General features: G+C 42.9%; 3 protein-coding genes across 6 annotated transcripts in view; 2 read left to right on the forward strand and 1 right to left on the reverse strand.

Annotated features, from left to right (window-relative positions):
- Nucleotides 1-49995: 49995 nt before the first annotated feature.
- Nucleotides 49996-200472, forward strand: PCNX4 (pecanex 4). Of its 3 annotated transcripts, none has more exons than XM_089676543.1 (12): nt 49996-50094; nt 78515-78567; nt 107225-107971; nt 117485-117664; nt 121210-121703; nt 164219-164319; nt 166104-166226; nt 167957-168320; nt 181333-181436; nt 184454-185499; nt 185909-186095; nt 199892-200472. In XM_089676543.1, exons 3-12 carry the CDS (start codon nt 107283-107285, stop codon nt 200141-200143), a joined length of 3540 nt encoding a protein of 1179 aa, XP_089532669.1. In that variant the 5' UTR covers nt 49996-50094; nt 78515-78567; nt 107225-107282; the 3' UTR covers nt 200144-200472. The 3 variants fall into 3 exon arrangements, with proteins under 3 accessions (XP_089532669.1, XP_089532670.1, XP_089532671.1); XM_089676544.1 differs by lacking the exon at nt 49996-50094 and adding an exon at nt 54542-54673; XM_089676545.1 differs by lacking the exons at nt 49996-50094; nt 78515-78567 and adding an exon at nt 90410-90543.
- Nucleotides 200473-204155: 3683 nt separating this feature from the next.
- DHRS7 (dehydrogenase/reductase 7) lies at nt 204156-225047 on the reverse strand. Its single transcript, XM_089676547.1, has 7 exons — nt 224804-225047; nt 220284-220436; nt 216825-216931; nt 212809-213048; nt 212559-212681; nt 208521-208736; nt 204156-204431 (listed from the first exon to the last, which is right to left on the reverse strand). Exons 1-7 carry the CDS (start codon nt 224925-224927, stop codon nt 204393-204395), a joined length of 1002 nt encoding a protein of 333 aa, XP_089532673.1. The 5' UTR covers nt 224928-225047; the 3' UTR covers nt 204156-204392.
- A 47480-nt stretch (nt 225048-272527) lies between these two features.
- The window catches only part of PPM1A (protein phosphatase, Mg2+/Mn2+ dependent 1A), a 57250-nt gene continuing 41419 nt past the window's right edge, over nt 272528-288358 (forward strand). Inside the window, exon 1 of one of the 2 annotated variants that reach the window (XM_089676549.1) lies at nt 272528-272831. The gene's annotated coding sequence lies outside the window, so the exon portion shown is untranslated. The remainder of the gene's footprint in view (nt 272832-288358) is intronic. The other variant, XM_089676548.1, reaches the window with a different exon arrangement.

Below are 288358 nucleotides of genomic sequence, written 5' to 3' on the forward strand. Positions count from 1 at the left end.
TGAGATCATTACAGAGGACAAGGGGGCACTCTTTACGTCTGGAGGAAAAGAAATTTAATCTCCAAACACAGAAAGGTTTCTTCACAGTGAGAGCTGTGAAAATGTGGAATAGACTCCCTCAAGAGTTGGTTCAGGCCAGCTCAGTGGATTGCTTTAAAAAAGGCCATGAATCTCTTAGATACACAGGATATAACTGGATACTAACATTTAAAGGTAAAGTTGATCCAGGGAATACCTGATTGCCTCTCGGGGGATCAGGAAGGAATTTTTTCCCTGCAGGAGCAGATTGGATCATGCTTTGCTGGGTTTTTTGCCTTCCTCTGGATCAACTGTGGGTATAGGATTATGACTTTTTTTATTGGTTGAACTGGATGGACTTTTGTCTTTTTTCAGCCAGACTATGTAACTATGTAACTATGCACAGCTTGGTGTCATCTGCAAAGACTGAAATGGTATTTTTGATCCCACCATTTTTGTATTTTTGTTGCACCACTGACAACCCTAGACCATCCGAGTATGAATCATTAACCACTACTCTCTGAATACAGTCTTTTAGCCAGTTTTCTATCCATTTACATATGGATTTTTCCAAGCCTGTAGAGTTTACCTTACACATTAGCCATGTATGGGGAACTGTGTCAAACGCTTTTGCAAAATCCAAGTAAACCACGTCCACCGCCACCCCTCTGTCCAAGGTTTTGCTCACCTCCTCATAAAAAGAAAACAGATTTGTTTGACAACTTCTGTCATGAATCCATGCTGTCTGTTGCTTAAAATATTTTTTTCCAGTAAGAACTCATCTATGTGGTCTTTTATTAAACTCTCCAGTATCTTCCCAACTATAGATGTTAAATGATCAGGTTTATAATTACTTGGTAAAGAATTTGATCCCTTTTTAAATATTGGCACCACATTGGCCTTACGCCAATCCAGTGGTACTATGCCAGTCATTAAAGACTCCCTAAAAATTAGAAACAATGGCTTTGAAATGACAGAGCTCAATTCTTTAACCACTTGAGCTCCAGAGGATTTACCCCCCCTTAATTACCTCTTTTTGCTACTCGGAGCTGCACTAATTCAACTGATAATTGTGCGGTCATGCAATGCTGCACCCAAATGAAATTTACGTCCTTTTTTTCACACAAATAGAGCTTTCTTTCGGTGGGATTTGATCATCTGTGCGCTTTTTATTTTTCACGCTATAAACATAAAAAGGCCAAAAATTTTGAAGAAAAACAATATTTTTTACTTTCAGCTATAAAAAATATATAGTAAACTCAAAGTTGGTTATAAATTTAGGCCAAAATGTATTCTGCTACATGTTTTTGGTAAAAAAAAATCCCAATGAGTGTATATTGATTGCTTTGTGTGGAAGTTATAGCGTTTACAAACTATGGTATAAATACTGCAACTTACGCCATTTTTCTGCTATACAGCGCTGCGCTAGTTTAACGGACAATTGCGCGGTCATGCAATATGGTACATAAATGAAATTTACATCCTTTTTTTCCCACAAATTGAGCTTTCTTTTGGTGGTATTTGATCGCCTGTGCGGTTTTTATTGTTTGCGCTATAAAAAAAAGGCTGACAATTTTGAGGGAAAAAAAACAATATTTTGGACTTTTTGCTATAAAACATGTCCAGTAAAAAAAAATGCAAAAATCAAATTTAGTCATAAATTTCTGCCAAAATGCATTCTGCGACATGTCTTTGCTAAAAAAAAAAAACCCAATACGTGTAAATTAATTGGTTTACGTGAAAGTTATAGCGTTTACAAAAGGCGGGAAAGATACTGGGATTTTTAGGTTTTTTTTTATACTAATAATGGCGGCGATCAGCGAATTATGGCGGCGATCAGTGACTTATGGCAGTGACCAGCGACTTATGGCAGGACTGCGGAGGACATTCTGACATTGGGGGGTACTGACTTGGGGTCACTGACATCCCCAAAAACACTAATACAGTGATCAGTGCAAAAAAAACAAACTGACACTGTACTAATGGCAATGGGGAGGAAGGGGTTAACGTCATTTTGCAGGGAAGGGTTATAGGAGTGAGGGGAGTGTTTTACTAGGGGGCGGGGGTGTGTGCTGGGCGGGACAAGGCTGATCGAGAAAGAGAAACTCTTCTTTCTCTTCTTTCTCGATCAGCTCATCCTCAAGCTGACAGGGAAGTGACAGACAGCACAGCTACTGCAGCTGTGCTGTCTGTCACTGTTTGCCGCCGATCGCCGGAAAATAGCCGCTAACGAGCGGCTGTGACCCGGCGACTGACATCTGCGGCGGTGATCCACAGGACAGATAGGGCAGCGGTACGCCTCGCGCGTGCCCCCTATTTGTTTACAAAACACACGTCTTAAAACGTGGTTTTGCCTGTGAGTGCCGCCCTGCCGCTGTATATGTACAGTGGCTGGGCGGCATGTAGTTAAGGACCAGTGGGTGTATACCATTCAGGCCAGGTGCTTTATTCAGTCTAAATATTTCTGGATCATATCAGTTGTGAGCCAATGCGGATCATCTGGAACTGTGTTAAATACCCTGCCCATTATGGACAAACGTTCCCCCATGCTCCTTTGTATACACAGAGCTGAAGAATATATTTCATAAATTTGCCTTCTCTTTGTCCCCAGTTATCCACTGTAGCTTATTTTGTAAAAGGGCCTACATGCTCGGACCAGACCTTTTTACTATTAATATATTTGAAGAATTTTTGGGGGTTTGTCCTGCTATCCTTTGCAATCTGTCGATCGTTCAATTTTGCGGCCTTTATTTCCTTTTTGCATACTCTGTTATATTCTTTGTAATGTTTAAACAATTATAGCTTTCCTTCATTTTTATATTTAATAAAAGCTATTTTCTTATTTATAGCTTTTTTTTTAACTTTGACCATAAGCCATATAGCCATATTCCCTCCCAATCTAAAGTCTTGGAGAGCCACTCTCAGCCTTGGAAAATTAGCTCTGTTAAAATTGAGCGGTTTTATTTTTCCCGTATGTGATTGATGTTTACAGCTAACAATAAATGAAATTATGTTATGGTCACTGCTACCCAGATGTTCTTTTATATGGACATTTGTAATAAGCTCTGCATGGTTTGAGATTACCAGGTTCAGCAGAGCAACATTCCTAGCTGGGGCCTCCATGAGCTGTACCATAAAATTGTCCTGCATTAGGTTTATTAACCTTTGCCCTTTAACTGTTCCTGCAGTACCATTACTCCAGACAATTTCCAGGCAGTTAAAATCCCTCATTGTTATCGCTGTCCCAGCCTTTGCAGCCCTTTCGATCTGTGAGTCTCCACTTCTTCATTAGTCTTTAATAAAGTAATAAGTGAAAGGTATAGATGGGGAGACAGGCCAGGAAAGTTTTAATGAGAACTCTAAGGAAAAAGAAAAACAGGAATTACATAGAAAAAATAAGAAATTCCAAGGGCGAACTAGTGCACTCAACTAAAGACATTGCTAGAGTATTTAAGGATTATTATAATAAGTTATATAACATCATACCCCAGGATATAATAAATAAAACTGAAATAGTAAATAGAGAAAAAAGAAGGTCATACTTAAAAGAGGCAGGTCTACCAAAACTAAGCGAAATACAGCTGAATTCCCTAGAAGCAGAAATTACATCAGAGGAAATAAAAATAGCGTTAAAAGGTATGGCGGAGGGGAAAAGCCCAGGTCCAGATGGATACACGGTAAAATATTATAAAAAATACAAAGAGCTATTGGTACCCAAGATGAAGATATATATGAATGCTTTAGGAAATGAGATGGATATAAGAAGAGAATCCCTACAGGCTAATATAGTTTTAATACATAAGGAAGATAAGGACCCCTCGCAGTGTGGGAGCTATAGACCAATAGCGCTGTTAAATGTAGATACTAAATTGTATGCAAAGGTCTTGGCAAATAGACTGAAAGAGTTGATGCCGGAGTGGATACATGGGGATCAGGTGGGGTTTGTCCCAGGGAGAGAGGGCAGAGACAACGGTCTGAGATCGCTGTTGCTCATACAGGAAGGAAAAAAAGGGAAAACCCCAATGATACTGATGTCAATAGATGCTGAGAAAGCATTTGATAGAGTGAGTTGGGGTTTCATGATGGACACCTTGGAGGTGTTGGGAATGGGAGATAGAATGAGAAAGTGGATTGGAGGGTTGTATAGAGGGCCTACTGCAGCCATCATGGCAAATGGAGGAAGATCAGAGCTTTTTGAGATGTCAAATGGCACACGACAGGGATGCCCACTATCCCCACTGTTATATGTCCTGTCACTTGAGCCTTTGCTGTCTGTGATTAGGAAGAACATAGATATAAAGGGAATAAGGATAGGAGATAGAGAACACAAGGTGGGGGCTTATGCGGATGATTTGATGTTTTATATCGGAAACCCTAGAATGTCACTTCCAAATTTAATGAAGATATTGAAAGAATATGGGGAATTATCAAACTTGAAGATTAATCCGGCAAAAACTGAAATCTTAAATATAAACCTTAAATATAAATCCCTGGACAAAGGGATCTAGAGTCTGACTCTTTAAAAAGCACAGTCCAGTTGGGGCTAGTCAGGTTTCCCACCCATATGACCTCTTCTCTATTCCTGTCCAAGGGGTGTAGAATTACTCACTATTCCCTCATCTGTAAGCTGCAGGTCAGTAGATGCTTTCAGGCCTTCTGCTGGGCTAGCTCCTTCCTTAGCTCCACAGCTGGTCCTCTTCTAGCGGGCCGCTGAGGTCCAGCTTTCCTTCTGTCAGCAATTCTCCTGGAGGCAGGCTCCACGCTCCAGCTCTCACATCTTCTACCTGAACTCTCCTGCTGCTGAGCAGGCTCTCGTACATTTAAAAGATGCACTGGCCCAATGCCAAGCCTCCTGCTTGGGGATTGGCCAGAGTCCTCTAAGTGTGCCAGAGACCCCTCTTCACCCACGCCCACTGCTTCTAGAATCTTCTCCAAGATTCTAGAGCAAGGGGAGGTGTCAAGGAACTGACCAGCAGAGTCTCTCTGTCCTGATCTAAAATGATCACTCTGCTTCAGCCCAGGCTGATACTCAGCCTTCATAGCTGAAAAATCCTGATCTAGCTCCCCCTAGCTACCTAGGAGGGTGCTACAAAGTATTAAAGTCCACCCAAAACCGGTGCAATAAAGTGGAGTTCCCCAATGTGATATGTCTTGAACAATTTGACAATTCCTCTTGTGAGGCCACCACCAATAGAATCTGTCTCTGCACTCACTGAATCTCAATGCCTCACTTTTTATCAAAAGGAAGCCATACACACATAGATTTGTTGTTCCAGCTGATGTCACAGATCTCCCATCTCTTGCTCCAACCTCTCTCAGGATTAGACAGGTGCCATCCACTCAATAATAAAAAGAAAGACTAACATAGTGTAGTAACTTTGGATACAATTTATTAAAAGTAGAAAAACTCACAGGATAAAAAACACTTGTCAGCATGTACGAATCAGGGCTGAAACAAGGATAGTGTCCTCACACACATCTAATGCAGCCAGCTGGCCACTCACAGCTGCTCGTTGTAATCCTAATGGACTCTGAACCTCCGGCTCCTGCTCCCTTCCTAGGTTGGCACTCCACCCACGTGTTTTGTTGCCTAAATACATATCCAGAAATGGGAAGCCTTGGGGCAGGATCACTAAATGTGGACACAGAAGCCAATTTCTCAACACCTTTGGAAACAAGTTGAAAAGGCATTGGGGAAAATTTGGCTACATAGTTAGGAATCATACCAGTGCAAAAGCACTATATATGGAAGGCCATGGGATCTTCATAACCTGGAAAGAATACAGGGGTATGCAGAAGCCCTGAAAGGAGCAAATGAGGCGAAATGAGGTTTCCAAAGAATTTTACCAAGTTCCATTGCCAGAGAGTTTGTTGCATGGAGGGATCGGTAATCCTGGGTCTCTGGTTGGGGGAGTCCAGATTAAACTGTAGATCGGGTAAGATGAGCATTCCATTATAGTGAAAAGGGTCCAAAGGCATTTCATGAGTGGCATGCAAAGATACAAAAGGGGCAATTTGGGGCACTAGGAAATAATTTAAAGGTGGGGCACTGCTAAGACTCCGGCCAGTCTACAGTGATATAGCACCAAGTCTAATAATCTTGGTCTATTGCTTCGCCAAAAGAAATGTAACAATTTATGTTGTTCAATTCCCAGAACATGCTTGCTATAAAGACTGACCTGAAAATAGTATAGGAGTTTGAGCAGGTATGTCATTTTTAGTGTATGTATCCTATCAAACCAAGAAATAGAGAGGGATTTCCAGTAGGAGAGAAGGGCAGCTAAGTCCTTAAACAAAGGGGCGAATTGACTTTGTAGAGATTAAAAAGATGGGGTCAACTGAACACCCAAGGTATGGCAGGGAAGTGGGTCAGGCAAAGCGATAGTTTTCAACCAACAAAAAAGTAAAAATAAAAAACTTTAGTGTGTCTTAGGTGCCAAGTATAATTTGAACCGATACAGTGATTATGTAAGCAATAATAAGGTGGCCCTTTTTAGAAAAAGAGGCACTAACCTATAGACAGCAGCCTTACAAGGAAACCAGCTGCAGCATATTGTGAAAAAATATTAAAAAAAACAACCTTTATTAAATACAGATCATATAAAAAATAATCACCATCAAAGGGCGAATATACTGTAAGTGAATTTTCCTAAACCACTTTTAAAATAGGAGCTGACAACGTTGTCACCTCAATATTACCCCATTTGAGCCCGGACTGTCACACACTACAGTCATACCCACATGTATATCGCTCAATATTGAATACAGTAATACCTCGGTTCACCAACTTAATTCATTCCACGACTTGGTCATGAAATGAGGCAAATTTTCCCATAGGATTCAATGTAAATCAGGCTAATCCGTTCTCACCCCTATAAACATGGTCGTGAATTGAATTTGGTCACCAACCGAATCAAATTTTCCCATAATGTTCAATGAAAATAAGGTTAATGCATTCTGAACTTTATTTTTGTTTTTGAACCACAAAAATATGAAACAAAGTACAGTACAGTATGTAGAGAGAGAATACTAGCCTTGCTTGAGGTGACTTCTAGAGTGGAGGACAGGAAGGCGGGTGGGAGGCAGTTATTGCTCAGAGGGAGAGTCCCTCTCCATAAGGACATTGGGGAGATATCCTTCACGGGTTTCCTCTCTTCTTTGTCTCTTAGCTGCAGGCTCAGTTTTGGTTAAAAATCTGTCCACTGTCACTTGTCTTTTCCTGCGCTGCATAACCTTCTGGAAATGAGAGACCACGTTATCATTCACCAGATTCAAAACTCTGTTCCTTACAGTTATGTTGGGGGTGGTGCTTCTGGTCACCTTCAGTACCACTCTGCACTCTCTTTTTAACATGCTTGCTCTGCACATTCTTGTCAACTTCATCACTGCTCCGCACTCTCTTCTTACCACCATGCTTGCTCTGAATATTCTTTGGAGCCATACTGGATGCCCGGTACAGTATGTGCAAAAAAGCACACAAAAAGGCAAAAACAGCAAGTGAGCACAGGGATGTACAGTACAGTACTGTACAGTATGTGCTAAAAAACATACCAAAAAGCTTCTCAGTACTGTAAACGTCTTCACAGTACACTTTCAGTGTCTATCTGTGACCACAATCTTGCCTACAGGAAGTCACGACCACATGCCAGAGCAGGAAAGATGGCCGCAGCTCGTGTTTGTCAACCAAAGCAGATTTTGGGAACAAAAGTAACTTTTTGCAAACTTTCTGTTCACGAACCGAGTTGTTCGTGAACAGAAGCGTTCGTGAACCGAGGTATCACTGCATTTGAATCAGCACAACTTGCTTTCAATATCACAAAATTGTACCACAGGGAACGCTCCAGTGCAAGCAGATTTATATAATTGCAATCTCATACGAGATACCAGGCACTTAGAACTTGATATTCCCTGTGGTATACTGAAAGCAAGTAAAGGCAAACAGCTAGATGCATCAAGGGAAGATACTAATCGGCAGTACTTCCTAAACTAATGGCGCAGATGGCAACAGAGATACTAATTATATGGGCAACTATCCTAATAAAATGTCCAAAAAGACAGCGGATCCAAAAAGATGAACTGCCTCATAAACGCATGTAAGTACTAATTCAAAGGCAGATCATTACTGCACCACTATGGATAGTCCCCAGCTGGATTAATCAGCATTGCACCGTGTATAGGCTGTTGTATTGAAACAATGGCCAGAGACAAATGAGGAGTAGGTTAGACAGCAGATGACATTGAATAGACCAGCGGCATGCATCTGAGTGTGGAGAACAAAGCCATAGTAATGCCTGTATTCAAATATCCCATTGGCACTTATCCTTTGCGTATAAAGTTTCTCATGACCCAATAGCATGTCAAATCTTCAGTACATGAAGACTCTCACCCATCCAGCATTTGGAGCAATGATTCTGCCTTTCAGTCTCCATCTTGTCTCTCATCGCAGGGCATCCTGCTGTGGCCAGAAGGATCCTCAGCCTGTGAGTAGTCCTGTCACTATCTGGTGCATACTTAGCGGGTGCAGCTACAAGGGGCCGCCAGCATGGACACAGCGAGAGCTCACAGACGCTATTACCATCAATGCATTTCGCTCACTGAATCGTGAGCTTTGTCAGGACACATGCCTGTCCACACCTGCAACATTTAAAGGCGGTTGTTAGACCTTAGTGCCGAATTTCACCAGCAGGGCTGCTCAACCTCTAGATATTAGTCACCACAATGAATTCATTAAACATTGAGAAAAAAAATGGTGTATTGCTTATCATTGCTTAACGGAATAGGAATAAATCACCTTTTCTTTCTAATTCCAAATACAACCGGGAAAAAACTAGGTTATATGTACATAACCAAAAGAGCTTACTGTTCCAAAAAGATTTTCAAACTCATTTCCGTATTTAACCCTTTCGGGCTCATCGTTCCTAATTTAAAAATCCAATTCTTTTCCTTTTTAAAGAGAATAGTATTGAAGTCACCGCTCCTGCTTGTCAATTTAAGGGCATAAAAACCTTTCACTTTTAACCTACTAATTTAACCACTATGGTATTGAGCAAAATGCTGAGCTATTGGGGTATCAGCCTTTGATTTTATACTGCTCAGGTTCTCTCCGATTCTGACCCTCAGCTGTCTTAGTTTTTCCCACATAAAATTGTCTACAAAGGCACTCAATGACATAGAACACCCTTTCAGTGCCACAGTTAAAAAACTGTCCAATTTCAAATTCTTTAGAATGGTCAGAATCTGTGAACACCGTTGAGCAATCCACATGACTGCAGATCTTACATTGCCCACATGGAAACATACCCTTCATTTTAGGGAGATCAGTGAGCCAATTCCTCCTAGATGTTTTAACAAATTCAGATTGAACCAACAAGTCACTCAAATTATTGGCCCTTTTAGCCAACTTATGTGGACTTTTACTCACTTTCCTTTCCATCTCAAGAGACTGTGTTAAGATGTGCCAATGTAATTTCAGGATATCATCCACCTCCTTCTATTGTGCTCCATATTGTGTTATTCTCACAGGCCCTTCAACATCTTCTCTCTTTTTGAGAATTTTTTGCAATAGGCAAGTCACTCTTATCTTTTTTAGCCACTTTTTTCTTTGCCTCCCTAAGCATCCAGTTTGGGTAACCCCTCTCTCTAAAGTGGTCATAAAGTTCTTCTGCCTCATGCCTGTAGTCACCATCCTGAGTACAGTTCCTGCGTATTCTCAGGAACTACCCAAATGTGATCCCCTTAATTAGGGATTGTGGGTGGTGACTAGACTCATGAAGCAGAGTATTGGCCACTTCCTATAAGTCATGGTCATCAAACTTTCTTTTGATACAAATTTTAAGATCCAAAAAAGGAATTTCAGTGGGATCAGCAGAGAAGATTAGTCTTATGTTATGGCTATTCCTCCCAAGTTCCACCATGAACTGATCCAATTCAGACTTTGCGCTGTACCAAAGCATCTGAACATAGTCAATCTACCTTAATCCAACATGGCCAAGGTACGTCTCTGAAGCAAACACTATTTCCTCCTTCCACCAGCCTAGGTGGAGACAAGCATAAGATGTGGCCCATGGGGTCCCCATCGAGGTTCCCCTAATTTGGTGATAGTACTGCCCAGTGAATTGAAAGCAGATATTATTTAAAGCAAACTCTAAAACTTCTACAATTAATTCATTTTGAGCCCTCATACTTGAATAGTTCTGATCCAGATAGTGAGAGACAGCTGCTATACCCCATTCATGTGGTATAGATGTATATAGAGATTCCACATCAAAACCAACTAAGAGAGCATTTTCAGCCACTCTAATCTGGTCAATTTTGCCTAATACAGCCCTAGTATCCCTAACATATGAGGGCAATGTAGCTACCATATCCTTAATTAGGAAATCTAGGTATTTACTTTTTAGAATGGCCCTTTGATCACTGATACAATCGGTCTACCAGGGGGGTTGGTGGCATCTTTATGTATTTTCGGGATAGTATACAGTGTGGGAATATTATATTGAAGCACATTCAGATAGTCCCTCTCTTTTTTAAAGATGAGGTTCACTTCATAGTCCCAATGAAGCGTTTAAGAGATGACACTAGGGAAGAAAATGGATTATATGACCGTTTGGGATAAGTAGACCGATCAGCTAATTGCCAATGTATTTCTTTTGCATATAGTTACTCTGAGAGGAGAACCACATTACCCCTTGTTACTCTTTTTAATTACTATGTTTTTTGCGTCTTTTATTTCCTGTAAAGCTAGTCTCTATGCAGAAGTGAGGTTATCAGGAGTTTTAATATCCCATTTTCCCTTGGTTAGGTCTTCCTGGACTAAGTCCAGAAAGACCCCCAACCATTTATTTTCCTTAATTTGGGGTATTATTGTAGAACGTATCTTTAGATTAGCTTTCCTCTTCCAAACATCAGAAACCTCAGTGTCATCATCATCCTCACTATACTCACCTCTCTCATCCAATAGGGCTATCAAATCACTCACTGCTTGCTGATCCTGTTCCATCTTTTTGGTCAGTTAGAGGTTTACCAGAATTTATCATACGTAAATAAACTTTCCTCAAGAACAGAGACATCTTTAAAAGGTATCAAAATGATCCATTGTATTAACTGGTGAAAAAGTAAGTCCTCTTTTCAAAAGTCTAATGTGTCTCTCCTCAAGTTGGAAATCTGAGAGGTTTATAACTTTTGTATCTCCCAGATGGCACCTAGGTGGTACAGCTGTTTTTTCAAAGCTGACTACTTCTTCTGACTTCTGGTTTTGGTGCTCTCCATTTCTGCCTTTACTTGCTTTCAGTTTCCCTCAGAGAATATCAAGTTCTAAGTACCTGATATCTAATATGAGATGGCAATTATATAAATTGGCTTGCACTGGAGTGTTCTCTGTGGTACAATTTTGTGGTATTGAAAGAAAGTTGTGCTGATTCAAATACTCAGTATTGAGTGATATGCATGTGGGTATGACTGTAGCGTGTGACAGCCCGAGCTCAAATGGGGTAATATTGAGGTGGCAATGTTGTCAGCCCCTATTTTAAAAGTGGCTTGGGAAAAATTTAGTTATATTTGTCTTTTGATGGTAACTAATTTTTTTATGTGATCTGTATTTAACAAAGGTTGTTTTTTTTAATTTTGTTCACACTATGCTGCAGTTGGTTTCCTTCTGAGGCTGCTGTTTATAGGTTAGTGCCTCTTTGGCACTACCTATATAAATTTTTGGTTGAAAGCGATAGTTTCCCCAAAAATGTGTCAGAGTTTATTGTATGGCAACCGGAAGTGACGTCGCACACCAACATTTTATTATTATATTATTATTATACAGTATTTATAAAGCGCCAATAGTTCGCTCAGCGCTGTACATTACAAAGGGAGACAGAACATGTGACAGAACAATACCAATACAATGCAAAACATGAGGGGATCAAGGGCCCTGCTCTTTCGAGCTTACAATCTAGGAGGGAGGGGGTGGTGGCACAGGAGGAGATAGCTGTGGGGGATGGAGTGGTAGGAAGAGTGGAGGAGGGAGGCAAGTTAGCAGGGGGTGGGGTAGGCTTCCCTGAAGAGATGGGTTTTCAGGGTGCGCCTAAAGGAGAGGAGAGTAGGTGATAATCTGATGGGTTGGGGCAGGGAGTTCCAGAGGATGGGTGACACCCTGGAGAAGTCCTGGAGGCGGGCATGGGAGGAGGAGACCAGGGAACTAGAGAGAAGGAGGTCTTGTGAGGAGCGGAGTGTGCGTGCTGGGCGGTACTTGGATATTAGGTCAGTGATGTAGTTCGGGGCAGTATGGTGGACAGCTTTGTACGTCAGCGTTAGGATTTTGAATTTGATCCGTTGCGCAATCGGAAGCCAGTGGAGGGATTGGCAGAGGGGGGTGGCGGAGACAGAGCGGTTGGAAAGGTGAATGAGTCTGGCAGCCGTGTTCAGGATGGACTGAAGAGGGGATAGCCATCGGCGAGGCAGGCCAGTGAGGAGGGAGTTGCAGTAGTCGAGTCGTGATATGATGAGGGAGTGGATGAGCTGTTTAGTGGTTTCTGGGGTTAGGAACGTGCGGATTTTGGCGATGTTGCGGAGGTGGAGTCTGCACGAGTTTGTTAAAGATTGGACTTGGGGCTGGAAGGATAGGTTGGAGTCCAGAATGACACCCAGTACTCTGGCCTGCAGGGCGGGTTTGATGGTAGCGTTGTTGGATGTGACGGAGAAATCAATGGGGGGTGGTGTCCGGGCTGGGGGGAAGACAAGAAACTCGGTTTTGGAGAGGTTCAATTTAAGGAAGTGGAGCGACATCCAGTCTGATATGTCGCTCAGTAGGTGTGTGATTCGGGCTGAGACCAAGGGGGTGAGGTGGGGGGTTGAGAGATAGATTTGTGTGTCGTCGGCATAGAGGTGGTAGTTGAAGCCGTGAGAGTGTATGAGTTGGCCAAGGGAGGAGGTATAGATGGAGAAGAGAAGGGGCCCGAGGACAGAGCCTTGAGGGACCCCAACAGAGAGGGGGAGTGAGGGGGAGGTGGTAGCATTATAGGTAACGCTGAAAGAGCGTTGTGACAGGTAGGATGAGATCCAGGAGAGAGCAGAATCTCTGAGGCCGAGGGAGTGTAGTTTTTTGAGGAGGAGGGGGTGGTCGACTGTGTCGAAGGCCGCAGAGAGGTCAAGGAGTAGGAGCACTGAATAGTGTCCATTAGCTTTGGCGGTTAGCAGGTCGTTGGAGAGTTTGAGTAAGGCAGTTTCGGTGGAGTGTAGGGGACGGAAGCCGGACTGTAGGGGATCGAGGAAGTTGTTGTCGTTGAGGTGAGAGCATAGGCGGGTGTAGACTAGGCGCTCGAGGAGTTTAGATGTAAATGGGAGCAGGGAGATGGGTCTGAGGTTGTTCGGGTCATTGGGGTCCAGGGAGGGCTTTTTAAGTATGGGGGTGATGTGTGCATGTTTCAGAGGGGAGGGGAAAGTGCCTGAGGAGAGGGAGAGATTGAAGATGTGGGTGAGGGAGCGTAGGATGGAGGAGGAGGAAGGTCGTAGGAGTTGTGAGGGGATAGGGTCGAGGGGGCAGGTGGTGAGGCGGGCATCAGAGAGGGTCTTGGAGACTTCCTCAATGGTAGTAAGGTCAAAGGTGTGGAGTGTTGGGGGAGCTTCAGTATGAGGAATGTAGGGTGGGGTGGAAGAGGAGGTCAGAGCAGTGGTGGGGCCGTGGGAGAGGGGTGATGAGGGGGTAGCTGAGTGAGGGTGAAGGGGGTTGGAGAGAGTTTGAGCAGCGACGAAGTCCCTGCGGGTTATGTCGAGGGGGAGGGGGGATAAGGGGGTAGCTGTGTGAGAGGGGACAGGTTGAGAGGGCGTGTGAGTTGCGGCAATGTTCTTGCGAATTGTGTCAATTCCATGTGTCAACATGGAAGTGATATGATGGCAGGGATGGAAGTGAGGCTCTGGTAAGACACCAGCAAGCCAGCTCACTGGCGGGTGGCAATTGTTGACTGGTTGCAAAACATAATCTTTGTTTTATGTATAATTTGGATGGTTCTTGATTATACTTGCTTTTGTGAGTAAGTTTTTAACAGAATATGAATAAATTTTACTTATGGTTATTACGGGATTACACTTTTGGAGCTTCTTCCTTTTGTAGCTTTTTCTTTTTCTCATATATTTATGAGAGGCATATCAGTTCGGTAAGTGAGACTGATCACTGGGAAGCACTAGATCACAAGCATGCAGTGGATTGGAGAATATTTTCACCAATTTGATTATATATGGACATTGAACATTAAACATGTTAAGAACACTGTAAATGGTGTGGTAGACTAATTTTTGGGAATTAGTTAGCCACATTGGACTATTACACATATTCACTACATTTAGGTTTTAAATATTATTGTTGAATATTGACTGCTTAGCTCCACCTTAAATCTGTTATTATGGATAATATGGGATTACGTTTTCTAGAGTGCCTGAGTTTGGTCAGATATAGACTAATGTTTAAGGGCACAGGATTTTAGTTTTGTTGACCTGTAAATTCGAGATACTATAAATGCAAAATCTGAAACTGAGAAGAGATTAGGGAGAGTAATATGGGGAAATGATATGTGCATCAAGAAGTAGTCCATAAAAAACATCAGTTTGTGATATTCATCAGTCAATTCAAGTGTGTGGACATCCAGATGTGCCGAAATGGCTGCTGCCAGGGTCTCAAGTGCCAATATAAATAGTACAGGAGAGAGGGGGCATCGCTGTCTCATGCTCCTCCCCACTGACAAAGTATCTGTGTTGAAGCCAGCTTATTTTAGCAAAATGAAGGGGTTGGGCATAAAAAGCTGAAATCCTGCAAGAATTTCTCATCAAAATCTCACTTTCTGATGGAAAACAATATAGGCCCAGGAAATGGTGTTGATGGCTTTGCACACATTAAGGAACAGCATGGAAGGAACCAAACGAGATTTACGCAGGTGGCTGAGTTGTATTGCTCTACATACATTATCACTTGCTCCTCTAAGCATTACAAAACCGGATTTGATCCTTATGAACAAGTTTCCCAAAAAAAGAATTAAGCCTGCTTGCAAGTATTTTAGCATGAATTTTCAGATCTAATAAAGATATTGATCCGTAATTGGCTCATGAATGAGGGTTGGTATCAGGTTTAGGGATCATGACTACATTGACCTTTAGGGATTCCAAGGGAAAAAGTGTGCCCCATTTTAAGATGGTTGAAAATTATCTGCAAGTGTGGAATAAGAAGGTCAGAGAGTTTCTTACAAAAAAAAAAAAAAAAGTGCACTGTAACCGTCTGGGCCTGGTCGCTTGCCCGATTCTAAGGCTTGCATAGCTAATTTAATTTCCTCCGTAATGAAATCTGCGGCAAGCAATGCCCAGCTTTGTGCTGGGATAGCAGGAAGCTGGATTGAACAAAAGAAAGCCTCTGCTTGGGCAACTGAAAAACATTCAGCATTAGAACAGAGATGAGAAAAATGGTGTATAAATTCTGCCAAGACCTCCAGAGGGTTACTAGTGAAGATATGGTGCCTAGTGCAAAGTGCAATAGGTTTGAAAGACGATGTGACAGTGCAGGAATCTAATGAACATGGAGCCTGGCTTATTACTATGGGCAAAAAAAATTCAGATTAGTTCAATGTACCTGTTTTTCAGAAGCATCTGAAAGGCAAAGGTTCAGCTCAGTCTGTATTTTCTCCAAGTGAGGTTTTGTATCAGGGATGGAGCTGGCCTTAGAGGCCTGTTCTAAGTCAGTTGCAAACAGTTGTTTGCCTTGATCTTGTAAACAGGTTGAAAGTGAGATCACTGCTGCCCCAGCCGGGAGGGAAAGTTAACCTAATTTCCTGCACTTTTTGCTGAGCTCCGCCCCTCTCCCTGTGCTGATAATAAAAGTGGGGAGGGCTCTGCCCAAACAGTCTGGATGGAATAGAATACACAGACAAGCCACAGCATGTAATCTCCAGCTGCTTATAGAGAAAAGAGAAGGGGAGTAGTTTCACCTCAGAGAGCAAGCCTTCCTGCTGCCACATCCACCATGTTGGTGGATTGCTGGGACCTGTAGTCCTCCCAAAAGAACACCAGCTCTGGAGATCTGCCACTGTGCTTTGTATGAACTCTTGCCTGTAGTGGTATGGTGGGGCAGGCAGAAGTGCCATGCCTTCAGCATATGTTTATGTCATGTCCTTTGTTAGTTTTTTTATTATGCTATGGAATGTAAGGTAAATTGTAATATCACCATCTAGTGGATCTTTTGTATAATTACAGTTTTATAGATAATTTTCTGTAGTTACATATATTGTTGCTTAAAAGCCACTGTAGTTTTCCCATCAGCCTATGGTCTTCACCATGAGACATTTCCTAGCAGCCATCTTACATTTCCTCCAGAAGACTCCACACGTATTCAGCTGCAGTTCTGTCGTCAGCCTATCAGAAACATTGCCGGTATGTTTAAAACCCTTTCCCTAGTTAGACTAGCGTGTCAGGACCATTTATTTTGTATATTGTATACACTGATTGAATGTCATTTCATTTGTAGTTTTACTCTAACTCCCCTGCAATAAAAGTGGAAAAGAGGACCTAGCGCCTGCATCAATGAGTTGTTAAGGGAGGAGAGTTAGCTGTCTGTCTAATTATACCTCAGTCACGTGTAGAGAGGGCAGAACAAGAAGCCTGGGTTAGCGATTCGTTTAGGGCAGGGGTCTGCAACCTTTAAGACATAAAGAGCCACTTGGACTCGTTTCCGAGAGGGAAAAAAAGACTGGGAGCCGCAAAACCATTGCAACATTTAAAACAAATCCGACACTGCATATATTGCAAAAAGCGCTCTGGTCATGAAGGGGGTTTAAGGGCCCAGTAAGCAAAGGGTTAATCAGGGCCACAGTGTATCCTCATAATCACAATCATAGCCTTAGGTCAGTGGTGGGCAACCTTTTTTTTCAACTGAGCCAAATCTCGCCAAAACCACGATTGAAATTTATTTTGAGAGCCACATTTTTAAAACTGAAAATACATCCCCCATATAGTAATTCATCCCCCATATAGTAATTCATCCCCCATAGTAATTCATCCCCCATAGTAATTCATCCCCCATATAGTAATTCATCCCCCATAGTAATTCATCCCCCACATAGTAATTCATCCCCCATAGTAATTCATCCCCCATAGTAATTCATCCCCCATATAGTAATTCATCCCCCATATAGTAATTCATCCCCCATAGTAATTCATCTCCCATATAGTAATTCATCCCCCATAGTAATTCATCCTCCATAGTAATTCATCCTCCATATAGTAATTCATCCCCCCTATAGTAATTCATTCCCCATATTGTGTCAATTCACTTACCTTTGCTCCGCGCATTCCTCTCGCCGTGTTCCCGCGCCGTTCCGGTCTTCAGGGCGGACTGTGAGAGGAGAGGATTTCATCACGCTGCCCCGCCTACATCCTGACAGCCAATGTTTGCCACGCTCCGCGGGCCGGATTAGAAGGTCCGCCGGGCCGTAGTTTGCCCATTGCTGGGCTAGCTGCAGAGTCCTGACTTTTGGGGCGGCCACCCGAGAGGAGGGAGGGGAGCGGGCACACATTAAAATGTTTAAATAGCCGCGGCTTGCCGACCACTGAGCTACGGCAACCCTATTGCCTGTCACCTGGTGGACAGTGTGCTCCGGAGCCGCAGCAAAGGTGAAAAAGAGCCGCATGCGGCTCTGGAGCTGCGGGTTGCCGACACCCGGTTTAGGGAAAAGACTGCACTTTGTTTTGGAACTGTTATGCGGAGAGTTTCCATTAAAGATTTTGAAACTTTGTCCTAGCCTGCTCTGAAATTACTTAAAGGGGTGCATGGTGGTAATTGCGTTTGGAAGAACAGTGTCTTTAATGCACACAGGGGGTGAAGTGGTGAAATGCCATTGCTAGGGGCAACAATTATAAGAGAAGGATGATATGACAGCCAGACAGCGGGAGAGTGGTACCAGAAGAGGTAACGGGTCTCATGTATAGTGTGGGCAGCGGTTCACAGCCAACTTCCCAAGCAGTCAGAACCCAAGCAACCGGTACCGAACCCATGTGGCAGAGACTCTAGGGACCTAGCCACATGGTATAGAAGAGAAAGAGTTAATTGTGCACATGCAGGTGGCCTCTGTCACTGGGAGAGAGGTGGCAGAGTCAAACTGGACTGGTGGAAAGGGACACTGCCCTGTGGTGTCTCCTTCAAAATGTTGCATCATGAGCAGATATATGTATCATGGGACTGGGAGGCACAGCTTCAGCTTATGATAGCTTCAGGTTATCATACAGAGAGACCAGGGTGTACCACTTGCTTCTAAGTTGGGGTGCCACCATAATGCTGATATCATATGAATGCACCCCTACCTGGTCCCGGGAATTAGCCCGTACACTGGATGGTCCGGAGGAAGGAGAAGAGTGATACAGAGCAAAAGGTTCCGTGTGCACTGAGCAAGTTGGCCCCACCCACGACCTCTTTTGAATTGCCTCTGTGACCAATCAGCTTCCAGGTTTTATTGTTAAAGCTTAAATGAACAAGCTGAAGTTAGGAGCTGACTGGTTAATATGAACAGCTGCACCAGATTCTGAGTGCACCAGTTTTAGTAAATCTCCCATGTGTGCCAGTTACTTGCAAACACTCCTTTAGCGACTTCACGCCAGTCAAAAGGCAAAGTTTGAAAGCTTTACTGAAAAGGTTCTGAACATTATAAAGTTCAAAGTAAAAAACACAGTTCTTTCCCTATGCCCCTCGTCCCTTTCTCAGGCTGTCCCAGTGTATATGAATAGGTAGAGTCCATTTTTGGCATAGTCATGGTTGGCAGATGTCAGCTGCAGGTGTCTTCAGAGCGGACTACAGATTCCAGCAGTTCCTCTACATAGTGGAAGGCTTCAGATGATAAGTAACCTCACACGTCACACTCTGGCCAAGGTGGTGACATGCAGCCCATGTGCCCCAGGAACTCTCACAGTGCAGGACTCAGAAACCCCAATGGCCCCTGGCTCCAGACCACTGTTCCCTATTATAGGCACATGACCAGTGGGTCAGACCGAAAAAAACCTGCCAAAGAAAATACAGGAAAATATTAATCCTAATCCTCCCATTCAGGGCAGTACCTATCTAGGCTACCATAAGCAACTTCCTTACAAGCTAGTGATCACACTTTTAAAAAAACCTTTAAGATCAAACACATGTTCTAAAACATTCTTCAAAAAGCTGTTATCCCCTACACCAGTGTTTTTCAACCTTTTTTGTGCAAAGGCACACTTTTTTCATGAAAAAAATCACGAGGCACACCACCATTAGAAAATGTTAAAAAAATTTACCTCTGTGCCTATATTGACTATATATAAAGTAATTCTCTTGAATAGGAATCAAAACAAAGAAATTATTTTATAATTACTTTATTATGAAATAATAAAGTATTTTATAATTGGACCCGGGGGCCGGACCAAGAGTAGATGAATGATGTGTATGTGTCATCCATAGTAAGTATAGTATTATTCCCCCCTAGTAAGCATAGTAATTAATCCCCCATATAGTAATTCATCCCCCATAGTAATTCATCCCCCAAATAGTAATTCATCCCCCATAGTAATTCATCCCCCATAGTAATTAATCCCCCATACAGTAATTCATCCCCCATAGTAATTAATCCCCCATATAGTAATTCATCCCCCATAGTAATTCATCCCCCATAGTAATTCATCCCCCATATAGTAATTCATCCCCCATATAGTAATTCATCCCCCATAGTAATTCATCCCCCATATAGTAATTCATCCCCCATAGTAATTCATCCCCCATAGTAATTCATCCCACATATAGTAATTCACCCCCCATATAGTAATTCATCCCCCCTATAGTAATTCATCCCCCATATAGTAATTCATCCCCCATAGTAATTCATCCCCCATAGTAATTCATCCCCCATATAGTAATTCATCCCCCATAGTAATTCATCCCCCATATAGTAATTCATCCCCCCTATAGTAATTCATCCCCCATAGTAATTCATCCCCCATAGTAATTCATCCCCCATATTAATTCATCCCCCATATTAAGTCCCCAAGCCCCCCCTGTGTCAATTCACTTACCTTTGCTCCGCGCGTTCCTCTCGCCGTTCCGGTGTAGCATGAAAATCTGTCTCCTATGAGGATCTGTCCCCGTCGACGTATTTGCGCATGTGCCAGTTTCAGGCATTAGCAGCCGATCGGCAATCTCCGGCACATGCGCAGATACGTCGAGGGGGACAGATCATCCTGACAGTATCATGCTCCGCGGGCCGGATTAAAAGGTCCGCCGGGCCGTAGTTTGCCCATTGCTGTTCTAATGATTGGTCTATTTGTGAGCCCACATGTTACGGATGAAATTGCAATTTTTCCCACGGCACACCAGACAATATCTCACGGCACACTAGTGTGCCGCGGCACAGTGGTTGAAAAACGCTGCCCTACACTATTCAGTTGCCATTTTTGACACTTGTGGAAATTTCAGGACACTGCAATGACAGGAGACTGTCACTATACTTGGTCTGGCTTGAAGACCCATTGATGTAAACTTTTCTCTTTTTCTAGATCTGCTCTTCTTAGTGCATAGCTATTGTAAAATAAGATATAAGCACCTATCTTAGATGTGTTTTATCTCTAAGCTACAAAGAAGTATATTAGATCTAACATCACTTTACTTTAAGGGTTGGCTGTCCTTGGCAAGCCTTGCATACAATGTAGGCTTTCTATGGGGCCGACTGTATAAGTGCTCAGATTTGTGTGCAAGCTGAATAGATTTGCGGAAACTGCTCCAGGCTTATTCATATATCTTCCTGTAGAGGGGGCTATTTCACTCATTTTAATCAGACAGCAGCAATTACTATGAAGCTTGATTAACCAAAATTCAGAGTACAGTAAAACCTTGGATTGCGAGTAACTTGGTCTGCGAGTGTTTTGCAAGACGAGCAAACACTTTTCATAAATTTTAACCTGATAAACAAGCAAGGTCTTGCAATACGAGTAATACATACGCTTTGTCTGCCGAGCGTCAGGTCACAACTGAGCCGATGGTTCTTCTCTCTCTCACTGTGGGATTGTGGGTAAGCGTCTTGTACGCTGATGTTGTACGTAAACTGCCATGTACGCCGACAGAAAACGAAGAAGGCTTCAAGGCGAGCAGGGGGTGGTTTGATAACTTTAAGAGAAGTGACATCCATAGTGTTTTGAGGCATGGAGAGGCTGCAAGTTTGGATGTTAAAGCAGCTGAGGCGTTCGCTGCCGTGTTCCAGAAGCTCTTGGTTTCCAAGTGTTACCTGCCGCAGCAAGTTTTTAACTGTGATGAGACAGGGCTTTTTTGGAAAAAGATGTCAAAAAGGACCTACACTACAGCAGAAGAGAATGCAATGCCTGGTCACAAGCCCATGAAAGACCGTCTCACTCTCTTGTTGTGTGCTAATGCAAATGGGGATTCAAAATCAAGACCCTGCTTGTGTATCATTCCGAGAAACCATGAGCCTTCAAGAAATGCAAGGTGCAACCAAGAGCCAGTTAAATGTTATGTGGAGGTCCAACAGCAAGGCTTGGATCACTCTCGTTCTGGGTATGACATCCTCCTCCTGGGGCATGCAGCGCGGCAATCGGTGGTGCACTGTGTCCATGGTAGTGTCCAATCACAGCTGATCACATGCAAATAGCTTCTAATTGGGGTGGAGTTGAATGCTCATTTGAGCATCTCCCTATAAATTCAGATCAGCTCATGGGGGGAGATCTCTGATGGGGGTGCTGCTTCTGATGGAGTGCGGCTTCGAAAGAGTGCGAAGCAGTTAAACACAGCAATCTAATTATGCCTTCTCTACTTTCACAGGTAAATGCATCTCTCCTACCTCCACTCCTAACTCAAACGCATTGACTCCTGCTGTTTTCCTTTTGGGTAAATGCATCTCTCCTACCTCCACTCCTAACTCAAACGCATTGACTCCTGCTGTTTTCCTTTTGGGTAAATGCATCTCTCCTACCTCCACTCCTAACTCAAACGCATTGACTCCTGCTGTTTTCCTTTTGGGTAAATGCATCTCTCCTACCTCCACTCCTAACTCAAAATCGCTTTCACTCCTGTTATATTCAGAACAAATGGTGTATTTATATTTGTGTGTATGTTGAGCAGTCCTCACCTCCAGTTGCACCCAGTTTACGACTGTAGCCTGGTTCCTATGAGACATCCCCCACTATTCATGTGAGCCTTATCAGCTTCTAATTGGGGTGGAGTTGAATGCTCATTTGAGCATCTCCCTATAAATTCAGATCAGCTCATGGGGGGAGATCTCTGATGGGGGGCACAGTCTCTGATGGAGTGCGGCTTCGAAAGAGTGCGAAGCAGTTAAACACAGCAGTTGAACTAAAGCAGAACCTAAGCAGCAGAAAGACACAACAACAGCAAGAAACTCTACTGCATGCTGGACGGACTGCAAGCAAACACCCTGGGAAACATCTCTTACATGCCTGAGTCCCACTCTGTGTACCTTTATATAATACACTCCTCTTCATACTACTATCCTCTGTTCCCAAATCTCATTTCTTTACCCCTCTGCTCCACCCCAAAACTTGCACATCTCCCCCTCATTGCTATCATCTCCCTACTTCTGCTCTCATCACCCCCCAAAATGCCTCTTCTACTCCTCATTTTCCTCTCCTCCATTCCCAAAATCCATTCACTATATCCCTCTGCTCCTCCTAAACATTTGTATATTGTGTCCTCACTGCTTCCTTCGCCCCTCTATGGCACCCACCACCTCCTCCTATTATTCCACTTTTCCACTGACCCGAACACCTCCACTAGGAGTTTCTCACGCTCCTGCACATCCCGTTCCCATGCCACCTTTCTCACCCTTCTCCTCCTCCTAGCCGCGGGAGACATCTCCCCGAATCCTGGCCCTCCACCACCTCCCTCACCCGCACAACACCCTCCCGCCTCCATGTCCTACCGCAACCCCCGCAACCTAGTATCTGTCCCCCTGCTCCCTAAAATCTCCCCCCCGTTTTCATGTGCACTCCTAAACGCCCGATCGGTGTGCAACAAGCTTACCGCCATCCACGACCTCTTTGTTTCCCGCTCCCTCAACCTCCTGGCGATCACGGAAACCTGGATCCAGCCCACTGACTCTACCTCCCCTGCTGCACTCTCCTATGGAGGTCTCACCTGGACCCACTCACCCAGACCTAACGGTCGCAAAGGTGGTGGGGTTGGTCTGCTCCTGTCACCGCAGAGCACCTTCCGAGTCCTCCCAAACCCCCCCTCCCTATCCTTCTCCTCCTTCGAGGCCCACTGCGTCCGACTATTCTCCCCAACCCCCCTGAAGATTGCTGTGATATACCGGCCTCCTGGATCCATACCCCGCTTCCTGGAAGACTTCTCCTCCTGGCTACCCTTCTTCCTCTCCTCTGAGCTACCCACCATCATTCTTGGGGATTTCAACATCCCTGTCAACCTTGACAACCCGGTCACAGCCCGTCTCCTCCACTTAACCTCCTCCTTTGCACTTGCACAGTGCATACAATCCACCACCCACTCCGACGGTAATATCCTTGATCTTGTCTTCTCCAACCGCTGCGCTCCCCACAACCTCACTAACACCCCCTTCCCTCTCTTTGACCACAACCTGATCACCTTCTCTATCTCCTCGTCCTCCAACGCCTACCCCTCAAAATGTCACACTACTACCAGCCGTAACCTCCGCAACCTTAACCCTGCCCCCCTCCACTCTGCAGCTGATCAACTCCACGACCGCATCCTCCCCCTGTCCTGCCCCGACTTGGCTATGACTGCCTACAACAACGCGCTGTCAGCAGCCCTTGACTCACTAGCGCCTTTAACCACACGCAACATCAGACTCCGACCGCTCCAGCCCTGGCAGACTGATCACACCAAAACCCTCAAACGATGCAGTCGTGCCCTGGAGCGACTATGGCGCAAAACAAAATCCCAACAAGCTTTCACCTGCTACAAATCTGCCTTCCGCACCTACACCTCCTCCCTCCACGCAGCCAAACAAGCCTACTTCCTGACCCTCATCAAGGCCCTCTCCTCCAATCCTCGCCGACTCTTCTCCACCTTCAACTCTCTACTCTCTCCACCCCCACCTCCACCCAGCACCTCACTCACCGCCCTTGAGATTGCCAATCACTTCAAAAACAAGATTGACACAATTCGCAAAGACATTGCCGCAACTCACACGCCCTCTCAACCCGTCCCCTCTCACACAGCTACCCCCTCATCCCCCCTCCCCCTCGACATTACCCGCAGGGACTTCGTCACTGCTCAAACCCCACCCCCCATTGACTTCTACATCACATCCAACAATGCCAATATCAAACCCGCTCTGCAGGCCAGAGTACTTGGTGTCATTCTGGACTCCAACCTATCCTTCCAGCCCCAAGTCCAATCTTTAACAAACTCGTGCAGACTCCACCTCCGCAACATCGCCAAAATCAGCACGTTCCTAACCCCAGAAACCACTAAACAGCTCATCCACTCCCTCATCATATCACGACTCGACTACTGCAACTCCCTCCTCACTGGCCTGCCTCACCGCTGGCTATCCCCGCTTCAGTCGATCCTGAATACGGCTGCCAGACTCATTCACCTTTCCAACCGCTCCATTTCCGCCACCCCCCTCTGCCAATCCCTCCACTGGCTTCCGATTGCGCAATGGATCAAATTTAAAATCCTAACACTGACGTACAAAGCTGTCCACCATACTGCCCCGAACTACATCACTGACCTAATATCCAAGTACCGCCCAGCACGCATACTCCGCTCCTCACAAGACCTCCTTCTCTCTAGTTCCCTTGTCTCCTCCTCCCATGCCCGCCTCCAGGACTTCTCCAGGGTGTCACCCATCCTCTGGAACTCCCTTCCCCAACCCATCAGATTATCACCTACTCTCCTCTCCTTTAGGCGCACCCTGAAAACCCATCTCTTCAGGGAAGCCTACCTCACCCCCTGCTAACTTGCTGACCTCCTCCACTCTTCCTACCACTCCATCCCCCACAGCTATCTCCTCCTGTACCACTATCCCATCCCTTCTAGATTGTAAGCTCGAAAGAGCAGGGCCCTCGATCCCCTCATGTTTTGCATTGTATTGGTATTGTTCTGTCACATGTTCTGTCCCCCTTTGTAATGTACAGCGCTGAGTGAACTATTGGCGCTTTATAAATACTGTATAATAATAATAATAAGGAAATGCCAGTTATCGACAGTCCTCTCCTCATGCTGACAGCTCGTGAGGAGAGCAGAAACGGTAATCGGCATTCCTCAGAGGGAACATGTACACTGATGATCAGTGTAGCCCCATCAGTGCCACCTGACAGTGCCCATCAATGCCACCTGACAGTGCCCATCAGTGCTACATCAATTCCACATATCAGTGCCTACCAGTGCATATCAATGCCACATATCAGTGCCCATCTGAGCTGCCTTTCAGTGCTGCCAATCAGTGCCACCAGTCAGCACCACCTATCAGCGCTGCCAGTCAGCGCCACCTATCAGCGCTGCCAGTCAGCGCCACCTATCAGTGCCTGGCAGTGCCACCTATCAATGCTACCAATCAGAGCCGCCTATCAGTGCTGCCTATCAGTTCCCGTCAGTATCGACTATCAGTGCCAGTCAGTGCAGCCTATCAGTGCCATATATGAGTGCTGCCTTTCAGTGCCCATCAGTGATGCCTGTCATTGCCTATCAGTGCCCATTACTGCAGCCTCATTAGCGCACATCAGTGAAGGTGCAAAAAATTACTTATTTACAAAATTTTATAACAGAAACTGCCTCAAAAAAATGATAAAAATTTCATATGAGTACAGTGTTGCATGACCGCGCAATTGTCAAAGTGCAACAGCACTGAAAGTTGAAAATTGGCCCGGGCAGGAAGGGGGTGAAAGTGCCCAGTAGGCAAGTGGTTAACAACAATGCAATATCACATATTCACCAAATCCTCAAAAGGAGGCAAAAGCAAGTGTCTTTGGATAGGTTCCCTGTTAAATTCGCACAAAAAGAAAAAGATTCCAGTGAGCCAACAGATAGCAGTGATCCCGTTCGTGATAGACGTCCTACACAATAACCCTCCTCCTCTCCTCTTCTCTCTCTCTCTTCTCCCTCACACCAGCCAACATTCTTTTCAAAGGTAAAGTGCAGGTTAATTTGTTTTATTTTTACTTTATACTGTATTTTGTATTATGATAATTATTTTTATATGAATAAATGGTTGTGGAACGAATCATTTGAGTTTCCATTATTTCTTATGGGGAAATTTGCTTTGATATACAAGTGCTTTGGATTACAAGCATGTTTCTGGAATGAATTATGTTCGCAATCCAAGGTTTTACTGTAGAGAGAAGCAGTAAAAAGATGAATAATGATAAAGCTAAATGGCAGTGTAGAGAATAAGAAATTTGAAAGGAAAAAAGTATTGAGTGTAAAGTTTGGCACTTGGGGTGAATGTGCCCCCATTCACATCTGAGGGGGGGCATTTTTTTCTTTAAATCAGTGTGTGCAAGATCAACAGTTGGGCCCCAAATCGTTGTGCGTAGTGCACTGCAGTGAAGAGTGCACATGGTTTTCATTGCACCAGGGGTGTTGCTAGGATTATAAAAGACATAGGGCACCTTTGGGTACCTAGAGTAGTAGTGCGGAGCACATAGCACTCTGCAGCGAAAAGTGGATGTTGCCAAACTGCATTAACAGTGGGAGGGGCTTAAAAGAGCATGTTGAATAAAACAAAAGCATTTTGATACACAAAAAAATGCTTAGATTGATGTGCCACAAGTCTAACAGACAAGTATAAACCTCAGCACAATCATTTTTAAAAAAATGTAACTCTTGTATGTGTAGCACTACCCCTGTAGGAGTGCAGTTTGGGTCTTTTTCCCCCAACTCACAGCATTCACAGTCAGGCACACAGCATTTTTGGCGATCTTCCTCTGGATCAAGAATCAGTCTAGGGATTTCTGTTTTTATTGGAGAATTATGAACTTGGATGGGAACCATGGGATACCCAAGAACTTTAAAACATGAACTTGAACAACTTGAGGATTACTAAATTTGTGGCTACTCTGCACAACTCTTAAAAACCTTGCACAACCTTGGCTGCACTTGTACAATGCCTCACTGTATTCCACAACTGCTTGGCTGTACTACACAACTTCTGGCTGCACTCTCCTAGCAGAATCCTATTGGATCTCGAGATGCCTCTGATCTGCACTTTACTCATAGTCCCAAGTAACTGACTGTCACCCTTGCAGCACTGGGGTTTTATACTCACCTAACCTTCTTTGGGGTATGATTGTGTATTTTTGGCCTCAATAGGCTTCAATGGAAGAACCTAAAGAACGTGCAATGTCTCCTCCTGCTAATTAGATTTCCATTGCTTAAAACAAAAACACTCAAAAAACCACCTGAAAAAACAGACAAAAATAAGCAGAAATTACACTTTGTTCCAAATTATTATGCAAATTATATTTTTCTCATTTACCTAAATAATTGATGTAAATAACAGTCAGCATAATTCTCATGTTACCAACTATTAAGAGTACAATTCAAATTTTATTCAACAAACCTCCTAATGATAACAGTATTTTTGTTAAACATAAAAAACTTACAATGCACTTTTCCAAATTATTACGCACAGTAAGTTTCAAAACGCTTTATAGGTTGTAAAGAACTGAAAATTGTCATTTGTTGTGTTTGCAGCATATTTACTGAAATCAAAAGCTATTTCAATCAAACTTTTAACAACATTTTAACTTTTTAAACATTTTAACAGGTCACGTTACATTGTAACATAGGACCCCTTATTTGATAGCAGCTTCACAAGTCTTGCATCCATTGAACATGTGAGTTTTTGGACAGTTTCTGCTTGAATTTGTTTGCAAGATGTCAGAATAGCCTCCCAGAGCTGCTGTTTGGATGTAAACTGCCTCCCACCCTCATAGATCTTTTGCTTGAGGATGCTCCAAAGGTTCTCAATAGGATTGAGGTCAGGGGAGGATGGAGGCCACACCATGACTTTCTCTCCTTTTATCCCCATAGCAGCCATTGATGCAGAGGTATTCTTTGCAGCATGAGATGGTGTATTGTCATGCATGAAGATGATTTTATTACGGAAAGCATAGTTCTTCCTTCTGTACCAGGGAAGAAAGTGGTCAGTCAAAAACTCCACATACTTTGCAGAGGTTATCTTTACACCTTCGGGGACCCTAAAGGGGCCAACCAGCTCTGTTCCCATAATTCCGGCCCAAAACTTGACTCCACCACCGCCTTGCTGACATCGCAGCCTTGTTGGAACAGGGTGGCCGTCCACCAACCATCCACTACTCTATCCATCTGGACCATCCAGGGTTGCACTGCACTCATCAGCGAACAGGACTGTTTGAAAATTAGTCTTCATGTATTTTTCTGCCCAATGCAGCCGTTTCTGCTTGTGAACATTGGTTATTGGTGGCCGAATAGAAGGTTTATGCACAGTTGCAAGACTCTGGAGGACTCCATGATGTCCGTGGGACTCCAGAGGCACCAGCAGCTTCAAATATCTGTTTGCTGCTATGTAATGGTATTCTAGCAGCTGCTCTCTTGATCCGATCCATGGATCTGGCAGAAATCTTCCTCAATGTGCCTTTATCTGCACGAACCCGTCTGTGTTCAGAATCAGCCGCAAATCTCTTAATAGTGCGATGATCACGCTTAAGTTTTTGTGAAATATCTAATGTTTTCATACCTCGTCCAAGGCATTGAACTATTTCACTCTTTTCGGCAGCAGACAGATCCTTTTTCTTCCCCATATTGCTTGAAAATGGTGCTCTGCTTAATAATGTGGAACACCCTCCTTTGGTAGTTTTTCCTTAAATTGGGCTCACTGGCCAATCTAATTATCAAAGGTGTCCGAGATTGTTTTCAGTGATCAAAAGAGCCCTGACACACAATGCCATCCATGAGTTAAACTGAAAAACAAGATATTTAATCTTTGTGACACTTAAATAGAATTTGCATAATAATTTGGAACGCGGTGTATACTACTCCAAAATCACATAAACCAGAAGGGGTAATACAGATTGCCAATATACAATGCCTAAAGAGTTTGTTGGGGATCTGGGTATGACCAGAAATGTGTGGGAACACAGGCGTAGTCAGGGCTGGAGAGGTGGAATGGTCAGGCAGGCCGTAAGGTACCGTTAGGCAACGCCCGGTGGGATCTCTAGTACCCACAGAACAGGATTCCACAGGGCGCGGAGTCTAAGCCCCAGTCTGCCTTTTCACCAGAGCCCCTGATGGTGGGGATGGACTTGGCGCAGGACTGAGACCAGGTCGCGGCCCCTGAGTGCACCCAACTGTGGTAGAGGGGTGCGCCGAGGGTATGTACCAGGGGAAAGCCTGACGTGAAGAGGCTGGCAGACCTGGTAACAGGGACCGATCCGTGCGGGATGGATGGATCGTCTGGGTAGCGTCAGGCGTAGTCAGGCAGGCCAGGTCAGCAACGTGCGGGCAGCGAGGTACCGGAGGAGCAGGCAGAGAATAGTCAGGGTCACGAGCCGGGTTCAGTAACTCACGGGCAGCGCGGTACAGATCAGGCAGAAGGATGGTCAGGCAAGCCAGGGATCAAGCAGGAGAATCAGCAGAGGTCAGGATCAGGCAGGGTCGGCAACTAGGCAGGAACACAGGATACCAGGTACAGGGGCTCATGGGAAACATACACCAAGGCCCTAACTGCAGGTCTTAAATACACTTCCTGCAATCAGCTTCAGGTGATGGCTGACTGCAGGAGTGAGCTTCTGGTTGCTGAGAGCACCCGCTGGCCAGCCCTGGTACTGCAGCCCACACGGCAGGTGAGTCCCACCACCAGTGGTGAATCCATTCCTGACAGAGTTATTTTACACTTGTTTGCTACTTGTCTTATGATTAGCGCACATCAAATTTAATATTACATAATGCGGCATCATTATTTCTGCTTGAAAAAAATTAGATTTTTTTCTACATACTTCCCTTTAAAATCCATTTCTTGAAGTAAATAACAGGACACAGAGCAGGCTATTCATGACTATGTGGGTTACAGGCCACCTATAGGTGAATGGACACTGGACGACCAATCAGAGAGGAAGTCCTCCCCTATATAACCCCTCCTACACAGGAAGTACTTCAGTTTATGTAGCAAGCAATGGAATCCCAGAAAGAAGGGAGGGACCTCTGTGTCCTGTGATGTACTCCAAGAAATTGATTTTACAGGTAAGTATGTAGAAAAAAATCCAATTTTCTTTATCGTACATCACAGGACACAGAACAGGCTATTCTAGACTATATGGAACTTCCCAAAGCAATAGAACTCTGTGGGGTGGGTGATCCCACAATAACTACCGCCATCAATCCCAAAAGTAACTATTCAGCTGTTTGCAATATGCTGTGGCCAAAGCCAGAATCCTACGTGGCTCTGACATCCACTTGGTAAAACCTTGTGAACGTATGAATTGAAGACCATGTAGCGGCCTTGCAAACCAGAGCAACTGACACCTAATGGTGGATAGCCCAAGATGCCCCTACACTCCTGATAGCGTGCTTTCAACAATAAGGGCGGGACCTCATCCTTCAAACCGTAGGCCTGAATGATTAACTGGCAGATCCAATGGAAGCCGCCTGCCCTTTCTGGGCCCTTCTGGCAGCACAAACCAGGAATCCTGGCTTGTGCCACCAAACTCTGACCATCCGGAGTACATTCAGAGTATGCAACGATCTTCCCTTGCTGACTGTGGACTAGGAAAATAAGACACTATCATGATTTAAGTGAAAACTAAAAAACACTTTTGGTGCCAATATTTAAAAAGTAATTTTTTTAATAGACCTGTTAGTTTAACTTCTATAGTTGGAAAGATACTGGAGAGTTTAATAAAAGACCACATAGATGAGTTCTTGCTGGAAAAAAATATTTTAAGCAACAGACAGCATGGATTCATGAAAGACAGAAGTTTTCCAACAAATCTGATTTCTTTTTATGAGGGGGCGAGCAAAACCTTGGACAGAGGGGTGGCGGTGGATGTGGTATACTTGGATTTTGCAAAAGCGTTTGACACAGTTCCCCACACACAGCTAATGTGTAACGTAAAGTCTACAGGCTTGGGAAAATCCTTATGTAAATGGATAGAAAACTGGCTAATTTCAGTCTTTGCAGATGACACCAAGCTGTGCAGTGGAATAACGTCCTTACAGGATGTCTTCAATTTACAAGCTGACCTCAATGCATTGTTTAATTGGGCAACTATGTGGCAAATGAGGTTTAATGTTGATAAATGTAAGGTTATGCACTTGGAGGTTATGAATATGCATGCATCATACATACTAGGGGGGGTAAAACTGGGGCAATCAATGGTGGAGAAGGATCTGGGAGTTCTGGTAGATCACAAGCTTAATAATGGCATGCAATGCCAAGCTGCGGCTTCTAAAGCAAGCAAAATCCTCTCTTGTATTAAAAGAGGTATAGACTCCAGAGAGAGAGATATCATATTACCCCGGTACAAATCATTAGTAATACCTCATCAAGAATATGCAGTTCAGTTTTGGGCACCAATTCACAAAAAGAACATTGGGGAACTGGAGAAAGTACAGAGAAGGGCAACTAAACTGATAAGAGGCATGGAGGAGCTCAGCTAAATGTATTCTCTCTTCAGAAGAGGAGATTAAGGGGGGATATGATCAACATGTATAAATACATCAGTGGTTCATATAGTGAACTCAGTGTAGAGCTATTCACCCTGAGGTCATCACAGAGGACAAGGGGGCACTCTTTATGTCTGGAGGAAAAGAAATTTAATCTCCAAACATGGAAAGGTTTCTTCACAGTGAGAGCTGTGAAAATGTGGAATAGACTCCATCAAGCGTTGGTTCTGACCAGCTCAGTGGATTGCTTCAAAAAGGCCTAGATTCTTTCTTAGATACAAAGGATATAACTGGATACTAAAATTTACAGGTAAAGTTGACCCAGGGAATATCCGATTGCCTCTCTGGGGATCAGGAAGGAAATTTTTCCCCAGCAGGTGCAAATTGGATCATGCTTTGCTGGGTTTTTTGCCTTCCTCTGGATCAACTGTGGGTATAGGATTATAACTTTTTTTTTTCCTATGGTTGAACTAACTATGTAACACTCTAGGCATGAAGATGGAGGACGCACATCACCTCACCATTTTGCAAGACCAAGAACAGCTCCTTACATAAAAGAGCCTCTAGCTCTTACACTCTTCAGTAATCAAACAACCCTTAATGTCAATTCCATTTCCCCTCCTGATAGGGAAAAAAAAAAAAATGTAATCACACGTTTCTGTGGATCCACTACCTGGCTTCACACCAGGCAAATAAGACTTACAGGTCCTGTAATGAAAGCTCCCTGAAGCCGGCTTCCTGGCGCTCAACAGTGAAGAAAAACTGAAACTATGACTTTCCGATCCTTGCAGACCTTGGCTTCAATAGCCCAGCCTTCAATCCTAGCTATCCTAAAGCAAGATACATTATTGGACCCAAGACAATAGGTCTGGGTGGACTAGAAGTGTCCAAGGAGTGTCTCCTGCCAGACACACTATGTTGGTGTACCATGCTGGGCTAGGCCGTCAGTGGGACTCCTGATCTGGACACAACCTGTCTAACTTGTAAAACCTAGAGGATTGTAGATCCATATCCAGAGTCCCCCAACGTTGGCAGATTGCCGAGAATGTCGGCAGGGACCACATTGCCGGTATCAGCTGCTGACAGCTATGGAAACCCCCTGTAAGGGACCACCAGGCGGTACCACTAGCACTCCACTGGCCAGGCGTCCCCAGCGCACGGTATCTAAGCCCCAGGGTACGTGTTCACCAGAGCCCCTGATGGTGGGGATGGACTTGAAGTACCCCGAGACCAGGTCGTGGCTACTGAGCACGCCCGTCAGTGGTAGCGGTATTCGCCAGGGGCTCCCGCAGGGAAGAGCCTGATGTGAGGAGGTCGGGTGATCCCGTCGGGATGGATGGATGGATGGCTGAGCAAGTGCGGGGTCAAACGGGCCGGGTCGGTAACAGTGGGGACGGAGCAGTACAAGGCAGCGGGCAGAGAGTAGTCGGGTCACACGCCAGGTCAGCAACGGAAGGTCAGATCCAAACAGGGACATTCAGGAGAGAGGTCAGGCAAAGCAAGGGTCTGGGCAGGAGAAGGCAACAAGGTCAGGTATAATCCGGGTCAATAACTTACTTAGAACAGGTTCGCAGATACAGGATACAAGGAAAGACCAGAAGGCACTGAATGACAGCTCAGGGCCGTTTAAATATCCCGCCCTGCGCTGCCATTGGTGCCACGCGCGCGCCCGCGGTCCCCACTGCGCATGCGCGAACTCCCTCGCCGCGGATGGCCAGGTCTCAGTGCCCGCATTCTGACACGGAGCGGTGCACTGCGCCTGCGCCGAGCTCGTCGCAGCGGGGATTCCTGACATTGCCCCCCCCCTACGGGCAACCTCTGGGTGCCCACCCGATCTCTCCACCACGGGTGATCACGAAGGAACCTCCGGACAAGTCGGGGTGCATGGACATTATGGGCTGGTTCCCATGAATTATCCTCAGGGCCATAGCCCTTCCATTTAATAAAAAATTGGGTCTGACCCCCCCTCCTTCGGCACTTCAGGATTGTTTCCACCTCAAATTCTTCTTCACCTTCGACCGTTATGGCCTCCGGAGGTCGAGATTCTCGTTCTGGGAAGGCATCGGGGACTACTGGTTTCAGCAAGGACACATGGAAGACCGGGTGTATCTTGAGTGTGTCAGGGAGGACAAGTTCATATGCCACCTCATTGACCGCCCGCTTTATGCAAAAGGGGCCTATGAACTTTGGTCCTAATTTCTTTGATGGACATAGCATTTTCAAGTTCGTTGTTGCCAACCACACTTTATCCCCGGGCTGCAGCACCAGGTCCCCTCTTCGTCTTTTGTTAAACGCCTTCTTGTAGTCCTCCTGGGCCCGAGCAATAGCCTCCTGTAGTATCTTATTGTTGGAGGAGAAGAAAGCCAGCGTGTCCTGTGTCGCCGGAACTGGGCATTCAGGGACCAAGTCAGGGAGAAAGACAGGGTGAAATCCGTAGTTAGAAAAAAACAGTGATTGCCCTGTTGCGGAATGGTTGGCGTTGTTGTACGCGAACTCCGCCAGGGGTAGGAGTGGTAGCCAATTATCCTGTAGGCAGGATGTGTAGCAACGCAGGTACTGTTCTAGGGTCTGGTTGGTCCTCTCGGTCTGTCCATTGGTCTGGGGGTGGAACGCAGAGGAGAGGGATAATTTGATATCCAAGGCCTTACACAGTGCCCTCCAAAATTTAGACGTGAATTGAACCCCTCAATCCGAGACGATGTCCTCCGGAATTCCATGTAGTCTTATAACTTCCTGGATAAAAATTTGCGCAGTCTCGGCTGCTGACGGAGTCTTCTTTAACGGTAAAAAGTGAGCCATTTTCGATAACCGATCAATGACTACGAGGATCGCGGTGTGGTCTTGAGACGGGGGGAGCTCGACTATAAAGTCCATTGCGATCCTTTGCCAAGGTCGCTCGGGGATCGGCAAGGGCCGCAGCAGCCCCCAGGCCTTGTTCCTCGATGGCTTGTTCTTCTGACAGATGGTGCAAGATTTTACGTAGAGCCTGCAATCCTTGGCCATGTTTGGCCACCAAAAGGAACGTTGGAGAAGTTCCAGGGTCTTCGCTGGGCCAAAGTGTCCCGCCATTGGATGGTCATGACACTGCCCCAAGACAAGGGTTCGGACCTCTTCGGGTACCATGATCAATCCTTCCTTCCAGAGGAGTCCCCCCTTGTTTTGGAGGGATACCCCAGCTGGGGTCACTGTGGTCGTGGATGCATCCATTAGTTTGGACCGAAGGTCAGTTTGGAGAGCCAAGAAATTCCCTGAGGACAGAATAGTATCAGGTACCGGTTCTTCTTTGGAGTCTTCGAACATGGGTGATAGCGCATCGGGTTTTGTATTTTTGGACCCTGGCCTGTAAGTGATATGGAATATGAATCTGGAGAAAAACAGTGCCCATCTTGCCTGCCGCGGACGTAACCGTTTGGCAGTCCTCAGGTACTTGAGGTTTTTATGATCAGTGAAGATCAAGATGGGGTGTGAGGCCCCTTCCAGCAAGTACCTCCATTCTTCCAGTGCCGTCTTGATGGCTAACAACTCCCAATCACCAATATCGTAGTTCTTCTCGGCTGGGGTGAGCTTCCTCGAGAAGAACGCTATGGGGTGGAGTAATTCTTTGGTGCCTTTTCTCTGGGACAGAATGGAACCCACCGCATTCTCAGATGCGTCTACCTCCAGTACGTAGGGCAGGGAAGCGTCTGGATGGCCCAAAATGGGTGCCGTGGTAAATAGTTTTTTCAAGGCCTCAAAGGCTTCCTGAGCCTCCGGCGTCCATCTGAAGCGGGTTCCAAGTTTGGTTAGCTGAGTTATGGGGGAGACCAGACCCGAGAAGTTCCTAATGAACTTCCGATAGAAATTCGCAAAGCCTATAAAGCGCTGGATGCCCTTTTTGTCTGTGGGCACAGGCCAATCCAAAATTGCAGAGACCTTCTGAGGGTCCATTGCGATTCCCGTGGTGGAGATAATCAACCCCAGAAACGCGATGCTGGACTGCTCGAAACTGCACTTATCTGCTTTGGCGTATAACCCATGCTGGCGCAATCGACCCAAAACCTTTGTCACGTGTATTCTGTGATCCTCCAGAGAGGATGAGAAGATCAGTATATCGTCTAGGTAAACTATTACAAAAACGTCAAGGTAATCCCGGAAAATGTCGTTTACAAAATGTTGGAATGTGGCTGGGGCATTGCACAGTCCAAATGGCATTACCAGATATTCGAAATGCCCAAACCGGGTACGAAATGCTGTCTTCCACTCATCCCCTTCCCTTATGCGAACCAAGTTGTAGGCCCCCCTGAGATCTAGTTTAGTAAATATTGTCGCAGCCTTCAGGCTCTGAAATAATTCGGGTACTAATGGCAGTGGGTAACGATTTTTAATCGTGACTCTGTTCAGTTCACGATAGTCAATGCAGGGTCGCAGAGATTTGTCTTTTTTTTCTACAAAGAAGATCCCCGCTCCGGCTGGTGAAGTAGAGGCACGGATGAACCCCTTCTGGAGACTGTCCTCTATGTATTCCTTCAGGGCCCCCAATTCTAGCTCAGACAGGGGAAAAATCCGTCCAAAAGGGATCTCGGAGCCGGGCAACAGATCAATTGGACAGTCATACGGGCGGTGGGGGGGCAAGGTGTCTGCCCCCCGCTTACTGAATACATCTAAGAATTCGTGGTATGCTGCGGGAATAACCTGTTTCAGGTCGGAGTCTCCCTCGGAGCACAGGAGGACCTGGGGGGCTGCAGAGCCCGCAGTGTGACAGTGTTCCTGACAATACAGGGACGGGAACAAGATAGACCCGGTTTCCCAGTCAATTTGGGGGTTATGGGCCCGCAACCAAGGAAGTCCCAAAATGACTGGAAAAAGAGGTGACGCAATGGCATCTAGGCGGAGGAATTCCTGATGCTGGTTAGCAATGGTAGTGGCGATAGGGGGAGTTTCCTGGTTAACTACTCCTGACTTTATCTGGGAGCCATCTGCCAGAAATATGTTAAAGCCCCGTTTTCTGGGCTGGAGGGGAATCCCCTGCTGATGAGCAAAATCTAAATCCAGGAAACAACTGCATGCCCCTGAATCAACTATGGCCGTCACCTCCACGGTCCTTTCTGGAAGCTGAAAGGAGAGGGGCACCACTAAGTATTGGGACGGACTGACCTTGCCAATAGCCAGAGAAGAAAAAGAGGTGCACTTACTCATTTTCTGAGGGCAGGATCGTACCATATGATCGGCTTCACCGCAGTAGAAGCAGAGGTTCAGAGAGCGTCTCCGCTGGCGTTCTTCTGGCGATAATTTAGGCCGAGCCAGGCCTAGTTGCATTGGTTCCTGCGCATCTCCTGGAAGTGGGTTCTGGATCTTTGTTCTGGTTTGTTGGCTGGGGCCTGGAATTGGACCCCATGCATTTCCGTGACCCTGACCGGACCTCTCCAACCTGCGTTCCCGCAGTCTACGGTCTATTTGAATCGTCAGGGCTATTAGGTCTTCTAGTGACTTGGGAACCCCCACTCGGGCCAGCTCATCCTTCAAGGGCTCTGACAGACCCATACGGAACTGGTGTCGCAACGCGAACTCGTTCCAGCGTGTGTCCCCCATCCAACACCTAAATTCAGAGGCGTATTCTTCTGCCGCCCGGCGGCCCTGTCGAAGCGTGGATAACATTGCTTCAGCAGAGGCTGCCCGCTGTGGATCATCATAAAGGATGGCCATAGCTTCAAAAAAACCGCTGACCGTTCCCAGGTGAGGGTCATGGTTTGCCCTTAACCGATGGGCCCAATCTTGGGGTTCACCCTGCAATAGTGAAATTAAAAATCCCACTTTCACTGATTCCGTTAGGAAGGTGCGGGGTTGCAATTCAAAAAACAGGAGGCAGGAATCCCGAAAAGACCTGAAGCGTGTTCGGTCCCCGTGAAAACGCTCAGGCAGTGGTACTCGGGGTTCAACCCTCGGTAGAGGAGCAGAGGCCCCTGAAGCTGGCCCCAGAGCTTCTTCTACCGGGGGAGCGGAAACAGTGGCCTGTGGAGCAGGGCCAGATGCAGAGCGGGTCTGGAAACGGTTTTCCAGGTGCGTGCATTTGTCCTGCAAGGTTGCCACAGCCTGTGTCAGGGCTGATAGGTGCCTGCAAATATCTCCCAGCGGGGCTGACCCTCCTCCAGGCTCAGTCATGGCCTTCTGGTACTGTAAGGGACCACCAGGCGGTACCACTAGCACTCCACTGGCCAGGCGTCCCCAGCGCACGGTATCTAAGCCCCAGGGTACGTGTTCACCAGAGCCCCTGATGGTGGGGATGGACTTGAAGTACCCCGAGACCAGGTCGTGGCTACTGAGCACGCCCGTCAGTGGTAGCGGTATTCGCCAGGGGCTCCCGCAGGGAAGAGCCTGATGTGAGGAGGTCGGGTGATCCCGTCGGGATGGATGGATGGATGGCTGAGCAAGTGCGGGGTCAAACGGGCCGGGTCGGTAACAGTGGGGACGGAGCAGTACAAGGCAGCGGGCAGAGAGTAGTCGGGTCACACGCCAGGTCAGCAACGGAAGGTCAGATCCAAACAGGGACATTTAGGAGAGAGGTCAGGCAAAGCAAGGGTCTGGGCAGGAGAAGGCAACAAGGTCAGGTATAATCCGGGTCAATAACTTACTTAGAACAGGTTCGCAGATACAGGATACAAGGAAAGACCAGAAGGCACTGAATGACAGCTCAGGGCCGTTTAAATATCCCGCCCTGCGCTGCCATTGGTGCCACGCGCGCGCCCGCGGTCCCCACTGCGCATGCGCGAACTCCCTCGCCGCGGACGGCCAGGTCTCAGTGCCCGCATTCTGACACGGAGCGGTGCACTGCGCCTGCGCCGAGCTCGTCGCAGCGGGGATTCCTGACACCCCCCTGCCAGTTTTCTATAACTGGAATATTTATTGCTGACAGAGACGGCACATGCTGTTCTGCCCCAGACAGAATGTGGTGCACCTTCTTCTGAATTGCATGACCCTTGGTGCCACCCTGGTGGTTGACATAAGCCACTGCTGTGGGATTGTCGGACGAAACGCTGACCACAACCTGTGCAACTGATTCATCCAGTAATACAGAGCAAAGTGTACTGCCCAAAGTTCCAAGGTATTGATGGGTAGTCCTCCTTTGGAGATCTAGTCCCCTGAACTGTAGCCACCTCCAAACCAGCCCCCCAATTGGAGAGACTGGCATCGGTGGCTACTATCTTTCATATCACTGGAAGGAAAATTACCCCTTCTCCAGATTCCAAGCAAAACCACCACTTCAGACTCTGTAATACCCGGAGACAAAGCTCTCTGGCAATCCAATGCTTGGACCTTCCTGATCCAGACACACAGAATGTTCCTCTACAAAAGGGTGGAGTGGAACCTCACATAGGAACCTACTTTAACCCAAATACCATTTCCTCATGCAGAGACCTATTGAAGGATACCGTTTGCTTCTTATATTTCACTTTAAAACTTGGAACCAACCACTCCCTGAGCACAGGAACATTAAGGTATTCTAAGATTGAACCCCCTCCCCCCTGACCTTAGCAAACTCAGCACCCAGCTAGGAGCTATGTGAACACTTGGGGGGCTGTGACCAGCCCAAAGAGCAGTGCCTCAAAACATAAAATGACAATTATTTACTGCAAAACACAGAACCCTTGATGGGTCTGAAAAAAAATCATCACACAGAGATATGCATCATTAAGGACATTGGACCCCCAAAATCTAACTCTTGCAAAGAGGCCACCACTAATCAGACCGATCCTATCTGAAACAGAAAGATGTCTAGACTTATGTCTAGTGCCTTGAGAATTAAAATAGAACTCATGTTCCTGTTTGATTTTAGGCCTGCAAACGCGTCGAGTGACTCAAATCCTTTCCTAGACCTTATAAAACGTATAATAGGTTTTCAGGTCCATAGCCATGTTGGTCTACAGCTACTAAATTAAGCAGGTATGCACGCCTGCAGACCTGCCAAAGTATGCAGTTCAATGCAAGCGCCAGAATGCAGTACAATGCAAGCGCCAGAATGCTGTTCATGCAAGCGCCAGCATGCAGTTCATGCAAGCGCCAGCATGCAGTTCATGCAAGCGCCAGCATGCAGTTCATGCAAGCGCCAGAATGCAATTTCATGCAAGCGCCAGAATGCAATTTCATGCAAGCGCCAGAATGCAGTTTCATGCAAGCGCCAGAATGCAGTTCATGCAAGCGCCAGAATGCAGTTCATGCAAGCGCCAGAATGCAGTTCATGCAAGCGCCAGAATGCAGTTCATGCAAGCGCCAGAATGCAATTTCATGCAAGCGCCAGAATGCAGTTCATGCATGCGCCAGAATGCAGTTCATGCAAGCGCCGCCAGAATGCAGTTCATGCAAGCACCAGAATGCAGTTCATGCAAGCGCCAGAATGCAGTTCATGCAAGCGCCAGAATGCAGTACATGCTAGAATAAAACCAACAATTATGCAGGCAGGCAGGCAGGCATGCAATAATATGCTGCATGTGCCCCGCTCCACTTTCTAGAAGCGTATAGTTTCATCAAACTGTGTGAAAATTACTTGCACTTGGGCCCCATACTAGCTTTGCAGGACTAAGTCAAGCATATATGCATCAAACCCAACCTGAAAGCAGCCTTTATGATGCTTCAGTGCAGTCTACAGTAAATGCAAGCTCCTGTAGATCAAATGCAAGCTATTTTGGAGACACAACTCCTATGATTGCACTGATACCCAAGCAGGGGTATATCAGAAAACAGCTGCACAAGCCCCCCAAAAGTATGCAGACTAATGCAGCGTATAATTGTGTCCTGTCTGGTCATGCAGCTCCCCCATAGGTAGTACTATCTCCTCATTATCCAGCCATAAACTGCTGTGAGTCCCGGCCTTCTCACAAGAGCCTTATCCTTCAGCCCTTCCTGTGTGACTTCAGTCATAAAAATTGGCCGACCTTTTACTTCCTGCCTCTATTACACAAGAGTAGGTTATACAAAACGGATCCCTGCCCTCTAGTGGCTGGAGGAGAAAACTGCAGTCCTTCTGAAATCCACAGAGCATGGCCTGGTCAAACCAAACAGCACGCTGACCCCAGTAGCCTCCAGGAGAAATGACCAGACAGTCATATTTCTACCACTTGCCCTCTAAAGGATTTACCCCCCTTCCTGACCAGGCCATTTTTTGCGATACGGTGCTGCGTTACTTTGACTATTGTGTGATCATGCAACGCTATACATAAACTAAATTTATGTCCTTTTTTCCACAAATAGAGCTTTCTTTCAGTGGTATTTGATCACCTGTGCATTTTTTATTTTTTGCAAAGACAATTTTGAAAAAAAACTAACTATTTTATACTTTCTGCTATAAAATATTTCCAATAAAAAAAATGTTAAAAATCTAATTTCTTCATAAATTTAGGCCAAAATGTATTCTGCTACATGTCTTTGCTGAAAAAAAAATCCCAATACGTGTAAATTAATTGGTTTTTGTGAAAGTTATAACATCTACAAATGGCGGTATATACTAGAATTTTTTATACTAGTTATGGTGGCGACCAGCAACTTATAGCGGTACTGCGGTATTCTGACACTGGGTGGGAACTAACTGCCATTGACATCCCCCATGACACTAATACAGTGATCAGTGCTAATAAAAAGCACTGACAATGTACTAATGACACTGGGCAGGAAGGGGTTAACATCTGGGGCAAAGGGCTAATTGTGTGCTGTTTTACTAGGGAGGCATGCTGTTTTGTATCTCTCCGCACGTCCATGCTGACAGGAGAGAGACCTGTATTGTTTACACACAGGTCTCTCCCCAGACAGCTTTCCTCCCAATGATCGCTGAGTGCCTGCCAGGACCCAGTGATTGACATCACTAGCTGCCAATAGCAGCGCAGGTTGGGCAGCACACGCATGCCCCCTACACAGAAGTGCAAATCACGTATATATACATACATGATTTTGCACAGCCCTGCTACCCTGTAGTAGTACTTCTGCTATAGGGGGGAGGGCAAGGTTCCAACCTTCACCTATCATGGTGGGCTCTGTCCCCCTTTCTGCTCCAGAGGCCATTGCCTTGGACCCATACAGCACCCTGCTGGAAAGAACCTTGGTGAGAACAAACACTGCACAGGGTTCCATTACGCAGGGTCCAGCACCATATGTCTGCATTACAGGCAAAACCCTGATGATTCTTCTCCTATCCAGCGAGGCTTGGGTATTATCCATTTTGGCTAAAAGCTTTTCGGATGGATCTGATTGAAGTCATTGATTCTCAGCAGAACCGTTCCAGACCTTCAAGTGTGCTCACAGAGCACATGCAGCACATGTTCAGTGACCATCCAACTTACAGACACTGGCAAAAGAAAAAATGAAGTACTTTCTGTGTAGGAAGGGTTATATAGGGGAGGACTTCCTCTCTGATTGGATGGCCAGTGTCCATTCACCTATAGGTGGCATATAACCCACATATTCATGAATAGCCTGCTCTGTGTCCTGTGATGTACGATAAAGAAAACATTTTAATTACAGAAAGCCTACACTTCTCCAGAGGGCTGTAAAAATAGGCAGCTGAGCTGTGTTTTTTTTCTACTGTTAGGGATACACAGAGGGTTAGCGTTAGGGATAGACTGGGACAAGGGGTGGGCAGGAGGAGCAGCTGCCCTGGGCACAGCTAAAAAGGGGGGCAGAGAACCCAGGGCAGTAAACCTATTCTACAGCATGCATTAACAGTAGGGAAGGGGGTGCAAATACGCACCCCTGCCCTGGGCATTAGACGAACCTGTCCCGGTACTAATTAGAGGTACAGAGAGAGTACATGTTAGAGATATATGAAGGCTCAGTGTGTACGTTACAGGGAGGCTTAGTATTAAAGATACAGGAAGGGTGTTAGGGTTGCAGGGAGGATTAGTGTTAGTGTTGCAGGGAGGATTAGTGTTAGGGCTGCAGAGAGGATTAGTGTTAGGGTTGCAGGGAGGATTAGTGTTAGGGCTGCAGAGAGAATTAGTGTTAGGGTTGCAGGGAGGATTAGTTTTAGGGTTGCAGGGAGGATTAGTGTTAGGGTTGCAGGGAGGATTAGTGTTAGGGTTGTAGGGAGGATTAGTGTTAGGGTTAAAGGGAGGATTAGTGTTAGGGTCGCAGGGAGGATTAGTGTTAGGATTGCAGGGAGGATTAGTGTTAGGGTTGCGGGGAGGATTAGTGTTAGTGTTGCAGGGAGGATTAGTGTTAGGGTTGCAGGGAGGATTAGTGTTAGGGTTGCAGGGAGGATTAGTGTTAGGGCTGCAGAGAGAATTAGTGTTAGGGTTGCAGGGAGGATTAGTTTTAGGGTTGCAGGGAGGATTAGTGTTAGGGTTGCAGGGAGGATTAGTGTTAGGGTTGTAGGGAGGATTAGTGTTAGGGTTAAAGGGAGGATTAGTGTTAGGGTCGCAGGGAGGATTAGTGTTAGGATTGCAGGGAGGATTAGTGTTAGGGTTGCGGGGAGGATTAGTGTTAGTGTTGCAGGGAGGATTAGTGTTAGGGTTGCAGGGAGGATTAGTGTTAGGGTTGCAGGGAGGATTAGTGTTAGGGTTACAGGGAGGATTAGTGTTAGGGTTAAAGGGAGGATTAGTGTTAGGGTCGCAGGGAGGATTAATGTTAGGATTGCAGGGAGGATTAGTGTTAGGGTTGCAGGGAGGATTAGTGTTAGTGTTGCAGGGAGGATTAGTGTTAGGGTTGCAGAGCTGCCAAAGTATGGACAGAACATGGCTTTGCAGGTTCTATGCCCCCCTGGCTAATAAATGTTAGCTGATGGTGTACAGTGTGTCATTTTTAATGCAATGTCTGTGGCAATTTAGTCACTGAACAGCTAATAAAATGAAAATATACTTTAAAGCAACCCAATTACTAACAATTCTACACAACTCAACTCCAGTTTCCCAAAAGCCCATTTCACACGGGCATTCCGTATGTCCGTTTTTCATCTGTCTATTTACGGATGAAAAACGGACACACATGTATTTCTATGGACTAGCGGATGTAAATGGATGATCATCTATTTACATCCGTTAATGTCCGCATCCGTTAACATCCATTTTTTTGAACGGAAGAAGACCCTATTTTTCTTCTGTTAAAAAACCCCAGAACGGATGAAAAATGGTAAATGGACAATGTGAACGGATTTAAATGAACAAAAATGGATGTAAACAGACAAAAACGGATGTAACTGGACAAAAAAACAGATATAAATGTACAAAAACGGATGTAAACAGATGAAAGCCGGATGAAAAATGGGTGTAAATAAGTGAAAAAAGAATGTAAACTGATGAAAAACTATTGTGAACTGATCCGTTTTTTTCTTGGAAAAAAACGTGACTAAACTGAAGAAAGAAATGGAATGTCCATGTGAAAAGGGCCTATAAAAAAAAAAAAAAAAAAAGGCCAGCCATTGCCAAAATAAAAGAATCCTCTCTCATTACAATCCTCTCCTCCCAGCACTGCTGCCTACAGACACACTGCTTTGCAATTATTTTACTGTTTGAATGACATCATCAACCCTGTGAGCTCAAGGAGTCAGGGACCCCTCCCCTGAGTGCATGTCATCAGGCTGACCGGACTCACAGAATACCACAGAGAACTGTACCACGTCATTACATGACCCCGCTCGCTGCAGCATTCAGGGCCTGCTCACAAGAGGACCCATGACGTCATGCAAATTAACAGAAGACACCAGCCAAAAGTTATGTATACAGATTTTTTTCTATTAAAGGGTAAAATATACTCACCTCCAGCTTCCAGTAATGCGGTAGTTACATCCGTTACCGGCCACTGTCATCTTCTCCCTGGGTACCACGTTTTCAGCCTCTTAATTGGCCCGGTGGGGAATGACGTCATCCCGAAGATGCGCATAAGGAGTCAGTCATTCTGACACAGCCAGAGTGTGCTGAGAATGCACCCCGAGCTGCACATGTGTATTCAATAAGAAACTGCAAACAGGCAGGTAAATGTTTATTATTGCAGAAGAAATATATCTGCTTGCTGTTTTCTAGAAGTTAGGTTTAGTTCTGCCTTCAAACGGTATTAAACCCACAATCAAAAATGTATTATATTGCAGGATAGCAATCCTTGGACTTGGTGGCTGCATTAGATTTGTTTTCATTGGCTTTTTCCCTCTGTTTTCACCTGGTGATCTGCCAGTAACACACCTCCAGTGTTAGTGAGACACCACTCTGGATGAAGGAGCACAGGAGGCTCAGCAAACAGCAGCATTGTTAGTCTGGGGATGGGGGGGGGAGTGTTTAAATGGATTAGAAAATTTAGATATACTAACAAACTGAAACCAAACTCCACGCTGTTTTATTCTCAAGTTTTCATTGCCAGCAATTCTTTTGTCTACATTCAGCTGTAAGCGGGACCTTTTATTTCTCAATAGGGACACATTGAGGTGTTTTATTTGTCAACAGTAACATATTGGGGTATTTTATTTGTTAATATGGACATATAGGGGCATTTTGTCAATAGGGACACATTGAGGTGTTTTATTTGTAAATAGGGACGAATTGGGGTGTTTTATTTGGTAATAGGGACATATAGGGGCATTTTATTTGTCAATAGGGACACAATGGGGTGTTTTATTTGTAAATAGGGACATATTTGGGGCCTTATATTTGTCAGTTGGGACACATGAGGCATACCTCCCAATACTCCCGGATTGGGTGGCACTTTCTCACATTTTCACCTTTGTCCTACAGTTCCGCATCCTTGAATCCTGCACTCTGTACATAACGCATCCCTGAATCCTGCACTCTGTACATAACGCATCCCTCAATCCTGCACTCTGTACATAACGCATTCCTGAATCCTGCACTCTGTACGTAACACGCTCCTGAATCCTGCACTCTGTACGTAACGCATCCCTGAATCCTGCACTCTGTACGTAACGCATCCCTGAATCCTGCACTCTGTACGTAACGCATCCCTGAATCCTACACTCTGTACGTAACGCATCCCTGAATCCTGCACTCTGTACGTAACGCATCCCTGAATCCTGCACTCTGTACGTAACACACTCCTGAATCCTGCACTCTGTACATAACGCATCCCTGAATCCTGCACTCTGTACATAACGCATCCCTGAATCCTGCACTCTGTACATAACGCATTCCTGAATCCTGCACTCTGTAAGTAACACGCTCCTGAATCCTGCTCTCTGTACGTAACGCATCCCTCAATCCTGCTCTCTGTACGTAACACGCTCCTGAATCCTGCTCTCTGTACGTAACGCATCCCCGAATCCTACACTCTGTACGTAACGCATCCCCGAACCCTTCACTCTGTACGTAACGCATCCCCGAATCCTGCACTCTGTACGTAACGCATCCCCGAATCCTGCACTCTGTACGTAACGCATTCCTGAATCCTGCACTCTGTACGTAACGCATTCCTGAATCCTGCACTCTATACGTAACGCATTCCTGAATCCTGCACTCTGTACGTAACGCATTCCTGAATCCTGCACTCTGTACGTAACGCATTCCTGAATCCTGCACTCTGCACGTAACGCATCCCTGAATCCTGCACTCTGTACGTAACGCATCCCTGAATCCTGCACTCTGTACGTAACGCATTCCTGAATCCTGCACTCTGTACGTAACGCATCCCTGAATCCTGCACTCTGTACGTAACGCATCCCTGAATTCTGCACTCTGTACGTAACGCATCCCTGAATCCTCCACTCTGTACGTAACGCATCCCTGAATCCTGCACTCTGTAAGTAACGCATCCCTGAATCCTGCACTCTGTACGTAACGCATCCCTGAATCCTGCACTCTGTACGTAACGCATCCCTGAATCCTGCACTCTGTACGTAATGCATCCCTGAATCCTGCACTCTGTACGTAACGCATCCCTGAATCCTACACTCTGTACGTAACGCATCCCTGAATCCTGCACTCTGTACATAACACATCCCTGAATCCTGCTCTCTGTACATAACACATCCCTGAATCCTGCTCTCTGTACATAACACATCCCTGAATCCTACACTCTGTACGTAATGCATCCCTGAATCCTACACTCTGTACGTAACACATCCCTGAATCCTGCTCTCTGTACATAACGCATCCCTGAATCCTGCACTCTGTACATAACACATCCCTGAATCCTGCACTCTGTACATAACGCATCCCTGAATCCTGCACTCTGTACATAACACACTCCTGAATCCTGCACTCTGTACATAACACATCCCTGAATCCTGCACTCTGTACGTAACGCATCCCTGAATCCTGCACTCTGTACATAACACATCCCTGAATCCTGCACTCTGTACATAACACATCCCTGAATCCTGCACTCTGTACGTAACGCATCCCTGAATCCTACACTCTGTACGTAACGCATCCCTGAATCCTGCACTCTGTACGTAACGCATCCCTGAATCCTGCACTCTGTACATAACACATCCCTGAATCCTGCACTCTGTACATAACACATTCCTGAATCCTGCACTCTGTACATAACACATCCCTGAATCCTGCACTCTGTACATAACGCATCCCTGAATCCTACACTCTGTACATAACGCATCCCTGAATCCTGCACTCTGTACCTAACGCATCCCTGAATCCTGCACTCTGTACATAACGCATCCCTGAATCCTGCACTCTGTACATAACACATCCCTGAATCCTGCACTCTGTACATAACACATCCCTGAATCCTGCACTCTGTACATAACACATCCCTGAATCCTACACTCTGTACATAACACATCCCTGAATCCTGCCACACTTTGTGTAACGCACTCTTCCACAGTTTATGCAAAAGCATTTGTAAAGGAAGTTTTATTTTTTTTCAATGATTGTGCTGGGGTTTGTGCCCGTGAGACTTTTGTTTGTGGCAGAGCAATCAAAGCATATTTTATAAGTACAAGAAAGTCCGGGTTTTGTTTAACCACGCCCCGTAGACCCCTCCCACTGGTCAGCATTTGGCCACACCCATTCTGCGACGTTGCGTTACACACGCTGCAGGTCACTTTCCTCCTCAAGTTCAAAAGTTGGGAGGTGTGCATCAGGGGCCTTTTATTTGCCAATAAGGACACATTGGGGTGTTTTGTCAATAAGGACACATTGGGGTGTTTTATTTGTCAATAGGGACACATTGGGGTGTTTTATTTGTCAACAAGGACACACTGGAGTATTTTATTTGTCAACAAGGACACACTGGGGTGTTTTATTTGTCAACAAGGACACACTGGGGTGTTTTATTGCCAATAGGGACACATCAGGGTGTTTTATTGCCAATAGGGACACATTGGGGTGTTTTATTTGTTAATGACACATTGGGGTGTTTTATTTAATAAGGACACATTGGGGCAGGGGCGGACTGACAACTCATGGGGCCCCCGGGCAATAGGGGATCATGGGGCCCTTGTGTCCTTGCCCAAACTCAAAAAACACTGCCCCTTAATGACGTCGGTGTGACAAAACCGGTTGGGCGTAGCCTATTTGATGTGGACGTTCGAGAGCCTTGCTGGTCTGTGCTGTATGGGAGAGATCTGCGGTGAGCGTTAACTGTATCTCAACCCTTTTTTGCGACTGAAGCTGGTGTCTGTTGAACACCTTGTTTTGTACTGCATGCTCTCATGGAGGTATGAGAAAGTGGAGAAGTTCATCATAAGAGCTTGGGCTGCAAAGTTTTTTGGCTGTGATTATTATCTGGAAGTATCTGAAACATCACCATATCTATTTGGACATCGGGTTCATTGCTCCCAGAGCACAAGCGCTGTTGCTGGTTTATAATCTGACCAGCCATTAGCTCTGCCGGCAATATGCGAGTGACAGACCAATCAAATCCCCCTGATGAAGCCACGTGACCAGTGGCGTAACGCGTAGGGGTGGGACTGTTAGCGTCACTCGGAGGGAGTCAGTCCGTTTGCCGGACCACGAGTACACAGCTCCGGCAGTCAGCGGCAGTTTGGGATCGGATTTGTACTACCACTATCCGTACACATGTGAGTGCCATATCCTAAAGCAAATAAAGTTAATCCTTTTAAAAACGATAAAGCACCATGTTGAGATCTTTTTTGTATGTGGAGAACCGTATGGAGATGAAAATATAGAGGAATAGCACACTCTGGAGAGGAGATTCATTCCATAGCATATGTCGTATACCATGGATATCTTAAAACAGGAGTTCCAAACAAGCAGGTTCCAAAGGAGGTGAACCGCAAGCTTATATAGCCTAATTGCAGGCTTCATATGAGGTGAGCGCACATCTTCACTTGAGGGAGGATTCACAAGCAGTCACCGATTTCATAATCATTGAAGATTTTTCAGCACAAAGTCACTTTTTTGGGACATTATTTTATTTTTACTTTTATTTTTTATATTTTATTTATTTATTTTTCATTTTATATTTGTCTGTTCACCATTTTTATTTTTTATTTTTCTATGCACATGGTTTATCTGAGTGTATTCAGAGTATAAGAATATTAGAATTTATGTTTATTCATACACATCATTCTTAATTATTGAAAAAAAAGCTTTTTGATTAAGTGATTTAAATAATAATATATTGATTGAAGGTTTGGGAGCGCAACACTATATATACTTTTATACAGGGGCGGACTGACAACTCATGGGGCCCCCGGGCAATAGGGGATCATGGGGCCCTTGTGTCCTTGCCCAAACTCAAAAAAGCCTATGAAAACGGTACCAGGAGCATCTCATGGGGCCCCCTACTGACCCCGGGCCCTCGGACAGTGCCTGAGTATCCAAATGGTCAGTCCGCCTCTGCATTGGGGTGTTTTATTTGTTAATAACACAATGGGGTGTTCTGTCAATAAGGACACATTGGGGTGTTTTATTTGTTGATAAGGACACATTGGGGTGTTTTATTTAATAACACATTGGGGTGTTTTATTTAATAACACATTGGGGTGTTTTGTTAATAAGGACACATTGGGGTGTTTTATTTGTCGATAAGGACACATTGGGGTGTTTTATTTGTCGATAAGGACACATTGGGGTGTTTTATTTGTCGATAAGGACACATTGGGGTGTTTTGTCAATAAGGACACATTGGGGTGTTTTATTTGTCGATAATGAAACATTGGGGTGTTTTGTCGATAAGGAAACATTGGGGTGTTTTATTTGTCGATAAGGAAACATTGGGGTGTTTTATTTGTCGATAAGGACACATTGGGGTGTTTTATTTGTCGATAAGGACACATTGGGGTGTTTTGTCAATAAGGACACATTGGGGTGTTTTATTTGTCAATAGGAACATATTTGGGGCCTTTTAATTGACAATCCCCCACACTGGCTCTCCTGATCCCCCACCCAGGCCTGTACACGGCTCCCTCCATTGTGTGTCATGGAGCCCGGGCACAGCTCTGCTCGTGCCCGCGGCGGGAGCGCGCCCGTGCTGAGATGGGGGATCGGGAGGAGGAAGGTGAAGAGCGGATGGATCCCGTGTGCGGTGTACCGGGCCTGAGCGGCGGAGGGGGGCGGGTGAGTGCAGCACGGGGGAGGGGAATTGGGGGGGCGGTGACCGGGCCTCCATCACTACCGTGCTTTAACCCTTCACCTGCAGCCTAGGCACCCTGGGGTGGGCACGGGGGGAGTCCAGCAATTTGTGTCAGCCCCGTCATCCTCCGCTCCCAGATACCTCCACAGGCCGGCCATGGCTCCTGAGCTGGGCCCTTTGTTTATATGAACTGCAGCTGTCCTGGATTTCCAGGGACAGTCCCACATTCTGTACAATGTCCCCCAGGGACTGCCCATTATAAAGAGACCCTGTCACCGATATTTAAAAAAACAAAACTTTACTGCAGTATGATTATAAAGCCCAAATGTAAGCTGACCCTTGCCATGAAAATGTTCAATAAAGAGTGTGTGATAGGGACGAGCTCCGACGCCGCGTGACTCCTCTCTGTCCCAACTACCACTTCACAGTGTATGGTAGAGACGAGCTCCGACGTCCCCCGACTCCTCTCCGTCCCAACTTCCACTTCACAGTGTGCGATAGAGACGAGCTCCAACATCCCTCAACTCCTCTCCGTCCCAACTTCCACTTCACAGTGTGCGATAGAGACGAGCTCCAACATCCCTCAACTCCTCTCCGTCCCAACTTCCACTTCACAGTGTGCGATAGAGACGAGCTCCAACATCCCCCGACTCCTCTCCGTCCCAACTTCCACTTCACAGTGTGCGATAGAGACGAGCTCCAACATCCCCCGACTCCTCTCCGTCCCAACTTCCACTTCACAGTGTGCGATAGAGACGAGCTCCAACATCCCCCGACTCCTCTCCGTCCCAACTTCCACTTCACAGTGTGCGATAGAGACGAGCTCCAACATCCCCCGACTCCTCTCCGTCCCAACTTCCACTTCACAGTGTACGATAGAGACTATCTCCGACGTCCCAACTTCCACTTCACAGTGTACAATAGAGACGAGCTCCGACGCCCCGTGATTCCTCTCCGTCCCAACTTCCACTTCACAGTGTGCGAAAGAGACAAGCTCCGACGCCCCGTGACTCCTCTCCGTCCCAACTTCCACTTCACAGTGTACGATAGAGACGATCTCCGACGCCCCGTGAGTCCTCTCGTCCCAACTTCCACTTCACAGTGTGCGATAGAGACGAGCTCTGACGCCCCCCGACTCCTCTCCATCCCAACTTCTGCTTTACAGTGTGCGATAGAGACGAGCTCTGACGCCCCCAACTCCTCTCCATCCCAACTTCCGCTTTACAGTGTGCGATTGAGACGAGCTCCGACGCCCCCCAACTCCTCTCCATCCCAACTTCCACTTCCCAGTGTGCAATAGAGACGAGCTCCGACGTCCCCCGACTCCTCTCCATCCCAACTTTGACTTCCCAGTGTGTGATAGAGACGAGCTCCGACGTCTCCCGACTCCTCTCCGTCCCAACTTCCACTTCACACTCTTGTTAAGGCGGTATTTAACCAAAAGCAATCCTCTATTATATCAAAGCTTAGATGTGATGGCTGCATTCGTTTTCTCTTTAGACTTTCTTTCCTTTATTTTCACCTGATGATCTGGCCAGTAAGTCCGTTGTTTTTCAACAGAGCAAGCAGGTGTCTTCCAGATGTATCAGTTACAGCAGGGGTGGGCAACTGTGGCCCTCCAGCTGCTGTTGAACTACATGTCCCATGAAGCACTGCAAGACTGACAGTTTAAATAATGACTCCCAGAGGCATAAGAATGGTGGGACTTGTAGTTCTGCAACAGTTGGAGGGCCACAGGGATGAGACAAACTATTTCCCACTGGCAGGGGTGCTTACAATGGTCAGCTTGTTTATGGAAAACCTTTATTCCAAAAGGAAAAAAGAATGTTTGCTGGAAGTGCTTAGAAAGCCGGAGTTTGGTCTCAATTTGTTAGTGTATTTAAACCTGCTAGTCCATCTAACACTCCCCCCTCCCCACAGACCGACAGTGTTGCTGTTCAATTTGTTAGTGTATTTAAACCTGCTAGTCCATCTAACACTCCCCCCTCCCCACAGACTGACAATGTTGCTGTTCAAAGGGGTCTCTGCTGCTCCGTCATCCAGAACAGAGGCACTCTAATACAGCAAGTATAGTAGAAAACTAATGCAGCCACCATATCTAATGATTGGCAAGCTGGAATATATTACATTTTTGGTTTTCAGTTGAAAGTGGTATTAAGGGTTGAGCTTTAACCAATAGCCATTTGGTGGCCGGGAAAAGGCTGTAGATTTCCGGGTGGACGCCATATTGCGTCCTCCCGCACATGCGCAGTTTTCGCGCTTGCAGAGCCGCGCAGCGGCGTGATCTGTCACCGGCCGTGTACCTCGGACACGGCCGATGACAGATCTGAGTACCGGCCCCCGTTGCCGGTACCATGTGACCTGCTGTGACCAATCACAGCAGGTCACATGACAGTTGTATACAATGGATGGCTTCATTCATGCCATCCATTGTGTACTAGTGTCTAGCTGTGAATGGTCACAGCGATCACATGCACATGTCATGTGATTATCTGTGGCCAAATCACAACAGCTAAGCACAAAAAAAACCCCTGAATGAATCGATGTCATTCAGGTAAATGCTTGCTTATAGCAAAGTAATCTCATATGGGTACAGTGTTGCGTGACGGCGCAATTGTCATTCAAAGTGCGACAACGCTGAAAGATGAAAATTGGCCTGGGCAGGAAGAGGGGGAAAGTGCCCGATAGACAAGTAGTTAAAGTGTTACTAAACCCCGGACCCTGCATTCACTATATCTGGGCTCCCACAGTACACAGAACATGGAAATGCAATTATTTTAGTAAATATAAACTGCTAAATACCTTTTCTTATCAGCAGTTGAAGCAGTCTTGTGACTTCTATCAGTGTTCAGCAGAGCACTTGTAGGAGGAGTTTTCAGTCTCCTGTAGGAGGATGCAGGACCCCTGACCTCTGTCTGTACAGTGCTGATTGGCCCTGTGCTGATCCCAAGCAAAAAAAAAAAGCTCTAGCTGTGAGCAGGCAGGTAAGTGTAACTTATTCAGCATAGGGTGACAAAGCTACAGTGTGAATTTGCTGCAGAACAAACAGTGTCGTTATCCTGGTAAAGAAGACTGACACATGTCAGGTCTACTGGCAGGATCAACAGATGATAAAAGAACATTACTGGGGAGACTAGAGAGAAAACAGAAACTGCTGTGCTAATGCTTTTGACACACTGCATCATGGATGTTGATTTTGTGCTGGTACCAATGGACCAGAAATGTGCAAGACAGAGGAGTTGGTTGTCTGCTGCTCAGAGCCTCTGTCCCTTATCTGTAGCATTAGGTATGGAGTAGTAGGGAATCAAAGGGTATGTCAGATCTATAGGGGGATTGTTACAGGTTAGTAACAGTTACAGCAGAGTGGCCAGGCAGACCTATAGTCACACTCCGATATGAGATGGTACAGGCATTAGTGATGTGCAAATCATATCACACGACGCCCGGGACATGCACTTCCAGGTGCCAAGCAGGTGGTTTTCTTTTTGCATTTAGCACTGCTGTGGCAAGCTGCCTCTTTAGCCTGGGTTCACGTAAAATGACAGCGGAGTCTGAAATAAACAGTGCGCAGAAGTCACCAACTGTCTGCAGAGTCAATAGCTAAAGACCTCCAACCTTCATGTGGCCTTCGGATTAGCACAACCGTGTGTAGCGAGCTTCATGAAATGGGTTTCCATGGCCGAGCAGTTGCATCCAAGTCTTACATCAATAAGTGCAATGCAAAGCGTCAGATGGTGTAAAGCACGCTACCACTGGACTCTAGAGCAGTGGAGAAGTGTTGTCTGGAGTGACAAATCACGCTTCTTTGTCTGGCAATCCGATGCACAGGTCTGGGTTTGGCAGTTGCCAGGAGAACAGTACTTGCCTGACTACATTATGCCAAGTGTAAAGTTTGGTGAAGGGGGGATTATGGTGTGGGGTTGTTTTTCAGGGGTTGGGCTTGGCCCCTTAGTTCCAGTGAAGGGAACTCTTAAGGAGTCAACATATCAAGACATTTTAGACAGTTTCATGCTCCCAACTTTGTGGGAACAGTTTGGGGATGGCCCCTTCCTGTTCCAACATGACTGCACACCAGTGCACAAAGCAAGGTCCATAAAGACATGGATGAGCGAGTTTGGGGTGGAGGAACTTGACTGGCCTGCACTGAGTCCTGACCTCAACCCCATAGAACACCTTCGGGATGAATTAGAGCTAAGACTGTAAGCCAGGCCTTCTCGTCCTTCTTGTCCGACATTAGTGCCTGACCTCACAAATGCACTTCTGGAAGAATGGTCAGACATTCCCATAGACACTCCTAAACCTTGTGGACAGCCTTCCCAGAAGAGCAGTAGTACTGAGCCCCCGTGTGTTTCTGTATGCGAGGGTGACCTGAAGGAATAAAGTGTTTTTGTTCTTTTTTCTCATAGGGGTCGGCGTCTTATTTACTCGCTCAGCAGATGCGCTTAGAGCCCACCACTCCCTTTTCCTGATGAGAACCCAATCAGTGCTTGTCACATACACTACAAGGTCTCTCCCCTCCCTGCTAGTCCCTGAGTGCAGTGTGAAGACAAGACAAGCAGGGAGGTGAGTAGGAGATAAACGGTGCAATGTGAAAAAAAGTGAAAGTTGAAGTCTCCATAGAGCCTCTTTTGTTTTTAAAAGGCCCAGACATTCCTAAAAGCACCTCAGATTTAAATACAGTTTTGGTAAAATTATTTTTATCAAGGCAAGTAGATTGAGCCGCCAATTTAGTCCCTTGGACAAGTAGTTTTTTAAATAAATGTTCACACCCCTGATTAGAGCAGCATCAACGTTCTGGGGGGGCCATAAGTGGGACTCTCAACATCACTAAAAGGCCACACATAAAATTCAGTAAATATTTTGTGTCATGGAAAGCAGATACACAACAGGATATAATAAAAGGTTGATGACATGACACAGTACAGGATACCATAATAGAAGGACAGAGACTGTGGATATAATGCAAGAGATGGTCAGAGAATGTGGGCATGAAACGAGATGGTCAGAGATTGCAAGGACGATACAAGAAATGATCGGAGACTGCAGGTACAGTACAAGAGATGGTCAGAGACTGCAGACAGGATACAAGAGATGTTCAGAGACTGTAGATACAATACAAGAGAAGGTCATAGACTGTGGATACAATACAAGAGATGGTCGTAGACTTTGGACTTGGTACAGGAGATGGTCTACGGACATGGTATAAGAGATGGTCATAGACTGCGGACACGATACAAGAGATGATCAGAGACTGTGGACATGATACAAGATATGATCAGAGACTGCAGACCTGATACAAGATATGATCAGATACTGGGGACATGATACAAGAGATGGTCAGAGACTGCGCACATGATACTAAAGATGGTCAGTGACTGCGGACATGATACAGGAGATGGTCAGTTACAGCATACATGCTGAAGAATGCTGTGAGAGACTGAACCTGCTATAGGAGTTGTTGGACACTGGGGACATATTACTTGAGACTGCTAGAAATCACTGCTACGACAGGGCAATAAAGAAACTCAGATTAGAATCTGCAGGGGCACCAAGGGTTGCCGACTTCACTTTGAGGAAGTCGGATATGACGAAACGTGTCAGGGCGGTACTGTGTGGCAACCAGAAGTGACGAGAACGAAACCGGAAGTGACACGATCGGCGCCATTTTGTGAGACTCGGCGGTGGTGAGAGCACTGCAGGGACCCACATAGCATTTTTGCTTGGTTTTATCTGCAGCATTTTTTAGCTTGAATTTCATTTATTGCTTGTAAGTGGCTATCTTCCAAATCAGCCAATGTGATTGTCTGGATTTTTTTTCTCATTTGGTCTCTCATAGTTGAGGTCTACCTATGATGCCAATTACAGGCCTCTCTCATCTTTTTAAGTGGGAGAACTTGCACAATTGGTGGCTGACTAAATACTTTTTTGCCCCACTGTATCATTGAATCACTAATAAATAGTAACCTAAAAGCCAGTAATAAAATCTAGTTCTATCTAAGATGAAAAAATCGGGCCTTTTATACACTATATAGCCAAGTGCTTGTGGACATCTGACCATCACACTGACTATGCGTTCAAGTGGACACCCCTCCAATATTATTACTCTGCCTTGTGGAACAATTTGGGGAAGACCCTTTTCTGTTCCATTATGACTGTGCTCCTGTGTGTATATATATACATATCCATATAAATGTTATGAGTTTGGTGGCCTTCACATGGCCCTGACTAACTTTACTGAGCACCTTTGGGATGAATTGGGATGCCGATTGTGATCCAGGTCTTATCTAACATCAGTGCTTGGTCTCACAAATACTCCTTTGGCAGCATGGGCATTCATTTCCATGGACACACTCCATCTTTTGAAAAGTCTTCCTAGAAGAGTGGAGGCTGGTGTAACTACAAATGGGGGGCCAACTCCATACTAATGTCTGTGATCTTGTAATGGTCACAATCGGCCTTCTAACAGTGCTGCTACAGTCCCTGGGAGGCCCTCTTCTGATTCTGATGGTCTGAAAGGCTCATGCATTTTGCGAGGCAGAAGGGGTTGTGTTTTCTCTCCCTAATACCCCTGGAGGGCAGGGCTGTCCACTTGCTAATTATGACAAGTGAGGTATAATGTTTCCTTCTTGTGTGTACTGCCTACCAATTATGTAAATACTGTTTGACCATGATGTGTTAGCAAGCTAATGTTCTTTTTTTTTATAATAAGTTATTACAGTGTATATAAAGGCAAACTTTTTTTTAGTTTTGCATAAAGTTAGGACACTTTAGATGCTCTGTCAAGTGTTTATTACTGTCCCTGCTGGGGAGATGTCACCACTGTCTCTCTGACTACTGTCACAGAGACAGAAATTGTGGACACATCCAAAGAGGTAAAAGGAAATCTTCTAGTGAGGACACTACTTCTGATTTCATAGAAGAGTTCCTCTTACCTTGAGAACATTTGCTCTTGCTACCTGTTGCATCTTCAGGACAGGAAGTGAAGGGAAATCCCCCCAACAGAGAACAAACATTAAATCAACCTTTTATAATTCTTCTCTGCTTTATGCAAAATGATAAACAGTTTTAGCTCTACATGCACTTTAATCAAGGGGAGTGTTAAAAAAAATTAAGAAAAGAAAGAAGGAACAAATACTGGTCTGTTGTGTAAAATGACCAATTAGATTCCCTTTCCGGATTCCCAAAGAGTAAAAGGTGGATCCTAAGTGGTCATATGGGCAGCAATTCAACATTGTTCCTTGTTTCTGTTCTCCAATTTTAGCTACCAGTGTAGTAATTTTCTTGTAATGCAGAAATACATTTGTGAATTGAACATTTCATCTCTATGCATACCTGGAACTTATTTGAAAAAAACTGTTCATTAAAGTGGTTGTAAACCTCAGACATGAAATATGAACAAAGCAAATCCCTGTACAGTGTGTACTTGTCTCAGTCCAGAGTACTAAGTGTCATTTATGTCTGCTGCTTCGTTCTTCTGATATTAGCATGGATCACTTCTGACACCAAAAATAAAATGGTGATAGGGGAGGGTGCTCCAGCAGATGGACAGCCTGAGCTCTGTTCCTGCGAGCTGTGTGGAGGGGGTGTGTCTTTTTCCTTCAATCACTAAACTGTGCAGTGTGTAACTTCAGCTCTCCATCCTCTTTTTTTCTGAGCTCTTAGACAAGCTGTGTAAGTTCTGGCCTTTGAATGAAGAGAAGTCTGCAGATAGACAGGTACAACCTATGTAGGAGGATTTTTTTTTTATCACTTGAAGTCAGTCACTTCACTGGATATATGTAAGAGTATACAACCACTTTAAGTCCTGTGTTGACAGGCTTTTGTTTGTTACAAACGGGTTTGGCATTCCCACTGTTGTGCCTTGTTATACAGAAGTCCCCCTGCCTGTCATCCGGAAGCGCGATAATTCTTGATTTTACTCAGCTATGGTACACGCATTGGATGTGGATCATGTTGAGGTTCCCAGACAATATTGGCATACTGTCTACCCTGCTGTTTCCTCTACATACTCTTGAATGGCAGACATACAAGTAATCTGTTGGAATGTGAGTGGTTTGCACAACCCTTTGAAAAGATCTATGATTATGTCTACCCTCCGCAAGTACCAATCAGCCATCTGTGGACTTAGAGAAACCCACCTCACTAAGGAGTAGCTTACTATATTCCTGGTTGGGACCTGTGTACCACTCTACTCACATGTCCTACGCCAAGGGGGTGAGTGTTTTGGTTCACAAATCTATTGAGTTTCAAGAATATGCCTCAGTTATTGATTCAGAAGGTAGATATATTTCCTTCTCTATGGTTATTCTGAGAAGTCTTCTTTCCTTTCTATTGGACAAGCCCGATGTCCCTCTAATACTTATTGGTGATTTCAATGGGTTTCTGTGTCCCTGGCTAGACAAACATCCGTCTTCACATTACAGTGGTACCACCAGGGGCAGACTGACCATTTGGAAACTCGGGCACTGCCCAAGGGCCGGGGGTCAGTAGGAGGCCCCATGAGATGCCCCTGGTACCTTTTTCATAGGCTTTTTTGAGTTTGGGCAAGGACACAGGGGCCCCATGATTCCCTATTGCCCGGGGGCCCCATGAGTTGTCAGTCTGCCCCTGGGTACCACCCTTTCGAAACGTTTGGACGTTGGGTGGATGCATGTATGGAGACATAGACACCCACAGGAGCATCAATATTCATGCTATTTTAAATCTTGCATGTCACTATTTAGAATTGACCTATGTTTGACGAGCTCATAACACTTTTTATCTACCAAAGTTTACTATGCTAGAGGGGTCTTTGATCATTCCCCCCTGGTGGCCTGAATGACTGTCCGACCCTGCACCACATTGTCCAAAGCTCCTTGGAAATTGAATGCTTTCTTGCTAAATTTATTTACATCCCATGGGAACATACATGTCTGAATAGCGGAATATTTCGCTGTGCATGAACAACACCAGGATGTGTCGACTGTGTGGGAAGCTTTCAAATGCTTCTTGAGAGGCATGTTTATTTCTGAAATCAACAGTCAAAAATGCCACCAGGGAACAGGAATCTCAATTGGCCCTTCAGGTACAACTGAAAAAGGCCTACATCTCTGACCCCACCAAGGATACTAGGGTACTAGGGGAGTATAGCTGTCAGCTCAGGCTGTGTAAAACCAGGTCCTTGCCTCCATGGCGGAACGCGAATGCTTTTTTCAAAAGCAGGTATTCTGCTAGGAAGGGTAGCACACCGGTCACCTCTTGGCCAAAATTGCCCAAACGCAGACCTCATCCCAGACAATTGGGGCCCTTAAAACTGCCTCTGGAGCCCTAGTCAACTCACCAGAACAAATTATGGCTGAACTAGTGAACTAGTCCAGTTATATAAAAACCAGTATCAATCTAAGGTTTGCCCCTCTGAGGACTGTCTTGAACAGTACCTTAGTTCCTTAGCCCTACCTACTCTCAAGCCCTCACAAAAATGTTTCTTAGATTCTCCTATTATTTTTGAGGAGATGCAGGAAGCAACCAGCTCCTTCCCCACATATAACGCCTCCAAAGCGGATGGTTTACCTATAGAGGTTTACAAGAAATATACTGATGTTATTCTTCCATACCTGCTCAAAGTATTCAATACCACCTTGGATATGAGGAGTCTACTCCCCTTCCATATCTGTAGCCCATATTATCCTCCTTTTGAAACCTGAAAAAAACCCCACAGACCCGGGTTCTTACAGGCCTATATCACTACTGTAAGCGGATGTCAAAATCTTGGCCAAGGTTTTAGCTAATATATTGAACAAGGTAATCTCTAGCATTGTCCATCCAGATCATTCAGGCTTTATACCACAAAAATCGACGGCAATTAATTTGCGACATCTCTAAAATAATATGCAGACTATAGCCAATAACACTGGAGACTGCTCACTGCTGTCATTAGATAACAGTCATGTTATCATTAGGCGCCAACAATATGGTTATATCTCAGGAAAACTCTGAGCTATTTGGATTCAGGGATATATTCATATCCTGGGTAAACTCCAGCATGCTCCTAGATGGCGAGCATGAGGCCTCACACACCTTTGTCATATTTTTCAGGATGGTGTCTTGCTATCTTTTCAAGAGCTACAGACTAGGTTTCACCTCCCAAATTCTATGCTCTTTTACTATATGCAGCTTAAACATACCGTAAATGCACAAGGCCCCTTCTGGGACTGACGCATGTCCCCTATCCCTGTTTTTCATCACATTCAAAATCCCTTCACAGCAAAAGGTCTCATATCCCAGTGTTCTGGGATGCTCCTCTCAGCCTGCCTGGAGGGGTTTCACTGCACGGCCTTGGAAAATTTTCAGAGGAATGTGGGTACTTTTGAGGAAGACCAATGGGAAAGTGTCATAGAATCTGTTTACCTTAGCTCTCTAAATGCATCCCAGAGACTTTCACAACTGTATATTGTTCTGAGAGCCCACTACACTCCAAGTAAATTACATGTTATGGGTTTGCTAGTCTTTCCTATTTGTTGCAAATGTCGACTAGATTAGGGTACCCTTATCCACATGCTTTGGCGCTGCCTGAAATTGCGTAGGAATTTGGCCAAAGTGGTGGATACAGTGAATGCGGTATTTCAAATTACTTTGCCATTAGACCCTAAAATTTGCTTATTGGGCATCTTAGATGACCCACAGCTGACAGACCACTCTAGAGCAGCCACTAACAGGGCTTTGTTCCAAGCCAGGAACCTAATCTTACAACATTGGAAGGCGGAACAGCCGCCGACCCATAAAGAATGGGTGGAACGTATGGGACGTACCTTATGCTTACAGAAACATATTTTTCAACATCTGGGATTCCAATGAAAGTTTGGAAAGCTGTGGGATACTTGGCTAGCCACACTGGACCTATCCTCCATTGATTCGATACTGGATAGGCTTTTATAATTACTCCTCTAATGGGGCGTACCATGATATTGGTTTTTCTTGTATCGATGTACTTACCTCATAGCTGTCTGAACTGATGTACTGTTTTTGTCATTTCAATGTGTTAATGAGCTATATTATGCCAGCTTTTTATTCTCTGGTCTCCTCCCATGTGTCTATGGCAGTACCTATTGTATTTTTGTTTTTTTTATGTGCTGTTTATCAATTCTGGATGACTTCTTGTTGTCCTCAAAAAAATCTTTTCTGATTGAAAAAAAAAAAAAAAAAAAAAGGTTCTGCGTCCTTGATGTCTATGGTTGCTATAAAATCTGCACCGAGGCCACTACTGAACGGACTGATTCCATCTGAAACAAACAATTAGAAATTGGTTCAGAGCCTTGAGATTTAGTATAGGCCTCATGTCTCCATTTTGTTTTGGAACTGTGAACAGGTTTGAGTAGAAGCCCCTGAACCTCTTGCTTGATGGCACTTCCACAATTACCCCTTGGGACAGCAGTCGATAAAGTGCTCGAAAGAAAGAATTTCTCTTCAGCTGGTTTGTGGATACATTGGACTTTAAAATCCGGGGAGGGGGAAGAACCCAAAACTCCAGTCCCCCTGACAAATCATGAAAATAACGCACTTGTCCTGGATCGCCTCTTCCCAGTCACTGGAAAACTGCAAAAACCCCCCCCCCCCACCCTGTATGAGTAGGGATGTCCCTTCAAAAAAGGGCTTAGGGCCAGCCTTAGTGGATTTCTGAACCCATGGTTTCCTCTGCCCTCGGCCTTGAGGCTTGGCTCTAGATCAAGATGCCTGGGGGTGCCAAAACTGCCTGGCACCTGAGGTAGCAGCAGCAGAAATATTTGACCTCTTAAAAGATCGACACTTACTTCTCCTCTTAACTGGTAGAAGAGAACTCTCCCCCCTCCCCCCCCCAAAAAAAAAATCTTCTGGATGTACTTATCTAAATCATCGCCAAACAGGTGCTCACCATGAAAAATCCAACCTGAAATTTTTTGCAAGACAATTCCTCCAACCAGCTTTTCAACCATAAGATTCTGTGCATGTGTACTGAGAGGAGAGCCAATCGTGAAACCTGCTGTATTGAATTCTTAAGGGCATCCACAAGGCATGGGGCAAATCTGCCATCTCCTCAGCAGAATCCTCTCCCTGACTACGAAGATTCTTAACCATCCGTTTAACACAGTCCTTCAGGGACTGAAATACACCAGTTGCCGCCAGACCCAGCAAGAGCAAAAGAAGCCTTTAGTAATGATTCCAACTTTTTATCAGCTGGACCCTTCAACACTTGGGCATTTGCCACTGGACAAGTAAAATTTGTATTCAAGGAAGACAGAGCTGTGTCAACTGCTGGCATTCTTCATATTTTAACAATTTTTCCTCCATGGGATACAGCAGGGAAAACCTCTTGGGAGGAAAAAATACTCTATCTAGGGCTTGAGCATTCTGCAGAGGCCTCATCCAATCCAAGGAGAATTAGGAGGCCTCAGAAACCTCCAGTGGAAGTCATTTGAATCCAGACTGGACCATTTCCATAAGAGATTGGACCAGCAATCTCTGGGACTGAGAGGCTGACAACACTTGGCCCTCCTTAAGCACTCCAGCTCCTCAACAGCCACACTTTTTCATGCTTACCTCCATTCATAACAGAGCAAGCCATGCCAGCAATTTTATTCTCCAACCAATGATGATGTTAAATCATCCTTAGTAACGTATGCTGAAGCAAACACATTGGTAGTAGCCACAATGCCAGACAAGCAAAGCAGCTCCAATTGCCCAGTCGCCTTGGGTTTTTCAGGGGAAGTCACCACAGTGGAACTTTGACTAGGATCCTCAGAACCTGACGATGGTGCACACATGCCCCTCCCTGCTGTGGTTCCACCACTCTGCTTTCTATAAGACATTTCTTACTCTAAATGAATTACAATAATGCAACTGGGGCTTGTGACAATAACATTAAACCCACCAGTACGGCACCCCACCATGCAAGGCTGTAATCCAGCATTTATCAGCTATCACAACCCAGACAGCCAAAAGATACAGCACTAAAGCAGGAGCCAGTCCAAACTGGCACTTGTGACCATACACACATCAAGGACTCATGCCCAAAAGGATAGCCTGCTCTTTGTCCCTTCTAGCAGCCTAACAGGAGCCCTACATGTAAGACACTATCCACCTAAGTAAGATGGCTGCCCGCAGTTTCTGGCCACTACTGCTCGTGCGCGCCTGTGGAAAATCCATTATTGCGCATTCGTGGTGTGCTACGTGCAGGCCCACTTCTAGAAAGCCTACATGCACGCTTCCATGTGTGTCCTGTGATCCAGCGAGCGGGCCTGCACACCTGCTGACCACATCTGGAAACAATAAGAAATGGCTATACCTGTGACCCCAACAGGAGTTCCTCAAACATGCCAAAAGAAATGACAGCAAGAAACACATACACAGTAACCAGTATAGATATAGTGCTCCCGACGCCTTCTAGTGGCCCTGTCAAGGTGTCACTGCTGTAGCTACATAGCCAGTATTGGTGCTTTGCATAAGATCATATAAAGGCTCTTTAAGTGTAGCCTCTGTTCGCCCTGCGGAAATGGAGATAAAAATGAAAAAAGGGATATACATTCCTCTTTACTTTCTTATTTCTTTCTTCTCTCCTTCTTAAGAAAAGGGCAAACTCACCAATCCCACCACAAGGATATTAAACAGACACCCAATCCTCACCCATTATGGTGGTACTTGACACTTAAAGTTGTTGTAAAGGCTCAAGGTTTTTTACCTTCATGCATTCTATGCACAGAGGTAAAAAACCTTCTGTTTGCAGAAGTGTCCCCAGCCCCCTCAAAACTCACCCAAGCCTCATCGCAATCTAGCAATGTGAATGACAGCCTCATCTGTCCTGGGTCACTGCCTTCTCATTGGCAGAAACAGCAAGTGGGAGCTATTGTCTCCCGCTGCTGTCAATCACAGCCAGTCAGCCAGTGATGAGAGGGGGCAGGGCCAAGCCTCTGCTCCATGTGGGAATGGGAACACGGAGCAGCAGGTGCCCCCATAGCAAGCTGCTTGCTGTGGGGGCACCCAGGGGGGAGGGGCCAGGAGAGCCTGTGGGGGACCCGAGAAGAGGAGGATCCAGACTACTCTGTGCAAAACCACTGCACACAGTAGGTAAGTATAGACATGTTTGCTATTTTCCCCCTAAAAAAAAATGAACCTTTAGAACTGCTTAAGGGACCTTCAAGGTCCCCCTCTGTTTTTGTGGTCCACTCCCTTGGACCTGTATCGCACCCTGCCGGAAAATTGTTTTGGTCATTTAGCAAACATGCACAGGGATCCATAACGCAGGATCCAGTGCCAAAAGGGTTGCATTACAGGCAAAACCTCGTTGAGTCCTACATTTTCCATACAAGGCTCGGGTACCGTTTATTTTAGCGTACAGCCATCCAAATGGGTCCGATTAACTAATCCCTTGATCTCTATTAGAACCATTTTTTAAACCCAACCACATTCTCACAGAGAACTGAACTTTAGTGACCATCACTTTCCAGACACTGGCGAAAAAACGTCCTGTGTAGGACGGGTTATATAGGGGAGGACATCCTGTCTGTTTTGGTCTGCCAGTGTCCATTGACCTATAGGTGGTGCATAACCCAGAGAGTAATGATTATAGCTCTGTGTCCCGTGATGTACGATAAAGAAATGAAGTATGTAAATATGCTGCTGGGAGTCAAAAGACCTATATAGAATACAGTTTATGTCATCCAGTGCATGTGCATGGGAATCAGTCATTCCAACACAGCTGGAGTGTGCCAGTAATGTATGCGCAGCTCAGTGTTTATTCAGTAGAAGACTGTCAGAGGCAGGTAAGTGTATGTGATTGCAGCAGAGACATAGCATGTCTCTTCTGCATTAAAGGCGTGCCTGCTCACAGTTTAGGTTTACACAAGTTAGGTTTAGCTCCGCTTTAAAGCTGAATTCTGTTTAAAAACTGTTTTTGTACATTTCCACAGGAAAAATAATGAAGAGTGTCCCATCTCTGGCTCCTACTGCCTTTATTACATTTTTTACTTTTATTTACCTGCAGTCTTCTGTTGAAACCAAATGCCTAGTGCTGAGACTTGTAAATCTGGTTGTAGTACAGATATCACAGGAGGTCACTTGCAGGGCACCTCCCCCATTCAGAAAAAGCCTTGCATTCTTTTCACTGAATGTGAAGTGTTCTTTAATTGGTGGAGAGGAGTTTGTGAAGTTCACCTGCACCTCCTCCAATCACAGAATGGCTCCTGGGGAATTTGCAAAGAGGTCATAAATGTCAGTACCTGCGACAAATTTATGTATCTGTTGGAGACAGGTACATGAACTTATAGGAATTATGGTGGGGGTGGCACTGAGGTCGGAAGGTCCATAAAGTGGACGCTTGTCTTCAGCACACATTCAGCCCTGGAAGCTAGGTGTCATTGGTTGCTATGGCTGTGGATAAATCTACAGTTGGTAGGAACTGGTGGCTGCTGGTGCTCTAGCAACCCTTTTCCCTGTGCGGGAAACTGTCAAATTTGCTGATTACCAACGTGATGGTAATTCTTTTAGAATCTGTCCCAGCCATGACTTTTAGTTACTGTGCTTGGAGCATACAATGAGTGCACTCTCAGCACAGTAAACTCTTTACCTATAGATGCATATATGTGGACGCTCGGCATTAAAGCCCACCTGCCGTGAGGTCGCATATATGCGTACGGCTGGCGGGAAGTTGTAGTAAAGTCCGTTTTTGTACTTGTACCTACAGGTAATCCTATAATAAAGCCTACCTGTAGGTACTGTAAATATCTCCTAAACATGCACTGTTTAGAAGATACTTACCTCTATAGAGCACCAGCGCATGTGCTCTGAAGGAATGGCATGCTTGTGCTGTGTGCCATAAAAAGTGACTCGCAACGCGCGGGAGTGACGTCATCGCAGCTTGGCCATTCAAGCCGCCGGAGTCCACGAACCTGGAAGAAGGACCGGATGAAGATGGAAGTCCTGTGAGCAGGGACAGCGCGCCACTGGAGGGCTTCGTTTTAAGGTAAGTTTTACATAATGTGCTAGTATGTGATGCACACTAGCACATTATGCCATTGTCTTGCAGCTTTTAAAAAAAAAAAAAGAGGTTGCAGTTTACTACTGCTGTATGGTAACTCATTTTTACTGTGCAAATGTACAAACATAAATTTTAGTCATACTTCAGCTTTAATTGATTCTTGTAATGAAAGGGTACATTGTTTACACATGCTGGTGTAACTTTAATATATAATGTTTATTTTTATTTTAACCGCAATAGGAAACTCTTTTCCAAAACAACTCTAATCATTCCCGGTGGTGAGCCAGGTTTTTGGATTATTTAATTAATAACAAAATAGATGAAATGCAAAAGGGAAAACAATTGTTTATGTTACCCTTTATCAAATCAGTAGATCCTTTGTGGGAACATGTTCTCCTATAATTCAGTTGCTCTAGGCAACACAATCCTTTTTCTACTTCCAGTGTGCATTAGCCCGACTCAACAGTGATGCATGGTATAGCACCAGAGCAGCCATGTAAAGAAGCCTTTATCATCACTAAGCGCTGGTTCACACTATTGCAGTTTCTTTGCGACTTGCAACATCTAGGCGACACAAAAAGTGGCAAGACAGCTGAAAACACATTTATTTGGCCAGTATTAAACCTAAAAACAAAATGTTATTCCTTGCAGTTTACCAATCCTTAAATGTTGTGGCTGCATTCATTTTTTTTTTTTAGACTTTTTTTTCCCCTTTATTTTCACTTAGTGATCTAGCCAGTTACACACTTCCTGTCTTAAGGTGTCTTCACTCTGGATGGAGGAGCAATGGAGACATCTTTGGATAACAACATTGTCAGTCTGGTGAGAGGGTAGTATTAGACTAGCAGATTTAAGGGTCAGGCCACACTACATGCGTTTTTAGTTGCTTTTTTCTGCATTCAAAACTCACAGAAAGTAGGTTATATGGTTGTTAATGTCCTAGTTCACATCAGTGCTTGCAGTGCCATTGCATTCCAGGAAAAAAAGTAGAACAGTCTGCATTTTTCCTGCACAGAACTGTACTGGAACGCAGTAAAATACACTGTAATGCCCATGTCCCTATGGGCAGCACAGTGGCTAAACAGTTAGCACTTCTGCTTGGCAGCACTAGGGTAGTTTTTTTGAATCCCAACCATGGCACCACCTTCCTGGAGTTTGCATGTTCTCCCTGTGCCTGCGTGAGTTTCTTCCACGTATTCCGGTTTCCTCCCACACACCAAAGACAAGCTGGTAGGTTAATTGGATCCTGTCTAAATTGGCCCTAGTATGTGTTTGTATGAATGTAAGTTAGGGACCTTAGATTGTACGCTGCTTGAGGGTTAGGGACTGATGTGAATGTACACTATATATGTAAAGCTCTGCGTAAATTGATGGCACTATATAAGTACCTGAAATAAATTCAATAAATTTAAATTGGAAAAAAGAGAGGAGATAAAATGAACTGGAACAAATCAAAAACGCATCGGAACGCTTCAAAAACCACAACTGCATCAACCCAGAACATGGAAATGCAATTATTTTAATAAATATAAACTGCTAAACATCTTTTCTCATTAGCAGTATATAGCAGTCTTGTGAATTCTATCAGTGTCCAGCCAAGCACTGGTTAATCTTGTTGGAGGAGTTTTCATCTCCTCTGACTGTCCTATGAGGCTGCATAACCCCTGACCCTCTGGACAGTGCTGATTGGTCCTGTGCCAATCACATGCACCCTCCCAAGAAAAAAAAAAAACTAGCAATACACACCAAACAGAGCATGTGCAGTCTTGCCACTGCTTCTCTAACTATGGCAGATGGAATGGGGACAGCAAAAGAAAGGGAGGATCAGAGAAGACAGCATCAAACAGCCTTTTTACACAAGAGGATTAGCCCCTTAGGTTTCACATTGAGCATGCTTTACTGCATATACAGACTCATTTTACTGTTGTGGGCTTAGTAACATGTTAACTGAACAAGCCAAAAATAAAAGCTAATTGGTTGCCATGCACAGTTGATCCAAATTCTGTCTGCTCCATTTTTGATAAATGCCCCCCCATTATGTTTGACTTTGATACCAATCCTAATTTTTAATTTTTTTGGGTACTGGGAGTAAAAGAAGTAATATTTTTAAAAATTGCCATTGTTTTGAATTTAACTTTTTTCCTAATATTGATTTGTACAAAATGTGTATGTACCTAACATGCTACAAACAAAATGAGCCTACATGAAGGGATCATGTTACGCAGTCAGACAGGCTTCTGTACTATGTAGTTGCTGGCAGATTAAAAATAGATGGACAGCTTTAAGAAAATAATAAAATCAATGAATTATGATTGCATAGATTTCTGAAATATTGAATTATCTGCAGTTAGATTTAGAATGAATTACAGTAGGTAAATGTAAAATGTGTAGTTTGAGGATGTTCTTTTCTATCCTATACAACAACAAAAAAATTATACTCACCTAGGTGGATTCAGCATCACTCCAATGCTGCATCTGTCCCCTGCCGGCTCAAAGACCACTGATCTCTCAGTTCTCAGTCTTCACTGAGTGGACAGCTGGTGACTGGCAGTCACTGGCTTTCTGCTCTGCCCCTCCAGCGTTCTCTTGAGTGCTGGGCTGTGGAAGAGGTGGGAGTGGCTGGCTCAGGCTCTTGACCGATCACTGAGAGGCTGAGCCAGGTGCCGGTCCAGATTTCTGGGTGGATCCCGACTATATGGTCAGGATTTTTTCAGAGCCTGCACCAGCTCTGTGACATCAGCTGATGGCGGGCTTTAGCTGGCTCTCAACTGAAAATGGGACACAGGAGTACAGAATGAACTGCACTGCTGTGATCCCTAGGAGAAGTACGGCCAAAGGAGCTTTGGCTATACTTCTCCTTTAAGAAAGTGAGTGGGACAGAGCTGATTAGATGGTATAACACTGCCCAGAGCAGCTTTGAATTTCTGGCAGTATTAACAGTTTTTCTTCTTACACTTATCAAGCAAATGTAATAAAACACTTTCAGATGTATGTGTGTGTATGTGTATATATATATATATATATATCTATCTATCTATCATACAACCCCAATTCTAAAAAAGTTGGGATGCTGTATAAAATCTACATAAAAAAGAATGCGATGATTTGTAAATCTCATAAACCCATATTTTATTCACAATGAAAAGTAGAAAACATATCAAAAGTTTAAACTGAGAAAATGTACCATTTTGAGAAGGTAATTTTGATATTGATGGCAGCAACAAATCTCAAAATTGTTTTGACAGGGCAACAAAAAGCTGGCAAAGTAAGTGGTTCTATCAAGGAAAAGCTGGAAGAACACTTTTGCAACTAATTGAGTTAATTGGCAATAGTGTTTCAGAAGTAAAGATGGGCAGAGGTTGACCATACTGTGAAAAGCTGTGTCTAAGAATTGTCAAACAATTGCAGATTAATGTTCTGCAATGAAAAACTGCGAAGAATTATCTACAGTCCATAATATATTACGAAAATCTGGAGAAATCTCTGTGCACAAGGACGAAACAAAACAATATTTAATGTCAGTGATTTTCGGGCCCTCAGACGGCTCTGCATTAAAAGCAGACTGTGATGGACATCACTGCATGGGCTCAGGAATCACTGTCTGTGAACACAGTTTACTGTGCCATCCAAAAAATGCAAGTTAAAACTCTACCATGCAATGAAGAGGCCATATCTGAACATGATCCAGAGATGCTGTTGTCTTCTCTGGGCCTGAGCTCATCTACAGTGGTCTATTGCAAAGTGAAAAACTGTTCTGTGGTCGGGCAAATCAAAATTTGTCATTCTTTTTTTGGCAATCGTGGGTGTCACGTCCTCCGGACTATAGGAGAGAGGGACCTTCTGGCTTGTTATCAAAGCTCAATTCAACAACCTACATTTCTGATTGTGTGAGGATGCATTAGTGTGTATGGAATGAGCAGCTTGCACATCTGGAGAGGCACCATCAATGCTGAAACATATATCCAGGTTTTAGAGCAGCACATGCTCCCATCCAGATGACATCTTTTTCAGGGAAGGCCTTGTAAATTTCAGCAGGACAATACTAAACCGCATACTGCATCTATGACAACAGCATGGCTTCATAGTAGAAGAGTCCGGGTGTCACGTACCTTGGTTGAAGGCCGAGTTGACAAGAGGGCTTCCCTTGCAGCTCTGGTCTGAACACCCATGATGTGGTGACAGAGGTATGAGGCTCAAAGAAGCATGGGTGCTGATAGCTTGATAGCAGGTGACTGCCACAGTCAGGGATGTAGTCAAGGTGAGCCAGGGTCATACACAGTGAGACAGCAGCATGGTCAGGAGGCAGGCTGGGATCAGTACCACGTTAGCAAGCAGAGCGGGGTTCAGCAAGCTGAAGTCAGCACCAGGAGATCAGGCGGAGAGTAGTCTAAGGCAAGCCGAGGTCAGAATCCAGAGAGCAAGGTCAGGAGCAAGCTGGGTCAGCAACAGATCAGTCAGTACAAACAGGAACACAGGTCACAGGAAGCTGAAGAACATCCAGCGATTAGTGCACAGCAGAGTCTCCTTGAAATAGGCAGCTTGGCGCCAATGCAGGAAGACTTGCGCGCTGATGCGTGATGGCGCATAGAAATGTGCCTACGTGTCGGTGCACACTGGGTATTAGCTTGGGCTTGTCTGTGCTAGTACACGTGCACGAGCATTAGCTGCATGGGAATGAGCAGTAGCTTCACGAGAATTAGCATTAGCTGAAGAAGAATTTGCATGGGCTGCAGAAGAATTAGCATTAATTGTAGAAGAATTAGCATTAGCTGCACTAGTTTCCTGACACCGGGTGCTTAACTGGCCTGCCTGCAGTCCAGACCTTTCACCGATTAAAAATATTTATCACATCTTGAAATGAAAAATATGACAAAGAAGACCCAGAACTGTTGAGCAGTTAGAATCCTATAACCAGCAAGAATGGGACAACATTCCTCTGCCAACACCCTACCAACTGCCCTAAGTCACCTGTCTTCTCCATTCCCAGACGTTTAGAGTGTTGTTAAAAAAAAAGAAGGGATGCTACAACGTGCTAAACATGGCCCTGTCCCAACTCTTTTGAGATGTGTTGCTGCAATCAATTTTAAAATTTACCTTATTGTTTTCTTAACCTCCCTGGTGGTGTTCCCGAGTGTAGCTCGGGGTAATTTTCAGTACCACAAGCGGTAACCCCGAGCTACACTCGGGAATACTATGCGGCGCTGCTCCATGATCCCTCGATCACTTACCTTGTCCTGCGCTCCCACGATGTCCCTCCTGCATTGTCCCCGGCAATGTAATCCGGCGGATGCCGGCATCTGTCATCTGGGTTCCGTCCCCTGTGAGCGTCGGGACGTACGGGGGACGGAATGGCGGGAAATTAAAAAATGACAAAAAGTGACATTCACTAAAATCACATAGTATAACATTACTATATCAAACCATTTCACATACATTTTGTCCCGAGTGCTTTGTCCTGTGCCCTGCCTACATTTTTACTGTTCTTTCTGCCTGGAAACTGAGACACGTCCATGGCGTCCAAAAAGCGTCCCTTTAGGTCAAAAGCGGTTTTAGACCAGCTAGAGAACAGCGATAGTAAATCAGAATTGAGTGATAATGATTCGTGGGGAAATTCATCATCAGACACTGAAAACGATTTTGCGACTTTGCTCAGTGATGTGCGAACTTGGCGCTATATTTCAAATTTCAGTGTTTTTGGTTTGATTATATTATTGAATTAAATTTATTATTATTTTTATGATTATTTATTAAATTATAATTTATGATTTTGTGTTTCAAATTTTAACATACCTGGGATGTTTACTAGACTCTTGTTCGGACAGATTTCAGTGAGTTATTCCTAAAAATTACAGGCCTACAATAAAAAAAATACATATTTCCATGCAAAAAAATTGTACCGCTTTCAGCACCAAAAATCTGAAATAATCATACCGCCAGGGAGGTTAAATGGTAAATTTTCTCAGATTAAACCTTTGATATGTTTTTTATTTTCTATTGTAAGTAAAATATGGCTCGCTATCCAAGTTCCTTCTAGTGAACTTACCCAAACGTAGCCCCTATCTCATGATATACTGTATATTCATACATTTGTACAATTTTACTGTATAACATGTTTGAGTAATTCTGCTATTGTGAACGTTTACAAAGACATCAAGCAGGGTATACAGTATTTACAGTGCCAATGTTCTTTAGTGTTTTTTTATATCCACTTTTCTTTATTGTATTCTAGCTAACATAAAGAATATGTAATAAAATCAATTGATATATCGACAGATATCAATGGTTCTATAGCTGGCCATGCATGGAATTACATTTTGCTGGTTCCTGATTTGAGCTGTAGGTGGCCCTGTCGGCATCCTTCTGCCTGACATCCTTTGATTTGAAAATCAAAGGAGCCTGGCAGAAAATTGTAGTCCAAACAGCATCTATATCCAATCAGGTGCAGCCACTGGCAAGGTATTATTCTGACAGTTGGTGGGATTTCTCCATCCACTCTGTGTATTGTGGATGGAAGGAATTTCTCACATTCAGCCACGTACAATGTATAGGTAACTTTTTTTTTGCATTTGTAAATATTCACTTATCCAATTGTGCATAAAGAAAATTCTTATTTACTTTGAATACCCAATCATGTGCAAATGTTTTCACTTGATTGGATAATTGAAGTGGATAAAGTGAAGACTCGCATAGTTGGGTAGAGATTCTCCAATTTTTTAGTAATTTAGCCCTGTAGAGCTTGTCATTTCTGACTTTGCAAATGCTAGTTCCCCAGTATCATTCTGATCCTTTTGTAGTACTTTGAGTCGTTAACGCAGAAGACATATACACATACGGATTTTGTCATTACTTTCCTGAAATGTATACCTGTTCCAGGCTTGAGACTTCGCATAAATTAATTACAGAAGGTCATCATTACAGCCAAACAGCTAGCATTTTCTGAAGGAGCTGAGCATTGAAAAGATCCATATTTCTTACATTTCTGTTTGCAAACTCTTTGGCATGCCCTCCCCCCATGTGCATGTACAGTGGGGAAAATAATTATTTGATCCCCTGCACATTTTTTAAGATTGCCCGCTTACAAAAAAATTAAGAGTCTATATATTTATCATAGCTACATTTTAAATTATAGAGACAGAATATCAACCAAGAATCCAGAAAAAACACATGATACAAATGTTATAAATTGAGTTGCAGTTCAGTGAGTAAAATCAGTATTTGATCCCCAAGTAAAACAGGACTTGATGCTTGGTGGAGAAACCCTTGTTGGCAAGCACAGAGGTAAGACGTTTCTTGTAGTTGGTTATCAGGTTTGCACACATCTCAGGAGGGATTTTGGTTCTTCTTTACAGATCTTCTCTAAATCCTTAAGGTTTCTTGGCTGTTACTTGGCAACTCGAAGTTTCAGCTCCCTCCATAAATGTTCTATAGGATTAAGGTCTGGAGACTTGCTAGGCCACTGCATGAACTTAATGTATTTCTTCTTGAGCAACTCCTTTGTTGCCTTGGCAGTATGCTTTGGGTCCTTGTCATGCTGGAAGACCAATCCACAACCCATCTTCAGTGTTCTGGCTAAGGGAAGAAGGTTCTCATTTAAGATTTTACAATACATGGCCCTGTTCATTGGCCCCTCAATGTGGCAAAGTCAGCCTGTACCTTTAGCAGAGGAACAGCCCCAAAGCAAAATATTTGCACTTTCACCTTCAGCATTTTTCTTCCTCCAAATACGGCAAGTCAAGTTAATGCCAAAGAGCTCAATTTTGGTCTCATCTGACCACAGAACTTTCTCCCAGTCCTTCTCTGAATCATTTAGATCATTGGCAAACTTCAGACAGGCCTGCACATGTGTCTTCTTGAGGAGGGGGACCTTGCGGGCGTTGCAGAATTTCAATTCATGGCGGCATATTGTGTTACCAATGGTTTGTTTGGTGACTGTGGTCCCAGCTACCTTGAAATCATTCACAAGCTCCTCCTGTGTTGTTCTGGGCTGATCCCTCACTTTTCTTACGATCATCCTTACCCCATGAGGCAAAACCTTTCATGGAGCTCCAGACTGAGGGAGATTGATGGTTAAATTTCTTCCATTTTTGAATGATCTCTCCAACAGGTCTCTCCTTCTCACCAAGCTTCATGCTGATGGCCTTGTAGCCCATTTCAGCTTTGTGCAGGTCTACAATCTTGTCCCTGATGTCTTTTGACAGCTCTTTGGTCTTGCCCATGATGGTGAGGAAGAATAAGATTCTGTGGACAGGTGTCTTTTATACACATAACGAGTTGTCATTAGGAGCGCCTTCATAAATTGACAGAACTAATCTGTGTACCACACAAACACATAGCCAGTCTGTGGGAGCCAGAATTATTGTTGGTTGGTAGGGTATCAAATACTTATTTTACTCACTGAACTGCAATTCAATTTATGACATTTGTATCATGTGTTTTTATGGATTTTTGGTTGATATACTTTATCATTTAAAATACACCTATGATAAAAATGATAGACCCCTGATTTCTTTGTAAGTGGGCAAACTTACAAAATCTGCAGGGGATCAAATTACCGTATGGGAGCTACGTCATCCTGAGTCAGCAAGTCGAGGTGGTCAAAGATGCTGAACCCAGAAAACATCTGGGCGAAGATGATGGGAATAGGGACAGGGTTTCTGTAAAGGGATAAAACCTGGGCAAATATACATGAGTTGTAGATATGTAGTGCATCTGTGTACTTTTATTTTGCCTTGTCATACATTTTAGAGGATAAATTCACTTTTGTACATGTTATTCAGGGTGTAACATGTTACAATTGCATCGGCCCAACCCCCTCCCCCACTGATCGTGGGTGCAATGCTTTACAAGCTAAAAGCAAAAAAAAAAAAAAATGCACATTTTTTACTTGCAAAAAGATGTGCATTTTTTTTTTTTTTAAAAGTGCACTTATCCTTTAACAAAAGAGTTAATGGCTGAAAGTGGCAGATTTAGGCTCAGACTTGTGAGGTTGAACAAGAGAAATAAATCGATTTCCTCCATCCACACTAACAGGTGATGGCTATTGTATTTAGGCAACTAGGACACTCACAGCCACAGGACACCCAAAGTAAAGTGCTTGGTGATTGGAGAGGAGGGGTGGGTACAGCGGTTGCATGTGACTGCAGCCTCAGGAGCTGAGACCTGAGTGTTAAGTTTTGGAGCATCGGAAGCATAGCAATAGTTAGTCTTCATGCACACTGGACGTTTTTACAGCGGCTGTTTTTGGCTGTTGCTGTTTTTTTCTATAGCCAATAAACTCCCCAACATGTTATCCTATGTGTCCATGCACACATAGACTGTAATCAGTGTTTTTTGGCTAAAAATAAAAACCCAGAACTAGTGGGTTGCTAGAGTTTTTTAAGTTGTAATAACGCTGAAAAACATGGTAAATCACGGCAAACCAGCGTTTTTGGACATATTTTTTTTAGCAAAAAAAAGTTTTCTTTTTCGTAAAAAAAAAAATGCAAACATGAAAAATGCAGCAAAACGACTCTAAGTGCTAATGCAAAACTCATGTTTTTAACCTGACTTTACACAGCTAATGTTACCAGCATTATTAAAACGTCCAGTGTGCATGGAGCCTTATACTCCAGGCACGCTGAAAAAATGTGAACAGTACATTAAAGTGATAAGTCCATAAGGTGGAATGCACCTCATTGGATTTATCCCCTACTAGTTCAGCACTTTTTACAAAGTAGCTAAATTCCTGCAGTGCAATTTAAGGGGTCATGTACACTGCAGCTGATAAACTCACGTTTAGGAGCTGTTCAGCGTTTTTTTCAGCAGCCCCTGAACTCTCCCTAATGTTTTCCTATGTGTCCATGTACACATCTTCATTTACAGGAATTTGAGTTTACAGTTGTTTTTTTGAAAGCAGAAAACGTGCAGCAGTCGATTTTATCAGTGTTTGAAACGCAAAACGCTTGTAAATGCAGCAAATCACGTTTATAAGCGTTTGCATTCGAAATTTTTTTTTAACTCTTCCAGTTCCCAATGCTGTCCAGAGCCTTTTTTCATCATGAAAAACTCATACAAAGCGTTTTCAAGATACTCAGATGTACAAAACACTGAACACAGGATGTTCCTATCAAGCTTGTCACACAGTGTAATGACCAATTCACACCTCAGCCCTCTCCCACCCTTGGAAACAATATATGTTAATGACCATTCACACTTCAAATTCCTCATGAAGACCCCCTGCCAGGTGGCCTTAATGACTCACTCCACCAGACACTGTCCCACCCTTGGAAACAAAAAAAATGTTAATGAGCAACTCACACCTCAGTTAACCTCTACTAACACCTACTACTGTCTGCTTCTACTTTTTGTATTTCTCTGAAACAGTCTGAAATAGTTAATAATTTACTTTTCAGTGCATTCTGGGCATTTGGGAGGTTCTCCAGTGTTTATCTTTAACCATTTCAATACCGTGCAATTTTACACCTTCCTGCCCAGGCCATTTTTCACGTTTCAGCGCTGTCACACTTTGAATGACAATTGCGCGGTCATACAACACTGTACCCAAACTAAAATTTTATCATTTTCTTCACACAACTAGAGCTTTCTTTTGGTGGTATTTAATCACCGCTGGGGTTTTTATTTTTTGCTAAATTAACAAAAAAAGACCAAAAATTTTGAAAAAAAACTAAATTTTTCTTTGTTTCTGTTATAAAAGTTTACAAATAAATAATTGTTCTTCATAAATTTAGGCCGAGATGTATTCTACTACATGTCTTTGGTGAAAATAACCCAAATTAGGATGTATTATTTAGTTTGTAGGAAAGTTATAGAGTTCACAAACTATGGTATAGATCTGAATATTGATCAATCCTGAAGTACTGACAGCCAATCTAATTTCTTGAGGTCCAAGAATGTCAGAATAGTACAGATATCCCCAAATTACCCCTTTTTGCAGAGTAGACAGTCCGATGTACTTCATAAGAGGCATGGCGAGTTTTTTGAAGTTGTATTTTTTTTGTCATCATTTTTTGGAAAATGAAAAAATTAAAAAAATTATTTTCACAATTTTTTTTTTATATACTGTCACCAGTGCAGTACAGCGTCATCATATAACTGGCATGGCGGTGAACAGGGACACTGACTGGTGACAGTATGAAAAAAAAAAAATATTTTTTTAAATTTTTTTTTATTTTTTTATTATTTTTAATTTTTTATTACATTTTTTTTTATTTTTTTTTCATATTTTACTATGACCAAAGTAGTACAATGTTACCATAGTAAAATTGTACTACTTTGGGGAAGTGATCAGTATTTTTTTTTTTTACACAATTTGCTTATAGCAAAGAATTACTTTGCTATAAGCAAGCATTTACCTGAATGAAATCGATTCATTCAGCTTTTTTTTTTTTTTTTTGTGCTTAGCTGTGATTTGGTCACAGCTAATCACATGACATGTGCATGTGATTAGCTGTGACCATTCACAGCTAGGCACTAGTATACAATGGACGGCATCATGAATGAAGCCATCCATTGTATACAACTGTCATGTGACCTGCTGTGATTGGTCACAGCAGGTTACATGGTACCAGCAACGGGAGCCGGTACTCGGATCTGTCATCGGCCGTGTCCGAGGTACACGGCCGGTGACAGATCGCGCTGCTGTGCCGCTCTGCATTAGCGCAAACTGCGCATGTGCGGGAGCACGCCAAATGGCGTGCACCCGGAATGCAGCAACACTTTTGAAGCCGCCAAACGGCCATTGGCCGGGCGGCTAATGGTTAAAAAACGCTTCTAAACATAAACGCTCATAAACGTGTTATGCAAATGTGGCTAAACAGACGTTTTTTACCTACGTTTTCCAGTTGTCAGTTTCCATCGTTCAGAAGTGTCCCGTGTACATGGGGCCTAAAAATGTGAGCATTGCATCAAAAATGACTTTAGTATAAGCACCGCAGTATTGACTGCAGTTGAGGAAACACTGTATTAAGACTGTTTAAGACCAGTGAGTGTGAGGTGTCCCGTTTATTTTATCCCTTTATCCTTTCTGTATTTACTAGTGAGGAGTTTACTTGTATGCTGTGACTCAGAGGCCAGCCACCTGAATAACTGATGTACTGTGTCACTGTTAGCGGTTGCTAGGTGTTCAGTTTACTGTCACTAGGGGAACGCAGTGCCTCACAAAAGTTTCTGACACCCAAAGCTAAAAGTTGCCAATCCAATATAAAAGGGAAAGTTTTATTTGAAAATGTTATAGATATAGGACTTGGAAAAAAAAATGTCTACAAGGTATGACTTTTAAAAAATCTTATTTTTTTTATCTGACTGTTGTAAGAAAACTGAATTGTGTGGAAGACTGCTTTTGATTTTATGCCTTTTTTATAGGTGAAGAAGTGTTTTATGGAATGAAGCAGATATTTATTTGAATTCCCTTTTTTTAACAGGAAATCTGAAGGTTGTGGTGCAAATGAGTAGAGAACTTCCTGTTATTTGGCAGGTAAATACAAAGTCAATTTACATGTTTATAAATCTTGTATAATCCCAATGGATCTATTATTTCCCTGGCTGGGGATTTCCTTACCTGTTGCATCTGCACTGTCATTGTAAGCTTGTTTTGGTGTCTCTCTGTAGACGTCTGTGCCAGGAAAATATTGCCAATATAACGTGTTATTTTTGTGATGGTGTATAGACATGAGTGTGTTCTTGTACTGTATATGTATGTATTTTTGCACGTTTATTTTCTCAAGAGTGCACAAAAAATAAGAAAAAAATACCTATATTCTCTAGAGTGACACATTTGCGATACACAAAAGGTGCCCATTTTATTTTGAAAAAGAATGTGTCAATTACAGTTGAATGAATGGTATTTTAGGGCATACAAGTACCGTCTACTTACATGCTGCTTGTGTTTGAGAAAATGCCTCAATAGGACAAATAGACACTGAGATCAACAAATTCTATGGCACTAAGGTGCTTTTAGGCTGTAGCTTACTTTTCATTCAATGCATCTTTGCTCAGTGATTATTTGTATTGAACTAATCTGCTTCATATAGATTTTATATAATGGGCATTGAAGTTTAATCCCTAAATGTATGTAGGGTTGCCACCTCATCCATTTAAAACTGAACACCTTTTAATTACACAGGTTCTTTGGCTGATTAGGTGGTAGTTAAACTCACTAAGTGTCTTATCTGCATTAAATTAGCATCAGAACCTGTGAGAGTATATCCAAAGTTAAATGTTTTTCTATTTTGGATTGAGCCAGCAATGGTTAAAACACTGGTCAGGTTTTTTTCTCTATCCTGTTCAAAAGATTTCCATTTTCTTCCTGTCCTGTAGACAAAACAGGAAATGAGAGCAACTCTTTCCAAACTACAGGCAAATCCCGTCTTACTTGGTTGCATTAGAAGATTTCCTTGCTGTTCCTGTTCTGGTGGCAATACCAGAACCAGGACAAATAGAGATGAATAGAGCTCGGACATGGCAATAAAACCTGAGAGGATCTCTATTCCTTACATCTATCTATCCATTCAGTCGTATCCGACCCTTGACGATTGCATGGACCGTCACTCGTAAGCGACTTTTTCCATGAATTCTCTTAGCAATTATTTTACAGGGTAGGTTGCCAGGTCTTTCCCCAACCCCTACCATGCAGGAGATCCCGCATGACCAGTGATGAAACTTGGACAATTTAGACAGGAGCCAATTAACCTACCAGCATGTCTTTGGAGTGTGGGAGGAAACCGGAGTATCCGGAGAAAACCCACGCAAGGGAGAACATGCAAACTCCATGCAGGAGACGCCATGGTTGGGAATTGAACCCATGACCCATTTACGTGCTAACCACTAAGCCACTGTGCCACCACAATTCCATACATACACTATACAAAAGTAAAAAAACAAGTTTTGCCTTCAGATACATTTTAACTGCTCCCTACTTAACCACTTAAGGACTGCCCACAGTACATTTACTGCTAAAAGGCGGCTCCTGTGTGCAGGATCACGTGTATATATATACGTGAATCTGCATTTCCGGGTAGGGGGCGTGCACCCTACCCGTGCCACCGATCGTGTCCCTGGGTGTTAATCACCGGATCCCGGTCTGTGATTACCCGCCGGCAGCCGGTGATTACCGGTTATCGCCGACAGGGAGGAAGGCTGCATTGTTTACGAACAGCCCTACTCCCTGTCAGTTTGAGCACACTGCTCAGGATGGCTGAGCACAGCCATCCCTATCAGTGTGTTTACAGTGAAGCACCCCCCGCCCCCTATTAAAACACTCTCATCACACAGTTAACCCTTTGATTGCCCCTCATGTTAACCCATTCCTGCCCAGTGCCATTAGTACAGTGTCAGTGCTTTTTTTTAGCACTGATCACTGTATTGGTGTCAATAAGGATGTCAGTGACCCCAAGTCAGTTCTCCCCAGTGTCAGAATGCCCACCGCAGTCCCGCTATAAGTCGTTGATCGCCATTCCAGCATCCATACCGCCATTTGTAAACGCTATAACATTCACGTAAACCAATTAATTTACACGTATTGGGATTTTTTTTTTTCACAAAGACATGTAGAAGAATACATTTTGGCCTAAATTATGATAAAAATTTTTTACTGGACATGTTTAATAGCAAAAAGTCCAAAATATAGTTTTTTTCTCAAAATTGTCGGTCTTTTTCTTTTATATCGCAAAAAATTAAAACCACACAGGCAAACAAATACCACTGAAAGAAAGCTCAATTGGTGGGGAAAAAAAGGACATAAATTTCATTTGAGTGCAGCGTTGCATGACCGTGCAATTGTCAGTTAAAATAATGCAGCGCCGTAACACAAACCACTTCTTTAACTTCTTCCTGACCGCCCTATAGCAGAAATACTGCTACAGGGTCGGCACGGGTGTGCAAAATCACGTATATATACGTGATTCGCTCTCCCGTGGCTTTCACGCACCTCCCAGATAGCGTCAGATTGCCCATCAGTACACCAGTAATCACATTTAACCTCTTGGTTGCCAGGAACACGCTCATACACAATAAACCTCCATTGCTAGTATAGTGTCTGAACAGATCAATATCTTTGATCAGATCAGCACTATACCAGCGTTCACATTCGTACAGTGTCCCCAAAAACACAGCATTAGTGGGATCAGCCCCGACATCTGCGTTTAGCCCCTACGCTTACCCCCCCCTTCTTCCCCAGCAAGTGCAGTGTCAGTAGGTCACTGTCACTTGATACATTGCACACAAAACCGCAGTGTTCGCAGAATCAGGCCTGATCTCTGCTAGCACTTGCCAGTTAATTCTGATGAGTCTCATATGCAGCAGAGTGCCAGTACTAGTGCCGCTCTAACTTTTGGTGAACTGGCGAGCACCAGCGGCCTAGTACATCCTGGTCTTTCACATACCAACACTGCAGTATCACTTGGTGATGTGGCGAGTCCCATAATTGCAGTACAAGCTGGTGGCGAGCACAAATATTGTCCCGCAACCACCAAGAATTCGCACACAGTCCTGTAGAGCCCCTAGTATCTTTCTAGATGTGCTTGCAAATCCCGATTGGCAGCCCAAACATTCTGGAGCCCCCGTACTTCCCCCATTCACTGCCCAACATCGAATTCAGGTGGAAACAGCAAATATAACTACTCCCCTTGATTTTTTGGAGCTGTTTTTCACAGAAGATCTGTATGCATTGATTGTGGATCAAAGCAATTTATATGCATAACAATTTATTGCTGTCAACCCAAATTCAAACCTTGCCAGACCATTTGCATGGAAACCCATTACGGTTTCTGAATTTAAAATTTTTTTGGGCCTAACCCTCAACATGGGTATTACTAAAAAAAAAATGAATTGCGGTTGTATTGGTCCACAGACCCGATTCATCATATGCCCGTGTTTTCTGCCCCCATGGCCAGGCATAGATATGAGAGTATAATGTGTTTTATGCATTTTAACGACAACATACTCTGTCGTTCTCAGGGTGGCCCTGAATTTGACCGGCTCCACAAAATTTGGCCCCTCGTAAATCATCTTAACCAAAAATTTGCAGATGTCTATATTCCCAGCAAAAAATCTCCTTTGATGAGTCACTCATTAATTTTTCTGACCGCCTTGCATTCAAACAATTTCTCCCCAGCAAGCGTGCCAGATATGGGGCCAAGATGTAAAAGACCTGTGAGAGGGCAACAGGCTATACATATAAGTTTCGGATTTACGAGGGAAAATATAGTCACATAGAGCCCCACTCCACACACGCATACCACACACTTTCTTTTTTTTTTTAAATTTTTTATTATTACATTTTCAAATTACAAATTTATACAAACAAACCGTTTAAAAAAGATAAACACCAATAACAAGCTCTAATTTGCTTGTCATAATATCTAATTATTAACCTTAGTCTTAATATTTTTCCCCCACCCATTCCCCCCTCCAGCCCCACAAAACCTCCGCTCTGCATCTTTCCTGCTCGCTCTGGGGATCCTGATTTAAGAATATATCTGCATTATTTCTGTATTAATCCCTCATATACTCCATGATTAATCTTGACCTTTTAAATTCCTCTCATTTTTTCCAACATACATGGAAACTCTCCATCTTATCCTCGCTCAAATGGTAAAGTTCTTCTAATCTACATATCTGATCCACCCTGTTTACCCAATCCTTTATTTTTGTTACCTCCTGTTCCTTCCAAAACTTGGGTATCAATCCCTTTGCTGCATTCAGATAGTACAATAAACCATATTTTTTTATATTTCTTAACCGAAAGCTTAGCACCATGAAAAAGGCAAGTCTCTGGGTATTTTAGAATATTAACCTCCATTATTTTCTGAATCAAGCATACTATTTTCCCCCATTACTTTTGAATTTTAGAACACTCCCACCAAATGTGATACATTGTACCTCTACCGTGTGAATAAATATAAAGAATAGTGCAGCGCTCAAAACTAATATAAATAAATAACATACAACAGTGATTGATATAAGTGCCAACCCTTAATCAAAAAATGAAATTAAAGTGCCAAACCATGACCATAAATGAATCGTGCATACATTGATGAATATTGCTACAAAAAAATGTCCAATAAAGGAAAAAACTATAACAGTGCTCACACAGTGCCACACAAATGAAACCACATAAGTGTTAAAATCAAGAACAATGTCCTTTTGGTGAAAAAACATATATTCGTGTTCATGCGATGTGCATCTGTGATGATGGATAAAACCGTGACTGTGTCAAGAAATCCATCCGTATATGGCTAAATTGCCCCCTCACCTCCTCCTACTGACCCAGAAGGGCCAACAGGCATGCAGGATCACCTGGATCCTTAATTTGTAAAGGCCAGCAGCTTCCTCTCTTTCCTGGATCTCCTCAGCAGAATTCCACAGAGCCCTCAGTCAGTCAGGGCAGTCCTGGGGAGTAGTAGCTCACCAAGCCAGTGAGCCAAAAAGAAACTCTCTAAGTGTAGTATTTAAATCCACTTGTGTTTATTTCCAAAGAGTAAAAACAGAGAATAACACTCACATTGCAGACATTCTCCCTCCTCACTGATGTGTGGGTGTACTGCATGCGAATGGGACCTCTCGGGTGCAGCAAGATGGCGTCTCACGCCGGAAATGCGTCACCACGCACCGGAACTACGGACTCGCGTACCATATTGGTATCGCGTATTGGTACGCGAGTCCGTAGTTCCGGTGCGTGGTGACGCATTTCCGGCGTGAGACGCCATCTTGCTGCACCCGAGAGGTCCCATTCGCATGCAGTACACCCACACATCAGTGAGGAGGGAGAATGTCTGCAATGTGAGTGTTATTCTCTGTTTTTACTCTTTGGAAATAAACACAAGTGGATTTAAATACTACACTTAGAGAGTTTCTTTTTGGCTCACTGGCTTGGTGAGCTACTACTCCCCAGGACTGCCCTGACTGACTGAGGGCTCTGTGGAATTCTGCTGAGGAGATCCAGGAAAGAGAGGAAGCTGCTGGCCTTTACAAATTAAGGATCCAGGTGATCCTGCATGCCTGTTGGCCCTTCTGGGTCAGTAGGAGGAGGTGAGGGGGCAATTTAGCCATATACGGATGGATTTCTTGACACAGTCACGGTTTTATCCATCATCACAGATGCACATCGCATGAACACGAATATATGTTTTTTCACCAAAAGGACATTGTTCTTGATTTTAACACTTATGTGGTTTCATTTGTGTGGCACTGTGTGAGCACTGTTATAGTTTTTTCCTTTATTGGACATTTTTTTGTAGCAATATTCATCAATGTATGCACGATTCATTTATGGTCATGGTTTGGCACTTTAATTTCATTTTTTGATTAAGGGTTGGCACTTATATCAATCACTGTTGTATGTTATTTATTTATATTAGTTTTGAGCGCTGCACTATTCTTTATATTTATTCACACTGTATTTGGTATCAGTTTCGAGTGCTGGCAGCTAGCGAAAAGGTTCAGTAGGTCCATTTGCATAGCGCAGGAGGAGTTCAGCTTATTATTGTACCTCTACCCCCACATCCACGCCAACATAAAGGTGAATTGTCTCTATTCAATCTGTATGCTACACTCAGTGTAATATACCATTTTGCCAAACATTTATAATTCATCTCTACCTCCTTCATATTTACATTTTCGTGGATTAAACTATATTTTTTCTTTTGCTTTTCCACATCCAATATTACTCCTATATCCCTTTCCCATTTCTCTATAAATGATGGCCTTATATCCATGGTTATTCCAGTGAGAATCTTTTATATTTTAGAAATCCCATGTTTCTCATCTCCCCGTGTGTCTAATAAGTGCTCAAAAGGGTTCCAATTCTCTCTTGTTCTCAGTGGCCTTGGATGCTTCCCTATAAAGTGTTTCAACTGAATATAACGCCACTCATCAATTCTCGTGAATATTTCCGTCTTTTTTTCCAAATCCCTAAGTGAACCTATTTCCTCCCCCACCATTACATCTCTCAACCGTACGTCTTCCTTCTTTATCCACTTCCCAGTGACACTTTCTTTACCTAGTGGAAAATACTCTATAGACCATAAGGGCATTAACAGCAAATTATATTCCCACCCCTTTTGTTTATGTAAAACATCCCATACTCTTAACACGTTAAATGTGAAACAGCTTGTGCTATCTGCTACTCCTCGGAATTGTGCAGGTAACCATACAATTCTACAAAGGTTTGTGTGACTTAGTGTATTTTCTATTTTTACCCAACTTTTTTCCATGTGAATTAAGTGTCCAATCATAAATTCTTGTCAGTATTACCAAATTATAGTACCTTTTCAAGTCTGGAACTCCCAGTCCACCTTTCTCTTTATTTCTACTTAAGATTTCATAGCTTATTCTAGGTTTTTTTATTCCTCCAAATAAATCTTTTTAACATTTTTTAATAATTCTAAAATATACTTCTGGTAGTTTAATTGGTATCATTTGGAATTTGTATAGAATTTTTGGAACAATTACCATTTTTATCAAATTTATATGACCTATCCATGACAGAGTTCCCCCACCTAGTTTTCTTAATTCATCCTTAATCTCATTTAATAATGGGATATAATTTGATCTATATAAATTCTTGGAAGATACAGTTAATTTTATACCTAAATATTTTAATTCTTTTTCTCTCCATACAAAAGGAAATTCCTCCTGTAGCATATTTTTCTTGCTATTTAAAAAATTTATATTTAAAATCTCTGTTTTAGTTGGATTACTTTTTGAATTTGACATCTCCCCATATTCCTTCAATGATTTAATTAAATTTGGCAATTTTATCTTTGGATTTCCCACGTAGAACAACATATCATCTGCATTAGCTGCCACCTTATGCTCTGTATCTCCTATCCTAATACCTTTTATATCTATGTTATTCCTTATTGTAGCCAGCAGAAATTCCAAAGATAGAACATACAACAGTGGAGACAAAGGACATCCCTGTCTTGTTCAATTTTGCATCCTAAAGTACTCTGATAGTTCCCCATTAACCATGACTGCAACAGAGGGTTGACTATATAATTTCCTTATCCATTCTCTCATTCTGGGTCCCATCCCCAATACTTCCAGTGTATCCAACATATAACCCCAATCTACTCTATCAAATGCCTTTTCAGCATCTATCGAAAGGACCACTGTAGGGATTTTCTCTTTCCTACTTTTTTGTATGAGAAAAAATGATCCTAATCCGTTATCTCTACCCTCTCTTCCTGGAACAAAACCTACCTGGTCCATATGTATCCATTACGGCATCAAGTATTTAAACCTATTTGCCAGAACTTTTGCATATAGTTTGGTATCTATGTTTAACAAGGAAATCGGTCTATAACTTGCACATTGAGTATCATCTTTACCTTCCTTATGTATGAGAACTACGTGGGCTTGTAAAGATTCCCTCCTCATTTCCATCTCCCCTCCCAATGCATTCATATACAGTCAGGTCCATAAATATTGGGACATCGACACAATTCTAACATTTTTGGCTCTATACACCACCACAATGGATTTGAAATGAAACAAACAACATGTGCTTTAACTGCAGACTGTCAGCTTTAATTTGAGGGTATTTACATCCAAATCAGGTGAACGGTGTAGGAATTACAACAGTTTGCTTATGTGCCTCCCACTTGTTAAGGGACCAAAAGTAATGGGACAATTGGCTTCTCAGCTGTTCCATGACCAGGTGTGTTATTCCCTCATTATCCCAATTACAATGAGCAGATAAAAGGTCCAGAGTTCATTTCAAGCGTGCTATTTGCATTTGGAATCTGTTGCTGTCAACTCTCAAGATGAGATCCAAAGAGCTGTCACTATCTGGACAGATGAGACCAAGATCAACTTGTACCAGAGTGATGGGAAGAGAAGAGTATGGAGAAGGAAAGGAACTGCTCATGATCCTAAGCATACCACCTTATCAGTGAAGCATGGTGGTGGTAGTGTCATGGCGTGGGCATGTATGGCTGCCAATGGAACTGGTTCTCTTGTATTTATTGATGATGTGACTGCTGACAAAAGCAGCAGGATGAATTCTGAAGTGTTTCGGGCAATATTATCTGCTCATATTCAGCCAAATGCTTCAGAACTCATTGGACGCCGCTTCACAGTGCAGATGGACAATGACCCAAAGCATACTGCAAAAGCAACCAAAGAGTTTTTTAAGGGAAAGAAGTGGAATGTTATGCAATGGCCAAGTCAATCACCTCACCTGAATCCGATTGAGCATGCATTTCACTTGCTGAAGACAAAACTGAAGGGAAAATGCCCCAAGAACAAGCAGGAACTGAAGACAGTTGCAGTAGAGGCCTGGCAGAGCATCACCAGGGATGAAACCCAGCGTCTGGTGATGTCTATGCTTTCCAGACTTCAGGCTGTAATTGACTGCAAAGGATTTGCAACCAAATATTAAAAAGTGAAAGTTTGATTTATGATTATTATTCTGTCCCATTACTTTTGGTCCCTTAACAAGTGGGAGGCACATATGCAAACTGTTGTAATTCCTACACCGTTCACCTGATTTGGATGTAAATACCCTCAAATTAAAGCTGACAGTCTGCAGTTAAATCACATCTTGTTCGTTTCATTTCAAATCCATTGTGGTGGTGTATAGAGCCAAAAATGTTAGAATTGTGTTGATGTCCCAATATTTATGGACCTGACTGTATGTCCTCAATTTGGGTACTAATAGTTCTTTAGATTTTTTTATAATATCTCACTGTATACCCATCAGGTCCCGGACTTTTCCCAGCTAAAGTACTTTTTAATGCTAAATATATTTCTTCCTGCGTTATTTCTAATTCCAAAAATTTTAATTGTTACTCATTTAATTTCGGTAGTCCTGCTTCTTTTAAATATTTCTGCCTTTTTTCTATTTTTCCTACGTTATCTTTACTACGGGGAGTAATATTATATAGCTTATTATAGTATTCTTTAAACACTTTAGCTATATCATTAGTTGAATACACTAATTTGCCTTTGTTGTCTCTTATTTTCTCTATATAATTCCTGGATTGCTTTTTCCTCTGAGCCCTCATTAAATATTTTCCTGGCCTATCTCCCCATCTATATCTCTCACGTCATTGTATTAAACACTCTTCTCTTATCTAAATCTCCCCCATACCCTCCTCCCATCCACCCCCCCATCCCCCCTTTTTTTAGGCAACTAATTAGCCTATGAATCATTTGTGGTCTAAGTCCCACCCTTGATTCAACTTTAGGGTGAAGCTCTGAGCATACCCACCTCAACCCAATTACACTGCACACACTAATTAGCTAATTAGCTGCAGGATTGCTTTTGCAAGCAGCGGGAGATGATGCCCCCCCTCCCCCGCTGCCTTCCACAGCCTTTTCGGGCAGTCCCGTGCCATCGGGGAACCTGAGAATGCAGCCTGTGTTTCTGCCAGCTGACCATAGAGCTGATTGGAGACCAGAATGGTGCCAATCATCTCTATAGTCTAAGAAATCGGAAGCTACGAGCATTTCATCACTTCAGTTTCGCAGGATATATACAGCGCCATTTGTAAATTGGGAAAGCATCTGATCACACCGATCTTGCTGAGATTAGATGATGTAAGGGCAGAGGAGATATCTAGAGTCTGATAGAACCCAGATTTCTCAAAAAAGAATATATGACAATGCCCATTTGAGTTAAAAGGGATATTTGCATTCCCTTTGATAGCATTAAAGTGATTTAAAAAAAAAAGAAGAAAGGGACAGTGTAAAAAAATTATAATGTTTGGGGGTTCAAACTAAGTTCCTAGCAAAAAATACAGATTTTTTTTCATGTGAACAAAAAGTGTCAGAAAATGCTTGGTCTTCAGGTGGTTAGAAGAGTGAATGATGTGTGGCATAAACTTCTAATGCTGGGCATAAAATGCCCCCACCCCCCAAAACGACCCCTTTTTGGGAAGTAGACACCCCAAACTATTTACTGAGAGGCATGTTGGGTAAATAGAAGAATTTATTTTTTTACCACAAGTTTTTGTAAAAAGACAAAATAATTATTTTTTATACAAAATTGTCACTTAAAGAATTTATTGCTCACACATGCCATGGGTATATGTGGAATTACTCCCCAAAATACATTCTGCTACTTCTCTTGAGTATGGGGGTACCGCATACGAGATACTTTTAGGCAGTCTAGCCAAGTACAGGTGCCCAAAATTCAATAAGCCCATTCAGGCTTTTAAAGGGCTTTATTTCCTCATTACACTTCCTGACTACGTATCACAGTTTCAGAGGCCCTGAAATGTCAGGATAGCACTAAACCCCCCCAAATGACCCCTTTTTTGAAAGTATACACCCCAAGGAATTTAAAAAGAGGCATGGTGAGTATTAGGAAGGAAAAGCAAGAGTCTGACAGACTATCAACCTCAGCACAATCATTTTTAAAGAATGAAACGCTTCCACTACTTATGATTTTTTCTGCACTGAAAATAGCCATAGTGTCAGGGTTCTGTCCACAGCAGAATTTCGAGGAGACCTGGCACTCCTGCCAGTACCCTGCCATGGCCGCAGAAGTGCACATTGGCGAAGATCCATGAGCATGTGTATTGGTGCACAGACACGAGCCGGAATGCGCACTGGTGCATAGTTGCGCACGCATTGGCTAAGTTTGGCGCCAGACGGCCTTTATAAGGAGGCTTATCACTCCCTCAGGTTGCTGGTTGATTTCTGGCTCCCCAGTACCATTGTCTGTGTTCCTTGCTTTAGTGATTTCCTGTTACCAACCCAGCTTGCTCTTGGACCTGTCTTCTCTGCCTGACACCTGACCCTGGCTTGGCTAACGGATATTCTCGCTCCTCTGTGTATGACCCCGGCTACCCTACTGACTACGTCTACTCCAATCTCCACCTGGCACTTGACCTTGGCTTTGAACCGACTACTCTGTGGTCTTATGTTTCTCTGAAGGCTTGCATACCTCTCACAGACGCCTGGCTCTGAGGAAGAGGCAAGTCCTCGAAACGCGTCAGCCTTTTGGATGTCTAAACTCCCTATTGCGGACTGTTACTCAGCGCGGTGTTGACCAAGCTGTTCTTTATGATGTGCCTTGACTATATTGTCGTTTGTGAGTACAACACATACTTTATTTTTTATTAAACATTTTTTATGGTAATGCACTAGGCCTGTGCGCCCTCTGTTTTGTCTTTCCTCATTCAGTATATTTGGATTCCCCCGGTCCATTTGAGGGCAGCAAGGTGTGCATGTTTCAGGACATTCTTAATGTGGTTGTAGCCTGCATTGAGTCCATCCCCAAGTGCAGGAGCATTTGTGTTTGCTGGTTCTTTGTTCTCTCACAGACGCCACCTGTCTGCAGACTCCATTCCAGTACATCAGCTGTGCTCCTGGGTGTACTTCTGACCAGCACTCCTACAGGCGACCTGTGCTACTTTGGGCCCGACTCTTGCTGTCCCATATCCAGGGGAGTCTGGAACTTAGCCGCAAGGGAAGCCCTTTCTCCATTGGCCTTCATCACCAGGTACGTGATACATAGAGCTTTTTCTCCGCATACCTAACCATCTCCAGTTCAACAATTGTACATAAACGGCTGGGCGGTGGCTTCGTGAAATTTGGGAAGGCATATATATATATTTCTATCACGGATATGTTCACACTTTCAGGTTTAATTTGAGGGTATGTACATCCAAATTGGAGGAAGGGTTTAGGAATTAAAGCCCTTAAGAGCAGCAATCCCCCTTTTTTCAAGGGACCACAAGTAATTGGACAATTGAATCAAAAGCTGTTTCATGGCCAGGTGTGGGCTACTCCATTATTTCTTCATCAATTAAGCAGGTAAAAGGTCTGGAGTTGATTCTAAGTGTGGTATTTGCATTTGGAATTTTTGCTGTGAACCTATATGTAGTTCCTGATCACTGCCACACCATTCACAATGTCATCAGACATTGTATGCCAGTAACAGTGTTCCTGATCACTGCCACACCAGTCCCTGTGTCACCAGACTGGTTTAAACCAGCAACAGTGTTCTTGATCACAACTGCACCAGTGCCCAGTGTTGCCAGGCCAGTTTAACCACTTCAGTATTAGGCACTTTCACCCCCTTCCTGCCCAGGCCAATTTTCAGCTTTTAGTGCTGTCGCACATGGAATGGCAATTGTGCAGTCATGCAAAACTGTACCCATATATTTTTGTCATTTTTGTTTTTTTTAGACAGAAAGAGCTTTCTTTTGGTGGTATTTAATCACAACTTGGTTTTTAGTCTTTTGTTAAACAAAAAATGACGGAAAATTAAAAAAAGTGTTTTAGTTTGTTTCTGTTGCAAATAAATACTTTTTTCTTCTTCACTGATGGGCACTGATGAGGCAGCACTGATGGGCACTGATAAACTGCACTGATGGGCACTGATGAGGAGGCAGCTGCATTGATTGGCACTGATGGGGCCGCATTGATAGGGCACTGATGATCAGTGCCCTCATTATCAGTGTAAATGTACCCTGTCAGATTGTCGGTTATTGGCTCTTCTGTCCTTGCACATTGACAGTGCGTGAGGAAAGGAAATGCAGATAACTGGCAAGTTTGTTTACATGTGATTAGCTTTGATTGGACACAGCTAATCACATAGTAAAGGGTCACTATGATTGGCCCTTTGCCTCCAAGGACACAGCAGTCACAGAGCATGCCCAATGTACGTTCTGTTAGGACGTCCATGCCCGTCTTTCGGCTGTAGTGCGATACTGAGGTGGGTAAGCCAGCAACAGTGTTCCTGATTGCCGACACACCAGTCTCAGTGTCAGTAGACTGGTGTAAGTCAGCAACAGTGTTCCTGATCACCACCACACCAATCCCTAGTGTTGCCAGACCAGTGTAAGCCATCAACAGTGTTCTTGAATGCTAACCACTAGTGACACACAGCCAATGCATCCATTGAAAGCATCCCTGATTGCTGCACCATCTGTACAGTGTCAACAGTGCAAGAAAGAGTGTTTCTGATCATTGCCACACCAGTGCAATGTTGCCTCTGCCTGCACTCACCCTGGCCTATTCACTGGCCATGTCTCTGCCACTTCAGGGAGCACAGGAAATATGTTGTTCACCGTTTGTTCAGTCTCCTGTGCTTCCTGGCCAGTAAACATGGCATTCCTGGGGACAGCCACGTACCAGCAGGCTAGGCTTGCTTGGCCTATAGGATTGAGGACTGCTGTCTTGCTGAATGTGTTTTGGGGAGAGTATGTCTACGCTGTGTGTGAAAAATGGCATACTAAAGTGACAGCTTTGTGTAAAAATAATTATTTTAGTTTACTTTCTGCATTTTTCAAAAACTTGTGGAAAAAAATGAGGTGTTTACTTTCCAAAATGTGGTCATTTTGTGGATGTTTCTACTATTCTGGTCCTCCAGGGCCTCCAAAAATGTGGAAGTTAGTCAGGAAATTGTAATTTATGCCCCTTGAAAGCCTGAAGGTATTCCTTGAATTTCGGGCTCATCTGTGTGACTGAGCTGCCAAAAAGTCTAACATGAGATATTCCCATACTCTGGAGGAGTAGCGGAATGTATTTTGGGATCTAATTCTAGGTATGCCCATACTGCATGTTAGGAATATCTTATTAATTGACAACTTTGTGTAAAAAAAAAAAATGTATTTTTTCATTTTACTGAAATATGTGGCAATAAATGAAATATTCAGAAGACTTACCATGCCTCTTAAAAAATACTCTTGGGTGTTATACTCTCCAAAATGTGGGCATTTTGTGGGTGTTTCTACTGTCCTGTCACTCCAAATGTGATGGGTAGTCAAGAACTTAGATGCGTAATTTATGCCTGACTTCTTGGATTTTGGACCACTCTATGCAGCTAGTTTCTGAAAACGTCTGACATATGTGGTATCCCCATATTCAGGAAGAGTAGCAGAATGTTTTGGGGTGTAATTCTCAGTATGCCCATCCTGTGTGGTATAAGTATTTTATACTTACAGTCTTGTGTAAGAAAAATAAATTTTTATTTTCTTTCTGCATTTTCCAAAAGCTTGTGGCAGAAAAATTACATCATCAAAAGGCTCACCATGCCTCTTAAAAAATACCTTCAGGTGTTTACTCTCCAAAATTTGGTTTCTACTGTCCTGGTACTCCAGGACCTTCAAACACATGATAGGTAGCCAGGAAATTAGCTGCCTAATTCATGTGCTTTGAAAGCTTGAAAGTGCTCTTTGGATTTTGGACCCCATACTCAGGAGGAATAGCAGAATGTGTTATGGGGTATAATTCTTAAAGTATGCCCATGCTGTGTTTGAGAAATATCTTACTGACAGTGCGATTCGGTTGTAGTGTGTTTTTTTAAAGTAGTGCATGCGCTACTTTTGGTGTGGTTCAGGGCAATTTGGCCCATTCATGAGAGGGCTCATATCACACCACATTGCATCAATGTGAATCACACAGGAGAGCGCAGCGCATTCCTGTGTGATTCCTGGCGTGAACCGTCCCTAATAAAGAAAACTAATGCAGCCACCACATCTAAGAATTGTTAAGCTGCAATATAATAAATGCTTGCTTGTGGGTCTAATACCGCTTTAATTATTTACAAAGCTTTATAACCGAAACTTTTTTTTTTTTTCTTTCAAAATGTTTAGTCTTTTTTCCTTTATCTAGTAAACAATAAAAAGCAGTGGTGATTAAAAACCATCAAAATAAAGCTCTGTCTCAAAAAATAACAAAATTAATTTAGGTACAGTGTTGCATGACTGAGTAATTGTCATTCAGAGTATGACAGCGCTGAAAAATGGCCTGGACAAGAAGGGGTTTAACATATCTTAAAAGGGTTAAAGAAGAACTTCATTAAAAGTCAAGAACTGCTTAGCAAGCAGCAACTGTTGACAATGAACACTTTGGTCAGAAGTATGTAATGTTCAATTGTAAACCGAATCAACTTTAAGCCTAATCAACTGTAACTTTAAACAGCATACCCTCCAATCTATCATATAAGGTGACGGTGAATGAGTATGTAGCACATAAAACTGCATAGACATAAACAAAATCAAACACTGTATATTATACACACGCATACAGTCAGGTCCATAAATATTGGGACATTGACACAATTCTAACATTTTTGGCTCTATACACCACCACAATGGATTTGAAATGAAAAGAACAAGATGTGCTTTAACTGCAGACTGTCAGCTTTAATTTGAGGGTATTTACATCCAAATCAGGTGAACGGTGTAGGAATTACAACAGTTTGCATATGTGCCTCCCACTTGTTAAGGGACCAAAAGTAATGGGACAGAATAATAATCATAAATCAAACTTTTTCACTTTTTAATATTTGGTTGCAAATCCTTTGCAGTCAATTACAGCCTGAAGTCTGGAACGCATAGACATCACCAGACGCTGGGTTTCATCCCTGGTGATGCTCTGCCAGGCCTCTACTGCAACTGTCTTCAGTTCCTGCTTGTTCTTGGGGCATTTTCCCTTCAGTTTTGTCTTCAGCAAGTGAAATGCATGCTCAATCGGATTCAGGTCAGGTGATTGACTTGGCCATTGCATAACATTCCACTTCTTTCTCTTAAAAAACTCTTTGGTTGCTTTTGTAGTATGCTTTGGGTCATTGTCCATCTGCACTGTGAAGCGGCGTCCAATGAGTTCTGAAGCATTTGGCTGAATATGAGCAGATAATATTGCCCGAAACACTTCAGAATTCATCCTGCTGCTTTTGTCAGCAGTCACATCATCAATAAATACAAGAGAACCAGTTCCATTGGCAGCCATACATGCCCACGCCATGACACTACCACCACCATGCTTCACTGATGAGGTGGTATGCTTAGGATCATGAGCAGTTCCTTTCCTTCCTTTAGATGTCGTTTGGCAAACTCAAATCTGGCCTTCCTGTTTTTGAGGCTCACCAATGGTTTACATCTTGTGGTGAACCCTCTGTATTCACTCTGGTGAAGTCTTCTCTTGATTGTTGACTTTGACACACATACACCTACCTCCTGGAGAGTGTTCTTGATCTGGCCAACTGTTGTGAAGAGTGAAGAATTCTTTGGTCATCCACCACAGTTGTTTTCCGTGGTCTTCCGGGTCTTTTGGTGTTGCTGAGCTCACCGGTGCGTTCCTTCTTTTTTAGAATGTTCCAAACAGTTGTTTTGGCCACGCCTAATGTTTTTGCTATCTCTCTGATGGGTTTGTTTTGTTTTTTTAGCCTAATAATGGCTTGCTTCACTGATAGTGACAGCTCTTTGGATCTCATCTTGAGAGTTGACAGCAACAGATTCCAAATGCAAATAGCACACTTGAAATGAACTCTGGACCTTTTATCTGCTCATTGTAATTGGGATGAGGGAATAACACACACCTGGCCATGGAACAGCTGAGAAGCCAATTGTCCCATTACTTTTGGTCCCTTAACAAGTGAGAGGCACATATGCAAACTGTTGTAATTCCTACACCGTTCCCGTGTTTGGATGTAAATACCCTCAAATTAAAGCTGACAGTCTGCAGTTAAAGCACATCTTGTTCGTTTCATTTCAAATCCATTGTGGTGGTGTATAGAGCCAAAAATGTTAGAATTGTGTCGATGTCCCAATATTTATGGACCTGACTATACATACAGTTGTGTTCAAAATAATAGCAGTGTGTTGAAAAAAGTGAATAAAGCTCAAGATCCTTCTAATAGCTTTTATTTCCATACACACAAATGCATTGGGAACACTACACATTCTATTCCAAATCAAAACATGAAGAAAAATAGATCAAATTTGTGTTGTTCTTCTAAAAAAATTGAAGAAAAGTGAATATTAGACTGTTCAAAAAAATAGCAGTGTTTGTATTCTTCTTTACAAACTCAAACATTCACTATATAAACTGAAAAATGTTTGAAGATTTTGCTTTCCTTTGATTCACTTAACTAATATTTAGTTGTATAAGCACTGTTTCTGAGAACTGCTGTACATCTGTGTTGCATGGAGTCAACCAACTTCTGGCACCTGTGAACAGGTATTCCAGCCCAGGATGATTGGACTACATTCCACAGTTCTTCTCTATTTCTTGATTTTGCCTCAGAAACTGCATTTTTTATGTCACCCCACAAGTTTTCTATTGGATTAAGATCCGGGGATTGGGCTGGCCACTCCATAACGTCAATCATGTTGGTCTGGAACCAAGATGTTGCACGTTTACTGGTGTGTTTGGGGTCGTTGTCTTGTTGGAACACCCATTTCAAGGGCATTTCCTCTTCAGCATAAGGCAGCATGACCTCTTCAAGTATTCAAACTGATCCATGATCCCTGGTATGCGATAAATAGTTCCAACACTGTAGTATGAGAAACATCCCCATATCATGATGCTTGTGCAACCATGCTTCACTGTCTTCACAGTGTACTGTGGCTTGAATTCAGTTTTTGGGGGTCGTCTGACAAACTGTCTCCGGCTACTAGACCCAAAAAGAACAATCTTACTTTCATCAGTCCACAAAATGTTGCGCCATTTCTCTTTAGGCCACTCAATGTGCTCTTTGGCAAATTGTAACCTCTTCAGCACGTCTTTTTTTCAACAGTGGGACTTTGCAGGGGTTTCTTGCAGATAGCTTGGCTTCACATAGGCGTCTTCTAATTGTAACAGTACTCACAGGTAACTTTAGACCTTCTTTGATCTTCCTGGAGCTGATTGTTGGCTGAGTCCTTGCCATTTTGGCTATTCTTCTATCCATTCGAATGGTAGTTTTTCGCTTTCTTCCACGTCTTTCAGTTTTTGGTTGCCATTTTAAAGCATTTGCGATTATTTTAGCTGAGCAGCCTATCATTTTCTGCACTTTATATGTTTTCCCCTCTCCAATCAACTTTTTAATCAAGGTACGCTGTTCTTCTAAACAATGTCTGGAACGACCCATTTTCCTCAGAATTTCAGAGAGAAATGCACTGTAACCAGCATGTACAACATTTGCTGCCTTCCTTCCTTAAATAAGGGCAATAATTGCCACCTTTTTTTCAAAGAATGAATGACCTCACTAATAGAACTCCCCACTGCTATTATTTTGAACATGCCCCTTTCAATTAGTGATTCAATTACACAGAAACAGCAGCATGCATGTCATGACTGTTAGGTCTGTTGGATTTCTATTTCTCTACTACACCTGCTAGTAAATTATTTGCCGTGTAGAAATATCACTTCTACCAAAAACAGTGATTGATCAGGTTAGTGATGTCTGACTGCTAATATTTTGAACACAACTGTATATTCACTGACAACTTTATTACACTTGTTCAATTGCTTGGTAACACAATTTTCTAATCGGCCAATCACATGGCAGCAATTCAGTGCATTTAGGCATGTAGACATGGTGAAGACGACTTGCTGAAGTCCAAACTGAGCATCAGAATGGGGAAGAAAGGAGTTTTAGGTGACTTTGAACGTGGCATGGTTGTTGGTGCCAGATAGGCTGGTCTGAATATTTCAAAAACTGCTGATCTACTGGGATTTTCACACACAACCATCTCTAGGGTTTACAGAGAATGGTTCGAAAAAGAGAAAATATCCAATGAGTGGCAGCTGTGTGGACGAAAATGCCTTGTTAATGTCAGGGGTCAGAGGAGAATGGGCAGACGGGTTCGAGATGATAGGCAACAGTACTCAAATAGCAACTCGTTACGACCAAGGTATGCAGAATACCATATCTGAATGCATAACACATGGAACCTTCAAGCAGATGGGTGACAACAGCAGAAGACCACACCAGGTGCCAGTCCTGTTAGCTAAGAACAGGAAACAGATGCTACAATTCGCACAGGCTCATCAAAATTAGACATTAGAAGACTGGAAAAACGTTGCCTGGTCTGATGAGTCTTTATTTCAACTGCAACATTCAGATGGTAGGGTCAGAATTTGGAATAAACAACATGAAAGCAGGGATCCATCCTGCCTTTTATCAACAGTATGGATGTGCAGCTGACAGATCTGCAGCAACTGCATGATTCTATCATATCAATATGGACCAAAATTTGACAAATCCTGGCTTGAACTATCTTGCTTTGCATGTACACCGTGTTCCAAATTTTTATGCAAATTTAAGTGTTACAAAAAATTAAATATTTAGTTTTTCAGTTTAACTCATGGATGGCATTGTGTCTCAGGGCTCTTTTGATCACTGAAAATAATCTCGGACACCTGTGATAATTAGATTGGCCGGTGAGCCCAATTTAAGGAAAAACTACTAAAGGAGGGTGTTCCACATTATTAAGCAGAGCACCATTTTCAAGCAATATGGGGAAGAAAAGGATCTTTCTGCTGCCGAATAGAGTGAAATAGTTCAATGCCTTGGATGAGGTATGAAAACATTAGATATTTCACGAAAACGTAAGCGTGATCATCGCACTATTAAGAGATTTGTGGCTGATTCAGAGCACAGACGGGTTCGTGCAGATAAAGGCACATTGAGGAAGATTTCTGCCAGATCCATGCATCGGATCAAGAGAGCAACTGCTAAAATACCATTACATAGCAGCAAACAGATATTTGAAGCTGCTGGTTCCTCTGGAGTCCCACAGACATCAAGCTGTAGAGTCCTCCAGAGTCTTGCAACTGTGCATAAACCTTCTATTTGGCCACCAATAACCAATGCTCACAAGCAGAAACAGCTGCATTGGGCAGAAAAATACATGCAGACTAATTTTCAAACAGTCCTGTTCACTGATGAGTGCCGTGCAACCCTGGATTGTCCAGATGGATAGAGTAGTGGATGGTTGGTGGACGGCCACCCTGTTCCAACAAGGCTGCGATGTCAGCAAGGCGGTGGTGGAGTGATGTTTTGGGCCGGAATCATGGGAACAGAGCTGGTCGGCCCCTTTAGGGTTCCCGAAGGTGTAAAGATAACCTCTGCAAAGTATGTGGAGTTTATGACTGACCACTTTCTTCCCTGGTACAGAAGGAAGAACTATGCTTTCCGTAATAAAATCATCTTCATGCATGACAATGCAACATCTCATGCTGCAAAGAATACCTCTGCATCAATGGCTGTTATGGGGATAAAAGGAGAGAAAGTCATGGTGTGGCCTCCATCCTCCCCTGACCTCAATCCTATTGAGAACCTATGGAGCATCCTCAAGCAAAAGATCTATGAGGGTGGGAGGCAGTTTACATCCAAACAGCAGCTCTGGGAGGCTATTCTGACATCTTGCAAACAAATTCAAGCGGAAACTGTCCAAAAACTCACAAGTTCAATGGATGCAAGACTTGTGAAGCTGCTATCAAATAAGGGGTCCTATGTTAAAATGTAACGTGACCTGTTAAAATGTTTAAAAAGTTAAAATGTTGTTAAAAGTTTGATTGAAATAGCTTTTGATTTCAGTAAATATGCTGCAAACACAACAAATGACAATTTTCAGTTCTTTACAACCTATAAAGTGTTTTGAAACTTACTGTGCGTAATAATTTGGAACAGTGCATTGGAAGTTTATGTTTAAAAAAAATCTTGTTATCATTAGGAGGTTTGTTCAATAAAATTTGAATTGTACTCTTAATAGTTGATAACATGAGAATTATGCTGACTGTTATTTACATCAATTATTTAGGTAAATGCGAAAAATATCATTTGCATAATAATTTGGAACACGGTGTAATGAGTCTATCTCATATATTAGTTTAACCTTTTAAGTTGCATTACTGAAATAAATGAGCTTTTGCACGATATTCTAATTTTTCGAGTTTCACCTGTATATGATATAAAAAGTCTACACACCCCTGATAAAATGTCAGGTTTATGTGATGTAAAAAAAATATGACAAAGATAAATAATTTCAGAACTTTTTCCACCTTTCATGTAAACTATAAACACACAGTATATGTACCAGCAGTCAAGCACTATAAATGACTCTGCGCTAGTGTAACTTTAAACAGCATACCCCCCCAATCTACCATAAAAGGCGACTGCGAATGAATATGACTAAGTATATAGCACACAAAACTGCATATACATAAACAAAATCAAACACTATATATTAAACAGAAGGAGCAAAATATATATATACAGTGGGGATCGAAAGTTTGGGCACCCCAGCTAAAAATTTGTATTAATGTGCATAAAGAAGCCAAGGAAAGATGGAAAAATCTCCAAAAGGCATCAAATTACAGATTAGACATTCTTATAATATGTCAACAAAAGTTAGCTTTTATTTCCATCATTTACACTTTCAAAATAACAGAAAACAAAAAAATGGCGTCTGCAAAAGTTTGGGCACCCTGCAGAATTTTTAGCATGCACTGCCCCCTTTGCAAAGCTGAGACCTGCCAGTGTCATGGATTGTTCTCAATCATCGTCTGGGAAGACCAGGTTATGTCAATCTCAAAGGTTTTAAATGCCCAGACTCATCTGACCTTGCCCCAACAATCAGCACCATGGGTTCTTCTAAGCAGTTGTCTAGAAAACTGAAATTGAAAATAGTTGACGCTCACAAAGCTGGAGAAGGCTATAAGAAGATAGCAAAGCGTTTTCAGATGTCAATATCCTCTGTTCGGAATGTAATTAAGAAATGGCAGTCATCAGGAACAGTGGAAGTTAAAGCAACATCTGGAAGACCAAGAAAAATATCAGACAGAACAGCTCGCAGGATTGTGAGAAAAACAATTCAAAACCCACGTTTGACTGCACGATCCCTCCAGAAAGATCTGGCAGACACTGGAGTTGTGGTACACTATTCCACTATAAAGAGATACTTGTACAAATATGGTCTTCATGGAAGAGTCATCAGAAGAAAACCTCTTCTACGTCCTCACCACAAAAATCATCGTTTGAACTTTGCAAATGAACATATAGACAAGCCTGATGCATTTTGGAAACAAGTTCTGTGGACTGATGAGGTTAAAATTGAACTTTTTGGCCGGAATGAGCAAAGGTACGTTTGGAGAAGAAGGGGCACAGAATTGAATGAAAAGAACCTCTGTCCAACTGTTAAGCATGGGGTTGGATCAATCATGCTTTGGGGTTGTGTTGCAGCCAGTGGCACAGGGAACATCTCCCGAGTAGAAGGAAAAATGGATTCAATAAAATTTCAGCAAATTTTGGATGGTAACTTGATGCCATCTGTGAAAAAGCTAAAGTTAAAGAGAAGATGGCTTCTACAAATGGGTAATGATCCTAAACACACCTCGAAATCCACGGGGGATTACATCAAGAGGCGTAAACTGAAGGTTTTGCCATGGCCTTCACAATCTCCTGACCTCAACATAATTGAAAATCTATGGATAGACCTTAAAAGAGCAGTGCGTGACAGACAGCCCAGAAATCTCAAAGAACTGGAAGACTTTTGTAAGGAAGAATGGGCAAAGATACCTCAAACAAGAATTGAGAGACTCTTGGCTGTCTACAGAAAGCGTTTACAAGCTGTAATACTTGCCAAAGGGGGCAGTACAAGATATTAACTCTGCAGGGTGCCCAAACTTTTGCAGATGCCATTTTTTTGTTTTCTGTTATTTTGAAAGTGTAAATGATGGAAATAAAATTAACTTTTGTTGACATATTATAAGAATGTCAAATCTGTAATTTGATGCCTTTTGTAGATTTTTCCATCTTTCCTTGGCTTCTTTATGCACATTAATACAAATTTTTAGCTGGGGTGCCCAAACTTTCGATCCCCACTGTATATATACACACACAGTGGATATAAAAAGTCTACACACCCGTTAAGATGTCAGGTTTCTGTGATGCAAAAAAATGAGACAAAGATAAATAATCTTTAAAAATAAATAAAACTTTTTCCACCTTTAATGTAACCTATAAACTGTACAACTCAGTTGAACAACAAACTGAAATATTTTAGGTGGAGGGAAATAAAAATAAAAAAAGTAAAATAATATGGTTGCATAAGTGTGCACACCCTTAAACTAATACTTTGTTGAAGCACCTCCTAATTTTATTACAGCACTCATTGCTGGGTATGAGTCTTATCAGCATGGCACATCTTGACAATATTTGCCTACTCTTCCTTGCAAAAAACACTCCAAATCTGTCAGTTTGTGAGGGCAGCTCTTGTGCACAGCCCTCTTCAGATCTCCCCACACATTTTCGATCGGATTCAGGTCTGGGCTCTGGTTGGGCCATTCCTTTGTTGATTTGGATGTATGCTTTGGGTTGTTGTCATGCTGAAAGATGAAGTTACCCTTCATGTTCAGCTTTCTAGCAGAAGCCTGAAGGTTTTGTGCCAGTATTGACTGGTATTTGGAAGTGTTCATAATTCCCTCTACCTTGACTAAGGCCCCAGTTCCAGCTGAAGAAAAACAGCCCCAAAGCATGATGCTGCCACCACCATGCTTCACTTTTGGTATGGTGTTCTATTGGTGATGTGAAGTGTTGTTTTTGCACCAAATGTACCTTTTGGAATTAAGGCCAAAAAGTTCAACCTTGGTTTCCTCAGACCATAACACATTTTCCCACATGCTTTTGGGAGACTTCAGATGTGTTTTTGTGAAATTTAGCCGGGCTTGGATGTTTTTCTTTGCCACTCTACCCCATAGCCCAGACATATGAAGAATACGGGAGATTGTTGTCACATGTACCACATCTTTAATGTTTCTGTAGGCCTCTTGGCAGCCTCCCAGACCAATTTTCTTCTCAACTTTTCATAAATTTTGGAGGGACGTCCAGTTCTTGGTAATGTCACTGTTGCGCCATATTTTCTCCACTTCATGACGACTGTCTTCACTGTGTTCCTAATGCCTTGGAAATTTTGTACCCTCCTCCTGACTGATACCTTTTAACAATGAGAACCCTCTGATGCTTTGGAGCTCTCTGCGGACCATGGCTTTGGCTGTAGGATGCGACTAAGAAAATGTCAGGAAAGATCTACTAGAACAGCTGAACTTTATTTGGGGTTAATCAGAAGCACTTTAAATGATGGCAGGTGTGTACTGACTCCTATTTAACATGGTTTCCAATGTGATTGCTTTTTTATGAACACAGCTACATCCTCAGTTATAACAGGGTGTGCACACTTATCCAACCGCATTATTTTAGTTTTTTATGTTTACTCCCTCAACCTAAAAGATTTCAGTTTGTTTTTCTTTTACAAAGAGTTTTATTATAGAATAGAAAACACCAGAGAATCAGACAAGAACATATGCAATGACCAGCAGGAATATAACATACAAAAGATTTGATGGATAATACAGAATATGTACTGATGAGAAAACATGAAAATAAACTGCATACATAAGTGCCGTACAGAAAGAAAAGGCAATAAATTGCAAGAATGATGGACATTTAGAGACTAATAACAACATAATAAACTCTCAGGAAAAGTTGTTGCAGAATCAACATACAGAATGAGCAATGAATAGGGGAAAGAGCCTCTCTGGGTACAGAGAGGTACTTAACACGCAGGGCTCTCAAAGGAGTCCAGCACATGGGTGCAGTATTGCTGGTATGGGACTCAAAACAGAAATCACAATCGGCACAAAAAACCTGAAGAAGACAGACTAGACAAGAGGAAAGAAAGGAGCGAAGGGAACGGAGACAAACAAACACAAAAAAAAAAAAAAAAAAAGAAGGGGGGGGGGGGGCTCCAGGGGGATCGCGGCAGAGAAGAGAAAAAAGAAATATAAAAATAAGTTGGTATATAAGTTTTATATCGACGAGGGACTGGTCAGATCTGGACGGTTGAGCTATATCAAGCCAAGGACGCCATGTCTGTAAAAATTTTGTATGGGTGTCTAACAGTATAGCTGTCAACTTTTCGTTGACCATTATAAAGTTCATCCGGTTTTTGACAGCCTCGAAGCTGAGGAGGAAGCTCTCGCAATCGTCAGCTTGGTGGCCATGAACAAGTGCGATGCCAGCTGCCGTTCAGGATGAAGTAGGCCCACTAATGGTTTAAATAACAGTGCTTCGCACGGGTTGCATTTAATGTCTGTGTGGAACATAGTGCGGAGAAGGGCATAAACTCTGATCCACAATCTGCACACATTGGGGCAAGTCCACCAAATATGAACCATGGTACCCATCTGCTGAGAACCTCAAAAGCAAGTCGGGGAATATGTGGGAATAAAACGAGCCAAACGAGCCGGCGTGTAATACCATCTATAAAGAACCTTGTATGCGTTTTCTAGAATAACATTCCTAGAACATTTGGATAATTGTTGGGTCATGATCCGCCAATCTTGCTGATCTAGAGTGCCCCCAAGTTCCGACTGCCAACGCTGATGATAACAGGGAACTGGAGTTCTATGAGAAATAATGGAAGAGTAGACAAGGGAAATTAAGCCCGGAGCATGGGGTCTATGTCTACATTGACTTTCAAAGGGGGTCAACCTGTAGGGTCCCAAACTTGTCTGTATTAATGTACTGATAAAGTGGCGGAGTTGAAGGTAACCAAAATGTTCCCGCAACAGTTTGTTTTTCAATTGAGTTGTACAGATTACAGGTTACATTAAAGGTGGAAAAAGTTCTGAAATTATTTATCTTTGTCTCATTTTTTTACATCACAGAAACCTGACATTTTAACGGGTGTGTAGACTTTTTATATCCATTGTGTGTGTGTATATATATATATATTTTTTTTTTTCCTTCTGTTTAATATATAGTGTTTGATTTTCTTTATGTCTATGCAGTTTTGTGTGCTATATACTTAGTCATATTCATTCGCAGTCGCCTTTTATGGCAGATTGGGGGGGTATGCTGTTTAAAGTTACACTAGCACAGAGTAATTTTTAGTGCTTGACTGCTGGTACATATACTGTATGTATGTATATATATATATATATATATATTTATTTATTTTCACGTTTATAGGGTTTTTTTGCCCTTTTTGGTTGTGCACAATTAATTTTTATTATTTTTGTGGAGAGCACTTTACTTTAGTGAATCACACTAGCACAATTTATGATTTGTATTTGGTCTAATATTGGGTATTCATATTTTCTGCACATTTTTATAATTTTTTATAATTCTTTGTAAACACTTTTGTATATATTGTGAGTATAAATTGCAGCCCATAAGGGATATAGTGGCATTATGTATAGCATAGTGCAGGCTCATTGCGGTCCGGACCTGAACCGACAGTCCTATCCGTTGGTTGCTAGCACCACCAGTGTCCTAACAACCAATAATGTTATATGCATGCCCCTCTCACCACAGTCTGTTTTGCTTCCCGGCTCCCGACTTCTGCCTGACTGGTATAGATAAGACATATTAGTAAGGTATGGGGGCACTCTGACGGGGCGTAAAAGGGAACTCTGTTGTGGACACCTGATATAAGGGGGTACTCTGACATGGACATCTAATGTAAGAGTACACTGTGATGGGAGCACCTTATGTAAGGCAATATGTTAATGGAGGCACCTGATGTAAGGGGGCACTCTGATGGAGACACCTAATGAAAGTGGGCACTGTGATGAGGATCTCTGGTATAAGGGGGCACTCTGATATGGACACCTGATTTTAGGAGGGCACTTTGAAATTTTGCTCACTGGACCTTTAAATTTAACTCAATATCCCTTATATTGTGTATATAGTGCAAGAGTCTGTAAGGCACAGAGTGCAGGGGTGAGTAAGTAATAGGGATTCACCGAAATTTTGGAAGCCGACACTACCCCTATCAGCCTTTGGCCGATATGAAAATAAGCACCGATACAGGTGCCGAAAATAACCCTGCCCGCTGCTGCTCAGTGGTTCTCAGCCTTACCTGAGAACCCATCCAACGATCCCAGCTCTGGTCATAGAGATCAGTGAAGGAAAGATGGCCTCCACTTATTTCTATGCTATTGGGGGACCGGAGCAACGTCATTACGTCACCGTTCTGGTACCTTGTAAACAAGATCAATTTTTTTTTTAAAGCACTAGATCAATGCTTTTTTTGATCTAATGCTTTTCATTGTAGAGGAGAGATGTGAGGTATTGTTGACCCCATATCTCTTCATAAAGAGGACCTGTCAGTGCTTATTTCTATCAAGGGATGTTTGATGGGAATAAAAGTGATTTAAAAAAAAATTTGCTTTAAGGGATAGTGTAAAAAAAAGTTTAAAGTGCCCCCGTCCCCCTGTGCTCGTGTGCAGTGGTGAACACAAACATAGGCCACTCCCACATATGTAAGTGGTGTTTAAACCACACATGTGAAATGTCACCACGAACGTCAAAGCAGGAGCAATAATTCTAGCATTAGACCTCCTCTGTAACTTTAAACTGGTAGCCTGTAGAAATTTTTAAAGCATCACCCAGGACGATTTTTAAGTACCATAGTTTGGCACCATTCCATGAGCATGCGCAATTTTAAAGCATGGCATGTTGGGTATCTATTTACTCAGCATAACATCATCTTTTATATTTTACAAAAAAATTGGGGTATATATTGTATGTGTTAATTTATTAAAGTGTATTTTTTTCCCAAAAAATTGCGTTTGAAAAATATATTCCATTTCGGTTTTTGTTTTTGGCCAAGTGTATCCTGAATTTTCGGTTTCGGCACCAGAATTTTAATTTCGGTGCACTACTATTAAGTGATGAAAAGGTCAAAGGGTCAGGAGCACTTAATGCACATATTGCATTGGTTTGGGAGGAATGCGCAGGGGTCAGGTGTATGTAATACAGCATGCAGAAATCAGGAATACGTAATACACAGAGTTCAGGGGGCAGAAGTACATAACACACAGATTACATGACAGAGTACATAACGCACAAAATGCAAGAGTACATAACGCACAAAATGCAGGAGTACATAATGCACAAAATGCAGGGGGCCAGTTTGCGTAACGTACCTACCCCCCACCCCTAGACGTCACCGTGTCCCCCCACCAGTACTATTGCCCTCTTCCTTCCTGAACTTACAGACCTCAGACACAAAAACACAGAACAGCAGAATGTCCTTCCTCTCTTGTTTTCCCCATTGTTTTGTGTCATGTGGTACATCAGAGCAATGGAGAAGCCTAGGGGAAGCTTTCCTCGGTTCTGACGTTTATTGTTCTCACAGAAAAAGATGCTGGCTGCTGCAGTGGCTGATGATCATGGTGTCTGGGCCTTGGAGACCCCACAGGAGATGCAGGGCATGTGGTCTGTGTGTCCAACACTAGCAACGTCACTGCTCACACCCATGCACATATAGAGACACACATCATATTTTTTAAAGTTTCTTGAGAAATCTGTACTAATGCTTTTCTAATTTATCAACTCATTTATTTATGTAATGCTTATTTTTTCCTAATTCACTATGTCTTTGTGTCTCTCTCTGTAGGTATTGTCATTTAGCTACACAAATGATGAAAGCCTATCCATATTTGTGACTATAAAGAATGGGTCCTGATGTTCCTTTACTGAACGACTACAAGCAGGAATTCGTCTGGAAACGCTTTCCTCAAACTGTTTTGGGCGGTCCTCGATTCAAATTAGGATACAGTGCCCCTCCTTACATATATATCAATCAGGTCATCCTCTTTCTGACACCATGGGTATTGGGCGGTGTGGGCACTGTTTTGTGCGAAGTCAGAATCATTCAGGATTACTATGCAGCGGTACTCTCTGGAGGACTAATGCTGGTTGTTTCCTTTATTATACAACTTTTAAACCAGTATGCCCGACGGAGAACTTCTACTGTAGAAAGACTACAGAATCAAAACACCCTCACCGATGAGGATGATTATGACTTTTCCGGCTGTCTGGGCTCAGAAACTGTAAAGTTCATTATCCCTGGCAAGAAGTTCATAGCAAACGTTATTTTTCATTCCATTCTTGCTGGGGTGCTATGTGGATCAGGGACATGGTACTTATTACCGTACAGATTAGACTTGCTGTATGGCAACTTAGGAGGGACGGTTATGATTTTTATATTTGGTTGGATAACTATTTGTATAGGTGAATATGCTCTAATTGTAAACTCCGCCACTGAGACAGCAACTTTTCATGCTCAAGACACCTATGAAATTACACCTCTTCTGCGACCTGTCTATATTTTGGCTTTCATTGCTGTGGACCTTGCATACAGGTAACCTAAACTTCTGTTGATATGTATTAGAAGTTTTGTGATATTTTTCATTGTTGTGTGCAGCTTTCCAAGGCAGTATTATATCTCTGATGACCCACGGTGGCAAAATCCCCTACACAGTGGGCTTTCAGGCATCTGGAGTTGACTTGGTTCTTTTACTACATTCTTCGTAGCGTAAAATGGATTCATCTGGGAGAGTGAAACACCCTTCTAAAACGTGATAAATGAGCAGATACGGAAATTTGGGCATTGAGATTTTGCCATCAGGGCTCCAGAAATGTATATGTCTGGTAGGTGATTGCAGTTGGATAGCCTATTATGTATAATGACAACAGATCAGCTAACCAGCCTTCGTGTTAAACTTTGATACTCTTTATGTAGGTTTTTCAAAACAGGGTTCATGTCTCTGCCCTTATAGATATGGTCAGTTTAAAGTTGGAAAATACTGTCAAACTTCCTTTGTTTGGTTTTCCTTATAGTAAGGTAAAAAAAACACTGGTGAATTTTGAAGTGAGACTGTCTCAATGTCCTTAAGGCCTTCATAGATGATAAGGAAACTAAACTTGTGACAGCGGTTTCTCCCAAATGGAGACACAGAAGGTACAGTTGTGTTCAACATAATAGCAGTCAGACATCACTAACCTGATCAATCACTGTTTTTGGTAGAAATATTTCTACATGGCAAATAATTTACTAGCAGGTGTAGTAGAGTAATAGAAATCCAACAGACCCAACAGTCATGACATGCATGCTGCTGATTCTCTGTAATTGAATCACTAATTGAAAGGGGCATGTTCAAAATAATAGCAGTGTGGAGTTCTATTAGTGAGGTCATTCATTCTTTGAAAAACAAGTGGCAGTTATTGCCCTTATTTAAAGAAGGAAGGCAGCAAATGTTGTACATGCTGGTTACAGTGCATTTCTCTCTGAAATTCTGAGGAAAATGGGTCGTTCCAGACATTGTTTAGAAGAACAGCGTACCTTGATTAAAAAGTTGATTGGAGAGGGGAAAACATAAAGAAGTGCAGAAAATGATAGGCTGCTCAGCTAAAATGATCGCAAATGCTTTAAAATGGCAACCAAAAACTGAAAGACGTGGAAGAAAGCAAAAAACTACCATTCGAATGAATAGAAGAATAGCCAAAATGGCAAGGACTCAGCCAACAATCAGCTCCAGGAAGATCAAAGAAGATCTAAAATTACCTGTGAGTACTGTTACAATTAGAAGACGCCTATGTGAAGCCAAGCTATCTGCAAGAAGCCCCCGCAAAGTCCCACTGTTGAAAAAAAGATGTGCTGAAGAGGTTACAATTTGCCAAAGAGCATATTGACTGGCCTAAATAGTAATGGCGCAACATTTTGTGGACTGATGAAAGTAAGATTGTTCTTTTTGGGTCTAGTGGCCGGAGACAGTTTGTCAGACGACCCCCAAACACTGAATTCAAGCCACAGTACACTGTGAAGACAGTGAAGCATGGTTGCACAAGCATCATGATATGGGGATGTTTTTCATACTACAGTGTTGGGCCTATTTATCGCATACCAGGGATCATGGATCAGTTTGAATACATCAGAATACTTGAAGAGGTCATGCTGCCTTATGCTGAAGAGGAAGTGCCCTTGAAATGGGTGTTCCAACAAGACAACGACCCCAAACACACCAGTAAATGTGCAACATCTTGGTTCCAGACCAACAAGAACTGTGGAATGTAGTCCAATCATCCTGGGCTGGAATACCTGTTCACAGGTGCCAGAAGTTGGTTGACTCCATGCAACACAGATGTACAGCAGTTCTCAGAAACAGTGGTTATACAACTAAATATTAATTAAGTGATTTAAAGGACAGCAAAATCTTCAAACATTTTTCAGTTTATATAGTGAATGTTTGAGTTTGTAAAGAAGAATACAAACACTGCTATTTTTTTGAACAGTCTAGTATTCACTTTTCTTCAATTTTTTTAGAGGAACAACACAAATTTGATCTATTTTTCTTCATGTTTTGATTTGGAATAGAATGTGTCGTGTTCCCAATGCATTTGTGTGTATGGAAATAAAAGCTATTAGAAGGATTTTGCGCTTTATTCACTTTTTTCAACACATTGCTATTATTTTGAACACAACTGTATATATCCAACCTTCCACCACCTGCTCGGTGTGAAATAAATGTTTTATGATTATGTAAGCTGCCATTGCTGAACTTCTGCAAATGTTTGTTACCTGGCTGATTCTGGTCTCAAGATGTTCTACCCACAGACCCAGAACAAGTATGTGGCAAGCAATGTCAGAATACTTGTTTCATTCCAGTGATGTAAAGGAGAAGTATAGCCAAACCGTTTTTGGCTATATTTCTCCTATGAATCATAGAAGTGCAGTCCGTTCTGCACTCCTGTGACCCGTTTTCAGCTAACAGATCCGGTGCAGGCTCTGAAAAGATTATCGGGAATACCCAAAAGCCTGGACTGGCAGTTGGCTCAGCCTCTCAGAGACTAAGCCAACTGCTCCCTCTCCTCCCTAGCCCGTCGCTCTAGTGAGCTAATGAGGGGCAGAGCAGAGAGCCTGTGACTAACAGCGTGGCTCTCTGCTTAGAGCAGAGGGAAGAACTGAGCGTTCAACGGTGTGATCATTCAGTTCTCAGTGTAGAGCCAGCGGAGGACATCGATCTGATGATGGATCCACCTAGGTGAGTTTGTTTTTTTGTTTTTTTAATCCCGCACTTCTCTTCTAAAGAGTTATTTCATCCCCACAAAAAACTGCATGTAGATAAAAACAAACTGTTATGAACCACCTAGCGGGGCCTCTAGCAGTCCACAGGACAGGAATCCCCAGGGCGCGGAGTCTAAGCCCCAGTCTGCTTGTTCAGCAGGGCCCCTGATGGTGGGGATGGGCTTGGAGCAGACAAGGACCAGGTCGCGACCCCTGAGTACCCCCCGTCCGTGGTAGAGGGACCCGCCAGAGGTATATGTAGGTAGAGAGCCTGACGTTAAGAGGTGGAAGACTGGATCCGAGCGGGATGGATGGATGGCAGAGTAGTAAGCGTGGTCAACGAGCCAGTTCAGTAACAGTGGGATCAGCGTAGTACAAGGCGGCAGGCAGAAGAATAGTCAGGTCACTCGCAGGGGTCGGCAACAGGAGTTCGGATCAGGTATGGGAATGTGCAGAAGAGTGGTCAGACTAGCCAGAGGATCAGAGCAGGAGAAGTCAGCGGAGGTCAGGTTCAGGCAGGGTCAACAACAAATCTAGGATCACAGGAACACAGGAGAAAAGACCATATGGCAATGGGCGTCAGTGCAGGGCAGGTTTAAATAGTGCGCCCTGCCCTGCTATTGGTGCCGGGCGAGTGGCCACGATCGCGAGTGCGCATGCGCGGCCACCGGCGTACAGGTCTCAGAGTTCGTCGGATCGTATGGATCGGTGATCCGCGCACGCGCGGAGTCACTTGCCGCTGCGATCCCTGACATTGCCCCCTCCCTACGGGCATCCTCCGGATGCCCAACCGATCTCTCCTCCGTGGGTGGTTACGATAGAACTCCCGAACCAGTCTAGGGGCGTGAACATTTTGGGCCGGTTCCCATGAATTCTCTTCAGGGCCATAGCCCTTTCACTTAATTAGGAACTGTGTCTGACCGCCTCTTTTCCTGCAATCGATGATTGCCTCAACCTCGAATTCTTCCTGTTCGTTAATGGTTATAGGCTCTGGAGCTGGACCTTTGGTCCAGGAAGGGATCTGGCGTTGCTGGCTTCAGTAACGACACATGAAACACTGGGTGAATCTTGAAGTTTCCTGGGAGTGCCAGCTCATATGCCACCTCATTGATCCTCCGTTTCACCCGGAATGGGCCTATAAATTTTGGTCCCAACTTTTTCGAGGCGCAAGACATCCTCAAATTGGTAGTAGCTAGCCAGACCTGGTCTCCTGGTTGCAAGCTTAATTCACCTCTTCTTTTCCTGTCGAAGGCCCTCTTACTGTCCTCTTGGGCCTTTGATATGGCTTCTTGAAGTACCTTTTTATTGGTGGAAAAAAAATCTAGCATGTTCTGTGTAGCCGGGACCGGGCTTTCCGGAATCAGGTCAGGTAAAAATGTGGGGTAAAACCCGTAATTAGCGAAGAAGGGGGATTGCCCTGTAGCAGAATGCTTTGTGTTATTATACGCGAACTCCGCTAATGGCAGGAGTGGCAGCCAGTCGTCTTGGAGAAAAGACGTGTAACATCGTAAGTACTGTTCCAGCGTCTGGTTTGTCCTTTCTGTCTGCCCATTTGTCTGAGGGTGGTAGGCCGATGAAAGGGACAGCTTGATTCCCAGAAGCTCACATAATGCTCTCCAGACCTTTGACGTAAATTGGACCCCTCGATCCGAGACAATGTTTTCTGGAACAGCATGGAGTTTCACTACTTCCTTCACGAAAATCTGTGCTGTTTCCATAGCTGAGGGTGTATTTTTTAGCGGCAGGAAATGGGCCATCTTTGACAACCGATCCACAATTACGAAAATCACCGAATGAGACAGTGGGAGCTCCACTATGAAATCCATTGAGATCATCTGCCATGACCGATCCGGTATGGGCAACGGTCGTAGTAGACCCCAGGCCTTACTTCTGGTGGGCTTGTTTCTCTGACACATGGCGCAGGTTTTCACATATAGTTCACAGTCTTTCGCCATGTTTGGCCACCAGAACGTCCGCTGGAGTAACTCTAGAGTCTTCGCATTTCCAAAATGTCCTGCTAGAGGATGATCATGGCAGTGCCCCAGTACTAAGGTTCGGACCTCCTCAGGTACCATGATTCGCCCTTCTTTCCAACAGAGACCCTCCTTAATCTGTAGAGATACCCCACGTGGGCTTGGCATTCCTATGGATGCGGTTTGAAGCCTGGAGCGTAGCTCCGTCTGGAGGGCAAGGAAGTTTCCTGTGGACAGGATGGTGTCTGGTCGAGGAACTTCTTCTGGTCTTCAAACATACGTGAGAGAGCATCTGGCTTTGTATTCTTGGACTCGGGTCGGTACGTGATGTGGAACGCGAATCTGGCAAAGAAGAGTGCCCATCTTGCTTGGCGTGGTCTCAGACATTTGGCTGTCCTCAGGTATTCCAGATTCTTATGGTCAGTAAAAATCAAGATTGGATGTAGGGCCCCTTCCAGTAGATACCTCCACTCCTCCAGCGCTGTCTTGAAAGCCAGAAGCTCCCGGTCGCCAATATCATAATTTCTCTCTGCGGACGTCAACTTCCTAGAGAAAAATGCTTCCAGGTGCATAATTTCCTTGGTACCCTTTCGTTGGGACAGGATGGCCCCAACTGCGTTCTCCGAAGCGTCCACTTCCAAAATGTACGGCAGGGAGGAGTCAGGATGGCTAAGGATAGGGGCAGTAGTAAACAGCTTCTTCAAAGTCTCAAATGCTGCTTGAGCCTCGGGCGTCCACCGAAAACGGGTTCCCTGTTTGGTGAGCTGCGTAATGGGAAACACGAGGCCTGAAAAGTTCTTAATAAACTTTCGGTAGAAATTGGCAAATCCTATAAAGCATTGTACGCCCTTCTTGTCTGTGGGTACTGGCCATTCTAAGATTGCCGAGACCTTCTGGGGATCCATCGCAACTCCCGTGGTGGAGATGATCAACCCCAAAAATGCAATGCTGTGCTGCTCGAAGCTGCATTTGTCAGCTTTCGCATACAGCCCATGTTGGCGTAAACGTTCCAACACATTTCTGACATGACCCCTATGGTCTTCCAGAGAAGGGGAAAAGATCAAGATGTCATCCAAGTATACTACCACAAAAATGTCCAGATAATCTCGGAATATGTCATTAATAAAATGCTGAAATGTGGCTGGGGCATTGCACAATCCGAAGGGCATGACAAGATATTCGAAGTGCCCGAATCTTGTGCGGAATGCAGTCTTCCACTCGTCCCCCTCCCTTATGCGCACCAAGTTATATGCGCCCCTCAAATCTAACTTGGTAAATATGGCTGCTGTCTTTAACCTTTGGAACAGTTCCGGGACCAAAGGAAGGGGGTAACGATTCTTAACCGTAATCCTGTTCAAGTCACGGTAGTCGATACAGGGTCTGAGTGACTTATCCTTTTTTTCGACAAAGAAGATTCCCGCCCCGGCCGGTGACGTGGAGGGGCGGATAAACCCCTTCTCGAGGTTCTCGTCAATGTACTCCTTGAGCACCTCCAACTCTCGCTCTGATAGGGGGAAAATCCGTCCGAACGGAATCTCGGATCCGGGTAGGAGGTCGATGGGACAGTCATAGGCAAGTGTCAGCACCCCGCTTACTAAAAACGTCTAAGTAGTCGTGGTAGGCCGGGGGAATGATCTGGATAAGCTCGGTGTCCCCATCAATACAGAAAAGCGACTGGGGAATCACAGAGGTTGGGGCGTGACAATGTTCCTGGCAATAAGATGACGGGAACTGGACAGGCCCCATCTTCCAATCAATTTGGGGATTGTGTGCCTGCAACCACGGGAGTCCCAGGATAACTGGAAACAGAGGGGATGCGATAGCATCCAAACGAAGGAGCTCCCGGTGATGGTTACCTACTGTGGTACGGATAGGTGGGGTCTCCCGGTCCACCAGCCCTGACTTAATACGTGACCCATCTGCTAAAAAGATATTAAGCCCGTGTTCCCTGGTCTGGAGAGGAATATTCTGTTGGGTGGCAAAATCTAGATCAATAAAGCAACTACAAGCCCCGGAATTGATAATTGCTGTTGCTGACACAGTTCTCCCTGGGAGTTGAAAAGACACGGGTATGGCTAAATAATTGGCGTGATTACTACGTTTAGAGGAAACAGTAGAGAAAATGGAAGCACACTTACCCAATTTCGCTGGGCAAGAACGCACCACATGACCAGTTCCCCCACAGTATAGACAGAGGTTGTTCTCCCATCGTCTCTGGCGTTCCTCCACTGATAGTGATGGTCGTGCCCGCCCGAGTTGCCTAGGTATTGGTGTTCCCCCAGGATCCAAGTTTGAGCCTCTTCCTGGCAGGGTTTGGACTGGAGTGTGGGCTAGTACCCATGGGGGTCCTGGTTCTGGGCTTGACCTCTCTAACCTGCGTTCCCGTAGTCTGCGGTCGATCTGTATGGCCAGGGTGATGAGATCTTTCAGATCGTCAGGCAGGCCCACCCTGGCTAACTCATCTTTAAGTGCTTCAGACAGGCCCATGCGGAACTGGTGGCGTAATGCGGCATCATTCCACCGGGTGTCCCCCATCCAGCGTCTGAATTCAGCTGCATATTCCTCCACTGCCCGGTGGCCCTGCCGGAGAGAATACAGGGCCGATTCCGTGGATGCTGCCCGCTGCGGATCGTCATAGAGGACTGCCATCGCATTAAAAAAGTCGGTCATGGACCCTGGGTGGGGGTCGTGGGTCTCCAGCAGCCGGTGGGCCCAGCCCTGGGGCTGATCCAGGAGTAAGGAAATGATGAAACCGACCTTCACTGCTTCAGAAGAAAATGTCCGGGGCTGCAGGCTAAAGTACAGCTGGCAGGTGTTCCGGAAGGCCCTGAATTTTGTTCGATCCCCGCTGAAGCATTCCGGTAACGGTACGTGAGGCTCCGGTGGAGGCAACGTGACTACTGCCTGGCTGGGAGGTTCTGAGGGTTCTCCTGCTGCAGTGGCGGAACCCGAGCATTGAGGTGGAGCCGCTGGTGCGACCAATGTCTGAATTCGGCCATCGAGGTGTGTGTAACCCTCCTGCAGCGATTGGAAGGCTTGTGTTAGTGTCGCCAAATGCTGACATATGTTTTCCAGTGGGGATGGTCCTCTTCCAGGCTCCGTCATGGCCGTATGGTTCTGTTATGAACCACCTAGCGGGGCCTCTAGCAGTCCACAGGACAGGATTCCCCAGGGCACGGAGTCTAAGCCCCAGTCTGCTTGTTCACCAGGGCCCCTGATGGTGGGGATGGGCTTGGAGCAGACAAGGACCAGGTCGCGACCCCTGAGTACCCCCCGTCCGTGGTAGAGGGACCCGCCAGAGGTATATGTAGGTAGAGAGCCTGACGTTAAGAGGTGGAAGACTGGATCCGAGCGGGATGGATGGATGGCAGAGTAGTAAGCGTGGTCAACGAGCCGGTTCAGTAACAGTGGGATCAGCGTAGTACAAAGCGGCAGGCAGAAGAATAGTCAGGTCACTCGCAGGGGTCGGCAACAGGAGTTCGGATCAGGTATGGGAATGTGCAGAAGAGAGGTCAGACTAGCCAGAGGATCAGAGCAGGAGAAGTCAGTGGAGGTCAAGTTCAGGCAGGGTCAGCAACAAATCTAGGATCACAGGAACACAGGAGAAAAGACCATACGGCAATGAGTGTCAGTGCAGGGCAGGTTTAAATAGTGCGCCCTGCCCTGCGATTGGTGCCGGGCGAGCGGCCGCGATCGCAAGTGTGCATGCGCGGCAGCCGCCGTACAGGTCTCAGAGTCTGTCGGATCGTATGGATCGGTGATCCGCGCATGCGCGGAGTCACTTGCCGCTGAGATCCCTGACACAAACTGTGAATCTTTGACCAAAATTCAATAATGTCCTTGCTGAAGGTGTAGGCCATTTATGTTCCCCTTGAAGCATGGCTGAAAAACTCCTAGAGATGGAATCCCTCTGTCATGCCTTCTTGCTACGACATTGCTAAGACACTCCCAGCTTTTACTGGCTATCCCTCACCATCACAGAAACAGGCTTTTTTTCTTTAATTCAAATCCCCTTGCATGCACTATCTTTTCCCAGTCACAGTAGCTTAGAGCACAGTGGAGCTGCAACAGAGCAGATGGTGAACTACACATGTGAAACGTTTTGAGAACTTGCTCCTGTGATGGTGGGGGTGAGCAGTAACAGCTGGGAGTGCCTTGGCAATGTCTTAGCAACTAGGCATAATGGAGGATGTTATCTCTGGGAGATTCTTTCAGCCTGGTTTTGGGAAGTACAGTTTGTAAATGGCCTACACCTACAGAAAGGGCATTATTCAACTTTGGAGGTGAACTAATCCTTTAAAGCACACCTGTCACTAGCCAGACAACTCAAACTCTGCATATTGTGAATAGATACATTAGCAGACGTTACCTTGAGAGCACGTACATGTAAAAGTGTCAGTAAATTTTGAGATTTAGCCAGGTGAAATAATATGTGGATCTTCGCTTTACCTATAAAAACCAAGCTTGCTCCCACTCATCCAAGCTTCTTTTTGATCGATGAGGCTGTCTATCAGGACCAATAGGAAATCTCAGTAAGTTTGGGGGGAGGGGGGGACCAAACTCATCTTTTACAGGAAAAGATGTAATTTTCATTTCATTTAAATACTTGAATCTCCCATTTTATAGGTTGTTTAAAATCTTTTCATCATATTTGAGTTGGCCAGGTTTGCCATTAATTATAAAACTGTTCCAGCTGCATGTAATCAACATTCTTTAAAATGAGACGATACTTTTTATCTTCAGTGATAATTTTAAATTTGAGTTTTCCCTCTAATACTGATCTTTTCCTATATACAAGGTTGTGTATACAAAATGAACAACTTCTCTTTCTCTGTAGGTTTGTTGTGTCTGTGCCAGCTTTAGTTTGGGCCAACAAAATCTTACATGTCATATTCCTGTTTCTGCCATTTCTTTGGGCTTTGGGAATTCTACCCCCTCTTGATGCACTAGTCCTCTGGGGAATGGAGCAGACTCTGGACTTTGTCTTGGGAGGATCGCCAATGTCCAGTAACTTGCGGTAACTTTATTTTGCTTTCATTTTATACATTCATAAGGTTATTGCAGTGTAATCAAAATATTATAAGGCTTTTGTATCTTTTCTTTAAAGTCTAATAACTAAGTAAAAAAATTCACATTTTAAATACAGCCTACAGGAAATATATAGATATATTTAAATATATATATGACAATGGAATCACAGTGTGCAATGGGATAGCAACAGCTGAAAAGGATACAATGCTACACGTGAAAAGGAGACTAGAGCCCAACCTGCTGGCTGAATAGACAACTACATAATATTAAAGTGGAAGAAAAGCCTAAGTCTTTATTTTTAAAAATGTTCTCTCCTATCTGTTTTTCCTAACCTGTATAAAAAGGTATATGCACTTACCTATTTTTAGTCCTGGCTGGTCAAGAAAGCGCTCAACAATGGCTTGGAATCCCAAAAGCCATGATATCAGCCATAGGCTCCCATGGCCTAGCCATTGTCGGCACTCCGTCTTCTCCCCTGTAGCAGCTGTTCACTGAAATAGGAAAGCTAGAGCTGCAAGATCACATGACCAGGAGCAGATCTAAAAAAGGGAATTTTATATATGGACACATGGAATTGGGATTTTTCTCTTTTTTTTTGTGTGTGTATTCTTGTTTGGGATTGCTATTACCCTATATCTTGTAGTTAAGAAAGCCATAGCAATTTAGAAAAAAAGAGTAGGTAAAAATTAGAGGAGGTTATTTTATATAAAATGCATGTGTGCACATTATTGATTTTTTTGTATATGGAAAGAGTTTTGTTTTTTTTGCTTCCCTTTTCTGAACTCTATTGATATGAAAATAAAAACTGATTAGGTAGAAAAAAAAATAGGTAAGTACACAAATCCAGCTTAGGCAGGATAGGTAGGAGGGGGGGACATTTTTAAGAATAGTTAGATTAAATCTGGATACACACCTAAAGTTTTTTTTTTTTTTGTTTAACCCAGCAGGCCCAGCAATGTTAGTGTGGCGATCTCCCCTGCTTAGCTATTGTGTTCTGACAGGGGGACTGCCCCTTCGCCAGAACACATTGATCAGCACTGGCAGCCAATGGCACTGATTGGATGCTGGTTTTCCAGCATGCTCAGTACTGGCTTCTAGAAAAAAACGTTCATAGGGCACATCTGTAAAGGGGACCTTGGATGAGAAGATGACAACCAGTAGTTTGTGGCGGAATGGAGACATGCACTGGGCAGCACTAATAAGAGTATGAAGCAGACTCTGGGTGAAGGAGAGAAGAGACAAGCAGGTGCTTCTAAGCGCAATAGAAAAGGGGAGGGATACAATACAAGAGGTGTGACCATCTCTGAAAACATGCAGTAGAGAGGTCCTCTTGTTGATGGGACTTTAAAGGTACAGGTTTATCAAATAATGAACGGATAGGTCAACAATTAAAAATTATCAATTTTTATTTTATACAATCTTAAAAAAGACATACAAAGTGTGGTGGTATTATCAAGAGCTGGTGACTCAATAGTAATATTATGAAGATCAGTCATGCATGTATTGCATCTGACGCTTTTCGAGACCAATCACCGTCTCTTCTTCAGAGGTGCTCAAAAGGCATGACACCTGCAACAAACATACATATTAGTATATGTCTTTGTACATAGGAATTTTCAACTTGGAGTGTAATTAAAAACTTACATGGCCCCATGTGGGGACAGGAGAAATGAAAAAGAACCGCCAGGGAATTGAAAGACATTAGTTTCCATGGATGCAGCCAAGGATTTCATAAGCCTCTAACAGCAATGATGAACAGGAAACACAGAGAAGGAAAGTTGCAAAACGATAGCTGCTGCTCAAACATCTCCTGGAGCGGCCCGCCCAACCATACCAGTGGCAAACCAGGTGTTGGTCTGCACATTGATACTGATAAGGTGGTGCTGTGTAAAATAGATAATACATATAAATATAGGTAATAAAGATATGCCAACAAGAGTGAAACATCACTAAGCAATTTTCAGAAATAAATGCACTTACTGGGGAAAAAGGGGTCTGGTAATGACTTAACTCCAAAAAACCCAAAACGAGTTTATCAAGGAGAGAGAGAGACCACTTCTGGATTGTTTGCCTATAATAAGTAAACAGTGGCAAATATATTCAGAAAGGTTCAAAGACCAAGTACTAAGCACATATAGTCATTACTGTGCCTTTAAATGTATCACTGTAGTTGTCCAGCAGAGTATAAGTCATATCATACCCAGTTATTGTGGTGTGTAGACATACCAGGCTGCATCTGCCATGTGCTGACTTGTTAGTCATCTTATATATCCTCCAAAGGACTTGAAAAAGCTCCAATGAGCTTAAAGTGGGGCTTCTAAGTGCAATAAGTCCAAATAGGCTTTAATAAGTATGGTTAAAAACACTTACAGGATAGAATAAATAACAGGCTCATAAGGGGTTCGTCATTGTGCAGGGCTCTTTCCACTGTATAGCAGCCTGCTGTGCCAGCCAGCAGCTCCAGGGGGAGCTCAGGGTGAGGTGCCAAGATGGCCGCCGCTCTTCCGGAAACGCTGGAAAGCAGGCTATCCAGATAGAACAGTGGTTCTTAACCTTGTTGGAGGTACTGAACCCCACCAGTTTCATATGCGCATTCACTGAACCCTTCTTAATTATAAAAATAAAATATGATTTTTAAAATTCAAAACATAGGTATATATTTAGGTATATATTTATACATAGGTGCACAAAATGAACAAAACCGTTAAGAACAAAGAACAAAACCATTAAAACATGATTTTCACACAAAAACAAAAACATAATAATGAATATTTACTGCACGAATCATATGAGTCGGGTGTGGGTCTTCACCTCCGCCGAACCCGCGAGACTGACTCACCGAACCCCTGGGGTTCGATCGAACCCAGGTTAAGAACCACTGAGATAGAATGTAGACCGGAAGTGATGTGAGCGTGGGGCAGTGACGTGTTACGGAGCATGCGCAATGCTCCTTCTTCAAGAATAATAAATAACGTCAATGGAGTGATTTTGGAAAAGGTTCCTGTACTCACTGCAATTACAGTGAGATTTTTGCCCCCATAGAATATACAAACCTTATCAAAGTTGCATCCACTGAATGTTGGATCAAATTCGTATCACAGCAGTGTGAACCTAGTCTAAGAGCTATCTATTTTGTTATTTGTAAATAAACTTGCCCTGAACATAGCCTCAGGTGCACAGTCCTAAAAACCACTGTCATTGATAGTTTTAGGGACATTTCAGAAAGTGTGTCAGGCATGCTCAGTACAAAACAGGCTGCTGTTGGCATATCAGCCTGTCTTTCTCGGAAGCACAGGGTGACAACTATGCTCCATCAGTGACATGCTACAGGTGCAGCATTGTCACCATGCGACAGGGAGAATCCCTACTGGCAAGATTACCAAACATAATTTGAGAAAGAGGAGAAAAAAAAATGTACATAATATGTATTAATGACTTATTTATATTACTTTACATTTGATACACTTCAGTGTTTATTTTTTTTTACATTTGATACACTTTAATATTTTCATTTGTTTCTTTTTGTTTCAGGTTGTTAATCACTTTTATCATATCAGCTGGAGTAACCATATCAGCCTATTTCATTCCAAATTCCATTGGCGTTGTTTTGTTCATAAGTGGATTTGGCTTCATCCTCAGTCTTAATTTAACAGAGATTGCAATTGTCCTCCTCAGTAAAAGCAGCAGGTGTACAAGAATTAGTGATGGCTTCCACTGGAAAATGACTTGGAAAGAGCCGTTGTTTTACTGTGTCATCCTGAGCTTGGTCCTGCTTGAGTCTAGCCTGTTACATCACTTTTGTTATTCAACATTTTCCTTACAAAGCCCACAGGCCATTGTGAGCTACTGCCTCATTGTACTTTTAGTCTTTTTGTGGATGCTCAGAGAAATTCAAGGTGCTTATATTCTGGGAATCATAAGGAATCCCTTTTTCCAAAATGACACTAGGATGCTAAATGTCTTCATGAAAAAACAAAGTCGATTACAGAAAGCAGCTGTTATAAGGAGCATTTTGCTGACTTTGGGTAAGTTTTACATTTCCACAGTTATATAAAGCGTAACTCTAGCCAAGATTGTTGTTTTTTTGGGGGGAAGGGGGTGGAGGGGGGGGGGGGGTTGAGAATGGATATATAGTGAGCCAATCCCCTTGTGCTCATGCACAAGTGCAAACAAATACGTAGGTCGCATATGTAAACAGTGATCGCACCACACATATAAGGTATTGTCATGAACATAAGAGTGAGAGCAATAATTCTAGTGCTAGACCTCCTGTTTATTTCTATACTGGTAACCTGTGAAAATTTTTAAAGCGTTGCCTATGGAGATTTTTAGGTACTGTATTTGCCATTTCACAAGCATGTGGAGTTTTAAAGCCTAACACGGTAGGTATCAATTTACTCAGCATAATGTCATCTTTAATATTTTGCCAAACAATTGGGTATTGTTGTGTTTGTGTGCACTAAATTCATTAAAGTGTAATTTTTTTTCTGAAAATTTGTATTTGATAAATTGCTGTGAAAATATTGTGTGTAAAAATGCAACAACCACCTTTTTATTCTCCAGAGCCTTTGCTTTCAGGAAATGTAGAATGTTTGGGGGTTCTAAGTAATTTTCTAGTAAAAAAAAAAAAAATGCAGATTTTTACATATATGTGAGAAGTGTCAGGATTGGCTGGGGCAGCAAGTGGTTCAGAAAGGTCGAAGGAATCACTACTGGAAGGGAGGATAGTATGTATAAGATTTAAGGTAAAGTCCTTTTGATAATGTTGCAGCGGCTAAACCAGCAATGGGCAAACTACGGCCCGGCGGACCTTTTAATCCGGCCCGCGGAGCTAGGCTCCCGCTAGGCTCCTCTCACAGTCCGCCCTGAAGACCGGTGTAGCATGAAAATCTGTCTCCTATGAGGATCTGTCCCCCTCGACGTATCTGCGCATGTGCCGGAGATCGCCGATCGGCTGCTAATGCCTGAAACTGGCACATGCGCAGATACGTCGAGGGGGACAGATCCTCATAGGAGACAGATTTTCATGCTACACCGGAACGGCGAGAGGAACGCGCGGAGCAAAGGTAAGTGAATTGACACAGGGGGGACTTGGGGACTTAATATGGGGGATGAATTACTATATGGGGGATGAATTACTATATGGGGGATGAATTACTATATGGGGGATTAATTACTATGGGGGATGAATTACTATATGGGGGATGAATTACTATGGGGGATGAATTACTATGGGGGATGAATTACTATATGGGGGATGAATTACTATGGGGGATGAATTACTATATGGGGGATGAATTACTATATGGGGGATGAATTACTATATGGGGGATGAATTACTATGGGGGATGAATTACTATATGGGGGATGAATTACTATATGGGGGATGAATTACTATGGGGGATGAATTACTATATGGGGGATGAATTACTATATGGGGGATGAATTACTATGGGGGATGAATTACTATATGGGGGATGAATTACTATGGGGATGAATTACTATATGGGGGATGAATTACTATGGGGGATGAATTACTATATGGGGGATGAATTACTATATGGGGGATGAATTACTATGGGGGATGAATTACTATAGGGGGGATGAATTACTATAGGGGGGATGAATTACTATAGGGGGGATGAATTACTATATGGGGGATGAATTACTATGGGGGATGAATTACTATATGGGGGATGAATTACTATATGGGGGATGAATTACTATATGGGGGATGAATTACTATATGGGGGATGAATTACTATGGGGGATGAATTACTATAGGGGGGATGAATTACTATAGGGGGGATGAATTACTATAGGGGGGATGAATTACTATATGGGGGATGAATTACTATGGGGGATGAATTACTATGGGGGATGAATTACTATATGGGGGATGAATTACTATATGGAGGATGAATTACTATATGGGGGATGAATTACTATGGGGGATGAATTACTATATGGGGGATGAATTACTATATGGGGGATTAATTACTATGCTTACTATGGGGGAATATTACTATACTTACTATGGATGACACATACACATCATTCATCTACTCTTGGTCCGGCCCCCGGGTCCAATATATGAACCCATTGCGGCCCTCAAGTCAAAAAGTTTGCCCACCCCTGGGCTAAACCAAAATAACCATTTGGAGTTCCACTTCCTTAACATGATCTTGATCGACCCGAGGAGGGGTGGGAAGTTAAAGGAAAAGGCTTAAACTTAAAGGCATTCTTAAGTGTGTCTAGGTGACATAGCAACCTTCATTGCATTTGATTTTTGGAAGTTTATTTTAAGAGGAGAGTGCTCCTAAGTTTCAAATTCTTTCAGATATGTGCACAGACTGCTGTGTAGAACATTGATCTTTGATCTGATCCTGTTGCCTGTTTACAGTGATTTTGGTCACCCCTGGCTATCCTTTCCTGTGGTCACTGACCCTCACCTGTCACCATGGTCCAAGTTTCACATGTACTTGAAGTGTTGCTTCTTACCCTAAGCCTGTATGTTATCTAACCATTCTGCAACATGTCAGAATCTGGACACCCCATGACAGTCCTACTGTAATGGGTGCCTACAGCTTACTTCCTTATCATTTGGGGACTTCTTGCTGCAAACTCACTGATGATACTGACGTCTGTAGCTGCTAGAGTCTGTTCCCTCCTTGAAGTCCTTCTTTGTACAGTCAGGTGTGTCTGGGTCCTCTGCCTTCTCAGTGAGGCTTTTAGTATGGTCCTGTAATATGTTATGATGCAGATTACTTAGTGATTTTGATTGCAGAAGCCACAGGTAGACTTTTGCATCATATTCTGTGTCTGACTTACCGACGGTCCTAGTGACTCTTGAGCCATCACCTGCAGAGACTCTGATTCTGAGTCATTCAACCCCTGAGGAGTCACAGTCTTCTGCTATTATTCCTGAGTTAAAGGAGACCAATGTGGCTATTGATGCAGTGTGAGCCACCCTGAAGCTAGATGAACAGCTTGTTGCTTCTGCCAGTGCTGTTTCCAGCCTGGGGTCATGTAAGGTCTTTGAGGCCACTTTCTCTTGCTCCCCCCCCAATTTTCTAGCTGCTTCTGCATACAGATTGGAAGCACTCTGATTTGCTCTCCCTGACTTTTTGCTGGCTTTGTGACCATTTGGTATGGAATTTGTTCAGCAGTGATCCTTTTCCTCTGTGCAACTGGACATTTCTCGCCTAACAACACGACTATTGTACCAGTGGAGGATGCACATGTTGTTAAGGACTCAACCCATAAGCAACTGGAAGCCCTTTTCATTACTCTGATCTCATTGGTGAACCCAACCCTGCACCCTTTTCTGGCCTTGACTATATCAAGCCATAGGCTAAAGTACTGGACTGAGTTACTGCCTTTTAAGAAGAGCTTCATCTGCATGACCTTTGAGGGACAACTTCTCTTTGGACCATCTGTAGATGTTCTCAACAAGGATATTATGGTGACAAGAGAACTCATCTTCTATAGCAGCAGAAGCCTGAGGTGCAAACCGCACAGTCATCTCCCTCTCCACACCCTCAGCCTCAGTTTTTAGGCTCTCAAAGCTTGGCTTATCATCCATCTACAAAGTCTGGCATTCCATATCTGCTAGATCCTCAGACATGGCTTCCTCCACATGAAGGTGCGCCCCCACTCTCCAGAGCAAGAGGATATTGATTTGATTTGATATTTGCAGATTCCTGGACAGTTTGCAAACCAGGTGCCTGGATGCAAGACGTGGGGTCTCGGGGCTACTTTCTTTATCTCTTCACAGACTGGCTGATCTCCATGAGACCCTCTCAGGCCTTCTGGACCAAAATGTGATAGTCCAAGTCCCTGTTACAGAATTTTTCAGGGTTTTTTTCTCTAATCTTTTCACTGGCCCCAAATCCAAAAGGGGCATCACCATATCTTGGAGTGTTCCAAAATTCCAAATGGAAACAACCCATTCCGACATTCTGGTTCTGTGGACATAAAGATGCTTACTTACATGCGCTCCTCTTTCTATTGCACCAACGTTTTTTTGCTGTAAGGCCTCAGCGCTACCAGTTTGTGTTCCTGCCATTCGGCCTTTGGTTTTTTTTCCTTTATTTGTGTATACTTTTTACTTCAGTACAAAAACAGTGGGAACAAACAAGGCATTAAAATAGAATAATGAAGTAGAACAAATGTTCTGAACCTTGGGTATTCACCAAAGTTGCTGGTTCCAGTTTTGACCCTGTTGTATTTGCATGGTATTCCCATTATGGGATACTTCGACAAAATGCTGCAGAGGAAATAGTTGGCAAGGGCTTTTTCAAGCAGTAACTCTGACTGTCCAGTGCAGTGATTCAAGTAGATTTTGAACCTTCAGAAATCATCACTGGAAATGTTTCATTGCTTAAGTTTCAGGGTTTGGTCCTGGACATATCTCAGAGTGTTCCTTCTTAAGAAAAAGTTTCATACTCTTGGGTCTCAGGTTCAAATTCTTGGACCAATGTAACTTTGTATATACTATACAGTGGGTATAAAAAAGAATCACCCACTTTAAAATAATAACATTTTGTTGCTTTGCAGCCAGGAATGAAGATAGACACAGTTTTTATTTTATTCAGCTTTGTTTACTCAGTGCAACTTATAACATCCAAGTGAAAGATACAACACCAACATGTCAGAAAAAAAAAAAAAAAAAATCAAACACAGAATCACTGACTTGGTAAAAGGATCACCACCTTTTGCTTTAAGTACAGAATTTAGTCTGTTGGGATATGTCTACTATAGGGATGTATAATTCATATCACCCGACACCTGGGACATGCAGTTCTGGGTGTCAGGTAGGTGGTTTTTATTTACATTTAGCCCTGCCGTGGGCAAGCAGCAGGGTTTACATTTGTTTTTTGCGAAGCAGACATCGGTGAACTTATTCATGCTGCTGTCCTGTACAGGCAGTCCTCTCTCTGGCGGCCTCTCACTAGCTCTGCGGCTCCTTCAGGCATCCACTCCGTTCGGTGGCCCCGTTCAGTCCCAGCCACTCCCATACTTCTCTTACTCTCCTCCTCCTCGGACACGCAGACAAGCCGTCCTTCCTGCACCCCTCACCTCAGCACTCTTGTTCTCCTTCTCTCCGTTTGTATCCCTCTCTGCTGCAGAACACACACGGTGGGCGGCTTCAGGACTTGGACCACCAAACAGGACATATCAATGGCAACACATATCAAACTCTGTCCTATTACTTCTCATCTACTCCACCTGCCACATCCACACACAGCATTGTACTCTGTGATTGCTGAGCATAGGGATAATCAGAGATATCAGGCTGAGTGGGGGGGATGGTCAGAGGTGGCAGGACACCTCTGAACATCTCCATGCTCGGCAGGACACCTGTGACCATCCCTACGCTCAGCACGCCACCTTCGACCATCCCTACGCTCAGCACGCCACCTTTGACCATCCCTACGCTCAGCACGCCACCTTTGACCATCCCTACGCTCAACATGCCACCTTTGACCATCCCTACGCTCAGTAGGACACCTCTGTAGGGATGATCAGAGGTGTGATTGCTGAGTGTAGGGATGGTCAGCCTTAATTTAATACGGTTATGGTTAAAAATTTTAATTTGTTTTCAGAACAAGTAGATTGTTGTGAGGGACAAGTAGATTGGGAAAGAGTTAGTCCCTTGGACAAGTAGTTTTCAAAAAAATTTCCACACCCCTGCTACTAACTTTGCACATCTAAACTTTGCAGTAGTTGCCCACTCTTCTTTTCAGAACTGCTCAAAATTTAGTTAAATTTTATGGTGACTGTTTGTGGACTGCAGTCTTCAAATCATTCCACAGATTTTCAATGGGGTTTTGGGCTCTGAATAGGCACTGCAAGGACATTCACCTTTTTCTCCTTCAACCACTGTATGGTCATTTTTTGCTGTCATGTTGGAAGGTAACCCTTCTTCCCATTGACAACTTTCTGGCAGAGGGCAGCAGATTTTCCTGAAGAATTTGACGGTATTTTGCCCCATCCGATTTTCCTTCTATCCTGACAAGTGTAACTCAGTTTAAAACATTTGTATCGTGTTTTTTCTGGACTTTTGGATGATATTCTGTCTTTTATTTAAAATATATGTATGATAAAAATTATAGACCCTTCATTTATTTGTAAATGGGCAAACTTACAAAATCTGCAGGGAATCAAATAATTATTTTCCCCACTGTATTAAATCTCCATACCTGAATTTCCTCTTTAAGATTTCCTGTGTCTCTCAATGGAGGAGAAGCACAATAAGATTTTTGTACCTGCAATAATATCTTCAGGGTTTATGATCATGCTCTTGTTATTGGTTTGCTACAAAACTGAGACATGCTGGTAGCAGTGGGAATTATACCCTGGACTGCCTATAGTTTTTTTTTTTTTTTTTTTGCTAGTGTCAGACACGAGGTGAAAGCACTTTGCATTTGCATCTTATGAACACATTAACACCAACTAATTTGGATTGGTCTGAGAAAGTCATAGCCCCTCATTATGTGCTTACTCGTTATTGGATATATAACTTTATTTTGCAAAAAATATTTATAGTTTTAGCTTTGTTTATTCCTTATTATTCCTCATCATATTGTTCAACCTTCTGTGATTCTGCCGAAAATGGTTTAATACAAAAATAAGAAATTTCACACCTCTCTTCTTGTAGTGTGAGTTAGAGATGCTCTGAGCTTCACTTCGCTTGACTGAATTTAACTGTCAAGGATAGGGTGATTCCTGTTTTTTTCATGCACATAGGTCACAACGATCAAACAAGAGGACCTTGGCTTTGATAAAATAGAAATACTTGTGTTAGAAGTAGATAATCTGTTAATCATTATGAATGCTAGACGTAATGTTGTGAATTATGGAACAATCTTAATGGGGTTATGTATGCACAGGCACAGCCACTCAACGCTGAGGAAGAGTGATTAGAAAACATTTTCTGATTGGTAGTGTTTTCTTCATGATAATGCTGCCATTTTTTCATAGGACTAAACACAGATGGGTTTGTGTTATGACCAGTCGCATATGGTTAGCACTATGGACTTGTTTCTAGCGTATGTACAGTGTATTCAAAAAGGATTGTGCAAAAGTAAAGTTGATTTATTCATTACAGAATTAACCTAACACAGTTGTATTAACATGAAAAGACACATTTTCTGCCCCAGTTTTACCTCTGCAGTACAAATGTTCAATGCGAGTCCCATTTGTGCAGCGAGCATGCGCAAAGTGTATGGTTCCTTCTTTTTTGCTGAAGGTACTGTCACTGGCCGCTCTTACCTAGACATGATTACAGAATGGCTTATGCTACAGATGGAGGAAGATCTGCCCAACCTTGTCTTTCAGCAGGATGGCACTCCTCCTTCCACTTCCACTATTCCCTGACACCTGAATGATACCCTACTAGAACGTTTGATCGGCCGTGCATGAAAGAACAATTCACCGATGTTGCTCTGGCCTCTGCGATCGCCAAACCAAGACCAAGGACTTGGTGTAGGTTCCCCCACTGCCACAGGACCTGAATGTCCTGAGACGATGCATAACAGAAGCAGTGGAGTCAATATCCGAGGACATGCTGACAGGAGTCTGGACAGAAGTGGATATCTGTCGTGTCACCAGTGAGGCTCACAACAAACATTTGTGATGCAGAAGTAAAACTTTGGACAGTTAATGTGTCTTTTCACATTATTACAGCTGTGTTAGGTTCATTCCATTATGAATAAATCAGCTTTACTTTTGCACCATCCTATTTGAATCACATTGTATTTCAGATATTAGATCTCTTGTCTGTATTTATAGGAGTTTGTTTAGAATTGATTAATATACAGGATTTATATAGCGCCAAAAAGGTTTGCTCAGCGCTGTACATTATAGTGGGGGACAGAACATGAGACAATACAGCAACAAACAATACAAGAGGGGTTCAAGGGCCCTGCTCTTTCGAGCTTACGATCTCTGTGATTTCAAATCTATCCTACTCTATCCATCTTTATTCTATGTATATACTTTTTGAAGGTGCTGGTAATAGATGTAGAGACAAAATGTAGGTTAACCACTTGAGCCCCAGAGGATTTACCCCCCTTAATGACCAGGCCTTTTTTTGCTGTTTGGCGCTGCACTAATTCAAATGATAATTGCGCCGTCATGCAATGCTGTACCCAAACAAAATTTACGTCCTTTTCTTCACACAAATAGAGCTTTCTTTTGGTGGTATTTGATCACCTGTGCGCTTTTTATTTTCTGCGCTATAAACAAAAAAACCACGAAAATTTTGAAAAAAAACAATATTTTCTACTTTCAGCTATAAAAAATATATCGTAAACTCAAAGTTAGTCATAAATTTAAGCCAAAATGTATTCTGCTACATGTTTTTGGTAAAAAATAATTCCAATAAGTGTATATTGATTGCTTTGTGTGAAAGTTATAGCGTCTACAAACTATGGTATAGATAATTTGAAATTTACACAGCTTTTACTTTCTGACCGCCCATCACATCTCTTGAGGTGCTAAAATACCAGGATAGAACAAACACCCCCAAATGACCCCTTTTTGGAAAGCAGACACCCTAAGCTATCTGCTGAGAGACATATTGGCCCTGATTCACTAAGATGTGAGTGTAATAGCAGAGACTGACCATTCAGGCAGACTCCGGTCAATCAATCAATCAATGACGAGCGTCTATTGACTACTTTGCTATCACTGGCACATTTTTAGGTGCAATACCGGATATGTTCGCTAGATGGCGCACAAGCGCGGGCTTTATTAACATTGGCGTTTTCATGATGGCAAAAGAATTCTTAGAATGTAATAAATACACCTGTACACCTGTATTAGAATTTTCTATTTTCTTCTATTTATTTTCTTGCTGTGTCTCCAAAATGATCAGGAAACTAATGCATTTACTAATGAATGTCATACATTCTGTACTCAAATGTTAAACATTTACACACTTATATCTCAAATAATTTATATACTTCTAATTTCCCAATATAATTATATATCTTCATTCTCTTTAATCACGTAACTATTCTATGGTAAAGACAAGTGCAGCGCTATAAATGCATGTGATCAATAATGAACGCATGTAAAAACCAAAAAGTGCAAAGAATTGCAACAATGATGTAATATTGTAAATGGTGCTAAAATAAGTTCATAGAATCATTCCTGAATAATGGAATGTCCTTCGTGTGAGAGTACCAACTCAGAGAGTGCCTATGAATGGCACGTGTGGTCTCTCCGTGACGGACAGTAGTGCATGAACTCGTGAAAGGTAAACCACCCTTGGGACTGGTCTACACTCACCAGAACAAAAGTATTAATGTGTATGGGTTATACACATCACACATCTGGGGGTGCAGCGGTATGCTGGCAGTTATGGGTTAGTCATCCAGCTCCATCCATCCATCCATCAGGGTGGGTGCCCAAATGGTCCTGGGGAGGAATTAGCTCAGCCACAGGAGCCAGAAAGGTGCTCAATAGTGTAGTACACTGTCACAGGGGTGGATGACCTTTCACGAGTTCATGCACTACTGTTCGTGGTTATATTTATCTTGTGTAATACCATTTTACTAGTCTATATCATTTGACCAGCGCTCGCTCTATCATTTTCAAACAATGGAACTATTCTACATTATAACTCAAACTGTGTTTCCCACAGTGGTTTAGTGGTTAGAGCTCAGAACTTACAGCACTTGGGTCATGGGTTCTAATCCCAGTCATGGCTACATCCTAAAAAATGGAGATCAATTTTCTGGGTTGTGTCAGTGCCAGGAATATTGATCAAACAATTATGATTTTGCCTAATGACTAGAAAGTGGATGAATGTACTCTTCTGCCAATTAGGAAATGTGCAAGTTTCATGCCGTGTATATTTCATTGTAACATTTTTCTCTTTTAAATCTGTCTCCTTATACAACTTGACCCCCTCCCCCACCCCGTCATCACCTGTCCCATATGCAAATCTATGGATCACCGCCCCACTCTTTAACTATCTATTTACTGATCAAGTGAATGTGTCTCATTTTCTATCAGCTACAGTTCAGATCTCACATTATTATACAATTGCTGATTGTATCTCACCACTAGTCTGATTGAATTCACAATTCCTGGTCAGTCCCGTTCCCTGACCTCTAATAAACTTTAGGGCCAGTTCACACTACATGTGTTTCAGTTGCTTTTTCGGCATCACAAACGCACAGAAAGAAGGTTATATGGTTGTCAATGTCATAGTTCACATCAGCGCTTGCATTTTCAGTGCATTGCAGGTGCTGTAAACAAAGTTGACCACGCTGCATTGTTTCTGCACAGAACTGTACTGGAACACATTGAAACGTCCTTGAATGTACTAAAACGCACATGTCCCTAACTACATTGAATACAAAGAAAATAGAAAAAAATAAGTGGAAGGGATATAAAAATGCAATGTAAACATGTCCAAAACGCATCCAAAATGTACTGGAACACACTAAACATGCATGCCAAAAGGGCATGAAAAAAACCCATCAGGAACACATCTAGACTGTTTCTATAGTGTGAACCAGCCCTTAGGACTTGTTCACACCATTGGTGGTGCAGAAACGCATGCAAGAACACACATTTTCCAGCACAGCAAAGAAATGCAATGCCCTATGTAGATGTGCGCAGGTACCATGATGAAAACGTTGTTGCACCTACACACGTCTATTAAAAACAGCCCCATTCACAGCCACAAATACGCATGGCACCACACTACTGTGCGGTTAGGTGCGACACACTTGAAAAATAACATAAAAATAAGCCAACATGGCTAAAACATATCTTGAAAATATGGGGACTCTGATATCCGGCGACAGTCCGTTCACGAACGAGAAGCAATTCTGCACCCCTAAAACCAACATAGAGGAAAAGGATCGTCAAATTGCTGTGCTGCTTCCAAACCACCTCTGGCATGCCAGGGTCATTATGCAGGTCCTCGATGCCAGTTCTTGCCTGCGGCCACAAAATATCCACTGGCCACGAGTGAAGGTGAGTGGAGGACGTGAAGGTGGATTTCTACCAGCTTCAACCGCAAGCAGTACCACTCCTGAAAAATGAGAGCAAATAATCATTGACACGTCATCATGACAGTCAATTCTCAGTGCAGGCTATCTAGAGTGTCTTTCCTTTTTAACCATTTCAAGAGTTCAAGGAAACATTCTTGGAGCATCTACTGTGTTTGGAAAGGCCAAAGGTCCCCCCCTCCCCCAGGCACACTAATGCTTATGCAGGCCATAGACGGGGAGAAAAACGGCCGATTTTTCTTTTAAAAAATGAAAAATTGGTTGTTCAAGCGGCCGACGTTACCAGCAATGGTAAAAAAAAAATCGGCCGATTTTCATCCCATCTACAGCCGACAAAAAGTGTCTCTGCAGAGAGCTCCGCTATTTCTTTGACAGTTCCTTGACATTTACAGCGGTTGCAACAATGTATCTATTTGTATCCATTTAGGATACAGATGTTTTTATTCGGAAACAAATAGATACAATGTTGCAACCGCTGTAAATGTCAAGGAACTGTCAAAGAAATAGCGGAGCTCTCTGCAGGGACACTTTTTGCCATACTGGAATTCCTCTCATTTTTCATCCTTCTTCTTCTTCTTCATCATCATCATCCTCTTCTTCTTCTTCATCATCCTCTTCTTCTTCTTCATCATCTTCATCCTCTTCTTCATCTTCTTCTTCTTCATCATCATCATCCTCTTCATCATCATCCTCTTATTCTTCATCATCATCATCTTCTTCTTCTTCTTCTTCTTCATCATCATCCTCTTCTTCTTCATCATCATCCTCTTCATCATCATCATCCTCTTCTTCTTCTTCTTCTTCTTCATCATCCTCTTCTTCTTCATCATCATCCTCTTCTTCTTCATCATCATCATCATCCTCTTCTTCTTCATCATCTTCTTCATCATCATCATCCTCTTCATCATCATCCTCTTCTTCATCTTCTTCTTCATCATCATCCTCTTCTTCATCTTCTTCTTCATCATCATCCTCTTCTTCTTCTTCATCATCATCATCATCATCATCCTCTTCTTCTTCTTCTTCATCATCATCCTCTTCTTCATCCTCTTCTTCATCATCTTCATCCTCTTCTTCTTCTTCATCATCATCATCATCCTCTTCTTCTTCTTCATCATCATCATCCTCTTCTTCTTCATCATCATCATCCTCTTCTTCTTCATCATCATCCTCTTCTTCATCCTCTTCTTCTTTTTCTTCTTTTTGTCTTCCTCTTGCAGGTCACTGCTCATGTGCAGATTTTTTATCAGTAAAAAATCGGCCAATTTGCCCATCATTGCCGCGAAAATCGGCCGATTGGCAAATTCGGCCGTTTTTTTTTCCAACTTTACCGAAAAAAAAAATCTGCCAAAATACCGAAAAACGGCCGAACAAATAGCCCACTAACGATCCGAAAATCGGCCGATTTTATTTTCGGCCGAAAAATCGGCCAATTTTCGACCCATCTATGGCCTGCATAAGATATGGTGTGGCCCTAGGGTCAATGTGTGTTTAGAATACTTCCAAAATGCACATACAAAAACACTCCATCCAAATGCATGTTGCATTTCTATAGCATGTTAAACAGAAAAAAAATGCACTTACATAATGTTAACATGCGCAAGTAAAAATAGACAAAATCCACATCCTTTTATTCTGGCTTCACATACATGCATTGTGGTCTAACACCGCACTCCTGGGCAAATCACATGCAATTTGTGTGCGTTGCAATTAGAGACAAACATTTTGCACACCTCAAATTGCACCGCATCCGGGCCAAAAATGTGCAGGACCCTTTTTCAGGGTATGCACATGTATTGTACTGTCCAAGGCATTGCACACTAACGCATTGCACACTAAAAATGTCAAATGCGTTAGGGTGTACAGTGCATGAGTGTAAAATGCTTTAGTGTGTACAGTGCATGAGTGTAAAATGCTTTAGTGTGTACAGTGCATGAGTGTAAAATGCTTTAGTGCACACTGCAGTGTACAACGCATTGCACACTGTAATACACTGTAATACCGTGTACACCCACACATTGTAGACTGTAATGCACTGTACACTATCATGCAGGATGGAGCAACGCATTGCACACTGTGATACCGTGTACACCCACACATTGTAGACTGTAATGCACTGTACACTGTCATGCAGGCTGGAGCTACGCATTGCACACTGTGATACGCTGTCCACTGTCATGCAGAATCCAGCAACGCATTGCACACTGTAATACCATGTACACCAACACATTGTAGAATGTAATGCATTATACGCAGTATACATGTCCAGATATTCAAAGATTAGCCATGAAGGCCTAGCTGGTTACCTATTTGGCGACCGCAGATAGCCGAATAACGCTACACTGCATCCAGGCAGCTCTGGGAGGGTGTCATATGACATCCTGGCAGAACGCGCTCTCCGTGATTGCTGTGTCCTAAGGACACAGCTGATCACGTGATGTGGTAAAGGCCAATCACAGCGGCTTTTTACCATGTGATCAGCCATGTCCAATGACACGCTGATCACCGGGAAATGCATTTGCCGGCTCTTGGCTGCACTTTCATCACGCTGTCAGAATGTGTGGAAAGTACTGCCGAGAACCAGCAGTTATCAAAGCATGGGTCGGCCCCGATGATCAGTGCCCACCAGTGCCACCCAACAGTTACGCCCACCTGTGGCCAGCAGTGCCACCCACCAGTGCTGCCTCATCAACGCACATCAGTGTTGCTAAATTACCAGTTTACCAAATGTTATAATATAAACAGACTTTTATTCATTATGAGCTATTTTGTGGTTTATCGAGCAAAAAGTAAAACACACAGCAGCAAGTCAATACCACCCAAAGAAAGCTCTATTTGTCTGAAAAAACTGATACAAATTTAAGATGGGTACAATGTGGCATGACCGCACAATTGTCATTCAAAGGGTAACAGTGCAGAAAGATGAAAATTGGCCAGGACAGGAAGGGGGTAGGAGTACCCAGTAGGCAAGTGGTTAATATCATTGACCCATCAATACCCAGGAGCTAATGTACAGATAAGTAGCATGTGCACCAAGTGAGATTCTGCTAGGCCCCACCCACAAAATTACAATTACCTGTCCCTCACATGTTATAAACATATTTGCAATGGCCACACTTACTGTACATATAAGGATCATCTCCTCAGTTGAGAGCTGTGCTCTCGCCATGTCCAAATGCCAATAAGGTTATCAAAATATTCAACCAACACAAAACCTCCAACCACTTCTCATCCACTTACACTCCCCACAACCACTTCCGGGTGCGCGCACACGTGATGACGGACTTCCAGGATAGCCGTTCATGCGCCATGCGGACACCTGTTTGGTGCTTATTTGTTTGCAATCGCGCATTTTTATGTGCGGCTATGATAGCTTTCGCAAATGTGTGTTTCTTATTGATTTGTTTTTTTTAACCTTGGCTAATATTTGTTGCCAAAGGCCAAAAATCAACAAAGTGTGGACTATTTTATTACTGTAAATCGAATTGTAGAAAACCTGTAGCTGGCTGCACAGTGAATGTGACATATTCATTAGTACATAACAATAGTGTGGTGCAAGTATGTTTTTTTTTTTGGTTTTGAAAAAGCCAGTTTGCACCCACTTGCATATTCACACTCTTACAAGCTACATTTGAGCAGATTATATAAGTATACAAAGTAACGATTAAGGTTGTTCATATATTGAACATAAAATAAACACAAAAACATCGGTCAAATATTTATTGATCAAATATATCGTCATTCATTTGGTCAGCAGGAACAAGTAGGTACAGTCAATATCTTGGTGAGTCACAAAAATAGGATTGATGTGGCAAAAATAAAACACTCCTGCTCATAAGAGCTTACAATCTAAAGATACTTCTAATGAACTGTGCGTGCTCAGGTTATAGCAGGAAACAAAGGGGAAGATGAATCAAGTAACATTTTCATGCACATAGGATTTACTTACACAATCACTTAGTATGAAGATCCATTCACAAAAAAAAGTCTTCAGATCAAAATATCAAGAAAACAAAGCATGTGAAAAAAAACCCTCCCACCTCTACAAATCCCCTCCCACCTCTACAAATCCCCTACACATACATTTGTCAGCAGGTTTGTCAGAAAAATGCATTGGAGTCTAAATAAGCAAGCAAAATTAAAACAAGGGCAGATTTTAAACAAAACGATTGACATGTGTGAGGCTTTCAATGCAAAGAGAAAAAACACAATCATTGTGCAATAACACACAAACACTTTACAAGGCCAAAATTATGCAAACATTTCCAGCCCACTTCCAAACACAGCCTGAGTGGTGTCTGGGGCAATTCAGCACAAAATCTCTTCTTCCCCCAAACCACTACAAGCAAGGACTTAGTCACAAACCACCCGGCCTAGTAACAGGCCAAATCACTCCCTACTGCACATCTTTATATAAGCTAGGTTGTATTTGGAGCGTGCCAAACAAGGCCCCACACCCAATGAAGCCTCACCCACCACTGACCTTAATTTGGTCAGTGAAAGTGTTTTCACCTGATGAATCCGCGTCCTACCTGCATTAACCCTTGGTAAACAGGCCCCACAAATCAGAAAGATATATACAGTGAAATGTACGTGTGCAGCATACAACAGAACATTGAGCAGGGATGTGAAAGGGAACCCCAATTGGACCCGTTATTGCTACTATGGTCACAATTCCCTCCAGATTCTCGCATGAGTTAAGACAGTCACATGACCACATCTTGTATGCAATACTGAAAATGACAAATCGATTTGACTAGTATGGTGAATTTCCCATCAATTGGCAAAACACTCCAGAAATCAAACATCACCAAACATTACACTCTGGGCAAAGCTGATTTACAAATCCTGCGACTTACAGTAAAGTTGACCATTTTAATGCAATTTTCAAGACATCTGACACAGATCTCTATGCAAATTGCCATTAAAGTAGTACATGTACTACTATAGAAATCAGTGTTTGAAACGCACCCATGTGGTCACTCTAATAGCAGACAATAGGGTGCGACTTTGCAGACGATTTACAACTTGCATGTTGTGCAAATCACATGCCAAGTCCCACTCAATGTGCACGCTATTGGAGCGTTCATATTGTTGTGGTTCAAACTTGGTTGGAGCCGCAAGTAATAATAGAGTAATGAATACACTACTTTTCATGCAATTTGCTGAGAGATCGATGTCGATTGTCTTGCAAATTGCACTTGAAATCACCATGTACCCCGACTTTGAAATCATGCAACTTCTATGCAAGTCACATGATGTGACTGTGGTGTCAATAACACCACTTAGAAATCTGCTTTAATGCCACTTAGCCCCCAGTAACATTGTTTGCGATTGCCATGCAATTGGCATTACAGGCGACTTGCAAATCGTAGACCAAGTCGCACCCTATTGGCCACTGTAGGCTCTGTTCACATCCAATTGGATTGTGAACTCGTGCAACTTCACTGTAAGTTGGGCAATTGCCGCATCGGATTAGATGTGACAGTGGTGTTAGCCCCCAGTAACATTGTGTGCAATTTGCCATGCAAAGGGCAAGCTGCTGGCCATGCCAATCACATGACAAGTCACATCCAGGGTGTGCAATTTCAGGTGCGATTTGTGAATTGACATGGTACCTGATATTGGATATAATAAATGTGAATGTGAGTGTATTAACGTACGCCATTTGTTGCAGTGAGAGTTCAAAGGTATTTGAAGATTTTGGCCATTTATTAGCAATTTAACATCTAGACTCAAATAGAAATCGCAATGCTACACACAATTGAAAACACAACTAGTTAGCAATTCTCTAGAAAACACAGTAAAATTGGCAACTTAAACAGTAATTTTCAATTGCATATAGTGTGAGCGAAGCAGGAGAATTAACAAAGGAAATAAATCTTTGAAGGCGTGCGGTCTGCTTTGCATTTGGTGGAAAAATCCATACCAGTATTTGTGACAAGTTTGATGTGTGGATTCACCAACCAAGTCTTTTCTCTCTCGCTCACTCTTCTTTGTCTCACTGGCTCGCTCTTCTGTATGTCTCTCTTTATCACTCTTCAGTATGTTTTTCTCGCTCACTCTTCTTCATCTCACTGGCTCGCTCTTCTCTCTCTCTGTCAGCTCTTTGCTTGCCAAATCCTTCACAAAAGTGGGTTGAGTGTAAACCATCATTATCAAATCTATTAGTGCTCCAGGCTCTTATCTTACCCCATTGTATGACATTCACATAAGGTGCAGCTTTGAAGGTGTTTCAACAGACAAGGCCTCATTCTAATTCACATTTTAGGGATCATTTAGACAGAAAGCAAAGATGTTGCCAGAACATCTATTTGAAGACAGCCACACACGGAGATCATACTACTTCCTTGCCGTGGTTGGGATTCAAACCGACAACCCTAGAGTTATGAGGCAGTAGTGCTAACCACTAATCCACGGAGCTACATTGCTAATCCACCCTGTATTTCTATGCTGTGAATCAATCTTAGGTCCCTGGGCAAGTTCAGTGTAACTACCAGATATCTCCAATGTGACACAAATGTTGTGCTATGTTGCCAATTCACATGTATGATGGTTCTATGTATCCCAATACAAAGGATTGCAATACTAATACAGGCGTACCTCGGTTTACCAATGCCTCAGGGAACGTCATATTTGGGGTACAAATGCCAAACCATTTCAGTTAATTGGTCTGTTTACAAATGTTTGAATAATTTGGTATGGGCATGTGGCCTGGTATGGTTCAGGAGGGGGGGAGGCGCTCGCTTGTCCCCCCCCCCTTTCCTGACCTGCTGGGCTGCATGCTCAGATAAGTATCTGTTATAGATTTTGGGGGGTACCCCATGCTGTTTTTTATTTAATTTCAGCGTGGAGTTACCCCTTAACATCCATACGAGACCCAAAGGGCTTAGTATGGATGGGAGGGGGGACCCCACGCCGGGTTTTTTACAAATTATTTATAATTCCCTGCAATACTTTTACATCAACTGTCAGTGGGGAACTCCGCCGACAGCTGAAACATGAGCGCTGCATTGGTTTTCGCTACTAAAATGCTGCATGAGTTGATAACATAACTCATGCGGGATTGTAGGAGCGACAGCCATGTGTTAATGTTTCAACTGTCAGCGGGGTTCCCCACTGACAGCTGAATGTAAAAAAAAAAAAAAAAAAAGCGTGGGGTCCCCCCTCCCATCCATACCAAGCCCTTCGGATCTGGTATGGATATTAAGGGGGAACTCCACGCTGAAATAAAAAAAAACAGCTTGGGAATCCCCCCAAAATCCATACCAGACCCTTATCCGAGCATGCAGCCCGGCAGGTCAGGAAAGGGGGGGGGACGAGCGAGCGCCCCCCCTCCTGAACTATACCAGGCCACCTGCCCTCAACATGGGGGGGTGCTTTGGGGAAGGGGGGCTCCCCCCCAAAGCACCTTGTCCCCATGTTAATGGGGACAAGGGCCTCTTCCGTTATTGGGATAATTGGTCAGCCATTTTTTGGGATTTTAGCATATTTTGTTTACCAGTAAAGTTGAAAATATTTTGTTCCAAATTTACTGATAAAAAAAATGTGCCAAAATCCCGAAAAACAGCTGACCAATTAACCCACTAACGGCCCGAAAATTGTTCGATTTTCTTTTCGGCAGAAAAATCGGCCGATTTTAGACCCATCTATGGCCTGCTTTACATGGGTCTAAAATCGTCCGCAAAAAAAATCGGCTGATTTTCAGCCCGTTAGTGGGTTAATTGGTCAGCCATTTTTGGGGATTTTGCAACTTTTTTTAATTGGTAAATTTGGATAAAAATTGGCCGATTTTGCAGATCGGCCGATTTTAGCTGCAATGATCGGCAAATTGGCTTATCTTTTAACAGATAAATAATCTGCACATGAGCCATGACCTGCAAGAAAAAGAATAAAAAAAAAGAATAAGAAAAAGAAAAATGCAGGCCTTAGATGGGGCGAAAACTGACCGTTTTAAAAAAAAAAAAATCGGTTGTTCAATGGGCCGACGTTACCACCAATGGTAAAAAAATTGTTCGATTTTCGCCCCGTCTACGGCCTGCAAATATAATAGCGAAGTAATTACTTCTGTCCCTGCAGAGAGCTGCGCTATTATATTTGACATTAAAAAGTATAAAGGTTGCAACATTGTATCTATTTGTATCCGAATAAAAACATCTATATCCGGAATGGATACAAATGGATACAATGTTGCAGTCTCTATACTTTTTAATGTCAAATATAATAGCGGAGCTCTCTGCAGGGACAGAAGGAATGTTTCAGCTGTCATCGCGGTTTCCCACTGACAGCTGAATTTTAAATTATTTCCGTGAATTAAATAAATAATAAAAAAAACAGCGTGGGTCCCCCCCTCTCATCCTTACCAAGCCCTTCAGGTCTGGTATGGGTATTAAGGGGGAACTCCACGCTGAAATTTAAAAAAAAAACAGCGTGGGTCCCCCTCAATATCCATACCAGACCCTTATCCGAGCATGCAGCCCGGCAGGTCAGGAAAGGGGGGGGACGAGCGAGCGCCCCCCCCCTCCTGAACCATACCAGGCCACATGCCCTCAACATGGGGGGGTGCTTTGAGGCAGGGGGGGCTCCCCCCCCAAAGCACCTTGTCCCCATGTTGATGAGGACAAGGGCCTCTTCCCCACAACCCTGGCCGGTGGTTGTGGGGGTCTGCGGGCGGGGGGCTTATCAGAATCTGGAAGCCCCCTTTAACAAGGGGGCCCCCAGATCCCGGCCCCCCCCCCTACGTGAACGAGTCTGCGGTACATGGTCCCGCAGACTCCTTCACAAAAAAACTAAGTGTGGTGTAAAAAAAACACAGTACAGGGTCTTTGACAAGTCCTTTATTAAAACAATGTCCCCCGAAGTAGATCCAACGTCAATCACGGCGGCGGCGGCAGGGACCCGAAAAAAGAAAAAAAAGGTTCCGCTCCCGTCGGAGGCTTCCAGCCTTGTGAAGAAGAGGCTAGCTGACAGTTCTTATATAGGTATGGGGCGGGGCCAGCCGGGCACATCATCCCCGCCCCTTACCTATTTGAGAAATGTCACCCTGTCTCTCCGCTGAGGCTAACTAGCTGAATGCAGGAGACAGTCTGACATTTCTTATATAGCTATGGGGCGGGGCCAGCCGGGAACAGCAAGCATGTGACATGGGGCGGGTCACTCGGATGATGTCCCCGGCTGGCCCCGCCCCATACCTATTTAAGAAATGTCAGACTGTCTCCTGCATTCAGCTAGTTAGCCTCAGCGGAGAGACAGGGTGACATTTCTCAAATAGGTAAGGGGCGGGGATGATGTGCCCGGCTGGCCCCGCCCCATACCTATATAAGAACTGTCAGCTAGCCTCTTCACAAGGCTGGAAGCCTCCGACGGGAGCGGAACCTTTTTTTTTTTTCTTTTTTCGGGTCCTGCCGCCGTGATTGACGTTGGATCTACTTCGGGGGACATTGTTTTAATAAAGGACTTGTCAAAGACCCTGTACTGTGTTTTTTTTACACCACACTTTTTTTTTTTGTGAAGGAGTCTGCGGGAGCATCTACCGCAGACTCCTTCACGTAGGGGGGGGGGCCGGGATCTGGGGGCCCCCTTGTTAAACGGGCTTCCAGATTCTGATAAGCCCCCCGCCCGCAGACCCCCACAACCACCGGCCAGGGTTGTGGGGAAGAGGCCCTTGTCCTCATCAACATGGGGACAAGGTGCTTTGGGGGGGGGGAGCCCCCCCTGCCTCAAAGCACCCCCCCATGTTGAGGGCATGTGGCCTGGTATGGTTCAGGAGGGGGGGGGGGCGCTCGCTCGTCCCCCCCCTTTCCTGACCTGCCGGGCTGCATGCTCGGATAAGGGTCTGGTATGGATATTGAGGGGGACCCACGCTGTTTTTTTTTTTTAAATTTCAGCGTGGAGTTCCCCCTTAATATCCATACCAGACCTGAAGGGCTTGGTATGGATGAGAGGGGGGACCCACGCTGTTTTTTTTTTTTTTTTTTTTTTTTTTTATTGTGGACCTTTATTTTTACATTCAGCTGTCAAAATAAATATTATCTAGACCTTTGAAATAAGTAAAATCATTACAGAAATAATTATAAAGGATAAGAAACAAAAATAGAATCACTAGAACTAAGGAAATCTAGTTAGATTACTTGAAGATATGCTTAGTGCTGTTTATTAAACACAATAGACGCGAGCGAGTGCCGGCTGTCAGAGGAATCCACAATCAGATTCACTATTAGTCAGTGGCTAAAAAGCAAACGCCCATGGCAGAAGTCTAAAATGTGTTCTGCACATGCTCAGTTGTATCTGCCAAAGACACTGCACGGGCTTCTAGATTTTTACTGTGTCGATTTCCTTGAAAAAAACGATTTTTAACACATTTTTAATTTTTTTGGAAATAGCAGATATTGTTTAAAGTGAAGTCCTGATATTTGGCAAAGCAAATTTCTAAGTGAACATGTCTCTGCAGTGATTTTTCATGGTTTTAGACTTGCTTCTTAGCAAGTCTGTTTTGTGAGTCTGATTTCGGGCGTGTGTCTTTTTGTGAATTAGATTGGGCATCTGCTTATGGGCTCTGGTCAATAGTGAATTAGGTTGCAGGGTAAAAAATGACGGACGCCCATGAAAATTGGGCTTAAGCCCATAAATATGCGCCCACGCCCAATAGTGAATCAGGGCCCTTGTGTCCATGGAAGATTTATTTTTTTTCCACAAGTTTCTGGAAAATGACAAAAACGTTTTTTTTTTACACAAAATTGTCATTTAAATGATTTATTTCTTGCACAAGCCATGGGTATATGTGGAATTATACCCCAAAATACATTCTGCTACTTCTACCGAGTATGAGGATACCACACGTGTGACACTTTTTGGGAGCCTAGCCACATACAGGAGCCTGAAATCCAATGAGCACTTTGAAAGCCTGAAGGTGCGTAACTTCTTCATTTCACTTCCCCACTACTTATCACAGTTTCGGAGGCCCTGTAATGCCAGGATAGCACCAAACCTCCCCAAATGACCCCTTTTTGGAAAGTAGACACTCCAAGGAATTTAAAAAGAGGCATGGTAAGTATTTTGCAGATCTAATTTTTTCTCACAAGGTTTTGAAATATAAAAAAGAAAAGAAAAAATATATTTTTATTTTCTTTCTTCATTTTCCAAAAACTTGTGGTAAAAAAATAAATTCTTCTATTGATTCAACATGCCTCTCAGCAAATAGTTTGGGGTGTCTACTTTCCAAAAAGGGGCCATTTTGAGGGGTGGGGGCATTTTATGCCCAGCATTAGAGGTTTATGCCACACATCACTCACTCTTCTAACCACCTGAAGACCAAGCCTTTTCTGACGCTTTTTGTTCACATTAAAAAAATCTGTATTTTTGCTAGGAAATTAAAGTGAACCCCCAAACATTATATATTTTCTTAGAGCAGACACCCTAGTAAATAAAATGGTGGGTGGTGCAATTTTTTATCTCACATATTACTTACACAGCGATTTTTCAAACGCATTTTTTTTTAAAAATATACACTTTTTTTAATTTTAATGCACAAAAACACAATATATTGGCCAATTATTTGGTATGATATAAAAGATGATGCTATGCTGAGTAAAGAGATACCAAACATGACATGCTTTAAAATTACGCATGCCCTGCGCAATGGCGACAAACTGCATACATTTTTAATATCTATAGGCAACGCTTTAAAAGCCTTTACAAGCAACCATTTTAGATTTACAGAGGAGGTCTAGAGCTATAATTACTGCCCTTGATCTGACGTTCATGGCGATACCTCACATGCATGGTGCAATCGCTGTTTCCATACTGGGAAAGGGTCAACGCTCACGACCGCAGGTGTGCGCGTGCGCGGATGGGCGAGGGTCCTTTTTTTTTTTTTTTTCTTTTTCTTTTTTTCTGATTTATTTAATTATTTTTACACTGTCCCTTTAATTTTTTTTTTTTTTTTAATCACTTTTAATGCTATCTCAGGGAGGGGGAGGGGGGGCCATTTTCTCCCGCTGCTTGTAAAGGCAATTCTGCAGCTAATTAACCACTAGGAATGCTTTTACATGAAAGCCCATTGCCGGCTGAAAAAAATGATACCAGGATGATGCCTGCAGCTGCAGGCATCACCCTGGTATAACCATTCAAAGTCAAGTGATGTACCAGTACGTCACTGGTCCTTGTTGGGTGTATATGCTATGTTCTTTTTTTCTTTATGCAGCCTGTGGGCTGAATGAAAAAAAAGAGAAGAAATCTCTGCCAGAAAAAGTGTGTGGTATGCCCACCATTAGAAACCTCCCTCAATCCACCCACTTCTAATGGTGGGCACATATGAAATGTGCCAACAAATATAAAATATATATGCCGAAGCATGGGGGCCATCCACCCACTGGCCACCCCAGGCCCCCATGCTTTGGCATATATTCTCTTTTTTTTAACTGCGGATGAAAAATCTCATCCAACAGCACTGCACACACCTACTTATGTCTATTCTGAAAGCAAGACCCTGTTGCTGTCAGAATAAACAGGTCAGTGCTGCAGTTTGACGTTCCTGCAAAGAAATCAACAATGGTTAACAATAAAACAAACTCAATAAAACAACTTTATAAGGAAAAGTGTGTGGTGGTATGCCCACCATTAGAAACCTCCCTCAATCTACCCACTTCTAATGGTGGGCACACATGAAATGTGCCAACAAATATAAAATATATATGCCGAAGCATAGGGGCCATCCACCCACTGGCCACCCCAGGCCCCCATGCTTTGGCATATATTCTGTTTTTTATAACTGCGGATGAAAAATCTCATCCAACAGCGCTGCCCACGCTGACTTATGTCTATTCTGAAAGCAAGTTCCTGTTGCTGTCAGAATAAACAGGTCAGCGCTGCAGCTGAAAGAATTCCTGCAAACAGAAATGGTTAACAATAAAACAACAATAAACCAGTGAAAGTTGAACAATCACAAAAATGACAACAACAAAAAAAACTATAACTATTTTTGGTTTTTACATTTTTTTATTTTTTTGGGGGGTATTTGTACTTTTATTTATTTTTTTTAACTTTTTTTTTCCAAACTTCAAACATTTAAACAGCTGGTAGGGTCTCTCCAAATGCGATAGCCAGTTTCCTGACTACCTAACATCTTTTGAGACCCTGTGTAAATGTGCCCTGATCTGTGCCGTGCTGTACCCTATACTAATAGTTCACTAGTGTATGGTAGAGGCGGAAGCAGGGCTTGATGCAGAGGCCAGGTTGGCCAGGACAGGAGGGACAACAATAGCGGCTGTCACGCCTAATTCCACGTTTGCTGCAGACACGACATCTTTTTTGGGGTCTTCTTTGGGTTGGGGTACCAGGAATGGTATCGGGAAAATGTCTCTCATGCAGACGGCTAACTGCATCTGGGAGAGGGATTTGGGGCGCAGCACCTTCTGGATACAAAAGGGCCCTGATGTTCTCTAACTGGAAATTTAGGTATGATCCACTATGTCCAGTTGCTTTATAGAGAACAAAAGCGTTATATACAGCCAATTGAAATAAATAAACTGACACTTTTATGTACCAGCGTTTGGATTTTCGGGAAACTAAATACGGCTGCATCATCTGGTCATTGAAGTCCACCCCTCCCATGTTAAGGTTATAATCGTGGACACAGAGGGGCTTCTCAACAACACCAGCTGCCGTGGTAATTTCGACGGTCGTATCTGCGTGAATGGAAGACAGGAGGTAAACATCCCGTTTGTCCTTCCACTTCACTGCGAGCAATTCTTCATTTCTCAAGCAGGCTTTTTCCCCCTTTTTAAGACGGGTATTTACAAGCCGTTGGGCGAAGCCTCGGCGATTAGATCGCACAGTGCCACGTGCAAATTCCCAAAGTGAACAAATGTCTAAATAGTGGCACGCTTGAATAAAAATTGTCCACGTATAAGTGGTAACCCATATGGAAATAGGATGACGCCAAGTCCCAAAACTATCTTGCCACTGCTCCCCATGTAGTCTGGGCATCTGGGGGGCTCCAAGTAACTATCTTTTCCCTTGTAAATCCGAAACTTACATGTATAGCCTGTTGCCCTCTCACAGGTCTTATACATCTTGATCCCATATCTGGCACGCTTGCTGGGGAGATATTGTTTGATTACAAGGCGGCCAGAATATTGAATGAGGGACTCATCGATGCAGATGTTTTTCTGGGGAGTATACACATCTGCAAATTTTTGGTTAAAGTGATTTACGAGGGGCCGAATTTTGTGAAGCCGGTCAAATTCAGGGTCACCCTGAGGACGACTGAGTGAGTTGTCGTAGAAGTGCATAAAACGCCTTATCGTCTCATATCTATGCCTGGCCATGGCAGCAGAGAACACGGACATGTGAACAAGAGGGTCGGTGGACCAATACAACCGCAATTGATTTTTATCATTAATGCCCATGTTGAGGGTTAGGCCCAAAAAAACTTTAAATTCGGAAACCGTAATGGGTTTCCATGCGAATGGTCTGGCAAGGTTTGAATTTGGGTTGGCGGCGATAAATTGTCGTGCATATAAATTGCTTTGATCCACAATCAATGCATAAAGATCTTCTGTGAAAAACAGCTCAAAAAAAAATTAAGGGGAGTATTTAAATTTGCTGTTTCCACCTGAATTCCGGGTTGGGCAGTGAATGGGGGAAGTACGGGTGCTGCAGAATTTGTGGGCTGCCAATCGGGATTTGCAAGCACATCCGGAAGGACACTAGGGGCTCTACGGGCCTGTCTGCGAATTCTTGGTGGCCGCGGGACACTACTTGTGCTCGCCACCGCACCAGCTTGTACTGCACTTATGGGACTCGCCACGTCACCAAGTGATACTGCAGTGCTGGTATGCCTACGACCAGGATGGACTAGGCCGCTGGTGCTCGCCAGTTCACCAAAAGATACTGCGGCACTAGTACTGGCACTCTGCTGCATATGAGAGTCATCATGCATTTGTACCACCTCAGCAACCTGTGAATGGGATCGGGTACGCCTGACCTTAGCAGGGACCACTTCCTCGTTGTCTGAGCTAGCTGTCAGGGTGCCGCTGCTGTCTATAGGTTCGTATTCTGAGCCTGGTTCTGCCAGTGAGTCTTCGCTTTCACTTGACATGCTCAGAATCCTATAGGCCTCTTCACTAGTGTACCTTTGCTTAGACATTTTGGCCACTAAATTTACAGGTACCTAGTGCGACTCACGGGAAAAAGAGCGCCTGGCTGTCAGGGACTGCTTGAACCGCTACAAAAAATTTACCGACAAGTGCTAACAGATATCAGGCCTGATTCTTGCACTTGCTGGGGGAGAAGGGGGGGGGGGCGTAGGGGCTAAACGCAGGTGCTGGCAGGTGTTGGGGCTGATCCTGCTAACACTGCGTTTTTGGGGATACTAAAGTAATGTGAATGCTGGTATAGCGCTGATCTGATCAAAGATATTGATCCAATCAGACACTATACTAGCAATGAAGGTTTAGCGTGCAAGTAAGCGTGTTCCTGGCAATCAAGGGGTCAAATGTGATTATTTGTGTACTAGCGGGCAAACTGGTGCTATCTGGGAGGGGCGCTAAAACTATCAGAAGTCACCAGTGACACTAATACAGTGATCAGTAAAAATCTGTTCACTGTAATCAATGACACTGGTGACAGGGCAGTGAAGGGGTTAACTGGGGGGGTGGGGTGGGGGGCGATCAAGGGGTTAAATGGGATTACTGATGTACTGGCGGGTAAACTGGCGCTATCTGGGAGGGGCGCTAACACTATTGGAAGTCGCCAGCGACACTGATACAGTGATCAGTAAAAATTGGTTCACTGATCAGTGACACTGGTGACAGGGCAGTGAAGGGGTCAACTCAGGGGGGAGGGGGGGGCGATCAAGGGGTTAGACGGGATCACTGGTGTATTAGCGGGCAATCTGGCGCTATCTGGGAGGGGCGCTAACACTAACGGAAGTCACCAGCGACACTGATACAGTGATCAGTAAAAATTGGTTCACTGATCAGTGACACTGGTGACAGGGCAGTGAAGGGGTCAACTCAGGGGGGGGGGGGGCGATCAAGGGGTTAGACGGGACTACTGGTGTATTAGCGGGCAATCTGGCGCTATCTGGGAGGGGCGCTAACACTAACGGAAGTCGCCAGCGACACTGATACAGTGATCAGTAAAAATTGGTTCACTGATCAGTGACACTGGTGACAGGGCAGTGAAGGGGTCAACTCGGGGAGGGTTGGGGGGCGATCAAGGGGTTAGACGGGACTACTGGTGTATTAGCGGGCAATCTGGCGCTATCTGGGAGGGGCGCTAACACTAACGGAAGTCGCCAGCGACACTGATACAGTGATCAGTAAAAATTGGTTCACTGATCAGTGACACTGGTGACAGGGCAGTGAAGGGGTCAACTCGGGGAGGGGGGGGGGGCGATCAAGGGGTTAGACGGGACTACTGGTGTATTAGTGGGCAATCTGGCGCTATCTGGGAGGGGCGCTAACACTATCGGAAGTCGCCAGCAACACTGATACAGTGATCAGTAAAAATCGCCTCACTGATCAGTGACACTGGTGACAGGGCAGTTAAGGGGTTAACTGGGGGGGGGGGAATTAAGGGGTTAAATGGCTTTATTGGTGTACTGGCGGGCAAACTGGCGCTATCTGGGAGGGGCGCTAGCACTATTGGAAGTCGCCAGCGACACTGATACAGTGATCAATAAAAATCGCTTCACTGATCAGTGACACTGGTGACAGGGCAGTGAAGGGTTAACTGGGGGGGGGGGCAATCCGGGGGAAAATGTGTCCTAGACTGTGTTCTGTCAGTGTGCTGTTTTACTCACGTTTAAATGTCTCTTCTTCTCTGTCTGGAACAAAATGTGTCCAGGCAGAGAAGAATGACATCATATCCTGTGTAAATATCAACACAGGACAGGATAGGACAGGGACCGATCATCCGATTTCAGCCAGAAATCACTGGCTGAAATCTAATGATTGATCCCTCCTGGATCGAATCGGATCACCCGCGGGTCGGCGAGAGCGCGCGCCCCCTGCCGGCGAAAGTGTCGGGAGCGCGGAACCCGTTTTTAAACGTGGTTTTGCGCTCCACTGCCGCCCTGCACACGTATATACACAGTGGCAGGGCGGCAAGCGGTTAAGCCAAGTAATCTGTTATTATAATTGTACAGGACAACAGACTTGAATTCATAGGCTATATGCAGGCTGCCTTCAAGTGTTTGGACACTGGCAAAAAATTGCTAGGGCCACCTTTACAGTGGACCATATATGTCCTTCATTATGTGAGACTCCAGTTTTTTTCTAGTTTTCTCAGGTGATGGACCTGTTCTCTTCTGGAGAAGAATTTTTCTAAATTTTTTTCTCTGACACTTCAGTCAAGATATGGCTACCTAGCAGTTTCTGTGTCAGTTCATCTCAGTGTGTACCTTAGGGAACATACCAGGACTACACTATGTGGGGCTAGCCTGTAATGTTTTCTTTGTGCACTGGATCAGAGTTAGGCGCTCACCTTGGTACATAGTGCAACATCTGTAGTTAGCTGCAGGGTTAGTAGCATTATGAATAAGGAAAGGCAGGGTTTCCTTGTATGTTGACATAGGTTTCTGACTATTAATCACAATCTGCATGCATAGCAGAGGAACTGTGAGTTATTCACTTTTTTGTGGTAACCCCAGCCATTTTATCTCTAACATTTCTTGGCACAAACAAAATATTTATATTTGGTGGTTTCTTTCCTCCTGTCTATTCTCAGGAGGCTGTGGTAACTGCATCATTCCTCCTAGATTAGAAGATGCATTCCCGCCTGCCTTTTCCACCAAAAACTCACACAGCACTTTGCTGCACTCCTGCTACCATCTTCTACAGAGACATAGCCACAGGAACACTGTCAAATCTTGGGTTATAGCGGCTTCTGTATCCATACATGCAAACCCCATCCTTTCCATACTCCATAACTGTGAGTACCCCACTGGATATTCTCACATTGGTGGATCACAGGTGCAAGGAAGCTGAGTCAAAAGAGCCAAATAGCATGCATTCTGCAAAGAGCCTACAGGAAACTCAAACCACTGTTCAAGGTAATAGCTCTTCCTTTGACCTGAATCAATGGCATATTTTGACTCTACCTCCCATGCTGGCTGTCTGACAAAAGCAGATTTCACTACCATTAGGCTGAATTCTTTGGAAAACTCTCCGTGCTACCTTGATGCCAGAAATGCTACACATTCTCTATTCAGGGTCCAACCCTATTCAGGATTCAGAGGTGGAACCTCCTTTACTTCGAGGAGGAAATTATTGAGGACCCTGATGTTGTAGGAGAGCGCAAAGGATTTTCCTTTTCTTGCATTTTATGAGGTGCAACCTACTGCTTTGCGTCAAATGCTTTCTAATGTGGATACACTAATTAAAGCAGTGCACACTAGTCTTTTTGTATTCAAGCCCCTATGAGCACTAAAAAGTCAAGAAAGAAGTTTGCAATACATGCACAGATTGATTATGCACTTTGAGAAATATAGAAAGAGTAGTCATTCCCCCTAAGCTTTTTGACAAAATTTTTGAAGATTTGGGCTGTTTTGGAGTTCTCAAACACCTTATAGTTCCTGTTGAGGATATCTCCTCTTTTAAGGATTCTGTTGATAGGTGTTTGGAAGTCCTCTTAAATGCCTTCTTTCTCCATACAGCCAGCTATTGATGCCATGTCTGTTTGCCAGAGTACTGCTAACTGAACAAGACAAATGGAAAGAAATCAGGAACCTGCCTTTGAGGACCCTGCTCTCTTAGAACAATTGTAGCTGTTGCCCACAGCCTTATTGTTTTGTGTTGACGCTATAAAGAATGTAATTCACCAAGTCTTTAGAATGTCTCTTATCTCTGTGCACACACAGGATTTTGTGGCTAATAGCTTGCTATATCAAACCTGCTTATAAAAATAATGCATGCTCTTTTGATGCTGAATGTTTGCTTGAGGAATCCCTTTATAAATTCATCAAGGAAATCACTGAGGGAAAGGTACTCTTACCCTATAAGAAAAACCTTCTCCTTTTGCTGCTACCACTACTCAGCCAAAAAGGACCTTTTTGCACTTTCACCAGTCTGGACCCAAGTTGTCCTGGACCTCAGAGTCAAATCTGTTATTTCAAATGAATACAAAATAAAGTTTGTATCTCTGCCCCTCTGCATTCTAGTCTGCCAGCTTTAGACCAAAAGAAGGTAGATTTAATGATTGCGTCAGACAAAATTTCAAGCATAAGGAGTGGTTACAACAGTTCCTTTAGAACTATTTCAAGGTTTCTCTTCAAACTTATGTACAGTTTCTAAACCGATTTCTTCATGTGCTCAAATTCTGGATGGAATCAACAAGATCTGTCATTCCCTCTCAGACAAGAGGAATTTCTGGAACCAATAGACATACTTATCTACATTTTCCCCTCACACTGGAAAGTGTTTTTACGACAGTGTGAACAATTCCCTGAGTGTTCAGGGTACCTGGTCCCCACAGCAGTCGAGACTTCTGGAACATCAGCTATCAGATTATCTCTGCAACAATGGACTTACCTTCTACAAGGTCACCCAGTTAGGTTATACGATGCCACTGTGGTGTCCTACATAAGCCATCAATAGGGCTCCAGATATCAAGCTGCCCTAAAAGATACAAATTTAAAATTCTCCTGCACACAGACTCACATTCCAGTTCTCTTAGCCATCCACATCACTGGAGTTGGCAGGTGGGCTTCTTAAGCCATCAATGCCTAGATCAGGAGGAGTGGTCTTTGCACTTACAGATCTTTCAAAACCTTTGCCATAGGTAGGGAGAACCATATGTGGACATCATGGCCTCTAGGTTCAACAAGCTGAACAGATTTATGACCAAGACCAGGGATCCTCTAGACTTTGCCGTAGATGCTCTGGTGATTCCTTGGACTTCATTCAAGCTGGTTTATGCCTTCCCTCTGATGAAGATTCTCCCTCAACTGCTGTGTAACCAAATCGTCACAGAAGAACGGGGTACATTGACATTCAGACTTTGGCAGACAAGTCTTGTCCTCTTCCAAACAGACTAGAGTTATGGTCCTAAAGCATAGGGGTTTTTCTGATTCTGTTATTCCCACCGTACTCAGAGCAAGAAAATCCAACTCCTGCAAGATATACTATCACACATGGAAAGCCTACTTTGCCTGGTGCAGGGACAGGAAACTTGAGTCCCAGGGAATACTCTTTTTTTCTCTAGTGTTTTTCTTCAGTCTGTTCTTGAACAAAAGGTTTTTGCCTTTTCCCATTCTATTCTATTCTGGAAACCTCTTTCTTAATAGGAAAAAATATCATGCTGGATATCTATACGGATATGGACTGGGTAATATGTTAGGAACAAAGGATGTCCCATCTATGCCCTAAAATGATCAACCTACAGAGGACTGAATTCAAAGACACCCCGAAAATCAAAGTGAAAAAATGATGCAGCAGGCTAGTCCATTTTGCTGAAATTTCATTGCAGTAACTCAAAATGGTACTCCATAGTTTGTATGGCCTCCACATGCTTATATGCATGCCTGACAACATTGGGGCATTCTCCTGATGAGACGACGGATGATGTCCTGGGATTTTTTCCTCCCAGATCAGTACCAGGGTATCACTGAGCAACTGGAGAGTCAGAGGTGCAACCTGGCGTCGTTGGATGGATCGAAACATGATATTCCAGAGGTGTTCTATTGGATTTAGGTCAGGCGAGTGTTGGGGTCATTCAGTGGTATCAATTCCTTCATCCTCCAGGAACTGCCTGCATACTCTCGCCACATGAGTCCGGGCATTGCCGTGCACCAAGAGGAACCCAGGACCCACTGCACCAGCCTAGGGTCTGACAATGGATCCAAGGATTTCATCCTGATACCTAATGGCAGTCAGGGTGCCATTGTCTAGCCTATAGAGGTCTGTGCATCCCTCCATGGATATGCCTCCCCAGACCATCACTGACCCACCACCAAAACAGTTATGCTGAACAATGTTACAGGCAGCATAATGTTCTCCACGGCTTCTCCAGACCCTTTCAAGTCTGTCACGTGATCAGGAGGAACTTGCTCTCCTCTGTGAAAAGCACATGGTGCCAGTGGCAGACTTGCCAATTCTGGTGTTCAATGGCAAATGCCAATCAAGCTCTATGGTTCTGGGCAGTGAGCACAGGGCCCACTAGAGGATATTGGGCCCTCAGGCCTCCCTCATGAAGGCTGTTTTTGATTGTTTGGTCAGAGACATTCACACCAGTGGCCTGCTGGAGGTCATTTTGTAGTGCTCTGGCTGTGCTTATCCTGTTCCTTCTTGCACAAAGGAGCAGATACCGGTCCCGCTGATGGGTTAAGGACCTTCTACAGCCCTGCCCAGCTTTCCTAGAGTAACTGCCTGTCTCCTGGAATCTCCTCCATGCTCTTGAGACTGTGCTGGGAGATACAGTACACCTTCTGGCAAAGGCACATATTGATGTGCCATCCTGGAGGAATTGGACTGCCTGTGCTACCTCTGTAGGATCCAGGTATCGCCTCATGCTACCAGTAGTGACACTGACCCTAGCCAAATGCAAAACTAGTGAAAAACAGTCTGAAAAGATGAATAGGCGGAAAACAATGTCAGTGGCCTCCACCTGTAAAACCATTCCTGTTTTGGGGGTCACCTCATTGTTGCCCATCTGTTGTTAATTTCATTAACACCAAAGCAGCTGAAACTGATTAACAACCCCCCTGCTACTTAACTGATCATATCAATATCCCAGGAGTTTCATTGACTTGATGCTATACTCTGATTAAAAGGTGTTCCTTTCATTTTACTGAGCAGTGTGTTTGTGTGTATATTTATTTATTTATTTATTTGAACCAATGAGAAATAGTTTAGCCCTCTCTTGTTTTGCACAAGGACAAGGTGGTTTTTAGACCAAAACCTTCCTTCCTGCCTAAGGTGGTCTCTTCTTTCCACCTCAATTACGACAATCTTTTTTTATGTCTTATCCCAAAACATGACAAGGCAAATTGCCCTACATTGATTCAGAAAAAATGAGGAAGGGTTGTAACAGCGCAAACACGGATCTACCCCCCCTTGGACCTCAATATTCCTCCCAAGGAGATGGAGCACTAGAAGGCAGAGACCTTCCTTGACCGGGGGACTTACTGGCTCCTGTGGCTGAGTGGCTGCCCGCGGTGAGGGGAGTTGAGAGCGGAGACCGGCGGAGACAGGCGGGGACGCTGAGCCTGGACGCCGAGCCTGGTTGCCGGGAAACAGGGAGGCGCGGCTGAGACATGTGACCGGCCGCGGTGCATCCCTGGGAGGCAAGGAAGCCGGCTGCCCGGCCGGAGGTTGACAGAGACTGACAGAGAGCAGGAGAGATCCCCGTTCTGTTGGACGACCTGCTATCCCTGGAGCCCTGGCAGGGGATCGATGGTGAACCTGCCCAACAATCCAACAAAGCAGAAGAGTGTGGAGGAAAGTCCTGGAGGGTCCCCCTGAAAGGAAGAGAGCTGACCTATCGAGGGATATGGAGAGTGGAGCCTGAAGCTGTCTCACGAGAAGCGCAGGAAGGGTGAGTGAGTCTGGCGGTGGCCCCAAATATTCAAAAAAAAAAAAAAAAAAAACTGTATAGAGCTGGGAGAAAGAGAAAAGGGGGGGACCCCCAGAGAATAATAATAAAAATAAGGAGAAGAGCGCAAGGTGTAGCCAAAAGGCGCACAGAAAGGTGGGAAGACAGAGCTGGGAATTCTACCGCTATATCTTATCAGTATCCCTGTTTCTGTAAAGTATAAGTCTATGAGAAGAAAATAAAAGTTACAGAAGAAATGAAAAATAAAAGTACAAAAGGAACCGGGCCTAAGGGGACCCAAACGGGGACAATTAAAAAGTATACATCCCAGGGAAATGTGACCCCAGAAAGGCCCCAGAGCAGAAATGATAGAGAGTCTGATTTAAGTATGCAAAATAGTCCTAAACAATCACTGAAATTGGATATCAGTAATCAGCAAATATCAGAGATAGAAAAAGACCTACAAATCCCAAATAAAAAAGAGATGACAGAAATGTTTAAAGATCTGGAGAGAACAATAAAGCAAGAAATGGTAAATATTCGGAATGACCTGGGGCAGTTGTTGTTAAGGGTGGAAGAAACGGAGCAGAAAGTTGAAAATCAGAACCAGATTATTTCCGAATTAGAGAAGAGGATAATTAATATGGAAAAAACTCAGGAAAATTTGCAGTACAAGGCGGAAATCCAAGAGAATAGAGAAAGAAGGAGAAACATAAGGATAAGAGGGATACCGGAAAGTTTAAAAGGAGAAATATTGGAAGAGATGGTCTGCAAAATCCTGAACTATATAATGGAAAGGACTAATATGGAAAGAATCTCTAGAAATGGGAAACTCCAAGGGAATTATGAGAAGGACAGGCCGAGAGACATACTTGTAAAATTCTATGAAGTACAGCAAAGGGAAAGACTCTGGAGGAAAACTAAGGGAAAATCAGTTATAAAGTATGGAGAAATGGATATTCAAATATATGCAGACTTGTCACTAGAGACTCTCCGGAGGAGGAGAACTCTGAGGCCTTTGCTGGAACAGATGAAAAAACAGAAGGTGCAATATAGATGGGGAGTTCCGGAGAGTTTAATAGGATGGAAAAATGGAATAACAGCCCAATTGAGGTTCCCAGAGGACTTGAGAAATTTTTGTGATAGACTTGAAATGCAGAAAATTGAAATAAATGGTTGGGAAGAAGATTCTGGGGGAAATAGATTAAAAAGAGGGGAGGGGTGGAGGCGGGTGGGGGGGGGGGGAGGAGGGACGGGGAGGGTGAGTGAAAAGGAGAGGTTTTTTTTTTTTTTTTTTTTTCTCTCTATCCTTGCTCCCATCCCGTTGCCTTTTTTTTTTTCTCCCTTGTCCCTTCAGCCTGACTCCTTTCTTTTCTTTTTTCAGAAAGTACAAGTAGAGAGGAGGTCAAGGGGGGGATTTGGAGGGAGGGGAGGCCGTCCATGGGAGGAGTAAAGCCCTAAGGATTAAGTCAAAGGTGGATGCTGCCTCCACAAATGACGGTTAGGCAAAGTGAAGGCCTAAAAAGAGGGGAGAGGGGGGGAGGGGGGAGGAGGGAAGGGAGGGAGAGGGAGTAGACTGAGGGGTGTATGGAGAGAGGGGGGGAGGGAAAAGGGGAGAGAAAAGGGTAGAGGGATAAAAACGCTCCATAGGAATAAGAAAGAAGAAGGAAAGGAGGAAGAAGGAGACGGTAGAAAAAGAGTAAGATGGAAGAAATCCAATATATAACCTATAATGTAAAAGGGCTAAGTTGTCCAGGAGAGAGATTCAGGTTATTTAAAGAACTCCAACATAGAAAATCCTCAGTGGTATTCTTGCAGGAAACACATCTAGAGATAGAGTCAAAGGTTAGACTGAGGACTAGATATTTTCCAACATGGTTCTATGCGGATTCACCAACTAAAAGAGCAAAAGGAGTTGCTATAGGATTCGCAAAGAATATAAGGTATGAGCTGGAGGAGAGATTAACGGATCCGGAGGGAAGGTTTTTGTTTTTGAGAGGTAAATTACAGGGAATTGAGTGTACAATAGCAAACATATACAGCCCAAATAAGAAGCCGGAGAGGTTTATGAGAGAAGTGTTGAGGAGACTGATGGATTTTAAAAGTGGATGCATGATAGTAGCGGGCGACCTAAACATCTGTATGGACCCGCGGATGGACACCACTTCCTCTGTGAGGAGGGAGGAAAGCAAATCTTTGAGAATGTTAAAGAAATTGATGCATGAGTGTCAGCTGGTAGACATCTGGAGAATTAGGAATATGAAGGAGAGAGATTATACTTTCTTTTCGCACGTTCATGAGACTTATTCTAGACTAGATTATATATTGGTAGAACATCGAATGATAGAGTGGGTAGTAGAAGTAAAAATTGAAGGAAGTACCTTGTCAGACCACGCCCCAGTTGCAATGAAGTTGAGATGGGGTAGAGAAAGGAGAGAAGGTTATGTATGGCGGTTGAATGAGGCACTTCTCTTGGAGGAAGAGATTGGTCAAAGAATTGAGAGGGAAATTGAATGTTTTTTTGGAGAGAATGAAACAGAGGGTGTCTCGGTTGCAACGGTGTGGGAAGCTCATAAAGTTTATATCAGAGGTCTACTCATTGCAATGGGAGCAAAAAAGAAAAAAGAAAGAAGAGAAAAGATAAATAGATTATTAAATGAAATATATGATCTTGAACAAGTGCATAAAAGGGAAAGATCTAAGGAGATAATGCAGATGTTAATAAAGAAGAAAGAAGAATTAGAGAATGTAATGGAGGAAGAAAAAAGAAGAATCTTTAATAAAATAACAAGTGAAAGATATAGATGGTGAGACAGGCCGGGAAAGTATTTAATGAGAACTTTAAGAAAAAAGAAAAATAGAAATTATATAGAGAAAATAAGAAATCCCAAGGGGGAATTTGTACATTCAACCAAGGATATTGCTAGAACATTTAAAGAATATTATAATGAGCTGTATAATATTATACCCCAGGATACGTTTAAGAAAATCGAAACAGTAAATAGAGGGGAAAGAAAGAAATATCTAGAGGAGGCAGGCCTACCGAAAATTAAAGAAACACAACTGAACTCTTTAGAGGCAGAAATAACTTCAGAGGAAATAAAAATAGCATTAGAAAGCATGGCGGGAGGGAAAAGCCTAGGTCCGGATGGATATACGGCCAAATACTATAAAAAATATAAAGAGCTTTTAATACCCAAAATGAAGACCTATATGAATGCCTTGGGGAATGGGATGGAGATGAGGGGAGAGTCTTTACAGGTGAATATAGTATTGATACAGAAGGAGGATAAAGATCCCTCGCAATGTGCGAGTTCCCGTCCAATAGCGCTGCTGAATGTAGACACTAAAATATATGCAAAGGTTCTGGCAAATAGACTGAAAGAGCTGATGCCGGAGTGGATACATGGAGATCAGGTGGGGTTTGTCTCGGGAAGAGAGGGTAGAGATAATGCTTTGAGATCATTGTTGCTTATACAGGAGGGCAAAAAAGGGAAAACCCCAATGATACTGATGTCAATAGATGCTGAGAAGGCATTTGACAGAGTGAGCTGGGGTTTTATGATGGACACTTTGGAAACGTTAGGAATGGGAGATAGAATGAGAGGCTGGATTGGAGAGCTGTACAGAGGGCCTACCTTAATGGTAAATGGAGGAAGATCAGAGTACTTTAAGATGTCAAATGGTACAAGACAGGGATGTCCATTGTCTCCATTGCTAAATGTGCTATCACTGGAGCCCTTACTGTCTAGGATTAGGAAGAACATAGACATAAAAGGAATAAAGATAGGAGATAGAGAACATACGGTAGTGGCTTATGCGGACGATTTGATGTTCTATGTCGGAAATCCTAGAACATCACTACCAAATTTAATGAAAGCCCTGAAGGAGTACGGAGACCTGTCGAACCTGAAAATTAACCCAACAAAGACTGAAATTTTAAACATAAATCTCAAAAATAGCGAAAAAGAAAAACTACAAGAGGAATTTCCTTTCCTCTGGAGAGACAAAGAATTAAAATATCTAGGAATAAAACTATCAGCCTCAAATAAGAACCTATATAAAGCTAATTATATCACGTTATTAAATGAAATGAAGGAGGAGTTAAGAAGAGTGGGAAATGGAAACCCATCATGGATAGGTCGTATAAACTTGATAAAGATGGTAATTGTCCCCAAAGTATTATATAAATTTCAAATGATCCCAATCAAACTCCCAGAGGCAAATTTTAAAGAACTGAGGAAAATGATAATAAAATGTATATGGAGGAATAAAAAGCCTAGAATAGGTTATGAAACGTTGATCAGAAGTAAAGAAAGAGGAGGAATGGGGGTACCAGATTTTAGGAGATATTACAAAGCGGAGATCATTGCAAGAATCTTCGACTGGATTCATAAGCCGGAGAAAAGTTGGGTTAAAATCGAGAAAGCACTGAGTGGAATAAGTTTGAGTAATAGTATATGGGTACCGGCACAATATAGAGAATTAGAGGAGAGCACAAGTATGTACACTTTAAATGTTTTAAAAGAATGGGATTTATTACACAGACAAAAGGGGTGGGTTTTTAATTCACAATTAATACCACTTAGGAACACAAAATATTTTATGCCAGGTAAAGATAGTATAGCAGGGAAATGGATTATAAAACAGGAGGCGCAATTGAGAGATATAATGGTAGGAGAGGAAATTGGGTCATACAAGAATATGGAGGAAAGAAAGGGTGAAGTCTTTAATAAGATGGATAGATTAAGATATTACCAACTGAAGAATTTTTTTGATAACCTTCCAAAGCCTATAAGAACTAGAAAAAATTGGAATCCATTCGAGAGAATTTTTGAGTCACGGGGAAATGGTAGACACGGAATGGCAAAAATACACAAGATACTAATGGAACTTGACAGACACAATATTAATGCACATAGTGAAATGGGAAAGAGATTTGGGAAGAAAAATAGAGGAGGAGGAGAAGAAGATGTTCACATTAATTCACGAAAATATTAGTATGAGGGAAGTGGAAATAAATTATAAATGTTTGAATAGATGGCACATCACCCCCTACCTGGAGCACAAGATGAATAGAGAAATTTCACAGATGTGTTGGAGAGGCTGTGGAGAGGTGGGCACGTGGTATCATATTTGGTGGGAGTGTTCAGAAATACAGGTGTTCTGGCGAAGGATAGTTCACTTGATAAGGAAGATTACTAAAATCAATATAGGACTAGATCCAGAATTATGCCTCCTCCATATCTCAGAACTCCCAGTGAAAGCTTATAAGAGTTCAGGGATATGGTACTATTTAACCGCAGCAAAAAGCCTAATACCCAGGTACTGGAAGAAAAGAGAAGTGCCAACTGAGGAAGATTGGAAGGGTAGAGTAAATCAGATATCCGGGACAGAAAGATTGTATTATATGCATGAGGACAAGCTCGAGGTTTATAACAAAAAATGGAAAGGATGGGGAAAATATAAAGAAATGGTGAAATAGATGAAGTGATTATGCTCCTGGTAGTCGGTTTAGAATTGGATTCAGGAACAACAGAATTATATGGAGTAAATGAGAGAAGAGAGAACGTGGAGTGTGGGAGGGTAAGGGAAGGAGGGGAGGGAATGGGGAGAGGGAGGGGGGGACGGCAAGAAAAGAAGGTCATATATATAGGAATAAATTAAATATGTTTTTGATAAATGTTTTAATAGAGATGTTGAAATGACTTGTATATGAAGTGAAAAAGTAATAAATATTTATAAAAAAAAAAAAAGAAAGTACGCGCAAACACTGCAAAGTCCTGGGAAATGGTAGTATGGGGTGATCGTGGGATTAGTGGCTACTGTATGAAGAGCGTAGAATTCCGTGTGGCACTGAGGGCAAGGCTTCCAAATAAGCTGTAGCAACTTCTGTAGATGAGAAAAAGGAGAGAATCGCCTCTAAGTGCAATAAGTCTTTTAATTCAAGTCTAAATGTAGAAACACTCACAAGTGTGAAGTAATCATAAGCTTAAAAACCGTGGTTAACAATAGTTAATGGTGGGGTGGTAACCCGGGTGAAGAGCCGTCATCTTACTGCGATGTGGAGAGGTCAGCTCTCGGCTGGAACAGCGTGGTGGCCAGCCGGCGTGCACGTCCTCCCTCAGAGCCGGATGGAACGCACGCTGGAACGTAGAGGCGGCGTGGCCGCGATGACGTCAGCTCACAGGGTGCACTGCGACACGTTTTGGAGCATGCACTGGCCGTGGAAAGCGGAAGTGCACTCCTTTTTCAAGCAAATTCTCAAATTGCCCTACATTGCCTGGATGTAGTCAGAACTGTTAGAACTCCCTGTCAGGCTTTGTTTGCAATTAGTCTCTGATTTGCCTGTGGGCCATTGTAAAGGGTATCCTGCTTTTTCACTCCACCATTGCCAGGTGGATCAAGCGCCTTATCCCCAGGTTCTATGCTCTTAAGGACAGAATTTCTCTTTTCCCACTCATAGTCCATTCCACCAGGGCAGTTGGTGTCTTAGGCTTTTCAGCATTGTCTTCTTCCCAGATTTACAAGGCCACCAAGGCCATCACCTGGTCCTCTGTTTACTCATACTCTAGTTGTACCAGGTGATACTCAGGCCTTGGCTGAAGTGAGCTTCGAACACAAGGTAGTTCAAACTTTTATCCAAGAGTTCTGTTTGGGTTCTTTTTTGTGGGCCTTTTGGCAGTACTGTTTTGCAGTGTTGTTGCCTACCCATCAGTTTATCGCTTGGAAACATCCCATGGTCTGTGAATACAAGTCCTGCGTCCAGAACTGTACCATTAAAGTTGACCTCTGGGCACAAAATCTTTAATTGAAATACATAGATATATAATTCTACGGTCACATCATACACTTTCACTTAACATCAGCATTGTAATAGCAATACAAATAGATATTTTTGACATTCCAATATATTAATTACTTGAAAAATCTCCTTTCGTGTTGTGAGCGCTGCCTATCAGCTAGACATGTCTTCCCACAACTTCTTAGATCCCCTGCATACTTTGCAGCTTCTCCTTTACAGTTTACATTTAATTTCTAAGTACTGTATATTCCATGATACCATGCTGTCTGCAACCAATGATTCCTGTTTTGACTGAACCTCCTGAAACTCCTCCTTTCAGCACCCCTGTAGCTCAGAAGGAAGGATTTGTGAATTCTGTGCTACAGCAGTGACTTCTCGTAGGGCATAGTGTATATGTGTCACAAAATTCAAGGAAGTAAATGTGCGGGGATCTTCACAAAGTAAGCTTACAAACTTTAAGGCCAATCAGGTTAACTGCTTCCCCGCCACCCTATAGCACAAATACTTCTACAGGGAGACAGGGCTGCGCAAAATCACGTGTATATATACACGAGATTTTGTATTTCCGGGTAGGGTGCCCTACCCTCACCACCATTGGCGCTACAGCTGTCAATCACCGGGTCCCGGCCGGAGATTCCCCGCCGGCAAACGGCAATCTCCAAGTATCACTGACGGGGGAGGGGTCTGTATGTAAACAACACAGATCTCTCCCCTGTCAGCTCCAGCGCGCTGTTTTGTATTGCTCTGTATAGCAGAGCAATACAAAACAGCATTCCTCCTTGGTAAAATACACACGGCACACAGTAAAACACACACAGCAAACTGTTAACCCTTTGATCACCCAAGATGTTAACCCCTTCCTGTCCAGTGCCATTAATACAGTGTCAGTGCTTTGTATTAGCACTTATCACTGTATTATTGTCACTGGGGATGTCCGTGACAGTCAGTTCCTTCCAGTGTCAGAATGCCCGCCGCAGTCCCGCTATAAGTCGCTGATTGCCGCCATTACTATTATAAAAAAAAAAAAAAAAAAAAAAAGATTCCAGTATATATACACCGGCATTTGTAGACGCTATAACCTTCATGTAAACCAAATAATTTAAATGTATTGGAATTTTTTTTAGCAAAGACATGAAGCAGAATACATTTTGACCTAAATTCATGATGAAATTAGATTTTTTTAAATTTTTTTACTAGATGTTTTATAGCAAAAAGTCTAAAATGTTGTGTATTTTCTTTCAAAATTATTGGCCTTTTTTTGTTTATAGAGCAAAAAATAAAAACTGCACAGGCAAATCAAATACCGCTGAAAGAAAGCTCTTTTTGTGGGGTAAAAAGGACATAAATTTCATTTGGGTGCAGCATTGCATAACCGTGCAATTGTCAGTTAAGTATCGCAGCGCCTTATTGCAAAAAATGATCTGGTCAGGAAGGGGGGTAAATCCTCTGGAGGGCAAGTGGTTAATAGCAGTTGGCTAGAAATAACTGAAATATAATGTGGAAATGAATATATGATTTTTCATTTTGACCATATATACTCTTTAATATCTCTCTGCCTGTTTGGAAGATTCACACTCTCTCTTCGACCTGTAATTATTGTCTTTGGGTTTGGAAATGATTCAACATCCAAAGTGTTACAGTTGTCTCAGGACAAGAATAGAGAGGACACCTGTTTTGGTGTCTAAGGTGATATTTCCTTTCACTTGAAAGTTATTTCCTCTCACTTATAGTTGCGTCTTTGGTACATAGAGAAGAGAATACCCCCCAATGGGACAAATACAGTTGTTTTAATAATTACATAATGTATATTTGTAACTACTGTATCTGTCTGGCTCTAGATGCACTTTCAGCCTTGGCTGGACTGAATCATTCAACTTCTTATATTGTACATTTCAGGGACTTCTGCATTGAAATTTACAAACCTGCCCGTGGACTCACACTCTTCTGATATATTCTCTGTACTGAAAAATCTATCCAGTAGAGTTACTTAGAAAGGCCAAGGCAGGTGCTAGGAGCTGGGAAGTCAGATGCAGGAGTCTTATTATTGATATCCCCCTGGGGTAAAAAATTTAGAAGATGATGCAGCCCAGTGAAATCTACTCAAAAGTAAAATAGCAATTTCTGAATGGACTGACCCTTTTACTTTGTTCCTATGTTTTTTTAGTGTCTCCTTTAATGATGGCAGCATACCTCTCTCTGGATGCTTCGCTGTATTCACTGCCTTCAGTATCAGCCTGCATTGGACTCACAAGGGCTTACAGGATGGTAAGTGGGTGACTGAGTGGTGTGAGATACATCTCCTATTTTCCTTCTGGCAGTTGTCTGAAATATTTGTGTTATAGATGTACAATTAAATTTTTTATTTTTTTTTAATTCATGTTAAACACAATGAACTGCTCCAGGAAGCATTGTAACTGTGCTCACCTGGGACATCCAGCTCACTGTACCATTCTGCCTCTGTCACACTTGCAGTCCTGTTGCTGGCGGCCATTCATTAGCATTAAGATTGTTACAAGAACAGGAAGAGTACTTACCTGCTTCGACCTCACTGGCCAAGCCGTATATTTGCAGTATAATGCAGAGTTTTACAGTTTCATTAAAATGGTCGTAAAGATTAATCAGAGGTTTTTAGGTACTAATATTTGGTTCAGTACAGGAATTATATCAGATTGAATAATGTATTACGGATAATCAAAATGTATTACTGAGCAATTTGACATGAATCTGAGAAAAACAACATAGATTTAAGGGACTGTCCATAAGGTATATAGTTTACAAAAGAAATGTTAAAAAAATGTTATTAGAATATGCGTGATATAATAAAAGTGCAATAAATTGGTCTATTTTATTTATTTTACTATCGATTGTTCAGTTAATAGATGTAAGGGCTTGCATACACAGGCACTTACAGTATGGCCAAGCACCATCCATTCCATGCACCATTTGAAAGTAAAGATGAGCTGTCTTGAGTTCATTAAGGCGAATGAGTAGCATTTTTGCAATGTACCTATGTGCTCTCAATTGAAGTGAAATGCCAAGTTATATTATGAATATTCACTGGTCCCCTGTACACATAAGGTGTGCTGCTTGTAGGGGTCAACTCTATTCCATCTGCTACAAACAGTGGAGTGGGCAGGGGTTGGTGACTACCACAAGCCATAATTGTGTCCCTTCACCAGAATATTTGACCATTTACCATCTAGAACGTTTACCAGATTTGTTTCTGTTATTGATAAAATTTAGAACATTTTATACTTGAGTAATCTCCAAGATATGGAAACATAAATAAGTCTATAATGGGCTAAATGGATATAGTATACCATTGACAGGCCCTGCTGTTGTGTCTACTTGTTGAAAACTAAGCTACAATTTATCTTTTGCTCGCTGAACTTGGATTAGAAGTTCAGGGGTTAGAAGTTTTATCCAGTTTTTATTGTGGTCTTTAAATCCTGGTGTAGATATCACCTCATTTCCTGTGATGACCAGAATTTTTTCAGGGACATGGACAGTGGTAAAGGCACTTTCATTTGGTACATTCTGAAATTTTTTGGGGTGTCCAACCCTGACTACCATCCCCTCTGAAGAGCTATAGGGAAGCTAAAAAGCACTTAATTATTCCTATTCTTAAATTGATTTCTGGAGACTGCTACCATGGCCCCTTCAGTCATAGGATAACACTCCCAGCAAACATGGACATCACAACATCATATTGCTATACTTATTCTGGTGTCCTCTCTCTCATCTAAGCCCAGAGTATAAAAGCTATGCTTCTGGTTAATGATCTGTTATAAATGTTTTGAATCTCCACAACACCTTCCTTCCCTTCGTGCTTAAAAAAGATTTTATTTGATTTTGATGCTGGCATTTTGGCACAGGTTTCTTAGTGCTGATTATTTTGCAAATTTCTTTCCTCTCTTATTTTCTAACTACAGAGATTTTGTGGCTGCTGTGTTATTTGTGTCTCCTTTTTTTGTGGCCATATATGAAAGGTTTAGAATTATGTGTAGATTATTTTAGTGGTCATGTGCAAGGTGTTTTTTTTCCTCTAGATATGGCAGAACACAGAAAATGCCTTGCTGGAGATGGTCACGGTATCAATTGTTCAGCTCTTTATTTTTAACACAACTGTCTGGTGGAATGTTGATCTGGATACAGGAATAAGGCTTCTTTTGGTAAGTGTCAGACTGGTACTTTATACTAACCATACCTGTATTATGCATATCAGCATTACCATGTGTAAATATAATTTAAAGTGTATGTAAAGCAAAAAAAAAAGTTATGTTTTTCAGTTTACCAGCTCTTAAAGAGGAGCTCCACTCATCCTGTCAAAAAAGAAAAGTCAGCAGCTACAATAACTGTAGCAGCTGACTTTTAAAAAACAGCCACTTACCTGTCCCTCAGTCCCGCGGTGTGTCCCCGGCAACCCGTTTCACCGGCCGTCCTGTATTCCAGGAGACCGACATCTTCAGTGTGGGCACCCGGCTGTGACAGCTTGCGGCTTCACAGCTGGGTACCCACTGTGCATGCGTGAGTAGCGTGTGCTTCATAAATGGTCCTGTAGTCTTCTGGGACCTGTCACGTGTCCCAAAAGACTACAGGGAGGGAGGACACCTTCCGTTTCCGATCGCCTATGTGATCGGACCGCAAGTGGGAACGAGTACCTGTCGGGTACCCCCCCCCCCCGCCCCTAAAGGTGCCAATCCTTAATGGGGAGCAGTCCTTAAAGCAGAAATTCCCCTTTTGGGTGGAGCTCCACTTTAAATCAGGTGGCTGCATTTCTTTTCTTTTTTTATCCCAAGTGGTGTTTCGGCTAGTAACATGACTCCTATCATAGGGTGACAACACTCACTCTCTGTACTGCAAGAGCCTGCAGCCTCCCATTGCTTTCAATGAGGCTTCCTATTAACAGCTAATGACAGAAACCCTGGGGTTCTGGCAACTAATCGCAGACAGGGTGCATTCGAAAGTGTGAATGTACCCTAAAAAAAGATTTTTTTGCAAGTAAAAGGAAATATACGTGTCTTGCCAGAATTTCAGTGTCTTAGCAATTTCCTGCACGCTCAACTCATACATCAAACAATGCTATATGTTTTCCCACCTATCTTCAATAAACTACAAAGGAAATCCTCCCAATGTAATGGAGATGAAAAGAAGAGGAGTTTGTATTTAAAATCAGAAGCACAGCCCAAGGTGACAACACTGTTCCCTCTATAGATACAATACAGGCAGTGATCACAGTAACTCCAGTATAGGACTTGTGTTACTGGCAGGATCACTAGGTGAAAATAAAAGGGAAAAAACAAAATAATTGAACTAATGCAGCCACATTTTTATTTGTGGGTTAAGATATGCTATAAAAGAGAAGTGAGAGGGTGGAATCCCTCACATTGCTAAAGTCATGGCAGTGTGTAAGCAACACATGACCACGTCAGATCATTGATAGTATTGCAGCTTACCTGTCATTAGATGTGGTGGGCGCATGCTTGAGATCTGGTGATGTTATTTCTTGCCCAACGCAGAAAATGCAGAGGAAGAAGCTGGCCACTGATTATGTTAGCTTTAAAGATGGTGGCATGGTTTGACCAGAGGGGGCAGATCTGTGTGGGGAAAGGAAGAGAGAGCAAAATGGGACTCAAGCAACAATGGATTATATGTTTTTAGTTTACCATATTGTAATCTGTAATGCTGGTGCTTTCATAGTAGGAGGAGGAGGAGGGAAAGGTCTGCTACAAGGTGGATTTCACCATTGTCTCCCAAAGAGGGCACCAGAATCAACTGGCCAACATCCAGAAACTCAAATATGGTTATTTGATAGATCTATCTTATTTTGATGAAATTAGTCATATACTCTTTTGGTAGATAACTTCAAATATAGTTTTACCTCTGTTATGACATTTTACAGGTTGCTGTAATACGTGATCGTCTATATCAGCTAGTCTCCAAACTTCAGTTTGCTATAACTGTTTTATTGACATCCTGGACTGAAAAGAAGCAAAGAAGGAAGTCGACAAGCAGCCTAATTACAATAAACATTATTTTCTTCCCATTGGTGCTGACCTTCATTATCCTGTCAGCTCTGCTGTCCTCTCCATTACTGGCGCTTTTCACTCTCCCTGTGTTCCTGGTGGGATTCCCCAGACCCATTCGCAGTTGGCCTGGTGCTGTAGGTGCTGCAGCCTGTGTGTGCTCCGATACAGTCTATTACCAACAAATGGTCCCAGGCTTTGCTGCAGCTCTGCAATCTGCATTTGTTTCGGGAAGTTTAGGTAAGTGTAATGATACTGTAGAGAAGATGTCTCAGTGACTTTTTGGTCAATGTTTTCTAGGTCTTGGTCTTTGTCTAAATATGGAGATGCTATAGAGAAGCCAGAACCCTGTCATTGTACTGCAAGGCAAAGCAACAGATTTACTTTAAGCGGCCCATATAGCAGCATTTAGTAATCTGCTCTGTTTGCAGCCACAAGCAAAACTGAGTTGTGGGGAGCATTTGACTCCTTCCCCTCTGTCACATGTGACAGCACTGGTGCTTGGATCACTATGGTGATCGGGTATTGGCACCACCATAGTGTAGGAGAGAGGGATCAGCCTTGTGTAATTTCCAACTGGAATCCATATGGGATACACACAGGCTTTTTCTCATGACTCCCAGCAATGGGGGAGTGATAAAAGCAGAGTATAAACTTCTGCAGAGGCTGTTTTAAAGCTGAACTTCAGGTTAAATTCATATATGGGAGCTTTTAGCTTCCTAAGGATTTGTATGTCTGTCTATTCAGTTCTGAACTCTACAAAGCTTTTTCCACATAGCACAGGCATAGGGCAGTGAAAAGAGAGTGCAGTAGACTGATGAGCTCTTCTCTACGCTCTCTCCTCCATTCGACATGTGCCTTGTTAGCAAGCACTGCAGCACAACTGACTTGCTGCTCATGCTTTTTCTCACTCTCCTAGTCTCCCCTAGGCTGTACAGGGAACTTCAAAAGGCTGATGCTCCACCCCATCATCCATTCAGAAAAGGCCCATTTCCCAATATGTAAGGCATTCTGTGATTGGAGGAGGTGCAGAGGTGAATGTTCTAATCACAGCACACCTTGAAATTGTGGGAGAAGTGACTAATACAAACATTAGTTCCCCAGCCAATAGATGCTATATTACTTAAAGTGTTTTTAAATCCAAGAACAATTGTGATAGTATTGCAGCTTACCTATCCTTGGATGTGGTGACTGCATTTGTTTTCTTTTTTCACCCTTTAATTTTCCGTTATTTTAACCTAGTAAGTCATTACTGGCTTCTTGTCCTAGGGTGACAACTATGCTGTTCCAGGAGTACATAACACCTCCCTCTTTTCTCCATAACAGGGGGAGGTGTTTTGTAGTCCACGAAGATAGCCGGGAACAATGCTAATTGCTAACAATTCCAAGGCATAGAATACAGGATATGATCAGCTCACAGGATTTATAGCTGGAAGAATAGTTTTTTTGCACTTGTCAGACAAATATAATAAACCACTTTCAATGGTATATTTAAAATGCCAAAATAAGAGTAATTTCTTGTTAAAGTTTACATCACACGTTAGGTTTATAAGTGCCTGCTTTCCTGCCTTCCACACTTTTGTGTGACATAGTCATTTTAATGCAAATCCATTAGCCATCTGAAATGTCAGTGTCCATCTAGTGTTAGCATAATCTTTTACAGTGCTGGACAGTGCCGGGCTTCTGACATCAACCAATGTGCATAGTTTAAAGTTTCTTTACCACAGTATAGCCTGTGTTTTGGGTCTATTCCCCATAACCATGAATATTTTACTTGTACATACCGGTCTACAGAAGGTAACGGAGTATACAAGTGAAACTAAGAATTAGACCGGCCAGCACACTGTTGTTTGATGAAAGGGTTTGACTTTCATAATTATGTTGTTTTCCAAGTGGTTTACTTGTGTTTCCATGGAGTGTTGCCACAGCACATGGAGAAAGTATGGCAATCAGGCAGGAAGTGGCACTGTTGTGTTCTCAGACATGTTCTCAATGCTAGGAATATCAGCCACTGATATTTAATTACACACAGCATTCCTGTCACGTATGTGTTATTTCTACTTTCTTCCCTGCCATATAATAAAAAGAAATAAAACTATTTGATGTACAGTTAGGAGTTACTGTCATTAAATACATAATTAAATGTCCTATTTGAACCACTCAAGAAAAAAAAAAAATCAAATGAATATGTTGCAGTGTAGGTGCTTACGTACTTTCCTACCAGAGTATTTTCTTTCATAGTTAGTGGCAGGGTGGATTTGATTTAAATCACTAGTCAGTAAGGCTTGATTTAAATCATAGTTTTCTACATAGACTAATTCTTGCTGGTATAACTTTAATATGCAAGTAGATGAAGATTTTTAGAATAACAACTTTTCATATTAGTTTTTTATCCCCAGTTTAATAGGTTAATCATTCATATTTGGACAACTTTTCTGTTGTATTTAGGAAGGAGAAAAATAATCATTACCTTAATAATAACAATTTAAATAGATTTATTCAACTGAAACAATAACATTACAGCATATGTTATTTGCTTAAACAAACATCCATGTTTGTTAACTAATTTGGTTAAACAAAATATATACATTTTAAGAAACTTAGACTGTCAGCCCCTTCCTCCTCACACTTAGTTTCACTTTCTTCTTGTGCAGATCTATTCCACTCCAAACAATCAGAAAAATATTGTTTCTATTCTATTCACTGAACTTCTTGAAACAGCACTGAAGGGGTTGATTCTGTATTCATAGGTTTGTAGAAGTTAGGATTAAGGTCTTTTTCTTAATTCTGTTCATGTTATAACATTTTTGCTGTGAAGAAGAGGCATGTGATCTCCACTGAGTCAAATTCAGTTTTGAGAACTGCAAAAGTAGACCGAGCATCTGTGATAATATCTTGTAGGCAGAGAAACTGCCCAATAATCTTACAAAAACCTCTGGAAGAGCATGACATTGTGAATGGATTCATGGATTTTATTTACCAAAAAAATTAAACATATACAGCCTTATTCTACATAATTAAAAAACTAATCTTTATTTCATGATGGAATAACCTTTGGATGGTAATATATTTTCCTCAAAAAGCATTTTATTTAAAAAAAAATCTGATTTAAATAAAAAAAATCCGATTTTTTTTATTTTTATCCACCCTGGTTAGCGAACATGTTTTACGAGAAAGTATTTTAAACCCCCAAAATAGATTTGCTGAAATCAGAGACCCTGTAGAATAAAATGGTGGCAGTTGCAAATTAATTTTTATGTCGCACGGTATTTGTGCAGCTGTTTATTAAACACATATTTTCAGGAAAAAGTACGCAAAAAATGTAATGCACACAGCCACAATATATATTTATATGTAATACATAACTATATTTATATATAAATATATATGTGTTGTCAGTATCAGAGGGGTAAACATGCTCTTAGCAGACAGTTCAGTAAACTTAAAATCCGCTTTATTTATCAGCGAACAGAAAAGTGAGAAGCTTTGTCTTCAGATTCAACTCAAGCAAAACAGGTAAATCTTCCAATCAGTACAATACAGAGTCTTTAGTTATGAATAGATATTTCACAATTTAACACTTCCGCGCTATGTATATTCAAATGTCACTTAAAGAAACAACAAAAAAGCAGTCAGCACAGTATCACAGGTATCAATACATAAAACAGAAAATAGCGCCGTACCTTTTCTGTTTTATATATTTTAGTTATGAATAACTTTCAGTGTTCCAGCTGCAGCACACAGTATTTCAAAGTCTCTGTTAGAGGCCAGTCAGACTATGGAGACTTCCAGGCTGCATTCAGGGCTCCTCACTGCAGACAGCAAAACTGCCATCAACCACCCTCTCTGACCAACTGCTATATAAACAAACTTGAAGGGGAATTACCTACCAAAGATCCATTATCTCCTGCACTCAAAGACTCAGATCAAACAGGCGTTAGTGACAAGCAGCGTGTTGTGTGTTCATCCGCTGGTGATCAGAGGTTGTGCAGCTCTATCATGAAGCTGGGGAAGCTTAATAAAACTTAATAAATCAAAACTCCATAATTTCCACAGAAAAGTCAAACTTTCACCCTTGAAAGTGCAGAATAGCACAAACCTTTTCAATAATACATACACACACACCCTCCCCCGCAGTCTCATACTGCTAGCATAATGTCCACAATAAAGTCCCAAATCCAAAAATATAAAAATACAAAAATAAAAATTATGCAAATGATAATCCTCGCTCTCCAATCTTCCAACTGTGAAAATGTCCAAATCTTCCCTTCAATCCAAAAGCACCTCAAAAAAATAAACTAGATATAGTGCATTATCTTTCATAAAAATTATGGGTGATATCATGCAACCACACTAGTGATATAAATAAACTATAAAATAGACATCACACATGTGAAGTGAAAATCAACACACCACTTCACTAGTGGTCCTGTGAAACAACCACTGCAATACGTGAAATGCCACAAATAAGTGATCAGTGAAAAAATTAGTGCCAAAAATAGGTGCCACCACTCTGCATATAGGATAATATACAATTACCCTCTTTTTGCTTTCAAAGCATTCTGGAATTCCCTTATACCAGATATAGTTGCCTTCACTGGGAGTATGCTTTCCTTTATATGAGTACACAAATGGATTCCCTTCTTCATGCAGCAAAAAGCATCGGGATCCCCGTTCCTCACAGGACAGATAGGAGCAGACTCAGTGGAGTAATATATAAAGTATACACAATTTTATTTAGCAGCTTACATTAAAACAAATACCGTCCATCCTCGCTTATTGTCCGTTCTATGCCGAGACCACCTCAAAATGGCCGCACTGCTCCTTCCGGCTAAACGTCTGACGTCACGACCCTGACACGTCTCGTCACTTCCGACTTTTTCACAAGGGATCAATTTTATTATTAAGGAAATATACTCACAAAAAGTGATGGTATAACAGGCATAGGTAACCATAATCCAAACAGGGTTACAGGCAAATCGAAAAGGGGGGGGGGGAATGGGAGATCGGGGGGGGGGGGGATGATGGGGAATTACCTACCCTCTTCAGTTCAAGGATAGGTTCACCTTTGTTCACTTTTTTTTCTAAATTCCAGCTCCCCTACATACCAGTATAGCATTAATGTAAATCTTTTGCAAAAATGCAAAAGCTTTCCATTTATTCTACCCACCTTTTATTTTACTTTCCAAATGGATGTATAAAAAAGCTTCTCCATTATTTCTGCCTTACTTCCTGCAGATACTTTAGGGCCATGACACAGGAAAGAATTGACAAGCTGACCTGATTAGCACACACCCGGCATCCTCTACCCTCCTATTCCCCACCCACTTCCAGGTGCAAGACTATTAAATGAAATGCAATCAGTCTGTGATCACTCTTCTCACTAAATAAATAGGCATCGACATTTATTTTCCTACCTTAACTTCCATCTTGCGTAGATCATTCATTTGGCGGTATGTGCTGACCGAACAAATAACAGCCTGTGAATAGAGCTGTAGTATTGAAAACAGGAGAATTGTGTCCTGGGTTCTGTAAAGTTGCCCATACACCATACAATCATGTATAATCTCCTATAGATCTACCATCAACTATGTATTGCAAGGGCCTGCCTGATTGGATACAGAGTGAATGGGCTGATAGGTGGGTCCTCTTATTCCATAGTTCTAGCAAAGGTAAAGGAGATAGTACAGAGATTGTACAATCAGATTGCATAGTATATGGCCATCTTTATACAAGTACATAGGAGGGAGTGGACAGAGACACTCAGCTGTCAAGCCCCGTTCACATCTCTGCATAGCAGCAACTTACATTACCGCATTCATTTTTTGGGGAGGCGTTTTGGAGCATTTTCACTTGTCGCTACTAGGGCAGCTATAGAGTGGAGCGTTTTGCTTTTCTTACTGTGATTTTTGCTGCAGCACATTTCTGAAGTGCGCATTTTCTGTGCAGTTTGCCATGCATTCAGAAACACACAGATGTGAATGGACCCTCATTGTGGTGTAAACACCGATTTCACTTTCAGGCCCCATTCACATCTAGAGTAGTGGGAGCACATGTTTTAGGGCTTGTTTTTCCCAAGACACGCATAGGGCAGCCCATTGATTTCAATCGGCTGCGCTACATGTGGCTCATGGGACATTTTGGTGTGTTGTGGGTTGAGCGTTTTTTTAGTATGTGCTTTGCAGCGATTGCCACTTGTTTTTTCACATGGAAAAATGTGTGTTTGCTTCTGTTTGGTGTGCCATTAACAATTAATAGCATCGAAAGCACAACTAGTTAATGTTGGGTGTAAAAATTTGGCCATACACTATACAATGTGATTCTACAATCTCCTTTAGATTTACCAAAACTATATAATAAGAGGCGACACCATCTATCCAATCACTCTGTATCCAGTCAGGCAGGCCCTTGCACTACATAGTTGATGGATCTAAAGGAGATTGTATAGTGTATGGTGAGCTTTACAGAACCCAGAAAACAATTCTCCTGTTTTCAGTCCTACAGCTCTATCCATATAGGATGATTGCTTAGCACATACTGCTCAATGAATGGGGTATGGCGCGCTCCCAGCACAAAGACAGTGGTGTCACTGAGAGCACCAGGTCCCATTCTGATGATTGGTACCTGGGACTCCCGATTCCGGGTCACATGATTGCTGTGATAGCCTCTGATTGGCTATCACAGTAATCAGTCACTGTACAGCCCAGCCCCCTTGTTTTATTTCTCTCTCTAGGAATGGAGGAGAGAGATACATTGTATCTCTCTAACTCCTGGCATAGAGGGGGAAAAAAAATGTTTGTTAAAAAAAAAGATAAATATTAAAAAATAAAAGAAAAAATACCTAGATCAAGGTTTGATCTAGTTCAGTGCCAGGGTTAGTGTTTGGGTCAGGGTCAAAGGTCAGGAATTAAAAAATAATTGGTGTCAGTGTGTACTATTGTTCTGGGCTGTACTACAGGTACAAACAACAAATAACATACACATATATGGTATCGCTGCGATCATCAAGAGCTGGAGAATTTATTTTGGGTTGTTCTTTGGCGGTAGGTTATGGTAGTAACAAGAAACACACCGCTAAATTAATACTATTTTGGGCCAGTTTTCTTTTGATAATAGAAAAAATCTGGAGATACCAATTACCACCAAAAGAAAGCCCAATTTATCCTGAAAAAAACAAGGTATAATTCACCTGGATGTACAAAGTAGTTGTGATGATATGTACGGTTTTACGAACACATGTCAACATTGCAAAATTGTGATTAGGCATTTAGATTTGTTTTATCCTTAGGTGTGAAGGGGGTTAAAAAATACCCAGTTTTTTAGTAAAATATAAAAGATGGGGTTGCATACATTCTATGAATATGAAACCTCCCCACTACTTGCAACCCCCCCCCCCCAAATCCCTAAACACTTACTTGGCTCCTCTCTCTTCCTGGTCTTACAGGAGACTCTGAGAGCAGTGGAGGCCATAGGTTCCTGCTGCTGTTAGACAAACTCCTGTGAGAAGGGAACGGGGTGGGCATGGCCGAGCTCTGCTGTTTGTGTTTATGGATGCTCTCAGTCTGGCTCAGGTACGTGCCCACATGGGTGCCCTTTCAGCACATGGTTGGCTGAGGGGGCACCTGCAGGAAAGTGGGAGCAGACAGGATTCCAGAGGGGAAAGCAACAGTTCAATACCATTGCACAGCATTTTTTAAAAATTGCCTTTACAATCACTCTAAATTTGTTGGTGCCTGTAAAGTTACGAAAAACTATGGAACCCAAAATTGTCCTCAGCCTTTAAAATCCTTTACAGGTTATCAGTTAAACTTTAACTATTAATTGGGTCCCTAGAATTATTTCTATCACTCCAACGTTTTTAGTGACACCTCACATGTGTGATGATATTCATGTTTACCTACAGTACACTTTCGTAGTGAAGTCGGTGGTGCTTTTAATTTTATTTATTTTAACACTTTTTGAAAATGTTTTCCTTTAACTTTATTGCTTTCACAAGTGGGATAACTAGCCCCCTCTCTGATAGCATGGGTAGGTGACAGGTTCCCTTTATGGAGAGGTGACAGCATGTTCCTGCATCGCATACTAGCACATTATGAAAGACTTACCTTATCGCTGACAGGGCTTCTATCTTCACCCGGTCTTGCTGTCAGGTTTGCGGACTCTGGCTGCTTGATTGGGCGAGCCACGATGATGTCACGTCCCCGCATGCGCGCAGGAGTCTCGGCCGTGGCACAGAGCTTTGAAGGAACGGTACAGGTATGATGTTCCTTCAGAGCGCATGAGATGGTGACGTCATCCGCTACAGGGACACTGAATATTTCCTAAACTGCATGTTTAGGAAATATTCCTTGTAACTACAGGTAAGCTTTATTATACTCTTACCTGTAGCTACAAGTGTCCATTTGGAGTTTGCTCCTGCTTTAACCTTGAATACATATATATATATATATATATATATATATATATATATATATATACCTCGTTCGACAAGGAAATTAAGGAGACTATCCATTTCAACAAAAATCTTCTTATGAAACTGTATTTTCATTTAATGTATTTAACTCATGTTATATACATCTTTGTGTAGACATCCAAAAACCCAGAGACTGCTGATGGGTGCCACCATTTTGGATGAGATGTCAGCAGCCCCAGCAGATTGAGAGCTGTCACTCATTTTATACCCTATAGTATTCCTCTTTGCTCCTCCTCCAGCAGCTACATAAAAGATGACATAGTAAGGTGAAGGGAGGGGTGGAGGAAATGGACCAATACAGAAGGAAATTAGACACACCCGGGGAGAGGGCTATGATGTGCCAGGACAAAGGGAACTTTCCTGGAGCAATCAAAATTTCTAGAAAGTTGGAGCATTGCAAGTGAATTCAAATTTCTTTAAGTGGCACTAATGTGCCGCTGCCAGGTCCGGAGGAACCTAGCTGTTTGTCTGCTGTAATATCCTCTCCTGAGAGGCCAGAAGCGACTGGGCAGTCTGAGCCACTGCGTTTAGAACCCAGAATCAAAACCCGAGGAGGCCCTGGATGCAAAGGTGTCAAGGTCCTACCTTTCCTCAGACCTTGTGCTGCTCCATGTGCTGGCATCCATCTTAGGTGTCTGCAAAGCATTGTGGGATCCTTTATGCTGTCAGCCCTGTGCGGCTCCTCCCCCAGGAGGTGGCGGCTTATCACATATAAGTCTGCTGTTTGTGGCTGTCCATTGCATTCGTGTCCTGTCTGTTGCACAACAGCAAGCTCCTGTTTAGCTACTCATTGCTTTCCTGGATGCCGACTCGGCTTTGGCTAAGACTCCTCCTGGCATCTGATCCCGGCTCTGGCGACCATTCTTCCTGGCTCCTGATCCCGGCTCTGGCGACGATTCTTCCTGATCCTGGCTCTGGCGACGATTCTTCCTGGCTCTTGACCCCGGCTTTGGCTACAATTTCCGCTGTTGGACTTGCATAAACTCTTGTCTTATTTTTATATTAATAAACCTACCTTTAATTGCACCTCCTTGTGTGTCTGGCTCCTCGCTCCCTGACAAAAGGTCATCCAAGGCAGGCTAGGGAAAATGGTGTCCTCGTTCGAGGCTATTCCCTATGCCCATTTCCACTCCAGACTGCTGCAAAGGTACATTTGGAACAAAAGATTCCGGCCCTGGATTACTGCATATCTCTGTCTCCAGAGGTACTGCAAAGCTTGAATTGGTGGTTGATGACTCACAATTTGATAATAAACCCAGATCCTGAAGGATAGGGCAGTGTTTTATTCTGTCATCCCCATCATGTTGGGTGCGAAAAAGGTAGTTTCTAGGAACATTTATTACAGAACCTGGAAGGCTTACATTTCCTGGTGTGAGGTTCACAAATGGCACCCACGAAAGTATGTGATTGGTAAAATTCTGTTGTTTCTTCAAACAGGGTTGCAGAAGAAATTGGCTTTTGGTAACATTAAGGGCCAGGTTTCAAAATTAGCTATTTTTTTCCAGAGGCCCATTGTGTCTCACTCTTTGGTTCACACTTTTTTTACAGGGAGTAATGTGTATTGCTCCTCCTGTCAGGTTGCCTTTGTGTCCTTGGGACCTGAACTTGGTTTTGGAGGTTTTGCAAAAACCACAGTTTGAACCTATTGGAGAGATTCCACTGGTCCTGTTGACTCATAAGGTTTTGTTTCTAGTGGCAATCACTTTTGCAAGAAGGGTGTTGGAGCTGGCAGCTCTATCTTGTAGAAAACCATTTCTGGTTTTGCATCATGGTAAAGTGGTGTGGCGACCTCAACCGTCTTTTTTATCAAAGGTGGTTTCTAGTTTTCATCTCAGTCAGGACATCATTCTGCCTTCATTCTTTCCTAGGCCTCAGTCAGCAAGAGAAAGATCTCTGAATACCTTGGATGTGGTACGCGCTGTAAGGGTCTTCTTGAATGTGACAGCACAGCTCAGGAGGTCAGATTCTCTGTTCGTGCTGCCAGAGGGGACTAGGAAGGGGCAGGCGGCATCCACGGGGACTATTTCACATTGGATCCGCCAAGGTAAGGTCCCACCATTTCGTGTGAAGGCACACTGTACCAGGATTGTGGGGGCATCTTGGACAATCTGCCATCAGGTGTCAGTGGCTCAGGTTTGCAAGGCCGCTACACGGTCTTCGGTTTACACATTCACAAGGTTCTACCAGGTGGATGTCAGAGTAGCAGAGGATTCTACCTTTGGCCGCAGTGTTTTTTGGGTGGCTGTGTAGGTCCTGAGGGATTATTGACGGTGGCTATCATGGTGTCACCCTCCCCTCAAATTTCTTATTGTTTTAGGTCATCCCACATAGGTATGAATAACCTGCTTTGTGTTCTATTATGTACGATAAAGAAAACTGGATTTTTTTCTACATACCTGTAAAATCCATTTCTTGGAGTACATCATCGGACACAGAGGTCCCTCCCTTCTTTCTGGAATTTCATTGCTTGCTACAAAAAGTACTTCTTGTTTAGGAGGCGTTATGTAGAGGAGGACCTCCTCTCTGATTGGTTGGCCAGTGTCCATTCACCTATAGGTGGCCTGTAACCCACATTGTCATGAATAACCTGCTCTGTGTCCTGTGATGTACTCCAAAAAATGGATTTTACAGGTAAGTATGTAGAAAAAAATCCAGTTGTTGGCTTTAACTCTTTCTCGGACAGACACTCCCCCTCCTTCCCCTACCCTTTCCTCCGCCATGTATTTTGGGCTCCGCTTATCCATCTGTGGACCCGGGAATGACATTGAAGGTGGAGGGGAGGGAGAAGAGCGGACATATCTCTCCTCCCCTTCTCGCTGTGACCCAGAAGGTGACGTGTATGACGTCACTTCCGGGTCACGACTGTCACTTTCCCCAGCTAGAATAGTCTTGAAACTGTGTACTACAATGTGATCTGCATTGCAATACATTCAGTGGAGCCCAGAGGAGACAAGAGAAGACATGCAGGGTCTTTTACATGCTGCATGTCTCATTAAAGAGAACCTGGCACCAGAAAATCATCACATAGGGAACTTTCTGTCCCCTATGGGATGTGATCTGCTTTGGAATACATTCAGTGGAGCCCAGAGGAGACAGGAGAAGACATGCAGGGTCTTTTAGACCCTGCATGTCACATTAAAGAGAACCTGTCACCAGAAAATCATCACATAGGGAACTTTCTGTCCCCTATGGGATGATAATGCCAACCCCCACAAATACGCACGTACAAATGTAAACACGCATCAGGGGTGCTTACGCATAAAAATGTTGATTGCGATACACATCACAATTTTTCCAAAAAATTTTATTTTATTGCTCTTGTTTGCCCTAAAATTCACTTTAGTGTGGCTTTTTGTTTTTTGTTTTTTTTTTAATTTTAGGTTTCCCAGACCTTTGCGGTACAATTGTGTGACATAAAAAATTGGAACTACCACTATTCTATTCTCTTCTTTAGGGTTTCTGCTTTCAGAAAATATATGATGTTTGGGGGTTTTGTGTAATCTTCAGGCCTAAAATGTTTTTTCAAACGTGCAAAAAATGCGAAAAAGGTTAACACCTTCCCACCTGGCCTATAGTGGATTGACGGGCGGGCAGAAGACTCCTCCTTCTGAGTGGGCGTCATATGATGTCCTGTAAGAAGGTGCCGCTCAGTGGGACCCAGCCGATGACAGATCACTACACTGGCCCACTGCCAGTGTCATGTGACTGCTGTGATTAATCACAGCAGATCACATGACAATTGTATACAATGGATGGTTTGCTTTCATGCCATCCTTGCATACAACTGTGTTGTTAGCTGTGATTGGTCACAACGGTCACATGGTACAGAAAGGGCCAATCACAGCCCATATGTACCATGTGTTGAGCTTTGCCCAATCACAGCTAATCACAACAAAAGACTGAATGAATCAGTTTCATTCAGTAAAAATGGTTGCTAATATCAATGAAATACATTTGGTATTAGCAATCATAATGTGTAAAAAAAAAAGCCTGATCACTTGCCCAGAGTAGCACAATGTTACCATGATAACACTGTATTGCTCTGGTCACAGTATGTTGAAAGAAAATTGTAAAAAAAAGAAAAACAATTTAATAAAATAGAAAAAAATGAAAAAAAAAATATTATTCCTATTTTATTTTTTTTTACATACTGTCACCAATCATTGTCCCTGATCACTACCACACCAGTTATATGATAACACTGTACTGGACTGGTGACAATAGGTTTTTTTAATTCCTTAATTTTCCAAAAAATTGTGACAAAAAATTACAACTTCAAAAAACTCACCATGCCTCCTACTAAATACCTTGGACTGTCAAGAAATTAGATTGGCTGTCAGTACATCAGGATTGATCAGTTGTCAGATATATATACCATTGTTTGTGGACTTTTATTCAAACTAAATAATACACACTAAGTTTGGGTATTTTCACCAAAGAAATGAAACAGAATACATTTTGACCAAAATTTATGAAGAAAGGTTATTTGTTTTAAAAATTTTATAACAGAAAAAGTTTAGTTTTTTTGTTTATTTAGCAAACTCGTGGTAATTAAATACCACCAAAATAAAACTCTATTTGCGTGAACAAATGATAAAAATGTTTTATGGGTACAGTGTTGCATGTCCACGCAATTGTCATTCAAAATGCAACAATGCTAAAAGTGCCTGGCATTGAAGTGGTTAAATATAAATATACTTTTAAATGATTGTTTGTGGCATTTAATGTTGCAAAATTTTAAGTATGTTGAATTCTAACATTTATGTTTTCTTTATATAGGTGTGGTTACTCCAGGATCACACTTCCTTTGTCGTTTTCAAGATCGATTAATATGGCTACTGATTCTTGAAAGTGGCTATACTTACTGTTGTGTAAATGTAAAGGTAATTATTTTAACTATAGTCTGTATTTTCAGCACCTGCTTAAACTGATATTCTTGGGATGCATTATTACTATAAAGCAGAATAGTAAATGTTTGATGATTATGAATTGGCTCTAGCAGCAGCGTAGCTAGAAAGCTGAGCCCATCCAACTCTTTTTAAAAGATAAAGACTACTGTTCAAAAGATTTAGGCAGGTGTGCAAAAAATGCTGTAAATTAAGAATGCGTTCACAGATGAAAGGAATAATAGTTTATTTTTATCAACAAAATAAAAAAAGTCATGAATACTCTTTGCCTTTAAAACAGCAACAATTCTAGGAGCACTTGTACACAGTGTTTGAAGGAACTCGACAGGTAGGTTTTTCCAAACATCTTGGAGAATCAACCACAGATTGTCTATGGATGTAGACCAGTCTTTTTCAACCAGGGTGCCAAGGCACCCTGGTTTGCCTTCAGGTTCCTTCAGGGGTGCCTTGGCAAAATGGTTAAAAATTTTCCAAAAACTGTATACAAGCCAGCAGGTTGATGAAGCCTGCCTTTTAGTTAAAAGGTTTGCATTGTGCACCTGTACAACCTTCCACCCCCTTCCTAACAACCAATTACATCATCTGTTGAGAAGTATGACATTGGGCACTTGCACAACATCTTTGTTTACCCCTCTCTGTCAGCACTGGGGTAACATTAGCTGAGTGAAGGAGAGAAACTGAGGGAGAAAAGAAAAGCTGTCAGTAACAGTGTGCAAAGGTGTATTTGCTTTGAAAGAATAAATCACCTCTAACATTGGGTGTCTTACATGTGTGGATGTTACTGTGTTAGGTAAAACTATTAGTTTTGTTTTCACGTTTTAGAAAGGGGTGCCTCAAAATTGCGCAAAATTTTAAAGGGCACCTTGACTGGAAAAAAAAAACACTGACGTAGACTGCCTCAGATCCTTCTGTCTCTAATCTCAGACAGGCTCGGTGATGTTGAGATCAGGAAGACATTGATCCTGACCAAATCTCCAACTCCCATTTGCAGAAATACAGCTCCAAACTTGCAAGGAACTTCCACCATGCTTCACTGTTGCCTGCAGACACCCATTATTGTACTGCTCTCTAGCCCTTTGGCAAACAAACTGCCTCCTGCTACAGCCAGGTTTTTAAAAATTTTGACTCATCACTCCAGAGCACCTGCTGCCATTTTTCTGCACCCCAGTTCCTATGTTTTCATGCATAGTTGAGTCACTTTGCCTTGTTACCAGATATGGCATTTTGGCGGCAATTCTTCCATGAAGACCACTTCTGGAGAGACGTCTTTGGACAGTAGATGTATACCTGGGTGCCACTGGTTTCCACAAGTTCTGTGCTGATGGCACTGCTTGACATCTGATGTTGAAGGGGGAGTAAGCATTATGTGTCTTTCATCTGCTGCATTAAGTTTCCTTGGCTGATCACTATGTCTATGGTCCTCAGCGTTGCACGTTTCTTTGTGCTTCTTCAAATCAGCTTGAATGGCAAATCTCAAAACCCCTGTTTGTTTTGAAATCTTTACCTTGCTAAGTATAACTACCTTGTGTCTTGTTGCTGTGCTCAGTTGTACCATGGTGTATGACTTGTGACATGAAACTGACTTCCATAACCTCCCCTTAGTAGCAGAGTTTGGCTGTTTCTCACTCAGTTTTAAGCCTCCTTCATAGCTGTTTCTGTTTCAGTTAATGACTGTGTTCCAACCTACTTATGAAATGGATGATTATAAGCATCTGCTTGGTATAATTGGTTCATCATACACCTGACCCTAATCCTACAAAATCCCTAGCTTCATGCAAGTGTACAAGTGTAAGAATTGATGCTGGTTTGAAGCTAAAGGTTAGTCACACCAAATATTGATCTTATTTTGTAAATTAATACAAATAAACAATTAAAATATATATTTTTAACACGTTCCTAAAACTTTTGTACAGTACTGTATATTCTTTCTAAATTTAAATATTATGTTCAGTTCTAAAACAATAAATGGTGTAATATAAATTGGTTTATTTTAATAAAATGTACCGTATATGTATTTTTTTTTTTTTTTTTTGGTTAAAGATTGTCACCAGGACATAAAAAGAGGGAACGTTTCCTAAATGATGTCTCAAACACTAGTGAAAACAGAATGAAAATCTTAACCCTTTCCTAACCCATCTATTTAAAGTTATTTTGATGGGCATTACACTTAAATAACTAAACATTATTACAGGGAGGTATGTGTTCAAAGTTCCAAAGCATCTCTTTATTATTAAGTGTATGTATTAATAAAACTAAATTGATAAAGGATTATACTTTTCTTTTAAATGGTCTAGTCCACATGCTTGCAGAAGGCAGAGCAGTGGCCTCATTGGTGTTGAAATGACCTCATTGGTGTTCTGCCCCTATGTCACTGCTCAGTTGCAAGCTTGGGTGAGTCTTTCACCTGCCTATATTGCTTAAATATAGTGTAGTGGACAGGGAGGTTCAGAACCTGATTACAGTGTGTAGAAAGGGGTACCTAGATCTTTAGACTGTTGTAATTACAAATCCTTTGACAGGAAAAATAACTTGCACACTTGCATTTCAACTGTGTATTCAGCTGCCTGTCTTTAAATCAGAAAGGTCTACTTAGTTTACCTTTGATCAGATAGTTTTTTAATTCATTTCATCCACATGTAAAAGGTTTTTCACGGTGCTTCTAGGCAGGGCTGTGGGATCTTGTCACAGGACAAGATCCCTTTAATATCCTTCTCTGAGAACTACAGAAGAGAGCATGCAAACTTTTTTTTTTTCGGGATCAGGGCCATACAGAAACTAGATATTCACAGCCATATGAATTTAGTGTGTATGACAGCCAGTTTTATATAATCAATGCCAGGATTGGTTTAGAGGCACTCATCCCCTAGACGCTGAGTTGCCTGAAAACTTTAAATGCAACATTTTTAAATTTGACCTATTTTTATCATAATCTCTAGCTTATTTTATTGATTTGTTGGTGGGGATGTGATTTTGACATTCTTTGTCTGTCTTAGGGATTAGAGTTGCAGGAGACCTCTTGTCATACAGCCGAAGCTCGGAGAGTGGATGAAGTTTTTGAAATGGCCTTTGAGCAGGCAGAAAATACTAGTCGTTTTGCCTTCAACAACCATTTTGGGAACGTCTTAACGCCATGCACTGTTATCCCAGTCAGAGTGTACTCTGATGCCCGGAACGTTTTGTCTGGTATAATTGATTCACATGAAAACCTGAAACAATTCAAAGACGATTTCATTAGAGTGCTTTTGTGGGTGCTTATTCAGACTTGCTACAAAAAATCAAAAGTGCAAGAAGGCAAACACACAGAACAAAGCAAAGAGAAGGAGCTGAGCCTGTCAGGGAGACACCAAGAATTGGTTGGTCCACATCGTATAGAGCACAAAGAGTCATCAAAGGATCTGGAAAGTTTTCATGAAGAACTTGGTGATGAGTGGTCTGATGATGACATCTTCGAAATTCTTCCACATCCAAAGACTTCTGGAATTAAACCAGTCATAGCTGCAGCCAGTGGTGGGTTTTCCATCCCCGGCAGTGTCCAGACACATATCGATGCTCATGTGGAGCAAGATGTAGCAGTAGATAAACTGTATTCTGTAGTAGGATTTGGTCTTCCTGCAACTGACCGAGGAAACAAAACTCATATTGAACATTTCAAAATGGTAGAATTCAATTCCTCCTACTCAAAGTTTCTCAGTATACCTCAAGAATGGATATTTGTCTCTTTGTTAAATTTAAAAATGAGAGAAATGAAACAGATGTTTCCAACAGAGTGGTATGAGTTTGTTTTGACTCAGTTAGATTTTCATCATTTAAGTGAGAAGCCCTCTGCTCTTCTCGAGGAGGGTATCAGGGACAGTTCACTAAGAGACTTGTATATTCAAGGATTGACGTCTATTTATTATGCCTTTTTTGGTATGGAAAACTCATCTCCTAGTTCTGCCTGGTTGTTTCGAGCATATTTAGGTGGGATTCCATGGTCTATTTCTTTGGATTGGTTAACTGGAAATCCAGAACTATTTCAGCTTGCACTCAAAGCATTCAGGTAAAATTTGGATTTATTTTTTACAAATCATAGTGGTAAATTAAAAAAATTAGCTGAAAGGAACGCTAAGTTGTTGTTGTAGGTCAACATGTCATGTAATTTTATGGATTATGTAAGGGAACAATGTGTACTCCCACCATCAACTAGATATCAGAAGCAAAGAACAGAATGTGATCTTTCACTGAAAAGCACTCAGCACCAAGGGCTGCACAGCATTGTGCTTATAAAAGTGCATTATGCCCTACTTACTTTGATGCTGTCAAAGTAGTGAAGTACCACTGATGACAAAGAGCAAAAAAAAGTGCTGAGAATTGGAAAGCCTGGTCACGTAATATGCCAAAGTCTCTTTAAGCCTCGCAATACATTTGAAATTTTATATAATTTATACATCTGTGAACTTATCTTGCAGGTATACATTTAAGCTCATGGTTGATAAAGCAAGTCTGGGGCCAGTAGAAGATTTCAAGGAGCTTCTTAATTACCTTGACGAGTATGACAATGATTGGTACATTGGTTTGGTTTCAGATTCTGAGTGGCAGCAGGCTGTTTTACAAGAGAAACCATACCTCTTCTCCCTGGGCCATGACCCAAACATGGTAAGGTCAATTTTGCAAAAGAACTAAGCAGATCTTGAAACAAAAATGGGCACATGAATTAACACTAATATAATTTTAATTGCCATGTAATAAAAACTATAATTTGTTGTTCTTAAGGTGTATCCAAAGCCATTTTTTTTGTTTTGGATAGTGAAGTGTCAGGTTTTTATTGCTTTGTGTGTCCCTGCTGAAGAGATTTACCTTCTCGCTTTGTCATGGTGACCATTGTCCCTGGGACTGAGAGTGAGGGACAGAATGAGTTGTTACTACTACAAGAATAGAAAGAATTTTTGAATAGGAACACATGTTTATTTATTATTTATTTCAGGTACTTATGTAGTGCCGTCAGGTTACGCATGCTGAATTTGACATACTTTGGATGTCGCCAATCCTTGTCTGCACATCATAACTCCTCAAAATTAAACCAGGAAAAAACTCACTTGCCCCAATGCAATGTAATGAACGGGACTGAAACAAATGTATTGTGATATGTGGGAATATAGTACTAGAGAATGGCTTATTTACATATTTTAATTGAAACTGGATTTCATTGTTAAAGCAGAGTTGCACTCACCCTGTCAAAAAATAAAAGTCAGCAGCTACAAAAACAGCCACTTACCTGTCCCTCGGTCCCGCGGTATGTCCCCCGCAGCCCGTTTCACCGGCCGTCCTGTATTCCAGGAGGCAGGCATCTTCAGTGTGGGCACACGGCTGTGATAGCTTGCGGCTTCACAGCCGGGAACCCACTGCGCATGTGCGAGTAGCGCTACGCTTCATGAATGGTCCTGTAGTCTTCACATGTCACAAAAGACTACAGGGAGGGAGGACACCTTCCACTTCCGATCGCCTAGGCAATCGGACCGGAAGTGGGAGCGGGTGCCTGTCAAATCAGGTACCTGCCCCCCAAAGGTGCCAATCCTAAATGGGGAGCGGGGGAGCAGTCCTTAAAGCGGAACTTCCCCTTTTGGGTGGAGCTCTGCTTTAAAGTATGGAAATGGATTAGAATACCTTTCAGTTTTTTGTTGCTACCTCTGCCCCTATTAGGGAGATTAACCTTCTCTATTTGTCCTGTTTATTATTATCGTTGAAATTGAAAGTAAAAGAAAATCCAAAAATTTGGGTTGCCCCCAAAACAATAATAGAGGGGAAATCTGCCAGTGGTTCTGGTGACCTGGTGGTTCTGGTGGATACTAGTTCTGGTGACCTGGGAAAGACCCATGAGATTCCCTTAATTTGTTTCTTCTTATTTTGGCTATGGGAAGTGAAGGTAAATCTCCCCAATAGGACTGAGATGGAAAAAAATGACTGGGGTTATAACCTTCCCTTTTTGTATCCAAAATAAAAAAAAATGTTTTGCCTATAGTTCTACTTTAATATAAGGAGACCGTAAAAGCAGAGGAATACATGCTCTGTATATTGAATAATTTTTTTTTTGTTCTTCACAAATCTCATGTTGAATTTGACAAGAGTCTTTTCTGAGTCTTTACTAATGTGTTAAAACCTAAAGGCGCAGAGGGTGAAGACAGTGATGATGCCCCTAGAAACCAGTCAGACGTACAGTGAAGGAAATAAGTATTTGATCCCCTGCTGATTTTGAATATTTGCCCACTCACAAAGAAATGATCAGTCTAAAAATCAAATGGTAGGTGTATTGTAACACTGAGTGACAGAATAGCAACAAAAACTTTGAAAGAAATGCATGTCTAACAAATTATTCACTGATTTGCATGTTTATGAGGGACATGAGTATTTGATCCCCTTTCATTCAGCAGGATTTCTGGCTACCAGGTGGCTTTCATACAGGTAACAAGCTGAGATTAGAAGCAGTCTCTTAAGCACTTCAAGTCCGGACACTTTTACCCCCTTCCTGTCCAGGCCAATTTTCAGCTTTCAGCGCTATCACACTTTGAATGGCAATTGCACGATCATGCAAGACTGTTCAGATAAAGCTTTATTTTGGTGGTATTTATTCACCACTGGGATTTTTATTTTTTTTTGCTATATAAAAGAAAAAGTCCAAACATTTTGAAAAAAGTTTGTCTTATAAAATTTGCAAATAGATAATATTTAATCATAAATCTTGGCCAAAATGTATTCAGTTATCTTTTAGTAAAAAAAATAACCCAAATTAGTTTAGAACCAAAAATTATAATTTTTTTAATTAAAAAATTTAACATTTTTATTTTTTTATATTATTATTTAGGTTTTTTAATTTTACATACTGTCACCCTAGCAGTGCAGTGTCACCATGGTGACACTGTACTACTTGTGGGGGGTGATGAAGATTTTCTTTTTTACACTGATTGCTTTTATACCCATAAAGTGTCAGGGCTCCAGGGTGTGACCAGAGGTATGTGAACTGACGCAGGGAAACGCAGGCTTCAGATATGTTATAATAATAATATTTATTATCAGCTGCACAAATAAACAAACACAATGCAAACAAGCTAACCTTAAGCTAATAGGTACACAGAGCAAACAAACAAACAAACCAATAGGTACACAGTGCAGTCAGGGCTGGAGAGGTGGAATGGTCAGGCAGGCCAAGCCCACAGCACGGATTTCCTCAGGGCGCGGGGTCTAAGTCCCAGCCTGCTATTCACCAGGGCCCCTGATGGTGGGGATGGACTTGGTGCAGACTGGAACCAGGTCGCGACCCCTGAGTGCGTCCGGCTGTGGTAGAGAGTGCTGGCAGGTCCAGGTCCGAGCGGGATGGATGACAGTCAGGAGCGACGTGGTCAGACTAGCCTGGTCAGTAACGGTGGGGACAGGCACGGTACAAGCAGCAGACAAGGGTAGTCAGGTCACACGCCGGGTTCAGTAACTCACGGGCAGCACGGTACAGAGGATCAGGCAGAAGGATGGTCAGGGACGAGCCGGGGGTCAGAGCAGGAGAATGTCAGCATGGATCAGAACAGGCAGGGTCGGCAACAAGGAACGCACTACAGGAACACAGGAAACAGGAACACAGGTTTACAAGGTACAGGGGCCCATGGAAAACACACACCAAGGCGCAGACTGCAGGTCTGGCCATCCCTTAAATACACCTGCATAATCAGCTTCAGGTGTTTGGCTGGCTGCAGGGTTGAGTCTCTGATTGCTGGGAGCACCCGCTGGCCAGCCCTGGTACTGCAGCCCACAAGGCAGGTGAGTCCCACCATTACTGGCAAGTCCATTCCTGACATAAAGGCTGTAAAAGCAATCATTTATCCTTCTCTCTGGCTGCATTCTTGCAGCCATTGAGAAATACTGTGTGAGCTGTGATTGGTCACAGCTTGTCACATGGCACAAGGCTGTTGTGAATAGTCTTGTACCATGTGACCTCTGTGATCATTCACAGATTTCACACATAGTAAGCAATGATGTCAGAAGTGACATCTTGCTTACTGCTCTACATGTGATCACTGATTGGCCAATCAGTGATCACATGATCGGGACCTCGCACAGAGGTCCCGTACAACGATCGGTGTTCCACTGTGTTCCGGAGGACACAGCGGGCACCGGATTGCAGTGCTGCGTGCTCCCAGGGAGTGCGCACAAGCAGGGGACAGGGAGGCTTTTTATAAACAGCCACCCGCCCCTTTACTGCCACCATCTGGCTGTTTATATACAACGGACGGGAGGTGGTTAAAGGGAGTGCTGCTAATCTCATTTTGTTACCTGTATAAAAGACACCTGTCCACGGGAGCAATCAGATTCCAAACTCTCCACCATGGCAAAGACCAAAGAACTGTCCAAGGATGTGAGGGACAAGATTGTAGACCTACACAAGGCTGGACTGGGCCACAAAACTATCGCCAAGCAGCTTGGTGAGAAGGTGACAACAGTTGGTGCAATCATTCGCAAATGGAAGAAACACAAAACAACTGTCAATCTCCCTAGGCCTGGTGCACCATGCAAGATCTCACCTTTTGGAGTGTTAATGATCATGAGAACAGTGAAAAATCATCCCAGAACTACACGTGAGGATCTTGTCAGTGATTTCCAGGCAGCTGGGACCACAGTCACCAAGAAAACAATTGGTAACACACTACACCGACAAGAATTAAGATCCTGCAGTGCCCGCAAAGGTCCCTGTGCTCAAGAAAGCACATGTCCAGGCCTGTCTGAAGTTTGCCACTGAACATCTGAATGATGCAGAGGAGGACTGGTTGATAGTGTGGTGGTCAGATGAGACGAAAATTGAGCTCTTTGGCATCAACTCAACTCGCCGTGTTTGGAGGAGGAGGAATGCTGCCTATGACCCCAAGAACACCATCCCAACTGTCAAACATAGTGGAAACATTCTGCTTTGGGGGTGTTTTTCTGCTAAGGGGACAGGACAACTACACCGCATCAAATGGACAATGGACGGGGCAATGTACTGTCAAATCTTGGGTGAGAACCTTCTTCCCTCAGCCAGGGCATTGAAAATGGGTTGTGGATGGGTGTTCGAGGATGACAATGACTCAAAACAGACGGCCAAGGCAACAAAGGAGTGGTTCAAGAAGAAGTACATTAAGGTCCTGGAGTGACCTAGCCAGTCTCCAGACCTTAATCCGATTGAAAATCTGTGGAGGGAGCTGAAAGTTCGAGTTGCCAAACGTCAGCCACTAAACCTTTATGACTTGGAGAGGATCTGCCAAGAGGAGTGGGCCAAAATCTCTCCTGAGATGTGTGCAAACCTGGTGGCCAACTACAGGAAACGTCTGACCTCTGCGATTGTCGACAAGGCATTTGCCACCAAGTACTAAGTCATGTTTTGTGAAGGGGGTCGAATACTTACTTCCCTCATGAACATGCAAATCAGTGCATAATTTGTTGCCATTTTGGCCATGTACTCTATGGGTGTTGGTGGCGTAAAAATTGGACTGTGATCCTAGGACCCCAGTGGAAGCGTGGCTGCAGAGGAGGCTTGTATCCAGAGGAAGGATCCTGGTCCCATCTGTCTGTCAGATCCATTTAAAGGGGGCTTCCTGCAGATTCTTGTTCAACATATTGCGCTTTAATTATGCGCATCTGGTGAGTGCGCATTTTTTTCAATCTTCCGCACGAATAAAGCCACACAGAATTATTGGATACCACTTGTGCATTAGGACCCGTTTGAAGCACTGTATGCTGACCTGATTGTGTCATGCCTTCACTAATTTATGAAGACTTTTTGCTATAAGATTTTCACAGTTGCACTTACTTTATTGCGCCCATCATAGCACTTCATCCACTTATATTTGTTATCACTATTATTTAATATTGATTTATTGATATCATCAATAATAATTATTTATTATTTAATATTTCTTCAGATTACACTATGTAATGTTTTAGCACTGCGATTTTTAGACTGGTCATTTCTTTGTGAGTGGGTAAACATTCAAAATCAGCAGGGGATCAAATACTTATTTCCTTCACTGTAGCTTGCTCTTGAATAATAGTTGGAATTATTATTATTATTCAGGATTTATGTAGTGCCATCAGTTTGCACAGTGCTTTACAATATAAAGGGAGACAGTACAGTAACAATACAGATCAATACAAGAAGGTTAAGAAGACCCTGCTCTTGAGGGCTTACAATCTAATAGGGAGGGGCAAGTGGAATACAAGTTAATAACTGTGAGGGATGAGCTGATGGAAGAAATAAAATATTCAGCTGCTAGCTGAAGGCAGGATAGGTTTTCCTGAAGAAATTAATTTTCAGGGTTTGCCTAAAAGTGGACAAAGTAGATGGCTGAACAGATTAGAGTAGAGAGTTCCAGAGGTTGGAAGAGGGAACTGGGAAGGGAGATGGGGGGGGGGGGCTGGAGAGCAGGAGGTCTTGGGAGAATCACTGTAATAGGACGGTTCTGGTGATATATTGAGATAGGATTGGTGATGTAGCTTTGAGTAGAGTTGTAAAGGACTTTGTGTGTTGTTAGTATTTTGAAATTTATTAATTGTGCAACCAGAAGTCAGTGGAGGCTTGGTGAACATGGAGTGGCTGGTAAGGTGAATGAAACTGGCAGCAGCATTCATGAATTCATGATAGACTGAAGGGGGAATAGCCTGTTTAGATGTTGGCCTGTGAGGAGGGTGTGTCAATAGACAAGGCGAGAGTCAACAAGGGAGTGAATGAGTTGTTATGGAGGTGAAGTCTAAAAGATTTGGACAGTGATTGGATTTGGGGAGGGAGCATGGGTGGGGAGAATATTATGAGCTCAGTTTTAGAAAGATTAGTTTGAAGAAGTGATGTGACTGCCATACTGATATGTCAGTTAATAAGTTAGTAATGCAAGATGAGCTTGACAGGGGAGGTGGGGAGTAGAGAGAACAATTTGGGTGTCATCAGCATAGAGATGATATTGGAAGCCTTGGGGGTTTATCAAGTGACCAAGGGAAGGGGTGTATATGGAGATGTGAAGAGTTCCAAGGATAGAACCGTGGGGGATACCTACAGAAAGAAGAAGTACAGAGGAGGAAATAGAGTTGTAGGCAACACTGAAGGAATGCTATAATAGGTAGGAGGAGAATCAGGAAGGAGCAGAGTCTTGGAGGCCAAGGGAGTTTAGTTTTTTGAGGAGAAGGGGTTGGTCAACAGTATCAAAAGCAGCAGAAATATATAGTACTGTGAGTATGGAGTAGTGGCCATTGGTTTTTGTATTTATTAAATTGTTAGTAGGTTTTAGTGGGGCAGTCTATGTGGAGTGTTGTGAACACTACCAGTAGAGAGGGAGAGGTTGGAGAGTGAAGGAGCATAGCATTGGTAGAAGAGGGTGACTGTGGTAGTTGTGAGGGAACGGGGTCCAGCAGGTAGTAAAGCGGGCTTCTGAGAAAAGTTTGGCAACTTCTTTTGTAGTAACAAGGTCATAAAAGGGAAGTATCGAATGTGGTTTTGGACAGGGTGTGTTAAGTAGGATAGAAATCTGTGCAGTGGAGATGTCTCCAAAATTGCATAAATCTTGTTTTTGAAGTGATTGGCAGTCACCTGAGCAGTGAGTGAGTTGCTGGGTGGAGGTGGTGGTGGACACAGCAGAGAGTTAAAGGCAAATGCATTCAGAGAGGATGAGAGTGAATTGTAGACAGAAGTGGCCAGGAAAGGGGTGAGATTTTATCATAGAGGTGGTCAGATGTGGAACAGGCAAGAGTCAGGATAAACAGCAAAGGTTTCAGTGGATAATTGTTTGCTGCTTGGAGCGATAGATGGTTGAAGACAGGGACACTGAAAGTAATAAGGCTGCGATCAGAGAGAGGAAAAGATGTGCTGGTGAGGTTGCAGGGAGTGCAAAGATGAGAGAATATAAAGTCAAGGGTGTTACAATCAGAGTGAGTGGAGGACTGTGCCCATTGTGTTAGGTGAAAAGATGAGGTTAAGTTGAGATGTAGTTAAACTGTTACCATTAATAAGGATGTTAAATTCACCAAGAATGGTAGTGGGTATTTCAGAGGAGAGAAAGTAGGGTAGCCAGGCAGTAAAGTCATCAAGGAAGTGTGACATCGGTCCAGGAAGCTAATAGATCACTGCAATCCTTGGAGAAAACAGACAAATACAGTGAGTCTCAAAAGAAAAAGGGATAGAGAAGGAGATGTAGGAAAGGCTTGAAAGGTGCACAGTGGAGTTGGAAGCAAACCAACTCCACCTTCATTCTGTCCACTGAGTCTGGGTGAGTGAGTCTAGGAGAGGCTTTCATGGGAGATGATAGCTGGAGAAGCAGAGTCAGACTTTTGAAGCCAGGTTTCATTAATAGTAAGTTGGTTAATGGAATGGTAGACTAATAGGTCATGGATAGAGGTGAGCTTGTTGCAGACAGAGCAGGCATTCCAGAGGCCATGAGAAGTGGGTGTTGGTTTTTGGAAACGGGGATGGAGATTAAACTGAGTGGATTGCAGTTGTTGCCAGAGGATGGAGGGTGGGTGGAGGGGAGTGAGATCAAGGCGGGTCAGGATTAAGAGAGATATCCCCAGAGATTAGGAGAAGGAAAGTGAGGAAAGTAAGACTGTCCTGTTGTTAGGGTCAGCATGTGGGTTAAGTATTTGCAGGGGGTGATGAGTGCATTAGTAGAAAGAGGGTTAGGAATGAGGGTGATATACACTATATTGCCAAAAGTATTGAGACACCTCTCCAAATCATTGGATTCAGGTGTTCCAATCACCTCCATGGCCACAGGTGTTTAAAATCAAGCACCTTGGCATTCAGACTGCTTCTACAAACATTTGTGAAAGAATGGGTTGTTCTCGGGAGCTCAGTGAATTCAAGCATGGTACTGTGATAGGTTGCCACCTGTCCATCCATATTTCCTTGCTACTAAATATTCCACAGTCAACTGTTAGTGATATTATAACAAAGTGGTAGCAACTGGGAACACAGCAACTCAGCCACAAAGTAGTAGGCCACATAAAATGACAGAGCGGACTCAGAGCATGCTGAAGTGCACAGATGTCGCCAACTGTTTGCAGAGTCAATAGCTAAAGACATCCAAACTTCATGTGGCCTTCAGATTAGCACAACAACAGCGCGTAGAGAGCTTCGTGGAATGGGTTTCCATGGCCGGCCAGTTGTGTCCAAGCCTTACATCACCAAGTGCAATGCAAAGCATCAGATGCAGTGGTGTAAAGCACGCCGCCACTGAACTCTAGTGGAGACGTGTTTTCTGGAGTAACCAATCATGCTTCTCTGTGTGGCAATCCGATGGACGTGTCAGAGTTTGGCGGTTGCCAGGAGAATGGTACTTGCCTGACTGAATTGTGCCAAGCGTAAAGTTTGGTGGAGGGGGTATTATGGTGCAGGGTTGTTTTTCAGGTGTTGGGCTTGACCGCTTAGTTCTAGTGAAGGGAACTCTTAAGGAATCAGCATACCAAGACGTTTTGGACAATTTCATGCTCCCAACTTTGTGGCAACAGTTTGGGGATGGCCCCTTCCTGCTCCAACATCACTGCGCACCAGGGCACAAAACAAGGCCCATAAAGAGCGAGTTTGGGATGGAGGAACTTGACTGGCCTGCACAGAGTCCTGACCTCAACCCAATAGAACACCTTTGGGATGAATTAGAGCAGAGACTGTGAGCCAGGCCTTCTCGTCCGACATTAGTGCCTGACCTCACACATGCGCTTCTAGAAGAATGGTCAAACATTCCCATAGACCAGGGGTGGGCAAAGTTTTTGACTTGAGGGCCACAATGGGTTCATATATTGGACCCGGAGGTCGGACCAAGAGTAGATGAATGATGTGTATGTGTCATCCATAGTAAGTATAGTAATATTCCCGCATAGTAATTAATCCCCCATATAGTAATTCATCCCCCATAGTAATTAATCCCCCATATAGTAATTCATCCCCCATAGTAATTCATCCCCCATAGTAATTAATCCCCCATATAGTAATTCATCCCGCATAGTAATTCATCCCCCATAGTAATTAATCCCCCATAGTAATTAATCCCCCATATAGTAATTCATCCCCCATATAGTAATTCATCCCCCCTATAGTAATTCATTCCCCATATTAATTCATCCCCCATATTAATTCATCCCTCATATAGTATTTCATCCCCCATATTAATTCATCCCTCATATAGTATTTCATCCCCCATAGTACTATTCCCCCCCAAGTAGTAAGCCAAGTCCCCCCTGTGTCAATTCACTTACCTTTGCTCCGCGCGTTCCTCTCGCCGTGTTCCCGCGCCGTTCCGGTCTTCAGGGCGGACTGTGAGAGGAGCCTAGCTCCCCTCACGTTCGTCACGCTGCCCCGCCTACACACATCCTGACAGCCATCCTGACAGTATCACGCTCCACGGGCCGGATTAAAAGGTCCGCCGGGCCGTAGTTTGCCCATTGCTGCCATAGACACACTCCTAAACCTTGTGGACAGCCTTCCCAGAAGAGTTGAAACTGTTATAGCTGCAAAGGGTGGGCCAACTCAGTATTGGACCCTACGGACTAAGACTGGGATGCCATTAAAGTTCATGTGCGTGTAAAGGCAGGAGTCCCAATACTTTTTGCAATATAGTGTATGTAAGATTTGGGGTGCAGAAGAGGGGTAAAGTAATGAGAATTTTAGAACAGAGGATTTTAATGTGAGAAGAAAGAGTAGAGGAAGCATGTTAAAGGGTATAGGGAGTAGGAATCAGACTTGTAATAGGTGCTTTACAAAATTTAGTTTGCTGGCAGTCTGTCTAAAGTTGTGCATAGTTGTTTCTTCTAATATCTTCTTGCCGTTTTAGTTAAACTGCTTTGTTCAACCGCTTAATACTCATGTAAAAAATGCCCTGCCAGTAATTTGACCCTGCCTGAGGCTTCACCTATAAGCTGATCTAAATTTATAGAGAGATTGGGTAGGGAAGTATTCATCAATTGATCAATTAGGAACTGATAAGAGACACATTGGTGGGGGGATGGGGGATTTACTAAAACTGTAGTTTGCAGAATCTGATGCAGCTCTGCATAGAAACCAACCAGCTTCCAGGTTTTATTGTCAAAGCTTAATTGAACAAGCTGAAGTTAGAAGCTGATTGACTGCCATACACAGCTGCACCAGATTCTGAGTGCTCCAGTTTCAGTAAATCTCCCCCTTGTATGGAAGGGGAAATTGTCAAAAACCAGACCAACCACAGATACAGACCAAAGTCATAAAAGAAAATTAATTATTTGATCACAAAATCATTGAATCTCATTAGTTGCCAAGGGATAATAAGTGGAATCTCAATGATTGTTAAGGTAACACTAAAAAATATCTTTCTTCAAGTTTGTACTTAGGAGAGCAGTTAGTGACTAAATGGATTTTTTACAGTATGTACTGTATATAGCCACCAATCCTGTTCTTGTTTCAACGCACCACAAATATGCAAAGGACAATTTAGTTGCTATGGACTGCAGCTGTTCTGAGATCCTCAAAATATGTAGTTTCCAATGAAATCCAGTAGAGCGAGTTAAAAATTTATAATCTGGTTATTGTGCACAAAAGAGATTTTTAAAGAACAGCTTCAATTTTAACACTTGTGGTGGCTTCCAGCCATCCAGGGGAGCATTGCCCTAGGAACGAAGAGGCCATATGAGCCATTGCAACTGGATGGGTCTAGAACTTCTTTCTTCAAAGACGTGGAGCAGAGGTAATAATTTTGTTTGTGGATGTCAGTGGGGTAAAGGGTACACTTGAAAGAGTTGTTCTTTAATTTGGCCATTTACAGCTCAGTTACATCACGTGATTCAACAGATTTCAGCATGGCTTATGACATTTTTGCCAAGGAGGGATTTAAACATAGAACAGTGATTTGAAAAGAAGTGTTTGTTGTGCTTAGAGTTTTCTGGCAGGTTGGAATATTTTTGCTACCTGAATGTAATCTTTCACCACTTGTGGATGGAAGTTAATAAAACACTTTTTCAGGGGTATATTAAAAGTCCAAAAGGTAGGAAATAAGTGACGTTTTTGTTAGAGCTTGAGTACGCATTGATCATCAAGAGTAGGCTTTGCTTTTATTTATTTTTGGCAATAATTTACAGACCCTGAAAAATGACTACTGATTGGGATCCTGGCCTGAAGGTCGCACACCTCAGTTCTAAACCATGTAGTATTATTCTGCAGGTATAATTCCTGTAGCCTAAGAGACCTGTAATGAACTTTGCTTTACAACTTAGTTACTTATTTTCTGAATGTGTCAGCTGCTTGTGCTCACAAGGGATCAGAAGCAGCTGTTCCGACAGTTTGACATCTTGTAGGCTTATCTAGTGTAATAACCATAACAAATGAAGTCTTGTAAAAATCTAAATGTAGTAAAGGGTTGAAATCACTATTGTGCAATATGGGTGAAAAGCCAAGAACTCTAGGGCAGCCAAGATTCTTAAGTTCTTTCAACCTTCCTCATCTGAGACACAGTTGTTTCTTACACAAAATATAATGTACCCTGACAAATCTCCAGTGGTCACCAGGACAGAGAGAGCACAAATTTCCCCGGTGAAGACACGTATGGAAATAAAATCCTGGCAGAGATTCTGTGATACAATATTTTAAGTGATAAGTTTAGAACAGGAAACATATACAGGGTTATACAGAAATGCAATATATAAACTTACATTAAATGAACTATGGTATCAAATCCTACATCCCACAACCATAAATAAATGTATATAATATATGAACATTTTAAATATAGTAGGGATGGTTGACAAGAAGAAAGAAAGAAAGAAAGAAAGAAAAGGAGGGGGGATAGGGAGAAGAAGTAAAGAAGAGAAGACGAGGATATAGGATATGTCGGGCTCAGGCTAGTGATAAGTGTGGTTATATACATTTAGAGAGAAAGCAAAGAATCATCAATATTAGGTTTGCTGGTATAGTCGAGCCATGGTAACCAAACTTTTAAAAAGCTATAATAATTATCAAGTAAAATAGAAGTCAACTTTTATGTACCATAGTACCCATAATTCTTTGTTTCACTTCTGTAAAATTCAGGGATGTAGTCCTCCAAGCTTTCGCAATAGTTTATCGTGTGGCCAAAAAAAAATAGAGATCAATTTTCTATCAGAATTCTTGAAGTTAAGATGTGGTCTATGTAGTAAGGCTTCCAGAACTATGGTTTTGTAAAAATGTTTACAAATCATATACTTTTTTGTCCATAATTGCTGGGCAACAGGGCATTCCCAACAAATATGTGAAAGTCCCTTTAGCATTGCATCCTCTAAAACACATAGGGGAGGTTGAAGGAGAAAAATGTGTTTGTTTCACTGGAGTCACAAACTAGCTAAGGAGCATTTTGTATGCATTTTCCTAGGCCAGAGCATTATTGGAACATTTGGCCACTGTTGATCAGATTTTCCCCACTCATTAATATCTATAGAGACTAGGTCAAGTTCCAAAGCAGGAGTGTAGGCAGATTTCTTAGTGGATTGGGAGGAGACTTGTGTAGCGTATAGGAGAGAAATAACTCCAGAGGTATGTGGAGTTGATTTGCATATTTTTTGAAAGGTGTTAAGAGGGTTGGACACATTGTGGTATGAGAGAAAAAGGTACTTATAAAATTTGTAATCTGAATTAAACGTGATGATTCTGATGGAGTGAGATGCCAATGTTTCAAAAGGTAAGAATGTGTTTTGATCCCTTCTTGGGATATTAGACCTTGTATATGTTAGGAATATCAATTTAGGCCAGCCCTCTCCTCCATACAAATATACAGCTCAAAGTACTTTGGGAACAATCATGATAATAAGAGCAGAGGATAGTTAGATGACTTTAACAGGTCTCTGTGACTGGCCTCCCGTCCTTGTACCCCTTGTGGGATGCTGCTTGCTTTGTGACTTCACGGTCATTTATAAATGTACCATTTTTTTATGACTGTGGTAAAAACATACCTGTGCTTTATTAACAGAATCCTTAAATTTGTTTTTGAAATGTAGGCAGTATAAACACCTGAATTTCAGCCTCTTGTAAAGGAAGGACATTATAGGGTTCCAATCCAATGTGCTGAAATTAAAGGAACATGCTAACAGGAGGAAAGAACAAAGATTGCCTTATCAGTCCATTCCCACACCTTTACTATCCAGTCACTGTTAGAGGCAGGTAGGAGGACCTAGCTGTGTCAGGGCACCAGGATGTCTGGCAGGGCTGTGTAAATATGCAAATACTTTGTCAGGTAAGACAACTCCCACATATATGTATTTAGTTTTTTGCCCTAAGTTCAGCAGCAGTAGTCTGCTATATGCCCACTTGTAGCACTTGCTGTTATATAATACTACTAGCCTCCTTTAGCTACTAAAATGACAGCTGGATCTCTATATGAAAAATTTCTCTGCTTTGGTCTTGTTAATATGTAAATGTGGTGGGCAGAAGATACATTAACCAATATTTTCCTTGCATCCAGGGCGTGTACACTGGCAGAGTACTCACCCTTCAAGAGCAACTGGTTCAGATTGGGAAACTTAATGCAGAAGCTGTTCGAGGTCAGTGGGCAAACCTTTCCTGGGAACTTCTGTACGCCACAAACGATGATGAGGAGCGCTATAGCATACAGGCTCACCCAGTGCTACTACGGAACCTAACGGTGCAAGCAGCAGACCCGCCTCTTGGATATCCAATCTATTCCTCTGTACCTCTCCATGTGCCTTTGTATTAATCCCTCCACTGTGTTTCTGCATGTTCAGTGGAAAACACTAATTTATGACCCAGTACACAAGAATAGATACTGCTGTTGGACTTTTGTTGTTCAAACATGTCACACTTTATTGAACTGCACGCTTGGTTGGCTACAGTGATGTTACCCTTCACATTACCTCTAAGTCACTGTACTCATTCGGTTTTATAAAACCAGTAGCAGATTGACAAGTGACTTAAAATAGGTCATGGCTTCCTGTGTAAATATGTGTACACTTAAACAAATGTTTGACCAAATGTGTATAATGTAAAATAATTATTTTATAAACTGTTCATTTTGATTGTAGTAAACCTGAGTGATACTGTGGCATTTGTGATTTTCAGCTTAAAAGACCAATCCACCCATAGAGGATATTTCAGTTTGAGGAGGATGGTGGTGGGTTATATTTTCTTTCATTGTATATGTATCTCAAGAACTGTTAGAGTATTTGAAAAATATGTAACAAAATTAATTCTTGTTCAACATCCAAATCCTATAGTGTCCCCTGAAATCAGGTTTTAGTTATTTGGAAACAATCAGAGCCTTGAAAGTCAGATTAGACTGACATAAACCTAAGGCTAAATTTCAGGTAGAGATCAAAGGAATACAGTTATATATACATTCAAAAAATGTTTAAAGTATTTTTTTTAGTTTAAGTACCTGAATTTGACTTGTTGACCTCTTATGATGTATGTTCCTATATAGGGAAACTTGGAAGGGAATGTTGTGGCCTTCCAGTTGTTAACTGAATTCTCAAATACAATATGAGTAAAAAAAAATCCAGAAAGGTAGAAGGGGTAACAGTATTATCCAGTCAAGGATGCTTCTCCTTCATTGTCTAGTCTAGGGGTAGGCAACCTGCGGCACTCTAGCTGTTTAACTACATTTCCCATGAGGCATTGCAACATTACAAAACGGACAGTTACAGCTATGACTTGCAGAGGCATGATAGAACTTGTAGTCCTGCAACAGCTGGAGAGATGCAGGTTGCCTACCCCTGGTCTAGTCAAATGACCAAGCTGTATTGATTTAACTGTAGTAGAGAAAATTCAGGTCACCAAACTGATTCTGGTGTCTGGCTAAGATGTATAAATATCAGGGCTGGATGGACAGAAATGCAAATCTGGCAAGTAAAAATGCTGTCAGTTATGTATTTCACCTGTATATTTATTGGTTTGCCTGGAATTCAGTTTTAAAAGCACCCTCTTCAGAAAAAATAGTAAAACAGGCTTGTCAAAGTAAAACAGGCTTGTCAAAGTCAAATGCAGCAGGGAATTAATTGAATGCAATAATTGTGCAGAGCAAGGAGAAAAAGAACAGTCACTCAATTGATATAGCAACATGCACATTGATTGCAGTTCACAATAACTGAACAGCACTCAGTCATGTTACACAGCAATGTGGGCTTAACTAACACAAATGTTCACATTAAAGTAAAAACCGATGCATACATTTGTAAATATATGTGGAAACACAACAAAGTGTATCGCAAAGCACCAAACATTGGGATTTATAGATATGGCAAAGAAGAGCAAGCATATCGGAGCCTTGAAGGTTCAGCAAGGAACAAGAAATGAACTTAACCAGGGCCCTTGGCTGGCTTACAGGCTTAGCAGATTGAAATCCCAAAACAAAAATGTAATAAATGGCAGCTTACCAGCCCTACAATTTGGTGGCTTTGTTGGTTTTCATTTTTCACATACTTTTTTCCCTTTATTTTTTCCTGGTAACTCTTCCAGTTAACACACATTCTTTCCTAGGGTGACAATGCCCACTCACTGTACTGTATCTCTGATCTACCTTTAAAAAGAACTGAACTCTGGAAGCTGTCCCCCCCTGCACTGAGTCTTTGTGTGGGAGGTGGCCATCTTGGTAGAGGCAGGACATGGCTTCCTCAAGTCAAAGCCTCCAGCTCTCATTACCATTTTGGCTCAAGGTATTTTTAACCTTTTGCCACCCATGTTATGCATACTGTATGTGCTGCAGTAATAAGGATGAGCTTTAACACCCACATGCATCGATGGAAGCCCAAGGCCCTGTGTTTCTGTTCATAGGCATACATATTACAATTCTTTGCATTTGGAACTTGAATAATGCTGACTTTATATCATCCAATAGAGTTCACGGTTTCTTTTCCTGGGCTCATCTCCATCATGTTACACTGCAGAAAACTCTGTGAATATTCCAGCATATATACAGTCAGGTCCATAAATATTGGGACATCGACTCAATTCTAACATTTTTGTCTCTATACACCACCACAATGGATTTGAAATGAAACGAGCAAGATGTGCTTTAACTAAAGACTGTCAGCTTTAATTTGAGGGTATTCACATTCAAATCAGGTGAACGGTGTAGGAATTACAACAGTTTGCATATGTGCCTCCCACTTGTTAAGGAACCAAAGGTAATGGGACAATTGGCTTCTCAGCTGTTCCATGGCCAGGTGTGTGTTATTCCCTCATTATCCCAATTACAATGAGCAGATAAAAGGTCCAGAGTTAATTTCAAGTGTGCTATTTGCATTTGGAATCTGTTGCTGTCAACTCTCAAGATGAGACCCAAAGAGCTGTCACTATCAGTGAAGCAAGCCATCATTAGGCTGAAAAAACAAAACAAACCCATCAGAGAGATAGCAAAAACATTAGGCATGGCCAAAACAACTGTTTGGAACATTCTTAAAAAGAAGGAACACACCGGTGAGCTCAGCAACACCAAAAGACCCGGAAGACCACGGAAAACAACTGTTGTGGATGACCGAAGAATTCTTTCCCTGATGAAGAAAACACCCTTCACAACAGTTGGCCAGATCAAGAACACTCTTCAGGAGGTAGGTGTATGTGTGTCAAAGTCAACAATCAAGAGAAGACTTCACCAGAGTGAATACAGAAGGTTCACCACAAGATGTAAACCATTGGTGAGCCTCAAAAACAGGAAGGCCAGATTAGAGTTTGCCAAACGACATCTAAAAAAGCCTTCACAGTTCTGGAACAACATCCTATGGACAGATGAGACCAAGATCAACTTGTACCAGAGTGATGGGAAGAGAAGAGTATGGAGAAGGAAAGGAACTGCTCATGATCCTAAGCATACCACCTCATAAGTGAAGCATGGTGGTGGTAGTGTCATGGCATGGGCATGTATGGCTGCCAATGGAACTGGTTCTCTTGTATTTATTGATGATGTGACTGCTGACAAAAGCAGCAGGATGAATTCTGAAGTGTTTCGGGCAATATTATCTGCTCATATTCAGCCAAATGCTTCAGAACTCATTGGATGCCGCTTCACAGTGCAGATGGACAATGACCCAAAGCATACTGCAAAAGCAACCAAAGAGTTTTTTAAGGGATAGAAGTGGAATGTTATGCAATGGCCAAGTCAATCACCTGACCTGAATCCGATTGAGCATGCATTTCACTCGCTGAAGACAAAACTGAGGGGAAAATGCCCCAAGAACAAGCAGGAACTGAAGACAGTTGCAGTAGAGGCCTGGCAGAGCATCACCAGGGATGAAACAAAGCGTTTGGTGATGTCTATGCGTTCCAGACTTCAAGCTGTAATTGACTGCAAAGGATTTGCAACCAAGTATTAAAAAGTATTAAAAAGTGAAAGTTTGATTTATGATTATTATTCTGTCCCATTACTTTTGGTCCCTTAACAAGTGGGAGGCACATATGCAAACTGTTGTAATTCCTACACCGTTCACCTGATTTGGATGTAAATGCCCTCAAATTAAAGCTGACAGTCTTTAGTTAAAGCACATCTTGTTCGTTTCATTTCAAATCCATTGTGATGGTGTATAGAGCCAAAAATGTTAGAATTGTGTCGATGTCCCAATATTTATGGACCTGACTGTATGTAGCACCACTGTGTATGAAGTCTTGATGCATTAGTATTGGTGGGGTATTGGGACTTTTTGATAAAATTGGAATAGAAAGCAAGCAATGCAAACCTGTATGCCCAGGAACAGAATAATTAGTATTCCCACTGGTGATTATTTTTTACAGTCTTTACTATGGATTGTTCATATAGACTTGGAGATATATGAACAAGGTCAGATTATAGAATTACAGTATGTCCAGGAACCCCAAAGTCTCATTCAAATACATCCAGAAGGAAACATGGTAATATGCAGAAAGCCCTTTTGTTCATTCATTCAACACTTTCCGGCTCACTCTAAAGACAGGCTGCTAACTAGAAATAGTAACGTGGTTTGGTACACAGACGCCTGTTAGGAAGTCTTTTTTGAAAGATAGGAAGAATCTGCATCCTGAAAGAGAAAAAAAAAATCACCTTAAAACAGCACACAAAAGCAAAGAGCAGTACAAATATCTCACCTATCAGCTAAATCAGAGAGCTGCTGACATCATCATATTAGTCACAGTGCATACAATTAAGCAAATGGTGCATATATAACAGGCAAAAAAAGACTGAAGTGTACCTGTCACCTATGTAACTAGTAGTTGCATAAACATGATATTAGCTGGTACAAGACACAAAATTGCAAATGCTGACTTCCCTCACTGCAGGTCACTGTGACATGCTCATTTCATTGTGGGGTACATGCTGAGAACTCTGCTTTGGAACTGAAGTTGAAATATGGTGAAATGTTTCAGATTCATTTTTCCTGTCCTTGGGAGTCCCCATATAGAATTTGTAATCAAGAGCATTTCTGCTGCTTTCTTATGAGTGCACCAATCCCCGCCTGTAATTTCCATAAGGATGTTAATTGCAGGTCTCAGTTAATAATCCTAATGTCCTATTGAATGCAATATTTTTGCAACGTTGTAAAATACATTTTGTTGCTCATCATCTTTAAGGTGCAACTCCAGGCACAAATATCTCAATCCTATGACTTGCAAACATTTATCTCGAGGTCTCAATTCTGTTAACTACATACATTTTCTAAGGCTAATGTTACACGGGTGATTGTAATGTCTTGCTACTTAGAGGTTTAGCCAATTGCGTGTAATCACCTCATTAAGTGTGACCTCACTAAATAGTGATTTATCACTAGTTGTAGTGAATGATCTGTAAATAAATTTGACAAATGGCTTGCTATGGACTAAGATGCACAGATAGCATGTTGTAGGATCTTGTTGTGATCAAGCACACATGAATGGAACATTCTCCAATAATGTGAGATTGATTGCTACTACATGCTAGTTGTGTAGTTTGCTCCAAAAGGAGCTCTTTATTTAGTGATGCTTGCAGTTCAGCTTTAAGATGACTAACTATGTTTGCTGTCCTGAACAGCCTTTAGGTTCTAAAATTTAAGCTGAACTCCAGGGAAGCCAAGAAATACAAAGATGTAGTACATCTCAACAAGCTGTTTTGCCTGCCAAAGGATTTGTATTTCTCTCCATCAAGTTCTAAGATTTACACAGATCTGTCATACAGCTCAGTCCTGTCTGGCAGGGCAGAAGACCCGATTTTACTCTGTCGCTATTAAGAAACACTTGTAGGTCATATCCCTCCCCCAGCCTATAACGAAATAGTGAAAAAAGAAGCATGAGACTGATGAGCTAATTTCTGTCACTCTTCTCTCCTCCTTTCAGCATGCTCCTTGTGCTGCTTATCCCTTTCCCAGTATGAGGTCTACCATACAGGGATTGCAAGAGATTGATATCAAGTCACATTCAGGTACTTAAGCTGCTTGTGTTTATAAAAATAATTCCTCTTTCTCTTCCATTAAAGGATACAGGAAGTCTTTCACTTTCAGGTTATAGGCCATCTACAGGAGTCTTGAACGCTTGCAAAAAAGAACTATAGGCCACCCCAGGAGAACCCTGTTATTACCAGCATGCCTTGGTCTCCTGCTGGTGGTTCAGTAGGAGGAGAGATGTTTTCTTTGCAGCTCTGCTGCATGAAAGACGGTTAACCTATTTTTGATAGAACTTTTTTTTTTTTATTCATCAAACTTTTTCTTCTTCAATCAACATTCTTCACCCTCAGTTTGGTCTTTGGAGCACTGTGTTCAGGCTTCACTGGACTGGGTGTTGTAGGGATAACCTGGAAGTGACCTTCAGGCACTGGGCTCTGTGTAGAGTGATTTCCAATCTCCATTCTGATAAGAGTTAACACTTTCTCGGTCCAGTACCATTGACATTATCTCAGCATCTGACTCACTTTGCAATTGTTGGTAAGCCAGTAGGGCTGAGCTCAGTTACATAGGCCAGTAAATGGGTTGCCAGTGTGGGACTAAGCTCTGTTGTTATCTTCTGGAAGGAATGTAAGATTGCGCGCAAGAGGCATTTGGAACATTGAATCATTTCTGCTGTCCACCTACTTTGTTTATCTCCAGTCATCTGACCCTCACCTACTCAGCAGTCTGAGTTTTGTGAGTACCTGAGGCCTTGCCTCTTACCCTGAGCTTTATGCTAACTTGCCATGTGGGTGCAGCGTGTTTGATTTTAGACACAGGAAGAAGGGGGACAGTATTGCTGAAACGCATGCCCCCGCTCCCACTCGGCTCCAGGGCGGTTTGCAGCATGTTTACTGATAATGCAGAGGTCTACAGCCTGGAATCCCTTTGCCCTCTGTTCCTAAAGTTTATTTTGTCATCAGAGTGTTCGTTAGCTCCAATGGGTGTGACTAGTTCATCTGCTCTTTTTACTGCAGTCGTGCAAGACTTTATGGTGCAAACCACCCAGTGATTTGCTAACTATGAATGCAGAGGCCACAAGCATGCTTCTGTGCCTTCTCACAAATTCTGTATATGATTTACCTGCTGCCTTTGCAGCTTCTGAAGCACCAGCCTTCGAGCCTCTGACTGAAGAGACCATTTCAGTTCTTTTCAATAAGGTGCACACCACTATGAAACTAGAGGACCAGTCTATTACTTCCACCAGTGCTCTTTCCAGTCTTGGGTCCTTTCCCATTGCATCCTGATGTTCAAACTCTTTTTCTATGGATGTTAGAAACATTCTGACAATGCAACATTCTGTCGATGTGGGACAATTCAGTCAAATTCCTGGACAGACTGGTTTGTTTGGTACCAGTGCCAACCCGTGGGCCTGAAGAGGAATCCTGCTGGAAGGTCTTTGAACCTGGACCCAATTAGACAGCACCATGATGGTGACATACATCAACCATCATGGGTGAAACGTCTCGGTATGAAAAGAGAGGTAGATCAGATCCTGTCCTGGTCAGAACTTCACATTCCTGTGTGGTTAATCCTAGGCATAGATGATTGGCAAGCAGACTTCCTAAGCCAACAGTGCTTGGACCCAGGGGAGTGGTCCTTACACCTTGAAATGTTCCAAGACCTTGGTCTTACATGGAGATGCTGGATGTAGACCTTGTGCCCTCCATGTTTAACAACAAACTGGACAGGTTGGCAAGCAGACTTCCTAAGCCAACAGTGCTTGGACCCAGGGGAGTGGTCCTTACACCTTGAAATGTTCCAAGACCTTGGTCTCACTTGGAGATGCTGGATGTAGACCTTGTGCCCTCCATGTTTAACAACAAACTGGACAGGTTTGTAGCCAAAAACAGGGATCCTCTTGCAGAAGCAGTGGATGCTGTAGTGGCTATAGGAATCCTCTTGCAGAAGCAGTGGATGCTGTAGTGGCTATAGGAATCCTCTTGTGGAAGCAGTGGATGCTGTAGTGGCTCAGTGAGATAGGTATACCCTGATCTATGCCTTTCATCTCCGCTTTGCGGGACCAAGATGGAAGACATTCTGATGATTCTAATTGCTGCAGACTAGAAAAGGCAGATGTAGTTTGTAGACCTGGTAAGACTCCTGGTAGACGCTCTGTGGACTCAGCCAGATCATCAAGATATTTTGTCTCAAGGGCCATTTTACCATCTATGGTCTCTGGCTTTAAAGGCATGACTGTTGAAGCCCAGGTTTTGAAAGACAAGAACATCTATGAATCTCTGATTCCTATGATGCTAAAAGCTAGGAAGGCAAATTCCTGTAAAGGCTATCAGATATGGAAGGCATACTTCACTTGGTGTGAATCTATTCAGTTGGACTGTTTTTGAACATCCCAAAGGTTGAAGACTTCCAACGTCCCCTCAATGAACAAGAAAAACATATATTTTTGCCCTCAAAATCCTGTTATTGGAGTCTATTGAGAGACATATGTCCCACCACTCTGTGTTTATGGTTATGTTTTCACTACTGATTTGCTACAAAACTGAAGCATGCTGGTAGTAGGAGATGTTATGCTGAATAGTGTCCAATCTTCTTGTAGGCAGCAGTATAATCCAAAGGTGCAAGACTTAGTGTCCCTTAATAGACTTCAAGAGAAGAATAGACTGGAAAATTAAGATTGCAGAGTTGCATCTTTTATATCTGCCTAGAGTTCAGCTTTGAATGATATCTTTACATTTTTTAAAAAGCACATACCAGTCCACTTTTAAAGTTCTCTATTCTCTTTTGACCAAGTTTCCCTGTTATCCACCACGCCCATGTTGGTGCATACTGCCAGAAGTAACTTATCAGTAAATAGGGATGGTCTGAGATCCAAGATTCATTCAGGTCATTTGCAGCTGTCACCAAAATCAGGCGTGCACAACGCTCTGCAGGCATTTTGTAAGTCTGATCTCCTGCCGATTCCAAGGGCTGCAACATAAGAAGGAACATATTATGATGTTTATTTCTGAGACGTAAAACTAAAATTAATTAGTATCTTTGTTTTTTTTTCCAGCGTGGTACAGCAATAATACATAGGTATATTAACAGTGATCTAATAGTCAAAGCAGATACATTATTTTAGAACATCAGCAATGTATTAACAATACAAGAAATAGTTGATGATCCAATATAAGCATACTTGGTCCCTGCAAGCACTGATTCCTGTACTGATTCTGCCTCCTGAAACTCCCCCTCTCACCACCTCTGTAGTTTGGAAGGTAGGCTCTGTGAAATGTGTGACACACACACATATTCAAAGGCATAGTAAATATGTGTAACAACATTCAAGAAAATATATGTGTGGGACGATTTAAAAAGTAAGTTTTTAAACTTCAAGATAATGCAGATTAATAGGGGTAGGCTCGAAAATAGAAGTCAGTGTGGAAAAAAAATATAGGATTTAAAATTTTGACTATAGATACACTATAAAGCATAGCGATAAATAAAAAAAAGTGATATAAGAAGTTACTTAGCACCAAAGTAAAATATTTTGTTTTTCATTGTTATATAATAAATCCACAATAGACCTTTACACGCAGCATGTCTAACTGGTGATTTCATATGGTCCACTGACACTTGTTACGTGTTCCTCTGTCAGTTAAACAGTTCTTATGGTCATTAAAAAAAAAATCTGTCCTTGTCTAAAATGCTAAAGTTAGAGTACTGCTTAATTGCACCACTTTGTGTTGTCTGCAAATACCTTTGTCAGTTTTTAAAGTAGATCTATCCTTCACTATACTTACCCCTCCACTGATGCTAGCGCCCTCACCTGCCATTCTATGTTCGTTCAGTTTTCTGGTCTTTTTCCGTTTCTGTGTCTTTGGCCACGTTTGACAGGCCAGCCCAGGATGACATAGCTCCCACTCATGCGTACGGGAGCTAATTTATCTCAGCACCAAGACATGCCAAGAATGTACATCGAGCTGTGCATCCACATACATCCAACAGACATACAGGGGTTCGTTTACTGAAATTGGAGAGTGCAAAATCTGGTGCAGCTCTGCATTGTAGCCAATCAGCTTCTAACTTCATATATAAAAAAAAGTATACAGGCGAGTGCTAGTGCAAATATTAAAGCAGCTAGCACTCAAGGTATAGGTAACAATCCCAACAAACAAAAGTATAAAGAAGTGCAACACTAAAAACACACAATCAATATATTAAGTGGAACAGTCAAGTGCAGCATATATGTATATAAAACTTGCGTAAGTACAGGTGAAACTCGAAAAATTAGAATACTGTGCAAAAGTTCATTTATTTCAGTAATGCAACTTACAAGGTGAAACTAATATATGAGATAGACTCATTACATGCAAAGCAAGATAGTTCAAGCCGTGATTTGTCATAATTGTGATGATTATGGCTTACAGCTTATGAAAACCCCAAATCCACAATCTCAGAAAATTAGAATATTACATGCAATCAATAAAACAAGGATTGTACATAGAACAATATCGGACCTCTGAAAAGTAGAAGCATGCATATGTACTCAGTACTTGGTTTGGGCCCCAACAATTGGGCAGCAATTACTGCCTCAATGCGGCATGGCATGGAAGCTATCAGCCTGTGGCACTGCTGAGGTGTTATGGAAGACCAGGATGCTTCAATAGCGGCCTTCAGCTCTTCTGCATTGTTCGGTCTCATGTCTTTCATCTTTCTCTTGGCAATGCCCCATAGATTCTCTATGAGGTTCAAGTCAGGCGAGTTTGCTGGCCAATCAAGCACAGTAATCCCATGGTCGTTGAACCTTGTTTTGGTGCTTTTGGCAGTGTGGGCAGGTGCAAAGTCCTGCTGGAAAATAAAGTCAGCATCCCCATGAAGCTCGTTTGCGGAAGAAGGCATGAAGTGCTCCAAAATCTCCTGGTAGACGGCTGCATTGACCCTGAACTTAATGAAGCACAGTGGACCAACACCAGCAGATGACATGGCTCCCCAAATCAACACAGACTGTGGAAACGTCACACTGGACTTCAACCATTCTGCAGTGTGTGCCTCTCCAATCTTCCTCCATACTCTGGGCCCTTGGTTTCCAAATGAGATGCAAAAGTTGCTCTCATCAGAAAAGAGGACTTTGGACCACTGAGCAACAGGCCAGGTCTGTTTTTCTTTAGCCAAGGTAAGACGCTTCTGATGTTGTTTGTTGTTCAGGAGTGGCTTGACAAGAGGAATACGACATTTGAAGCCCATGTCCAGGATCTGTCTGTGTGTGCTGGCTCTTGATGCACTGACTCCAGCCTCAGTCCACTGCTTGTGAAAGTCCCCAACACTTTTGAATGACCTTTTCCTGACAATCCTCTCCAGGCTGCGGTCATCCCTGCTGCTTGTGCACCTTTTTCTTCCACACTTTTCCCTTCCACATAACTTTCTATTAATGTGCTTTGATACAGCACTTTGGGAACATCCAACTTCTTTTGCAATTACCTTTTGAGGCTTTCCCTCCTTATGGAGGGTGTCAATGATGGTTTTCTGCACATCTGACAGGTCAGCAGTCTTTCCCATGATTGTGATTCCTACTAAACCAGACTGAGAGACCATTTAAAGGCTCAGAAACCCTTTGCAGGTGTTATGGCTTAATTAGCTGATTAGAGTGGGACACTTTGAGCCTAGAATATTGCACCTTTTCACAATATTCTAATTTTCTGAGATTGTGGATTTGGGGTTTTCATGAGCTGTAAGCCATAATCATCACAATTATGACAAATCACGGCTTGAACTATCTTGCTTTGCATGTAATGAGTCTATCTCATATATTAGTTTCACCTTTTAAGTTGCATTACTGAAATAAATGAACTTTTGCACGATATTCAAATTTTTTGAGTTTCACCTGTATAAAGTCAGCAAGAAAATAGAGTCCGTGAATAACTGATAATCTGTGCACTAAAGTGCAATATTATAAATCAATAGCAATGTTTGTGGTTGCACATATCCAATTACAATTCCATCCAACAAATGCATTCAAATATTGTCCTTATGTTGTAAAGTGCAATAATTGCAACGTGCAGGGTGTGAATGTGCAAACAATCACAAAAGGGAATCCACCACCTTGGATGGATGTACACTCACCAGATATATCATAGGCATATATTATGACATGTCACATCTGGAGGTGAAGAAGCAGCCAGGGAACCCCCTCTGGGATGCTAGTATGATTAACCAATCATACTGCTCCATCTGGGCCTAGGTGGAAGAAGGGACCTTTGTCCTAGGGAAGATAGCTTGTCCCTCGGAAGTCTTCTCAGGAATGACAGATGGGTTCTGCACTCTGAATACAGCTCCTGTGACAGCGTGAGGAAAGTGCAGCCGATAACCAGCAACTGCATTTGCCCAGTGATCTGCTGTGTCATTGGACACAGCTGATCATGTGGTAAAAGGCTGCTGTGATTGGCCTTTTACCATATCACGTGATCAGCTGTGTTCGTAGGACACAGCAATCACAGAGATCACCGGGTGCACGGGAGGACGCGTTCTGGGAAGACGTCATATGCCGCCCTCCCAGAACTGGACAACCGCACTGTAGCCGTTATTCGTTTGGCAAGTGGTTAACGGTCTCTAGACTGGCCTGCGACATGTGCGCCGCCTATCAGCAATAGGACACACTTGCCACTTACTACTGCGTGTAGTATCACCACACTAGCATCCCTTTTTATACCTGCAAGAATTAAAAGTCTTGGTTTGACTTGAACACCCCTCGTATTTTAAGGCATGCTACAAATATTTTGGTTTTCTGAAAAAGTGTACACGTCATGGTACCTGATTTGGGTGTTCGGTAAAAGCATTTTCCACAATTTTTGACTGTACAGGTCCCGGACATATGTTGCTCACTGTTATACCTGGATAACATCCAAGTTCTATTCTGAGACTGTTGAAGAAGCCCTGCAAAAAAATAAATGGCCACACAATTACTGCAGTGGTGGTCTGCATTGAAATCAGTAACCCTCGATCAGACCATTCCATACTGCATTATGAAGGTGACTCCCTCTACTCAACCGGAAAAGCTTACCTGGACAGCATGCTTGCTGGCAGCATATCCACTGCCCAGAGGCACTCCAATAAAGCCAGTCACACTGCTTATAGTGACAATCTTTCCTTTCTTCCTTTCGATCATATGGGGTAAAACATGCTTAGTCAGGGAAATAGTCCCAAAGTAATTAAGTTCCATTAACCCTCGAAAAACATCCAGATCTGTATCCACACAAAGAGAGCGCTGCGATCGCCCACTGTTATTTACCAGGATATCAATCTGTGAGAAAAACCATATGCAGGTAGAAAGTGAATACAGAAGGGCTAGAATTTTATCTCTGGAGCTTGTAGACACACAACCTTTGACACAAAAAGCAACACCCCTCTGCTAGGATCACTTATTTCCATACAGAACATTTTCTTCTTTTACGGATCCTATACCGGCTGGCCATAAACCAGTAGATTTTCATATGAAAATTTGCTAATGGTTAGTGGGGTCAAATTGACCATCATTTTCAACCGTAGTCACTAGAAAAGGAGAGGGATGGAAATTGTTTCTCGAACAAATGAAAACAAACTGAATGTGAATTTTATTTGAGAAAATCATATAGATTGTACCATGAACATGAGAAACCTCTTTAAAGGTCTCCATTCAAATAGGTCTAGACAAAATTTTAAGGGCTTTTCAATTAATTTACCATATGATGGCATGATCAAATGCCTGATGAATGATTTTTCAGAATTTCTGTACAAATGTTGAAGCAAAATTCTAATGGTGTATGGCCATACAATAACATTGCTAAATTTGTATAGGAAAAAAAAAATGTGTGGTCGACAACTATGCAGGGAAAAGCTGCACTTTTCCCTCTGTTGCCTATATGCACAGGCGTTCTGTGCCTATCTATAGGGCTGGGTTTTTTTTCAAAACATCCAAAAAGGTACATAAGTTTCAGTTTTCACTCTAAGTATAATAATCGGAGAACCATATTTTTAGGTTCATAGCTTTTGTGCATTGCTTTACAGTGCTAAGAACTGTGATATACACTATATTGCCAAAAGTATTGGGACACCCTTCCAAATCATTGGATTCAGGTTTTCCAATCACCTCCATGGCCACAGGTGTATACAATCAAGCACCTAGGCATGCAGACTGCTTCTACAAAAATTTGTTTAAGAATGGGTCGCTCTCAGGAGCTCAGTGAATTCAAGCGTGGTACCGTGATAGATTGCCACCTGTGCAATAAGTCCATCCGTGATATTTCCTTGCTACTAAATATTCCACAGTCAACTGTTAGTGGTATTATAACAAAATGGAAGCAACTGGGAACAACAGCAACTCAGCCATGAAGTGGTAGGCCACATAAAATGACAGTGTGGGGATGGGCTTGCTGAAGTGCACAGTGTGCAGAAATCGCCAACTGTCTGCAGAGTCAATAGCTAAAGACCTCCAAACTTCATGTGGTCTTCAGTTTGGCACAACAACGATGCGTAGAGAGCTTCATGGAATGGGTTTCCATGGCCGAGGAGCTACATCACCTTACCATCACCTTACATCACCAAATGCAATGCAAAGCGTTGGATGCAGTGGTGTAAAGCACACCACCACTGGACTCTAGATCAGTGGAGACGTGTTCTCTGGAGTGATGAATCACGCTGCTCTGGCAATTCAATGGACGTGTCTGGGTTTGGCGGTTGCCAGGAGAGCGGTGCTTGCCTGATTGCATTGTGCCAAGTGTAACTTTTGGTGGAGGGGGGGATTATGGTGTGGAGTTGTTATTCAGGGGATGGGCTTGACCCCTTAGTTCCAGTAAAGGGAACTCTTAAGGCATCAGTTTACCAAGAGATTTTAGACAATTTATTAACCGTGTGATCACAATGTGTTTGTTGTAATAATGTTTATCATTTTAGTAATGAACAGGTTTAGGATTGTAGGGTTAGGTTGTGTATGAAGGTATTATAAACTTTCCTACCTGCACCTTGTGTTTTTTTTACCTGCATAGGACATGCATTGATCCTTAGTGCAATGTTTCTCAACCTTTTTTCAGTCAAGGCACCCTTTAAAATTAGGGACAGTCTTGAAGCACCCTGTTCTAAAATAGGGTGCCTCTCAACTGTCTATAATTTTAAAAGAGCACTCCATTCTAAAATGTGAAAATCTATTCTAATAGTTTTATATAATGCAGCAACATCCACACATGTAGGACACCCAATATTGGAGGTGATTTATTCTTTCAAAGCTAATACACTTTTGCACACTGACTAGTATTCCAATGTTTATCTTCTCTCCCAGTTTTTCTTCATTACTGAGCTAATGTGACCCCAGCACTGATGGTGAGGGAAGGGTCAAACTAGGATGCTGTGCAGGCAGCTGACATCCTCCTTATCAACTGATGATGTCATTGGTTGTCAGGATGCCGGTGGCTAAAAGGTCGTAATGGTGCACAATGAAAATCTGTAGCTTTCTGTAACTAAAAGACAAGCTTGATCCACCCACTGGCTTGTATACAAGTTTTGGTCAATTTTTAGACAAGGCCAAGGCACCTCTCAAGAAACCTCAAGGCACCCTGGTTGAGAAAGTCTGCTGTAGTGCATGGTGTGATTTGTTGCCTTGTATGCACAGTGTCTAGAAGATTTTGTTTGTGGGGCATGAGGCTTGGCATTGCACAGGTTAATGGATTGCCTCTGTCTGTCTGAGACTTGAAACTTCCTGTGAAGAAACTAGATATCCCACATTCTCTGGGTCTTTCAGTATAGCACTGATGTAGATGAGAGCTAAATAGTAATTAGATCTGACACAGACACAAACAGGCAGAGTAATTAACAGTGAGATCCCTATGCTGGAAGAGACCATCAAATTAGCACTGCCAAAATTGTGATACAGCACTGAAGAATTGGCAAAGATTGGACACTGACCAGGAACAAAATGTTGCCTGTCCCTTTAGTGAATAGAGACAAGTTAGATGAATGCAGCACAGAGGAGGCATAAAAAGGGCTGAAAGTGAAGGAAAAGAATCACGGACCTATGCTCACCTACTAACTTAGGTACAGCGTTAAACATATTATTGCTGTTTTTATAGGGGGGTCCTCTTTAAAGCGCATTTCCACTTTTGCAGTCCAATTTGAGATTACCCCACTATCTGTTGTATGTTCCTGTTTACAAAGCATAGCTAAAAATCATTACTTACCTTTTAGATGTTTCTAAGGAGAATGTGGCTGATTTTAAGAATTTCTGTAAAGTCTGACAGCGTTTTTGTCCCTATACAGACTCTAGCTATCCCTAAATGCATGAGGGTGGTTTCTACATTTGTAACCCTTTGTTAGGACAGTCTGTGTTCAGATGTAGTTTACAGCTGATAATGAAGAACTGCAACACAGTACAGACAGGGTTAATTATGTTCATCATTACTCCACAGCCCTCTCCTAAACATTACAAAGCTGGGAGATCAGGTAAGGATTTTTAAGCAAGTAAAATACACCTAAAAATGTAACTAGCCATTTGTATTTATTTAATATTATGTTATGTGAATGGGAACATGTAACGAATATAAAGTAGGCGTTTTCCCAATTTGGCTACAAAAGTGGAAATATGCTTTAAGGGAACCTTGTTACCCAATTACCCTATTAGCAATTGAAATGCAATTTTTTTGTGGTGATATTGATTTTATAATGTGATTATCAATAGTATATTATTGGCATAGAGAAAATAAATAAAAAGAATTTGGCAGGTTGTAATAGGTAACATTGTCACTTTTGTTATTAAAATTGGTACAAAAGCAGAACTGTCCCCATAGCAACCAGTCAGGTATTATTAGTTGGATTCATTGGTAATCAATGATAATTAACCCATTTTGGTTCCAGTGATTATAAATCAGACCACTAGATTCAGAATTTTGAAATAAATTTGTAAACAAGCCTCTAAGCTCTACTGAACACTTCTATACGGTGTGTGTAAGCAGCACCACCATATTCAGCCATTGTCCATCATACACAGCAAATGTCTCACATGCACTATATAAACGTTTTCACTAGAATATATTTCACTTAAAAAGCACTCACCCTGCCAAAATGTTCCACCACTTTGTCTGTTGCTGCCTTGTGGGCATTTATGTTGATTAGGTCAAGAGGAACAACTAAGATATCTTTGTTTTCTAAATTGCTGATCTCTGGTAAAAACAAAACACAAAAATCATAATAAAAAAAAAAACAACAGCACAAAAAAGGTGAAGCAGAGAGAACATGAGATTTGGAAGAGTTAACTGTGAACACTGTAGTCTGGAGGCAGTCTGTTAGCTTGGAGATGGGAGGGGGAGGAGCAGAGATGAGTGGGGGAGTGCCTTACCACCCTAGGCTATGGGGCTGTGTGGGCTTTAAACCCTGAACAATCACATATATGCAGTCCTAGGTAAACGGTTTACTGTGCTGAGACCATGCTCCCAGCACAGTAATGGGTAGGTACCGGAAAGCTCCCTCAGGGAGCTTTCCAATCACTTGACCACTGTGACTGCCAATCACAGCAGTCAAATGATCGGCATGCCCGCCTTTCACCTCCCTGCAGTTAGATCCTCTTAAAGGGCCGGGAGACGATGGAAAGGGTTAAGTATATCTCCAGCCCTGAAAATCCCAGGCTTAGGCTTGTAAAAGTGTGATTGGAAAAGAAAACTTCTGATAAATTGACAGTTTTCTCCTGTCCCACTAGTAAGGCCGATTTCAAATATATTGGGGAACTTGGCAAGAGTTGTACTGGTGACCCCTTGGCTGGAATACTGCAGACCAGATATTACACACAATGCCTCCAACATTAGCCCATCCCAAATATGCCTCTCTTCTTAATAACGCTTGGGAAGTAATCTGTAACATTCAGTGCTGCGGTCAGACAACGAAACACTACATGGTACCTCAGGCGGAACACCACTATCTACGCTACCTGAGCCCTCTGATATTTGCTTACAATGTACTGTAACACTCTGTCGCTTGTGTTTTTGCACATTTAGGTGCAAGTATAACCACTTCAATACCGGGCACTTTCACCCCCTTCCTGCCCAGGTCAATTTTCAGCTTTCAGCACTGTTGCATTTTGAATGACAATTGTGCGGTCATGCAACATTGTACCTAAATGAAATTTGTATCTTTTTTCACAGAAATAGAGCTTTCTTTTGGTGGTATTTAATCACCACTTGGTTTTTTTATTTTTTGCTAAATAAATGAAAAAAATACAGAAAATCTGGAACAAAAAACCCCACAATTTCTTTAGGGCCAAAATGTATTCTGCTACATTTCTTTGGTGAAAATAACCCAAATCAGTGTTTATTATTTAGTTTGTAGGAAGGTTTTAGTGTCCACAAACTATGGTATATATCTGAATGCAATCTTGATGTACTGACAGCCTCATTTCTTGAGGCCCTAAAATGTCAGAACAGTAAAAATACCCCCAAATTACCCCTTTTTGGAAAGTAGACAGTCCAAGGTATTTAGCACGAGGCATGGCAAGTTTTTTGAAGTTGTAATTTTTTTTAGGAAAATGAAGAAATGTAAAAAAGTCACAATTTAAAATTTTTTTTTTTTTTACATACTATCACCAGTACAGCATTTTTCATGTAACTGGTGTGCCGGTGGTCAGGGACACTGACTGTTGACATTATGAAAAAAAATGAATATATTTTATTAATTTTCTTTTCTCTTTTTTTGTTAAAATGTTTCTTTTTTTTAACCACCTCCCGCCCACCATATAGTAATATGACGGGCGCAAGGTGGCTCTCTCGTTCTGGGAGGACGTCATATGATGTCCTCCCATTCTCAGTGCGCATGCGCGGCTCAGGGAGCGTGTAGTGCGGCAATAGGCGGTGCGCTGTGTCCCTCGGACACAGTGGATCACCGATCACGGAAAGAGCCGAAGATGTTGGCTCGGTCATGTGATCAGCTGTGTCCAATCACAGCTGATCACATGGAAACAGGAAAATGCCGGTTATCGGCATTTCTCTCCTCTCGAGCTGTCACGCTGACAGCTTGAGAGGAGAGCCGGTAATCGGCTTTCCACGGAGGGGACATGTACACTGATCATCAGGGCACTGATGATCAGTGTGCCCTGATGATCAGTGTAGCCCCAGCAGTGCCACCTGTCAGTGTCCATCAGTGCCTTATGTCAGTGCCACATATCAGTGCCTACCAGTGCACATCAATGCCACATATCAGTGCCCATCTGAGCTGCCTTTCAGTGTCACCCATCAGTGCCAGTCAGTGCCACCTATCAATGCCAATCAGTGCCACCTATCAGTGCTGCCTATCAGTGCCAGTCAGTGCCACCTATCAGTGCCATGTATCAGTGCTGCCTTTTTAGTGCCCATCAGTGATGCCTGTCAATGCCACCTATCAGTGCCTCCTCATCAGTGCCCATCAGTACCACCTATCAGTGTCCATCAGTGCAGCCTCATTAGCGCACATCAGTGAAGGAGAAAAATCCCTTATTTACAAAATTTTATAACAAAAACTAAGAAAAAACATTTTTTTTCAAAATTTTCAGTGGTTTTTGGTTTAAGAAAAAATAAAAACCCCAGGAGGTGATTAAATACCACCAAAATAAAGCTCTGTCACAAAAAAAATGATAAAAAATTTCATATAGGTACAGTGTTGCATGACCGCGCAATTGTCATTCAAAGTGTGACAGTGCTGAAAGCTGGAAATTGGCCTGGGCAGGAAGGGGGTATAAGTGCCCGGTAGGCTAGTGGTTAAACACACTATCACCAGAGCAATACAATGTTACCATAGTAACATTGTACTACTCTAGGGAAGTGATCAGGATTTTTTTTTTTTTCTTATACATTATGATTGAATCATTGAATTTCACTTTCACTGCTATAGGCAAGCATTTTTACTGAAGGCAATCGATTCATTGTGTGTATAGTTGTGATTGGCCACAGCTAACCTCATGGCACAGATGGGCTGTGATTGGCATGTTTGTATGTACTGCAGGAATGCATGCAAGATTGAACATGTTTTTGAGTTCCATAAGTGTGAACAGTAACAGCCTTAGTAACACACAGAAAAAAAAAAATTAAAGCAGAAATATAGCCAAAGCTTTTTTGTCTATACTGCTATGGATCACAAGTGCAGTTCATTGTGCACTCCTGTGACACATGTTCATCTGACGTCACAGATCCGATCCAGGCTCTGAAAAGATCCTGACCATCTAGTCAGGATTCTCCCAGAAGCCTGGACCGGCACCTGGCTCAGCTTTTCAGCATTGGATTGATGCTGCATCCGCCTAGCTGAGTATAATTGTTTATTTTGTTCAAAGTCCATACTTCTCTTTGAAATGAAATGTCTATAGCATTTTCTATGGTTGAACTGGATGGATTTTTGTCTTTTTTCAGCCAGACTAACTATGTAACTATGTATTGGAGACATCATTATTACTTTGATAAGGCTTGTGTAAATACAAATGTGTTATCTTCAAATATTTGCCTTGCTACAAATACAGATTAACACATCAGCACATGACAGTAACGGGATAATACAAACCCAAGCATTTCTTCTTCACTCTCAGCAGTTCAGCCTCACGTCTGGAGGAGAGGACTAGCTGGGCACCTAATTTGGCCAGCTGGTAACATACCGCCTCGCCGATGCCGCTTGATGCCCCGGTCACCCACACAACGCTGCCACGGAGCTTACTTTCTACAAAATAAACAAACATTATAATACATATATTTTAATGTAAACATAATTTTTACATACGTTGGACCTTTTTTTTTTTAGGCTGCACACAGTGTCCTGTAATAATCAATGACATCTCTGTCATACTTGTCCTTTTCTTTCCACCCACTAAATGCAATTCAGGCAGAATCCCTTTTATCTTCAATGGATCATCAATATCCAACATCAGCTGACCTTTTTTTTTCTGATGCACCTCAACACATTCACTGGCGTGATGCATTGGGGGGGGTGAATTAACAGGCACATTCCCCAAAATGACTACACAATGTGTCTAACGCATAGCCATAACTACAGCCTTAAATATAGAACATGCCGCAGTTTTGTGGATTTCACTACAATAAAATTGAACTTGAAAATGACCAAACATTGTCTAAACAGACTCATGTGTAATCCTACTTAAAACCTAACTCCACTTTTGTGGAGAAAAAAAAAATTCCCCTCCGAGTGATCTATGTACATTGCAAGGACTTTAAAAAAAATGTTATTGCAGATTCCTACCTTTTATTATTCTGAAGAAATAGATGTTTGTTTGTCGATGTACAAAGTGAATCTGTATGGGAGTGGTTTTATAACTATCAATCAGCTGCTGCACCTGCAGGGTTTTAATAAGGAAAGTGGCAGAGTCTGCATCCCTTTAGATGTACTTTCCTTTTGGGAGTATCTCACCAAAAAATGACATATTTGTGGCAGGGGATGTCAAAAATCTGACTTGTATCTTAGTGCAGATTTCTGGGAAAATCAGCAAGTCAATCACACCAGCAGGAAATTACATTTCTGGGGGGCATTGCATGCAGCATCTGTATACAGAACGCCTCCAGGTAGCCGTACTGCATTGTACAGAAAATGATAGCGTTGCAGATTGAAAAGGAAAGGTCATTTATAATAACATTCAATTACAATATGACTTGAGTCGTTGTATTGCTATACACTATGAATTTTTTATTTGCTAATTGTTTCCCATGAAAGTGGAGTTACCCTTTAAATCTTGGTGTACTTTTTATATTTCTCATGATCTGTGTAGTATTTCCAGTGTGAAGCTGCGCCCCTGTGCAGGAGCTTCCTGTAAAAAAGACCAGTCATGGCTACTTCTTCTCCCTGTGCAGAGTAACTGGTATTGTCTCCTCCTGTAATTTTCTGCAGGCAGCCGGTAGTGGGTGGGGCCTGCTGGGCCCCTCCCACAGCTCTGTTTTCTGCTATGTACAGCACAGTGATGATACCACCACTACGTTAACAGGGCAATATCTGGGTTTGCAAAGACATTTGGTGCACACATCGTGGGCATATATCATTTGTGACTACTGAGGAATATATTTAAATGAATGCATTTGTGCCTGGAGTTAAACTTTAAGCAACTCATTTTGTGAAGACAAAAACCTATGGTATGATTTGAATGCGTCGGCCCCATAGAAAGTTCAATAGCTTTGTCCATTACCGTGCTTTGCAGTAGAATGCGGGTTCAAGAGTGTTACCGCAACACACGGATGTGAAAACGATGTCATCACAAGTCACTTTTTAAAAAATTTTATCATGCTTTCAGATTAATAGTTGATTTCCATCCATGTGTCGGGGCAATTAACACATGACAGCATTATATATGTTGATGTATTACGGAGCTATTCATTTTGAAGAGCATTCCCACACACCAAGTCAACGCATGTAATGCATCCCATTATAGTGCAGTGTATTGCGACAAAGATTTGAGGTCCGATTTATTGTACGTTTTGGTGCATCTAGGATTGCCACCTCCTCCCTTTAAAACGGAACACATATTAATTACACAGGTTCGAGGATAATTTATTGCAGATAAGGCTCTAAGGTTAGGTTCACACCTATGCAGTTTGCGTTTGATCCATTTCTGCAGTGCGTTTTTGCACATGCTTTGATGCCTTGTATTTTTTTTTCTTGCTGTTAGGCAGATTAAAACGCATCAAAAACCATGTAAAAAATGCAGCAAAAACACACTACTTGCTTTTCTGCAGCGTCTCCATTGAAGTCTATAGAACCAAAAATGCAACATTTTGCATTTAAAAAAGTCCCTGACCCTTTCCAAAAAGCACACCGGGTGAAAATGCGGAGATGTGAACGTGTCCCATAGGAAATCATGTTAAATGGACGGCTGTGCGTTTCCGCAAAATGCTGCTGAAAACACATAGGTGTGAACCTAGACTAAGGGCTCTTTCACACGGACGTTCCGATTGGGTCCGACTGCCTGTATTTCAGGCGGACCCGATCAGAACCTCCATTCTCCTCTATGGAGCAGTGGGTATAAACGGACCCGCCGACATCCGATCCGCCAAAAACAGATGGATGGGGATCCAATTCCCTGTCTGTCTATTGGATCGAATGAAAATGGACAGGCAGTCCATTTTCATCTAAGCGCCCATTAAGGAGAGCGAGCAGCTCTGTGTCTGCGCTGCAGCAGCGGAGCGGACACAGAGCTGTCATCTGCTTGCTCAGCTGGGATCAGTGGAAAGATTCCCCGCTAAGCAAGCTGATCTGCTAAATGGGTCCACCCCGTGTGAAAGAGCCCTATGTGAGTTTAATTAACATTTCAATCAGCCGCAGAACCTGTGTAATGAATATATGTTCGGTTTTAGTCCTCGTGCACACCGGACATTTTTAGTCCTCGTGCACGCCGGACATTTTTAGTCCTCGTGCACGCCGGACATTTTTAGTCCTCGTGCACGCCGGACATTTTTAGTCCTCGTGCACATGGGGTGTTTTGAGAACGCTGGTAACGTTAGCTGTGTAAAGTCATGTTAACAGAATGAGTTTTACAGCTTTTTTTAGCGTTTTTTCATTAGCGTTCAGCAGCGTTTTTCCGCGTTTGTGTTTTTAGCGAGCCTTTTTTCAAAAAAATTATTTTCTCTTGGTCAAAAGAATGTCCAGAAATGCCGGTTTGCGGCGTTTTAAAGCCTTTTTCAGCATTAGAGCGTTTTTACAGCTAAAAAACTCCTTTAGAAACCTACTAGTTCTGGGGGTTTTTTCAGCCAAAAAACGTTGATTACAGTCTATGTGTGCATGGACACATAGGATAACATGCTGGGGGGTTTACTGGCTGTAGAAAAAAAACTTCAAAAGCCAAAAACAGCTGCTGTAAAAACGTCAAGTATGCATGAGGACGTAGCCCCGGTTCACATATATGCGGCCATGCTGGCCACGTTTTGCGTGGGCACGAGAGCCAATTCATTTGAATGGACTCTCGTGCCCTGTGACACGTAGGGAAGACGTCCCTGCACTTCTTCGGAAAATGCAGCCTGCACGGGAACCACGGTTCCCAGGATGGTTGCGTTTTCCCTTGTGGGCGGCGTGCCATTAGAACTAATGGCACCAGCCCGCGGGTCCGCATTTCTGCCAAGGCACCACCTGCACAGTGAACCTAGCCTTAAAGGGAAGAGGTAGTAACCCTCGGTGCATTGGAAGTCTGTTGATTTTAATCTGCTACCTTAATGCAATGCACATCCATTATCTACAAATGTAAGGCTCCATTCACACTGATGCGATTTACCCTGCATCTGACGCTGCAATGCCATGCACGACAGCGGAAATCACATTATTCTCTAAGGTGCACATTCATGTTAATGCAGCTTGGTGCGGTGCTATTTTTGAAAAAGGTGCAGGCACTTCTTCTGATGTAGCATTGTGCGTTTTTGGCCCCATAAACTTCAATGGGAGCACATGAAAAGCACATAGATATGCGTTTTTGGCAGTGTTTTGTATTTAACAACCAGTTTCCTCCTCAGACTCCATGCACACGCGGCATTTTAATAACCCTGGTAACATTAGCTGTGTAAAGTCACGTTAAAAACGTGAGTTTTTTAGCTTTTTTTGCATTAGCGATTAGTTGCGTTTTGCCGTGATTAGTGACGTTTTTCCACGTTTGTGGTTTTTAGCGTTTTGTTAACCACCAATATTTTTTGGGGTCAAAAAACATCCAAAAACGCCAGTTTTTGCAGCATTTTACTGCTTTTTTTAGTGTTAGAGCATTTTTACAGCTAAAAAAACACCTCTAGAAACTCACTAGTTCTGGGTTTTTTTTCCAACCAAAAAACGTTGATTACAGTCTATGTGTGTATGGACACAGGATAACATGCTGCGGAGTTTACTGGCTGTAGAAAAAACGTCAAAAGCCAAAAACAGCCGCTGTAAAAACATTAAGTGTGCATGAGGACTAAAAAAAAAAGCCATGAAGCAAGAAAATGCATCAATCACATGCAAAAGCGCGCTACAAACCCCCCCCCTGAAAAATCGAATGAATATGCAGCAGTAGTGTGAGCCTAGGCTTATCGCACCCTTAGGACAGTTTCTCAGCAGCATCTGATATTTACCTGGCGAATGGCCAAAGCGCTCTGCCCACAGCAAAGTTAAATCTGCATCAGCTTTAATAAACCTGATGATCTGTATGAGAAAGTAGGCAAGGCAGCAGAGTGTGAGCAGGATAAGCAGATCCATGCTGCGTTCAGCTTCCACCCACGCACAGGTCACACAGGAGGGCTGGTCTTGTGCCTGTCACTTGCTGGGTGCACTCTGCCTCTGATACATACATATGACTTTGTCCTTTTCCTCCTTTGTGAAGGAACAGGAGGGCTTTCTGCCGCTCAGTCTCCTCCTATTTCCCCCTCCATGGAGGAAGTTGTGCAAGGCTTATCCTCTCTGTTACATAAAGGCAATCTGATCAGGACTCGCTCAACGAGTATTTCTATGCCAGCGAAGAAGCGCCTACTACCCAGCGTAACTAATGTGCACAGCTGCAATGATGATAATTACATGCAATACTCATCCGCTGACATTGCAGTGTAAAAGCATGTAGACTGCGTTTAAAGGGAACCTCACTCACGCTAGCTTGCTCTCCGCTCTGAGCCCCTTGAATCCTGCGCTGACATGCTGCAACCACAAGCATTGCACAAAGTTGCGGGGCGGTCACATTCACTTGAAAGGATCATGCACGTTCACGATATGGGGTATAATTGTGGCCGTGGCATGTGTACATGTGCCTCTGGCAGCAATAGCGTGACTTGACCACATGGTTTTACCACCCCCACCTGCGAGTGTGAATGAGCCCTTATATGGAGAAGTATGGGGAATGCCCACTGTGTATATGCTAGTTGCCTGGCTGTCATACTGACCCTGTGGATACTTAATTTTGAGTCACTTACCAGAAGCATTTTGCAGATAAGTGCTTCTGACTCTAGATAGTTACATAGTTAGTCTGGCTGAAAAAAGACAAAAGTCCATCCAGTTCAACCATAAAAAAAAAAGTTATCCTATACCCACAGTTGATCCAGAGGAAGGCAAAAAAAAAACCCAGCAAAGCATGATCCAATTTGCTCCTGCAGGGGAAAATTCCTTCCTGATCCCCTGAGAGGCAATCGGGTATTCTCTGGATCAACTTTACCTATGAATGTTAGTATCCAGTTATATTCTGTGTATCTAAGAAATAATCCAGGCCTTATTGAAGCAATCCACTGAGCTGGCCAGAACCAACTCTTGAGGGAGTCTATTCCACATTTTCACAGCTCTTAGGGCTCATTCACACGTGACTGTTTTACCAACGCTTGCCAAACACCCCTATAGCGCTTGGCAGGTGTTGGTCCGGTGTTTGCGGAGCGTTTTTTAATGCTCGGCAAATGCTCTGCAAATGCCAATACGCGGTTTAGCGGAGGTTGCTAGGCGTTTGCTGAGTGTTAAAAACGCCCTACAAACACCTATAATGAAGTTTGAATGGTGTTACTGCTCCGCAAATGCCCCTCAACTGGCTGCAACAGCACAGAATACGCCTTCTGGAGTGGCCCAGTCAGAGTCCTGACCTCAACCCGATTGAAATGCTGTGGCATGACCTTAAGAGAGCGATTAACACCAGACATCCCAAGAATATTGCTACACTGAAACAGTTTTGTGAAGAGGAGTGGTCCAAAATTACTTCAGATCGTTGTGCAGGTCTGATCTGCAACTACAGGAAACGTTTGGTTGAGGTTATTGCTGCCAAAGGAGGGTCAACCAGTTATTAAGTCCAAAGGTTCACATACTTTTTCCTCCCTGCACTGTGAATGTTTACATGTTATGTGCAATTAAACCATGGCAACATCTAATGTTTGTGTAGTATTATGTTCAGCAGACTGTGTTCTTCTATTGGTGTGACTTAGATGACGTTCAGAGCACATTTTATGCCCAATTCATGCAAAACTCCACGTAATCCCAAGGGGTTCACATACTTTTTCTTGCAACTGTATATCCGAATCTCCAAAAATCAAATTTTCATCCGAAAAATTAATTGTAATGAAATGAAACTCACATGCCTAGAAGGAACTTGATGGACACACATCCTCCCCAAGGCTTCAGGGTAGGCCTCAATACCCACACTATACCATCCTGTGTCAGTGAAAAAAAACAACCAAGTAGAGCAGTGGCGTCACAATTTTGGGTGCGCACCGCACCCAGGTGACACCTGCCAGAGGGGTGACACCATCCTGAGGGGCTCGGGCAGGGCTGTGGATAAGGGAGTACCACCAGTCCTCCTGTATGGGGCCCAGGCAGCTGGGTGAATTGGATGTGGGCATGGAGGGTAATCGGCACGGCTGGGTGGGAGGCAATTACTGGACTAATCCCCTGTGTGGCTCTCTCTGCAGCAGCTGAAATCTGACTTCTCCCCTCCCTCCCACTGGTTTCAGCTGCTTCAGAGAAAGCCATACAGAGGATCAGTTTCAGTAATTGCCCCCCGCCGCACCCATCACCCTCCTTGTGCACTATTCATTTCCTCCTGCTGCCCAGAACCACCAGTGTGCCCCCACCCTTGCAGTGCTGCCGGCTTCCCTCCTCTCTTCCCACCAGCAGCTGCAAGCACACAATAGAATCCTTCAGGATGGAGAGTGGGGGAAGGGGCTGGTAAATATGACACATTTATGATACTGATCACTCACTGCGTTCATTCATAACTGAAGCCAAGTAACATGTATTTTTCTTTGGGAGGGGGGCCCTGTGAGGTTGGCTGTATGGGGTCCCGTGGTTTCTAACAGCAGCCCTGGGCTCAGGACCCAGAGGTATTTATATCTGCTGTCTGCAGGATGGATGGTTGAATGCTGTGGTAGCTACTCGTCTCCGCCCACCTCCCCCCTCTGCCAATTGCAGCTAGAGTGCATCCTAGGGCGTCCAATCAGTGGCACCAGTGAGGAGAGAGCTTGGCATTGCCCTGGCAACCAGGAAGTGTGGCGAAGTGGCTGGGAGGAGAGAAGTGCCACAGGAAACATGAGGTGGGAGAGGAGCCAGAGGAGACATGAGGCAGGAGAGGCATCAGGAGGATACATGAAGCGGGAGAGGTGCCAGAGGCTACTCGTCCTGTGTAGGTTGCTGCTGGCCGCCATTCTCATCCTCATGTAAGGGGGATATGGGGTACCTCATGAGGGGGCAGGGGGCTCAGATTGACACTTTATGTACTGATATCCAGATTTCCAGAAGTGCATATATATATATATATATCATAACACAAAGAAAATCAACAAGCGCTACAGAAATAGCAGCTAAAAGCACCAAAAAAGGAACTACAAGTCCTCTCAATAGAATCAAATGTACCAAGGAAAGGTGCAGTGCATAAAATAAATCAATATCTGAAATTCATCTAAAACATCATAATCCTCAATAAGATTAAAATCATAATCATCAATCAAAAAGGTAGTATAAGTATATGTGAGTCCCAATATGTTAACTCTGTAACGTGAAGGTGCTATTCAAAATCCAGCAGGTTGTGCGCATAAATTCTGGAAATCAGGAATCAACCATAAAGTGGAAAGTGCTTATCATCCGGTGGTGTGCGATAGATTCGTGAGATTGCAAACTCACCAGAAGCGCAATCTTAATAAATATATATATACACATAGTTCATCCAGAAAGTATTCACAGAGCTTAACTTTTGCCACATTTTGTTATGTTACAGCCTTACTCCAAAATGGATTAAATTCATTTTTTTCCTCAACATTCTACAAACAATACCTCATAATGACATTGTGAAAGAAGTTCATTTTGAAATCTTTGCAATTTATTAAAAATAAAAAACAAAAAACCACATGTACACAAGCATTTACAGCCTTTGCCATGACACTAAAAATTGAGCTCTGGTGCAACCTGTTCCCACTGATCATCCTTGACATGTTTCTACAACTTGATTGGAGTCCACCTGTGGGAAATTCAGTTGATTGGACATGATTAGGAAAGGCATAAACTTGTCTATATAAGGTGCCACAGTTAACAGTGTATGTCAGAGCACAAACCAAGCCATGAAGTCCAAGGAATTGGCCGTAGACATCTGAGACAGGATTGTATCAAGGCACAGATCTGGGGAAGGGTACAGAAAAATTTCTGCAGCATGGAGCACAGTGTCCTCCATCATCCATAAATGGCAGAAGTTTGGAACCACCAGGAATCTTCCTAGAGCGGGCCACCCGGCCAAAATTAGCGATCAAGGGAGAAGGGCCTTAGCCAGGGAGGTAACCAAGCACCCGATGGTCACTCTGAAAGTGCTTCAGTGTTTCTCTGTGGGGAGAGGAGAACCTTCCAGAAGAACAACCATCTCTGCAGCACTCCACCAATCAGGCCTGTATGGTAGAGTGACCAGACAGAAGCCTTTCCTCAATAAAAGGCAAATGGCAGCCGCCTGGAGTTTGCCAAAAGGTACCTGAGAGACTCTCTGACCATGAGAAACAAAACTCTCTGGTCTGGTGAAACAAAGACTGAACTTTTTGGCCTGAATGCCAAGCGTCATATCTGGAGGAAACCAGGCACCACTCACCACCTTGCCAATACCATCCTCTGCAGTGAAGCATGGTGGTGGCAGCCTCATGCTGTGGGGATGTTTTTCAGCGGCAGGAACTGGGAGACTAGACAGGATCGAAGGAAAGATGAATGCAGCAATGTATAGAGACATCTTTGATGAAAGCTGTTCCAGAGTTCTCTGGACCTTAGACTTGGGCGATGGTTCATCTTTCAACAGGACAATGACCCTAAGCACACAGCCCACATAACAAAGGAGTGGCTACGGGCCAACTCTGTAATGTCCTAGAGTAGCCCAGCAGGAGCCCAGACTTGAACCCAATTGAACATCTCTGGAGAGATCTGAAAATGGCTGTGCAGCGACGCTCCCCATCCAACCTGATGGAGCTTGAGAGGTACTGCAAAGAAGAATGGGAAAAATTGGCCAAAAATAGGTGTGCCAAGCTTGTAGCGTCATACTCAAAATGACTTGAGCCTGTAATTGTTGCTAAAGGTGCTTCAACAAAATATTGAGGAAAGGCTGTGAATACTTATGTATTTTTTTTGTTTTTTATTTTAAATTGCAAAGATTTCAAAACGAACTGTAAGTAGCACTATCCGCTTAGGAGCTGCAAGAGATTTAGGGTCGCCCTATAGCCCTGAACTGGGGTAGGGTTAGGGGTGTACAGGATGCCCAATGGAACCAATGAACTGAGGACAACTTCTTGGAACTATTTACAAGCCTCCTCTGCAACACAGTTCCTAGCCAGCATCTCCCAGTGTACCACCCCAGACCCTAGATAAACTACTCTTCCTTCACCAAGTAATCTGGAGGTATTCCTGAACAGGAGATCTGGTGCCTGTTGCTTTAAGAAATTAACAGTCCCGGATTGGTGGCAAATCTGGTTTCAAACCAGAGTGCTCCTTCCCCTATCCACCCAACGGGTGCAGGGGTACTCACTCAGATCATCTCCTGTATGGCTGATGGGTTGGTGGCTGCTATCAGGCCTTCTAGTTGAGCCACTCCTTCCTTGCTGTACAGGTGGTCCTCGCCCTGGGGACCAGTGAAGCTCCGAGCTTTCATCCTTTCCAGCTCCACTGCCTGTAGGTGAGCCCCTCTCTCCATCTGAGCCCCTCCCAGGATTCTGCCTTCAGCCTCACCTCTTCCTCTCTGTCTTCCACCGAAACTCCCCTCCTGCTGAGCAGACTCAAACACTTTAAAAAAGTTGTCCTGGCCCCTTGCCAAGCCTCCTGTTGGGGATTGGCCAGGATCCCTTAGGAGTACAAACCAGCGACTCCTCAGATCCACCCACTGCCTCTAGACCTTTCCCCAAAGCCCTCTCAGTTTCTCAGTTCCTGACCCAAATTTAACCTTCTGACTATTGCACCTGGACTGCTACTCAGCCCCTGACTGAAAATTAGATTCCAGTTCCCCCTAGCTAACTAGGTGGGTGCTTGTGTGATATATATATATATTTATTGCTGTGTAGCTACTGAGGAGATTTCCCCTCACTTCCTGTCTTGGTGTCACTGTGTTATATGTAAAAAAATATTAGGGGGGGTGACACCAACCCTAGTGATGTCACTGATGTAGAGCAAATATATAAAAAATAAAAAAGTGCCAGTGTATGTACATTGGCTAGGACAGGGAATACTTCAGCCGTGGATAACTGGCACACTACAGCTTTTTGGTGGGCTCAGACTAAGATCCAAGCACGCTCAAGCTCATCACTCATCAGAAGCACTAAAGCCAGTAGGACTGTCTATCAGCCAATAAAAACTACTATTTTCAGAAGGCAGCTAGTATTGATAAGAAATGCTTACTTTATATTCCTGTAGAAGAGCATTAAATGAATACTGTACTGATAATGTGGGTGGACGACTGTTACTGTCCTGATTGCCTGGCTGCCATGCTCATTCAACAGCTTCTGTGCTTTCTAAAGTATTGACTTGTAACAAGTAGATGCTAAAGCAGCTTTAGCCTGACTTTCCTTATTGACTGGTTAATTAAGCTGGTTCTGGGTCATGAAGTATGGTGGCCAGAGACAGTCAGGCAACCAGCATTTTCAGAAACAGGCCAGCACTGGCAGCCTATGTATTTCTTTCACTGTAGTTTTCCATTAAATGATAGCTATACTTTTGTACATTTGTCTTTTAAATAATCCCTTTCCTCCCTATGATCTTGTCCTCACCTGTCAACAATCCTGGCAGACCCATGGGGAACCACACAGCCAACACCTCAGAAATGACTGAAAGACTTTTGGCTTCTTGGGGAAGTTTCCAGCAGTGCTTGCACGGTTTCCCAAAAAACACAAACCACGGATCTGCCAGGGTCATGGACAGGTGAGCATAATACCTTGGGGGTAAGGGCGTCATTAAAAGGTAAGCTATGTAGCCTCAGCTATATACAGTATACAGCACTGTGTTCTAGCAGTGGGATAGGAACAAAATAGAGTCAGGCACTGCTCAGCCAATCACAGGGAGTTTTGTATCCTATGAATAAATACAAAGCTTCCTCTGATTGGCTGAGAGGGAGAGGATGTTGTCAAGATCTCTGGCTCAGTCATTAAAAAGAAGCTTTGTATTCATTCATAGAATGACGACGTCTGTGGATGAAGAAATGCGTTAGGCAGGGTCTGGCCTGTGACATAATTTCTGCTTGTTGGAATGCACGATCGCACCAAGGGTAAGAACAACCGGTGGGGTGGAGCTTCTCTACTGTACTAGGCAGGTTATCCTAAGTGCCAGGATGGGCACCTCAGCATATGAGGGTTTTGATTTTATGTACAAATTTAATTATTTAACCACATCGCGATCGCATCATAGCCGAAAAACTGCTACAGCACGGTCGTCTAGTTCTGAGAGGGCTTTTGGACACAGCTGATCGCAGATCAAGGTAAAGGGCCAATCACAGCTTCCCTTTACCATGTGATCAGCTGTGTCCAATCACAGCTGATCCCATGCAAACAAATCCCGGTTATTGGCATTTCCTTTCCTTACGCACGGTCACTGTGTGAGGGAAGGAAAGCCGATAACTGGCAGTTCTGTGACAGCACACATTTACACTGATAATCAGGGCATTGATCATTAGTGCCCTGATTATCAGTGCAGCCCATCAGTGCCTATCACTGCAGCCTCATCAGTGCCCATCAGTTCAGCCTCATCAGTGCCCATCAGTGCCCATCGGTTCAGCCTCATCAGCGCCCATCAATGAAGAAGAAAAATTACTTATTTGCAAAATGTATTATTATTAAACATATTATAGTAAGCACTTATTACTTATAAGGTGGGTGTTACATTTTTATCCTAATCTCAATGCACTAATAGCTGGAAGGGGTATAGTTTAATAGTGTAAATATTTTTGAATATCACAATTTCATGTATATGTATTTTTATATAACCTTGTATTAGCGCTACTTTCTACCTATATGAGGCTGTGTGTTTCTAATGATGCTCTACCCTGCATGCACGGGTAGCTCCATAGCACGCTGCAAGGGAAAGGAGTTACCCTGGAACAGGAAATTTGGGGCAGTGGTCATGGCACCTTAACATAGGTAAGGATTATAAGATAAAGATGAAGCATAGTCAGTAACGCTGCCCATAGTTGGCTGGAAATTCAGCTGGTTCAGCAGGGACCAGACAAATTTCAATCCATGTATGGGCACTGTGGTTGTACAGAAGTCAATCTATCAATCAACTTCTATACAACTGGCCTGCTGGAAAATTTTCTCTCAATTAGCGCCGCAGGTTATAGCTGGCAGCGCTGATCTGTGTTTTTTTGATGGCAGGGAAGTCTCCCCACTGTCAGAATACAATGGGGTTGATTTACTAAAACTCAGAAGTACAAAATCTGGCAGAGCTCTGCATAGAAAAAAATCAGCTTCCAGTTTTGTGGGGGTGTTTTTGGTCAAAGCTTTATTGATCAAGCTGAGGTTAGAACCTGATTAGCTACCCACAGCTGCACCAAATTTTGCGCTCCCCAATTTTAGTAAATCCAATGACTCAGTGAGAGGATTTCCCCATCCACTTCAAATGTTTAGATGGGGGAATCGGATCAGTTTCTTTCATTCATCCCACTGGCTGAATGAAAAAAACTGACCCATCTGCAGCCAGCTTAAGTGATCAAATCATCTGCTTAAGAACCAAGGGTTTAGTATCATTATAAAGAGATTTCCCATCACTACCTGTTCTGACAGGCAATGAGGAGAAATCTGCTCTGTAGGGGTGCAGGTAGAGATTAAACCAGGGACGTATTTACCACAAGGCCACCAAGGCACTTGCCTAGGGCAGCATTTTTCAGGGGGGCAGCACCTCCCTCCAGAAGAAGGGATGAAAGAAGGGACATGCGCACCATGGGAACAAGGTGGGATTAGAGAGAGGCTGCGAGCTGCTTGATGGTGTATGTAGAGCCTGACTCTCGGTCCCGGGGATGTCCGGAGCTGTGAAGATGAGTGTCTCTCTATTGTCCGGGGGGGGGGGGGTTGTGGAATTCTCTCCCAAGTGTGGGCCAGGAGGGCTGTTTTTGGTCAATGTCAGGCTCTCTCCGCAGGAGGGGGAAGGGGGGGGGGTTGTGTTGGTCGGTGTCTGTGGGAGCAGATGATTTTTGTGTTGCTTAGGGCAGCACAAAACCTAAATACACCACTGGATTAAACCCAACAGAAACGTTAATCGTTCAATGTCATATTCAACAAGCAATCAACATTTTTGGCTGGAGTTTGACTTTAAATACGCAGACCAATGATATTCTACATTTTTAGACTATACGAAAGGAAGGAACAATCTCAATACATGTCAGTGCTGTGTGGGAACTTTTTTCCGGAGTGTAATACGTACACCCTGACATGATCATTTGTATGTAAATTAGGTTAGACATCCCTGTTTAACCTGTGCTTTAAACACAGCAGACCAAGTGACACAGTGCTGACTTCACCTTGGTAGAAGGCTCCCAGGCTGCTGTACTGGTGATTACATAAATTGGATTAAAAGATTATATTCATCTGCTGCCAGATTATATTCAATAAAGCACAAAAATGTTTAATCTCTGGAAAAGAACTGCAGAAATGTTTGCAAGGGATAACCACGCTTAATGTGTGGTTCAGTAAGGCTAAACTGGAAAATTAAAATAAAAGCTGGCACAAAGGAATACTTAGTTTTGTAGAGCACTGTAAAAAAAATAGGATTGAATTTTTTTTTCGCTACAAAAATACAGTTTGCCCTTACCTAGAGCGCTTTCCCTCCCTGTACTGTGTACATCCAGCAGGCTCTTTATAGGAAATGACAGTGGATTTGTTCACTCCTTCTGCATATCACTTTGCTGTAGCGAGTAGTGCATTTATACAGCTGCTTCTAATCCAACTTGGGAATGCTCAGGAAGGGGTGACAACACTGAAGCTGAGCTAAGTAGGCAGTGTCACCCTGAGACAGAAAAGCTGGATATACACTGATCAAAAATTCAGCTGATCCAGCAAGGAGCATTCGAATTTGGACCAGTGAGTGGGCTCCCCCCCTTGATAGAAGTTAACTATTTAATTTACTTCTGTTGAAGGGAAGTGTTGGAAAATGTTCCACCTATCAGCAGCTGCAGCCACTGATTAGTGCATTCTGACAATGGTGGGTGCTGCTGTCAGTGTCCCGCCGGGGAGATAATCCTCCGTCCACCTCGTTTATGTGGATAGAAGAATAAACTCACCGCATATAGACAGCTAAAGTGTCTGTGGATAAGCCTTGCTGATCTGCTTTCAATTAAATCATAATATATAAAAGAATTACATTTTGACATTAGAGGAATATCTCCAATAATATGGTTTAAAAATTTCAGTGTAGATACACTTTAGAACAGGGGTCTCCAAATATTTTAAATAAAGGGCCAGTTTACTGGTTTTCAGACTTTAGGGGGGCCAGACTGTAGCCTTTAGGAGTAGAAATTGTCCTGTGTCAGTGGGAGTAGACAATGCATCTTTGGTATCAGTGGGAGGAATAGTGCCCCATTGTTACTAACAGTGGGAAGAATAGTGCCACATTGTTACTAACAGTGGGAGACATAGTGCCCCATTGTTGGTGTTCATAGGAAGAATAGTGCCACATTGTTACTATCAGTGGGTGGAATAGTGCCCCACAGTTAGTTTCAACAGGAGGAATACGGAGGAATAGTGTCTGTTGTTAATATCAGTAGCAAGAATTATGCCACACTGTTGATGTCAGTGGGAGGAATAGTGTCCGCTGTTGATATCAGTAGGAGGAATTATGCCACACTGTTGATGTCAGTGGGAGGAATAGTGTCCGCTGTTGATATCAGTAGCAGGAATTATGCCACACTGTTGATGTCAGTGGGAGCAATAGTGTCTGTTGTTGATATCAGTAGAAGAAATTATGCCACATTGTTGGTGTCAGTGGGAGGAAGTGCCTTGTATCAGTGGGAGAAAAATTGCTCCAAGTGCCAGATAAAAAGGAAGCAAAGGGCTGCATCCGGCCCCCGGGCCACAGTTTGGAAGCCACTGCTTTAGAATATAATAGGATCTAGAGGGTGACAAGAATAGGAAATATAGTACATGTATTTAACGTTGTATATTACATCTACAGAGTGTCAACATATTATACAACATTCCACAATGTACATAATTCCATTTATTTTGGCCTCTCCCCAGGGGAGCTTACAATCTAATGTCCCCAATACAGTCATTTACAGACTTTTCTCACTTTCTGCTCTTAGGCTAGGAATCACTGCACGTGTGGGACTCCATGTAAATCGCATGCTTTCCTGCACCCACAGAAAAAACACACTGCTGTTAGCAGGTGCACAGAGGTGCTATTCATTCTTGATGGCACCCCCACACACTGGAAACTTTTCCCGTTCTGGGAACTGCATAGCACTATATCGCTGCACCTTCACTTTTCCCTGCATTTTCTGTAATTACAGAAGTCCATTCAAATGCCAAATAGCCCATGCTATGCCAATGCTAATGTAACCGCAGGGAAGCCGCAATAGTGTGAACCTAGCCTTAGGTAAGACCTTTATTTTTACACAAGATGACCACACGCATCTTGATTTGTACAATCTTGGTATATACTGTAAATTTACCAATGACTATGAAGTGTAAGGACCTACCTGAACAATCCTTTCAGTTCATATCTAATCCAACCCATAGCAAGCCCACGCTTCACATACTGTAGATGTTTGTAAACCAAGAAAGAAGATTTTCCCATTAGATTGTAAAGTGGGATCCACCTCTAGTTGGCTATTTATGGACTCGTTCTAGCAATGTCTCTGATCCAAAAATAGCAATAACCTGTGGCATGCAGTTAGGCTACCTTTACGCCTATTGTACATTAATAATGTGTGTTATGTGCTTTACCATTCATACCTATAGAAAGTGGAAACTGCACCGAAGATAGAGCGCCGGCTCCTCAAGCAGGTTTTTGTTTAATGTACCACATGGGCAATACACTGAAATGCAGAGGTGGAAATGCACCCTCCAAAACCCTTAATGTCCAAACGATAATAAGCAATTAGAGGCAACAACGTGCCGAGCCACTTGCAGAGGATTTCTGGTATGTTAAAAAAATAAAATATTATTCACTTTTCCCTGTAAAAAAAAAACATGAATAAATGCAGTGCATGGTAGAGGCAGGAGATTGGAGGGGAATACTTCACATTACTGTAAAAAGAAAAAGAAAAACTAAAAGATGTACTAATGGTGGACAAACAATGCAAAAGCAACCAGTGTATACAACCATTTGGGTCCCTCTTCATTTTCCATTCTATTGCATGCTAATTATAATATTTCAAGCTAACACATGGCCAATTCCTGTTCCTTTTAGAATCTCACTATGGATCCATGTTGCAGAATAAATTTCTTAAAGTTTCAATATGTCATCATCTATCAGCAATGTTTGAGTGAGGAGTCATATTTTTGGTATCATCCTCTATATTAGAATCTTATCTTAAGCTTTTTGAGATTACAGATCCTCAATTGATTGCCCAATATATCCCTATACCCCCTTAAACAGACTATCAAAATGATCATCATGAAAGAAAATCATAAGGATTTTATCATATTTACATGGCAAATGGTAAAAATATTAAAAGTTATAGCTAGTGAGATTGTACTGTTGTTTTTGGGCAATCAAAACATGGAATCAAGGTACGGTTATAACAATATTAGGGCCTGTGTTGCTGAGCTTTCGTTTGCTTTGAGCAGGTTCTGCATTCCCATACAAGTCTATATGAATGCAAAATCCACTTAAAGCAGATCAAATGTAGGTCAGAAGGAAGTCAGCAGCAGGTCAAAAGTACCTGTCAATGAATTCTGAATGATTTCAGATGGGGCTCAAACTGGTGCAATGGACACACATTCATTCTCATTGGCTCAATGGCTGTGATTGACAGGAGCAGGAGTCAATGGCTCCCACTTCTGTCTCAGCCAATGAGGATAGAGAGCCACGGGATAGCCGAGACTCGAGTGCACATCGCTGGATCAAGAGGGGGCTTAGATGAGTATTGGGGGGAGGGGGGCTGGGGGGGATGCTGCACAGAAAAGTTTTTTTAGAATGCATGAAGGTAAAAAAACCTTGAGGTTTTAGAACCACTTTAAGCCCAAAGGTTGCAGAGTTATTTTTTGTGACAGAGTAGTCAGCTGCCTGCACCATAAAGGCCAGTGATGCTACAGTATGTAGCACAGCTGCCTCTGTCCTAGCATCCAGTGACACTGTGCGACTTGTCTGCCAGCATAATAACAACCAATGGGGGAGGAGGAGGTGGCAAAAATGTCCAAGTCAGGTGGCATTCGCTCTATCATATCCTAGGGGACATGCATACCCTTGGTTCAAAACACCTGATCTGTATCTCTTCCTAGGACATCCTAAGGACCAACAGTTATACTTATTATGGTCCCTCTGCATAGGGACAATCAACAGTGAGTTGTGTAACATTTACCCACCATTGACCTCCTCTGCAGGTCTCCAATAGAGCCCCAGGTCTAATGATGACCCTGATGGATTGTCTTATCCATTGTGGCATCTAAGAAGCAGCACGTTCTGCAAAGGCAATAGTTGTGCTCCTGGAAATGCCACAATCACAGTGTCAAGTAAGACAGAATGACATATTTATTACTGTATAACAATGATACTTGTATATGTTTAAATGTCATTCATCTTTTATTCTTTTCATTTCTGTTAAAAGTATAAAATGTTTCAGCATGAATAAAGCTAATCCCAGAGACATACAGTATATATTCAGCGAAATTGGTGGCAGGAATACATGGACATGTTGAGACTTAAAACAATGACAGCGTGCATGTGTGTGAATATGCGTTTCAACAAGTTGATATGGTGACTCAGTCACTTATAAATAGACGCAAGACATGATGAAATCGGTGAGTGATTATTAGCCTGAACAAGACAAGAATATTTATGCATCAGTACTGCATGCTGGATTATATGGAGTTAGGAGAAAGAAAAAACAGCGTTGTAAGTGGAAATAAGTTATACAATCATAAGAAAAGGAAATAAAATGAAATAATGTATATATCTACTAAATATCTCTCTAAAAAAAAAAGTCAACATATTGTTATATTATAAAATTTATGTGAATAAATCTTTGTCACCTATTCTTTGGATAACAGTTTGAAAAAAATGCCATGTGCAGTCCATGACATAAAGTGGTAGTAACGGCAAATAATAATTATTCCTAAAAATGCTGCCTCCCTTCCTTCTACCTATCCTACATTGCCTGCTTAAAAAGAGCAGTGTAAATACTCTTTTTGTACCCTGCCTAGTCAAGTCACATGATCCTGCAGCTTCAACAAGGGAGCACTCAACAATGGCTATCAATTCCCAGAGCTATGACGTCACCCATAGGCTCCCATTGCCCCTCTGTTGTCGGTGCTTCCTCCTCCCCCCTGTAGCAGCTATTATCTGACACAGGGGAGTTGGAGCTGCGGGATCTAAAGCCTCTTGGGATATCCAGGATTCTCTGGGAAGGCAAGTAGGTAAATTGACAACAACTCCAGGAGGAGTTAAAAAAAGAAGAGGAGGACCTGCTGAGTAGATTGGTCCGGAGTGCCCAACATGCGGCCCACCAGCCCTTTACAAGCGGCCCATGGGCTACTGGGCATGAGTAAGATTGCAGAGTGGCAGTGGGGTTTCAGATTGGGCAGAGTTATCTCCACCATAGTACAAGTAAGGTCCCAGCCTGTGGAGAGAGCAGAGTGGGATGAGGGGTTCCTTTTCACTGCCACTGACTACCAATACAGGGTGAGTGGGGTTAAATTTCACTGCCACTGGCCACCAATGCAGGAAAGTGATGGGGGCTATGTGCACTGCCACTGATTACCAACGTGTGTTAATGATATTAGTACTGACACCAATGTTGGGGATATTATTGCAGCCGCTGACATCAATGCTGGGAGTTAATATTTCCGCCACTGACACCAATGGTGGGGGTTATCGTATTTCAATTTCTTCAACTTCCGGAGCCAGCTGTCACAATACATTAGCTGGCAGGGGCGACTCATCTATCCACTCTGTTTAGAACATGATCAGCATAAAAAATATTGAAAGGGGGCAAGCAATAGGGAGAATCCAGAATCCAGATGGGATAAGTAATGCAGAATAGAATGTGGCAAGTAAGAGACAGGGAGAGTCATTTGTAACAAAGTACTGAGCTGATGTGACAATAGCAAAACAGAAGAGAGAGATACAGCAAAGAGCTACAAATGGAAGAAAGATACAATATGACATTATAGATGTATGAAATTATGAACACCAGGGATGATCACAGCATGGAGTGCATCTGACAGACAGTGATACCAAAGAGCTCAGGTGTGCAGAGATGACTGGGCTTAGTGCCTGTTCAGAGCAGAGCACAGTGCGGTAAACCCTTGTTCTGTGCACGTTTCCTGCACCATGTACAAAACGCACTGCAGTTGCACTCTACAGCAGGTATCGATGTTAAGTTAGCAACACCTCTAACGCAGGTTGCAAATGCAGTCCGTTTCCCTACACCAGATCGCAAGGTCGATCGCAAGGTCTACAAGTACCATGCGATCCAGTTGAAGTGTGTTTTTTAACCCCTTTAATACTGTGCTATAGTCAAAAGACGGCTACAGCACTTTTCTCTTGTTCTGGGAGGGCCTCTGTAGATGTCCTCTCAGAACACATCTCACACGTGCCCCCTGGGTTGCGCATTGGATGTGCTCAGATCATAGATCGCGGTAAAGGGCCAATTACAGTGGCCCTTTACCATGTGGTCAGCTGTGTCCAATCACAGCTGATCACATGTAAACAGACTTGCTGATTATCAGCAGTACTTTCCTCACACGCAATGTCTGTGTGAGGAAGAGACAGCCGATACCTGCCATTGTTAGCACTTTGTTTACACTGATAACTAGGGCACTTATCATCAGTGCCCTGATTATCAATGCAGTCCCTTCAGTGCCCCTCAGTGCAGCTTATCAGTACCCATCAGTGCTGCCTATCATTGTCCATCAGTGCCACCTTATCAGTGTCCATCAGTGCAGCTTATCAGAGCCCATTAGTGCTGCCTATCATTGTCAATCAGTGCCGCCTTATCAGTGTCCATCAGTGCTGCCTATCATTGTCCATCAGTGCCGCCTTATCAGTGTCCATGAGTGCAGCTTATCAGTGCCCATAAGTGACACCTCATCAGTGCACATCAGTTCCCATCACTGCTGCCTATCATTGCCCATCAGTGCTGCCTTATCAGTGCCCATCAGTGCAGCTTATTAGAGCCCATCAGTGCTGCATATCACTGCCCACCAGTGCTGCCTTATCAGTGCCCATCAGTGCAGCTTATCAGTGCCCATAAGTGACACCTCATCAGTGCACATCAGTTACCATCAGTGCAGCCTTATCACTGCAGCCTATCAGTGTCCATCAGTGCAGCCTCATCAGCACACATCGTTGAAGAAGAAAAATTGCTTATTTGCATAATGAAGAAAAGTTTTTTTTTTTCAAAAATGTAATTATTTTTCATTTGTTTAGCAAAAAATAAAAGGCATACTTGCCCTGCAGAGGATTTACCCCCCTTCCTGACCAGGCCATGTTCTTTTTTTCCCCACAAATAGAACTTTATTTTGGTGGTATTTGACCGCATGTGCGGTTTTATTTTTTGCACTATAAAAAAAAAGACCGCCAATTTTGAGAAAAAAAACTATATTTTTTACTTTTTGCTATTAAACATGTCCAAAATGTATTCTGTTACGTCTTTGCTACAAAAAAATCCCAATACGTGTAAATTAATTGGTTTACGTGAAAGTTATAGCGTCTACAAATGGTGGTATATATACTGGAAATAGTTTTTTTTTTATTGTTTTTATACTAGTAATGGCAGTGATCAGCGACTGCGGTGGCCATTCTGACATTGGGGGGGAACTAACTGTCACTGACATCCCCAGTGACACCAATACAGTAATCAGTGCTAATAAAAAGCACTGACACTGTACTAATGACACTGGGCAGGAAGGGGTTAACATTTGGGGTGATTAAAGGGTTAACTGTGTGTTGTTTCACTGTGTGCTGTGTGTGCGCTTTCCACTGTAAGAACACTGCTTTGTATTACTGTGCTATGCAGAGACATACAAAGCTGTGTGCAGTAGCTACCAGCAGAGAGGTCTGTATTGTTTACATACAGGTCTCTCCCCTGTCCATGATACATGGAGATCGCCGGGTGCCAGCGAGGAATCACCGGTGATTGACAGCTGAGGCCGTCAATGGCGGCACGGGTAGTTCACATATGCGTCTCACGCGCGCCCCCTTCCCAGACATACAAAATCACATATACACTGTATATATATATATATATATATATATATATATGTGTGTGTGATTTTGCGCACCCCTGCCACCCTGTAGCAGTATTTCTGCTATAGGGCGGCGGGAGAACAGTTAAATACCACCAATAGAAAGCTCTATTTGCCTAACAAAAATGATAAAAATGCCATATGGGTACAGTGTTGTATGACCGTGCAATTCTCATTCAAATTGCGACAGCACTGAAAGGTGAAAATTGGCCTCGGCAGGAAGAGGGTGAACGTGCCCAGTACTGAAGTGGTTAAAGTTGTGTATGCACTACTTTTGGTGCGGTCTAGTGCGATTCAGCATTGGCACCACACTGCAATGCATTTGAATCACACATATGATTCAGAAACCTGTGATATTGCATCATGTGTTCCTGCAGTGCATGAAAACCTGTCCTGGCAGGTGCTCTGTGGTGTCATTCATTTTATTGGCACCCCAAACGCACCAGCCAATGTATGTGCCATGCGCTAAATTGCACCACAATTTATTGGTATGCGATTTAAAAAAAAAAAAAGAAGAAGGTACCCAAACTTCATTTGTGCAATTGTCTCACATAGGGCAACCAACTGAAATGAATAGTCAACTTTAAACTTTACACACCAAAATGCACAAAAACTCACTCACTGCTGCACCTGCATAGGTATGAACAGAACCCTATGGAAAGAGTGGTGTGGGGCTGGACAGAGTGGGACTAGGTAGACTGTGCTTTCACAGTAAAGGGCTGGGGGAAATATGTGGTGTAAGGCAGAAAAGGGGGTAGGCAGCAGTACCAGGACAAGGTCATCCAGCATCCTGGGCAAGGATGCAGAACTGTGCCCCCCCTCATAATCCATTCCATAGAATGGGTGTACCACCTTCCAGGGGTGGACCGACCATTCGGGCACTCGGGCACTGCACAAGGGCCCAGGGTCAGTAGGGGGCCCCATGAGATGCACCTTTTTTGGGTGTGGTTTGAGTGTAGGTGAGGACGCAGGGGCCCCATGATCCCCTATGGCCCCATGAGTTGTCAGTCCGCCCCTGCCACCTTCTCACTCTTTGCCGATAAGAAGAAATATCTCCTGCGCTCAAGAGCGGTGCACTGGCAAGTGGAGGATCTCAGGTTTTTGGCTGTTCTGAGGCTGCCCTCTAAGGGTTGGGGAAACCAAGGAGAAAAACTGGAAAACAAGGAACAGAGGGTGCACCAGCCTTGCACATTACCTTTGACAGCTTTATTGTAATAATAAGATAAAGTATATAAACTCACAAACAGCTCATAAATTAAGGCATATCAGAGTCCACAATGCACTCAAAGCAACCTGGTCACCTAGGCAAGTCCCAACCACAGTAGGACCATCCAAAAAGCCGACGTATTTCGAGGGTGGATCCTCTCTTCCTCAGAGCCACGTTTTGCATTTTGCCTGTAGAAGCAGCTCAGTGTTATCCTATGTGTCCATGCACATTAAGATATTTAGAGGCATATTGTAAGCTTGGAGTTTAGAGGCAGAAAGAACCCTTCTGGTTTGCATGTTTGAGAGGAGTTGTCTGGCAGAAAAAATGCTAACCGCTCCTAAACACCTGTACAAAAACACTCTAAATGAGTGTTTCTTTTTCTGCCAAAAGAACTGGCATTTTTTTTAAGCCCAGTGTGCTTGAACCTTAAAGGGACAAACATAGGACATCATAACCACTCTTTATTTCACAAAACAAGCAACCTGTCACTTAAAGTGTTACTAAACCCACAACCAGGGGTGTATTTACCACAAGGCAAACAAGGCACTTGCCTAGGGCAGCATTTTTCAGGAGGGCAGCACCTCCCCCCAGAAGAAGGGATGGAAGAAGGGACACGCGCGCCATGGGAACCAGGTGGGATCCAAGAGAGGCTGCAGCCTGCTTGATGGTGTATGTAGAGCCTGACTCTCATTCCTGGGGATGTCCGGATCTGTGAAGATGGGTGTATTTCTCTCTATCACCAGGGAAGGTGGGGGGGATAATGGAAGGCTTTCACAGGTGGGGAGCAGGTGTGTTGGTCAATGTCAGGCTCTCTCTGCAGGAGGGGGGAAGGGAAGGTGGTATTGGTCAGTGTCTGTGGGGGCAGACGATTTTTGTGTTGCCTGGAGCAGATGATTTTTGTGTTGCCTAGGGCAGCACAAAACCTAAATACACCACTGCCCACAATAGTACACTCAGTCTGTATATTATTATTATACAGTATTTATAAAGCGCCAATAGTTCACTCAGCGCTGTACATTACAATGGGGGACAGAACAATAACAATACAATACAATGCAAAACATGAGGGGATTGAGGGCCCTGCTCTCTCGAGCTTACAATCTAGGAGGGAGGGGATGGTGGCACAGGAGGAGAAAGCTGCGGGGGATGGAGTGGTAGGAAGAGTGGAGGAGGTCGGCAAGTTAGCAGGGGGTGGGGTAGGCTTCCCTGAAGAGATGGGTTTTCAGAGTGCGCCTAAAGGAGAGGAGAGTAGGTGATAATCTGATGGGTTGGGGCAGGGAGTTCCAGAGGATGGGTGATACCCTGGAGAAGTCCTGGAGGCGGGCATGGAAGGAGGAGACCAGGGAACTAGAGAGAAGGAGGTCTTGTGTGGAGCGGAGTGTGCGTGCTGGGTGGTACTTGGATATTAGGTCGGTGATGTAGTTCGGGGCAGTATGGTGGACAGCTTTGTACGTCAGTGTTAGGATTTTGAATTGGATCCGTTGCGCAATCGGAAGCCAGTGGAGGGATTGGCAGAGGGGGGTGGCGTAAATGAAGCGGTTGGAAAGGTGAATAAGTCTGGCAGCCGTATTCAGGATCGACTGAAGCGGGGACAGCCTGTGGCGAGGCAGGCCAGTGAGGAGGGAGTTGCAGTAATCAAGTCGTGATATGATGAGGGAGTGGATGAGCTGTTTAGTGGTTTCTGGGGTTAGGAACGTGCGTATTTTGGCGATGTTGTGGAGGTGGAGTCTGCATGAGTTTGTTAAAGATTGGACTTGGGGCTGGAAGGATAGGTTGGAGTCCAGAATGACACCAAGTACTCTGGCCTGCGGGGCAGGTTTGATGGTGGTGTTGTTGGACATGATGGAGAAGTCAATGGGGGGTGGTGTCCGGGCTGGGGGGAAGACAAGAAACTCAGTTTTGTAGAGGTTCAGTTTAAGGAAGTGGAGCGACATCCAGTCAGATATGTCGCTCAGTAGGTGTGTGATTCGGGCAGAGACCGAGGGAGTGAGGTGGGGGGTTGAGAGATAGATTTGTGTGTCGTCGGCATATAGGTGGTAGTTGAAGCTGTGAGAGTGTATGAGTTGGCCAAGGGAGGAGGTGTAGATGGAGAAGAGAAGGTGCCCGAGGACGGAGCCTTGAGGGACCCCAACAGAGAGGGGGAGTGAGGGGGAGGTGGTAGCATTATAGGTAACGCTGAAAGCGTGATGTGACAGGTAGTATATGCAGTAAAGCATGCTTGTTATATTCCCTGTGGATCCTAAGGGGATAATCCCCTGCATTGTGTAAAAAGTATGTTTGACCCTGACTTCTCTGATCCTCCCCTTCTTCCAGTGTCCTCCTCTTATCCCCTGATACGACATATCATGTGGAGCCACTCTTCACATGCTCAGTTTGGTGTGTATTGCTAGAGAGGTTCAGGGGTTCTGCATCCTCCTAGAGCCAAAAAAAAATTCCTTTAAGCTTTAACCAGGGCTCTGCTGGACACCGATAGTCACAAGACTGCTACAGTATATAATGTTGATGAGAAAAGGTATTTAGCAGTTTATATTTACTAAAATAATTGCACTTCTATGTTCTGAGTACTGTGGGAGATCAGATATAGTGAATGCAGGGTCCTGGGTTTAGAAACACTTTAATCTCAAGCTCTGTGCACATTTATCAGGCAGCTAATTACATGAGGCGTTGGCATTATTGGGAATGTCAAATGACAATCCAAAAATCTTTTTCATGTTAAAAATACATGGATTCAAATGCATGTGAAAAAATATAATCCCTTGAAAAAGCCTTGTTGGTTGTCTTACTTCTATGTCCATAGTCATAACAGCAGCTGTGGGTGAAGACTTGCGTAAAGCTCACCTTAGACCCTTTCACACTGCTGTATTGCGGCAACACATGGTAACAGACAATCCATGGTGCAGTACATGGTGCAGAAAGGGCCATTGTCATGCTATTATTTCTTGTCAATGGGCTGCCTTAACGTAGTGCTTTTAGACATATGTGTGGTCCCACACTGCAATGTCCTGAAGAATGTGAATGGACCCTTATTTTAGTTCTGGATACAGTAAGGAAGGTTTATACGGTAGAAAAGACAAAATTCCCCTCCGCTCAAGAGTTGTGCACTTATGATGGATAAATATCAGGTCCTTAACTCATCCAATGTCGGCACAGGCTTTACTGCCCTCTAAGGGGTGGGGAACCCCGGGTGGAACACTGTAAAACAAGGGAACAAAGGGTGCACCAGCCTAGTGCATTACCTGGGAAATAACTTTATTAATTTGAAAGTAGATGTATACTCACAATCAACTGCAGTAACAAAGCATATCAAAGTCCAAAGCGACCTGGTCACCAAATCAACCCCCAAAACGCAAGATGAACCTCCAGATGGCTGACACATTTGAGGGGCGATCCCCTCTTCCTCAGAGACAATCTTGGATGCTGCATTAGCAGTCTTAATATAGTAAATGATTGAGGTCACATGATTGTATACAAGCTCCACCCACTAGAGGGTGGAAGTGATGACCCAAACAACATACTGCTGGCCATGACCAAATTACACTCAACAAATGGCCTGTACATGCTACAATCATGAAATATATTAGGATATACAGTTGTGTTCAAAATAATAGCAGTCAGACATCACTAGCCTGATCAATCACTGTTTTTGGTAGAAATTATATTTCTACATGGCAAATAATTTACTAGCAGGTGTAGTGGACTAATAGAAATCCAACAGACCCAACAGTCATGACATGCATGCTGCTGATTCTGTGTAATTGAATCACTAATTGAAAGGGGCATGTTCAAAATAATAGCAGTGTGGAGTTCTATTAGTGAGGTCATTCATTCTTTGAAAAACAGGTGGCAATTATTGCCCTTATTTAAGGAAGGAAGGCAGCAAATGTTGTACATGCTGGTTACAGTACATTTCTCTCTGAAATTCTGAGGAAAATGGGTCGTTCCAGACATTGTTCAGAACAGCGTACCTTGATTAAAAAGTTGATTGGAGAGGGGAAAACATATAAAGAAGTGGAGAAAATGATAGGCTGCTCACCTAAAATGATCACAAATGCTTTAAAATGGCAACCAAAACCTGAAAGACGTGGAAGAAAGTGAAAAACTACCATTCGAATGGATAGAAGAATAGCTAAAAAGGCAAGGACTCAGCCAACAATCAGCTCCAGGAAGATCAAAGAAGGTCTAAAGTTACCTGTGAGTACTGTTACAATTAGAAGACGCCTATGTGAAGCCAAGCTATCTGCAAGAAGCCCCCGCAAAGTCCCACTGTTGAAAAAAAGACATGTGCTGAAGAGGTTACAATTTGCCAAAGAGCACATTGACTGGCCTAAAGAGAAATGGCGCAACATTTTGTGGACTGATGAAAGTAAGATTGTTCTTTTTGGGTCTAGTGGCCGGAGACATTTTGTCAGATGACCCCCAAACACTGAATTCAAGCCACAGTACACTGTGAAGACAGTGAAGCATGGTTGCGCAAGCATCATGATATGGGGATGTTTCTCATACTACGGTGTTGGGCCTATTTATCGCATACCAGGGATCATGGATCAGTTTGAATACATCAGAATACTTGAAGAGGTGATGCTGCCTTATACTGAAGAGGAAATGCCCTTGAAATGGGTGTTCCAGCAAGACAACGACCCCAAACACACCAGTAAACGTGCAACATCTTGGTTCCAGACCAACAAGATTGACGTTATGGAGTCCCTGGATCTTAATCCAATAGAAAACTTGTGGGGTGACATCAAAAATACAGTTTCTGAGGCAAAACCAAGAAATAGAGAAGAACTGAGGAATGTAGTCCAATCATCCTGGGCTGGAATACCTGTTCACAGGTGCCAGAAGTTGGTTGACTCCATGCAACACAGATGTACAGCAGTTCTCAGAAACAGTGCTTATACAACTAAATATTAATTAAGTGATTAAACAGAAATCAAAATCTTCAAACATTTTTCAGTTTATATAGTGAATGAGTTTGTAAAGAAGAATACAAACACTGCTATTTTTTTGAACAGTCTAATATTCACTTTTCTTCAATTTTTTTAGAGGAACAACACAAATTTTATATATTTTTCTTTATGTTTTGATTTGGAATAGAATGTGTAGTGTTCCCAATGCATTTGTGTGTATGGAAATGTATGTTTTTATATATATATATATATATATATATATATATATATATATATATATATATGATGTATGTAAACATATTTTTAGACAGACAAAAAAGTGTACATACATGTACAGTATGTGCATCATTACCAAGCAAAAGTGTCATCCTCGGCTTATTCTCATTATTCTCATCTTGTATAGGTCACATTCATACATACGTATAGTGCTGGGGACCACAGGGTGTATGGCATATAGAAAAAAATGGCAGGGTGCAGTGCATCCTCGTGGGATTCATGCTGGATTCATCTAAAAACCGGAAGTTCGGCATGAGCATGCGTTCCAGCTGCAACTTCCGGTCTTGGAGGAGTGTCACTTCCGGTGACGTCATATCTGGTAATATGGTCGTAATGAAGAGACCCCAGAAATGGGGCAACTGATGGGGACACTCTGAAATTCAGATATACCTAGTTCCAACACAGGAAGAGCCTTAGTTGGACTAAGAATTCCTGTTATTCTTGACAGTATAACTCTGATAATGATGTCACTGAAAGTGCAACTGGTTGACACAAAATAGTGGTATATACACTATATTGTCAAAAGTATTGGGACACTCCTCCAAATCATTGTATTCAGATGTTCCAATTACCTCCATGGCCACAGATGTGTAAAATCAAGCACCTAGGCATGCAGACTGCTTCTACAAACATTTGTGAAAGAATGGATTGCTTTCAGGTGCTCAGTGAATTCAAGCGTGGTACCTTGATAGGTTGCCACCTGTCCAATAAGTCCATCCGTGAAATTTCCTTGCTACTAAATATTCCACACTCAACTGTTAGTGGTATTACAACAAAATGGAATTGAAACTGGGAACAACAGCAACTCAGTCATGAAGTGGTAGGCCATGTAAAATGACAGAGCAGGGTCAGTGCATGCTGAAGCGCACAGTGCGCAGAAGTCACCAACTGTCTGCAGAGACACAAGCTAAAGACCTCCAAACTTCATGTGACCTTCATTTTAGCACAACAATAGTGCATAGAGAACTTCATGGAATGGGTTTCCATGGCCGAGCAGCTGCATCCAAGCCTTACATCACCAAGAACAATGCAAAGCGTTGGATGCAGTGGTGTAAAAGCACGCCACCACTGGATCCTAGAGCAGTGGAGACATGTTCTCTGAAGTGACAGCACTTGCCTGACTGCATTGTGCCAAGTGTAAAGTTTGGTGGAGGGGGGATTATGGTGTGGGGTTGTTTTTCAAGGGTTGGGCTTGGACCTTTAGTTCCTGTGAAGGGAACTCTTATGGCATCAGCACACCAAGACATTTTGGACAATATCATGCTCCCAGCTTTGTAGAACAGTTTTGGGATGGCCCCTTCCTGCTCCAACATGACTGCGCACCAGTGCACAAATAAAGATATGAATGAGCAAGTTTGTGGTGGAGGAACTTGACTGGCCTGCACAGAGTCCTGACCTCAACCCGATAGAACACCTTTGGGATGAATTACAGCGGAGACTGCAAGCCAGACCATCTCATCCAACATCAGTGCCTGACCTCACAAATGTGCTTCTGGAAGGATGGTCAAACCTTCCCATAGACACACTAAACCTTGTGAACAGGCTTCCCAGAAGAGATAAAGCTGTTATAGCTGCAAAGGGTGGGCCAATTCAATATTGAACCCTACGGACTAAGACTGGGATGTTATTAAAGTTCATGTGTGTGTAACGGCAGGCATCCCAATACTTTTGGCAAAATAGTGTACATTATATGGTACAATGTAAAACTGCTTAGACTGCAGACCATTATATATGTAAAAAATAAATAATAAAGATATATATAAAAATTATGTATATATATATATATATATATATATATATATATATATAGTAATGTTTATACCCCTGTCCATTTTTTGTTGCTATTTAAAGTTGTTAAGCTGAATCTCTAAATGCTCTAATTAGAAGTTAAGGAAATCTCCCTCTCTAAAGAAGCTACCATGGTGTAAAATCTGTTACATTCCTGTCTGGGTGTAGTGGCGAAGCACACAGACATTTGTAAAGGTCAGAATTGCAACAGTTGATGGTGTGAATCGCTCATGTTTCTGTTAAAACAAGTGGTAGCAGCTACATTGTGAGTAAAATACTAACTGCTCAGTTGACCTTCCAGTGATGGTCACTCTCAGTCTGCTGGTGTACGAACTGGACCATCATTCTGCAGGGTAAGGCTGAGTGTGTGTATGTCACAACGGGGACAGAAAGTGACAAGAAACCAGCTGTTATCAGAACAAGAATAGAGGGCACCTCTTCTAATATGAACACCTGTTCCAGTGGCAGCTGTATTTGAAAGTTGTCTCTTACTTTGGAGAGCTTTCTAATCAATTCATAATTTGTCCAGGGGACAGAAAGTAAGTAGAAAAAACTCAAACGGGACACAGACAGCAAAAAAAAAAAACTTGACTAGGGTTCTAACCTTTGGCCAAATGCTGCCTAGAACAAGGGTGTCCAAACGTTCTAAAGAGAGGGCCAGTTTATTGTCCTTCAGATTTAATGGGGGTCGTACTTTGCCAAGTGGGATTAAACAATGCCCCATCTTTGGTATTAAGGGGAAAAATAGTTGGTGTCAGTGAGAGAATAGTGCCCTGTTTTTGTTATCAGTGGAAGGAATTATGACCCATCGTTGATGTTGGTGTCAATGGAAGGAATAGTGCCCCATTATTGGTGTCTGTGGCAGGAATTATGCCCCATTGTTGTTGTCAATGGCAGGAATAATGCCTCAAGGGCTGGATAAAGACAAGAATCTGGCCCTAGGGCTGCAGTTTGGAGACCACTGGCCTAGAGGTCCATTTGAATGGAGCAAACGTTAGATTACTGTGTTACTGACCAGAGTAGGATGTGGATATTTTCACATGAATAAGTACTGGCTACACTCATTAAATACTCAGAATTTTCATAAGCCTAAAAGCATTGTCCGCTGGTAAAGTGGGTGTTGCTTTTCTAGGTGAAGGTAAACATGTCCTAGTTTTTCCTTTTGAAATGTTAGAAGGTGTACATATCTTGTATTTTAGTGAAGTGTTACATTATTATTGAGATTCTCAATCAAATATATGAGTACATATTGCAGTGTGGCCTTGCAATGATAGTTAGATTTGCAGGTGATGTGCCCCTAGCAACATAGATGGAATGTAGAATCACAGATATCTCCGCTACATACTCCATTTCAGAGCTTAAGAATTTACAGAAATTCTTGAGATTTTACCTTCTACTCACAGAATCTAACAATGCACACTTTGGCGTCCCTCTCGGACATAGCATATTTAGTTTAGTACAAAACCCAATCTCATACAGATATAGAAGCCCCAGGTGCTTTATTCATTTGTTGGATAAATTCCAAGTGCAAGCAGCATAAATCTGAGATTTATTCATTGAAAAATATTTATATATACAACTACAATAACTACAAAATACAAATACATAGTAAATATTCCTAAAACTTACTGCAAAAAATGTGCATGTATAACAAAGGAGGGCTAAAACCTTCAACCCTCCCGACAGTAAGAAATGTTAAGAAGGACTATACCTCACAGACTTTAGCACCATCAATTCTGGGTAGCCACAATTAATTAGTATTGTTAGCTTCCACACTTCCATTTCATACTTGTCTTAATCAATAAATAACTATTTGACTTCTCTACCAATTTTATACTGTATGGTTTGCCATCCTGACCAGCTGTGCTCAGCATAAGTAGGTTTCAATGCAAGATCCTTCAGAGACTGGGGACATTGACATTTGAATGGTAGCTTGTATCTACCAGCTGCTGCTGAGCTACAGGTTATACCATGGATCATGTGGAGAACAATGTTGCTCAGTTATGGATGCTGCTACTGTATACTTTTTTGTGGAACGTGTCTGATGCTATTCTTTTGTGTATACGTATTCTTCCTGTTTCCTGTCTATTAATCCATCATAAAAGACAATGAAGTTAGTTTCTTTCTCTTCTTCCTCTGTAGTCCTAACATTTCCACAAAAATATCTTATGTCTAGTACACACAATGATAAAACTGGAGCAAAAAAAAATAAATATCTGATAATCTGACCTTTCAAGAGGTGATCATGACAGTTCATGTGAAATTATCCAAAGGGCAAGCACAAACATTTTTCTCGTAAGATAACAGAATGAACGATTTTAGTTGAATCAGTCCATAAAGAAATTGAGTGACCAAGACCACGCAGGCTCGGAAATGAAAGAATACATTACAATGTAATACAATACATTACATTGTTGTGGGAAGTTGGATTGTCTTACAAGAATTTTCATAACTCTAGTAACTTATTCTTTTTTGATATGAGACTAACGTAAAAAATGGACAACCGTTCGTCCGATATTCTCATTGTTTGTACCAGGCTTTAGCCTATCTAATAATAAAAGTTCCAGTATGTCCCACGGGTCTCACCCTTGGATCTATAGAACTAAAAGCTCTGGCACCCACCATGTCTCACTGCTGTTTCTTCTGTCCATGTAAAACTTCAATTCTGGAATAAATGTTGGAATATGCTATCAGGCACAGCGCAATCTGAATTTACATGAAGGCATTATCACCAACAGTAAGGAATAAATTAACATTATATAAAAAATTCACATAAACTACTAATGAAACTAAGCAGAGATAAAAGAATACAGCTTTTACTGCAACATTCATCTCCTTTCAGCACTGTCCCCCTGAAACGTGCAGCTCCTCAATCCAACTGGTCCTCTTCTGGGTTGAATGATGCCCAAGTCATCATGCCAGTCTGTGCTCACAACATTGGTACGCAGAACAGTGCTCACATTTTGTTACATACAAGTGTTGCTATGTGCTGGAGTGAGGAATGCCCACTGCCAGTCCTGGAGAGAAGAAGGACCTGTGATGTCACGTGGCCCTCAAAAACACTGCAGGGTTTATGTTCAAAAACCTGGAGTTGGGTTTTACATTTTGTAACTCTCAGCCTTGGATACTACCAGCTCCAAACTCTAAGGAATCTTTCCCAACTAGGGTTCTGTGGGGTTCATCCAGAAGTTGCTGGGGGTTCCTTGAGCAATAAGCAATTTCTGACTCTCAAATAAGAAACCTATGACTACAATTATCTTTTTAGCTATCTGTAATGATGCATTCTTTTAAACGAACACCAATGTAAGAGGGTTCTTCACCCCCTATCTGCCAATCTAAGGGGGTCATTCTCTACTGACTACCAATGTAAGGGAGCTTTCTTCACTCACTACTAATGTAAAGTGGTTACTATACTGGCCACCAATACAAGGAAGCACTGTACCAACCACAAATATAAGGGGGATCACTATTAACCACCTATGTGAAGGAACACACACGTATATACCAGGTGTCAAATACTAAATATTAAGAATGCCGCATTCCTTATTCTTGTATTTGTTCTTATATCTCAAATAACTGCTCCTGCTAATGTACCGTAAACTGGAGAGATAGTAATTACTAGCAGGGGTTTCCTAAAACCTGAGAGATATTTCAAGAGTTCCTTCATGTTAAAAATGTTGAGAAATGCTGCTCTAGGCAACAAACTCATATTTACAGAAAAAAAGACATTCTGTTGCAACCTGATTCCTGTGCCTGTTGTACATCTAGTATAATAAGCCAAATGGATACAAATTAAATACATATTAAACTGCTTGCTGACTGCAGCAGTATTGTGCATTAATGCTTTAGTCCTTCTTCATTTCATAAGTCAAACCATGGACTCCCTCCTCCCCAAATTAGCACTAGAGCGCAGCAGATTTTTTTTTTCAACTGCTGGATACTCATTAGCATCTGTTGCTAACATTTATGACGTTTCATATATGCAATGAGTCTGCCTTTCATAAGTTTATTATATCAATTTTTATGCACTTTTACATTTTGATGGTATTTCATTTTTTTTTTTTAATGGAAACAATAATGCCATACACCAGCTTTTCTCATCATGATTTTATTAGAAAGCCATATAAATCAGCTATGTTTGCAAAGCCTTCCTTGATGTTCACTGAGAGCTCACACTCTTTTCACCGTCAACAAACACTGCTGCCTGGCAACATGGAGTGTGCTGGCAGACTTTTAACTCCAGGCTAAATCCTCCTACTGGCCTAGATGTCTAATTAACTGGCCCCTTTGTCTGTAGTTGTGAATGTCTGCATATTTTTACACTTTAACTGTAAAAGCTTCAGAATACATGCAACATTGGCCTACTTTGCTCTTAAAGCCTAACCTCAGCCATTGTTTTATTTCTTTAGTATTGCATAAAGCAGGAAAGATTTAGTACCCATTTCATTCATATTGGTGTCCTTTTTTTCTATCCCAATGACATCAAGTTACACAGAGTGTCACCAAGATAGGAAGGCAGGGGAATTCTTCCCAGCAAGGACATGGATAGCAAAAAATAACCTGAGGAGGGCTAACCCTTCTCCATGCTACATAAAAAATATATTATTTTTAAGCCTCTGCTGGACATGTTTCCTTTAATTTCCTGCCCTGGAGTCAGGGGAAAAAAAGCAAGAGGAAATCTAACTATTGGAGACAAGACAAGACTGAGGTTCTAACCATTCCCCAGTTTTGCTAGAGTTGGGCTATAATCTGTACAAAAAAGTTATCAGGTAAACAGTAGACTCCAACATTTTTTTTAGAATGGCAGGAGTGAGTCCAAAAAAATGAAGGAATCTACTTGATAAATCAGTACAACATGTGGGCATTGAAGCTCTGCTTTCTGACTTGGAAACAACTGCCAATACTATGAACTGCGATAGCCTGCTCTGACCCAAGAAGTTAATGGGGAAGAACTCTACCCTCTTGGCTGCTAGATATCACTCCAAGACACCTTGACTGGGGTCCTGCTTCATCTTACTTATACCTAAATCCCTGAATGTTTTCTCAGTGTTCAGCCCCATAGCTGGCCGTGGCAAGTGGGCTCCTGATTCTATGCAGAGGACAGTTCTCTGGCCACATAGAGGCATTGTCCATTCCACAGAATTATTAAAGTGGAACTTCATCCAAAAGTTCTGCTTTTCCTCCTTCTCCCACCCTTCTCTCTCATATTTGGAAAATTTTCTTGGGGGGGGGGGGGTTGTAGGAGGTCGGAGAGGAAGTTTCCCCCCCCCCCTTCTCCTACAGCCTCTTGGGACACATCACAGGTCCGAGGAGACTGCAGGACTATTTATGTGGTGCAGCACAGCTCACACATGTGCAGTGGGCACCTGGCTGTTAAGATGCTGGCACCTGAACAAGAATACCGGCAAAAAGCTTGGCTGGGTGAGGTTTTCAATGAATCCTGGAACAAGTGTGTGTTTTTTGAAAAGTCAGCAGCTACAGTATTTGCTGCTGCTGACTTTTAAATTTTTGTTTACAGGGTGAAGATCCTCTTTAATGTATTTTATTATTGCAGTTTTACTTGAATAAAGCCACTTCATCATATTAGGTCAGGGCACTCTTGTTATTTTTTGTTTAATGGCACCTAAAACAGTTTTTTTCAACCTTTTTACCCCAGAGGAACCCTTGAAATAATTTTTAGGTCTTGAGGAACACCACCTTAAATTAATTGGGGGTCAGTTGAAAAAATGCCAATTACTTTGGGATGAACACTCTCCTTGGTGGTAATCCGACTGCCACTCTTACAGACAGCAAAAAATATTGTGGTGTTATGTAGCTGGCTCTGCCATGTGGCATTAGCCCTGGAGGTGTACAGGCACAATTCAATAGGAGGTCAATAAACCTTAGCTTAAGGAACCCCTAACAACCTCTTGAGGAACCCTGGTTGAAAATGGCTGGCCTAAAGTGTCATCTAAAAAATCCAATCATGTTAAAATATACATTTCATCAAACTATGCAAGTTAGTATGCAGCCAATTACCTTGCATCCAGTCCACAACTAACACGGTCATACCTACTTTTTTTTTTTTACTACATATTGCATGCAGGCTTTCTGGCGAACTTTCAGAAAATGCAGCAAAACCTCTGGACAAAATAGAAGTCTATGGCAAGGTGCAGCTAATCCACAGCAAAACTACACTACGCTGCACCCACGTTGAGACCAAAGTGTAGGGGGGGGGGAGTGTGAAGCTGCCTTTGGAGTTTTGGCCCTTATATCTACAATACTGTAATAGGGTTACATTATGTGGTGATATTGGTGGTCCAATATTAGTGGATGATTGTTTATATTTTCACATGCTGTGTAAAGCAGGAGGCTTTTACACTCAATGTCAGTTTGCATACATATATTTTTATTATTTCCTGCATGTATCAAATAAATTAATATGTTTTTAGAATTAACATTTGATATGCTTGTGAGCAATGCATTTAAAGCACTATTAAACCTGAAACCAGAAATATAATATATTGCAGCTTACCAGTCATCAAATTTGGTGGCTGCATTAGTTCTTTTTTCTGTCTTTCTTCCCTGTTTTCACTTCGTGATCTGGCCAGTAGAGTGCCCCACTCAGGATGAAGGAGCACAGGGGCCATTTTTGGGCAGCAGCATTGTCAGTCTGGGGAAAGAGGAGTGTTGGATATACTAGCGGATTTAGTGAAAATTCCAGCAGTTACAGTAACAGTTTTTTCCTTTTAGGATAAATGTTTTAGATAAATAAATAAAAGCTGATCATTGTAAGTACTCCTGTGAGTGGTAATTGTCTTGTCTCAATCCTCCATCTACTACATCTGCAGGAAAGCTTGTTCTGCTACAAAAACAACAGACTTACTGGCTGGATGACCAGATGAAAATAAAGAAAGGAAAGCCCAAGAAAGAAAACAAATGCAACTGTCACATCTAAGAATTGTCAGGCTGCAGTATAATAAATATTTGCATTTGGGTTTAATATCACTTTTAAAGTTCAGTTAAAAAGATATTTAGTTTATGACTATATTTGTGGGATGTCAGTGCTCACAATTTAACAATAGCAGGGTGGTATCACCTTATATACCTCTGTGCCCAGAACAGGGAACACTAGCTTACATTTTCAAGGGCTCAGATGCAGGACAACAAAGAAACTAAAGATTCTAACAACTATAGCGATGTAGCTACCAGATTATGATGATGATGAATGATAACATGAAAAGTACAGTCCCTCAGGATATAGGCCCATCCCTGAGTGCTGGTCCGCGTTCCTCTGTGATTCAGTGTGATGCGATATTCAAATGAATGGGCTGAAATGCACTGGATTGCACCAAAAATAGTGCATGCACTACTTAAAAAAAACAGTGTAAATAGTTCACATAGTACTGCAGTACCATGCAATCCATTGCAGACAAACACACTGTGTTTGTGATTTGTGTTTGGGGTGTCGTTCGGATTACCTAGTGTATTTTGAATGTGGTATGGTAAACACACACAAAATGTGGGTTTCCCACACTGCATTCCGGTGTTAACAGCCCTGAGTTGGTTTAAATGCATTACTTTTGTATGCCTGTGTACCTGTAAATTCAAACCCAACTAAGACCTGTATTCAATGGGTTCCACATCAATGAGTGGTATGAGTCACTCATCTAACAGTGTATAACTTGTTTTTATAAATCTAATTTTTCACTAGTAAAGCAAATTGTTGGGTAAAATAAACAAACCTTCTCAGTGACAATTATATTACAAAAATATAGAGCAGAGTATATAAAAGGATTGCAAATGCTTACAAATGAACAAACTGCACCAATGTAACACTGTAACTAAAAATGGACACGCTAAAGTCTGAAAGCTGTAATACTTGTTTGATGCCTTTACATATTTTGTATGACACATTCAGTTGCACTAAATATGTTTTTTTTTCAGTATTCTTGGCTAATCCTTTTTTTCTTGGCTGACCGAGTAGATTATCTGCTAAGGCTTCTGCAACCTACTTTTTTCCACAACACAATACTAAATTATTTATTACCATAAAGAAAAATCAAGCAGCAGAATTATGTAACCATTAAATAAGAGTAGAACAAATATGTTTAACAAGTTTTAAAGGGCAATGCAAAGGTTATCTAAAAGTTTTAAGAACTGCAAATTAAGGTTGACCAAAATGATTCAAATATGCTTTGGAAGAATGAGGTTTCTTATGGAGAATCCAATGCATTTTGCCTCTTCACTGGGGTTTGAAGGGTTAGTTTGCCCATGCAGGTAAGGGGTGCCTGTAGACAAAAAAAAACTGTGCAGCTTGACCAAAGCCAGATAACAACATTGCTAAAAGTGTAGACCATTGACAAACCTCGCAAAGTCTGCTAAAAGGAAAACTCCCAGAGATGGCGTCCCCCTGTCCTGTCTTGTTGCTAGGACATTGCACATGTGTAGTTAACTATCACCTTCATCGCAATATTGCTGAGGTCAGAACTAGTGCAACAGGAAGCAAGAGCAAATGCAAGGGGGTTGGAATCTAAGAGCTTGTTCCTGTGATGGTGGGGAGCAGTAATGGCTGGAAGTGTCTTAGCAACATCTTAGCAATAAGGCAGGGAAGTGGATCCCCATCTCTGGAAGTATTTCGGCCAGGCTTTGGAAGGTATGTAAATGGCCCACATTATTCAACTTTGGTCAAAAATGCAAAGTTTGTTTTTATTTACAAGTGCCCCTTACTTGCATGGACATTTTTTGTTTAATTGAACTAACCCTTTAAGTTTATAGCTAGAGGGAACCTGGATGCAAAATTAGTTTCTTAGGGATTATCAGGTAGCAAGGTGATAAATAAAGCTTTCCTGGTTTTGCACACAGTTGGCCACCTGTTCCTCAATAACTTGGCCTTTGAGGCTCTGCTTTCTGCTGGTTCTCTTCTTACTTATATCACTGTATCAAAAATCAGTTTCCCAAAGAGGGGTTTTTACCATAAATGACATAAATGACGTTCAGCCTTGTGGCATTCTCTAGCAGCGCTACTGCTCAGTCCTGTTGCCTTGGTCCTCCAGACCATCAAACACAGCACTCAGTGCTCCTTTACACACTCTGTCCCTTGGCTCTCTTTCAGCTCCTTTAATATGCAGACATACACACTCTGGACACACTTATGCAGAGACCTCCTGGCTCTTGGGTGGTCTTAGATTATAAGGATTGTGAACACCTGCCCACTCAGCCTGCCAGTTTCTGGCAAGGCCCTGACATTGGGTTGGAGACTCCTGCCCTCCCAAAGCACTTTGAAGTATCTGAGCTCAAGAGCCCAATGCTCCCATGAATGCTGGAGGGGCAGAGCAGAGAGCCGGAGACTGACAGTCACAGCTCTCTACTCAGAGTGGAGAGGGAGAACTGAGCAATCCCGGTGTTTCATGGCTCAGTTTTCCCTGCAGAGCCTCTAGGGGACAGATACAGCAGTGGATTGATACTGCATCCACCTAGGTATCATTTTTTTTTTATCCCACATTTCTATTTTTTGCCCAGGTTCACACTGATGCGGTGTGGAATTCACACCGGTTTTTGCGCACCACATCACAATCGCACCCCCGTTCATGCGAACCGCTGCAGGTGTGTATTTTAATTTAACAACAACCCGAAATCAGTTTGCAAAACACAGTGCGATGTGCAGAATCTGATCGCATGGGTGTGAACACCCATGCGATCCGATTCTGGTGCAGACAAAAAAAAAGGTCCTGAACTATTTTGATGTGGATGTGATGCGATTTGAGCTGTACAAAATATATGGCTCAAATTACACCACACAGAAATCGCATGTGATTTGCACAAGAATGTGGTGCGGTTCCTGTGCGAATCACATGCCATGTGCCACACTGCATCAGTGTGAACCAAGGCTAAAGCAGTTTTAGACTTCTTTACGGTATGAACTTGGTTTAGCGTTCTCTTTTCATTTTATCTTTCAGTGACACTCTTGGGTGCCCACTGGAGGGTAGCCCTGGTTGCGAGTCTCCTAACCAGAGCCAATGAGTTTTTCCAAGGATCATCGTCCTTCCCTTTATTACTCTGTGTCAGTAAGTATTGAAGTCCCAACACTATTTGGATCTATCCCCTTGTTCCCACACTGGACACTGAGAATTTTAACCAACATAGAGAATAGAAGTGGCACTGTGCAGTAGTGATGGGCCAAACAGCTCCTTGTTTGGTTCGCGGTCAAACATTCGAATCTAATGAAAGTTTGACCGCGAACTTCAAACCTAATGCAAGTCTATGGGACTCGAGCTTGTAAATTCAAAAGTGCCCATTTTGAAGGCTTATATGAAAGTTATTAGCCATAAAAGGGGTATGGGGACTCGGGTACTGCCCTGAGCGACATGAATCAGGGAATCAGTGCCACCTATCAGTGCCAGTCAGTGCCGCCTATCAGTGCCCATCAGTGCCACCTATCAGTGCCCGTCAGTGCTGCCTAACAGTTCCAATCAGTGCCGCCTATCAGTGCCAGTCAGTGCCGCCTTTCAGTGCCCACCAGTAATGCCTGTCAATGCCCACAAGTGATGCCTATCAATGCCTATCAGTGCCACCTATCAGTAACTCCTTATCAGTGCCGCCTATCAGTGCCCATCCGTGCCACCTATCAGTGCCAATCACTGCTGCCTCATTAGCGCACATCAGTGAAGGAGAAAAATTACTTATTTACATTTTATAACAGAAACTGAGAAAAAACTTATTTTCTTTCAAAATTTTCAGTCTTTTTTAGTTTGTTTAGCAAAAAAATAAAAATCCCAGTGGTGATTAAATACCACCAAAAGAAAACTATCTGTCTCAAAAAAATATAAAAATGTTGTTTGGGTACAGTGTTGCATGACCGCGTAATTGTCATTCAAAGTGTGAGAGCACTGAAAGCCAAACATCGGCCTGGGTAGGAAGGGGGTGAAAGTGCTTGGCAGGCAAGTGGTTAAATATCATGCCTGGGGGGTCCGCTTAAACTACCTGCAAAGCTGCAAATCTGTACAATGTATAAAACCTGCTATAACAGGACTGACATTTTTTAAAAACATGACACTCTCCTCTATCTGACATTTGCCGGTCAGATGTAAACATATGGGTGGAGCTAGCGGTGATGTCACCGCTAGCTCCGCCCAATTGTGCTTTGATTGGCCAATCACAATGCACTGTCAGAGCACAGTCCATTGTGGGAGTGCGGCTTGCAAATAGCCCACTGAACGCCCTTACCGTTGGTATGTTCATCTAGCTATTTAACTTACGTTAAACTAGAACATCAAAGACATCACTACTGTGCAGCATTAATACTTACAGAGAGTAAGGCAGCTCACAGATGAGTCATTTTTGTTTGTTCAACCAGCGGGTTGAACAAAAAATAACTGACATGATCCCCCCATCCATATGTTGGAGGTGGACTGGGTAATCCTCCCTGCTACGACATTGTATTCTGATAGTGGGGAGACTTCCACACTGTTAAAATACAATGATCAGCACTGCTGGCTATAGCCTTCAGCGCTGATCAAGCAGGTAAAATCTGACAGGGAGGTTGTACAGAAGTCAATTGGTAGACTGACTTCAATACAACCACAGTGCCCATACATGGGTCGAAATTTGGCCAGTCCTTGCTGATCTGGTTGAATTTTGATCCATGTATGGAAGGCTTAAGGCCTCATGCACAAGGGTTTTGCTGGCAGAAAGCTGGCAATATCATGTGCAAAAAACAGTCCGTAGTTAATCTCAATGCTTCATATATGCGCATATGTCCATAGGAGTTGCAATTTGTACTTACAGTGCCTTGAAAAAGTATTTCAATTAAATGGGGGTGGACTCCTGTGCTGCCAAATATCCTCACAAGGGATGAAGTAGCTGCTAAGACCCGAAGGAAATGAGATGAAAAAATTATTTTGAACGAATAGTGTAGCGCTGTAAATACTAAAATACCATATTGTCAAATCATAATATAAATAATATTAAAGTGAAAGAATATGTGTATCCTTATTACCTTATTTAAAGGTGAAATACATTCCAAAGCAAATATAAAATCAAAGTGATCAATTATAAAGCAATGACATTTATCAATTGATATAAATGAATAAAAAAAAGTCCCAAGAAGTGAAGAAATTAGTCCCAACAAGTGAAAAAAAATAATTATAGCACAAAAAAATATATAATATAAAAATCCAGATTTTTCAATTCTTCAACTTTTATATTCCCACTTTTTGTTGCATGCTCATATTTATGGTGCCAATATTATCCATTACCTTCTAGTGTGTGCGCTCACCTAAAAAATTCGACCCTCAAGGAGTCAAAGAGCAATCAATATCCCCGGATGATCCCTGGTTGGATGGATCTCTCCCTTTAAGTGGACACAGGAACAGCTCCCACCGAAATCATATAACCGATCAAACACATCTTTAAGGGGTTTTCAAATGGCTCAAAAAAAAAGTCAAAGATAGAACTTCCATAGTGTAGTAATTAAATATTTATTAAAAAAAATTCAAAAACAGCCAAATGGCTACTCACATAAAAACAAGGGTCACAGACCCAGCAGGCATGTACTGTGTAACCCACAGTCAGGTGTACATACAAGGAGTCCCAAGATGGCGAATACCATCCAAACGTAATGACATCACCACGCTCTATTCCTACGCGTTACGTCACGCTAAGACGTGACTTCTTCAGGGCTATAGAGCTGGTGACCACGGACACCTTTTATAGGAATATATATATAGGAATGCTCCTTGTATATGTGGAAAATCCATGGGAAAATGGCCACTGTGCTCCGCCTAATGATCCAATTTAGGTGCGGACTTCCTATAAAAGGTGTCCATGGTCACCAGCTCTATAGCCCTGAAGAAGTCACATGTTAGTATGACGTAACGCGTAGGAATAGAGCGTGCTGATGTCATTACGTTTGGATGGTAATCGCCATCTTGGGACTCCTTGTATGTACACCTGACTGTGGGTTACACAGTGCATGCCTGCTGGGTCTGTGACCCTTGTTTTTATGTGAGTAGCCATTTGGCTGTTTTTGAATTTTTCAAATAAATATCTAATTACTACACTGTGGAAGTTCTATCTTTGACCTTTTTTTGAGCCATTTGAAGACCCCTTAAAGATGTGTTTGATCGTTTATATTATTTCGGTGGGAGCTGTTTATGTGTCCACTTAAAGGGAGCGATCCATCCAACCAGGGATCATTCTGGGATATTGATTGCTCTTTCACTCCTTGAGGGTCACATTTTTGAGGCGAGTGCACACACCAGAAGGTGATGGATAAAATTGGCACCATAAATATGAGCATGCAACAAAAAGTGGGAATAGAAAAATAAAAATCTGGATTTTTATGTTATATTTATTTTTTGTGCTATAATTTTTTTTCACTTGTTGGGACTAATTTCTTCACTTCTTGGGACTTTTTTTTATTTATTTATATCAATTGATATATGTCACGGTTTTATAATTGATCACTTTGATTTTATATTTGCTTTGGAATGTATTTCACCTTTAAATAAGGTAATAAGGATACACATATTCTTTCACTTTAATATTATTTATATTATGATTTGACAATATGGTATTTTAGTATTTACAGCGCTACACCATTTGTTCAAAATTATTGAAAAAGCATTCATACCCCTTGAAATTTTCCACATTTTGTCACGTTACAACCAAAAACATAAATTTATTTTATTGGGATTTTATGTGATAGACCAACACAAAGTGGCACATAATTGTGAAGTGGAAGGAAAATGATAAATGGTTTTCAAAATGTTTTTACAAATAAATCTGTGAAAAGTGTGGTGTGCATTTGTATTCAGCCCCCCTGAGTCAAAACTTTGTAGAACCATCTTTCTCTGCAATTACAGCTGCAAATCTTTTTGGGGATGTCTCTAACAGCTTTGCACATCTAGAGAGTGAAATTTTTGCCCATTCTTCTTTGCAAAATAGCTCAAGCTCTGTCAGATTGGATGAGAGTGTCTGTGAACAGCAATTTTCAAGTCTTGCCACAGATTCTCAATTGAATTTAGGTCTGGACTTTGACTGGGCCATTCTAACACATGAATATCCTTTGATCTAAACCCTTCCATTGTATCTCTGGCTGTATGTTTAGGGTCGTTGCATGCTGGAAGGTGAACCTCTGCCCCAGTCTCAAGTCTTTTGCAGACTCTTAACAGGTTTTCTTCTAAGATTGTCCTGTATTTGGCTCCATCCGTCTTCCCATCAACTTTGACCGATTTCCCTGTCCCTGCTGAGGAAAAGCATCCCCACAACATGATGCTGCCACCACCATGTTACAAGGTGGGGATTGTGTGTTCAGGGTGATGTGCTGTGTTAGTTTTCTGCCACACATAGTGTTTTGCTTTTAGGCCAAATGTTGAATTTTGGTCACATCTGACCAGAGCACCTTCTTCCACTTTTGCTGTGTCCCCCACATGGCTTCTCGCAAACTGCAAACAGGACTTTTTATGGCTTTCCTTCATCAATGGCCACTTCTTGCCACTCTTCCATAAAGGCCAGATTTGTGGAGTGCATGACTAATAGTTGTCCTGTGGACAGATTCTCCTACCTGAGCTGGAGATCTCTGCAGCTCCTCCAGAGTTACCATGGGCCTCTTGGCTGCTTCTCTGATTAATGCTCTCCTTGCCCGGCCTGTCAGTTTAGGTGGACGGCCATGTCTTGGTAGGTTTGCAGTTGTGCCATACTCTTTCCATTGTCAGATGATGGATTGAACAGTGCTTCGTGAGATGTTCAAAGCTTGAGATATTTTTTCATAACCTAACCCTGCTTTAAACCCCTCCAAAACTTTATCCCTGACCTGTCTGGTGTGTTCCTTGGCCTTCATGATGCTGTTTGTTCACTAATGTTCTCTTACAAACCTCTAAGGGCTTCACAGAACAGCTGTATTTATACTGAGATTAAATTACACACAGGTGGACTCTATTTACTAATTAGGTACCTTCTAAAGGCAATTGGTTCCACTAGATTTTAGTTAGGGGTATCAGAGTAAAGGGAGCTGAGTAAAGGGGGGTAAAAAATTTTGAAAACCATTTATCATTTTCCTTCCACTTCACAATTATGTGCCACTTTGTGTTGGTCTATTACATAAAATCTCAATAAATTACATTTATGTTTTTGGCTGTAACATGACAAAATGTGGAAAATTTTAAGGGGTATGAATTTCTTTTTCAAGGCACTGTATGTACAAAGTCATTCATTCTGAATAAGTGAATGCTGAGGTCACTCTGTGCCTGTGTTGCTGCCTACAAATAGTTGATGTCTGCATCTCCCCCTGGCCCTGAATGAGTCATTCACTAGGCAGCATTGGTGGCACAGGGGCAGAATAACCTTGGCCTTGAGATTATATTCTGAGAGCCAGTGACTTTGATGATGTCACTGTGCTAAAAAAACTATTTTTTTCAGGTCACTAAATCCTCACTTTCACATCCTACCTGTCAATCCAATGCATTTCACCCTTACGGGTTTAAAGAAATAGTTCACCTTTACCAAAAAACTACCTATGCAGATAAGGGGTGTGTGTAGGGACAAGCAAGCTGTGCAGCTCTGACCAAAGTTGAACAATGCTGTTGTTATAGGTGTAGGCCATTTACACAACTCATGACCTCAATACAAACTTTAATCGTAAAAAATAGTAGATGTATACTTACAAACGACAAATGTAAACAGGCATATCACGACCAACAATGGTCCATGATCTGAAAATCTGCACGAGTCCCACATGTGAAAAGGACACTTGGAAATGGCCATTTTCTTTTCTAGTGCCATATTGGGCTACCCCAGCCCTTAGGGGGCTGCACAGTATTGCCATATTGGTTTGAATGCTAAGCTCTATGAAGATTTTTCCACATAGGCCATATCCAGTCCTTCTTTTCTTCTTGGTGACACAACTCATGACGCCTAACTGGAAAACTCCCAGGATGTTGTTCAGTGAGGCCTAGCAGTTACTGTTTGCCTTCACTATCACAGGAGTGAACTTTTTCTGGGATTCAAAGCCCCCTCACATGCTCCTCTTCTCTCCTGAAGCTAACTATGATTTGATTCCAAACTCATTGGGATGGTGAAGGTGAACATTAATAGCAAGGCCTCTCTTAGCAATGTCCTAGCAAATTACTGGGAGTTTTCCAGTCAGGCTTCATGAGGTATGTAAATGTCCTACACCTATAGCAAGGGTATTATTCAACTTTAGTTGACGTTACCTGCATAGGCTGCTCTTTTTGGTAAAGATGAACTAACCCTTTAATTATATAAACTGTGTAGGAAGAAGCGGCACAGTTTAAAGTGCTTGTAAACCTCACACATGAAATATGAACAAAGCATATCCCTCTATAGTGTGTACTTGTCTCAATCCAGAGTGCTAAGTGTAATTTCTGTCTGCTGCCTCATTCCTCTGTTAGCAGAATGAGTAATGTCCGACAAGTTTTCCTGACACCAAGAGAAAAATGGTGACGGGGAGTACACAGCCTGTCCTGTGACTTGCGTAGAAGGGTGTGTGTCTCTTCCCTCCAATCAGCTCTCAGACCTCTTCCCACTTATGTATCTTCAGGTCTCCACCCCCTAATTTTCAAAGCTGAGAGATCCTGTGTAAATTTTGCACTCTGAATAGAAGAGGGGGAAAGACGAAAAAGGATAAACAGGTACAACTTGCGTAGGAGGATTTGTTTCATCTCTGTGTATCACCTAAGGCCAGTCACTTCACAAAGTATAAGTAAGGATTAGCTCACATATATGCATTTTGCGTTTGATGTTTTCTCCATAGCTTTTTGCAGTTTGTTTTGCGTTTTTCTACACGTTTTTGATGTGATTTTTGACGCATTTTTACCACATTTTGATCAGCTCTTTTTTTTGTTAAAGTGGAATTTTTTTTGTTGCTGGGCAGAATAAAAATGCAAAATGCGTAAAAAATGCACTACCACGCATTTCAACAGCTTTTCCATTGAACTCTATTGTAGCAAAAATGCTGCTTTTTTGTATTTAAAAAAGTCCCTGACCCTTTCCAAAAGCACAGCAGCTCAAAAAAGTAGGGATGCAACAAAATTTTGGCTACCAAAACATATCGGCTGAAAATAGCTCTATCTGCATTTTGCCGATAGCAAAAATGTATCTGATACTACAAGTGCTGATACAGGAGACTGTATGTCCTGCAGATGTGTGTGTGGGGGAAGGGGGGGGGCAGAGAAAGGCAGGAGAGGAGCAGTGTATACAGTGACTGGCTGTCAATATATGTCGGTGCCGGTTTTTAAATGCAATTGCCGGGTTTTTTTTCCCTTCACTATAGCTCAGAGAATCAGCTGTCACTTTCCCTGAGCTAAAAGAAACAAAGTTTATTTTTAGTTTCTTTCCCAAGCTATGGTGAAAAAAAAAACCAGGCAATTGCATTTAAAAATTGGCACCAACATAAAGTGATAGCCAGTGAGGGAGCCTTCCCTGTATACACTGCTCCCTCACTGTATACACTGATCCTCTCCTGCCCCCTCCTTGCACATACTGCCCCCCCCCCCCCTACAAAGATGGCCTGTCACTCATATGGGGGACTATTGGTTCCCTATGTGATAGAAATAAAAGTAAAAAAAAAAAAAAAAAAATATATATATATATATATATATATTAAAGTAGAAAACAAACACACCAAAAAAATTGGAGCCTCCCCAACCCCACATACACAGACATTTCGGTTTTCGGCCACATGCATTCTGAATTTTCGGTATGGGTTTCGGTGCCAGAATTTTCATTTCGGTGCACCACTACAAAAAAGCAAAGATCTGAACATGTCCCATAGAAAACCATGTTAACTGGACTGTAGTGCATATTTGCAAAAAGCACTAAAAATGCATAGGTGTGAATGGAACCTAAGGGTTTACAACTACTTTAACCTGGACCTTCAGTCATTCTAAATAACTGAAGGCTGCAGTCATTCTGTACCTGCACCGCTGGCTACACATTGATGTTTAACATCTCCCCTTCCCCCCGGCCCCGAGCAACAAGGCAACAGCAGTGGTGCATACATTCATGTACACACTCATTACACATGAAAACATTTGCACAAACTACAGTTAAAGTGTTACTAAACCCAGGACCCTGCATTCACTATATCTGGTCTCCCACAGTACATAGAACATGGAAGTGCAATTATTTTAGTAAATATAAACTGTTAAATACCTTTTCTCATCAGCAGTTAGAGCAATCTTGTGACTTCTATCAGTGTTCAGCAGAGCACTGGTTAAAGCTTATAGGAGGAGTTTTCTTTCTGCTCTAGAAATATGGCCTGACCCCTGACCTCTGACTGGACAGTGCTGATTGGCCCTGTGCTGATCACATCCACTCTCCCAAGGAAAAAAAAACAAAAACTCTCTAGCAATACACACCAAACTGAGCATGTGCAGAATGGCTGTGGTTCAGTCTGTCTTATCAGGAGATAAGACATGGACATTTGAACAAAAGGAGGAGCATAGAAGACTGGATCAAACGGCCTATTGCACAATGCAGAGGATTAACCCCTTAGGTTCCACAGTGAGTATAACAAGCATGCTTTACTGCATATACAGACTGATTTCACTGTTGTGGGTTTAGTAACACTTTAAATATGGCCAGAATCAGAACGCTGAGGCAGACTTTTCTTCTTTTGGTTTACTTAGCTCAACACTATGGACCAAACCACAATCGTGTGAATGCGCCCAGAACATTCCATACTGCTGCATTCAGATCTGTATAATACTGTGCGCAGTGCAGATGCGAGCGCAGTGTATTAGTATGCTCATCAGTCATAGCATTATCAAGTGAATAACCTGTTATATTGGCAGCTAAAAGTGGGTGGGATGTATTAGGCAGCAAGTGAACATGTCCCTGAATGTTCAAAGCAGAAAAATGGCCAAGTGTAAGGATTTGAGCAGCTTTCATGACATCCAACTTGTAATTGCTAGACAACTGGGACAGAGCAACTCCAACACTACAGTTCTTGTGGGATGTTCCCAGTCTGCAGTGGTCAGGACCTACCAGGGGCGTAGATAAGGGGGGGGGGGGTAGAAGGGTCCAAACCCCCCCTACCCCAGAGCTTCCTGCCCAAGGTTGCCAAAAAAGTGGTGTTTTGCTACTGTCCATAATTGTCCGGACCTACCAACAGTAGTCTTAGGAAGGAAACCTGGTGAACTGGCAACAGGGTCATGGGCAGCCAAGGCTCATTGATGGATGTGGGGAGCGAAGACTGGCCCGTGTAGTGGAATCCAATAAAAGAACTACTGTAACGCATGTTGCTGGTTCTGTTAGAAAGGTGTCAGAACACAGAGTGCATCGCAGTTTGTTGTGTATGAGGCTGCATAGCCGCAGATCGGTCAGGGTGCCCAGGTCCACAGCCAAAATGAGCATCAGAGATGGACCACAAAGCAATGGAAGAAGGTGGCCTAGTCTGATTAATTCAAGAATTCTTGGTTCAAGATATTGGTCCCAATTCACTAAGCGGTATCTTATCGCATCCGAGTATGCGGTAGGATACCGCATAGCATTTAAAAAAAAAAAACGTTTAAATGCACAAAAAAAAACTACCAAAATACCGTATAAGTTATTTTATCAAGTCATGCTGTATTTTAGTAGTGAAAACCATGCGTTAATGTTTCAGCTGTCAGTGGTGTTCCCCACTGACAGCTGAATGTAAAAAAAAGAATTGCCGGTCTGGTATGGATTTTGAGGGGAACCCCCACACCAAAATGTAAAAAAAAATGTCATGGGGTCCCCCCCCCCCGAAATCCATACCAGACCCTTATCTGAGCATGCAGCCTGGCAGGTCAGGAAAGGGGGGTGGGAGAGCGAGTGCCCTCCCCCCTCCTGAACCATACCAGGCCACATGCCCTCAACTTGGGGGGTGCTTTGGGGCGGTAAGGGCTCCCGCCAAAGCACCTTGTCAAGGGCCTCTTCCCTACAACCGTGGGCTGTGGGGAGGGGGGGTCTGTGGGCAGGGGGCTTATCGGAATCTAAAAGACCTCTTTAGCAAGGAGCCCCCAAATCCCAGCACCCCCCCATTCACAAAACGTCCAGATCCAACGTTAATCAGGATGCCTGCCACTGCCAACTTGAATAAAGAAAAAAAAAGGCTCCGCTCCTGAAGCTGGCTCCTGCCGTCTGACTGCTCTGCTGGCTTCACAGTTCTTAAATATGTAAGGGGTGGGGCCACCCAGTAACATCACCCGTGATTCCAGATACTGATAAGCCACCCGCAGACCCCCACAACCACAGCCCAGGGTTGTGGGGAAGAGGCCCTTGTCCCCATCAACATGGGGACAAGGTGCTTTGGGGGGGACCCCCCCTGCCCCAAAGCACCCCCCCATGTTGAGGACATGTGGCCTGGTATGATTGGGGGGGCGCTCGCTTGCTCCCCCTTTTCCTGACCTGCCAGGCTGCATGCTCGGATAAGGGTCTGATAGGGATTTTGGGGGGGACCCCCCACACCATTTTTTAAAACATTTTGGCGTGGCGGTTCCCCTCAAAATCCAAACCAGACCCAAATGGCTTGGTATGGATGGAGAGGGGAAACCCCACATCATTTTTTAATTGCTGGCATTTTTTTTTTTTTTACATTCAGCTGTCAGTGGGGAACCCCACTGACAGCTGATGACTCATAGTTTGTTAGGGACTCGGTGGCCACCATTCCTTAACCACTTGCCTACCGGGCACTTTTTCCCCATTCCTGCCCAGGCCAATTTTCAGCTTTCAGTGCTGTTGCACTTTGAATGACAATTGCGCGGTCATGCAACATTGTACCCATATGAAATTTTTATCATTTTTTTCCACACAAATAGAGCTTTCTTTTGGTGGTATTTACTCGCCACTGGATGTTTTATTTTTTGCGGTATAAACAAAAAAAAGAGCAAACATTCTGAAAAAAAAAGGTTTTCTTTGTTTCTTTTATAAAATTTTGCAAACAGGTAATTTTTCTCCTTCACTGATGTGCGTTGATGAAGCTGCACTGATATGCAACAATGATTGGCACTGATATGCAACAATGATGGGCACTGATGAAGCTGCACTGATATGCAACAATGATGGGCACTGATGAAGCTGCACTGATATGCAACAATGATGGGCACTGACTGGCGGCACAGGTGGGTGGCACTGATCATCAGTGCCGATCCTTCTGTGACAGCGTGAGGAAAGTGCAGCCGATAATTGGCAACTGCATATACCGGTGATCTGCTGTCACTAGACACGGCTGATAACATGGTAAACGGCCGCTGTGATTGGCCTTTTACCACATCACGTGATCAGCTATGTCCGTAGGACACAGTGATCATGGAGATCGCTGGGGGAGTGCCCCCAGAGGTACGCGGGAGGGCGTATTCTAGAAGAACATCATATGACGTCCTCCAAGAACTGGCCGGCCGCAGTATAGCTGTCATTCGGTCAGCGAGTGGTTAATTACCACATGCATTTAATTCTTTCCTTTTGTGAATTGACTTTAAGGCCTTTTTATGCAGTATTTACTGAGTGTTTTTGCTATTTTCATACTAGCAATAGTGAATTGACATTTTCAGTATCGCATGCAATATGTGGTCATGTGACTGACTTAACTCATGCAATAAGATTTAGTGAATTGTGCCCACTGACTTGGCCTCCAAATCTCGATCCATGGAGCATTTGTGGGATGTGCTGGATCCCATCCATGGAGGCCCAACCTCACAACTTACAGGGCCTAAAGGATCTGCTCTTGATGGCTTGGTGCCACAGACCACAGCCTGCCTTCAGAGGCCCAGTGGAGTCCATGCCTGGACAGGTCACGGCTGTTTTGGCAGCAGGAGGCCCTCCTCACTTTGCGGTGTGTCATGGCTGACCAGTGTGTGTCTGTGAGTGGATCCTGAGAGAGGCTATGTCCCATTACAGTACACAGGCGGAGAGGGATCCTGGCAGTACTGTCATGCCCATGTGTCTCTCACCCCATGACTGCCATTCAGAAAACAGGTCACCAGGCAGCTGTTCATGGCTCTGGGAGTGAGGAATCATGGGAGATTTGTCGAGCAGGCAGAGGAAGAGTACAGGGTGACTCCCTGCCTACAGGGTGAGGTGACAAGCCTGCCATTGATGACTGAGGGGAGTACAGCGAGAAGTGTGTTTCCTGCTCTCCTCAGACTGCACTCAATGAGCCCAGAGGAAAGGCAGCGATCACACACCGAGTCTCACCGTCAACCTGTTCAACCACCATTTTACAGGGTGACGTCACCCGCGTCCCCAGCCAGCCCCCGCCCCTCCCTCTCTGCTTTCCTCCTCAGTACATCCGGGAACCTTCGCGTGCTGTAGAGGAGAACTGGGCGGGAAGGAGAGAAGCTTGATGACGCAGCTGCGGCGCGCGCGCCCGGCACAGAAGCTCGTGCACGGAGCGCGCTCAGGAGCCTCTGAGGTCCCTGGCTGACTCTTACCGGCCGCCCCCCCCTCTCGTCCCCAACACCTCAGAAACCCCACGGACAGCCGAGACTAACCGTCACTACCGGGCCCCGCCGAGTTCCCCCGTGGGGGTGGGGGAAGGGGAATGAAGACGAGCCCGCCTCGCCAGGGCCGAAAGACGCTTCTCGTCACCGTCGCCTGAATGGTGTGAGGCGGCGGCTTCTCCTCGACAGCACAGCAGCGGCGCTTCTTCTCCTGGCAGGTGAGCCGTCTTACCAACTGCGCAACGCAGGGATTAGGAGGAGGGGAGAGGCCGGGTGTGTGGCGGTGGTGGGAGGTGAAGGCCTGGCTCTCCTCGGGCACACAGGGCCTCAGCCTGGGCAGCAGTGGGCGGATAGCGAGCCCTGACAAATCCCACTGCGCAACCAGGGGCCTGCCTAATCCCAGCCGCCTCAGCCCTGACCTGGGACTCGGCTCCACAATCTCCGGGGCATGCTGGGAGTTGTAGTGCCACAGCATCAGCAGGGCTCTGGCTTACCTCAGGCTGTCATCCAGTAGGCGTGCACCTTGTCGATGAGTCCAATACACAGAGTACAGGCTCATTTAAAGGGGAAGCACCCTGCATGCTGTCCACTGGCCAGTCTGGTGTGTTTATGTTCTGTGTGCATGGCTGCCGCCCTCACTGTCTTGGACAGGCTGCAGGTGCAGAGGAGCCATTGACTGAAGTGGGCAGCCATCTAATGCCTGTGAGCACCTTCAAGCGGCACTACCGCCAGAAGCAAGCATTTGGGCCTCATGCACACAGGACCGTTATCCATCCCTCTCCCCTGGACGCCTTTCCTCCATCCCTCTCCCCTGGACGCCTTTCCTCCATCCCTCTCCCCTGGACGCCTTTCCTCCATCCCTCTCCCCTGGACGCCTTTCCTCCATCCCTCTCCCCTGGACGCCTTTCCTCCATCCCTCTCCCCTGGACGCCTTTCCTCCATCCCTCTCCCCTGGACGCCTTTCCTCCATCCCTCTCCCCTGGACGCCTTTCCTCCATCCCTCTCCCCTGGACGCCTTTCCTCCATCCCTCTCCCCTGGACGCCTTTCCTCCATCCCTCTCCCCTGGACGCCTTTCCTCCATCCCTCTCCCCTGGACGCCTTTCCTCCATCCCTCTCCCCTGGACGCCTTTCCTCCATCCCTCTCCCCTGGACGCCTTTCCTCCATCCCTCTCCCCTGGACGCCTTTCCTCCTGGCAGCAGCATTTTGCCAGAAAAAATGCTTGACCATTGTAGCCGCATCAAACATTCGGGTGATGAGTCATTTCGTTGGTCAGAATATTGGCACTCTGGCCGCCTCCGGGCCCTTTAAGGGTTCTGAAAGCTGGGAAGCGGGCCTTTGCGTTATGTGACCACTGTGATTGGCCGTCACAGCGTTCATATGATCAAAAAGCGCCCAATTGCACATTTTCACTGGGAGCTTACCGAACACCACCAGCTACCATGCAGGGAGCGCGCTTCCAGCTTGGTATGCTGGTTTAACAGGGCAACATATATATACACACACACACACAGCCGGTGCAGTGGCTGACAGCGCTGATTGAGCGTCAGAAATCCAACAGGAAGATTATACAGAAGTTGATCAACTTCTGTGCAACCACCTTGCTCATGCATGGATCGAAATCCATCCAGAACCTGCCAAACCATGCAAATTTCAATTGATATGTGGCCGGCTTAAAGCAGTAGTAAACCGCAAAAAATAAAATCATCTCCCTGCAAGTTAAGAGCATAATGTGCTAGTGTGCATCACATACTAGCACAATATGAAAGACTTACCTCAAAACAAAGCCCTCCAGTGGAGCGTTGCCACTGCTACCCGAGGCTTCCATCTTCACCCAGTCTTCCTTCTGGGTTCACGAGCTGTGGGCATCTAGTTGGCTGAGCCATCCAGGAGTTTCAGCCAAGGCACACCATCAATTGAGAGCGCCAGTACATGCGCCAGTGACATCAGAGCTTCTACAGTAAATATCTCCTTTAAGGGTGCACATTTAGGGGATATTTACAGTACACACAGGTAAGCTGTATTAAAGGCTTACCTGTAGGTAAAAGATCCAAAATTGGGTTTATTTCCACTTTAAAGTGGTTGTAAACAAATATACCCAGTGAAGTGACTGGACTCAGGTGATGCACATAAATTAAACAAAGCCTCCTGTATAAGTTGTACCTGTTTATCTGCAGTCTTCTCTACATCCGTTCATTGTTTCGAATTTATAAAGCTTGTCTCTGCTTCCAGAATGCAGGGCAGAGAGCTGAAGTTACACACCGCAGAGCTCAGTGAGGAAAGTTCTGACAGCTGATTGGAGGGAGACACCCCTCCACCCTTTCACACAGGAGCTGAGGCTGTCAATCACAGGCGGTGTGCTGGAGGTCCCTCTCCGTCTTTTTTTTTTTTTTTTTTTTTTCTCTGTGTGAGGAAAACTTGTCAGAAGTTATTCATGCTGGTAGAGAATGTTCAACAGAACCCAGACTAACAACTGGCTTCTGTCAAACGGTCCAACTGAAAAACCAGCATTCAGTTAGCGCTTGCAGCCAATGGCTGCAGCGCTGATCTTTGTATTCTGATGGGGGAGCCCCCTCTAATGGAACCACCACATCTAATGATTGGTAAGCTGCAAGATATTAGATTTTTGGTTTTGCATTTAATACTGCTTTAAATTGAAACTTCAGTGTCCTGACAGCAAGTGCGTAATCTAGTCACTAGTTTGAATATAATTTGAAAGTTTTTATGTTGCTTTCCTACTTTTTTTACTGGTGGTAGTGCTGTGTTCTCATAATGCCATTTCGTATTTGTTTCCTCTCTAGTAGCAGATCGGTCAGCATCCTCGCTGGACATGGCTGTGCCTAGGAACAGAACAATTTTTCTGGAACAAAGTAGTGTTTGTGAAGTTTAGGCTGGACCTATGCAAACGACCATCTTCGGGGATTGTCGGTGAAAGGCTTCTGGGGTGTTGACGTCACTGTCTGAAGCCCTGGAGGAAGTGTGAGGCCTGCCTTTCCTAAAGATGGCCTGATGTGCATAGTAGCAGCCCCCCGGACTGTATTGAGTCTCTTCTAGGTATACACGGGAGCATGCTTTGCTCCCAGGAGAAATTTGATGTTTCCTAGGTTGTTAGAAATCAGACATCTTCTCTAAGGGTCCATTCACACCTAGTGTGGTGGACTGCTTTGGGTAGCTATTCCAGTGCAGTCTAACAACAAGACCATGCAAAATGTCTTGTCTATGTGCCCAGTTTACACCACGTTGCACTGGTGTCTGGGCTGTGTGTGTTGAAAAGTATCTTCTATTGCACTTTTTTTTTTTTTTTTCCCCCAGCGCTGTTCGAGACAATCTACCATTTCACACCCCATGGCAGCCAATAGAACTTAATGAAATGTCACAGTGCAACATTTCAATAAAGTTTGTTTTAAAAAAAAAACCAGTACGATGCGTAGTTATCCAGCCAGATCGCACCACGTACAGCGCAGCAGCTGGTGTGAATGGACCCTCAGGCTAGGTTCATGCTACTGCAATCCGATTTTCAGTGCGATTATGTAGTACAACGTGGATGTGTTTAGCATATTCTATGAGGCCAAAATTGCTCTGAAATTCCACCAAAGCAGTACAGGAACCTTCTCTAAAATGGATTCATTGATGTAAAGAAGCACCATTGAAAACAATAGGATTTCCATTGTCAAGCGATTCTGTGCAACTTGAGTTACATCGGAAATTGCACTAGTTTGGAGCCGTAGCGCTTGGCAGTGGATAAACGCCAGTCACAGGAAGTGAACATAGAAAACAATTATTTTGTGTTCCCTGTGCACACCACAACACTGCTGTGATGTGCGGGGCAGAAAATACAAGTGTGCTTTTTTTTCCTCAGCACATTGGGTGACTCCACGTCACACTAAGCCCATTCACACGTGTGTGACTTGTCATGTGATTTTGGGGTCCATAGTCGTATGCCAAGTTGCACCGCATGTTTCCCAGTGAGTACCGTTTATATATGTGCGACTTCAGACTAGTTCCTGCCCTAATTTCGTCTGACTTTCATGCAACTTTAGGGTCTTAGACTTCAATGTAAACACTCCGAAGTCGCTCCTGAATGTTGTACATGCGACACTATACAGCACAAACAATCATCCTTGGTCAAAGCCAAGGTTGCACTCATCCAAGGTCGCATCAAGTCACACTGTAAAGTTGCTGTGAAAGTCGCACAAATGTGAATGGAGCCATAGTATCATTTTGATGCATCAAATAATAAAAAAATGCGCTAAAATGCTCTTTGCACTGCTCCCTGCTGGAGCTCACACTGACAGCTGCCTGCATGGTAAAATGCATTTTACTGGGTAGGCTGTGCCCCAAAGTGAGCCCGTTACTCAGTACGCCCGGTGAGCTAGTGATAAACCTCCCTTTTTTTTTTTTTCTCTCCGCGAGGACACATGCCACTTCAGCCTGGGACACTAGATGCAGAACACATGCCCGTGCTTCTCCAAGGGACAGTGAAAGGCAGTAGCTTGCATGGGGCACGCATGTACAGTAGCACTTTGAATTACAGGACATTTGGTCCTGAGGAAGCACATCAGATGACTTTTTATCAAGCTATTGATTTGCCCTCTCAAACCAGAAATTTAAGGAAGCAGCACAGAGGATGGAGGCTACATTTCTAAACAAATTAAGCTGTGTTTCTGGCCTTTTTTTTTTCTCCTAATTGTCCTCTGCTTAGTTGGTCTGAACAATTGTAATTTTGGTTAAAACATCTACTCTAAAGAGGAGCTCCAGTCTCCTGTATAATAATGTCAACAGCTACAAAAACTGTAGCTGCTGATTTTTTTATTAAACAGCCACTCAACTGTCCCAAGATTTCACCGGTTTCACCTCCTGGCTGTCCGCAACGCCAACATGTTAACTGTGGGCAGCCTGCTGTGACCGTTTTCAGCTTCACAGCCGGGTGCTGGCTGCATGTGCGAGGGAGGGGGGAGAGGTGAATTTCTGTTTCTGATCGCCTGGGCGGTCGGAGCGTAAGTGGAAGTGAGTTGCTGTCAAAATCGGGTACCCGCGTGCCATTTCTTTACCAGGACTGGGTGGGGGGAGCTCCACTTTGTATTGTTTTAAAAGACAGTGATATTAACCCTTTCATGTATAGTGGTCACTACATATATGTCCTGGTATTGAGATGGTTATATCGGGATCATGGTTCAGGCCACAACCATGATCCTGGTATTATTTTTTACATATGGTGATTTCCTTCATTGTAAAAGTAATCCTAACAGCTATACAGCCTCTAGATTATTTTTTTTTTTACATCGCCCTTGTCCCCCTGTGCTCATGCGCTTGGGCAGGTGCCTGTCCCGCATTCAAATGTAAATAGCGATCGCACCACACGTGAAGTATTGTCACGAATGTCAGAGGGAGAGCAATAATTCTAGCACCCGAGCTCCTGTGTAACTCTGAAATGGTAACTTGTAAAGGCTTTTAAAGTGTTGCCCATGGATAATTTAATGGATCATAGTATGCCCCCATCCACAGGTATGCGTAGTTTTAAAGTGTGATATGTTTGGTATCTATTCACTCAGCATACGATCATCTTTTGTATTTTGCAAAAAAAAAACAGGTGTTATTTGTCTTTCTGTTCACTAAAATTCATAAAAGTAAACTTTTTTTCCAAAATTGCGTTTGAATAACCGCTGCACAAATACTATATGGCATAAAAAAATTGCAACACCCACCATTTTAGTCTCTAGGGCCTCTGTTTAAAACATATACAGGCATACCGCGGTTTACAAATTTAATTAGTTCTGCGGGACTAATCGTATAGCGAAAAATTCGTTAACCGAAATGCCGTTTCCCATAGGAATGCATTGAAAACCAGTTAATCTGTTCCTGAGGTCAGAAAAAAGTAAATGCTACTAAAATACCGCATGAGTTATTTTATCAAATCATGTGGTATTTTAGTAGTGACAACCATGTGTTAATGTTTCCTCTGTCAGCGGAGTTCCCCACTGACAGCTGAATGTAAAAGAATTGCCGGCAATTAAAAAAATAAACGGCGTGGGGTCCCCCTATCCATAACAAGCCCTTCGGGTCTGTTATGGTTTTTGAAGGGAACTCCCAACGCCAAAAAAAAAAAAAAAAAAAATGGCGTGGGCCCCCCCCCCTCCAAAATTCATACCAGACCCTTATGCAAGCATGCAGCCCGGCAGTTCAGGAAGGAGGGGGGGGGGGCGGGGGACAACCGAGCGCCCCCCCCCCCTTCCTGAACAATACCAGGCCACATGCCCTCAACATGGGGGTCAGGGGGCTTACAAAAAGTGTAGTTTGGAAAAGGACAGCACATGGTCTTTGACAAGTCCTTTAATTAAAAGAAAAAACTAAAAGAATGTCCCCCGCAGTAGATCCAACATCAATCACGATGCCCACCGCCGACCTGAAAAAAAGAATTAAAAAAAGGCTCCGCTTCCGACGATGGCTCCCGCTGTGTGCCTGCTGCGGTGGTTTCAGTTCTTACATATGTAAGGGACGGGGCCACCTAGGGGACATCACCCAAGTGACCCCCGCCCCATGTGACATCATTGATGTCACATGCATGATCGGCTGCGGCGGACATCATGATTGACGTTGGATCTACTGGGGGGACATTCTTTTAGTTTTTTCTTTTAACAAAGGACTTGTCAAAGACAGTGTCGTCTTTTTTCACACTTTTTGTGAATAAGTATTGAGACCATGTACCCCATACTCATTCACATTCTGAGATCTGGGGGCCCCCTTGCTAAAGGTGGCTTCCAGATTCCGATAAGCCCCCCCGCCCGCAGACTCCCACAGGCCAGGGTTGTGGGGAAGAGGCCCTTGTCCCCACTTGCTCCTTGCTCGTCGGATTTTGGGGGGCCACGCCATTTTATTTTAAAATTTGGCGTGGGAGTTCCCCTCATCCATACCAGACCCGAAGGGCTTGGTATGGATAGGAGGGGGGACCTCATGCCATTTTTCTATTTATGGTGCCGGTTTTTAAATGTAATTACCGCTTTTTTTTTTTTTTTTTTTCTCATCACTTTAGCTCAGATTCAGCTGTCGCTTTCCCCCCAGCTAAAAGAAAGAGTTTCTTTTTAGTTTATTTCCCCAAGTTAAAAGAAACATTTCCTTTTAGTTTTTTAAAAGAAACAAAGCTTTCTTTAACTATGGGGAAAGTGACAGCTCTGAGCTATAGTGAAAGAATGTTTACACACAGGTCTCTCCCTTGTCAGCTTTACTGACGATGACTGAGTGCTGGCCTGGAATCACCGGCCGGGACCTGGTGATTGACATCCCCAGCCGCCAGTAGCGGCGTGGGTTCAGCGGGGCGTACGGCCCTGTAGCAGTACTTCTATAGGGCGGATGGCAAATGGTTAAAGCTGATCACATTTTAGTAAGCTTTACTTTACCAAGCAGGCCCAATCAGACTACTTTACGAGCATATGCAGTGGCTGAGCATGCTATATAAACTGTGTATAGCTGCGGCTACATGGAGTATACAGTGCTGTGTTCTGGCAGCAGGACGGGAGCTTCCTGTCCCACTCCCAAAACAAATTGAGTCAGCCTGACAGCAGCTAAACCTTTCACAGAGAACTTTGTATTCTGTGAATGAATACAAGCTTTCCTCTGGGAGGCTGAGGAGGACACTATGGAATCATCCACCCGCCTCTTCCCCTCAGCCAGTTAGAGGAAACCTTTTCATTCATAGTATACAAAGCACTGTGAATGGCTGAGTAGTGCTCATCATGACTGTTTTTTTGCGGAAGTGGGACAGGAATTCCTGCTGCGCTGTATACTGGGTGTAATTGAACTCTCACAGCTGCTGCATCTGTTGAATAGTTTGGACCAACTTGGTCCAAACAAACTATTTTAATCACTGAAACCTGGTGGTCTGATTTAGGCCCAGTTCACACTGACTTGTGCTAAAATGCATGGAAAATGGATATACATTTCCGTTTTAGTCACATGCTGACATCTGTTGACATGCATTTTAGCGCACTTTAAAGTGTACAGCATTTTCACAAGATATGTGCATTGCTTTGACATTCGCTTTACATCCGTTACTGTAAAATGAATACATATTGCATTTTAGCGCAACGCAGGTCAACGCAGCTTTAATAGTGTGAATAAAACACATTAGAAATTATTTTTCAGATGTCCTGTTGATCTGCGTTTTTACAGCTGTGCTGAAACGCAGATTAACGCACTGGTGTTAATTGGCCCTTAACGTAAAGCATTCAGCAATTTTAAACTAAGTACTACTTAACCACTTGAGCTCCAGAGGATTTACCCCCCTTAATGACCAGGCCTCTTTTTGCTACTCGGCGCTGCACTAATTCAACTGATAATTGCGCGGTCATGCAATGCTGCACCCAAACAAAATTTACGTCCTTTTTTTCACACAAATAGAGCTTTCTTTTGGTGGTATTTGATCACCTGTGCGCTTTTTATTTTTCACGCTATAAACAAAAAAAGGCCAAAAATTTTGAAGAAAAACAATATTTTTTACTTTCAGCTATAAAAAATATACAGTAAACTCAAAGTTGGTTATAAATTTAGGCCAAAATGTATTCTGCTCCATGTTTTTGGTAAAAAAAATCCCAATAAGTGTATATTGATTGCTTTGTGTGAAGTTATAGCGTCTACAAACTATGGTATAGATACTGCAATTTACGCCATTTTTCTGCTATACAGCGCTGCGCTAGTTTAACGGACAATTGCGCAGTCATGCAATACGGTACATAAATGAAATTTACATCCTTTTTTTCCCCACAAATTCAGCTTTCTTTCGGTGGTATTTGATCGCCTGTGCGGTTTTTATTTTTTGCGCTATAAAAAAAAAGGCTGACAATTTTGAGGAAAAAAAAACAATATTTTGGACTTTTTGCTATAAAACATGTCCAGTAAAAAAAAATGCAAAAATCAAATTTAGTCATAAATTTCTGCCAAAATGCATTCTGCGACATGTCTTTGCTAAAAAAAAACCCAATACGTGTAAATTAATTGGTTTACGTGAAAGTTATAGCGTTTACAAATGGCGGGAAAGATACTGGAATTTTTAATTTTTATTTATACTAATAATGGCGCCGATCAGCGACGTATGGCGGCAATCAGCGACATATGACGGCGACCAGCGACTTATGGCGGGACTGCGGGACTGAGGCGGACATTTTGACACTGGGGGGGAGCTGACTTGGGGTCACTGACATCCCCAGTGACACCAATACAGTGATCAGTGAAAAAAAACCACTGAAACTGTATTAATGTCACTGGGGAGGAAGGGGTTAACATTTTTAGTGTTCACTGTGTGAGGGGAGTGTTTTACTAAGGGGGCGGGGGTGTGTGCTGGACGGGGGAGGGAGGGGGGAGCTGATCGAGGGAGAGAAACTGTATTCTCCCTCTGCAGCTTGGCGGCGAACTGTCACAGAGCAGGCTGTGTGTAAACAATGCAGCCCTGCTCTGTTTCAGTGTTTACCGCTCATCGCGGCGGCGGGGACCCGCTGCTGACACCCGTGGGACAGGTAGGGCGGGCGCGTGCCTCGCGCGCGCCCCCTGCCTGTTTTGTAGGCACACGTTTTAAAACGTGCTTTTGCCTACGAGCGCCGCCCTGCCACCGTTTTTATGCGGTGGCTGGGCGGCATGTGGTTAAGGGTTTGCTCACACGTGTGTTAATTATGAAAAATGAAGCTGTGCTTGTTTACGCACCTATAGCATTTGACCTGTTTTTAACATTTTTGGAGTAAAGCATTGAAAAAGCTTCAGGACTGACTAATAAATGCCCATGTGAGTTCTTTTCTAGTGGGAAGTGATGTAGATTAAATTATCTACTTTGAGGCATGGTTAGGTTGTGGTAAGATAGCAGTCATTTTTGTGAATTTTCTGCAAGATGGTCATACAGTCAAGAAAATAAGTGTTTGATCCCCTGCTGCTTTTGAATGTTTGCCCACTCACAAAGCAATGATAATTCTAAAAATGTAATGGTAGGTGTATTGGAACACTGAGAATAGCAACAAAATATTCAAAAGAAATGCATATCTAGCAAAATTATGCACTGATTTGCATGTTCATGAGGGAAATAAGTATTTGATCCCCTATCATTCAGCAGGATTTCTGGCTACCAGGTGTCTTTCATACAGGTAACAAGCTGAGATTAGAAGCAGTCTCTTAAAGGGAGTGCTGCTAATCTCATTGTGTTACCTGTAGAAAAGACATTTGTCCACAGGAGCAATCAATCAGATTCCAAACTCTTCACCATGGCAAAGAGCTGTCCAAGGATGTCGGGGACAAGATTGTAGACCTACACAAGGCTGGAATGGGCTACAAAACTATCGCCAAGCAGCTTGGTGAGACGGTGACAACAGTTGGTGCAATCATTTGCTAATGGAAGAAACACAAAACAACTGTCAGTCTCCATAGGTCTGGTGCACCATGGGAGAGCTCAGCTTGCGGAGTGTCAATGACCATGAGAACAGTGAGGAATCATCCCAGAACTACACGTGAGGATCTTGTCAATGATCTCCAGGTAGCTGGGGCCACAGTCACCAAGAAAACAATTGGTAACACACTATGCCGACAAGGATTGAAATCCTGCAACGCCCGCAAGGTCCCTCTGCTCAAGAAGGCACATGTCCAGGCCCGTCTGAAGTTTGCAACTGAACATCTGAATGATGCAGAGGAGGACTGGTTGAAAGTGTTGTGGTCAGATGAAACCAAAATCGAGCTCTTTGGCATCAACTCAACTCGCCGTGTTTGGAGGAGGAGGAATGCTGCCTATGACCCCAAGAACACCATCCCAACTGTCAAACGTGGTTGAAACATTCTGCTTTGGTGGTGGTTTTCTGCTAATGGGACAGGACAACTGCACCGCATGAAAGGGATGATGGATGGGGCAATGTGCCGTCAAATCTTGGGTGAGAACCTTCTTCCCTCAGCCAGGGCATTGAAAATGGGTTGTGGATGGGTGTTCCAGCATGGCAATGACACAAAACTCACGGCCAAGGCAACAAAGGAGTGGCTCAAGAAGAAGCACATTAAGGTCCTGGAGTGGCCTAGCCAGTCTCCAGACCTTAATCCAATTGAAAATCTGTGGAGGGAGCTGAAAGTTCGAGGTGCCAACTGTCAGCCACCGAACCTTAATGACTTGGAGAGGGTCTGCCAAGAGGAGTGGGCCAAAATCCCTCCTGAGATATGTGCAAACCTGGTGGCCAACTACAGGAAACGTCTGACCTCTGATTGCCAACAAGGGATTTGCCACCAAGTCCTAAGTCATATTTTGTGAAGGGGATCAAATACTTATTTCCCTCATGATCATGCAAATCAGTGCATAGTTTTAGACATGCATTTCTTTTGAATTTTTTGTTGCTATTTTGTCTGTGTTACAATACACCTACCATTCGGTTTTTAGACTGATCATGACTTTGTGAGTGGGCAAACATTCAAAATCAGCAGGGGATCAAATACTTATTTCCTTCACTCTATACTTTGATCTCTTTAACATTGGCTTGGTCCAGCGCAACTTTACTGAAACAAAAAGCTTTGCCACTGGCAATAATGCATAATGAATCTGCTGCTGCCTGGCACTGTCAGTATTGCTGGCTGGTTGATGCACTCAGAAGAAAATTGGGTTACCACACGGCTGCTCTGTACAAACAGGAAGGAGCTGGAGCTGCCCTGTCTTAGTTCTCTCATATACCAGTGCATTCTGGGATACAGGAACCTTCACTACCCTCCCCCAGCACCCAAATAACATTTTATAAATGCTTCAGTAACATACATAATAAATGTTATAGGCGCTGTTCAGGTGTGGTTACAGAGCATTACCATTGAAATCAGTGGAGGTGGCTGACAAGCATCGATGCCTCATGAAAGCGACATACTGCTTAAAGTGGAACTTTATCCACAAAAGCTTGATCAAAAATGTTCTTTAGCAAGGAATGTACATTCCACATTAATAATTACCCTACCAAAGTTAGTGTGTGCTGTATGTTGTCTCCAGCATTGTTCCTGTTTCTTCTTGCTGGAGGCTGCCATTTTTCTAAAGCCCAAAGTCCTTGAACAGCTGTAAATAATAAAGTGGAACTAAACCCATCAATTCAGTTTAAAAAACGGTTACATACCTGGAATGCCAGGATTGCTAACTGTCATATTTGCTTTTGTCCTCAACCAAACTGTCAAACCATAAAATGGCTGAAATAAGTGATCACATGTGCAGCACCATGGCAGTTGCAGATCAAACGAACATCTTCCTTGGCTGTAAAAGATAGGAGGCTTTACGGCTGTCGGCAGATCGGCCTCTACAAATTCAGCAATCCCTTAAAATGCCTAAAATTTGACAGCAAATGAGCATGTGCAGAGCAGGTTGAGACAGTGTATTACTGAATTTTAAGCAGTATAGGCACTTATTTTTAATGTTTTACATAGCTATACCTGCAAAAGGGGCCAGCTTTAAGTGATCTAGTAGAACGTAATTTTCTGACTAAAGTTCCACTTTAATTTTTAACACGACCCAATACAACGCCACTGCTCCTGTGTACAGTGCTGTTTCCCATTGTAATATTCATGGCAGGCGTTGAGGGTGGTTGAGGGTTTAAAAATGCTGAATAAATGCTGCTTAAAAACATATTGATGCATGAGTGAACAAGCCAAAAGTGCAGATTTTAAAGGGTACCTGCTATTGCTTATAGTCGCCAGCAATGAAAACGTGCCTCAGATTTGAGCTGCCACAGCTGTTGAATTTAGTTAGAAATTTTGTTTTATGAGCGTTTTGTTTGCTTTGTTTCCAATATGTTTACTGAAAAGTTTTTATTCAAGACAAGGGAAAATACATTTCCAAAAATCATTACCACATGACAGTATAATTGCTGCAAAAAGACAGGTAAACGGTATTAAAGCATTGTAAATAAGTCTTCAGAATCAGAAGATATGTACCACTAATGTACAGAATATTTACATTCTTTTATGGGTGTGAAGGGAGCCCCATACGCATATTCAAAGCACAACTCCATTAGTGGTCAGTTAAGCGCATGTTACCCACTACCTTGGGACGATACTCCACATGCCCTCAAGGCATAGTATGTTACCTGATAATAGGGGATAATGCGAACCATGTAAGCACAGTATCCTCTGTACGCTCCCATCAATGTGGGCTACCTGCCCCTCAAATGAGGGAATCACTCCTTAAGTGGCACAAACAGTCATTAACCCTAAGCTTGATATACAACTATAGTAAAAATAAATCTAAAGTTTAGAAAGGAAAGAGGAAGAGGGGGGTTAAAGATGCTACGCTCTGGCTCACTCCTGTTGTAGAATTACCTCAAGTGGACAGTGTCCGAGGGTTTGTTCGCTTTTCTAATCATTATTGAGGTCAAATCAACATTCATTTTGATTGCAGTGAAGAAAGTTTGAAGTAGGCCAGAAACTTTCTTTAGAGTTTCTAACAGTGAATGTGTTTTTGTTTGGGAAAGTTTTACTTGCCTTAGAATTGAAAGTTAAAGGTAAACATATTTTGAAGTATTTTGTATGACCACTGTTGGCATAAGTGTACTTATTCTCATCAGTACATTAGCCATGAATGTACCAATGAGCATGTTAGTACAAAAATCTACGCTTGTGTGGTGAGCTTTAATTTTTGTTTCAAGTCCCTGATGTGATGGGTTTAGCTTTGCCTTTGCCCTTTCGCTGGCAGAGCCATTTTTGTGTTTTTTGCACACGTTTAACAAAAGTATTTTTAGGCCTGAAGGTTACGTAAAACCCCCCAAAAAATTATAGGGGGAATTCAGTAAAGCTGCTGCACAATTTCTCTGGCTTTGATTTCTCTTAATGTATTTTGCCAGATTAAGTATTTTACACTTTTGGTTCTGACAGCGACTCGTGCACCAAATTCAGGTAATACTAAAATGCGCCACTTTTACATGTGTCACATTTAATGTATTGCTTTACATTGTGTCGCATTGAAATGCTCCAAATGTAAAAGTGGAGCTAACTGACCAACTCTTTTCGGTGTACAGAGAAAAACTGGCTCAGAGAGTTTGCAAAAGTGTTTCAAATGCATTCTAAAACTGGCACAGCAGAATTTGGCTCATTATTCACTACTTCTAGAATGCATACGAGACCCTTACGCAAAATCTGTGCATGCCAGTCTTCATAAATTCCAGGGTATATATTTTTTTTACAGCAGACACTCTAGAGGAAAAAATAGTGATAGTTCCAATTTTTTATGAAACAAAATATTACCGCAAAGGTTAAAAAAAAAAATAATAAATTTCAGTAAACACGTTAATTTTAGGGTACACAAACACAATAAATTACCCAATTTTGGGGTAAAATGAGACAAGGTTGCACTGAGTAAATATGCAATGTCAAACCATAAATTTGCATTTGTCTGTGAAATGGGGACAAACTTCAGTACCCTATATTTTCTATAGGCAATGCTCCGCAAGCTCCTACAGGTTATCAGTTTAATGTTATGGATTAGGTTTTGTGCTAGAATTATTGCTCACTCCGGCATGCCTGATATGTAACGTGTATAGCAATCGGCACTTTCATGCATAGGTGCCCACAACGTGCGCATTTACATTTGTATGTGCTTCTATCCACCAGGAATGTGTGTAAAATCCCCTGCTGTCCAGGTGTACCTGGGAGCAAAAAGGGTTAAAACTGAGAAAACCAGCTTGAAAACATGAATGTGAAACTAGGGGTTTTTTTTTGTTTTGTTTCTTAATTTTGCTAGAAGTGGGTAAATGTCTGTATCACTGCAGATCACTCTGTTGCAGCAAAGTAATTTCTTACCTCTGACACCTTGTTACTACTTTCTACCTTTTTATTTCTTTGTACCCCTTGTTCACTTTTACCTTAATGTCAATTTCAAAAGAGGTGTGGGATTAACAAAAGCACACATACTCACTTGGATGCAGCATTTGTCCCCTGCTGCTTCTGAGACCAAGAACTGAGCAATCAAAGACCGCTGATCTCCCAGTCTTCGGCCTTCAGTGAGCAAAGGGCTGGTCTATGCTCTGCACCTGCAGCACTCACTGTAGCGCTGGGATGTGTAAGGGGGTGGGAACGGCTGGCAGTGGCGTGCTGAGAGACTGAGCCAGCTGATGCTCAGGCAGTCTGGGTGGATCCTGACATTAAAATAGGGATCCCTCTAGAGTCTGGACCAGCTGACTGACACTAGTTGGCATCAGTTTTTAGCCTGTTGTTGCCTAAATACGAAGAAAAAAACAAGTACTGAACAAACTGCTCTCTTGTGACCCACCGTAGAAGTGGACCAAAAGAGCTTTAACCCTACTTCTCCTTTTAAAGTTGAACTCCAAGTAGATATAAATGAATACAGTTCTGTAATACATGTGGTATATTTTTAAAAAAGCTGCAAGTGTAGCGTACCTGAAGCTGAATTTGTTTTAGCCTCTTGCAGTCACTTGTACAGCAGAGCTCAGATTGGAAGGGCAAAGCAGCACAATGAGTAAATCTGTTGTGCTGCAGTGTGAAGAGTTTGTTGCTTTTTATATAGCTTACTACTCATGGGGTGGAAGGAACAAAACCTGTCATTGTTACTAAACTGCATGAAAATCTGGCCTTCTACATTGCAACATAAGGCTAAAAATTTGAAAGCTGGATGTACAAATAATTTGGCAGGTATACCGGCTGCCATATACAGTAATTTCATTTGTGTTTGCCTGGAGTTTAGCTTTAACACTTGATCAACATATGAGTATAAAACGGTGTATATAATATGCACAATTACTGGTGTATATATAATT

This window comes from Staurois parvus, unplaced genomic scaffold, assembly GCF_062004578.1.
Source record: "Staurois parvus isolate SC_StPar_1 unplaced genomic scaffold, SC_StPar_1.0 ptg000171l, whole genome shotgun sequence".
NCBI classification, from domain to species: Eukaryota; Metazoa; Chordata; class Amphibia; order Anura; family Ranidae; genus Staurois; species Staurois parvus.

What these genes read in the sequence shown, in the direction of transcription:
- PCNX4 (XM_089676543.1), top strand. Translation starts at nt 107,283, where the DNA reads ATGGGTCCTGATGTTCCTTTACTGAACGACTACAAGCAGGAATTCGTC. An exon ending in ACTGTTGTGTAAATGTAAAG is followed by an intron (nt 181,437 to 184,453) that starts GTAATTATTTTA and finishes TGTCTGTCTTAG; the next exon opens with GGATTAGAGTTGCAGGAGAC. An exon ending in CTTGCACTCAAAGCATTCAG is followed by an intron (nt 185,500 to 185,908) that starts GTAAAATTTGGA and finishes CTTATCTTGCAG; the next exon opens with GTATACATTTAAGCTCATGG.
- DHRS7 (XM_089676547.1), bottom strand. Translation starts at nt 224,927, where the DNA reads ATGGATCTGCTTATCCTGCTCACACTCTGCTGCCTTGCCTACTTTCTC. An exon ending in CCAGCAAGCATGCTGTCCAG is followed by an intron (nt 212,682 to 212,808) that starts GTAAGCTTTTCC and finishes ATTTTTTTGCAG; the next exon opens with GGCTTCTTCAACAGTCTCAG. An exon ending in TTACCGAACACCCAAATCAG is followed by an intron (nt 208,737 to 212,558) that starts GTACCATGACGT and finishes CTTATGTTGCAG; the next exon opens with CCCTTGGAATCGGCAGGAGA.